Source organism: Malus domestica, chromosome 17 (assembly GCF_042453785.1).
Source record: "Malus domestica chromosome 17, GDT2T_hap1".
Classification (NCBI taxonomy): domain Eukaryota; kingdom Viridiplantae; phylum Streptophyta; class Magnoliopsida; order Rosales; family Rosaceae; genus Malus; species Malus domestica.
This window is the reverse complement of record NC_091677.1, coordinates 11,498,027-11,772,836: the sequence shown is the minus strand read 5'-3', so window position 1 is coordinate 11,772,836 and position 274,810 is coordinate 11,498,027. Positions and strand designations below refer to the sequence as shown.

The following is a 274,810-nucleotide window of genomic DNA, read 5'->3' as shown; positions in this document are numbered from 1 at the left end:
AGCACGAGAATCGAGAGTTGTGCATGCTTGCAAATGATTATTCGACGAGCATGAAGAGAAAACTTGATCATCTGCAGGCATCTGAAGGTCGGATTCAAAGCGACCATCAGAAGTTTATGGCTTTCTTCCAGAGGCACCTTTTGCCTTCGCTTTCTGGCATTCGACCAAGCATTGAGGCGCCACATGATCAATCTTTAATGCCTTCTTCTTCTAAGGTTCAGCTGAGTGCTAAGGCTTCACGTGAGTAACCTTTGTGAAGTCTCCGTCTTTTCTCTTTTGCTTTTTTTTTTTATACGCACTTGTAATTTCTTAGAGATATCAATGGACATGTTTTATTTTATTCAGTGCATTGTGCTAAGTACAAATAAAACATATAACTCACTAAGATGTGTTACTTCCCCCTCTTTATTTTTTATTTTTTATTTATTTATCTTTTTTTCAAAATGATGTCGTGCACCATCCCATAACCTTTCTTTTAGATGGTGCCTGATGCACAATCCTCCCCATTTTTTCTATCTTTCAATGATTTTGTTGCCACTGCCTTTTTTTTTTTACTTGCTAATAGTAGCATGCACTTGTGAATAGTGGCTTGAAGATGGCATGGCTGGATGCCTCAGTGGGCTTCCTCGCTGTACTGCACTCTCCGCATGCGGACCATTTTCATTTGCTTCTCTAGAGACCATCATTTGCACAGTCACTACACCAACAATTTTTATTTATTTTTATTTTTTTTATGATTTATATATGGTGCTTTGCAGGGGTGGAACTTGACGGAGCAGCGGAGTTGAAGCCCGATAAGGCAAGAGATAGAGGAGGTCTCTGGGAGTGAGTTGACAAACTTTGGTTTTGTCAATCACATTCGGAGGCAGCAGCTATGACGGAGGTGCAGATGCAGTGGAGGATCTTTAACAACCATGTAGGGTCCGGCCTTGATGATGAAGGCGGGGAAGGATGAGGGTGACCTTGATGTCGGATCCAGCTAGGACCTAGAGTGCAGTCGGGTTGGAGTCAAGCTTGAAGCCAGGAGCGGATCATCACCACTGGGCAAAGATAGGGGAGATGGAAGACTCAAGTCAGTCATCGATCTTGAGCACGAAGTAGCGCGACGAGTCGAGTATGGTTTCAATAGAGGTCTTGCGCTGGGACGTCGCGATGGAAAGAACTGGAGGTACTCGTCGTCGTCAGAGGTTGCTGGGTGAGAAAGAGACGATAGACAAAGCAGTCTCGCTCGGGGGAGAGGTTGAGGCTTAGTGACAGAAATGCGGCACTGGGCGAGGCCGTTGCGGCAGAAGATGAAGCACAGCTGCGGAGCATCGGTAGAAGAACGCTACGGTGAAGGATCCGAAAGAGGATCCATGAGAGCAGAGGGCATCGCTGGCGACGGCTGGTGGCCACAACGGGTGAAGTCTACGGCAAGATGCAGATGGGAATTCGTTAACAGCTATCTCCGACGAAAACAGTAAAGTCAACGATGGTGACTGTAAATTGACATCCCCAAACGGCGTCGTTTAACGCGTGGCTAAGGGCTCTGACAGTTTGGGTTCTTCTGGTCTTCTGTTGCTACCGTGATTTGTGTCCATTTCATCTCGCCATGCTTTCGACAAAAGTGCTTCTCAATCCCCGTCAAGTCGTCGAGCGCCTGGATCGGGTTGCAGTGTACGCAGGTGTTTGATGCGGAAGAGCAGCAGGCTGGCGATTTGGAGTTAGTGTGGTGGAAGAGCTGCTGCTGCTTCGCATGAAAGCTCGAAAAGCACTTTTAACCTTGCTTTTGTGTTTATGGTGGCGAATCTGTCTAAGAACAACATTTTTGTCCAAGGAAGCTGCAGTGGGTGATTTCAAGTAGACATGGCTTGTGATGGAGCTTTGCGACTCAGGAGAAACTTTATGGCCATCTTTGATCTTCCCAGAAGCAGCTTCTGAGAGAGAAATGGTTTTGTTATGGTTTCGAGCCATCGCAAAGAGGCACAAGACGGCCGCGACGAAGAGCAAGACCCTGATTTCAACGCCAAGGAGGAGTGCTATGACCAGGAGGAGAGAAAGCACGAATGGAGGTGTATCGAGGGTCTGTGCGGGAGGAAGAGAAACTGGACTTCGGTCTCTAGGCTTCTGGGCCTGTGAAACGAAGCCTGGGCTTTGACTCTCTTTCTTGTCGGTGGAGAAGATGGATGATCAATTCCATTTCTTTTTTTCTTTTTTTTCTTTTTTCTTTTTTTTTAACTTTAATATATATAGATATATATATATATATATATATATATTTTTTTTTGTACGAAGAATATTGTTTTTTATTTGTCATAAAATTGAATTTTGCTAATCAAAACTCCTATATATATATTTTTTAATTTTGATCTGACTGAACTCGAAAATTGGATTGTTCAAGCTACATACGTACCCCTTCAAAGAAGAGATCAAGTCATAATGTAGTTCAAATGAGTGATGAATATATATATATATATATATATATATATATATTATGGTTTTAGTAATGATTTTGATGATTATTTTGCCATACACAGTTTATGCTCTTGCGGGCCATGAGCGTTGGTTCGTGCGAACAAGGAGCATTAGGTGTCGCATTTTATACTCGTGCGGACCAGGAGCTTGATTGTTGTGATTTGTTAAGCGACTTAGGAGAGGCGTTCCTCATAATCCTCATAGCAAAGAGCTTTGACTGAGTAATTGAAAAAGTCTTCTGGAAAGAAATCACACATTGTGATGGGGATGAACGATCTTTGTGTCGAAATTTCATTATTTCCAACACTTTCACATTGTTTTGGAGGTTGACAAGAACTGATTTGCCCCATTTTCGACTGATGAACTTGTGAACGAGATGGTTGCTGCTTGTCCATTTCTTCGAAGCGATCTTGGACAGACATTCCTCGCGATCTTCATAGCAATGAGCCTTGGTCAAGTATTTGAATAAGTCTTCGAGGAAGAAGAGATCGCACATGAACGATCTTTGTGCCAAAATTTCCTTATCTTCAACACTTTCACATAGCTTTGGAGGTTGGCGAAAGCTGCTTTGCCCCCTTTCTGATTGGTGCACTTATGGATAAGACGTATGTTTCTCGTGCAGTTTCTTCGGAGCGACGTGAGTCCATCCTTCAACTTCACTTGACTTAGAGTATGCCCTCAACGGTCGAGGTGAAGACTTTGAGTCGAAAGAGCCAAAAGTGATGTCTTCCTTAGGGATTTCATATTCTTCGTCTTTTTGGATTTGTTGGCGTGAAGATTGGTCGGTGTGGATGATGGTGCGCTTTCTTACTTTCAATGGTCCATTTGTGTCAACCTCCAAAGTTGCTTAGCGCTTCATCCTTGAAGGAATTAAGCTTCGAATATCGCCTTTTTTCTACTAGCCTATCGAGCTTTTCTTCCTTTGACGTTGTCTCCCTATTTTTAAAAAACTTCATGTTGTCTTCAAGTCTTTCCAAAGCTGACTGACGAGGAGGAGAGCTAGCCCTGTTGCTTTGCTTCTTAGGTTTTGACAACCTTTCAAAAACAGAGCTTTGGGATGTTGGCATGTTAAGCCTCTTGAAGACGGAGGTTCGGTTTTGACCACCAATGTGATTAAGTGCTGACGTTCTGGGTCTTGAACGATTCATCCTATCGAAAACTGACGTCCGAGGGGCGGATTTAGGCTCCGTTTGATCTTGTTCAATGCTCACACTAATTTGTTGAGTGCTAGCATTTTTCGCTTTGCTTGAAATCTTCACGGGTGCATTTGGTGTGAAGCCAAGTCCAGCTTTGTTGTTGTCAACTCCGTAACCATGCTTCTTCAACTTCTTTTGAGTCTCGGTGAGGTCACGTTCTTTATCGTTGATGGTGTTTGAAACCTTCTTTCTAGGATTAGAAGAAGAAGCGAAGTCGTACCCAGTTTTTGACATGAGTTTGTAAGCGTTTGGATCAAAACCTTTTTCGGTCCTCTTGGTTGGGAGAAAGCTTGGTTCCACCCCCTTTGGTAGAGCTTTTATGAAGCCTTGTGGTAGTCTTGCAATCTTAGCGTCACCTATATGTGTTAAAGGTAAAACTGCATTCGTCTTTAGCAACTTTACATTATCCCTATGCCGCTGTGCATCGGCTTTGCTTGCTCCAGTTTCGAACGAAGATTGACCATCATTTCTTGTCGACATCGGGATGTATCAGAAGACGAGTGTGTTTGGTCCATTTGAGGGCGTTCTACTCCCTTTGGTTGTTACAGGTTTAGCAAGTTCATCATTGTTCTTGTTTGAAGACAGCATAGCTTTTCCTTCTTACTTCTTGGGCATGGCTTGCCACTCTTACTTTTTAGGTGTTGCTTTGCCCGTGGATTTGATCTCTTTTGGAAGAGCTTCGGGCACCATGTCTTCATCCATGTAGAACTTGGCGTTTGCGAAATATGATTCGGCTTCGATGAATGGTTTGGTTTTGCCATAGATCACCTCCACTCATTCTCAGTAAAATTTTAAGCATTGGTGGAGGGTGGATGGCACTACTCCATTCTCATGGATCCAAGGCCTTCCTAGGAGCAAGCTGTAGGAGGTTCTTACATCAATCACGTGGAATATTGTGCTTGATTTGAGTTCACCAATGGTCATTTCCACTCGGATCATGCCCATCGCCCTTTGTCCTCCTTGGTTAAAACCCTGGATTAGCAGACGTCTTAGGGACAGTTCATCCACCTTGATGCCAATTATGGTCATTGTTAACTTTGGCATGATGTTTATGGCCGATCCACCATCCACAAGCATGCGGTTGACTTTGTGCTCCTTTACGTACCCAGAGACGGAGAGATGACGGTTGTGAGGCTTTGATCCCAGCAGTAAGTCTTCGTCAGTGAAGTTGATTGCGTCATGGGTAGCACAACAAGTGGCATACTCATGTGGTCGAAGTTTCAAGCCTTCGCCCTTGTTTTCTTACGCTTCGTGGTCATTGGGACTTGCCAAGACCACTGCTAGTGCTCTTCCCATCTTATTTGGCAATCGTGGCGCTTCCTCGATGCTAAAGTGTATCGGCAGGCATTCTTTGGGTGTGAGGGTAATTTCTCCCTCAATGGCGATGGCTTTGCCTTTTGAAGGTTCTTCCATTTCTACTTCGACCATGTGACATGCAGCGATATTGCACTGTTGGAAGAAGTCCTTTGGGAAGTATTTATGCAAGGAGACAGGAATGCGTGGCTCTTGATCCATAGGTTCCCTAGCATACGTAGGTTTACCAGCTTTTACGTTTCTTTTGGGCTTCCTACTGTTGTGGCGACGGTGCTTTCTCACTTGTTCCCCCTTTAGCCTTCTAGCTTGTGGTCTTGGCTTCCTCGTCTTCTTATAGGTCACCAACGTCCATCATTCTTCATCATCGGTAAGTGCATCCTGGTCGTTTGCCCTTGGCGATGGTTGCACAGAAGGTATCATGCAACTTGAGCATTGATAAGAATGGTCAGGTGTCGCTTGGATAAGCACGAGATCGAAAGATCCAAATGCAATTGTAGTAGTATGTGTTGCGGCCGTGTCTTCGAGGTCGAGCTCGATTCGCCCTTGTTGTGCTAGCTTCATGATGAGCTCTTTGAGGACGAAACACTTACCAACAGGATGGCTCACAATTCGATGGTACTTGCAATATTTAAGATCATTTACGTGATTCATTTCTTCAGGCCGCTTGCATTCGGGTAGCTCGATTACCTTCTTTTCCAGCAAGTCGTCTAACATTGCATCCATGTTTGAGTCAGGAAAAAGGTACACCTTCTGCTCTAATTCCATCAAGGTGCTTTTGTATCTGTCTTGGGTGCAAGAAGGCTCACCTTTCTTTATCTCCTTTGCTTTGGTTTTGGAGGAGATCTTGATAGACGCGGATGAGGTCTTGATGGGCCTAGTGTTGACGGTGAACGCTTCATTGGGGGGCTTCTTCCCAGTTTTGTCTACATTTGGGGAGAACACCTTATCCTTCTTGAAGTCGATAATCGGCTCTTTCTTCCCGTGATTGGCAATACTTAGCTCCATGTCATGGGAACGAGTTGCCGGCTCCTCGAACGTTCTTGGTTTTATGCCTTGAAGGATGTAATGTAACCCACAGTGCATGCCTTGAACACACATCTCAATGGCGGAGGTTTCAGAAAGCCGATCTTTGCAATCCAGACTTAACGAACGCCATCTATTGATGTAGTCAACGACAGGTTCATCCTTCTACTGTTTCATATTGGTCAGCTCCAACATGCTTACAGTGTGGTGGGTGCTGTAGAAGCAGTTGATGAACTTCCTCTCTAGCTGATCCCAACTGTTGACATATTCGGGCTCGAGGTCGGTATACCAGTCAAAGGCGTTACCTTTCAGCGAGCGCACAAATTGATTGACGAGGTAGTCTCCCTCTATTCCAGCATTGTTGCAGGTTTCAATGAAATGGACGACATGTTGCTTCGAATTTCCCTTTCCATCGAACTGCGTGAACTTTGGTGGTTGATAACCCCTCGGCATCTTCAAAGCGTCAATTTTCTTGGAGTATGGCTTCGAGTACAGCACGGAGTCATGTGAGCTTCCTTCGTATTGTGCCTTGATGGTGCTGGCGATCATCTCCTGTAACTGCTGGATAGAAAGAGATCCCATGAGTGACACTGATTGGTCTAGCTTTAGCTTCTCTTCGACTTTCTCCGCAAGAGGCTCCTCATCCTCATCGTTTTCTTTCTTTACTGGATTATCCCCTTGCTCGACTTTCACGTCGGGCTTCGCATCCAATTGGTTGACGAGTGCGGCGATTTGCAGGTCCTTATCCTCCACAGTCCGTGTGAGCCTTGCGATCGCTTTATTCATATGAGCCAGCTGCTTATCGATTGAAGTCGCTCTAGTGGTCATGACTTGCATGGCTGAGCTGCCACTTGAGTTGGCATCAGAAAGCATAAAACCAGAGTACTTCCTTGGGCTTTCCTCCCTTGGCACCCTTAGCGAGGCCAGGGTGATCACAGGTTCGTGCCTCGAGTGCTCTTGTTCTTTCGGCGGAGTTGATGCAGGGGTAGAAGAGGCGACAGAAAGAGCTCTTGCCTTGCTTCGAGTTGTGACGCCCGAAGTGACACTGCCTGCGGTGATGACGCTCTTGTTCCTTGTTGCCTTCTTTGATGCCATTTGTGCTTTTTGCGGATTCAAAGATAGAGATGAGAGGTAGAGAATTGTCCCACTGGACATGCCAAATTTGTAAACATGGGAATTCCTGCGATGAATGAGACAAGAACACGTGTACAAAATAATATTTGTATTAATGATTTAAGGGTTACAATCTCTTCTACAAATTTAGCCTCTGATTCTATCTTTATAATGGGTGGATTTGATGTTGTTGATCCAAAGGGCCGTCGGGGCTTGATCTTTAGGATGAACGGATGATGAATGATGAACACTTTCTTCAAGGGCCGCCAGGGCTTGATCTTGAATTAGTGGAAGTTTCTTCAATGGCCGTTGGGGCTTGATCTTGAAGGAGGATTTTGATGAAGAACGAAGAGGGCTTTCTTGATTCTTCGGGATTTGCTTGAGAGCTTTAGAGTTTCAAGGCTTTAAGGCTTTGGTGTGATGTGAATTCTCTTCCAATTTGGGAGTAGAGAGAATGTATGTAAAATCCTCCCTTTTGCTTGATGGAGAAGCCTATTTATAGGCTTTGAGAATGAATCACCACCATCCATTTGTTTGGTGAAGTAAATGGATGTTGTAGGTGGGATGAGTGTGTGTTGTAGGTGAGGTGAGTGTATGATGTATGTGAAGTGAGTGTATGATGTAGGTGAAATGAATGGGGGTTGTAATTTTAATACAATTGTCAATTCTTATTTCACCGAAATTTCAATGTCTACACATATAATATTAAGTCACCTCTAAGGTAGCTCATCAAAACTTTACCATCGTCTAAAACGTAGATATAGTTTGGACGGGGCTGATGATCATCCATTTGTATGAGCATGAGTCTGGTCCAAGATTCCTTCACTCCATATTCCATCATCACCCATATTTCCATATTTTCATCATCACCCCTAAGATAACAAAAAAGGTGAGAACGTGCCCGATATCCGCCCTCATATTTCTTCTTCCGTTAACAATATTCGACAAAGGTACCAACTCCTGAAATTTCTCCTCCTCCTCTAAATTGAAAGAGACGACTCTTGATTCTGAACTTATTAGCCTATGGTGTAGCCCATGGTGTAGCCAATGTAGAGCCCCGTTCAATAGCAACCCCCGCTTCTGCAATTGAATATCATCATCTTGATTTAGACCTTCAACAGTTCTCCATGAACCCCTTTAAGGGTAAAGACCACGACTTTACAGATATGAATTGCATTGCTGTTCTCTCCCAGAGTCACTTTGTAATCGTCGGTCACAGAATCATAACCAAATCCGTAAAAACACGGACCAAATCCGTAAAGACATGGACGCAAAAGCTGTTCGGTAGGTTTTGGCAACACATTGGTAAGTCCAGTACAAGGGTTCCATATGAAAATGTCCACACAGTTTATTACTAGACATACGAGGCCATTGCAAGAACCGATGATGTTCACCCTTCGAATTTGACTTTGAGACGATCTTCGCAAATTGTGCGTTCTAGAGCTCCAGCTTGCATCAACTATGCTACTAATATCTTCATTCCTCACGAATAATGATGATAATGTTTCATAGTCTATGGACTGGAGATACCTCCTTTTGAAAAACATGAGCCTGAAGTTGTTGTCGTTGATGCTGTTGGAATTTTTGGATCGCTGGGCCGGCCCCACTCTAACGACACCGATACTGTCCCCACTTAACCACCTGCACAATCCTCAGGTGTGGGGTTTTACCACAAAAGGCCTCGGTATTAGTTAGAGTGGGGTAATACTATTTAAACCCCTTTGGTTTTCTTCACCCCACCGATGTGGGACAGTTTAACACTCCCCCTCACGTGTAACCTCATTTAGTGGTTCACACGTGAAGATCCACATCGGTGATTGAAACTCAGAGGTTGGCTCACGTTGGGCCCACTTGTTTTCAATTGGAACTCAGCGGTTGTCTCTATATTAAGAGCTCAGACTTGTTTCCTTCCGGGTGGTGACAAGCTCGTTGGCTTGCACGGGCCCGCAACCGTGGGCTCTGATACCATGTTGGAATTTTTGGATCGCTGGGCCCGTCCCACTCTAACGACACCGATACTGTCCCTACTTAACCACCTGCACAATCCTCAGGTGTGGGGTTTTACCACAAAAGGCCTCGGTATTAGTTAGAGTGGGGTAATACTATTTAAACCCCTTTGGTTTTCTTCACCCCACCGATGTGGGACAGTTTAACAGATGCGTCGGCAGAGCTGCTTTCTAACAAAATTTGAATCGGAGATTATAGTGCGCCATAGCTTGCACACACGCCGAAATCGTACTAAAGTGTTCCCTGGTAGCCATTATAGTATCTCAACAATGATGCCAGTGCTTTCAATATAAGGTGGTGTTAGCACACCGTCACCGGAGGAGACCAGTTGCTTCTGTCGATTCCGGAGGCCGCCGTCTGCCGTTGTAAGTTTCCGTGGCGCATCCCATCACTTTTATTTGGTATATATATATATATATATATATAGAGAGAGAGAGAGAGAGAGAGAGAGAGAGAGAGAGAAGGCCGTGGGGGATAAGGTTTCTAGTAAGGTTATGGATTACTCATCTCTTACCCTTCTCCATTCGTACTCTGATATATTTTATTTTGAAATTTTTTATTCAAACCATTTATTTTATCTCTACACTCAATTTAAGTTATAATATATTCTGTATTTTTTACCTTGTTTGCGATTACCGTTAAGATAATATGTTCAAAATAAAAAGTTATCAGAGATTCAGAGGTCAGGCACCACTCTCCTTATCGGCCGCCTGCCACCCTTCAATCATCTTCGTCAGAGAGGAGGGAAATAAATTAAAAAAAAAAAAAAACGATGTAAATGAGAGAGAGGAGGGAAATTAATACGTAGACAGGAAGGTCATTCTATGAACGCAAGGTATTTTAGGGTTCTTAATTCTAAGAAGACATAGGATTTAGATAATTTTTACGTGCATGGGAATGAAATTCATGGTTGTAATCTCAAGCTTTGCAGTCCTCTTTTATCCCCTCTGTAAGTATGAAATTCATCAGCTTGATAACAATAACAAGTTATCAATGGATAGACTTCTTACAAAATTTCAAAGTAATTCGACAAAAGTGACGAAGTATCCTTAGCCATTACTGAAGTATCTTGAGTTCCTTCTGTTTACTAGATTCTGCAAGCATCCTGAAGGATCATGCTGACCAGCCTTTTGCATCAAATGTTCTGTCTAGAAGTAGATCATATCCCTCAGCTGAGTTTTGGATGCTTGCACTACCTCCCAGTTACCGGCGAAAGCAAAGTCTCTACGTACATAGCTAATTGAAGAGACGGAGACTTTTTAGGCTTAATAGCAATCCTATATCTGTTTTCCTTTGCATCATATAATATTAAGTCACCGCTACTTGAGCCGATGAAAACTTTAGCATCCTCTGAACACATATAAAAGCCGTGGATTTATATAGGGTATATCGTTCAGCACTATCAGTTTGGTCCAAGATTCCTCGAATCCGTATTCTGCCATTACCCACATTATCATACTCCTGTTTCTGCAGCAGAAATGGGTAAGAACACACAAAAGATGAGAACCTCTATAATCCCCAACATCCTGTTGGTATTCGAAGTTTACTAATTCAATACCAAAATATGTGGGTGATAAGTTTTCTAACTATCACACATCACTCTTAATAAAATTGGACAAAGAAAGAAAGAAGTAAATGAAGAAGCAAGCTTCTGTGTTGGACAAACTGCACGGCAAACAAGCAAAACACCTTGATATATTTAATAAGAGTTTACAAACTCAATTGCTTACAAGCTGAAATGGAAATGAGATTCTGATGATCTTATTACACGGACACACACCTGTCTCTATTATAGAGATTTTACAAGACAACATAAAGCATGCAAAACAAAAAAGAAAAGGTGTACAAAAGTCTTCACACCGTTTAACACTTTCGGCTACTTTAGACACACACAAAAGACTATCAAATAAAAAACAAGTATAGCTGTTAAAAAAACAACATGCTAGCTGAAAAGTGTTCCACCAATTTCGGCCACTGTATTTGATTTGAACTTCCAACACATCCGCCCAAATCATCGATTGTTCTTCAATGACAATGGGTAAGCGCACTAGCTCCTGAAAGTTTTCCTGAGCCAAATCGAAAGATATGATTCTTAATTTTGAATCTATTTGGCTACCTTCACCGCGTTTCCTGTCTAGCCAATGTAGGGCCCCGTTCAACAACAAACCCCGTCCAATCAATTCAACATGATTGAGGCCTTCAACAGTCCTCCATGAACCCATCTTCAGTGTAAAAAGAAAAATTTCATATTGACGATTAGGAGTTAGATTTTTGCAAATGACCTTGTAATCATCAGTCGCAGAATCATAACCGAACCCATAAAATGATGGAAGAACTGAAGAAGTAGGTTTTGGTAACTTGTTGGCATTTCCAGTACAAGGGTTCCACAAGACAACGTCCAAGCAGTTTATCTGTTGACATCAAGCCATTGCTAGATCACATAATCTGCACGAATCTTCTTTGAGGCTCTACCAGTAGTAATTTGTGCTTTCTGCAGCGTGGAACAACTACACGACTAACATTTTCGTGCTTGTTCTTCGCTAATAATGTCAATAAAGATTCATAGTCTATGGACCTGAGATGCCTTGTACTTGTAAACGTTAGTAGCCTCAAGTTGTCGTTGTTGTTGATGATGCGTCTAACTGCATGGCTGAGCTGCTTTCTGACAAAATAAGGATCTGAGATTAAGGTACGCCATGACTTGCATACACGCCGAAATCGTAGTAAGGATTTCCCTGGAACCCATGACGGTATCTCGATGATGATATCATTTGTGAAGATACAGGCACCATGATCCGATGGGACCAGTTGCGTCTGTCGCTCCGGCAGGCCACCTTCTGCCATGTTAATTAGATGATCAAATCTTTCTCCTGTAACTGTAAAAGATCCATAAAAGTATTAGAAAAAAAATTGAAGGAAAAGTAGAAAACCCCTAAAGCTTATATACATACAATCAACATGCCGCAAGAGCTAGGGTTTCCTATACTACCATCCAAAAATCTCATATAATTTGACAATCGGGATGAGGAAAGAATAATCAGATAAATAATCATCTATCATCAATCATCAATGATAGTGTTCCAGCAGCAAAAAAATTGCAGAAACATCACCCCCCAAAAAATATAGGTATAATTTAACTAAACAATCTAGAAAGATGAAGAGAAAAATAATGGAATTAACAATATATATGTGTAAAACAATCAATCCGTATACCTGTGGTTATCAGCAGGGCAGGTGAAGGGAGGAAGTGAGGAGGATGAAGAGATATGGGAGAAAGGAGGATACTAGAGCTTTGTGGGGAAGATTTCACCGGAAAATGATTCTGCGTTTGCTGGGTTAAATGGGTAGGTAATTTGAGTTGTATCGGGTTATCCAATTTATTAGAAAAGTTAGATATTCTGAACAAACATAATCGGCTAGCAACAATTTGGTTCGAATTTGCATTTGACGAAAATCGAATCACACTTCTCACTTACAAGTGAAGCGTATTTTAATGCAAACCTAAAAATTATGTATTTTCACAATAAACTTTTTCACCAACTTTCAATTTTTCCTATGCCTATTTTACCCTTTGCGATTTTATATTTTGTCAACTTTATATATTAATTTAAGAACAATACTTGAGTGCTGACCAGTCAACACTGTTTGTACCATACTTGACCAATCTTGAAACTACTGAGTATCGGTTAACGTCATACCTTCAAGAACCCACTGAGGGGTTCATGCTAAGGCACTCATGCCGAAGCACAAGAGCTTCCCTCCAACCAGCAGGTCAATCACAGCGCGACACATGTCAACGTCAAAATAAAGCTCATAGAGTCTCACAGCAACCGCGGACAAAAGCTAAAGACTCTCCTTAACTAAAAAAGGAGACCATTCTCCTACAATTAATCCACAATGTCATTATTTTACTTAAACCAGTCATTAGAACCTACTAATGGTGATTATGCTTAGACTTATGTACTTGTGTGAACCCTTCACTATTAATGAGAACTTCTCTACTCCGTGGACGTAGGTAGACTTAGGGTGAACCACGTACATCTTGTGTTTGCTTCCCTATCTCTATCTGTTTACATATTATCCTCACTAGGTGACCAGAGCAACTGAGCGAAGGTCACACACTTGGCACTTTACGTTGTTCCAAAGTCTTTACTGATTTTGTGCATCAATAAGTACAATAATTTTACTGACCTCTTATGTCGATCAATTGAATATGGACATATGTCCTATCGAACCTCTCCAAACAATTGCTATTGTAATACCCAAACACGCATCCTTCACCTTATGTCCCTAACCAAACAACATCTTCTTCCTCTCATATTTTCCAGATTACAAATTAATTTTTCTTCGTCGACCCCACCTCCATCCCCTACTCCAACCTCTCTTCTGTGCTCCACAACCGTAACAAGTCCGCAACCACAGGTACTTTGTCGACTCCGCCATCGTTTGCTAAATCCAAGCCCTAGGCTTCAACAATTGCGGGGCAATAAGGTTCTAAAAGATGCTAAGAGTTAGTAGGGTGGTGAGCTGGAGCCTAGCACCTAGGCAGCTAGACGGGGTCTAGGCGAGTGCCTAGGTGAACTAGGCGGATTTAACTAAATCCACTATATTTCATATACTTAAAATATATATAATTTCATCATAAACTACAAAATAGAATGACACATTTATTATGAAGTATTGGAACATAATGAAAACATGGGGAACAAGCATATAATGTGTGCTCATTAAGTATTCAACAAGTCTCTTACAATTTATTGAAAAAAATAAAATGCAAAATGAAAGTTATCTATTTTCTGCCCAAGTGAGTCGCAACCTAGGCGAGTTTAGGCAGGCGCTTTAGCAGGTCTAGGCATCATTTCTTAATTTTTCAAACACCTAGACATTAATCGGGGCGGTGGCCAGCAGTCTAGTGCCTAGGCGGGGATTTTTAAAACAATACACATCAGGGTGGTCGTCTTCAGTAATCGTTGTACTTAAGGAAAGATGACATGTCAGTTGATGCGGAAGAGAGGGATTGGAGGTAGGTCGTTGGAGAAGAGAAGAATTGGTGATGGGGTTGGCTTATTAGGGTAGCTGGAAAAGGGAAGCATGTTTGGGCCCAAAAATTTCACACAAGGCCCAAGAGGATTGAAGGCCCAAATGTTCTATTCCGTAATACAATTTCATGCTAATCCCATTTATATTATATTTATGTATCTAAAAATTAGTAGTTAAGTAAGGTTTTAACCAGTTTTAGTTAGTTATCATGACTGGCCAAACAAGGAAATATACCACGTCATGTTGAACCTATTCGTTTAAACCCAACACCAACCGAGCTCACATGATCTACATGTGGTTTCACATGGCTTGCTCGAGAGGTTGAGTTGTGGAAAGTTGGGAAGGTCCACAAGACCCATGAAAACTGTTTGATAATGGAAACATTGGACTACTTTGGAGCACCAAAGTCCAAACCCAACTTAGAGTTATTCCATGCTGGCCTAACTCCACAATAATTTGTCCTCCCAAGAAACATTTCGCCTCATTCCTTCACCAAGTCATATGTTACCCTGAACATATTATTACTGCAAAGTTATCTCACAAACTTTGGTCTACAGGTTGTTAAATAGATTTCATTCCACCCTTTTACCCATTGGACATCAGCCGTTTCCAACAAAAATCTCTCTCTTGCCTACTGCAGGCTTCCTGCACCACCCATAAGCTTAGCCTCAAGTTTCCCATTCTCCTTCCTCCAATTTTTTTCCTTCATCTACTTTAAAAATACGAAATCCACAAACCAAGCTTCAAGCTCCCCTCCACATGAAATCCAACCATGCATTATGGTCAAACTCATCCAATATCAAATCTCTTAGAAGACCTTATGCCAAACTTAAGCCTTGCCAACAGCAAACGTCATCTTATTTGCTAAACTGGTGGGACTTTAGCTACCAAACCTTGAGCTCTCATGCCAAGTCACTATTCCAACAGCCGCTAGCAAAACTTCTACAAACACCTGAAGAACTTCAAAGCCGCCAGAAACACTTATCAGCGCCAGAAACATTCAACGTAACATCAAATCAATCACTTAGGAGTTGCTGGACGAACAACAAAGCATACCCTAGAACTCGTTTCTCATTTGGAATGGCTTGCGCCTAGCTCTCGCTAACTCAAAAATGGGGGGCGTAAAGGCTTTGTCTACCTATTTACAACACAAGCCCAACAAAGCCTTCGAATGAAAAAGAAGCCAACAAGCCATGCTAGCCATGACTTGGAAGATTTTGCAGACTTACTGGAGCAGGAAGACGAAGTGGCCTGTTTGGTTAAACGTTTAATAAGCGAAATGGCTGTTTGGTTACTTGGTTATAAAAACTTAAAAATCTAACACTTAGGCCTCGTTTGGCACACCGGATAATACTAATAATCCGGGCCCACCAACTTTATCAGGTATACACTCGCTTGCTTATACCATCCAAAACCATGGTACAATTTAGTCGGGTTCTCTTCTTCCGCTCCAGACACTCTCTTATTCCTCTCCAGACACACGATCCTCTCCAGACGCTCTCTCTGCTTTGCTCTCTCTAGACGAGGCCATTCGCATACCACAGGACTACCTAAGAACTTGCTTTGTCCTCCTCGCTTCGCTCCCTGCTCCATCATCTCTCACATCATTTCCCTTCCTCCTTGCCCTAAACCCAGAATCACAAAGTAACAAGACCTCAAATTTGAGTCTCAATTGGAGAATCCATAAGCTGCGTTGTCTAATTCACCTCCGACCCAGATTAGACAAGGTCATCGATCGCGCCTCCATCCTTTTGGACCTTGATTTTTGATGGCAAAGGCTTTGGGCTCCGTCCTTCTCAACCTTATTGACTTGCTTCATCTCCTTGACCTTTATTTCTCAATACCATTTTCTGGGTTCTTCTAATCCCCTCTGATTACAAACTTGAAGCCCTTAAGATCCATTCCAACTCTCAGCAAATTAGCAGCATCTGTGGATGCTCAGAATCCCTCCTATGTGGGAGCATCTCAACCATGCGGCCATGCCCATCTCAGTAGAAGCTTAGTAGAATCCCTCTTCCATTTTCTTATCCAGTTCAATACCAAACATAGTATAAATAATACGGTCTTTAGTCCGATACTGCACCAAACGCCCGACTAATTTAGTCAGTACTATCCGATGATTATTTATCCTATCTGACAGAAATAGTCATTACAATCCGAGCTACCAAACGAGGCCTTACTGTTTTTATTAGACCACATAGGTTGATGAGTAAAATGAGTACTCATCTAACACGTGTCTTATTTTTATTGGCCATTTTGGTGAGTAAAGTCAGTACCAAATGGAAAAGGATGGTCGCTTGATCCTTTTCATGGGGATCTTAGAGACCCCATGATCTCACTCGTTCATTGTACATCGTGCGGTTAAAATTATTTCAAAATTTAAAATTTAAAATTAAATATGAATAGTACTTAACGAAAATTGAATCTCTAGGATCCCCGAGGATTCTTTTCCGTACCAAATATTGTCCCTAATTTATTGTTACTTCTGGAAACAAATTAGTCTTTAGGTCATCATATATATTGAATGAGGATTCTCTTTAGATTCTATTTATGAAGATTTCCGAAATTCGTAAATCGTTTTCTTTTATTGTATATCATGCGGTCAATTTTTATTAGGTATTGTTTGTGTTCAATTTTAAATAAAAAAATTAAACAGACTCGATTCACAGATCTTCGGGATCCTCACAAAAAGAATCCAGAAATGATCCTCATTCATATTATTAGATTTAACCTTCTCAATTTCAATACCGCCTTTTGTCAAGCCCTCAATTTCTAATTTATTCCTCCTTTTTCTTCAAAACCTTCCCCATCTCCATTTTCTGTTTTCTTTCTTCTTCTTCTTCTTCTTCGTTCTGCTTCTCTTGTTCTTCTTGCTTATTCTTGTAATGTCATATCTTGGTTCGAACTAATGGGGCTTATCTTATACTAACACATATGTAAAGCATTCGTCCTATGCAGTAGTAGGTACTTAATCCTTCTTCATCTTCTCCACAGTTGTATTTTTGTTACAGGTAACTAGTGGTGTCAATCTTTTTAGGCTTAATTCTGAGAAATTCGTATCACAGAGTTACACATACCATGAATTTCTAACATCTTTGTATAAAAGCATACTCAACCAGCTAGGTTTGAGCATTGATGTCTCGCCTTCTATCTACACTCTCCTTGTATTGGCCACTAAAGGAGCCGCAACCTCACCGTCGTTTAGATTGAGAAGAGGGAGAGAGACATAAGAGCAGAGGGAGAAGAGACGTAATACAAGAACAAAAAGAATCAAACATGTATAAATTGCATTAGATTCAACAGCAGTAATTGTACAAAACAATCAGTCATGGTGATAATCATACACGGAGAAGTCATCATATAGAAGATGTCCGTCCTTATAGTGGAGGAGGTAGTAACAATCGTCGCAGAAGTAACACGGGTTCTCCTGAGCCCACTTGTCATCTACAGTTACCTTTGTTGCTCGAAATATTTTACAAGCGTAACATTTTTGTATAACTGGCTTCACTTGAAATAAGAGTATTGGATAAGCTGCCCTGTTTTGTATATCTTGGGGATGAATCAATCTCATGTCACGAATTACAAACGTATGTCTGCAGTCTCCCTGTCCCAAGTCATTCCCCAAAATCAAGTTATGCAGCCAAATCACAAGAACAGCACAACCATCGACATGTACAAAGACCAAACATGAAAAACTACAACGCCGTCCAACCAAAATCTACGATTTGTTATATATTTTTTATATATAATAAGACAGTTAAAAACAATCATGGTTTGAAGGCAAAATTCCCAATAAGCGTGTCCATTTTATCTTGTTGCTCAAATTAAACAGTTAAAAAGTAAAAATGCTTGTCTCTGCATCGTTGAACCTAAAATTGTCCAGACAGTTAAAGGTGCTGATGAATTTCGTATCTTACTACGAGGATGAGAAAATAGATCCTATAAGATAACTGACTCCAGTTTTAAATAATACTAAATATGCATATGGACTTCATAAAGATTCTCAACATGTAAAATATGTAGGCAAACCACAAAATAACATTTCCCTTCTAAAGCATGAACAGATGGTAACAGAGATCTGTACCTGGTGACAATACAGATATCCAGCACCAAGTCGGAACTTCAAGTCCGAGAATTTAGTCTTGTCCATGTCAACAGCTCTGAAACTAGGCAATTGTGACCCTGTTACATCTCCTACGACTGCCTTCTGCTTCTTTTTCAATTCTCCAGCTACAACGCTTTCCCATTTTTTCAGAGCAGCGCCCTTAGAATCTTTAAGCCAATCGAATATAGGTTCGCTATAATCTACTGAGGAGGGATCTCTCAAATCATTGCAAAATGTATCCTACATAGGATAGCAATATACTAGATTTTAGAGAAAATACTATCTTCATCATGAAAATAACGAGTTAATACATAGATTTCTTACTTCTACAAGGAAGTATCCTGAAGGATCATGCTGACCAGCCTTTTGCATCACATGGTCTGTCAGGCAGTCGATCTTATCCCTCAGTTCAGTCAAGGTTTGTTGTCCGAGGACCAACAACTCTTGGTTCTGCAAACAATCTTACTATGTCAGAAACAACAGGAACTTGAGGCAAGAACCATGAGAATAAGCAAAAAGAGTACTGCATAACAAAAGTGCAAAGGAAGGAAACCTAACTATTTTTTTCTTCGGCCTACAGTTTACCATTTCCCTAAACAATACTAAAAGAAACCAGATGGACGTATGTACATAAAAATCACAAGTCTATTGCATCATTTTTGGTCTTGCTCCACTCTCAGTGGACTACCAATTTATTGAAGGGGATTCGGCCACAAGGGACCAAAAACCCAAGTCTACAAACCTAGCGAACTCAAAGCAATTCTGAAATAAAAGGGGCAGATCCAGTTGTTCTTTAGGCTTAATTCCGAGAACTTCCTATCAGAGTTACGCGTACCATGAGTTTCTTACATTTTTGTATAAAGCATACTCAGCCAGCTAGGTTTTAAGCATGGATATCTCTGTCTTTGGAGTTTCTGGTCAATGTTTGTATCTTATGTAACGTATGCCTTGCAAAAATGAAGAATTGCATTTGCACACATCTCAATCATAGAGGCATGTCAGATATTTCAACCCTACAAATCAGAAGCCCAATAAAAATTCTAGCATTATAACTTGACTAGTAGGAACTATACAATTGAAAAACAACGAAACCAACATCTATTCAATATGACATCACCAAGAAAACACATTGAAGATGCTATACCTTCAACCTTTTTTGCACACTTTGGTAAACCTCAATTGAAAGAGCAACGTCTGGATATTGCGCAGGTACAAATTCCTGAATGCTGGATGACTTCACCTGATTTGCATAGGAGGGGAAAAATACAAAATCAACAATCTGAGAGGTCAGAGTCGGCAAATTAAATATGACTGCATGCAAACATGTATTTTAGAGTCAAAAGCAATCAATCAGCTTAAATGACGTTGGTTTCAGCAATGAGATCTGAACAACATGAAAGTTACAACTTATTCTAGGTGCCACCAGCATTTGCCTCTAACGGACAACATTGGGTTTGAGATCTGACTCGAGTCATTCCTCGACCAGTTTTGAGGAAACAGTGGGAACAATTTGTTCAAAACACAGTATAACAAAATAACATAATAGCCATAAAACAAGTCCTGGTAATTTCTCATCAATCAGATAGGAGTGAAGGACATTCATTAATATGAATCTCTGTTCATTTTCATCTGAGAGTTATATCAAACGGTCAATTTTACTAGTAGGTATGGCACTTGATCACCACATATCAAAAGTTCAATCGCATGACAAACCATTTACTAACAAAGATTCAGTAACAATTTTGTTTGAAAAACCTCCTACAGTAACATGGCAGTGAAGTAAGTTGATGTTCCATCATAAAACCAATTGGCAATATGCGGAGTAGCCCAACTTACTTATAAGCACATGCAAGGTCTCTTATTCATCAAAGTGGGATGCATTCTCAACACGACCCTTCACGTGTGTCGAATTTTCAAGTCCAACATATGGACAACATAACAGGATGATGTGGTAGTGAAGAAGTTGATGTTCCACCATAAACCAATTGGCAATATGGGGAGTAGCCTAACTTACTTATAAGGCCATGCAAGGTCCCTCATTCTGCCAATGTGGTATTCATTCTTAACGTCTCCCCCCCCCCCCATCTGGCGAATTTTACGTGCGACAACATGCTCTGATACCATGAAAAAAGTTGAGGTTCCACCATAAAACCAATTGCAAATATGGGGAGTAACCCAACTTATTTATAAGCCCATGCAAGGTCCCTCCTATCAATGTGAGATTCATTCCCAACAAGGTAGATAATAGCTTAAGAGTCAAGATGACTTATATAGAACTTGAAGCATTAGTTAGTGGATTTCCAATACAATCTAAAAGACATAATTAACAATAAACATTCACAATAGGCAACTCTTAAGCAAACCTTCACTGATGAACTTGCAGATCTGAGGGGTTTCATCCTATCAATTGTCCTTGAGGATGCAATGGAAAGTTCAGTCGTCTTCGAACTACGGCTGGATCACCGTAAAGAAAAACATTTAGTTCAAAATGGAGAGACAAATCATTCAGCAAGTTACAGAGTCATTAAACTAACTTGAAAGAATGCAGAGTCACAGCCGATTTGTCTTCCTCTTGCTTTTCTTTTATTCTTTTAACACGCTCCACCCTTGCAATATAAGTCTCCTGGAATGTGGCAGCAGTTAAGTTGGTACTACAATAACAAATACAAATATATATATATATATATATATACACATATATTTATATATAAGCAAGGACAATGAAGACTGTAATGCAATGACTCTTCTACATTGCAATATCCTTTCTGCCCAACGTCACCAGGGTACTTATAAATAATTTTTCATTTCACACTCTTTCTCTTATAAACTTCCCTTTGGCGGAATATTATCCTTAAAACTAGATAGTTCTTCTCGTTCAAATTTTACTATCTCTTACACCCAATTTTCAACAGCATTGGCCTAGGCTTTCAAAATTAAGGAAGATGTAAACTCTAGTATAACTAAATACTATACTAAGTACTAACAGCTTAAATAAATACATTAACAGCACCCAAGGAGAAGTGAAAATATCTTACATTAAGAGCATGCGCATTTGCCTTTGTTCGTTTTCCCTTGCTTGATGTCTTTGTACAAGCTTTATCATTTGATATCCCAGAATCACTTACTCTCCTGAAATTGGTGCATATAAAAATTCAATAATTAATAAAAAATAATACGGAAATTCCACGAACAGATAAATTATTAGAAAAAACTACAGGATATTTGTCCAAAGTAGATATGAAGAGTACAACAATAATGCCGGGCTTATATAAACAAGTACACTCGGTACCTAGTTCCAATCACCAAAATAGAGGTAATTTGCAGTGCATGAAAAAGTCCAGGCGGTCAAGACAAAAGAACAAATGCATAGATAAGAAAATCAAATACATAAGAATCAAGGAACTACATGATCTTGGTCCATACTACATGATCAAGGAACCACTCACGCAATTCCAAAGTAAATTTGCTCACTCATGTATAGATATGACTGACCTGGAAAGCTCTTCTGGAATAGGTGAAAGATTTGAGGGACCTTCATCGTCCTACAAACAAACCCATAATAAAACCGTAACTTGTTAAGACAAGCATCATAACTGTTAATGAAATCCATAAAATTATTCTCACCCTAAGTTTCTCATTTGACCCTCATTCTCTTAAAAAATTCCCTTAGGTGGTATATTAGCCTTCAAACTAGATACTTCTTCTCATTCGAATTTGACTACCTCTTGCACCCAATTTTCAACAGCATTGGCCTAGAATCTCAAAATTAAAGGAGATATAGACTTTAGTATAATTAGATACTATACCAACTAACAACAACTTGGATGAACACATTACCAGCATACAATAAGAAGCGAAAGATATCTTACCTCAAGAGCGTGATTATATTCATTTGTTCGCTTTCTCCTCCTTGGTTTCGTTTTACAATCTTTATCATTTGAAGTCTCAGAATCATTTGCACTCCTAAATTTGGTGTATAAAATTCAAATAAATGAATAAGAATGAAATTCACAGAGCGGATCAACTATTACAAGAAAATAGAGTATATTTGCCGAAAGTAGACAATAAGACTATAACAAGACATGTGAAAGAGGAAGATAAATACTGGTCTTAAATAAAAAAGTATTTCCATAATCTAGTTATAATCATCATGAGAGAAGTAAAAGTTGAAGTGCAAGAAAAATTCAAGACAGTCAAGAAAAAGGGACAAATACATAGATAAGTTAATCAAATACATATGAATCAAGGAACTACATGATCTTGCTACATATGCCAATGTGTATGAGGTACTGCGATGACCGCACAATGACACTAAAACCAGCCACACAATTCCAAGGTAAATGTCTTCATGTATAAATATGACTGACCTTTCATTGGAGGGCTCTTCAGAAATAGGCAAGAGACTGGGAGCACCTTCATCATCCTACAATCAAACACATAAAAAACCATAATATTAAGATAAACACGATGTATGAGTCATCAAAGCTCCTTCAAATCACAAACAAAGAACTATGCACAAGTTGGAGAGTATTAGTGCACCTTAAATGCTTCCGTGATAGCCATATCGACTAACTCTTCCTCGGTCAAGATTTTAAGCTCATCCACCCTACGCCACAAACAATGCCACTCAGAATCCAAACCCACCAACCTAGAATCCAAATTGAAAAAGAAAAACCCAAAACATGGAAAGCAAAAGAAAAAATGCTTACGAAATATCTTCGTCACAGACTTGGGATGAATTTGGAGACACTTCCACCTCTAAATCCTGCAAAATGAACAGAACACAACTCTAATTAAACAAACCCATCAACAAATAGCAATGTGATACAAATTATAAACAATTCAACCACCAATGGCACCTGAAGTTCTTGGAGAATAGAAGACAGGAACAGAGGGACGCTGGTGAGGGGACCCACAACATTGGGAACGTAGATGGGCCCACCTCTGGGAACCGAGAGCTCCTCCTCCTCCTCCTCTTCCTTATCACCACCATTATTGTTGGCGCCGCCGCTGCCATTCTCCGTCATCATCTATCCGCCGCTTGCGTAAAGCTTTAAACTTTAATCGCGAGCGGGGTGCAGAAACGATGAATTTTCGGAATTTCGAATAAATTGAATGGGAGGAAAATGGGAGAGCAGCGTATGAAGGAAAAAATGGTTTCAATTAGAGGAAAAATAGTGTGAAATAGACATAGCTGCGAGGAGAGGGAAGTCTAGGGTTTGTGTGAGAGTGAGAAGGTGTATAGTTGGAGACGAAAGGGTGTGTCTTTGTGCCTGGTTGCCCAAAGGAAGCACTTCGTCAGTTCATTGGCAAGTAATGTTGTGGACTTACTGCTGCAGATGATACCGACGCAAGATGTCGTAGACTCGTAGTCTCCCATTAGTATCTATAGCCTTGGCCCCCAGCAACTCAACAAGGGAAAAAAAGAGGAAAAAGCAGGCCAATTTCTTCTTCTTATTATTATTATTTTTTTTTAGTCCTTTTATAAAAAATAATTATTAAAAAACAAGTCGTAATTTATATTAAATAAAGAATAATGCCAGGTAAATTAAAATTTTAAACCGAAATTTGTAAACCAAATGATGTAACTGTTTTTAATTGGATTATTATTTAAGTGTTGATTAACATGCTTATTTTTTATTGGTTACACGTTATTTGGTTTGCAAATTTGTTTAAAAATTAAATGCAATCATCATCTAATGATCATATATAATTAATGTGAATATATGTATTTAATACAATCAGCATATTGTAAACGTTGTGTCGTTTTTGACTCCTATAGGCCCAAAGGAACACAAGTCCAAAAGAAGACAAGAGAAGGAATACCAAAGCCCAACATAATTGGGAAGGATGATCACAAGGGCTATAGACGATCGCTTGGCGGTCTGGGTTGCCTGCCAATAATGAAGCCGAGCCTTTTTCCCATAAAGTGATTTATGACCATCGGCAACAAGTTGGTGTACGAACAACTTTATAGCACGAAATCCCAGGGACACATGGACAACCTACTCGGATGTGGATTCCCACCAACCTAGGGATCGAGCAAGGTGCTTGGGATGCATTGTCCTAAGAAAACATGCAAGTGGACCAAAACAGATATCACTTTGATGCCACAAGTCAACTAAAAAATGAAGGGGTAGCTAGCAGGTCAAATTTACGTATTCGGTGCATTAAATGCAAATGCAATGGAAGACTTGAGCCTAAAGATTTGGGGATCATGGAAGGCCTATATAAGGAGGATGAGCACTCCTTAGAATGGGTCGGACAAATTGAGAAAGAAAAGTGAATGTATGGAGCCGAGCGCTATTTGTAACATTCTATTCAATATATATGAGAGACTCATTGGAAGTGGTCCAATTTTGAGAGATGAACAACTTAAATGTTGTTGCTCAGTTCTTATCATTCTAATCCCGTACACACCAAGTGCAGACTACACGACCATATTGGTCTTTGTTAGCCTCACCAGATTTGAGCGTTAACATATATGACCATCGAAATGAAGATTGTATAAAATACATATAAGTACTGTAGTCAAATCCTTAATTTTATATTCATTATTAAAACTTATTAAATATTAAAAAGGTATAAGTACTAATTTCATACACTCTAGTTGATAGGGAGTGTTCTCTTGGGCTATCTCCAATTTAAAGGGTCAAAGTTAAAAGTTAGGGTAATATTAGGGAGACTAAATTTGCAAATTAAATAATGTGTCACCAATAAGAATAAGCACGTTTATCAATATTTAAGTAATAAATAATTCATCAACTTCTATGTCCTTTAGTTTTCAAAACTTTGTCTCTAAATTTAGTCTTCCTAGCATTATCCTAAAAGTTATAACTTATAATGTCATATTTGACTGAAAATGCGGTGTTGCAAATTATGATATTTATAATATTTACAATGCATCAAGACATCCAATTGTAGCGAATAAATAAACGAATACAATTTTTTTTCGAAAAAAACTAATATAACTACCATTTAATCTAATGGTCAAATAATTTTAAATTTGAGTGATTTTAGTAAAGATGATATTTGAGAGAAGACATAAAAAAGTGAAGGGTTAAATCGTTGATATATGATGTGGAGTAAGCCTTCACAAGTCATTTTGCTCTTTTTTTTATGCAACTATAAAGCCCAACTGTTTCTTTGGTTGGTTTTGGTTTTCACCTTCACACCCATCATCTTTCTTACCCCCCCCCCCCCCCCAAAACCAAATTTTCACCTTCACACCCTTCATCTTTCTTACCCCCCCCCCCCCCCCCCCCCCAAACCAAATTTTCACCTTCACACCCTTCATCTTTCTTCCAACCCACCCCACCCCTCCCCCCCCCCCCACCCCCAAAAAAAAAAAACCTTGACCTTCACACCCTTCATCTTTCTTCCAACCCACCCCACCCCTCCCCCTCCCCCCCCGGCGGCACCCCCCCCCAAAAAAAAAACCTTGAAAACGAATTGGTGTCAATGATCTGTACCAAGCAAGATGTTTCCTTGTTCAACATATCAAGTGGTTGTCGGTAAGTAAAAAGGTTAACACAACAGCTTCCCTTATCAATCAAACTCAGGTTCACCACATTGCGGTATGATAAACAGAAAAATGAAGCTAGTTGGAGTTTGAAGTGGCCAAACGAATACGGAATATGCGATGTTGATTATGTGTAGAGTGTGGGATGTATGTAGAAAGTGTGAGCATAATATGAGAAAATATTTAGTGTGTATTAAGATAGTTAATTAAAAAAAAAAAGATGTGTGGTGTATTCAGTATATGAGTGTGTTCAATGTGGAACCTAAATAAAACAACTCTATATATATGTTTTTTTTTTCCGAAACTCTATATATATGTTGGGTTTCTACGCGTGGAGGTTTAACACACCCCATCTTCTAAATTATTGTGTTAGTTTTGAACTCTTCTCCCCTCTCCGTAATCATAGTAAAATTAAAACACAAAAACCCTATCTATATATGCTTAACAAGAGAGGAGTAGCACCGCGGATACCTAATTAACAATATAACATGGCAGACGGCCGCCGGAAGCAACAGAAGCAACTGGTCCCCATGAATAACGGGGCTCGTATTGACAGCAACGACATTATCATTGAGATACTGTCAAGGCTACCAAGGAACTCTTTACGACGATGTCGTTGTGTATGCAAGTCATGGCGTGCTTTAATCTCTGATCCTGATTTTATCAGAATCCATGCAGTCAGAGGACTCAACAACGACTTGAAGCTTCTAATGTTTGATATGTGGGGTAATCCCATGTCCATAGACTACGAATCATTTTCGTCGTTATTGGTACAGGCATGGAAATATTAGTGATGAAGTTGTTCCGCGCTGCAGACTGTTCCACGCTGCAGACATAACAAATTACGAAGACGATTTTGCATGTGGGTTATTGGTTCTTGCAAATCCCCACCTGTCTAGAGCGCCCTTGCAGTGTGAGTCTTTCGTTTCCTCTTTGTTTAATTATAAAAGAATGTAATTTTTCTTTTGAAACATCATATTAATTGTTGGGTGTGCAAGGTTGAAAGGTTGAAATTACTTAATTAGTGAAAGCAGATGCCTCCAGAAATATTTTCAAGAGTTTGTATTTGTGAAGTATGCTTAATTTAAGGAGTTTAAGAAACCTAATTAAAATATAAACCTCAGGAAATTATTATTACAAATGAAACTTGCATTTGTGCAAAATTTGACCAACAGTAAAGATTATATGCTGTTGTTATCACTAGCTTCTTGTTAGGATACAGCATCTTCCAATGCATATTATTCGCTTTCTATTTCTGTTTATTCTTTTCCCGGAGAGTTATAGACAAACCAAAAAAAGCTCCTAAAACACTGAAAATGTTCGAAAGTTTTAATTATATTAAATTGATCCTACAATAAATGCATTCATTGGGAGCTTTAATGAAAAGTTATTAAGATTAAAACAAAATTACTTAATAGAAAATTATTAATATTAAGGGAAACAAAAAGGCGGTAACATTCTTGTAAGGGTAATGTTAGGAAAACTAAATTTTTTAAATCAAATTTGCAAACCAAATGATGTGGTTGTTGGTGATTGGATTATTATTTAAATATTTATTAACGTGCTTATTTTTTATTGGTGATATATCATTTGGTTTGCAAATTTGATGTAAAAAAATTGGTATTTCTAACATTACACTTCTTGTAAACAAGTTAGTTTAGTGGTATTATAGTAAATAAAAAAAAAAGACAAAGGTATTTTCATAAATAAGTTGAAGTTTAGAAGGTGGTGACATTTTCTTAAATAAGTTGAACTTTGGTGCTGACTTTTGGTACACAATTGTGTCTTTATTTTAATAAATTTCCATTAAGTGTTTTTTTGTAAAAAAAAAAAGGCTTGTCAGACTCTTTTAATTAGTTTTGTAAAGATTCTAAATGCGTGAAGCGAAATGTGAAAAATACATAGATACTAAATGCAGGGGCTTGAGTATCCTTAAATTGATCATCATGTCTCAATTTTAGTTTAGCAATCTAAATGAGGGAACAAAAAATTCCTTCCCAAGTATATAGCTCTCCTAAAATGAGCATTGTTCTAAAAATCCCTGCCTAGCGCCGTCTAGGCGTTAGACGGCTGGCCACTGCCCCGATTAATGTCTAGGCATTTGCAAATTAAGAAAGGGCGCCTAGACCTATTAAGGCACCCGTCTAGACCCACCTAGACACCTGCCTAGGTTGCAACTCACTTAGATAGAAAATAGATAACTTTCCTTATGCATTTTATTGTTTCCAATAAATTGTAAGAGACTTATTGAACACTTCCCGATATTTTCATTATATTCCAATACTTCATAATATATATGTCGTTTGTACTATACTTGACCAATCCCGAAACTACTGAACACCGGTCAACGTTATACCGTCAAGGACCCAGAAGAGTTTCCCTCCAACCAGGAGGCCAATCACAGCGCGACACGTGTCGACATCAGAAGCCAATCACATCGCGACACGTGTCGACATCAGAAGCCAATCATAGCGTGACACGTATCAACATCAGAAGCCAATCACAACACGACACGTGTCAATGTCAGAATGAAACTAGAAACTCTCTTCTATAAATAGAGATTATTCTCTCACAATATTTCCTAATGTCATTTGTACTAAATCATTCACTAATACTCACTAAAGGAGAGCTTGAACCTATGTACTTGTGTAAACCCTTCACAATTAATGAGAATTCTACTCTGTGGACGTAGCCAATCTGGGTGAAGTACGTACATTTTATGTTTGCTTCCCTGTCCCTATCCATTTACATACTTATCCACACTAGTGACCGGAGCAATCTAGCGAAGGTCACAAACTTAACATTTTCTGTTGTACCAAAGTCCTTGCTGATTTTGTGCATCAACATATATCATTCTATTTTCTAGTTTATGATGAAATTATATATATTTTAAGTATAAACATACACTTATTTACACGAAATACAATAGATTTACTTAAATCCGTCTAGTCCACCTAGGCTCCCGCCTAGCCGTCTAGGCGCTAGGCTCCAACCCGCTGCCCGATTGGCGCCTAACATCTTTTAGAACCTTGAAAATGAGTAGTCCTGTAGAACAGCTGCAACAATTGTAGACAGTGGTCGAAATGCTGTCATGAAAACTGGACCTCTCGTTCTTACTAGCACAGTTTGCACATAAATTACAAGTCCCAAAATCACAACTCCCTACAAAACAATTTCACCTCATCAAATTTTCCATGGCCTGTGCAATAAAAACATTACACATTTAAAAATCCTTTCACTGTACACAGGAGCAAGAAGTGTAATGTTCTATGACAACCTCCAAGAGGATGCTTTGTGATCAAGAATCGCTGCCATGATCCCCGTGAGTAAATTCCCCGATATAAGCATGCGAATAATGTCAGAACGATCGGTGCTGGATCCATTTCAACTGTTACTGTCTGCATAAATCATATTGCATAAAATGAGTATTGATTGTAATAATTTCCATGCAACAAAAAGTTGTTCATAAAAGATGCAGGTTTTTCTGGCACCGGTGAGATGTAGAATGTTGACAATGCAAAATATGATACAAGAAGGACAAGCGAGCCCTTTAACTAGTTTCTGTCTGTGGATGATTTTGAGGTAGCTGCAGTTTGATGGAGCCTTCGGTGTGCATTAAAATCACAGCAATGCGCTTGTATAGGATCATTAGCGTTGCGCTAGCAAACCCGACAAGAGTCCCCCCAGTCTTTGCTTGCATACCAAGCTTCATCATATCGAATTTCCCGAGTACATCATAATGTAAATCCTTAAAACCCTAATGCAATAATCAAATATATGACTTCTATGTAATTAAATGGATTTCCTTCACCTGCAGAAAACTGCTATGATGAAGTAATACATGGAATAAGGTTGGTCACGGCACTTGCAAAAGCCGGTGAAGTGTATTCAAGTCCCATGTCATTCGATGTTCTTCCTAACAGTCCCTAACATAAACACGAAAATTTAGAGGATTAATCGAAATTAGATTACTTGTTCCGAGACTAGCAAGTCTCTCACCCAAGGAAGACCAAGAAGAAGACATTTCGCAAGACTGGAACGCTGATTTTGTTCTCCTTTTTATCTGCCAAGAGATAGGTTAACTAGAGGACGAATGGTTTTGGTCCAACGAGCCCTAATTTATTATTGGGAACTTTAACGAAAAGCTTCCGGTACTGTTCATTTTAACGAAAAATCACATTTTTATACTAAAAAGTCAATCATGATACTATTCACTTTACCCTTTATTTTGTCCTTATCGTTAAAACTTAAAGTTTTCAAGCCTTTTTCATTAGTTTTCCTTTTATTAAATAGTCACACTAATCAAATAATACTTGAGGTTGTACTCGTTTTAATTTAATATTTGTTCATCAATACATAAAATATTCGAACTTAAAATATCTTTCAATATTGAAAAATAAAATACAATTGATACATTCTTTATAAAATGTTTCAAGTTCGAATCGGCTCTCCTTAAATTAGTTAAAAAAACCAATCAAACAATAAAGAGAATTTATATTCAATCCATAATTGTTAAACCCTTTTCTAAAACCCTCCATTTTTAATTAGGAGAAAAACCTCGAAACAAGCAAAGCAGTAAACATGAGCGCCCATCTGTCTCTCCGCCACCGCTCTTTCGCATACCTCGCTCGCCACCTCTCCTCCTCACCCTTCTCCACCGCCGCCGCCACCTCCAAAATCCCCATCCTTTACGAACCCACTGCCGCCACCACCACCCAAGACGACGACGGCCCCACCACAACCCTCCAACTCCTCTCATGGGGCAGAGGCGCCTCCGGCCAGCTCGGCGGCGGCATCGAAGAAAACCGACTCTACCCAACCCCAGTCGCCTACCTCGTCGTTCCCACCTCATCCTTCACTCTTTCATCATCCCAGGGTCGAATTCAAACCCCTAATTGCTCGAATCAAGAGAGCAATGCCGACCGCAGCATTGTGGAGGTCGGCATTTCTTGTGGGTTGTTCCACTCTTCGCTGTTGGTGGATGGTAAGCTTTGGATTTGGGGTAAAGGCGACGGCGGTCGACTTGGTTTTGGACATGAGAAGTCTCTGTTTCTGCCACTTTGAACCCGAATTTGGATTCGGTTCGCTTTGTGGCGCTTGGCGGGTTGCATTCGGTGGCGCTCACCGCCACCGGCGAAGTCTATACATGGTCGGTACAATAGTAAAGATTAGACATTTCTAGCATTTTATCACAGGATGCGTTGCATTGCATTTTGTTGATTGCTATTCAATTCAGTTTTCTTTTGTTGTTTTCAATCTGCAAAAATATTGACTGCTTTGATCTTACTGAAGGAGGAAGTTTTGTATCGAATTCACGGTTTACCTGTATAGAACATATTGTGGCAATGAGCAGAGTCAGCCCATAACTTGTAAAGTTTACATCTTCGCAAGAGTAATCGTTTCTAGTCTCAAGACTCTCAACTATATGCAGTTATTTATTTTTTTTTCAGTGAAATTGCCCAATTACATTTGCTTGTTATGAGTTGAAAGATCGATTTACTATTTAGTTATTCATACATTTGATAGAATTATATTGTTTTCGTGTCTACTGCATATTTTTTATGTTCTTTGACCATATTGCTATAACAACTCATGCTTCTGGTCGGATAACTTCATGGTTGTCATTAAACATGAAGCTTGTAGTGGTTATGGTGGTTTTGGTGCACTTGGACATTCTGTTTATACTAGAGAGTTGTTCCCTAGATTGGTAGAAGGATCATGGAGCGGGAAAATATGTCATATTTCAACTAGTAGGACGCATACTGGTGCCATCACGGAATCAGGTTTGTTAACAGTCATTTTTATTGGAGTAAATCTGGTACTGCCTGGATGCCACAAATTAATTGACTCCAACTGATAATCATAGGAAGAATTTAAACTAGTATGTTGCGGATGGCATGCTTTTCAGTTTCTCACTCCTTTCTGGCTTTCTGCATTTGCCTTCCAGTATAAAGATTATGTTTATATGTTTGATTTGTTGTTGTAGATAATAAGCTATCACTAATTTGATATAGCTTGTAGGAGAACTTTATACTTGGGGTCGAGATGAAGCGGATGGTAGATTGGGACTTGGTCCTAATCGAGGCCCAAACGAGGGTGGTGGACTTAGCATACCGTCCAAAGTAAAAGCATTTCATATGCCAGTGGCTGCCGTGTCTTGCGGAGGGTTTTTCACAATGGCACTGACGGAAGATGGGGAACTTTGGAATTGGGGAGGTAAGATTGTCACCCTTATGTGGAAAGTGTTTTGCTTTCTTTTTTTATACATCTGAATTGATTTTATTTACTATAACCTAACCACATACTGTCCGTGACTCCATGCCAAGTAAGTGGTATAAAATTATTATTAGGAAATGGTGTTATTCTTTCAAGTGTTTTATAAGACATTGGATTCATTAGTCAACAAATTAGTGGAAATGAATTTCAACCTGCAGATTTGACAAAAATGGAGAAAATATAGCCATAAGGGGATGATAAGAAGTTGGATTTTGTTTATTTTAGCAATCCTAAGTTCATTGGAACTCCTGTCATGGGTAGCATTGCTGTTACTCTTCAATAAGGGGATTGGCTAATTGGTTCTTGATATTATTGCCATCTTTGAGACTTTGACTGACTTTTAGCCGCTCCACTGTATGAAGCTAATATGTTGTGTTTTCTGGGTGTTTCCTGAGCAAACTCTAACTATGAGCTTGGAAGGGGCGATAAGGTTGGTGGTTAGACGCCAAAACCAGTTCCTAGTCTTGTAAGCGTTCGTATCATTCAGATAGAAAGTGGTGGATATCATCATTCTCTTGCATTAACCGGTAACGTGATTGCAGCAGCAACTATTATTGCCTTTATTTCTGGAATGATTAAGTCTTATTATTGACCCTTCTTTCTTGACGTTTAATTTTCAGATGAAGGTAAAGTACTTTCTTGGGGACATGGTGGGCATGGTCAGTTGGGCAACTCTTCTTTACAAAGTCAGAAAACACCCACAGTTGTCGAGGCTTTAACTGATGAACGTGTTATCTATATTGCTTGCGGGGGTTCATCTTCAGCAGCTATAACAGGTAATGATTCGTGCTTTATTTGGTACTGTAATCAATTAGGTCTTAGAAATATTTTCTTTGGGTACTCAAATGCGTAAATTGCTTGCATCCTCTATTTTTACTTTCCACCGGAGCATTTATCATGAGTCTTAAATATGCTATTGTAGCGACACAGGTTTTTCTTTAAAGGTTAATTCCTACCATAGATTATTGTTTTTAGGAAACAATTCAAGACTTACAGGTGGTTTGAGAGAGCATTGCAAATTCATAGTTTCATAAATCAGAACATGGATGGGCAGATGTTTTGGTTTTTTGGTTCAAACTAGTAAGCGTGATACTTTCGTACATTCCTACTGAGTGCCCATCCTTTGTTTCGTAACAGATAAAGGAAAGTTGTATATGTGAGGATATACCAAAGATTCTCAGTTAGGAGTACCTGGGTTGCCAGAGATCCAACCATCCCCCGTTGAAGTCAAGTTTTTAATGGAGGATGATGGATTGGGAGCCCACAATGTGCTGTCTGTTGCAGTTGGTGCTTCCCATGCCATGTGCTTGGTTTCAAGGTCTGTTTGTAAAATTTCACGGTGATAGTTTCTATTGTTTTCCTTCTCTCTAACGTGGATAGATTTTTGTCAAGGGATGAATTGTCCAACTGAGCTCAAATGGGGGAGAAACCAAAAATCTGTGGTTCTGAAGTAAAACTGATTCGAGATTATAAAGATTATCGCATGCTAGAGAGATGACGATGTCTTGTGAAGAGATATTGAGAAATACAAGAAACACTATGCACGAAATAAAATGTGACCACTTGGGTGCAATAAATCGCTGCCCTTCCTTCTTCTGGTGCAAGTACTACGTCGACCGTGTGCTGCAACTCAACTTGCTTAAAAAAACGCATTGAACCCTGCTCCCAAATGCAATGGGATCAGAGATGTGTAACCGTGTTGCAAGGATACCGACATTGACAGAACTCAGTTATTGAAAACACATGAGATTTTCTCAGGTTCTTTAAATTATTGGCAGAGGTAGTAGATATCTTGTTGTGCATTCCTGTAACGTATGGTTCTTCTTTGTTGTACCAGTTACTAATTGCTAGACTGCCCCAGCCCCAGCCCCAGGGCTGGCACTCTGGCCCAAACTACCCTACAATTTTTCGTCGGCTATTAAGAGATGGTGCGGCAAATTATTTTCATGAATTCCTTTCCAATTTAACTGGAGGTACATTTTTTTCATGATTTCTTTACTAATAGCTTTCGAGTTACTCTTGCTTATTTTATTCATCTTCAATGTTCGCTTGAGGAGAGATTCTGCCTTATCACTGTGATATGTCTCCATGTAAGTAGGTCATGATCACGTGAAATACTCACAACGAGATATCTCCAGGTGACGTTTATATGGGTGGCATCAATGGTGTCTATTGGTACCCTCTAATGCTGGTATGACAAGTATCGTGGTATAGGGAGTCTAGCTTACATGAAACAAGTTCACTGTCACATAGTGTCCTAATCTAACAGTGCAATCATGTGAAAAGAAATGAACACATGATGTTATATTATTGAATTTGGACGTCACGATAAAGGCAAGGATGGAGGCAACTAAAACCCGATGGGGGCAGTTACCTCTACTAAACTTTTGTGTAGAGAAAAACATCAAGATGCTTACAAAACTTGAATTTATCATATTTAAGTACTTTAATTAATTAGTTGCCAAAGGCGAATTTAAACTACATTATTGCTAGCCTATTATGAGGTTAAGCCCACTTCCCTCTTCCTTAATGTAAATAATATCGTTTGTTAGAAAAAAAATTAATTAGTTGAAAATTTTAAATAATATATACAATGCTGTTTATGTGAAAAAATGTCTTCAATTGGCTTAATGAAATTAATTTGAGAAGAAAAGAAAAGCAGTGAAGTTATAGAAGAAATTATACTATCATGAATTTTTTTTTCTCAAGTCTGGAGATTAAGGTCGCTTCCGCTAAAGAAAGTTTCTAACTTCGTCCCTGGATAGAAGTGAACTTGTTCTGTGTAAGGCAACTGTAATTTTCACTGCTTTCGTAGTCTTTTGCCATGAAAGTTTGAAAACAACTACTTGGTGTGTTTTTGGAATATTATTTTCAAGAAACATTATTTGGGTATAAAATGGACCCAATGACTTCTGAACATCATCGTACATTCACTTGGCTTGCTATCGTCTGTTGATGTTGATGAGGCTTCACTTGCCGCGGTTGTTTTGTAACTTTCATGACAGATAGAGAAGCACGTCATTTTCCTATGCTAAACTTTGTAAAATGCTGGTTTTTGCCCAGCAGAGACCTTGAGGCCCAGCCATCACCACCACCACTGTGAAAACGGAGTACTCCGATTATGACCTATCTTTCTTGTGGCCCTTAGACCAATTGAGTAGATTCATTCACTTGTGGGAAAAGGCTAACAATACTCGTATTCATCTGTCTATACGTGTGGGCCCCACGGAAGTATTCACACTCGTCATTGGAAGAAAATGACTCGGTCCCACGCTAGACTATAACATTAGCATCATTATTAACTTGTAGTTACTGGTGAGGAAACACCGCTTATAGGTAGTTTAGCCTTACAAGCTGAATGATCAGAACTCTAACACGAGAATCAACTTCCAATGTACACAACTCACTTTGATTAGATTGTCTTATTGAAAATTTTCTGCTAGTACGCGTATAAGATTCTTGACTATATGACTCAAAAGAAGTTGAGCTATAGGGTAATTAAGTAGCCAAGGGCAACTTACCAAAGTTGCATGCTAACTTCATCTTCACTAAGGTCGTACCCAGTGCACAAGGCTCCCGCTTTAGGCAGGGTCTGGGAGAGGTGAATGTCGGCTAGCCTTACCCCCATTTATGGAGAGGCTGCTCCCAAGTCTCGAACCCGAGACCTACCGCTCATGGGCGAAGGCACTTGCCATCGCACCAAGTGCGACCTCTTAACTTCATCTTCACTGAGGAAAAAAAATCCTGAATTCGCCACTAACCCACCGAATAAGATCGTTGGTGCACGTTGTCGAGTAGTGAATATTATATTGGCTTTTGCATTGGACCTCTAGCCTGTAGATGTTTCTTGAGGTAAACTCCATTTCATTTTACGCATTGTTTGCTGTATAACTACTCATCTCCACAGGGCCACAGTCAAAGGAGACAAAGCATGAAATGAAAACATGGATACATGCATGCATGCATATGTGGACCACCAACCAAGCTTCTGCATGCTGATCGAGATCCGTTTGGTGCGTGACAAACTTCAATTATGCACTTAGTTTGGCTCCATCTTCTTCACGCTTTTCACGACAAACATTTACGGAAAATATTATTAGCCCCTCGATATTTTTATCTAAGGTATTTGTCGATTCTTCCCTAAAACTTATAAAGAGTTGCTAATTTCTTTTATGAACATTAATTTTAACCGATTACACCCCCTTGAACTTTTATAGTTATTCAATTTCCCTCCTCCGTTAGATGTAAGAATTTTTTACCCAATTTTTTTTTTTATCTATTTTGGTCATATAGCAAATGTTGACGGCAATAAAGTAATTTTATTCCTAATATTCCTTGTTTGAATTAGCCAAGGAAGGCTAATTAATTAGCAACGACAAATTATTGGCTTAGTGCACAATTCACCAAAGCACAATTATCTTTTTGCCCGCCTATAATTATCATGTGTTGTCCGCGGGACCAAGATGGATGGAAACTTGGATGAAAAGTTTGAAAATATAATGCAAAAGGGAAATTAGCTATTGATTAATGTTTAGAGAGGTAATCAGCTAAAATTTAAGTTTAGAGAGAGAAACTGACTGCTCTATACTAGTTCCGAAGGCAAATCAACAATTTATATTTTCTCCATGTTTGCATGATTTCAAATATAAAACGGAAAAGATAATGATTCCTTATGTGTTTAATTTGTCGCAATAATCTTGAAAAATACATGGCAGCTAGTAAAAAACATTTGCAAAGTAACGTTTCGTCGTGGATCGGTTGTCGGCTCTAGATATATCATATAACAAAAACAAATAGAGTAAAATATAAGAGGGGGCTATATTTCCTTTTATGTTTTGTCTTCGTCGATATTGAGTGAGAAAGTATTTGAAATATTTTTTAATTAACGTTGGGATAATAAATACTAGCATTTGTCTACATACTTTGTGTGTATGAATACATTTTTAGAAAATAAGAGGGAGAGAGAGTGAACGGTGGGGGAGTGAGAGGTTTTTGTTTTTGTTTTTTGTTTTTTATTTTTTTATTTTATATTTTATTTTTAATATTGAAGGTACATGTAGGTGAGGTTTCAATAAAAAACAGTAAAACTTGAACCTGTGAAATTACATTACTACCCATCATTTTTTTTGTGTGATAGAAGACTAATTTGTCTTTTTACCCTCTTTGATTGACAAAAATGATTTCATTAATTAGTAGAGATTAACGTACTAAAATGTGATAGTTGATGTGTTAATTGATTACCAATTATAGTAGATGCAAATAATTAGTGAACTTATGAATATCTTGTAAACTGTTCACAAATGTAACAACTGATGCGTTATATTATTCGATATTTGGGTTTATATGACGGGCTAATTATACAGTACCTGATATGTATACAAAATAAAAATATATCAATTAATTTTAAATTCAAATCTCATGAACGATAGTTAAAATGAACATAACATTTTCTTTTTACTATTAACACGTATATATGTCATGGGAAACTTCCTTACACGTTAACGCAAACAAATATGAACACAAAATCAAAACAAACGTGGAAAATACAAATCTAAACTTCCCCAATTGGCTAATTGTATAGTGGCTTAATCATCATTGTACCCAAGTTAGCCGTAGTTAAACACCGAACACTGCGATGCCGGCCGGGACAGCTCCGTTCCTGCGCTGGCCGGGCACGCCTCCATCCCCACGGGCGGCACCATGCAGTTGTAACTCAAGCACAACGACACTGTATTGGGCAACATCGACCCGGGCTCGACCGGGAACCGGGAAATGTAATTGTGCTGCAGGTACAGCGTTCTGGTGGTCCCCACGTAAACGCTCTTAACGTACTCCCTCGGCACCGTTCCGATCAGACGGTTGTTATTCAAATACAAGCTCTCCACGCCCGCCAAGATCGGCGACAGCTCACCCGTTATGGCATTGTGGCTCAAATCCACGATCGAACCCTCACCGTACAATGGGGGCTGGGACCCTGCTTGCGGGACCCACCCCGAGAGATTGTTCCGTTGCAACAGAAGGGACTGGAGGGTCGTGCGGAACAGAGTTTGAGGGAGAGGCCCACTTAAACGGTTGGACCCGAGATTGAGGTGGACTAAATCGGCGAGCGAGTCAAAGACGGAGCCGATGGGGCCCGACATGTCGTTTTCCGAGAGCGACACGTAACGGAGGGTCGTCGGGAGAGAGGGTGGTAACGGGCCGGTGAGGCCGTTGCGGTTGAAGTCCAAGTGAAGTAGCTGGGACGACACGTTGTAGGGGACCTCGCCGGAGAGGGAATTGGATGCGAGGATCAGGACCTTGAGGTTGGATAACTGGGTCAAACCGGGCGGGATAGGGCCAGCGAGGCTGTTGTAGCTGAGGTCGAGGGTGTGGAGATTGGTGAGGAGAGAGAGGGACTGAGGAATCGGGCCGGTGAGACGGTTGTTGGTTAGGGAGATGACACGGAGGCTGGCGAGCCAGCCGAGCTGAAACGGGATCGGACCGGTGACGATTCCGGGGAAGAGGATGAGCTGAGTTAACTCAGTGAGGTCGGCGATGGAGGGCGGGAGCGACCCGGCAAGACCGCGGGAGTCGGAGAGGCCAGTGCCGAGGGTGAGGGTAGTGATTCGGCCGGAAGCGCAGGTGAGGCCGGAGAAGGTGGAGCAGGGGTCGGGGGCGGAGAAGTCCCAGGTGGAGAAGAATGCGGCGGGGGAGCCACGGCGGGAAGGGACGTCGGTGAGAGAGTTTTTGATTGCGATGAGGGCGCGGAGATCGACGGGGGAGAGTTTCTGGGTTCGTTGGAGGGAGGGAGTGAGGAGTGAGAGGAGGAGGAGGAGGAGTGAGAGTGGGTGTGGGGAGTGAGAGTGTGGTTTGGCCATGAGTGACCAGAGTAAAACGACGAGGGTCAAAGTTTTTGCAGGTTCATGGAATATATGGTGGGAGTGTGAGGATGATATAATATAACCGTTAGGTGGAGTTAATGGCGTTATGGCCCAACCCTAAATTTATTTGCGTCACCTTCTTGCCCTATTATCGGAGCGCAAGTTCTTTTTGAAATTATGTAAATTACCTTAATTACTCACTACATTGATTGTTACTAAATATATTTTTCACATATAAATATAGGACCGACTAGTTGGAATAAGATACATCATACATGTAGAATTGTACATTATCTAGCTCCATGACATATTACACGCATAAGAACATTTTACAGGCATATATGGAGATAGTCACATTAGTTAGAGCCGGTAGTTTTAGATATTGAGATAGTTATATTGATTAGAGCGGATCTTCTCCCACTATGCAGAATTCGAGTTCAAATCTACCTGCGTCAGATTGTTATTTGTATGCCATACTCTTCGTAAAGAAGAGTCACTCAATCACAAATGATTTAAATATTAGGTGAGTGATAGTCCACGAATATTTCCCAAAATACTTATAAAGACATATAAATTATGTTGTCCTCTTGTATTATAATTGGTGAAGAAATACCCAATAATGGTGTTCCATTAGTTGGGGGTGGTACCTAATATTGCAAATCGAAATGCATGAATTATTTCCTCTATAGGATAACTTTTCAGTAGTTAGGGATTGGAGGAGGGTGGTTATTGGTTGAACTAAAGTATTAATACTTTAAACTGGCCTTTGTCAAACTTCTAATTATCAGTGGTGGCGTGGGTGTCAACCTTTTTGCATCACTTAAACGAATAAAGGTGTATGCAATTAAGACTTCTCCATCTGCCTATGATGTTTTGATATAGATTCTAAGTTTTAAAGCAGATGCATAAGCACACATGCTAGCTTAATTCATCTAGTTTGGAAGAATTAGTTGTTCTTCAGGATCATCTTTCAAACCCAACCATTCATTTCATCTCATGCATATTGAATTGTGATTGAGCATCAAGAAGAAGGCTGTCATTTGCTCGTGTTTTTGTGCGTTTAGTGATTTTTCCTGTGTTTTGGTCTCCTTGCTTTTTTTTTGGATTAAACTTAATGCACATGGCTTGTTTACAGAGAATCCTGGTCTTGTTGCTTGTGGTGGAGTTTTCAGGGATTATCATGGTCAGTTTCTTAGTGGTTTCTGCCAATGGAATGGTCATCGCAAATCTTCTTTTGCAGAATACCAACAATTATTATTGGTATAGAGTTAACATAGCATTATCTTTGATTGGAAAGTGATGTTGTTTCTGCTCTCCAATGGTCTATTTGTTTGAGCCGTATTTAAAATATGACTTTCTACGACTCTCACATATATTGCGAAGGAAATATTGTTGTGGACAATTTTGCTAACTTGGACATGTCTCTCCAACTTTGGTATGGCATGATTCCCTTTTGCCAACGTCGTGTTGCTTTGTTTCGTACTATGTTGCCTTGCCTGGCTTTCACTTCTCAAATTAATGTGCACTCCAACATACAAGTTTGTCTCACTTTCTTGTTTTTTTTCCCTAACCTTGTAATGTTGTTCGACTTCTTTTGCAAGTTTAGACCTTTTAGGTTTAGCTTCAGAGGAGTTAAGGGGTAAAAATTTTGTCCCCCCTTCTTTCTCATGTACTTTTATCATTTTTTTTCCCTGTATTATGAGGTATAAATTTTATGCCCCTGACTAAGGGCTGGTTTGGCATTGCTGTGCTTTGAAAAAAAGTTGTTTCTGCTGTGCTGTGAGAATAAGTAGCTGTGAAATAAAACAGCAGAGTGTTTGGTAAATTTTTTTGTAAAAATGCTTTTGAAAAAAAAAAACAATATTATAGTGTTTGGTAAACTTTTATGTAAAATAGATGTGAAAAAAAACTGGTTTTTGCAGCTTCTTGTTTTTGGCTTTTTTTCACCCAAAACTGTGAAAAAAAACTGAAGCTGAATGTTTACCAAACACAAAAACAGCTCCCAGCTTTTTTTTATATCAGTTTTTTTTTTCAGAATCACCTCAGTACCAAACCAGGCCTAAGTGTAACTTCTATTTTCATTATCATTAAAAATAATTTCGTACCGTCCAATGTTCTTTGAAAAAAAATAAAAAAAGGAGCCATCAAGAAGAAGATTGTCACTACAAATTCAAGAGCAAGAATCGCACTGGAAGATTAATGAGGAAGCTGCATAAGTACAGGTTGTTATGGACTTAGTAGCTGGTAAAACTTGCATCTCCTTGTGATATCGATATTGCTTCTTGCATTCATAGTCGATTTTTCATTGGCCATAGAGTACCCCCAGTTTTTACCAATTGGTTTCTGGGTCAAGAAAAACATCTTTATGTTTGCTGATGGTATGTTAATGGTGATAATATCATGATACTTGAAGTGCACTCACATAGTTGTTGCTAGAACCACCAAATCCTAGAACGACGGATTGGCTTGAGTTCCTAGGTTGTCATATGCAGGGAACGCATTGAACTTGTTTGCAATTTGTGTTATAGCATTTTTGTGATCAAGGTGTTTATCATATAGGGTGGAAAAATTAGTATCCGATCCCTAGTTTCTAATGTTCATTGACTAAGATCTTATCAGTTTTTATATTTTGATCAAAGTCTGTAGCATTAATATATTAATGAATTACATGTAAGTTACATAATTTTCATAATAAAAATTAGTAATTGATTTAGAGTTTTAATACTCACACCCTTATTAAGCTCCTAATTAATTTTCAATTCAAACATTTCAAATATATAAAAAATAAAATAAGAATAAGTTTGTACCCATTAATTTTTATAAAAAATTGATATGTACCCATTCTTAAATATACCAATTTGTTATATAAAAATTGTACCCTTTTTAATCTAATATGTACCCATTTTTTATATAAATTTCATTCAATCTTTTCTATAATCCATTTTTAAACTTATAAGGGTATATTCTATTTCGTTGATTTGAGAATGTATCTATGTCAAGTTTAATTGAAGAAATTAATAATGTTATTAAGCCTAATATCTTCTTCTTTTTTTGAAAAATGTACCCATGTTTTGGTACAATAATTTTTTGGTTAGTTTTTTTATGAACGTACCTGTGTATATACATGTATATACACAATATATTGGAGAGTATAATTTATCTTTAATATTTTTAATCCCATATATTATGGGTTTTAATTTAAATTTTGTTAATATAAATAACTACAAATTTTATTTTTAATTTAAAAATATAATACCTACATAGAAACACATTATTACATTAATGTCAGGAATTTCGATAAAAAACTAAAAACTACAAAAGTTTAAATAAAAGAACATTGGTAGTTAGGGACCGTATTCAAAGTATCCCTTTTAAGTATACCTCTTCACCCCTCATTTAGGTAATTAGACTACTAAATAACGAAACTTCACGTTCCTACTGAAATTACAAAAACTTTTTAACTTGGATAAAAACGTGTTTATAATATGTGGATACGTAACACTAGCATTATGTAGCAATTTGACCGTCACACCTCTGTAATCACGTAAATGAAAATTCAGCAATGTACACATTTTCCATTTCGTTCTATTAGAGCATCCAAATGGATCTCATGAAAAATAATGAAAGAAAAGAGCTGACCTCTTTTTCCCACTTCCCAATCAATTAGTAATATCCTTTAAAACAGACCTAGGACATACAAAATTACAAATATCCTAAACTGTTACACATCCAGGGACGGAGCTCAAATTTCTTTTAGTGTGGGCAACTTAAAAATCAATTAAGAAAACCTTATTATAATATGGTTTATAACCAATATGAAAATAGGAATGATTTCAAATGATAATATATCACAATTCCAATGTTACAAAAATTTTAGTGTGGTAGTGGAAAGTGGCAAAGTGATAAGAAAAATATTACTACATAATTACGCAAGAGTGAGTTTTTCAGTTTGAATGACAGAACAAGAGCACTTTTGCTCATATAGTATTTGATATGGAGTATACACAGTATGAAAGTATGTTGGATACTAAGTACATATATTTTCTTAAAAAAAAAAACGCGTGTGTATTATATAATTGTAGTATGCAACTTACAAACAAATCACTTGAGTGGGGGCATATTGCCCCAATTAGCCTTCATTGGCTCCGTCCTTGTACACATCGGCCACCAGCAAATATACATTAAGATATCTAGAGATATTAGTTAATTACTGATTAAACCTAGTTAAATCAAGTACTTACGCTGATCCACACCTGAAAGACTTGTTTACTGCATGTTGACAAAAACTTGAACAAAAAACAAACAGTAGAAAACAAGAGACTAGCTAAAACTGATCACTGCTGTCCGATCGGGTTATAAATTAATAGGATGTCTTTAGATTCAAAACTTAGCTGGGCACATGGGAAGAGAGTGGGCAAAACATCAATATCCACCCCAACAACAGTGGTCAAACGATGCTTGCATTTTCTAATACTAGAACACATGTTACGTGACAAAATATATATAAGTAATAATAATGGAAACTGCCTGACGGTTCCTTTTTTACTTACAAATTACAAATTATAGTATAATACATATATAAAAATAATATACTAAAATTACAAAGTAGAAAATTTATGCACATACGTATTTAAGTATGATTTTTTACATGCTAGAAGTCATGCTTTTTGCTTGCTAATCACAATATGATATGTATATAAAAATAATTTATACACGCACATAAAACTGTGATGTCTTTTAATAACGATTAACTCTTTACCCATAATTTTGGTACAAATAAACACTAGATAGAGATATAGATCCACAGACAGAGGTGAGATGGAGACTTCGTGACGCCACTGCTGGAAAGATGCTCCCTCCACTAGTTACTAATTTAATCATTGCACAGTTAAAGGTGAAAATAAGTACTGGTTTGATACTAATGTGCTTTTATAAAAATTGGGTATAAAAAATGAGCTTAAAAATGTGTTTGATAAACACTTTAAAACAACTTATTTTAATAGTTTTGGGTGAAAAAAAAGGTGAAAACGTGAATCAACAAAAATGAGCTTATTCTCACAGCACAGCATAATCAATTTTTTTTTTCAAAGTACAATAATACCAAATCAGCCCAATAATAGTAAATATAGATACTGAGAAAGTGAAAAGAAAAAAAAAACTAATGTAAACGAAAGAAGTGGTTACAAGTAAGACTCAAAGAACTGTATTGTCTTTTTGCAGTTAAGTTTGAATCCCCGACTCTGTAGGTTAAAGTAAATGGACGACCCATGCGATTGCCAATGGTCCAAATGCTTTAGGAATTGGCGATGTGGGTGGATGAGCAGTGAGTGTGTGAGTTGATCCAGTGGGTGGATTTCAAAGGCTGCAAAACTGTTGACTGTAGAGAGCATGCGGAATGCCCCAAAATATATGAAACATGATGAAGGCTTTGGAAGCTGCTTTGGTCAGCCTTACTAAACTTATACAGTACTGGAATTCAGTGCTCAAGGAATCTAGCTACCAATGCTAGTTAGATTATTGTTAAATTGGTTTTTGACAAGTACTTTTAGGTCAAAAGGGCTTCAGACAAACATGCATGCTATGAGCCTATTGCATTGCATCTGTTCTTTTTGGCTTATGGGGTGTGAATGTGTGTGTATCATTTCAGTGCTTGTCACTTGAAATGGGAAGTGATTTTCACTCTTTTTAATTTCTCTCACAGTTCTTTTTATTTCTGGTCATTTATTCAAATGAAATAGATGATCATGGTAAACATAAGTGTATAAGAGCCTAAAAAGGTGTGAAAATCACTTTCCTTTGAAATAGAAAAAACCATCATCCAATATTACTAATTCACTCATATTATAACATATATATTCATTTATTAATATTATATCTTATGCCTAGTATGTCGTCCGCTCATGTTATCACCCATGATCATGATTGATTTAGTAACAGCACATGGAGAAGTGGTAGTCATGGTAAAAAATTCCTTGATATCAAGCATGGAGCTGGAGCCACCTAAAAGTTAAAAAATGTGAAAATTTCCCAAACTTGTGATGGAAAAAGGGTTTTGAGACTTGAAGAGAAAGATTTATATGAAACAAGTTCATAGCCGTCACTGTGTCCCAGATTATTAATACGAGGTCATGGGTAGGACAGAGTCTTATACATTACCTTGTATTAGTGATCATGATGAATTTAAACTCATTTTATGTAAATCATTTTTCACGAAATGGTGCATCTAAGTGAAGGATATACTATGTATGCTTTATCTTCCCGGTCACTATATATGATTTGGGCCTATATTTTATCAAGCTGTAGTCTTGAAGTGAGGAAAATCGTGGGCTGGCCCTAACTGTATACATTTCAGCAGCCTTCAAAGGCTTTGATGCAGGTGGGAATGAGAACTACAGAATTTTTTTTTTTGGTCAATGAGAACTACAGATAGCTAGATGTCGTATGGGAATTTAGATCTTGGATGTATGTGAGAGATTCTATGTCCAAATTTCATTAATGTAGAGTTCGAACCAATTTACTCCCTCACGTATGGGACCATGATTTTTTTGGCCCATGATACGAGGGAAAAAGACCGGAATGCTCAGCGTCTATAAAGCGTAGTCGTACAAATTAGGCTTAGGCTTATTAAAGATATTATATGTCTTCCAAGTAAGGAAAACCTAATTAACGTCAAATTGGGATATATAACTGTGAACACGGAAAATTCCTGAAACGAAAGAGACAAGAACAACGTGCACAAACAAATATTTGTATTTTTGATAATTTTGGGTTACAATCTCTCTCTAATTTGATCCTCTGATTCGATCTCCGTAAGGTGTTGATTGGTGGATGTTTTGTTGATCCAAGGGTCGTTGATGCTTGATCTTGGATGAATTGTTGGAAGTTTCTTCAAAGGGCCGTGGGCTTGATCTTTGAAGGTGGATTTGAGCGGATCTTCAAGGAGCCGTTGGGACTTGATCTTGAAGAACAGTGATGAACGGATCTTCAAGGGCTTTTGGGCTTGATCTTGAAGAACAGTGATGAACGGATATTCAAGGGCTTTTGGGCTTAATCTTGAAGAACGGTTGGATGTGTGTGGATTTGTCGACGTTGTTGATCCAAAGGACCGTTGGGGCTTGATCTTGGATGAACGGATGATGAACGATGGTGCTTTCTTCAAGGGCCGTCGGGGCTTGATCTTGAATTGGTGGATGATTGTTGATCCAAAGGACCGTTGGGGCTTGATCTTGGATGAACGATGAACGAAGAACGAAGAGAGCTTTCTTGATTCTTCGGGAACCTGGATGCTTGAGAGCTTCGGAGTTTCAGAGCTTCAGAGCTTCAAGGTGTAATATGAATTGGTCCTCCCAAATGAATGAAATGGGCTTGTATTTATAGAATTTTCCAAGACCTAATTTTGAATATAATATCCCAGATGAAATAAGTCGTTTCTGCCAGGTGTTGACACGTGTCTTATTTGATGACTTTTCCAACTCATTTCAATTTTCGTTGAGTCACATGCTACGTGTAAAATTTATGCAATACATGAGCGTTGACACTTTGATTTATCGGTCAACATTTATTTACCGAAATTTCGATGTCTACAAATGCCCCCACTTCAAAGCACGTCGTATACATGTGATTGTCACGTGTAGGAGATGCGTTTTGAAGTCCCTTACTGTAGATGTCGATCCAAGGGCCGTCGAGGCTTGATCTTGAATTGGGCTGGAGATTTCTTCAAGGGCCGTTGAGGCTTGATCTTGAATTGGGCTTGAGATTTCTTCAAGGGCTGTCGAGGCTTGATCTTGAAGGTTGAAATTGGGCCACAAGGAGCTTCATGTGGTAGATGATATTTGGCTTTGGTAGTGGATGAATCGGCTTGTTACGCTTGTTGACTTTCCACAACTTTGATCTTGAACTGGGTTGGAGGATTTTTTGGATTCCTCCAATTGTTGATTTTCCACAGTTTGTTCTTGAACTGGATTTGATTCAAATATGGTGAACGCTTGATCTTGAATCGGACTTGTGATTTCCTCAAGGGCCGTCGAGGCTTGATCTTGAATTTGGCCGGAAACTTCTTCAAGGGCCGTTGAGGCTTGATTCTTGAAGGTTGATTCGAACACATGGCGAGCAGGCACGAGGTAAAGGTGACAACCTGTTTCTTTGTTCAATCTTTCTAATTCACACCTGAGCAGTTTGGTCAACAGTATGATCTTCAAGATTGAGGGGTTCTTCTTCCAGTTGGTGACTTGATCTTTAAGGATTTGATCCAAGGGTGGTGAAACGGCACATGCAGCCCACAACGCCTAGCAAGTCGACCCAAGAATTTGAGGGTCAAAACGAGTCCTCTACCCGGAGTGATTACAAACCTGATGATATGAGATACTTTTGATTTTGAAGAAGTAGCGGATGACTCAGCACGTGCTTTGTTGCACTTGTCTCCCCATGCTTCAAGGTATCATTTTCATTTCCTTTAACTGTTCCTCAGGCAGATGCGGCATCTTCTCGAGTTCTTCATTTCAGACTCCTTCTGTTGAGTTGACTGTGCATGCTGCATTCTTCTCTGCTTGTTTCTTCAGGCAGATGTAGCAGTTTCTCGAGTTCCTCAGTTCGGACTCCTTCTGCTGAGTTGACTTTGCAGACCGCATTCTTCTCTGCTTGTTTCTTCTGCACGTTGTCTTCACATGCTGCAAGGTATCATTTTCACTTGCCTTATCCGTTCTTCAGGCAGATGTGGCAACTTCTTTGGAAGTACAGCAGCAGTGGGAGACGAGTACTCGAGAACAGTGCTAAGTAGGCAATCAGGGAAGGGTTCCAAGCAGTCGGTTCCTTACCCGAGTTTGAGTGGAGGTTCCGGCATATTGTTTTCTTTATCCTTGTCTTTGTAGGTAAGAACAAGGACAAAGGAAAGGACAGGGAGAACGCATGATATGAGATACTCTTGCTTTCTACCCTGGTGATATGAGATACTTTTGCTTTGGAGTCATTGGCTTGCAGAGGTACCCCAAGGAATAAGGAACACTGAGTGACCCGAGAGGCTTCGTTGGGAAGGCATTCTCAGAGATGAAGAAAGGTTCTATATGTCTGCCTTGCTATGAAGGGTGAAGGTGGACAGTTATAGGAATTTCTTTAGTACTTGTAGAGGTACTATTCTTTTACTCGTGTCGGTAACCAATGCGTGATTGATCAGTATGGCTTCACGTGCTTTCTTCTTTATCAGAAATCTTCGACAAATTGTCCGTAATTTTCGTCAAGCTGAGTGTGCATGTGATAGGTGTTGACGAGGCTGAAAAAGACTGGCGCCTCTTCGATATCTGGGATCGGCGTTTCGACAAATTGCCCGTGATTTTCGCAAAGCTGAGTTTGCACGTGACGGGTGCTGACGAGGCTGAAAAAGACTGGCGCCTCTTCGATACCTGGGATTGGCGCTTTAACAAATTGCCCGTGATTTCCGCAAAGCTGAGCTTGCTTGTGACGGGTGCTAACGCGTCTGGAAAAGCAAGATGCTTCTCCGATTTCTGAGCTTGCCTCTTCGATTTTTGAATCGGCATTTTCGAACTCTGAGCTCACCTCTTCGATCTCTGAAATCCCGTCGAGTGCTGATTTTTATAGAGGCACGCAGTTCTTTTCAAAGCACACTTGAATTTTCGCTTGTAGAAACTCCCTTCTTGAACTTCTAAGATCTTGATTTGTCCGATCTCTTCTTTCTTTCAACAATTTTGAAAATGTCTGGCCCCTCCGATCGTCGTTTTGACTTGAACCTTGGTGAAGAGGTAGTCCCGCCTTCTCTAGACAACATATGGCGCCCATCCTTCATATCCCCTACTGGTCCTCTTACCGTTGGGGATTCGGTGGTGAAGAATGATATGACCGCTGCGGTGGTGGCTCGAAACCTTGTCACTCCCAGAGATAACAGACTACTTTCCAAACGGTCTGATGAGTTGGCTGTTAAGGATTCTCTGGCTCTCAGTGTGCAGTGTGCAGGTTCTGTGTCTAATATGGCCCAACGTCTATTTGCTCGAACCCGTCAAGTTGAATCATTAGCGGCTGAGGTGATGAGTCTCAAACAAGAGATTAGAGGGCTCAAGCAGGAGAATATACAGTTGCATAAGCTCGCCCATAGCTATGCGACAAACATGAAGAGGAAGATTGACCAGATGCAGGAATCTGATGGTCAGATTTTACTTGATCATCAGAGGTTTGTGGGTTTGTTCCAGCAGCATTTGCCTTCGTCTTCTGGGGCTGTTCCGCGTAATGAAGCCTCTAATGATCAACCTTCGGTGCCTCCTCCTCCTGGTGTTCCGCCGAGTGGTGTGGCTTCAAACAGTCAACCTCCGGCGCCTCTTATTTCTGGAGCTCTGCCGAGTGGTGAGGCGGCACCTGATCGTCCTTGAAGATCCCTTCTTGTAAATTTGATTTGATTTGATTTTTTTTTTTAATTTATGTATAATGCAAATTTATGTAAAATTTCCAGAAAAATAAATAAAATGGACCTTCTATTTCTCTATATGCATTTGTTTTTTTTTTTGTTTTTTTTTTATTATTTTATTATTTATTTATTTATTTATTTATTATTATTATTATTTATTTATTTTTTCTTTTTCTTTTGGTGCTGGATGCGCCAAGTTCCATCATCATTTTTTTACAATTTTTTTTTCTTTCTGCACATAGTGCCCATGCACCACCAGAAACTTTTGATCTGCCATGGGGCTGTTCCCCATCTTTGATCCACCATCCCATTTTTATATATTATTATATTATTATTTTTTCTTTTCTTTGCACATGGTGCCTGATGCACCTTTTCTTTTTTTTTTTTTTTTTTTTTTTTTTTTTTCACGTGGTGGCAACACCACTTTGCTCCACCATCCCCTTTTTTTATTATATATTTTTTTGTATAAATTTAGGTGATGGGTAGAGGAATTTGCAGGGAGCGGAGCAAGGAGGACGGAGAAGATGGTGCTTCGAGCTTCACGACCGGCTAGTCGTTTGACGGCGGTTGTTGAAGTCGTTGGCAGCTGCGAGGCAAAAGACGGAGGAGGTCTTTGGGTGTGTATTGATAAACTTTGGTTTTGTCAATCTCATTCAAAGGCGGCGGCCATGGCGGAGGTGCAGAGGAAGACGCTTCACCACTACTGTCACTTAGCACAACCACTGAGCACAGCCATTGCACTGCCTGCCGAGCACAGCCGAGCACAGCCATTACACACCCATTGCACTGCCACTGATCACAGCCACAGAGCACAACAGCTGTACACCCGTTGTACTGCCACCGAGCACAGCCACTGCAGACCCGTTGCATAGCCTGCCTGCCGTCGCGGAGGAAGAATGAGCTTGTTTGCAGTGTTCCGCCGTGACTCGAGAGATGAAGACGAGGGGGTAGTATGGAGGAAGTTGGATGGGCAGCAAAGTAAGGTAACTACTTTTGGTTGATGAAGGATCCAATTTTTTTTTTTTTTTTTTTTCACCAAGTCCGCAGCATTCTCACAGTCCGAATTGAACAAGTGAAACACATGTCCTTCACCATGCTCCACCGCGTCGACACTCCCGCCCCACTCACTCTTTTTTCAGGTCCTCATAGTACAGCTAGCCCGCCCCTCTCAGATGGTCTCCCGCCGCGAAAAATATCAACATCTTCCCGCAAGCTAGCCTTTTGAAATCCTCTGGGAGCGGCCTCAGCCTACGATCCTCCAACCCACCGTTCTCCGGACATATGTACAGAAACATTTGGTCGTCCTCCTCCAAGCCCCCAAAGAACGGATGCACCAACACAACTCCACCAATCTTCAAATCCGGTTGCCCGATGGACCCGACCCGGACAGCCAAATAGTGCGACAAATTTGCTCCACCGCTGTCCCCGCCTATAAATAACCGGTCAAAGTCAGCGTACTTGTTTAACCACGACTCGGTTCCATCCCCACTAGCATGGGACGCGAGCCATTTGAGCGCCGCCCATGAGTCTTCATAGCAAGCCGGTACGGGGTGATCCGGGAACAACCCATATTCGACGGACAGTACGATTGCGTGGGCTTCAGCTGCCAATCGGTCGACGAAGTTGTGAAAAATAGGAGAGAACGCAGACTCGAAGATAAACCCACCGCCGTGGAGGTAGAGGAGAACGGGGAGCTTTTGGGCCGGGTCTTGGATCTTAGGAAGGAAGATACGGGCAGAAACGGCAGGTTCGGGTTGAATTGTGACGTCCTTGGATTGGACACCAGTGATTGCGTCAGTCGAAGGGGGTCTTCATTAGAGAAGTCGAGGAGGTCGTCAACGGTGAAATCACCGCCGACACCTTTCCTAACAGCAGATATTTGACGACGGTGACGTAGACTCCAGAAACCGATGGCAGGCGGCAGGTGGATGACAAGCTTTCAGAACGTCCCGGGATCGCGAATCGGAGAACCACGGCCAAATTCTTAGCAGCAGCATCCGACCATGATGTCTTCGACTTGGGGTCTCTACTTCGAGTCTCCCTCTGTAATTTTCCAATCCCTGATTCAACCTCGTCTTCTTCGAAATCGAAAAGCATAAGAAAAGAAACCTGCAATATTCAGTGAAGGCCACAACATCCATTGAGAAACAGATGTCTTCCTTGTTGAAACCAGATTCAGAAAAGGTTGGTGAAGCTGGTCCAAAGGACAGATCTTGGGAGTGAGAGAATTGGCGGCATTCTGGGTTTGATCTGGGTCCGTACCCAGGCTTTGCCCTCGGCGTCCGAGGAAGAAGGAGAAAGGGCTGCTAGATAGAGACTTGGGCTTCTTCATGGGCTTATTGGGCATGGGATCCGGCAGCTGTGAAATGGAGGAAGGTGCACGATCAGGGCGACCAGGGCGGAGTGACGAGAGCGGAGGCCGGATCCACATCGGCGATGAGCAGGGAAAGCGACAGAGCCGCCGAAGCTCAAAGAATGAGCAGAGATTCGACACCCGAGGGGAAGGGGTTCTTGGTGGCGAGAAAATTGCACTTTCCGGAGAGGAATTGGAGGAATTTGAAGGGGATGAGACTGAACCACTTTTCAATTTCGCCTTTGAACCCCTTTTCCCACCTGGGTTGTATTTCGATTTCGCCACTGAAAATTCTGAGGGATCAGATTTGAGATTTGGCCCCAATTTCTCATCTGGGTTCTGTTTGGAAGGTAAGAAAATGGCAGCATCAGAAACAGGGTCTGTCTTACCTTCAACGCAATTGAGCTGAGCTGAACCGGTGGTTAACAGTGGCGGGCGGGCTTGCAGTGGTGCACGTGGATGTTGACGCCGCGGCCGTCGATGGTCTTGAAGCTGTTGACAATGAGCTCGTATTTGAGCTTAATGGTCATGTCGGCCGAGAAGATGATCCAGAGGGGTTCGTTTTAGATGACGGCGTGGCGGAGCGTGCCCGGAGTTGGGTTCGCTGGGTTGGAATCGGAGGAGTCGATGACTATGTAGATCAGGCTGAAGACATGGGGAAAAGAAGGAGCCAAGTGGGCCACTTGGGCAGCCAGCAGAACTAGCCGGTCTCTGGGCTTCTAGGTCTGTAAAATGGAGTGCTGGGTCCAAGTGGATTTTGGGCTACGGAGGAGAAGCTGCCTTTGGGCTTCGATGAGGGCGGGGATTTGTATATATATATATTTTCCTTTTTTTTTTTTCTTTTGAAGAAATTGTATCTTTTTTTTTTTTTTTTTTTTTTTTTTGTAATAAAATTGACTCTATTTAATAAAACATTTTTTTATTTTTTATTTTGATGTGACTGAACTTGAAATTGAATATTCAAGCTGTCTACGTACCCTTCCAAAGAAAGAGATCAAGTCAAAACGTAGTTCAAATACATACATATTTTTTGGAATTTTCTTTTTGTGCCGTTTGCAGTTTTAACTCATGCAGGCAAGGAGTGTTGGTGTCGTTTGCAGTTTAGGCTCGTGCAGGTGAGGAGCCTCGTGTCCTACAGTTTAGGCTCGTGCGGACAATGAGCTTTGGTTCGTGCAGTTTAGGCTCGTGCGAACAAGGAGCATTGGTGAATTTGTCAAGCAATTTTGGAGAGGCGTTCCTCACAATCTTCATAGCAAGGAGCCTTGACCGAGTGATTGAAGAAGTCTTCGGGCAAGAAATCGCGCATTGTGATGGGGACGGACGATCTTCGTGTCGAAGTTTCATCATCTTCAACACGTTCACGTTGCTTTGAAGGTTGACAAGAGCTGCTTTGCCCTCTTTCCGATTGGCAGACTTGTGGAGGAGATGTATGCTTCTTGTGCAATTTCTTAGGAGTGACTTGAGTCCATCCTTCAACTTTACTTGTCTTGGAGGATGCCCCCAGCGGTTGAGGTGAAAACTTTGTGTCGAAAGAGCCATAAGTGATGGTGGTATAGTTTGACTTCACCACATCGTCAAGATCTAGCTCGATGATTCCTTTTTGAGCCAGCTTCATGATGAGATCTTTCAACACGAAGATTTTTTTTTGTCGGATGACTGATGAAGCGGTGGAATTTACAGTACCTTGGACTGTCGGTACGATTCATCTCTTCCGGCCGTCTGCACTCAGGCAAACTGATCACCTTTTTGTCCAACAGGTCTTCTAACATGGCAACCACATCAGAGTCGGGGAATGGATAAGTTTTCTCCTCAAGCTCCTTCAAAGTGCGTCTACGCATCTCTTGATCACGAAAGCCTTCGGCTTGAATCGCCTTGCCTCGTGTAGGGATTTTGACGGGAGCTGTGTTGACTGTCATTGCTTCTTTGGTGGATTTCCACGTAGCCTTCTCCACCTTTGGCCTAAGAACTTTGTCGTTCTTGTAGTCGGCGATCGGTTCCTTCTTCCCATGATGGGCGATGCTTAACTCCATGTCATGGGCACGGGTGGCCAATTCCTCGAAGGTCCGTGGTTTAATGCCTTGAAGGATGTATTGCAAACCCCATTGCATGCCTTGGATGCACATCTCGATTGAAGAGGTTTCCGAGAGCCTGTCTTTACAGTCGAGGCTTAGAGTGCGCCACCTGTTGATGTAGTCAATGACTGGCTCGTCCTTCCACTGCTTTGTGCTCGTTAGCTCTAGCATGCTCACAGTGCGGCGGGTGCTGTAGAAGCGGTTGAGGAATTCCCGCTCTAATTGCTCCCAACTGTTGATGGACTCAGGCTCTAGGTCTGTGTACCACTCAAAGGCATTTCCTTTCAGCGAGCGCACAAACTGCTTGGCGAGGTAGTCTCCCTCCGTCCCCGCGTTGTTGCAAGTTTCGACGAAATGTGCAACGTGCTGTTTTGGGTTTCCTTTTCCATCAAACTGCATGAACTTTGGTGGTTGATAACCCCTTGGCATCCTTAGGGCATCAATCTTCTTGAAATAGGGCTTCGAGTAGAACAAGGAGGTATGTGAGCTCCCTTCGTACTGTGCCTTGATGGTATTGGTGATCATCTCCTGCAGCTGCTGGATAGAAAGAGATCCCATGAGTGCCGCTGCTTGGTTTGGTTTCGGCTTCCCATCGATTTTCTTCACCGGGGGTTCTTCGTCTCCGCCAGCTCCTCCCTTTAGTGGATCATCCTCTGGGTCGGGTTTATCGCCGTCCTGCGCCTCCAGTCGGTTGACTAGTGCTGCAATTTGCAAGTCTTTTTCTTCCACAGTTCGGGTTAGCCTTGCGATTGCTTCATTCATTTGAGCCAGCTGCTCATCGATTGAAGTTGCTCCAATGGTCATGACTTGCATGGCTGAACTGTCGCTTGAATCGGCATCGGAGAGCATGCATTCAGAGTATTTCCTTGGGCTTCCCCCCCTTGGTGCCCTTAGTGAGGCTAAGGTGATCGAAGGCTCGTGCCTTGGGTGCTTTTGTTCCCTTGGCAGAGTTGATGCAGAGGTGAAAGAGGCGGCAGAAGTAGCTCTTGCCATGCTTCGAGTCGTGATGCCCAAAGTGACACCAGTTGCGACGAGGACGCTTTTGTTCTTTGCGCCGGTTGTGGGAACAGTTTGAGCCTTCCTTGATGCCATTAATTTTCGAAGTGCGCTTGAATTTCGGAGAAAGAGATGAGAGGCAGAGATGGTCCCACTGGGCGTGCCAATTTGTGAACACGGAAAATTCCTGAAACGAAAGAGACAAGAACAACGTGCACAAACAAATATTTGTATTTTTGATAATTTTGGGTTACAATCTCTCTCTAATTTGATCCTCTGATTCGATCTCCGTAAGGTGTTGATTGGTGGATGTTTTGTTGATCCAAGGGTCGTTGATGCTTGATCTTGGATGAATTGTTGGAAGTTTCTTCAAAGGGCCGTGGGCTTGATCTTTGAAGGTGGATTTGAGCGGATCTTCAAGGAGCCGTTGGGACTTGATCTTGAAGAACAGTGATGAACGGATCTTCAAGGTTTTTTGGGCTTGATCTTGAAGAACAGTGATGAACGGATATTCAAGGGCTTTTGGGCTTAATCTTGAAGAACGGTTGGATGTGTGTGGATTTGTCGACGTTGTTGATCCAAAGGACCGTTGGGGCTTGATCTTGGATGAACGGATGATGAACGATGGTGCTTTCTTCAAGGGCCGTCGGGGCTTGATCTTGAATTGGTGGATGATTGTTGATCCAAAGGGCCGTTGGGGCTTGATCTTGGATGAACGATGAACGAAGAACGAAGAGAGCTTTCTTGATTCTTCGGGAACCTGGATGCTTGAGAGCTTCGGAGTTTCAGAGCTTCAGAGCTTCAAGGTGTAATATGAATTGGTCCTCCCAAATGAATGAAATGGGCTTGTATTTATAGAATTTTCCAAGACCTAATTTTGAATATAATATCCCAGATGAAATAAGTCGTTTCTGCCAGGTGTTGACACGTGTCTTATTTGATGACTTTTCCAACTCATTTCAATTTTCGTTGAGTCACATGCTACGTGTAAAATTTATGCAATACATGAGCGTTGACACTTTGATTTATCGGTCAACATTTATTTACCGAAATTTCGATGTCTACAATAACGTATTAGGCAACATAATCAAGATTCTAGGAAGATTATGTATTTTATCCTAGATTTCCTCCTAGATAGTCTTCCAATTTTATGAAGATTACTGTCCCCACAAGGACTACTTCTATACACACAATATCTCTATGCAACTTAACAAAGGTCTTTACGCCGTTGTCCACGCGTAGACACGTCCATGGAGAACTCATCTCTCGACGCTTCGCCATAGGCTATTCGTTAAGGACAGTTCACTCTGTGCTTCATAAAAACTATACTCATAGTTTGATTCTCCTTTCCAGAGATATGTAGACAGTCCTATTCAGATTTAACCACACCCCCAATCAACCCTATTCTCTCCTCATCGGAGATTACGGGCTAGTCCGACTGGATTTCACCTCGATCTGCAGATGTGTGTGAATTTAGTTCCAACATCACATCTTAGTATAAATATATTGTTGTATTTCAAAAAAAAAAAAAAATCTTGGATGTAGGTGGAAATGAGAATTATAGAAAGCTAAAAATGCAAGGGGTGGGTCCTTATTCAAGGAAATCGTCAGAGTTTTTCGAAACCGAGATTATTTGTGGCTATCCCTAATAAGGATTTGGTTTTTCTGCCCTCCCCATTCTATGCCCTTCTCATGCCCTCCTATATTCTGTGGTCAAGATTAAGCCACGTCAACATTTTATATTGATTTTTTTATAGAAATAATAAGACAAAAAGTAATGGGAATATAAAATATTGATGTGGTTTAACCGTGACCATAAAAATAAAAGGGCATACGGAGGGTATGAGATAGGGAAAACAGACAATCCAAGTCCCCCTAATAACCAACAGGAGACAGCCAAGGTAATGATTTAACTATCAAACCATTAACTATCACACACATATGCCGATAACAACAGTAAAGGAATCCATAAGGACCATAACATCTGCTTGTTTTGGATTCCGATAATCTTCATACCGATGATCAAACAAACTGACGTTATCTATGCCACAAATCCTTCCCTATCATAGGTTAGCAATAGCACAAACACACTAAACGTTCTTCTCAAATTCCGACATATTTGACTAGGAAACATTCTGCCATAACTTTCTCATATTAGAATCCTCTTAAATGAATGCCACACTTTGTGCTAGGATCCTTGCGGATCCAGGAAATATTATTAGGAGGTCAGTAAGAATAGTGTGCAATTTTTTTTAACAGAAATAACATTCATATCGCCATTTCTTTGAGTCTTAGTAGGCCTGAAGTTATTTGTAAAGGCATACTGTACACCTGTTAATGTCTCATCTGCATGGGTAAACTAACATATTTCAATGCTTCTCCTATATGAACACTTAACAAAGAAACACACTAATAAATTAATTGATATCATTGCATTGCATCTCATTAATATGTTTGTCCAAGAATGGTAATGCTTTGTTCATTATCTGAAATTACCATTTCATTTACTTTGCATTTTTTGATAGTCTTTTACCTGGTTTTTTTTTTCTTCCTACAATTGTAATCATAACCAACAAACAAGTAAGAGGTAAATAATATTAGGACTAGACTGTAAAGGGGCATCACTTTTTTAATGCATTTTCTCAAGTAGTTGGAGGGCATATATAAAGGGCAACTTCATCATTCAAAGGGACAACACATAAGTCATCCATAGAGATTCACGGGAGTTTGGAAGATCAGTTGGCCCTCTGCCCCTAAGTTGGTTGGCCCCCTTACATGGTTTCTTTTCAACCCCAATCTACTCAGCAACAGAAGTTTGCACATCTAGTACTGAAATCAGTCTGCTAAGCGGTTGTAACTACACCATCTAGGCCTACTGTTACTGCAACAATATGTAAGCCATTCCAGAAATCGAATCAACCAAACCCTAGACTACGTTTATCATTAATGACAATGCATGAAGAACATAAACCCTAGTATCATTTATACAGAAGGCTTTAGACTAACCTGCACTTGAAGACATGGTGTTGTAATAAGATGTTAGCCTTCTTTTCTCTTGCAACTACTGTAAGGTTTCCAAACTTTCAATGGGACAAGCCACCACATAATAGAGAACCGTGGGTTATCGAGAAAAGGGACCAAGCATCAATTTTATACATTGCAACTGCTTCCACCCATTAAGGAAGTAGTTGTCATCAGTTATTGCTCAAATTATAACTGCTCTATTTCAAACTTAATTGTAGTAATTAAGGGCCTGTTTGGTATTGGATTTGAGTTTAAAGTTTTTAACTCAAAAACAATTTTTTAAGTTTTAAGGTAAAAAAACCTGTTTGGTAAGCCCATTTTGTAAAACTGGACTAAAAAAAAATTGAGAACAGGCCATTATAATTTTAAAACAACAAAAGTCAGGTTTTAGGTTTTTTTTTTCACCAATTCATATCCCAGTCTGAGTGACCTGCGCCACGCAGACCAGAAGCAGGCCTTGCGCCTCACTAACAACGGACGACCAAGAGGTTCTGGCCAATTGGAGGTTTGAATGACTTGCAATTCCTAATCCAATTCAAAGAGACCCTTTTCGCCTTGCGTATTTATGGCTCCAATTTCAGATTTAATTTTCTGTAACTCTCTCTCTACTTTCGCTCTCTTGTTTGCTGTATTATCTATTTGTCTTGAATTGCATGAATGTTTGATTGTTTGTATAATTGGTCAATTATGTGTTTTTATTGGTGGTTTCGGAAATCTGTTGTAGCTGGGTTTATTGGGTTTCTTTAGAATTAGGCAACTATTGGGAGAATTGGGGGAAAATGTTACAAAATTTGTAAAAATTGGGAATTATTATTTTATATTGCTATTAAAGGTTTTACAGTTTGATTTGTGTGAAATTGGGTTTCTGTTTCTAATCTGAACGTGGTGTTTAGCGTATAGGGGTGTTTCATTGAGATGACAAGAAGCTTAATATACCTATTTTTTGTTGTTGTTAGATCGAAGAAGGAAGTTCAATTTATCAAGGATCAAGTTTTGGAGTAGCAGACGCCATGCCACCTTCAGTTCGAGGTATGGAAATCTCGAACTTGAAATCTGGCTGCATTTGTGTTGTGTTTTTCTTTGAATGCTCCGGATTGTATGTAGGAAATCAAAACTGAATTGCTGTTGCAATATTTGATGAATGGGGTTATGTTTTTACTGTTAAACCGGTAGCATTGCATTTAAATGGTATTTGGTTTATGTGTTTACGTATTAGTTTGCACTTGAAATGAGTTTTCTTTCAACTGTTCCGTAATTTTTGTGATCATATGCAATGTATTCGATTGTGTAATTTGTGTTTCAATGTATTGGTAGATAGGCTGTATATGCGCATATTCATCTCGAGAATTAAGATTTTTTTCTGCAATGATAAAGTGAAAAGTCAAACAACTTATGCTTTTCACGACAGTTGTTTCTGAATTCCATGAGGATGGCTAAGCAGAGGTTCCAAGTCTCAATTTGTTAGGCGAAATGATTAGTAATTTAGTACACTTTAAATGTGGAATTACATTACATTACCAATTTGGTATGCTTTTTTTCAATTGCCTAAGGGCTTTTTATCTTTTTTCTTCATTTATTTGGGCTTTATCTGTTTGACAACTACAGATTAAACCTTGTTTAAGACACGCTATCCTATTTGTGCATATTTTTTTTAGCACAAAGGTGCTAGTACTAATTTTTTGTATATGTGGGAATGAATAACTACTACAGAAGATGTAGATGATATTGTTTAATCTTTTATTGTTAAATAGCTTAATTGATGTTAATAAAGGTAGAATGTGTTTTGCTGGGTCGATTAAGGTGGTTGAAAACTTATGTATTGTGGATGAGAAATTTGGATTGCTTTCAATATAATGGGGCACAAACTGGGGTGCTTGTTTAAGGGCTGGTTTGGTATTGCTGTGCTTTGAAAAAAAGCTGCTGTGAGAATAAACGGCTGTGAAATAAATCAGCTGAGTGTTTGGTAAATTTTTTTGTAAAAGTGCTTTTGGAAAAAAAAGCAGTCTGATAGTGGGTCTTTTCATTAAAGGAGCACTGTAGTTCCGTGTGCTTTGAAAAAAAACCAGTTTTCCAAAGCTACAAATAGCAGCTTCAGCTTTTTCCTTTGATTTCAGCTTATTCTCACAGCAGCTTCCAAAATAAGCCATTTTTTTTAGTTTACCAAACACCTAAAACCCTCACAGCTTTTTTTTCATGGGTGCTTTTTTTTAAGCACCTCACTCCCAAACCACCCCTAAGTGTGACTGGATGGTTTTATAAGACCTCATTCTTTTCTTTAATGTAAAAGGGACGGGTGATATGCACTAGTCAATGCGTTAGAGCAATTCTGTACATTTCTTAATCATAGTATGCTCTGTTACTGTATCCAACTTTTATTTCTAATGTTGGGTACTTCCCTTGTACCGCCTTCATCTGTGAGAATGATAACCGGTGTTTTCTCTGTCGTAATAGACATGGCAAAGTCTCTTGCTTCTTCAAATTTGTTCTCGTTAATAAGGGGTCTTGCATGTCTCTTGATGAGTGCGCTTGTGTTGTGTTTATCATGAAAGGATTTGATGCTAAACCGATAGCATTGCGTGGATTGATTTGGTGTTGTGACTTTAGTTGTAAACATTTTCATGCCAACTCTTTTCTGGTTGGTTTTCAAGTGTTATCAAGTACAGTATTTGTTCATAGACTTAATTTGGTTATGTGAGGTTGAATCTATTTCAACTTTGCCTAAGTCTCTTGAGGTGGAGCTACCTCTTATTGTTTTCTTTGATCTGGAATTTTAGTCATAATTGCCCCCTAAATTTAGTATGTTATGTTGTTTGGAAACAATCCTAATTGCTCCCTAAATTTCTGATAGAGCGTCCATAGCCTCGATAATTGATCCCCGTCACCTGAAGTTGATGTAGAAAGATTGGCTATTGGTCTATTATCTTTAGTAATTTGAAAATAATGATGTTGATGTGGTAGATAAAGAAAGTTCGGGGGCGAATCAAGAAGGGGAAAACATGCATTTGAATGACGACAATGTTATGAATGATGTTAGAAACCACATAGCCGGATCAATGTGGTTTGATTACGTCAATAACAATTAGTCTCAAAGTTTATTGGTTTTTTAGAATGTTTTAATGTAATATTTATTGTCTAAGACTTGAAGTTTAATTTGATTGTCGAGCTTATATGTATTGTATTAGCACATGGATATCAAAAGAGTATGTTTAAAGTTTAATTTCATAATTTTTTGTATATCTTAAAACAAATACATAATTGGAGGGAAAAACGAAAAAAAACCTGTTTTCAAGAGTTAAACGAAACAAGTTTTCAAATTTTTAGATTCAAAAATAGTTTTTAAGTTCAATGCCAAACAGTTTTTGGAAACCTAAAAAAAACTATTTCCAAGAGATGTTCTTAAAAGTTAGTTTTAAGAACAATTCAAGCTTTTGAGTAGGATACCAAACAGGCTATAAGTTTCCCTCCAAGATGGTTTTAGTCCGGTTACAAAACCTTAATTGAGTCCAACTTAAATACAACTCATTGTACTTATATTATTGCATCCTCTTGATGTTTGATAATACTCACCCAAAAATTTCTTACATTCTCCCACATGAGTGACATCGAACATTTAATCTTCATTGCAATAGCATAAGTAAATGTGATCACTGAGTTATAATATCAAAATGACTCTTGACAGCTTATCAAGTTGATACATCAGTTGAACTTTAGAGATCTTGACATCAATAATTGCATCAGTCCTCTAGAATCACTAACCGATCATATCAAAATATAAGTATTGTCCTCGAGGGATCATTATTTTGGGATCATTATAGTACACTGCCAGTACTTCCACATTTCTTTGTTCCTAAGACATTTTAACATATAAGTATCTTAACATGTTAATTTTGCAAAGATTAACATACATAATTTACATATTTCGATGTTGTACCCTTCATAATGAATGATTATTGGATCAATTCAATACATTCATAATACATCAAGATAACAATAAGACATTGATCATGATTGCCTCACTCCCACATTCAAACTTAATCAAATGAATCCTGTAAACCCATTCTTGTAACATGTTTATTAAAACTCGTAAGAGGATCGACTATCATATCATGAGTGCTAATGCGCTTATTATCTATGATACCTTCCTTCACTTTATTCTGCACATTTAAATACTTAATGTCCATCAACCTCGATGCTTCAACCTCTTATTGTTCTTAGCAAAGAACACTGCATATGTGTTATCACAGAAAATCTTCACTAGTCATTCAATGCTTCTTACTACTTTTACTTGTCTTGTTGCTTCAAAACATCTAATATACTCATACTCCATAGTTGACACTGCATTTGATTGTTAATTCTTACTTATCCATGAAACTGCACTCCAGCTAGCATAAAAATATAACCACTAGTTGACATTCTATCATCAATACATCATCTAAGATCAGCATCAGTGTAACATGTCAGCCCTAGATTACCAATATAGTGGTAACACAGTACATGAGATTCTGTCTTCTTTAAATAGCATAGTACATGAGATTGTGTCTTCTTTGAATACCTAAGTACTTTCTTTCCAACATTTCAATGAAATAACCCTGAATTTGATTGAAATCTTCCTAAAACACTCAGTGAAAATTCTAAGTTAGGCTTAGTGCATACCTGAGTATACGTTACATAGTCAACCAAGGAAGCATAAGGTTGTCTCTCATTTGTTGCACTTCAAATTCAATTATGGGACATTGGTTTGGTAAAGAGTTTATCTCATTTTCTAATTGAAACATCTCCAATACTACAATTCTCTATATTAAACCTTTTAACACTCTACTGATATTATTATTTTGTGCTAGACCTAGAACTCTTTGTTGTCTATTTCTTTGAATCTCAGTCCCCAATACATAATGAGCCACTCCGGAGTCTTTCATGTCAAAAGTACTTAATAACATGACTTTTGATTTCTGTAAGCAATTGAACATTTGTGCTAGCAAGTAATATATCATCCACATAAAGTACCATGAAAATGAAATGAGACTTTACCATTTTTGTAAATGCAATTGTCCATCTTATTCTCAATGAATCCAAAACCAATCACAACTTGATTAGACTTCTTATACGATTGTCTTGAAGCCTGTTTCAGTCTATAAATTGACTTAACCCAATTTTCCTTCCCACTTTCAACGAATCCAAGTGGTTGTTTCATGAAAATATGTTCATCTAATCCTCCATTCAAGAATGTTGTTTTAACTTCCATTTGATGAAGTTTCAAGTTAAACTGTGCACTTAGTTGTAGGTTTAATCAAGGATCATTACCATCAAACCTTAATCTGTGCATGGACATTAAATGACCATGCATTAACCTTAATAACTGACATAAAAGGTTCGCATTTGTAGAATCCACTGCTTGAGCAGCAGAGCTCAGTTATACCACTGCTTGAGCAGCAGAGGCACTAACCTATATTTGATGCCATGAAGATCAATGTAGCAATACAATCTGTAGCTTTATTATTGACGGTTCCATTTTTGTAAGTAAGTGGATCATCTACATCACTAATATCATAATCAATCTCTTGTAGGTACACCATATAATCATCGGATATGCAAGCTACAATTGACCCCCATGGCAGCAAGTGAATACCATATGGGAAATTTTATTTAAACCCATTTAACCTCTTTTTACACCCCATTTAAATTTAAATGTCAATTGTCTATTTTATCCTATTGCATAATTACTATTAAGTATAAAATGAAATTAATAATAAAACTCAAATTTATCAATAAACCTAAATATTATAATTAAACCCTACGATCATTCTTTGCTTATCCTACGTTGGCTAAAACTCTAATAACTCTCATAGAGAAAAATAAGTTTTTTTTATTGATAGATAATGATTTTGAAGTTTTGAATCTTCCAACCAAGATATGACTCAATTTATGAATTTTTTGTTTGGTTGATGCCCAATTTCTTTTGTCAACTGCTCGAGGGGACATCAGTGTGGTAATATCGAGCTTGTAAACTGCAGTGATCCTGATTTGCCAACAAGATAATCACAATACTTCACAGTTTGATCTCGTGCATCTTTCCAGTTTTGATTTTATCTTTTCGATGTTCTGTTCATAACAGCAATATTGTATTGCAGTTATCCTCTAAAAGATGCAACCAAAATAGTCAATGAAATTGGATCATCTATCAGAAGAGTTATGGGGGGCATAAGTGGGATCCTGGAAATACAAAGGGTGCTCAAAATTTTGGTGTCACTAAAAATGTTCCTCCCTCTAATCTAAAAATGAATAAAGATTGTGTCAGAAAATGTCATTTTTGTTAGTCAACTAAACATCTTAGGAGACCTTGTGCTGGCTTTAAGGCTTGGTTGATTAAGAAAGGTATTCAAATTGTTGATGTTTTTGTTACCGTTGAATCAAATTTAGTTTTTGTAACTCAAAATTCTTGGTGGTTTGACACTGGTTGCACTGTTCATATTACTAATTCATTGTAGGAATTCAAAAGCCAGAGGGAACCAAGTAGAGAGGTCTACATAGTGGTTGTTGGAAATAGGACAAAAGTAGATGTCGAGTCTATTGGAAGTGTCAAATTAGAGTTGTCTTCTGGCTTTATTTTAACTTTGAATAATGTCTTATATGTACCTTCTATGAGAATGAATTCATTTTCAGTTTCTAAGTTTGTAATGAATGGTTTTTCTTTTATTGGAGATAATGAAAGCATTAAACTTTTTCATAAGAACCAATTTGATAATTTACCTGGTTATGCTTTTCCAAATGGGGATTTATGGCTGCTTCAATGTACTTATGTTTAAGAATGTTTCAATGTCAAAAATTCTGTTACTAAGAGAGTGCTCTCTAATGATAAGTCATATATGCTTTGGCATAGAAGATTGGGGCATATCTCCAATGATAGAATGAAACGTTTGATGAAAGTTGTATGCTGCCAGAATTGGATTTTACTAATTTAGAGTCATGCATTGATTGTTTTAAAGGCAAAACCACAAGTACTAAGAAATTATGTTCAACTAGAAGCAGTAACTTGTTAGAAATAATACACACAGATGTTTGTGGCCCATTTCCAAACTAAAACTATATGTGGTAATCTTTATTTTGTTCTATTTATTGATGACTTTTCACGGTTCACTTATCTTTATTTAATTTCTGAAAAGTCTCAAGTTTTAAATTGTTTTAAAGTCTTTAAACTGGAAGATGAAAAACAATTAGAAAAGACTATTAAAGTTGTTAGGTCAGATAGAGGAGGGGAATTTTTTGGCAGGTACACAGAAAGTGGGCAACAAAAGGGACCTTTTGCCTTGTTTCTCTAACAAGGGATAGTGGCACAATATACAACTTCGGGAACTCCACATCAAAATGGAGTAGCAGAGAGGAGAAATAAAATGTTGAAAGATATGGTAAAAAGCATGCTATCTCATTCTCAATTGCAGGAATTCTTATGGGGAGAAGCTATTAAGATTGCAATTATATTCTTAATTGAGTGCCTAGCAAATCTGTTCCTTCTACTCCATTTGAAATTTGGACAAGCAGGAAACCGTACTTAGCTCATTTTCAGACTTGGGGTTGTAGAGTAGAAGCACGACTTTATAATTCTAATGAAAGGAAGCTTGATCCAAGAACTACCAATTGTTATTTTGTGGGTTATTCAGAGAAGTCAAAGGGGTTTAAGTTCTATTGTCCTCATTCTCATACTCAAATTTTTGAGACAAATAATGCAAAGTTCATTGAGGATTTCAATACACTCCACTGTCAATCCAAGAATTCATATGTTTTTGAGGAAATTGATGAAACATAAGAGCCATCTTCTAGCAATACCGTATATCTACCTATTCCTATGGAAAGTGTAGCTTTTGAGAATCAGATTGCAGCCACTCAACAGCCTGAAATCAATGTATTTCCACCTCAGATTACTGATATGCAACCATTACAGTCACAAGAAGAAAATATAGTAATTGCACCAGTTATGAGAAAGTCTCAAAGACCAAGAAAGTCAGCAATTTCTGGTGACTATTTGGTTTACTTACAGGAAGTCGAATATGATTTGGGAGATGATGATGATTCTACTTCTTTTCAACAAGCTATGCAAAGTGATAAAGCTGCCTTTTTCCTTACAGCTATGGAAGATGAGTTAACATCTATGCAGAAAAACAAAGTGTGGTCCTTAGAAACTCCTAATTCTACAATTAAGCCTATAGGATGTAAATGGGTTATTAAGACCAAACGTGACTCATAAGGAAGAATTGTGAGGCACAAGGCCAAGCTTGTAGCCAGGGGGTTTACTCAGAAAGAGGGTTTGGATTATAATGAGACTTTTTCACCAGATTCCACAAAAGATTCTTTAAGAATAATTATAGCTCTTACCACTCATTTTGATCTTTACTTGCATCAAATGGATGTGAAAACTGCATTTCTCAACAGCAGCTTGGATGAAGATAATTATATGGTTCAACCACCCAGATTTGTTGAAAGGGGGAAAGAAAATCTGGTATGTAAACTGAACAAATCTATTTATGGTCTCAAACAGGCTTCTAAACAGTGGTATCTCAAATTTGATAACGTGGTCTCTTCTTTTGGTTTTGTTGAAAATAAAATTGATAATTGTATCTACACGAAGATGGTGAAATCCAATTTCAATTTTCTTGTTCTTTATGTGGATGACAAATTGCTTGCTAGCTCAGATTTTCAGTTATTGCAATTAAGGAATCGATGTGTGAAGACTTTGGTACCAATAAAGCTCCCACATTTTGGCCCTTTTAATGTCATAGACATTCCAAAATTTCTTAATAGTTTTGCAAAACATAGTCAATAATAGTAGATTCACATGAAAATTACTTCATAAGAAATTACCAAGATAATGTAATTTGCTTACAACAAATAAAAAAAAACAATACATTTCTCTATATCAATGAGCTTATCTCTGACCTTGTCGTGAACCACCAAATACTTGATGTCAATAAGCATTGAAGCTTCAGAACACTTGTTGTTCTTAGCAAAGAAAACAATTGAGCTATTGTCACAATGTAGCTTCAATGATCGTTCTATGTTTCTGACAATCTTCATATCCAAAATCTTATTCCTAAGCCAATTAGAATGTCTAACAGCTTCAAAGCATCCAATATAATCAGACTCCATGGTTGATACTACTTGAGTATTTTATTTCTGACTCTTCCATGAAACAACACAATTTGCCAAGAGAAAATTGTATCCACTTGTTGACATACGATCGTCAATATCTCCACCTAAATCAGCATCACTATAACACACCAAATCAAGGGAATCTACATGATTATATATCAGCATACAAGACTTGGTTTTCTATAGATATCTCAAAACCTTTTTGGCTGAATTCTAATGAGAGACATGTGGATTTTGTTGAAATCTTCCCAACACACTTACTACAAAGGCCAAATCTAGTTGAGTACATACCTGAGCATACATGACACTTCCAATCAATAAGGCATAAGGCTTATCCTTCATGGTTTCAATTTCATAATATGTTTTGGGACACTGATCAACCGAAAATTTGTCTCCCTTGCCAATAGGAACATCACCACCAGAACATGCTTCCATATTGAATCTCTTCATAACTTTGTTTATGTAGTTTTGTTGAGACAATCCCAATGCTCTTTTGGCTTTATCTCTGACTATTTCAATGCCCAAAACATAATTAGCCTCTCCCAAATCTTTCATATCAAAATTGTTGGCTAACATGCTTTTTGTCTCTTGCAATAACTGAAAATCTGAGCTAGCAAGCAATATGTCATCCACATAAAGAACAAGAAAAATGAAATTGGATTTCACCATCTTCATGCAGATACAATTATAACAAAACCAGAAGAAGAGACCATGTTATCAAATTTGAGATACCGCTATCTAGAAGCTTGTTTGAGACCGTAAATAGATTTGTTCAGTTTACATACCAGATTTTTAGTGTGGGAGAAAGGTACTGTTTCTTTTTTTGTTTTAGCCTTTCATATTGTTGACTAGCTAGTAGACTTATCTGTGATATAGATGAATTTTATTTCTTGTAAGCAAATTACATTATGTTGGTAATTTCTTATGAAGTAATTTTCATGTGAATCTAGTATTATTGACTATGTTTTGCAAAACTATTAAGAAATTTTGGAATGTCTATGACATTAAAAGGACCAAAATGTGGGAGCTTTATGGGTACCAAAGTTTTCACACATCGATTCCCTAATTGCAATGATGACACTTGATATGATTGCTAAGTGATTGTAGAGTGCTGGTACAAAATGATTGTGTCAAGTTTTCTATACTCTTGCAATTGTATTGATGTGGAGAGTTATTGAAAATTCTTGTATACATGAGTATGATTCGGTGATCACTATTGCCTTATTGGATATAATGCTATTTTGGAAATGATGAAGCTACACTCATGTGGGAGAATGTAAGATTTTGCCATGTGTGTGAGTTTGCCACATCATTTTATCTATATTATATTAAATAATAAATAGAATTATACATGTATTAGGAGATAAATAATATAATTATTTATATCAAAATTGATTGGGAATAGAACTCTAAGGGAGTGGTTTAAGCCCTGGTTTGGTACTGAGGTGATTCTGAAAAAAAAATGGCTATAAAAAAAAGCTCGGAGCTTTTTTATGTTTGGTAAATATTCAGCTTCAGTTTTTTTTTCCACAATTTTGGGTGAAAAAAAGCCAAAAACACAAAGCTGCAAAACCCAGCTTTGAATAACCAGCTTTTTTTTTACATCTGTTTTACATAAAAGTTAATCAAACACTATAATACTGCTTTTTTTTTTCAAAAGCACTTTTACAAAAAAGTTTACCAAACACTCTGCTGCTTTATTTCACAGCTATTTATTCTCACAGCACAGCAGAAACAATTTTTTTTCAAAGCACAGCAATATCAAACCAGCCCTAAGCCACTCACATTATGGGATGACATTTTTTCTTAATAGGAGGAAACTGTCAACAATTGGATATATATGGATTTGGTCTCTCCTCTCACAATCAAGTTCATTAAGAAGTTTTCCCTATTGAAACTGAACACCAATTGCATAGAGGAGAAGGCTAATTCAAGAACCATTTACTATGAATTCATCAAGTAAGTTTTACAGATTGTTTCTATGGAGTCAATCTTGTATTTGATTGTGATGTTAATTGTAGTTCCTTGTATGTAATTGGTTTAGATCCTTGATTGAAAACTTTTACACTTGATGCTACTTCTTCTTATAAGATCAAAGATTATGTTATTAACATGTTGCCCAAGTTTTCTGGTGATGAGAATCAAGATGTTAGTGAGCATGTAGATAATTTTCTGGATATTTGTGGGACATAGAATATTAAAGGCGTCTCCGATGAGTTCATTCGCCTAAAGCTTTTCCCTTTTTCTCTCACGGGTGATGCTAGAACCTAGTTCAAGACTTTGCTAGCGAGATCAATTAACTCTTTGACTCAACTTTCTAGTACATTCCAAAGTTTTACACTTAGTCTAGAACACAGAGGTTGAGGGATCACATATTTCACTTTAGGCAGAACAAGGGAGAACCACTTTTTCAAACATGGTAGAGATTCAGAGCTTTGATAATTAGTTGTCCACACCATCAGTTTTTACCATGGCAACTAATTTTATACTTCTACCAACACTTGAGTGATGAATGTCGAAATGGATTGGATGCTGCAGCTGATGGAAATATATTGGGTAAAGAACCAGAGCAAGCTACTACTATCATTGAGAATGTTGTTGCAAATTCATCTCAATGGGATGGTAGAGAGTTTTTATAGATAATAGCTAAAATTTAACACCAAATTTCATAAATGTCAGTTTTTCTAAAATCTTTCAAAAATAACATAAAGCCCACTTAAATAGACTTAAATATCCTCAAAATTAAAACCAAATAAACATAAGGATGTAATTGGTAATGTAATGGAAATTTTTCTGAATTGTGGCCTCTTCTAACTACATAGTTTTCAATAAGGAAAAATAGTCAATGGCAGACAGATTGGGATCTGAGGTTAGCATGCCTTCTTTTATACGCATTTGATAAGGAAGTTAATTTTTGACAGCTGTGCGGTGATTTTCTACCCATTGCAGATGAGTGCCCCAGCCTGCTTCTAGCTAGTGAGGTAGATTAATTTACAGAACATAATACTCATTGTTTCAAACTTTCTCGTAAAAATTTTGGTTAATTTATTCATGCTTTTCTTTGCTTCTGCTCCATATATGTGTTACAGGAGGAGCTTTCAGAACTACAAGATCCCAATCTTGCTTCAACTATGAGGGAACATCAACGCCGAGCCCTGGAATTTAGGGAAAAAATTTGGGTATTAATCAGCCTGTACATCTTGTTGTCATTATGCAGAAAAAAAAAAATTGATTAAGATATGTTTTACCTCATTTGGGCACTGAGTATGGCACAAACACGATGCGTTGGCTTGCAAACGAGAATTGGTGCGGTTGTTCAAGATGCAAGTATGCTAATGGAGCAAATGGAGAAACAAAATTTCATTTCAGTCATCAGGAATGCCAGGAAGATACAATGACTGCAATTTTGAATCCCCAACTTTCTTGAATTTCTTCTATATATGGATATGGATTTTGAGCGTATTTAGGTCTATTCACTTGCATGATTTTTCTATTATATTTAAAAAAAATTATAAAAAATGATATTTATGAAATTGAATGTTAAATTTTGAATATTAATGATAATTACTCCTACCTTGTTTGCTCCGGAGTAAGGGCTTCGGGAAAATTTGGGTAAACGGTGGGGATTGATATGGGCCTATTGTCAGGGATAATAGTATGGGCTTGTATTAGGTGGGGCAGTTCAAAAGTTTTTGCGCATGCAGCCCAATAATATTCAAGGATGTTTTTGAAAGTCCGATTTGAGTGGTTAAGTTGACAACTCAATATCGTTACTTAGTACTATGGTCTAGTGATATTCTTCTTTACTGGTAAGTGAAAGGTTTTAGGTTAGATTCTCGTCAAAGGTAAACTTGAACCATATTATTGCTATTGTGAGACTTAGCCTAATCCCCCTCCCCTTTAGTGTAGATATCGTTTGTTCGCAAGTGGCCCCTTACCACAATGATGGAAAGTAGTTGAGCCCTTGCATGAAGACGTGTGTTCGAACCTCATCAGTGGCCAATCTAACATCTAATCTAGCAACATCTATCGTTTGACAAAAAAAATAAAAAAAAAATCGTTTGTTAAAAAAAAAATAATAATAAAAAAAAAGTTTACAACCCAATATCGTCTCTGGACACTCTTTTCCTTCAAAAACCCTTATCTAAAGTTTACAATGCTGTGGATGCCCATCTTTATTTGTGAATATTTCAAAACTAACCCTACAAACAATTTTGTTTGTTTTAAACAAAAAATAAAAGATTAATTCCATCAAAATGATCAGATAAAAAATTAGGGTTTACGGTTCATATAAAAAATTAGGGTTTAGAGTTAATATCAAAATTATATCTCTTAGCATTTTTTCCCTCTAATTGGAAAGAAAGAATGAGAGATAGACTAGAAAGAAAAATGAATGAGATAAAAAAACAAGAACGTATAGCTAGGGAGTAGGGAGTCATCAAATGCCGTGCTAATTAAGTGGTGCCCTACAACAATGTGTTTACCAGAAGAAAGCAGAAAAAAAAACAGAGGCACAAAACTACCAAGGAAACCACATTACCTCATGATGCACAACTGATCCGATCCATAATTTGCTGGTCTTATTTTCTCCCCCCTTAAAATTTATCCTGCCATTCAACTAAGGTTACTAGAGGAGGATTATAAAAAGATGGAGAGGTTTTTGTGTAGCTAGGGCATTTGAATTGGAGGTGGTGTGAGAGGAGAATGAGACTAAAAGTAGGCCAGGTTAACATGATAAAATCAATGTGGGAGGCTGAAATGTCTCTGTGTGTCTTCCCGACCTCCAAAAAAGATAGATAATCGTAACTTGGCACCAGTTGTCCTCATTTTTTGAAAAAGAAAAAAAATGATAAAATCAGGGTTTGGGTAGGAGAAGAGTTTTTGTGTCTTGAATTGTTCGGTCGGATCTTAGAATTTCTCGTAGGAGTGACATAAGTGCTTTGCTGTCAAGAGGTTGGTATTGCATGGCAGCATGCGAGACATACGTTGCTGACAGGAAAGGTTGATTGAATTGGAACTTGAAATGTTTTAGTGACATTATTGAAAATGTTAGGTGATGGCATGTCATTTCTTATTCTTTTTCCCTCTCTATTGTCGATATGATGGTTGATATCGATCATATGATCGTTAACCTGTTCTTTTCCGATAAATTGATCAAATAATTGAAACATAAAAAAACATAGCGAAATTTGAATAAAAATGTTGTGGAAAGAAAACATTAAACGAACAATAATTGAGTGCGATGGGGCAATTATATTCCCAATCCCCTTTGAATTTGGTGCATGTGATTCAGCTGTACTTGGATGCGGGAGAAGGCTCGTATTTTTGGAAGCCTTGGTATAGATATAGACAAACTTCCAAAATCCATAAGAAAGTTGTACGTGTTGCATGTATGATGTATCTTGCATGTGGTACTTGAGGTTCATATTTTATTCATACTGATATCTGTCGTCGGGTAAAATTTTCGCCCCAAGAGAGAACTTGGCATGCAAAACGACAACCTTTACGCAACGAACCTCCCAGCTTTCGTCGCACAAAGGTATACATTATAATTAGGGTTTAGGGTTTATATTTATAAGGCAAAATATAATATTTCGTCAGGCAAAGGTAAAAGACATTATCGGCATATTTAATTCCTTCAATGATTTTTGCTGTCTATAAAATTAATTTCAGCAATCCAATCGTTAAACTTGTTTGTTTAACTAAATATCATTTTGCTGACAAGTTTTAAGCCAACAAAGCAAAATTTTGTCGGCACAAGAGTTCTTTCTCGATGAAAATTGTAATTTATCAGCTTATAGTCGTTGAACCTATGCCGACTATAAATCTATCGGCACAAAATATTTGTACCGACGAATAAACTGACAGTCGCAAAAGCATGCAAGTTTGTCGTATCTGACAATTAAAAGAAGGGCGCGGACTAAATCATTCTCTCTCCTTCTTGTTTTTTGGTCTTTTGATTCCCCCGCTTCTTTTCTTCGATAAATTACCCCTTAGTTCTATAACTGCTGTATTTTTTTGGTAAAATAAAAAGAGAAAACATTGTATTTTCATCCAACCCTAATATTGTGGATAGCCCACCCCTCCCTTTCTCTTTGACTGCGTAACGCTATGCTCTTAGTCGATCTTGCTCCATCTACTCGCGTCGCTCCATATGCTCATCATCGTCATCGATTTGTCTGCTTGCATCATCGTCAATTCATCTGCTCGCATCACCGTCGCTCTGTCTGCTCTCCGTGACCGTCGAAGTTGTTAGTGTTTGTGATGTTGATATGTATTTCAGTAGAGGTTATCTTCAATGGTGGAGAGAGTTTTCAGAAAGAAGAAGCTCAAAGATGACAATGTCTGTTCGAATTTCATCCACACTTTTACAAAATACATTCTAACCATTATATGAGGACAGGAAGGGAGATCCTTCACTCACCAACATACAATACAATCTTAACCATTCATTGTTATCATCCTATGAGATGATGCCACTTGTCTTATTCTATTACTTAGGCTAGATACATGATTAAAATGCCATGTGGACTATGATCCAATGGCTCATATTCAAACTGAAACAAAAACATAAAACATGATCCTTGTTGCCAAGATTCAGCTGAAGGGTTACACACCAACACTCCCTTCTAACCCTTTGGCTGATTTAACTCCAAGTAGCTCCCTTAGATACACAAATCGATCTTTGGGCAAGGCCTTAGTAAGAATATCTGCAATCTGCTCCTCTGTCCTGCAGTACACCAACTCAATTTCTTTGGCTTGAATTGCTTCTCGGATGAAGTGGAACTTCCTGTTAATGTGTCTTGTCTTTTGATGAAAGACTGGATTCTTTGTCATAGCAATGGCTGATGTATTATCACACAAGATCTGAGTTCCCTCCACTTGTTCTTCTCCAAAGTCTTCTAGAACAAATCTCAGCCACTTTGCTTGTGATGTAGCTTCTGCAGCACTAACATATTCTGCTTCTGTAGTAGACAATGCCACAGTGTTTTGTTTGATTGAAGTCCATAAGAACATACCAGATCCTAGTGTGAATGCATAACTTGAAGTACTTCTCATATCATCCTCACTTCCAGCCCAGTCACTATTACAATAGCCAATTAGGGTAGTTGTTTTTCCCCTTTCAAAGACAATACCAACATCGATTGTTCCCTTGATGTATCTCAATACCCTCTTAGATGTTCCCATATGTTTCTTAGTGGGATTATGCATGAACCTTGCCAATAGACTTGCTACAAACATCACATCAGGTCTAGTTGCAGTTAAATAGAGCAGACTTCCAACAAGCTGCCTATATTCTCCTTCATCCGCAGCTTCACTTCCATCAACTTTGCTCAACCTCTTATTCATTGCAAGTGGAGTAGCAACTGATTTGCATTCTTTCAGACCAAACTTTTCAATTAGTTTCTGTTCATATTTCTTTTGGTGTATAAAAATATTGTTCTCAATTTGTAACACACCCATTCCAAGAAAATGATGTAATAAGCCCAAATCAGTCATCTCATAGTGTTTCATCATGTCATTTCTAAATTCTTCAAGCATTTGTGGACTACTACCAGTATATACTATGTCATCTACGTATAGAGAGACAATAATGATACCTGAGTCCTTCCTTGTCTTAACATACAAAGTTGCCTCACTTGAACTCTTCTCAAACCCTGCACTATTGAAATATGCATTAATCTCATCATACCAGACTCTTGGTGCATGTTTCAAGCCATATAGAGCCTTGTTCAACTTGTACACCTTTGTTTCTTCACTTTCCTTCACAAAGCCTTAAGGTTGCTCAACATACACTTTTTCTTTCAATACCCCATTGAGAAATGCAGACTTTACATCTAATTGATACAAGTTCCATTTCTTCTGTGTAGCAAGAGCAATCAAGGTTCTAATCGTGTCCAACCTTGCCACAGGGGCAAAAGTTTCATTATAGTCGATTCTGGGCTTTTGTGAATAGCCTTTAGCTATCAGCCGAGCTTTATTCTTCTGCACAATACCATCCAGATTAAGTTTGGTCTTATAGACCCATTTAACACCAATGACAGGCTTGCCATATGGTTTCTCAACAAGCTGCCATGTGTTGTTCTTCTCAATCATGTCCAATTCAGTTTTTATTGCACTCCTCCATGAATCATCCTTAGCTGCATCCTCATAATTTTCTGGTTCAATAACACACATGTTGCATTGAGCCATGATTTCATTGATACTTCTCCATTTCTTAGGTGTATCATCATAAGTTTGAGATCTATCAGACACATTCTCATTTTGAGAAACATTATATTCTGCAGACTGAGAGTTTTCACCAATCTCACAGATTTCATTAGCATCCTTATGTTTAGTGATGACTGGAAATGTCACTCCAGTATTTATATTGCAGTTCCAATCCCAAGAGTTATTCTCATCAAATGTGACATCCCTTGATAGAACAATCTTTCTTGAAATGAGATCAAACAATCTGTAGCCCTTCTCACTTGAACCATAGCTTACAAAGATACACTTGTGACTATTTTCTTCCAGTTTATATCTGAGATTGGAAGGTATATGCACATAACACAATGAGCCAAATATCTTCAAATTAGCTATTCTAGGTTTTCTGCCACTATAAGCTTCAAATGGGGTTGACTTCTTCAGGGCTTTGGTAAGACACCTATTGATAAGATAGACTGCAGTATTCACTGCCTCTGCCCAAAATGCATATGGAAGGTTTTTTTCATATAGCATTGACTTTGCCATTTCCACCACAGTCCTATTATTTCTTTCAAACACTCCATTTTGTTGAGGAGTGTAGGCCATAGTCAATTGTCTCTGAATTCCTTGCCCATTATAGTATCTGTCAAACTCTGCAGAAAGGAATTCTCCCCCTCAATCACTTCTGAGACATTTAACCTTATATCCATATTGTAACTCAGTCATTGCCTTGAACTTTTTGAAACATTCAAATGCATCAGACTTGTTTCTCAGAAAGTACACCCATGACATCCTTGTGCAGTTATCTGTAAACAACAAAAAGTATTTGTTTCCAGAATGAGACTCTACTTGTATTGGACCATAGATATCTGTATGAATCAACTCCAGTGGGTCTTTAGCTCTCCAAGTCGATTGATAAGGGAATGAGTCCCTGTGTTGTTTACCCAACATGCAACCTTCACACACACTTTGAGACTTTTCTAATTTAGGCAATCCATGCACCAACCCCTGTTCTTCAAGTACCTTGAGACTTCTCTCATTCAAATGACCCATTCTCTTATGCCATATCTGAGAACAATGTGTGACACCTGCTTTTAGTGCATATTGTATTGCAGGCAACATTGTCAAGGGAAAGCACCTATTGTTGGTCATATGCACCCTCACTACTAAATTATCCAGTGACCAACCATAAAAAATATTAACTACATCACCTCCAAACAACAGATAGTAACCGTTTTCCATCATTTGTCCCACACTTAGAAGATTTTCCTCAAGTCCATGAACAAGAATTACTTCTTGTATATGTTTTCTTCCTAATTTAGTTTCAATCACCAAGGTTCCCTTTCCTGCCACTTGACAAATTTCTCCAGTTCCCATCTTTACTTTGGAAGTCAAATGTCTCTGAACATTGACCAATAGTCTCTTATCTCCTGTCATGTGGTTACTACAACCACTATCAATATACCATGAGTTATTAACTTTCACATCTGTCACTGCATTGCAGGCATAAAACAATGATCCTGTATCTCCCAACTGCTTTACATAATTAACTTTTTGCACTCCTTTATTCTCATGACAATCTTTCATAGAATGGGCTGGCTTACCACAGCCTGTGCACTTTGGTTTACCTTCATACCAACACTTCCCATAGTGTAACCTGTCACACCATTTACAATCACTCTGAAAGTTGTTTTGCTTATAAGCATAATTAGGCCTATGATCCCAATTCCTTTGAGTATTATGATGTCTCTGAGAATAATTGGGTTTGTGATCCTAACTTCTTTGAGTGTTATTCGGCTTCTGAACAAAGTTTGGTTTATGATCCCAACTTTTTCCCCTTGACTTCCAATTCTCTTGAGACCTCTGATTCCCAAAAAATCCACCACTTTTAGCACCCTTAGATGCTACATTTAAACTTGCAAATGCTCTCTCAGTTGAAGACTCAGTATGTAAATCAAGCCTCTGCTTGAATCCTTTTAGAGAAGCTACAACTTTTTGAACCTCAATAGTTTCAAGATCTCTAGAATGCTCAATCACAGAACAGATTGCATCATATGTTTTTGGAAGACTAATCAGTAATTTTTGCACAATTTTCTCCCTAGATAGTTCTTCTCCATAACTTTTCATTTGATTAATGATATGAAACAATCGAGAGAGATATACAGATAATGATTCAAAATCTTTGCGTAACCCTTGCAATTTTACACTTCTTACTTTTTTATCTCCTCGGAATTCACCCTTTAGAACATCCCAAGCTTCTTTGGATGTCTCTTCATTCATGATTCTGGGAAAAATCTGGTCTGAAATTGCATCTTGTATCATTCCAAGCGCACGAGCATCATTCATTAGAATCTCACTGAATTACACTTCATCGGTCGTCTCCTTCTTCGTCCCGTCGACCACAGCTTTCTCAGAATTCGAATCTGGAGGTTCAAACCCATTTTCTACCAACTTCCACAAACCATACGATTTCAGTTTAGTTGTCATATGAATCATCCATAGTTTATTGTTCTTTCCATTGAAGACCGGAGCTCTAAGCTCGACATTGCCGAACCCAGCCATATTAGACTTGGATACAACAAATCACAATTTCCAAATTCGATTGAAGCTCAAAGATATAGCTCCATCGCACTCACAGATTTCACGCCTAGCTTAGACGATGAAACCAGGCTTTGAGGCCATGTTAGTGTTTGTGTGATGTTGATATGTATTTCAATGGAGGTTATCTTCAATGGTGGAAAGAGTTTTCAGAGGGAAGAAGCTCAAAGATGACAATGTCTTTTCGAATTTCATCCACACTTTTACAAAATACATTCTAACTGTTATATGAGGAAAGGAAGGGAGATCTTCACTCACCAACATACAATACAATCTTAACCATTCATTGTTATCATCATATGAGATGATGACACTTGTCTTATTCTATTACTTAGGCTAGATACATGATTAAAATGCCATGTGGACTATGATCCAATGGCTCACATTCAAACTAAAACAAAAACATAAAACATGATCTTTGCTGCCAAGATTCAACTGAAGGGTTACACACCAACAGAAGTGCCCGACCATTCTATTTCCGAAATCTCCAATGCAGAGTGATTCTCTGCATTTTGATCTCTAAAACCTTGGGTATGTTCTCAATCTCTATCTACCCTATCTTTCCCCTTAGTTTTTTTGTTTAGTCTCCACTTTATGGTGCTTTTCTTAGTTTTGTTTGACCACTGTAATTTTGAGGCATTTTAGTTAATGAATTTGGTTGAGAATCTCATTTAGGTTTGTAGTTTCTCCTGGGTTTCCTGGGTTTGAGGATGATTAATCCACTTTCTAAATTTTATATACTTTTAACTTTGATTTCTGGGAAACTGCAATCAAAATGCAGTTATGGTTATATAGTTAGAATCAATTATGAGTGTTTGCATCACATCAATCAATACCTCTGTGTAACCAATTAAATTTAGGGTCAGCTTTAACTAAAAGCTTGTATTATTATGATGTACGAGTAACAATTATGAGAAGATCAGCTTAAACGCTTCCTCCTAATTATAACAGTAGTGCAATTTTTTTAGGCATTACTGCAAGAAGAGTTCATCTTCTCCTAATTTACTTTCGTTTTGAAATGTTACTTTATGGTGCCTATATAACTTATTTTTGGATTGTTAGAATAACATTTGAACTTGGTAAATGTTGCAATTCTGCATATGTAGCTGCTTTTGCTTCATTAATTGGTAGTTGGTAATTATTACACTTGTGGTTAACTTCTGTAATTTCCACTTTCCAGTAATATGAATGTTAATTAGCAAGAAAAGTTTTATCCATACTCGGTGTTTTTGAATGGAAACATAATATTCCTAGGATCATATATCTGTTAATAGGCTATAACTTGGTGATACTAGCTGGGGTGTTTTGACTGATATGATTTTGAAGTTTTATGCTATTCAATACTATGTTAAATAGTTAAGGTGAACTTTCAGAATCCTGGTTAAAGGTTTTGTACTGCATTGAAGACATCATGCTGGTTTTCAAGTTGTCTTGTATGGTTACTCGGCAATTGACAGGTGAATTCTTCACTCGATGCCACTTGTAGGACTTTAATTAGTGAAATTTACATGTTGTACTACTAGTGTACTGATTCTAGTGGTAATCATGATTTAAATTATTGGTTGTGAATCTTGTGATTCAAGTGAAGTACTCTTGGTTGATGAATTCTTCCTTCTTATTGGTATGGCTCCAACAAATTTCTTTGCATCAATTTCTAGATATACAGGAGATGAGAACTTCTGCATGTCGTTTTTCTGGCCAAGATCTGAGACCCTTTTGGCATGTGCTGCTTTCTTGTTCGTATGCTATAGTTTCAAGTGTTGTTGGATCATTCAAAGTGTTGTTTGCAAAATATATGTAAGTTAGTTTAGCAAGATAGTTTTCTTTGTGTAACGCAAGTGGTGCAATCATGCAATTCCCTTATGTTTCTAATTCCTTTGTTTTTCTTGGCAGATCTAACCTGCTATGTTTGGCCATGTCTAGCAATTATGAGTAGCTGGTTTACATACCCCATGCTCCTTTTATTTCTATGTACAGCTGGATTTTGGGTATCGGTTATTACAAAATTAGGTTTAGATTGCTTGGTTTACAAATTGCTGCAATTGCATGCTATGGTGCTAGTTTTATTTAGTTATTATATATTAATACTTTCTACTTCTAATTGTGCAGATGGCTCGATTGAATGAAGGGTTATCCTTTTTCGATGCAATTCTTATTTTTCCTATGTTTAGATTGCTTGGACATTCTTTTCCATTTGTACAGGATTTGTATAGTTTTAAGAATTCCAGGATTTGTATATATTCACATTCAGCCTCTAGATGTACATTCGGAATTTATTAATCAATAAAGTATTATTTCTTAACAATTTTTTGTATTGTATTTTGATATCCATATATAGTAGCTGAGCATTAAAGCATTTATTTATTTTTTTTATATAAATTAAATGTCTTTCTTGACAAAACAAATTTTGTCGGCAGAGAGAAGACTGTGCTGATGAAATATTCACGACAACGAACACATTTTGTTGGCTGAATCATACTATTTGTCGGCTTAGAAGCCCTGTACCAACGAAAATATTTATTGGGAACAATGAAAATGCTGTCCTGTACCAACGAAAATATTTATTGGGAACAATGAAAATGCTGACAAAAAAAAGTTTGTCGAGAAAAGTTGAACCTTAGCCGACGAAGTATCAAAATCTGTCGGGAAAACTCTTGTGTGACAAAATGGGCGAAAATTTTTTTCATCAGGAAAGGATCTTTGCTGACAAATTTTGTCGGCAAAGTCAAAATTTCTAGTAGTTATACTCCAATATTGCACACAACAAAAATCACCAATATTAGGTAATGGGACGAAATTCTTCGACGGTTACAAACGAAAGATCACAATTAACAGTTATTTTATCTTAGATTTGATTTTATAAAACTATTCTTCGACTCTAGAAGAATACAGTGAATGAATCCAATCATCAATTTAAAATATTTACACTAGTGTCTCGATTCAATAATGTAATGTCATATATTTCTTTATTACAAACGATGACCATGATGTCAACGACACGGTGATGGTGTTCCATGTAAGTCCTCTAGAGGAGAATAACTAACAGTGAATTCATCAAGGTCTTCTTTAAACTCAGGTTATTATATATACTTCCAAGGTTCAAGAAAATAACATGACTAAATTACCATAGTATATCGATTTGATACACACTTCATTTAAACAAAACAAAACAAAAATGAATAACAGATTTATCCTTAAGTTGTTTTCACTTCCAAGCTTTGACATGCTTTATTATTAGCTAGCTGGGGCCACACAAAACGACAGTGTTTTAGCCAATTGTTTTAAATTGTTTTTTAATTCCCACCCAAAGTGTTTGTCCATTATTTTAAATCTCAGCCCCAACCCACATCATTCCCCACTGTCCCACCCCTCCCCCGTTTCCCGCTCTTCTGCTCCCCCAATGCCCAATAAAATATTCACCCAAATTCCTCTTCTGCTTCCCTTAATACCCAGCTTTAACATATTCATCCAAATTTCAATCCCCAACTCCTCAGATTTCAAAACCCTAAGATTCTAAATCCCACACCCAATCCCATATTATAATTTTATTACTCCAATATTATACCTCCCCAAATCTCTAAGCCATTAATTGGTTCACAATTCAAGTAAGTTTTTTGGTATTCTGATCTAATCTCAATTAAATTATATTAGATATTGATGAAGATTTTTAGTCTATTATTGATATGATTGTTGATATGTTTTATGTTTATACTCATTTGAACATTAGAATTTAGATGGAATTTTTGTTTATTGGTTAATTGGTATATGTTTTGTATTTTTTTGTTAAATGTGTAGTTTAGAAATAAGAAATATGAATTTTTTGTTTATTGGTTAATTGGTATATGTTTTGTGTCTTTTGTTAAATATGTAGTTTAGAAATAAGAAATATGGAAAAAAAAAAATTCAAGCCAAAGCCAAAAGGACCATTTATTTGTTCGGGTAGTTCAATCTCAAGACAAAAGGACCATCTTTTCAATTTTATTTTTGTCAATAAATTTTTTTACCTTTATTAATAGGACCCCCGAGTTTAAAATGATGACATGATTAACAACTATTAACTATGATTTAGGAATATGATATGATGATCATCTATGCAGGACACTGGAATCCAGAGAGAGGAGTCTTCCCACAATCAATGAGCACCTGAAGAGCAATGGGGATGATGAGATTAACATTGAGAAGCTTAGCCTTGATGGTGGTGCAAAGGCAAATAGCAGCGTCCAAGTCCACCAGTCCCTGAAGCACCGGACAACATGCATCTTTGGCATTGCTTCCAATTCCAATGTGGATAAGACCGCCCAACACATCTACACAAGCTCCCAATTTTAGGGTGTCAATGGGACACGTGTCCTTTGGTGGAGATGGTGGTGGTGGTGGTCGGGGTGGTACTACCTTTGGTGGTGGTGGTGGAGGGCATGGTGTTTCAGTGGGTGGAGGAGGCTTCACTGGGACAACTGGGGTTGGTGGTGGTGGTGGGGGTGGTACTACCTTTGGTGGTGGAGTTGGAGGGCATGGTGTTTCAGTGGGTGGAGGAGGCTTCACTGGGACAACTGGGGTTGGAGATGGTGGTGGTGGTGGGGATGGTACTACCTTTGGTGGTGGAGCTGGAGGGCATGGTGTTTCAGTGGGTGGAGAAGGCTTCACTGGGACAATTGGTGTTGGTGTTGGTGGTGAGCTTGGCAATAAAGGTGGTGTAGGTGGTGGTTTTACAGTTGGGGGCCTAGGGGCAGATGGTGGAGGCAGTACAACTGGGGGTTTGGAATGGGGAGGTGGTTTCGGATAAGGAGGTGGCTTTATAATAGGTGGTTTAACATGAGGTGGTTTCGTGGGTACATGAGGATGAGGCTTTGTATGAGGTGGCTTTGAAGGCGGTTTGGGAACATGGGGAGGAGGCTTTGCATGAGGTGGTTTCACATGTGGAGGTGGTTTGACATGCGGTGGTGGCTTCTTTGATGGTTTAGGGTGGGAGGGTGGCGTTACGTGGGGATGGTGTTTGGGTGGCAAGTGGGGAACTGGAGGGTATGTTGGTGGTGGACAATAGGAGTTAGCAAGAGAAGTGAGCAAACTACCCAAGTTGAGAATGAGGACTAAGAGCAAAGGCAGAGCATAATTGATCTCCATGTCAATACTACAACTCCACAACTCTCAAGAGAGTTTGGAACTGGATATTGAATCCCAATACCAAGCAAATGGCTTTATAAAGGCTTTGTGGGTAGTGAGACAGACCTAAGTGTTAATTTGTGTGCTTGACGGTGAGAGAGGGAGAGAGACTATTGCCCTTTTCTTTGGGGCAAGGATCCTCTCTAAATATTTTCACACTCTTATTTAAGGGTGTTCAAAATAAACAAAATTCATAATTATTAATGTTTAAGTCTGAAAGATGTGGAAGCATAATAAACTTTCCTAATTGCATCCTCAACGTTTAGACGATGGTTACATGGTCGTTTAGATTTTTAAAACCCTCCAAATCTCATGAACAATGTTTTTTATTTAAGTGCAAAATTAATAATAATTATTGTAGAAGTGTGAAAAATGTAATCACTCATAATGAAAAGTTTTACAACTTTCATGAAGGGGTTAACTTCGAAATTTAATATATATATATATATATATATTAATTTAGTATTATGTTTTACATTTTTTGGGTCAAATTATATTTTTCATTTTCATTTTTATTGATTTAAAATATATTTTTCTTAACGGGTAACTGGTCGGGTCATATTATCTAATAATATTAAAAGATTGATTTCAGGTCGGATCATATTATCCGTTTACTTTAATTGGTATTACACGACACAACCCATTAAGCTATCGGGTATAACACGAAAACAACATGAATGCCAGATCTAATAAATATGAAGGAAATAATGAGCATGCATGTATTGTCATCGTCTTCCAATTGCAAACAAGCCTGTGTACTGGCGTTTAATGGTGAAAGTCCAACCTCACGGTCACGCCATTTGAAGTATGTCTAAAAATTGTATTGCAGCTGGCCTACTTTTGGTGCAAGGTATCTTTGTTGACAAAAACATTGATCTAGCTAGACATTCTATCTCGACTCTTGAGAGGAAAAAAAAAAAGGAGTAATAATGCTAGCTGGTTACGAAACAAGTTTCATTGGGTTTTTAACTATTAGTTTTTATATTTTGTTTGAGATATGGGCAAAATATATTGAGGAGATTAGGGATGAAGAAAGGTCGAGGGGAAGACAGGACAAAACAAAGAAGAATTAATGAAAACAAAATCTCGAAAGTGAAAACAATTCAAAATATATAATTTTAAATTTTAATTTTTAGATTTAGTTTACTACACCTTTCTTTATACATTTTCTCTACATCTCTCCCAACATCACTTCTCCATCTTCTATGCCCGCATTTTCTCATGTTTTGTCTTTAAGAGACTCTAGAATGTTATATGAGACTAGCCTCATCATGATTTATTACTTATTTGTGGAACAAAAGCACCCTCCTTTTTAATCCTGCTAAATAAAAGAAATATTAGTGTAAGCAGTTTTTGGACAATCTGGAAATCTCAAAGGGAATATGCAACTGCTAGGTATATTCCGTGTACATAAAATGGACACCGGAAGACAGGAAGATCAATACAACTTCACTTTCACGTGCCACTACTTCTCTACAGCCAAAATTCCATTTGCAATCACAAATATGGAACTCCTCCTAAATAAAATGTGCTGTATACGTAGTGTAGATCTCTGCTGAAAAATAAATAAATTTTAAGTTAACAGAATTTGATGCTAGAGAGACCAAAATTTGAAATTATCATTTGTTACTTACATGATGTGGCTATTGATAGTTAGACTTTTTCTTTAAATTATTTAAAAAATGAGTCCAACCTTCAACCGCCACATCATACGCCTACAAAAAATAGTCTAACAAATTGGATCTTCCTATCATTTTTTCTTTCTTAATCTCGTAATAGCTAACAGAGTCATATACATGTTTCAAGATCATCCGTTGAAGAAGAAATTGCATTCATCATAACCTGCCATGTCACAATCATGCAAAGGATGTGTTAGCATCTTGTGTCACTCATCCAAAGCAACACCAATTTAAAGTAAAAGAGATAAAATTAAGCAAATTTAGTGTGGGGTCACCCTATGAGAAAATATAAAGTAATTATACTAAAGATATTGCTCACCACAATTAAAGTAAGAAAGATAAATATTATTAATTAACTACTTGTTAAACTTTGTAAGCATACATTTCATAGATGTAAGAGTCGTAGGAATTTAGCTAGCGACAGGATCTTTTGTAAAGGTCAAAAGATGCACATGATGAGCAATGACACCAATGAATAAAATGTAAGTTATTTGTTGGAGAATTGCCAGTAACATTGTCGCGTTATTGTTAAGTGTTGATGCGCGTAAATCTCGACCCATCAATAACTTGACAATCAATCAACTATTGAGGAGTACAAATCTTGATCCATCAATAATTTGACAACTACCTAACTATTAATGAGAATAAATTGCGATTCATCAATAGTTTGACAGCCACCCATATACGTGCAGGGTTATGCTAGCTAGCTAGCAAAACTTTGAAGAATTAATTATTCCCCATTAGGGGTAATCAAATTGAAATCGATTGTGGGTCCAAATCAAAATGCAAAGTTCTGCATGGCTTTTCCTTGATTACCTTTTCCAACAACCCTGCTCCCTTACAGAAGAGAGAGACGTTGATTTTCATCCAATATTATCTCTTTGTTTCTGGATGTTACTATTTAAATCCTAATATATTAACCAAGAAAGGATAATGTTCTACCAAACATTTAGTTTATCGTTTGAGGAAAAAGAGAGGAAAAAAAAACACTTACTTTTTGTCATGGTTCCTCATCCTGTATCAATGTCTGTAGCATGCGTTTTTTGCATCCAATTTTTCAGTCATCGAGTAAAGAAAGAGCTTACAGCTTACTAAATTATTATATGTTTCTTAAGAATCCAAAATATGTGGATGTGCTTGTAGGTTTACAAATTAAATGTGCACTCAAGGACGTGTACTTCTAATTATCTTCATCAAAGTTCTATAATTTGATTACCATTACAGTTAAGGACAATATAATCGATTACACGAAAGCTATCGTTTTGTCAAGTGATACTCTCCTGCTGTTACCCGCCATTAACAACGATTAGGTTCTTAACCCAAAAAACAAAAATTCGGATTTGTATTAACTTTTAAAAACAAAGAAAACTGGATTTAGTAAGGAATTTAGACTACGTAGGCACACTTATTTAATTTTTTAGTCGCAATTTAGATTAATGTAAATAAAATAACGTTTGAAATTTTAAAGAACTGACTACTTGTCCTTGAATGAAACAACCTGTCCTTGAAGGAAAGTTCTGCGAAAATATCAAATGCAATATGCCAAAATAATATCTTGATATGGGGAAAATTTGGACTTACTTGGATCAACCGTGACAAGCATGGCAGTCCCTGCGTTACAAGTGCCTCCAGCGACCTTCGTGTTCTGCAAGTAACTATTGAAGGCATACGAAGCATGCGACAACAGTGTGTTGGTAGCAGGACCCCATTGGGCCGGATTGACTTGCAGTCTGCCCCGGAGCCACACGCATAGTCCAGGGCTTCTTGGATTATCGGGTCCAGCACTGTCGGCTTCACCACGCCTCACACGGCAAACTGTGGCGGCTTTTTCTGCGGAGGGGATGGCGGTCCGGACGGTGGAGGGAAAGCTATTGGCGGCGGAAGAACTGGTGGGCTCAGGACTGATTTGGGTGGGGTTGGGATTGTGGTTGGTGGGTGTGGGCTTTTTTGGTGGGTTTGGGATGGAAGAGGAAATGGGCCCAGATGGACGAGGATTTGCAAGAGGTGGGTTTGGAGGAATTGCTGGAACTGGGGATACGGAGCTTGGCGCTGGAAGAGGGAGATGTCCCGGTGCTGGTGAATCCAACGGTGGTGATGAGAAGGGAGAGCTGGCATCGAACGGTTGGAATTCAATATTTGGGGAAGCCAACGTAAAATGCAAGTCCAAGTGATTTATTGCTTTCAGCTTGCTCTTCTCTAATTCATGGATTGATTTGCTTTTGTGTAGTTTTGTGTCTTGGGGTTTAAAGAATTGCGCAAAACTTCTTGCATCTGCACTAAAACAAACCACAGAATTAGTTGTAAAAGTTGTTCAAGTTACTTAAGTTGTAGGAAGGGAAGTACGCATGCAATTAATACGTCACACTAAAACTATCTCAAGTCAATCACATGCTGCAACGTATCCCTATTCGGTGCCTGCATTCCCAATGGCCTCCATTGCATACTCAACTTGGTAGAGACGGCCCTCAGGGGAGAAGATTGTTGTACGGCTATCATATCTCCTAGACATCTTTGATGACAACCGTCGAGTAACTGTCGAGTAAATATCCAAACTTACAGTAAGAACACCCGAAAATCGAATACAAAAGGGAAAAAAAGCTCTTCTTCAATCTAACGTACGAAGTTATTACATATGTGAAAAACTGAAAACATCAGAACCCAGATACAAAATACATTAAAATTTCATCAAACAGATAAAACTACAATATGCAAATGAAATTTCATCAGAAACTAATTAATAAGACAAATGTTGAAAAATGCGGATCTTGCCCAGTTTCTCTGGCGCTCTGTTAGTGCAGATGGTCAAAGAAAATTTATGCTTTTAGCCGCTGTTCAGCTCAGCGCCCTATTTTTCACCAATTCGTCGTCGTCTTCTTCCTCAAGAAATAACCAAGGTGGTAGTACAAATGTTTTCGCGCATGTAACCCAATAATATTCAAGGATGCTTTCGTGAGTTTGATATGAGTAGTTCTGTTTAAACCCAAACATTGCCTCTGGACACCTATTTCCTTGACAACCCTTGCCAAAGTTTACAATTATGTGGACGCCCGACGCCCACCTTATTTGTGAATTTTTCACATCTCGCCCTACAAACAATTTTGTTCGTTTTAAACAAAAAAATAAAAGATTATTTTCCACCAAAATGATCATATAAAAAGTTGGGGTTTATGATTCATATATAAAATTACGGTTTAGGGTTAATGTCAAAATTATATCTCTTAGCATTGATTCCTCTAATTGGAAAAAAAAAAGGAAAAAAGAAAAGAAGAGAGACTAGGAAGAAAAATGAATGAGATAAAAAAATAACGTATATACTAGCTAGGGAGTTATCAAATGGTGTGCTGATTAAGTGGTGCACTATAATAATGTGTATACCAAAAGAAAGCAGAAAAACTGAGGCATCAAACTACTAACGAAACCACGGTTTACCCACGTTAATTTGAATACCGCATGATGCACAAGTGATCCGATACATATTTTGGCGGTTTTATTTCCTCCCCCCCCAACAAAAGAAAATTTCAAATCTATCCTGTCATTCAACTGAGGTTACTAGAGCAGGATTATAAAAAGACTGGAGAGAGGTTTTTGTGTAGCTAGGACATTCGACTTGGAGGTGGTGTGAGAGGAGAGTGAGACTAAAAGTAGGCCAGGTTAACATGTTAAAATCGGGGTGGGATAGGGGAAGGGTTTTTTGTGTCTTGGCTTGTTCGGTCGGATCTTAGAATTTCTCGTAGAAGTGACATAAGTGCTTTGCTGTTGAGAGGTTGATAGGTGCATTATTTATCATATTTTCATAATAATTATCCCTATGTTTTGTTAAGGAATTGATTATAAAAGAGTCTTATTACTTTCTTTTTCTCAGTTTCAACTATTCTGCACACTTAGGACGTTTTTGGTGATAACTAGACTTCCGGAGGAGTTTTGATGCAAGGCCAATTGGAGAATGAAGCTAAGAGGCTGAAGATCGTTGTATCCGAATTTCATAATTTTCCATAGAGCCATTCATTTCAGTTTCACAAATCAATCCTGCAGAAGTTGTTTTCCCATCAGAATTGCGCGGCTGTGAGAGAATGAAGATTTGGAGGCTTTCCTGATTTTTCCTAGTGACATGTGATATATGCTTGGAAAGATAAGAGATAAAGCTACGTTTCCCATATTTGTACAGAATTTTCCAGAAGATAAATCGACCCCAAAACTGGAGTGCAAGACAGATGACGTGTTTCCCAAGCCAAGAAGGATTCTTTCCTAGTTTGTGTCATTAATTGTTTACGAGTTTGTTTTATTTTAGGAGAGTTTCTCCCAGACCTTTTAGGGTTATTCTAGTATAAATAAGTGTCCTAAGCTCTCTTAGATATCATCCACCCCCGCATACCCATATCACCCACACCATACTACCATTCACCATCTCCGCAATTTGTGAGGAAGAGCTTAGGGACGTGCCTTGCTATGGGTTCCGGGTTCTATCTTTCTTTTATTTTTATTTCTATGTGTAACTAAGTTATTTTTTAAGGTTTATGATGAAGTCATGACATGAATATTTGCGAAGTACTTTGTTAATTATTATCTGATTATATGTCATGTTATATTTTTAATCTTTGTGGGTATTTTATTCTAGGTTTGAGTTTCTAATCATTGATCACCTTTATGAATTTTGTATCTAGATATTTAGATAAATCTATGAGGATGCCCAATCAATTAGGTTTATTGGAACTAAGATTAAGAAAAGTAGACAAAATAGTGAGGATGACCAATATCAAATTAGTCCTACTTGGTTGACATGATTCTTCAACGCTTAATGGGGTTTTATGTGTTTAATTGTATGCCTAACCAATAGGATATAATTATCATGTAGAAATACAAGAGTTGATGATTGACCACGGATTAATTCATACCTTAGAAAGAACGACATTTAACATTGGCATGGTAATTGGATAGTAGTTGGCTCTAGGAAAAGTAAATAGGATTGTTATTGGTGGATTCATAAAATTAGGTTTTCTTATGTTGTGTGTGTTTTAATTAATTGTCTTTTATTTTTCTTGTTAATTTTAGTCTTAATCAATTACTCAATTATTCAACCCAATCTATCATTTGTTTGTTTAATTAAGTCTAGCATGATTAATCGTTTAAATTGGTGTTAAAGCAATCCTTGTGGGATCGACCTCGTATTTACATATATTACTACAATTGATTTGTGCGCTTGCTAGTTTAATTTGGTTTAAATTAATCTATTATTTATGTTAGTTTAAATATAAGAAAATTAATTAAAATGGTTTGAAAACTTTGAGTTTTAACGATAATGATAAAATAAAGGGTAAAATGAATAGTACCATAATTAACTTTTTAGTATAAAAATGTGATTTTTCGTTAAAATGAACAATATCAAGAACTTTTCATTAAAATTCCCTTAAATATACACTAGAGGTCGGGATTGCATGTCAGCAAGCGAGACATACGTTGCTGACAGGAAAGGTTGATTGAATTGGAACTTGAAATGTTTTAGTGACATTATTGAAAATGTTAGGTGATGACATGTCATTTCTTATTCTTTTTCCCTCTGTATTGTCGATATGGTGGTCGATATCGATTGTACGATCGCTAACCTGTTTTTTGTTTTTTGTTTTTTATATTCCCAATCCCCTTTGGATTTGGTGGATGTGATTCAGCAGGACTTGGATGCAGGAGAAGGCTCGTATTTTTTGGAAGCCTTGGTATAAATACAGACAAACTTCCAAAATCCATAAGAAAGTTGTACGTGTTGCATGTATCTTACATGTGGTACCTGATGTTGATATTTTTTTGAAAGTCTTGACGTTGATATTTTTTTCCTTCTGATATCTTACATGCGGTACCTGACGTATGCAGTTAAAATAATTCAATGCACTACAGTCTACACATTCACGTGAACCTGCGAACACGCTATTATCAACAGATACAGACATAATAGCCACACACAAGGGAGAGAAACCTATATATATATATATATATATATTACACAACCAGAAATTACCATTTCTTCGACAAAGTTTTGCTAGACGAAAGGTATTTCATCCGCCAAATAGTCTTTACCCGACAAAATAAACGTTTGTCGAGCAAAACGGTCAAACGTTTTGGTTTCTGCAGATGCTTTTGCCTGGCGAACAGAGTTTGACGAGCAAAGCTTATGTCGTGGGTTAAGTTTCACACCAAGATAAAAGTTTGGCACATAAAATGGCAACCTTTACATGACAAACCAGTTGAATATCAGAGTGCACAACGAATAAGACTACAAATTAATAAGAATATTATTAAACAAACTAGAATGCCGGAACGGCTATTATTAAACAAACTAGAATGCCGGAACGGCTACAAAACCCTAAGAGACTACATTGTGAATAACTTGTTATCTAATGAATAACAAAGCACTCTATTTATAATAAACTAACCCTAAACCCTAATGCTAACGGGCTAAGCCCAGAAAACAAAACATTAAAGTAAACCTAAATACTAATATTTTCCAACACCCCCCGTCAAACTCATGGCGGTATACGACATGGGTTTGCAAACAAGCAGATGCGGACTGGCTTCGTTAGGCGGACATACAGACAGGCAGGCTCCGCCGCAACGCGGACAGACAGACAGGCAGGCTCCGCAACGCGGACAGACAGACAGGCAGGCTCCGCAACGCGGACAGACAGACAGGCAGGTATACAAACTTGACTTGACTTGACTTGCGAACTGGTGAACTTGCGAACTTGACTTGACTAGCAAACTTGACTTGATTCTTGGTGGCAAACTGATTGTGGTTCCGACTGACTAGAGTTGAGAGTATGGAAAGAACCCGTCACTAAACGGACGAGATTTTCATATCTCAATTATAGCAACAAACGAACAACGCCACCAACTTGTGTGGGCCTTCAAACAAACTTAACCATAACTTTTTTTTTTCTCTGCCCGTGTGGGCCTAAACCAACAGCAATTTTTTTTTCTTTCTCCTGGGACCTTTCGAATGCTTTCCTCTCCAACAAACAATATAACTTTTTCTTGTATTGGACAACGGTTTTTCTTTTTCTTTCGTTTCCTTTTTTTTTCATTTTTTCTTCTTCTATTTTTCGGCTTCTGTTTCCTTATTCTCTTCTTCTATCTGGGCAGTGTTCTCCAGAGAAAACAAATCCAAGTGCAGTATGGGATCTCAATTCTGGGATTCTTGACGCGATGGGATAGCAGAGGCGATGAAGTGCGGATCAAAGCGGCGGCGAGGATGCGGGTACGGTGCGAAGGCAGCGCAGTCAGTGGTGGGTAGACGATTTCATGGGTCTGGTGCGGAGGTGCAAGTGGTGCGGGTCCGATCAAAGGGTGCGGATGCAGTGCAGGAAACGGTGTGGTGATGCGGCTGGTGTTGGATACGAACAACAGATGTGCTGGGTTTCTAGTTGCAGACCTGGTACGAAGGCTGATGGCTGGGTGACGATGCAGCGGAAGTGGGGCAGATTCTGGTGGGTCGTCCGAGCAAACATAATCAAATTTTTTTCTTTTCAAAACAAACACTGAAAACTATTATCAAACAAACAACATGGATACCTATCAAGAAGAACAGATTAAATCCCGAAAGATCAAACCTGCTCTGATACCAAGTTGCACAACGAATAAGACTACAAATTAATAAGAATATTATTAAACAAACTAGAATGCCGGAACGGCTACAAAACCCTAAGAGACTACATTGTGAATAGTTTGTTATCTAATGAATAACAAAGCACTCTATTTATAATAAACTAACCCTAAACCCTAATGCTAACGGGCTAAGCCCAGAAAACAAAACATTAAAGTAAACCTAAATACTAATATTTTCCAACAGAACCTCCCAGCTTTCGTCGTGCAAAGGCTATATGTTGTAATTAGGGTTTATATTTTATAAGGCAAAACATAATATTTCGTCAGGCAAAGGTAACAGACATGATTGGCGTATTTAGTTCCTTAGATGATTTTTGATGTCTCAAAATTAATTTTAGCAATCAAACTATCGAACTTGTTTTTATATACTCTAAGATTGCACACACCAAAAATCACCAATATTAGGTAACAGGACGAAATTCTTCGACGTTTAGAAATGAAAATTCATAATTTAATAGTTATTTTAGTTCTAATTTTAATGATTTTATAAAACTATTACTCGACTCTATAAGAATAGAGTGAAGGATCCTATCATCAATTTAAAATATTTACACTAGTATCTCGGTTCAATAATATAATATCGTATGTGAGTTTCTTTAATTACAAATGAAGTTGTATTATTAGTCCATGATGTCATGGGCACGGTGGTGGTGTTCCATGTAAGTCCTCTACAGGAGATTAACAAACGGTGAGTTAATCAAGGTCTTCTTTAAACTCAGATTATTATATATACTTCCAAGGTTCAAGAAAATAACATGACTAAATTACAACAATATATCTATCTGATACACTCTTCAAGTAAACAAAACAAAACAAAAACGAATAACAAATTTATCCAAGTAGTTTTTACTTTCAAGCTTTGACATGCTTTATTATCAGCTAGCTGGCGCCACACATCACTAATGATGACATGATTAACAACTACTAAGTGTGATTTAGGAATAAGATATGATGATCATCTATGCAGGACACTGGAATCCAGAGGGAGGAGTCTTCCCACAAGCAATGAGCACCTGAAGAGCAATGGGGATGATGAGGTTGACATTGAGAAGCTTAGCCTTGATGGTGGTGCAAAGGCAAATAGCAGCGTCCAAGTCCACCAGTCCCTGAAGCACCGGACAACATGCATCTTTGGCACTGCTTCCAATTCCAATGTGGATAAGACCACCCAACACATCTACACAAGCTCCCAATTTTAGGGTGTCGATAGGACACGTGTCCTTTGGTGGAGATGGTGGTGGTGGTTTTACAGTTGGGGGTTTAGGGGTAGATGGTGGAGGCAGTACAACTGGGGGTTTGGGATGGGGAGGTGGTTTGGCAACAGGAGGTTTCGGATAGGGAGGTGGCTTTACAATGGGTGGTTTAACATGAGGTGGTTTGACATGCGGTGGTGGCTTCTTTGGTGGCAAGTGGGGAACTGGAGGGTACTTTGGTGGTTGGCAATTGCAGTTAGCAAGAGAAGTGAGCAAACTACCCAAGTTGAGAAAGAGGACTAAGAGCAAAGCTAGAGCATAATTGATCTCCATGTCAATACTACAACTCCACAACTCTCCAGAGAGTTGGGTACAAAACTGGATATTGAAACCCAATACCAAGCAAATGGCTTTATAGAGGCTTTATGGGTAGTGAGACAGACCTAAGTGTTAGTGTGTGTGCTTGATAGAGAGAGATGTTGGTAATTTTGAGTAGAAATTTCATTGTTCTACATTGGTCGCTACTAAAAAGTTCTCTTACTTTATAAGGTTTGTCTCTTATAAAAAGCAATTAAAGTAATAAACATGAAGAATAAAAATTGATCCCAATCTAGAGTTTAGCTTTGGGATGTACTAATTGATAATTAATATGTAAAAGATGGGCCACAGGGACAAAAATAGGCCCCAGACTTTTTCATCTTAAAAAGGATATGGATTTTGTTTTGGGATGGGGGTGTTCATTTCCTTCCTTGCATAGGACTAGTCAACTAGTGTTTTCTCTTTCTCAGTTTAAGTTTAGCCATTCCTATCCTATGAATGAGAAGCAATCGCATTGGTGTCGGCCATACACATTATTATATATTTTTGAAATTATTATTATTATTATTATTTTTTTTTTTTTTGAAATTTGGATGTAGGAACTTTTTTTTAGGGTAAATTACATTTTACCACCTTATTTGGGTTACATATCAAACTTATATCTCATCTTTTGATCATTACAATGTTTACATCAATTAACTTACGAATTCGTTAAATGTTGGACCACGGTTAACAAATTTGTTAAGTTAATCATTAAGTGGTTGTGCGGATAAACGGCCAACTTGACAGATTTTTTAATAGAAGTTTGACATGACAACGAATTCGTAATTTAATGTATGACATTGCAATATTTAAAATATGATGTATGAGTTTGTTATGCGACATAAAATTGAGGTAGTAAAATATAATTTATTCTTTCTTTTAATTTACATAGGTGCTAACCCTAGCTGCATGAAATTGCATTTCAAAAAGTACTGGTGGTGTAAGCCGCGTTAGACGACGTTGGTCCATGCATGGCACGTATATATATAACCATCATGTACATATATAATAGGTTGAATTTATTTTTTCGAGTTGAGGATAAGAGTAATGTTTCACCTACCGCCACAAAAAGATCATCGAATGATCTTTGAAAAGTCATTAGGGTTTGTATTATTTTGTAATGTGAAAAGTCATGTTCGCCAAAGAATTGACTAAGGATAGTATGTGTTTTTTTTTTTAACAAACGATATTATTTACATTAAAGATAATATTATTAGCATCTAGTTTTGCTTTCTACACATCGTTATCAATTTTGGTGTTTGACCTTTATCAATTCATTCGTTCCAACGATCAAAAACTAACATAGTGTGTGAGAAGGAAAAATAGGTGTCTAGATAGCACTACCTTTGTATAAATATGGAGGAAATAATGAGCACATGCATGTATTGCCATCCTCTTCCTATTGCAAACAAGTCTGTGTATTGGCGTTTAATGGTGAAGTCCAACCTCTCGGTCACTAGACGCCATTTGAAGTATGTCTAAAAATGGTAAAGCAGCTGGCCTACTTTTGGTGCAAGGTATCTTTGTCGACAAAAACATTGATCTAGCTAGATATTCTATCTCGACTCTTGAGAGGAAAAAAAAAGTAGTAATGCTAGCTGGTTACGAAATAAGTTTCATTGGGTATGTACTATTAGTTTATATATTTTGTTTGACATATGGGCAAAATATATTGGGGAGATTAGGGATGAAGAAAGGTCGAGGGAGTGAAGGAACAAAACAAAGAAGAATGAATGAAAACAAAATCTCGAGAAAGTGAAAACAATTCAAAGTATATAATTTTAAATTTTAGTTTTTAGATTTCGTTTTGTACACCTTTCTTTACACATATTCTCTACATCTTTCCCAACATCACTTCTCCACTCTTCAATGCCCACATTTTCTCATGTTCTATCTTTAACATATAGAATAAAAACTAAAAAAAGAATGATTATCAAATAAACTCTATAATGTTATATGAGATCATCCTCATTATGAGTTATTACTTATTGGTGAAATAAAAGCACCCTTCTTTTTAATCCTGCTAAATCAAAGAAATATGTGTGTACGCAATTTTTGGACAATCTGGAAATCTCAAAGGGAATATGCAACAGCTAGCCGACAGGTATATTCCATGTACATAAAATAGACACTGGAAGACAAGAAGATAAATACAACTTCACATTAAGAGAAATAGTGAAGGTATGTCTTTACACAAAATAGACACTGCAAACCTGGTGCAACTTCTTTTGATGTTGGATGCAAATTAGAGAAAAATAAACCTGGTGCAACTTCTTTTGATGTTGGATGCAAATTAGAGAAAAATAAAGGCAATGCCATATCTCAACTTGAATATTCTCAAGTAATTGGAAGTATAATGTACTTGATGAATTCGATTAGGCCTGACTTAGATTATCCAGTAAGTAGGCTTAGCAGATATACAAGTAATCCGACACAAGAGCATTGGGATGCCTTTGGAAGACAGATTTGTACGTACCATTAAATTTAAGTTAAATTAGTTAGAAATGCATTGTAAAAGATTAGATGAATGAATTTGAAATGATAGATACAGTGAATTGAGAGGGATTTGCAAAATGATTACTTGAAGTTGAATGAATCAATACTAAATCCATTTGTTCGTGTTTGTGTGCTTAAATTCATTTAAAAAATTTCAATCTAATATTTTTGTAAACTTGCAAATTTCTATTCATATATGTGGTTAAGGATAAAGGTAAGAAATCAAGAAAACTCGGAAGGATTTTGATATAGGCAAAGTTTGAACATGAAGTTTGCTAGTCGACCCGTGATTTGGGTTCATGATGCCAAAACCACCACATGTGATGCTTTCACAAACAAAATTTTCTTGTATAAAAAAAAAAAAAAAAAAAAAACCATGGGGACAAAAATAGGCCCTATACTTTTTCAACTTAAAAAGGATATGGTGTTTTTTTTTTGTTGGGGGGTGGGGGGGGGCGGAGGTGTGGATGGGGGTGTGGATGGGGGTGTTCATTTCCTTCTTTGGATAGGACTAGTCAACCAGTGTTACCTCTTTCTTAGTTTAAGTTTAGCCATTCCTATCCTATGAATAGACGGAAGCAATTGCATTCGCATTTGGGTGTCGGCCATACACCTTACTATATATTTTTGAAATTAAATTTTGTTTTTTTTGAAATTTGGATGTAGGAACATTTTTTTTAGGGTAAATTATATTTTACCACCTCATTTTGGGTCACATAACAAACTTATATCTCATCTTCTGATCATTCCAATGTTTACATCAATTAACTTACAAATTCGTTAAATGTTGGACCGCTATTAAAAAAATCTGTTAAGTTAACCGTTGAGTGGTTGTGTGGATAAACGGCTAACTTAACAGATTTTTTAACGAAAGTTTGATATGACAACAAATTCGTAATTTAATGTATGACATTGCAATGTTTAAAATATGATGAATGAGTTTGTTATGCGACATAAAATTAAAGTAGTAAAGTGTAATTTATTCTTTCTTTTAATTTATATAGGTGCTAACCCTAGCTGCATGAAATTGCATTTCAAAAAGTACATGTGGTGTAAGCCCGGGTGAGACGACGTTGGTCCATGCATGGTGCGTATATATATAACCATCATGTACATATATAATAGGTTGAATTTATTTTTTCAAGTTAAGGATAAGAGTAATGCTTCACCTGCTGCCACAAAAAGATCATCGAACGACCTCTGAAAAGTCATTAGGGTTTGTATTATTTTGTAATGTGAAAAGTCATGTTCGCCAAAGAATTGACTAAGGATAGTGTTTTTTATTTTAACCAACGATATTATTTACATTAAGGATATTATTATTAACATCTAGCTTTGGTTTCCACACACCCTTGTCAATTTTGGCATTTGATTTTTATCAATTCATTTGTTCCGACAATCGAAAATTAAGATAGTGTATGAGAAGTAAAAATAGGTGTCTGGATAGCACTACCTTTATATAAATACCGAGGAAATAATGAGCACTTGCATGTATTGTCATCGTCTTCCTGTTGCAAACAAGTCTGTGTATTGGTGTTTAATGGTGAAAGTCCAACCTCTCGGTCACTAGACGCTATTTGAAGTATGTCTAAAAATGGTAAAGCAGCTGGCCTACTTTTGGTGCAAGGTATCTTTGTCGACAAAAACATTGATCTAGCTAGATATTCTATCGCGACTCTTGAGAGGAAAAGAAAAGGTAGTAATGCTAGCTGGTTACGAAACAAGTTTCATTGGGTATGTACTATTAGTTTTTATATTTTGTTTGAGATATGGGCAAAATATATTGAGGAGATTAGGGATGAAGAAAGGTCGAGGGAGCAACAGCACAAAACAAAGAAGGAATGAAAATAAAATCTCGAAAGTGAAAACAATTCAAAGTACATAATTTTTAATTTTAGTTTTTAGATTTCATTTCGTACACCTTTCTTTACACATCTTCTCTACATCTCTCCCAACATCACTTCTCCACTCTTCTCTGCCCGCATTTTCTCATGTTCTATCTTTAACATATAGAATAAAAACTAAAATATGAATAATTATCAAACAGACTCTACAATGTTATATGAGATCATCCTCATTATGAGTTATTTCTTATTGGTGAAATAAAAGCACCCTTCTTTTTAATCCTTCTAAATCAAAGAAATATGTGTGTATGCAGTTTTTGGACAATCTGGAAATCTCAAAGGGAATATGCAACAGCTAGCCGACAGGTATATTCCATGTACATAAAATGGACACTGGAAGACAAGAAGATCAATACAACTTCACTTTCAAGTGCCGCTACTTCTACACCCAAAAGTTCCGTTTGCACTCACAAATATGGAACTCCTAAATAAAATGTGATGTATACATAGTGTGTAGATCTCTTCTAAAAAATAAATAAAATTTTAAACTATCATTTGTAACTTACATGATGTGGTGATTGATGGTTAGACTATTTATTTAAATTATTAAAAAAAATGAGTCCAACCATCAACCACCACATCATGCGTCTACAAAAAATAGTCTAACAAATTTGATCTTCCTAACATTTTTTCTTTCTTAATGTCGTAATAGCTAATATATATATATATATGTATGTATGTATGTATGTTTCAAGATCATCCGTTGAAGAAGAAATTGCATTCATCATAACCTGCCATGTCACAATCATGCAAGGGATGTGTTAGCATCTTGTATCATTCATCCAAAGCAACACCAATTTAAAGCAAAAGAGATAAAATTAAGCAAATTTAGTGTGGGGTCACCCTATAAGAAAATATAAAGTAATACTAAAGATATTGCTCACCACAATTAAAGTAAGAAAGATAAATATTACTAATTAACTACTTGTTAAACACTTTTTTTTTTTTTTTTTTTTTTTTGGGAGTTGAGCAATATTGTCATTAAGTTAGAAATTAGATTTGTCATTGACGGAGTTCGAACACACGCCATCATGCAAGGACGTCACTCATCTCTACCACTGTGGTAGAAGGCCACCTGCAACTACTTGTTAAACTTTATAAGCATATATTTCATAGATGTAAGAGTCATAGGAATTTAGCTAGAGACAGGTTCTTTTGTAAAGGTCAAAAGATGCACATGATGAGCAATGACACCAATGAATACGATGTAAGATATTTTTTTGGAGAATTCCTAGTAACATTTGTTGCGTGATTGTCAAGTGTCGATGAGTGTAAATCTCAACCCATCAATAATTTGATAATCACTCAGCCATTGAGGAGCAGAAATCTCGATTCATCAATAATTTGACAACTGCCTAACTATTAATGATAATAAATTGCGATTTATCACAGTCACCCATTTACATGCAGGTGATGCTAGCTAGCTAGCAAAACTTTGAAGAATTAATCATTCCCCATTAGGGGTACACTCAATCAAATTGAAATCGATTGAGGGTCCAAATCAAAATGCAAAGTTCTGCATGGCTTTTCCTTTATTACATTTTCCAACAACCCTGCTCCCTTACAGAAGAGAGAGACGTTGATTTTCATCCAATATTATCTCTTTGTTTCTGGATGTTACTATTTAAATCCTAATATATTAACCAAGACAGGATAATGTTCTACCAAACATTAGTTTATCGTTTGAGGAAAAAGAGAGGAAAAAAACACTTAGTTTTTGTCATGGTTCCTCATCCTGTATCGATGTCTGTAGCATGCGTTTTCCGCGTCCAATTTTCCAGTCATCGAGTAAAGAAAGAGCTTACAGTTTACTGAATTATTATATGTTTCTTGGGAATCTAAGATATGTAGATCTGCTTGTAGGTTTACAAATTAAATTTGCACTCAAGGACGTGTACTTCTAATTATCTTCTTCAAAGTTCTATAATTTGATTACCATTATAGTTAAGGACAATATAATCCAGTAAACGAAAGTTATCGTTTTGTCAAGTGATACTCTCATGCTGTCACCCGCCATTAACAACGATTAGGGTTCTTAACCCCAAAAAAAAACAAAAAAAAAGATTCGGATCTGTATTAACTTTTTGAAAACAAAGTACACTAGATTTAGTAAGGAATTTGGATACATAGGCAAACTTATTTAATTTTTCCATCGCAATTTAGATTAGTCTAAAGTAAAATAACGTTTGAAATTTTAAAGAACTGACTACTTGTCCTTGAATGAAACAACTTGTCCTTGAAGGAAAGTTCTGCGGAAATATCAAATGCAATATGCCAAAATAATATCTTGATATGAGGAAAATTTGGACTTACTTGGATCAACTGTGACAAGCATGGCAGTCCCTCCAGAGTCACAAGTGCCTCCAGCGATCTTCGTGTTCTGCCAGTAACTATTGAAGGCATACGAAGCATGCGACAACAATGTGTTGGGCTGGTAGTAGGACCCATTGGGCCAGATTGACTTGCAGTCTGCCCCGGACCCACACGCATAGTCCAGGGCTTCTTGGATTATCGGGTCCGGCACTGTCGGCTTCACCAGGCACTACACGGCAAACTGCGGTGGCTTTTTCTGTGGAAGGGATGGCGGTCCGGACGGTGGAGGGAAAGCTATTGGCGGCGGAAGAACTGGTGGGCTCAGGACTGATTTGGGTGGGGTTGGGATTGTGGTTGGTGGGTGTGGGCTAGGCCCATTTTGTGGTGGGTTTGGGATGGGTGAGGAAGTGGGCCCAGATGGAGGAGGATTTGCAAGAGGTGGGTGTGGAGGAATTGGTAGGGATACGGAGTTTGGGGCTGGAAGAGGGAGATGTCCCGGTGCTGGTGAATCCAACGGTGGTGATGAGGAGGGAGAGCTGGCATCGAACGGTTGGAATTCAATATTTGGGGAAGCCAACGTAAAATGCAAGTCCAAGTGATTATTGCTTTCAGTCTGTTCTTCTCTAATTCGTGGATTGATTTGCTTTTGTGTAGTTTTGTGTCTTGGGGTTTAAAGAATTGCGCAAAACTTCTTGCATCTGCACTAAAACAAACCACAGAATTAGTTGTAAAAGTTGTTCAAGTTACTTAAGTTGTAAGAACGGAAGTACGCATGCAATTAACACGTCGTACTAATACTATCTCAAGTCAATCACATGCTAAAACCACAATATGCGAATGAAATTTCATCGAACAGATACAAACTCTACATTAAAATCTCATCAAACAGATAAAACCACAATATGCGAATGAAATTTCATCAGAAGCTAATTAATAAGACAAACGTTGAAAAATGAGGATCTTGCCCAGTTTTTCTGGCGCTCTGTTCGTGCAGATGGACAAAGAAAATTTATGCTTTTAGCCGCTGTTCAGCTCAGCGCCCTATTTTTCTCCAATTCGTCGTCGTCTTCTTCCTCAAGAAATGACCAGGGTTTTACTCTGCTCAGGAGTAAGGGGGGAAATTTAGATAAGGGTAGTTCAAATGTTTTCGCGCATGTAGCCCAATAATATTCAAGGATGTTTTCGTGAGTTTGATATGAGTAGTTCTGTTTACACCCAAACATTGCCTCTGGACACCTATTTCCTTGACAACCCAGCCTTGCCAAAGTTTACAAATATGTGGACGCCCATCTTTATTTGTGAATCACTGAATTTTTCAAAACTCGCCCTACAAACAATTTTGTTCGTTTTAAACAAAAAAAAAAAAGATTATTTCCACCAAAATGATCAGATAAAAACTTGGGGTTTATGGTTCATATATAAAATTACGGTTTAGGGTTCATATCAAAATTATATATCTTAGCATTGTTTCCTCTAATTGGAAAAAAAGAAATGAAAAGAAGAGAGACTAGGAAGAAAAATGAATGAGATAAAAAAAATTACGTATATACTAGCTAGGGAGTTATCAAATGGTGTGCTAATTAAGTGGTGCGCTATAATAATGTGATTACCAAAAGAAAGCAGAAAACCTGAGGCATCAAACTACTAACGAAACCACATTTTACACCACATTAATTTGAGTACTACATGATGCACAAATGATCCGACACATAATTTAGCGGTTTTTTTTCCTCCCCCCATTCAAATTTATCCTGCCATTCAACTGAGGTTACCAGAGCAGGATTATAAAAAGACTGGAGACAGATTTTTGTGTAGCTAGGACATTCGACTTGGAGGTGGTGTGAGAGGAGAGTGAGACTAAAAGCAGGCCAGGTTAACATGTTAAAATCGGGGTGGGATAGGGGAAGGGTTTTTTGTGTCTTGGCTTGTTCGGTCGGATCTTAGAATTTCTCGTAGGAGTGACATAAGTGATTTGTGTTGAGAGGTCGGTGCGAGACATACGTTGCTGACAGGAAAGGTTGATTGAATTGGAACTTGAAATGTTTTAGTGACATTATTAAAAATGTTAGGTGTGTTGTGGTCTATTTTATCTGACAGAGGGACTAGGGCCGGCGGCAGAGAGAGAGAGGAGAGAGATGTGTGTTTGTAGAATTGTAGGGGAATGTGTGTGTTGTTATCCCTCCTACATTGTGCCTTTATTTATAGTAGTAAAGGGAGAGAAGATATTCCTTCTCCTCCAAGTAATACAAGTTGTAATAGGAAAGGATAACTAGAATCAAATCTTATCTAGGATTTACACAATCATACTTAAACTAGGAATGTTTACAACACTCCCCCTTGAGTGGGTAAATACTCAAGGTAGATTCAGCATCATGCAGAAGTTGAGGAAGTCGACTCGTCGACATTGATTCCAAGGAACAACGCTTATTCTCAATAAGGTAGGAACTTGCATAAGTAGTAAGTCTCACTAAAAAACCCTAAGGCTATGGCAAAAACCCAAGTAGGGACAAAATCCATAGTCTAAGGAAAAATGCGTGAGAAATGCAAAGTCAAAAGAAACGTCTACAGGACGTCATCAGGGATATGATCAGCCCTAGGTGGGTGCCTCGTTAAAACCTAGTTAGGTAGCAAAAACCCAGTGGGAAAAATGCTCCTAATCGTAGGGAAAAAGAGTACATTAAGATCAAGCAAGTATCCAGAAGATACTCCCCCTGAGTTTGACATAATTCCAAAGAGAAATAGCAAAGTTACAACTCAGAAAGTTTACGCATACCAATTCCATGAACAAGCCTCTGAAACGTCGCCTTCGGTAGTGATTTGGTGAAGAGGTCGGCCAGATTGTCTTGTGATCGGATTTGCGTGACTTCAATCTTCTGATGCTCTTGTTGTTGATGTGTAAAGAAGAACTTCGGCGCAATATGCTTGGTGTTGTCTCATTTGATGTAACCCTTCTTGAGCTGTTCGATGCAAGCTGCGTTGTCTTCAAAAATCGTCGTCGGGGCATTAACGGCGGAATGAAGATCACAGGAGCTTCGAATATGGCCCACTACTGCTCTCAACCAAAAGCATTCCCGAGTTGCTTCATGTAAGGCGAGAATTTCAGCATGGTTAGACGAAGTGGCAACTAAGGTCTGTTTAGTTGACCTCCAAGATATTGCGGTGCCTCCAACGGTAAAGACATAACCCGTTTGAGAACGCACCTTGTGCGGATCAGATAAGTATCCAGCGTCGGCATAACCAACAAGGCGAGAATCAACCCGATGAGCATAGGGTGCGGCATCACTCGAGGATTCGTAGGGATAGAATAAGCCCAAATCCGTAGTACCCTTAAGGTAACGGAAGATGTCTTTCACGCCAGTCCAATGTCTGCGTGTTGGTGCATTGCTGTATCTTGCCAAAAGATTAACAGCGAAGGAGATGTCGGGTCTAGTGCATTGAGCTAAGTACAATAAAGCGCCTATCGCACTTAGATAAGGAACTTCAGGCTCCAAAATCTCTTCATCATCCTCCTTCGGACGGAAGGGATCTCGCTTTGCATCTAGCGTACGAACGACCATAGGAGTACTTGAAGACTTCGCTTTATCCTCATTAAAACGGCGCAACACCTTCTGGGTGTAGTTCGATTGATGTACTAGGATTCCATCCGAACAATGCTCTATCTCGAGGGCGAGACAGTATCGAGTCTTACCTAGATCTTTCATCTCAAATTCCGACTTCAGGTGCGAAGCAGTTCTCGCGAGCTCTTCAGGAGTTCCGATGAGATTCATGTCATCGACATATACTGCAACAATCGCAAATCCGGAATGTGACTTCTTAATGAACACACAAGGGCATAGTTCATTATTCACATATCCCTGACTAGTCAAATACTCACTTAAACGGTTATACCACATTCTTCCGGATTGTTTCAAAACGTATAGTGAACGCCTCAGCCGAATTGAGAGCGTGTTCCGGGGTTTGGAAATATTTGAACCAGTCAATGTAAGTCATTCGGGAACTTTCATATAAATTTCCGTATCAAGATCCCCATAGAGATACGCGGTTACTACGTCCATCAGCTGCATATCCAGTTTTTCGGAAACTACCAAACTGATAAGGTATCGAAAAGTAATCACATCCATAACGGGTGAGTAAGTTTCGTCATAGTCAATCCCGGGGCGTTGTGAGAAACCTTGTGCTACAAGACGAGCTTTGTAACGCACAATTTCGTTCTTCTCATTACGCTTCCGAACGAAAACCCACTTGTAGCCAACGGGCTTCACATGTGGAGGAGTAGGAACTACAGGTCCAAACACCTTACGTTTCGCAAGTGAATCAAGTTCGACTTGGATTGCTTGTTTCCAGTTTGACCAATTAGCTCTACGTCGACATTCATCAACGGAACGCGGTTCAATGTCATCGCTCAACATGATCTCAGTAGCTACTGCAAATGCTAATGCATCGTCGACAATCATCTCATTTCTACGCCACACATCATCTAAGCTAGCATAATAGACCGAAATCTCACGATTCTCGGGAGGAGGATTCGTCTCTTCAAGGACGCTTCCATAATCTAGAATTTCCTCATGAGTTGGGTAAAATGAGTAAGCGATAGTCAGATTCACGGTAGGCTCTTCAGGACCTTGTGCCGTGGTTTTCCTCTTCCGGGGGTGTGAATCCTTTGAACCAAGGGGTCTGCCACGCTTTTGTGTAGGGGCAGATGATTGGCTAGCCGCTAATGTACGTGGATCACCAGAATTGGCGTCCCGGGCTTCCAGGAGGGTAGTCCGTCGTACATTTGGTACATTCATCTTTGCAGGCGTATTCGCAGCTGGAATATGTGATCTTGTCACACGCGCTAGATCGGTGAAAGCATCTGGCATGCTCTGAGCTATGCTCTGGAGATCTAATATGCGCTGCACTTCAGCTTCAGACTGAGCGGTGCGGGGATCTAAATGAGACAAAGTGGGAGTCGTCCACGATAATTCGCGTCGTTCATTAGGAACGTTGACGTTCTTATCTCCCCCTAACGACGGGAAGACGGTCTCATAAAAGTGATAATCCGCGAAACGAGCGGTAAACAGATCGCCTGTCAAAGGTTCTAAGTAACGAATAATCGAAGGAGAATCATATCCGACATAGATTCCCATCCTTCGCTGAGGCCCTATTTTTGTACGTAAGGGCGGCGAGATCGGCACATAGACCGCACAACCAAAAACGCGCAGATGCGATATGTCGGGTTCGCATCCGGTGACCAACTGAAGGGCACTAAATGGTTGTGTCGCAACAGGCCTCAGGCGGACCAACTTTGCTGCGTGCAATATTGCATGGCCCCAAGCAGCGATCGGGAGCTTGGTACGTATGACCAACGATCGAGCAATCATTTGTAAACGCTTAATGAAAGCCTCTGCCAGGCCGTTCTGGGTGTGAACATGGGGTACAGGATGTTCAACTTCAACCCCAACCGACATGCAATAGTCATCAAAAGTTTTAGATGTGAATTCTCCAGCATTATCCAATCGAATAGATTTGATCGGATAATCAGGGTGGTGAGCCCTGAGCTTGATAACCTGAGCCAACAGTTTGGAGAATGCAGCGTTCCTTGTGGACAACAAGCACACGTGTGACCAACGTGTAGAAGCGTCAACCAAAACCATAAAATATCTAAATGGTCCGCAGGGAGGTTGAATCGGTCCACAAATGTCCCCCTGAATCCGTTGTAGAAAAATGGGAGGATTCGAACGAATCTTGTCATAAGAAGGCTTAGTAATAAGCTTTCCCATAGAACATGTTTGACATGCAATTTCATGGATCGAACCTAAGCTTCGGGTTAGTGGATGCCCGTGTGAAGTTTTGAGGATACGGCGCATCGCTATTCGTCCAGGATGTCCCAAACGATCATGCCAAAGTGTAATTTCGTGCGCGGTCCCTGTGGTAGGGTCGGCCACATAGTGGCATTCTATGGGGCGTATGGTCGTAGTATACAGACCACTCGGGTTACGCTCCATCTTCTCTAGAATACGCTTCTGGCCATATTCGTAGGAAGTTACGCACAGAAATTCAACTCCGTTTTCTACGTGGGTTTCAGCGTGGTAATTGTTATCTCTAATGTCCTTGAAACTTAGTAACGTTCTTCCGGAACGTGGAGAATAGAGTGCCTCAGCAATGGTCAAGATTGTACCATTGGACAACATTATACGTGCCTTACCGTATCCTTCGATCAGGTTGGATGGGCCTGAGAGGGTTGTCAGAGGTGCATTCTTAGGTACGAAGTTAGTGAAATAGATGCGTTCACGCAAAACAGTATGCGTGGTTGCACTATCTGCCAGACAACTAACTTTCCCACTAGTCATACCTAGAATGAAAAATTAATTTGAATCGGTCACATGCATAAAAGTTTATAAAAACAAGTATCAATTCAAAATAATTTCATTTATTCAAGGAAAAAACTTAATATCCAAAATAAATCGCCAACTAATAATCCAAAACATAAAGGAAAATTGTTCAAAATCAACCAAAAAACAAGGTGGGGTTCGGCCACAAGGTGGAATTCGGCCCCAATTGTCTTATTTTAACTGAAAAATAAGTCTATGTCTAAGATTCTAATCTTCCATAGGAGTGGTATCCTCCTGAAAATCAGAAACCTCCATCTTTGTAGTCTCCGGTTCGTCCACTTCCAGGAAGTTTGATTCAAACTTCGTACGACGAGAATGATATGCATCCACAACTTTCTTGGGAGCACGGCAAATACGGGACCAATGGTCCTTGGAACCACAACGATAGCACATATCGTCATTCATTGTGGCAGGTGCTTTGCCCTTATTCTTGAAGTTCGGGGCCTTGGGAGCGAGGTTTGGGCGCTTCTGGGCTTTGTTTCCTCCCTTGGATGGGCCTTGGCTCTGTTGACCTTGGTGGGATGGCTTCTGGCCGCCCTTACCACGCCTCTTTTGGCGTTTTGGGTGCTGATTAGTGCTATAATGTGCTTCAGGCACAGCAGTAGCCCCAGTAGGTCGAGCTTGATGATTCTTCATCAACAGCTGGTTCTGCTTTTCAGCAAGAAGTAAAACAGAGATCAAATCCGAGAACTTAGTGAACTTCTGAGCTCTATATTGTTGCTGCAGGACAATATTAGAAGCAGAGAAGGTAGAGTAGGTCTTCTCCAGGAGATCCTCTTCAGTCAAAGTTTCATTGCAAAACTTGAGAAGTGATCGGATTCGACAAACTTCAGAATTATATTCATTCACAGACTTAAAGTCTTGGAAGCGCAAGTGCTGCCAGTCGTGTCTTGCTTCAGGCAAGAATATGTCCTTTTGGTGATCGAAACGATCAGCCAAAGCGACCCATAATGCACGTGGATCCTCCTCAGCAAGGTACTCAGTTTGTAGAGCGTCATGGATATGTCTTCGGATGAAGATCATAGCAGTGGCTTTTTCAGCCTCGCCAACAGGTTTATCTGTTGCTTCTTCAATAGCAGGACGCAAGTTCTTTGCAGTGAGGTGGAGCTTCACATCTTGAACCCACTTGAGGTAGTTCCTTCCAGAAACCTCCAAAGCGGTGAAGTCGAGTTTGTTCAAATTCGACATGTTCCTATCACAAAATGGATGAACAAGATGTGGTTAGTGTAATGGAGAAAAATCAATCCATTCACATAGGAGTAGAACATACAGGTTCTAATAGACATGTATTGGTTTAATTTTGCATGAAAAACTTCGGGTTTTCATGGGTGATATATTTAAGTGAAAACTTCGGGTTTTCAAATAAGGCATGTGTATAAGAAACTTCGGGTTTCAAAGTAATTATGAAAGTCAGGTTCATATATTCCTGCAGGCAAACACAAATATATATGCAAACAAATATGCAAAGAATATATGCAGAAATATTGTATAATGATAAGTGAATTAATTTATTTTTGGTCTTCGGGGCCAAATTAAAATGTGGGTGAAAATATAAAAACCCATATTATTTAGAAAAAATTAAATAATAAAATCTCGGGGCCTAAAAATATAGGCCAAGAACCCTCGGGTGGGATTACAGGCCCACGGGGTGAGAAGAGGGGAATGGGCTGCTGTGTGCAGCCCTAAAAAAAAAAGTTTCGTTTTTTTTTTTTTTTTTTTTTTTTGTATTCAATTATATTATATGCATGTATAATTTTAATGAATCACATATTTACGTTGATGCATATGCAAATAATAGTTTCAATGCATGTACATATGTAGGATTCAATTCATGACAAATATCAAATTCACATAATTGTAGCAATTTTGATTATGAAGCATACACAATTTATGTAGAATCTAAAATACGTTAAACGTAAAGTTGGGTCATGCATCATGGTGAATGTTCATGCTATCAGGGCTTGCAAAATATCGAGTTAAAAACCGTTGTTTGGAAAGAACCTGATTGCGTGATGATATGGATGAACTGGTTTGATGCAGAAAAAATTTCCAACGTCAGATTCCTAAGCGCAGCGGTAGGAGCGTGCTGATAACGTGTTGTGGTCTATTTTATCTGACAGAGGGACTAGGGCCGGCGGCAGAGAGAGAGAGGAGAGAGATGTGTGTTTGTAGAATTGTAGGGGAATGTGTGTGTTGTTATCCCTCCTACATTGTGCCTTTATTTATAGTAGTAAAGGGAGAGAATATATTCCTTCTCCTCCAAGTAATACAAGTTGTAATAGGAAAGGATAACTAGAATCAAATCTTATCTAGGATTTACACAATCATACTTAAACTAGGAATGTTTACAACAAGGTGATGACATGTCTTATTCTTTTTCCCTCTGTATTGTCGATATGGTGGTCGATATCGATCGTACGATCGCTAACCTGTGTTTTTTTTTTTTCCTCCAATAAATTGATCAAATAATTGAAACATAAAAAAACATGGTGAAATTTGAATTAAAATGTTGTGCAAAGAAAACATTACACGAACAATAATTGAGTGTGATGGAGCAATTATATTCCCAATCCCCTTTGGATTTGGTGGATGTGATTCAGCAGCATAGATTTAAAAATCGATAATATCGCCGATATTATCGTTTTTTTCATATAACGATATTTCGTGAGTATTTTTATAATTATCGTTAATATATCGCGATAATATCGATATTATCGATATTATATATCGCGAGATGAACCTAAAAATATTTGAAAATTTCTAAAAAGTCTCAAACATGCACATAAAGGGATTCGAACCCCTCCCATCTAACTCCTTCAGCGACTTGACCACTATACCACTTACGTTTTTGTGAAAACATGCTAAACTATTTATATATATGGTTTTGTTTTGAATTCTTTTTGCAAGAAACAAATTTGCACATATTCCAAATTTTTTGTGGTATTATATTTTAAATTGTGTCAATTAATTACTTAGTCAATGGCATGTGGTTTTTAATTTTTCTATTTTTTATTTGGTCACTTACATGTATGGTTGGAAAAAATTCCTGAAAATCCCAAACCAAACCGAAAAAGTCCCAAACCAAAACCATCCCGAAAAATACCGAAATTTTCGATATGGGATTGGTTTCCAAATCCCATTTGTTTGGTAATCCTGAAATCCCGAAAAATACCGAAGTATTCGGTTTCCTATTGACTTTTGGGTTTCGGTTCTTGAAAGTCATTGCCATGGTTGCTAATTACTCTTCACAATACACTTACTCTACACATAGTGATGATGTAGATAGTGAAAATTTTGAACCTCATAGGAACTCTATGTGGTACTTAGTCACTCATGTATCTTACCATGCAATGTATAAAGTGTAAAATATTGTACTAATTCATTATATATAAATGATTATGGTGTGTTTAAACTTCTTTCATTAATTATTATATATTTTCTACACTCACAATGTTTGCCAGCTCGCTATATAATCAACTTAAATCAGTTAAATCCATCATGCAATGCATTTCCTTCCAATTTTTTGTGATAAACTAATAGATAATTGACTAAATAAACATCCTGCAAAGTTTTAATAAAAATTTTCAAGTTTTTCTTACAATTTCCATGGTTTCCATGTAATTTTTATCGATATCGATATTATCCCGATATTTCCATCGATATTTCCATGTTTTCGGACTACCGATATTTCCGATATTACCGATATTTTCTTCCTTGTTCAGCAGGACTTGGATGCAGGAGAGGAGAAGGCTCGTATTTTTGGAAGCCTTGGTATAAATATAGACAAACTTCCAAAATCCATAAGAAAGTTGTACGTGTTGCATGTATCTTACATGTGGTACCTGACGTTGATATTTTTTTTTAAGCCTTGACGTTGATATTTTATTCCTACTGATATCTTACAAACGAATGCAATTAAAATAATTCAATGCACTACAGTCTACACATTCACGTGAACCTGCAAACACGCTATATCAACAGATACAGACATACACACACAAGGGAGAGAAACCTCTATATATATATATATATATATATATATATATATATATATATATATATATATATATATATATATATATATATATATGATACACTACCAAAAATTATCATTTGTCCGACAAAGTTTTATCATACATAACCAGAAATTATCATTTTTCTGACAAAGTTTTGCTAGACGAACGGTATTTTGTCGGCCAAATAGTCTTTACCTGACAAAATAAACGTTTGTCGAGCAAAACGGTCAAACGTTTTTGTTTTTGCAGATGCTTTTGCCCGGCGAACAGAGTTCGACGAGCAAAGCTTACGTCGTGGGTTAAAGTTTTCGCACCAAGATAAAAGTTTGGCACATAAAATGGCAACCTTTACACGACGAACCTTCCAGCTTTCGTCACTCAAAGGTATATGTTGTAATTAGGGTTTATATAGTTGAATATCAGTGCGCAACAAACAAGACTAACAATTAATAAGAATATTATTAAACAAACTGAGAATGCCGAAGCGGCTACAAAACCCTAAGAGACTACATTGTGGCTAACTTATTGTCAAACTAAATTACAAGCTCTATTTATAGAGAACTAAACCTACGAAACCCTAACTCGGATGAGCTAAGCCCAAATCCTAAACTAACAAGCAAAACCCAAATACTATAATAAACCTAAATACTAATATTTTCCAACACCTCCCGTCAAACTCATGGTGGTACACGACATGAGTTTGCCAACAAGCAGATGTGGATGCAAGCCTCCAAATTCCGATGCCGATGCCGATGCCGATGCCGATGCTAATACCAATACCAATGCCGATGCTGATGCCGATGCCAATACCGATGCCGATGCCGATGCCGATGCCAATGCCAATGCCAATGCCAATGCCAATGCAGATGTCAATGCCGATACCAGTACCAATGCCAATGCCAATACCAATACCAATGCCAAATTCCAATACCATGCCCAATGCCAAATTCCAATACCATACCCAATGCAAGAATACGAGGGCAACAAAACCTCAAAACAACCAATTTTTTTTCCTTCCTTTTCCCCCCCGCTTTTTTTTTCTTCCTTCTTCCTTCCTTATTTTTCTTCTGTGTGAACCAACCAGCAACATTAGCCTTTCTTTTTTCTTGTTTCTTTTTTTTCGCAGGTGTACGGTTGTGGACGGATCCAGATGCAAGGTGGGGCTGGGGAATGCAAAAATCTTAGTGCGATGGAGCATTTTCAAATTTGGGTGTGAGACAAATTCACCAAATTCTTTTTTTTCAAAAACAGAATTTTTTTTTCCTTTCTTGAAGACTACCAAGGACAAACTGAAAAACCAAACCAGAAAACGTAAAAAATTTACGGATGGAAACTGGAAAGAAATAAAACTGATACGAACAAACAGAAGCAGATTAGATCCCGAAGAATCAAACCTACTTTGATACCAAGTTGAATATCAGTGCGCAACAAACAAGACTAACAAATAATAAGAATATTATTAAACAAACTGAGAATGCCGAAGCGGCTACAAAACCCTAAGAGACTACATTGTGGCTAACTTATTGTCAAACTAAATTACAAGCTCTATTTATAGAGAACTAAACCTACGAAACCCTAACTCGGATGGGCTAAGCTCAAATCCTAAACTAACAAGCAAAACCCAAATACTAAAATAAACCTAAATACTAATATTTTCCAACATATATTTCATAAGGCAGAGGTAACAGACATGATTGGCGTATTTAGTTCCTTAGATGATTTTCGATGTCTGCAAAATTAATTTCAACAATCAAGCTGTCAAACTTATTTGTATATACTCTAAGATTGCACACACCAAAAATCACCAGTATTACTATATTAGGTAACAGGACGAAATTCTTCGACGGTTAGAAACGAAAAAATCATAATTTAATGGTTATTTGAGCTCTAATTTTGATGATTTTATAAAACTACTACTCGACTCTATAAGAATATAGTGAAGAATCCTATCATCAATTTAAAATATTTACACTAGTGTCTCAGTTCAATAATATAATGTCATATGTGAGTTTCTTTAATTACAAATGAAGTTGTATTATTAGACCATGATGTCACGGGCACGGTGGTGGTGTTCCATGTAAGTCCTCTACAGGAGATTGACGAACGGTGAAAAATGAAGGTCTTCTTTAAACTCAGGTTATTATATATACTTCCAAGGTTCAAGAAAATAACATGACTAAATTACCAGTCTATCGATCTGATACACTCTTCAAGTAAACAAAACAAAACAAAAACGAATAACAGATTTATCCTCATGTAGTTTTTACTTCCAAGCTTTGACATGCTTTATTATCAGCTAGCCGGCGCCACATATCACTAATGATGACATGATTAACAACTACTAAGTGTGATTTAGGAATAAGATATGATGATCATCTATGCAGGACACTGGAATCCAGAGGGAGGAGTCTTCCCACAAGCAATGAGCACCTGAAGAGCAATGGGGATGATGAGGTTGACATTGAGAAGCTTAGCCTTGATGGTGGTGCAAAGGCAAATAGCAGCGTCCAAGTCCACCAGTCCCTGAAGCACCGGACAACATGTATCTTTGGCACTGCTTCCAATTCCAATGTGGATAAGACCACCCAACACATCTACACAAGCTCCCAATTTTAGGGTGTCGATGGGACACGTGTCCTTTGGTGGAGATGGTGGTGGTGGTACTAACTTTGGTGGTGGAGGAGGGCATGGTGTTTCGGTGGGTGGAGGAGGCTTCACTGGGACAACTGGGGTTGGTGTTGGTGTTGGTGGTGGGCTTGGCACTACAACAGGTGGTGGTTTCACAACAGGAGGTTTGGGATGGGGAGGTGGTTTGGGAACAGGAGGTTTCGGATAGGGAGGTGGCTTTACAATGGGTGGTTTAACATGAGGTGGTTTCGTGGGTACATGAGGAGGAGGCTTTGCATGAGGTGGTTTGACATGCGGTGGTGGGCAATAGGAGTTAGCAAGAGAAGTGAGCAAACTACCCAAGTTGAGAATGAGGACTAAGAGCAAAGCCAGAGCATAATTGATCTCCATGTCAATACTACAACTCCACAACTCTCCAGAGAGTTGAGTACAAAACTGGATGTTGAAACCCAATACCAAGCAAATGGCTTTATAGAGGCTTTATGGGTACTGAGACAGACCTAAGTGTTAGTGTGTGTGCTTGATAGAGAGAGATGTTGAAAATTTTGAGTAGAAATTTCATTGTCCCACATTGGTCATTATTAAAAAGTTCCCTTACTTTATAAGGTTTTATCCCTTATAGAAAGCAATTGAAGTAATAAACCATAGAGAATAAACTCAAATCTTGGAGTTGAACTTTGTGGTGTACTAATTGATAATTAATATATAATTGGAAAGTGTTATTGGCACTCCAAAAATTTCATTCTACACTTCTCATACGTGTATTTTTCTTTCCTAATATAGAAAGTTTGGAGTGTAACATAAGATTTTTGAAGTGTTAATAACAATTCTCATATAATTAATTTTTCCTAATATAGAAAGTTTGGAGTGTAACATAAGATTTTTGAAATGTTAATAACAATTCTCATATAATTAATTATCAAAAGATGGGCATGGGGACAAAAATAGGTTTTCAACTTAAAAAGGACAAGGTGTTTTTTTGGGGATGGGGTGTTCGTTTCCTTCCTTGGATAGTACTAGTCAACTAGTGTTACCTCTTTCTCAGTTTAAGTTTAGCCATTCCTATCCTATGAATGAGAAGCAATCGCATTCGCATTTGGGTGTCGGCCATACACATTATTATATATTTTTGAAATTAAATTTTGTTTTTTTTGAAATTTGAATGTAGGAACTTTCTTTTAGAGTAAATTATATTTTATCACTTTATTTGGGTCACATAACAAACTTATATCTCATCTTCTAATCCTTACAATGTTTACATCAATTAACTTACGAATTCGTTAAATGTTTGACCACTGTTAAAAAATCTGTTAAGTTAACCGTTAAGTGATTATGTGGATAAACGGCTAACTTGACATATTTTTTTTATGGAAGTTTGATATGAATTCGTAATTTAATGTATGACGTTGCAATGTTTAAAATATGATGTATGAGTTTGTTATGCGACATAAAATTGAGGTAGTAAAATGTAATTCATTCTTTCTTTTAATTTACATAGGTGCTAACCCTAGCTGCGTGAAATTGCATTTCAGAAAGTACAGGTGGTGTAAGCCGGGTGAGCCGACGTTGGTCCATGCATGGCATGTATATATATAACCATCATGTACATATATAATAGGTTGAATTTATTTTTTCAAGTTAAGGATAAGAGTAATGCTTCACCCGTTGTCACAAAAAGATCATTGAATGACATCTGAAAAGTCATTAGGGTTTGTATTATTTTGTAATGTGAAAAGTCATGTTCGCCAAAGAATTGCCTAAGGATAGTGTTTTTTTGTTTTTTGTTTTTAATAAACGATAATATTTACATTAAGGATAGTATTCTTAGCATCTAGTTTTGCTTTCTACACACCCTTATCAATTTTGGTGTTTGATCTTTATCAATTCATTCGTTCCGACTATCAAAAATTAAGATTGTGTGTGAACAGTAAAAATAGGTGTTTGGATAGCACTACCTTTGTATAAATATGGAGGAAATAATGAACACATGCATGTATTGTCATCATCTTCCTATTGCAAACAAGTCTGTGTATTGGCGTTTAATGGTGAAAGTCCAACCTCTCGGTCACTAGACGCCATTTGAAGTATGTCTAAAAATGGTAAAGCAGCTGGCCTACTTTTGGTGCAAGGTATCTTTGTCGACAAAAACATTGATCTAGCTAGATATTCTATCTCGACTCTTGAGAGGAAAAAAAAAAAGTAGTAATGCTAGCTTGTTACGAAACAAGTTTCATTGGGTATTTACTATTAGTTTTTATATTTTGTTTGAGATATGGGCAAAATATATTGAGGAGATTAGGGATGAAGAAAGATCGAGGGAGCGACGGGACAAAACAAAGAAGAAGGAATGAAAACAAAATCTCGAAAGTGAAAACAATTCAAAGTATATAATTTTAAATTTTAGTTTTTAGATTTCGTTTTGTACACCTTTCTTTACACATCTTCTCTACATCTTTCCCAACATCACTTCTCCACTCTTCTATGCCCACATTTTCTCATGTTCTATCTTTAACATATAGAATAAAAAATAAAAAAAGAATGATTATCAAACAGACTCTAGAATGTTATATGAGGTCATCCTCATTATGAGTTATTACTTATTGGTGAAATAAAAGCACCCTTCTTTTTAATCCTGCTAAATCATAGAAATATGTGTGTATGCAGTTTTTGGACAATCTAGAAATCTCAAAGGGAATATGCAACGGCTAGCCAACAAGTATATTCCATGTACATAAAATGGACACTGGAAGACAATATGATCAATACAACTTCACATTAAGAGAAATAGTGAAGGGTATGTCCTTACACAGTCCTATTATGCGGAAAAAATATTACGAAGGTTTGGTTAATTTGACTGCAAACCTGCTGCAACTACTTTTGATGCTGGATTCAAGTTGGAGAAAAATAAAAGTAATGTCATATCTCAACTTGAATATTCTCAAGTAATTGGAGGTCTAATGTATTCGATGAATTCGACCAGGCCTGACTTAGCTTATGCAGTAAGTATGCTTAATAGATATATAAGTAATCCGGCACAAGAGCATTGTGATGCTTTTGGAAGACAAATTTGTATGTACCATTAAATTTAAGTTAAATTAGTTAGAAATGCATTGTAAAAGATTAGATGAATGGATTTGAAATGATAGATACAGTGAATTGAGAGGGATTTGCAGAATGCTTACTTGAAGTTGAATGAATCAATACTAAATCCATTTGTTCATGTTTGTGTGCCTAAATTCATTTCAATCTAATATATTTGGAAACTTGCAAATTTCTATTCCAATCATATATGTGGTTAAGGATAAAGGTAAGAAATCAAGAAAACTCGGAAGGATTTTGATATAGGCAAAGTTTGAACATGAAGTTTGCTAGTCGATCGACCCGTGATTTGGGTTCATGATGCCAAAACCACCACATGTGATTCTTTCACAAACAAAATAGGCCCTAGACTTTTTCAACTTAAAAAGGATATGATTTTTTTTTGGGGATGGGGGTGTTCATTTCCTTCCTTGGATAGGACTAGTCAACTAGTGTTTACCTCTTTCTTAGTTTAACTTTAGCCATTCCTATCCTATGAATAGACAGAAGCAATCGCATTCGCATTTGGGTGTCGGCCATACACCTTACTGTATATTTTTGAAATTAAATTCAGTTTTTTGAAATTTGGATGCAGGAACTTTCTTTTAGGGTAAATTACATTTTACCATCTTATTTTGGGTCACATAACAAACTTATATCTCATCTTCTGATCATTCCAATGTTTACATCAATTAACTTACGAATTCGTTAAATGTCGGACCGCTGTTAAAAAATCTGTTACGTTAATCGTTGAGTGGTTGTATGGATAAACGGCTAACTTAATAGATTTTTTTAACGGAAGTTTGATATGACAACGAATTTGTAATTTAATGTATGGCATTGCAATGTTTAAAATATGATGTATGAGTTTGTTATGCAACCTAAAATTGAAGTAGTAAAATGTAATTTATTCTTTCTTTTAATTTACATAGGTGCTAACCCTAGCCACATGAAATTGCATTTCAGAAAGTACATGTGGTGTAAGCCCGGGTAAGACGACGTTGGTCCATGCATGGCGCGTATATATATATAACCATCATGTACATATATAATAGGTTAAATTTATTTTTTCGAGTTAAGGATAAGAGTAATGCTTCACTTACCGTCACAAAAAGATCATCGAACGACCTTTGAAAAGTCATTAGGGTTTGTATTATTTTGTAATGTGAAAAGTTATGTTCGCCAAAGAATTGACTAAGGATAGTGTTTTTTTTGTTTTTTTTCACCAACAATATTATTTACATTAAGGATAGTATTATTAGCACCTAGTTTTGCTTTTCATACATCCTTATCAATTTTGACTTTTGATCTTTATCAATTCATTCGTGCTAAATCAAAGAAATAACTCATAATATCAATGATGAGATCATACTCATGATGAGTTATTTCTTATTGGTGAAATAAAAGCACCATTCTTTTTAATCCTGCTAAATCAAAGAACTATGTGTGTATGCAGTTTTTGGACAATCTGGAAATCTCAAAGGGAATCTGCAACAGCTAGCCAACATGTATATTCCATGTACATAAAGTGGACACTGGAAGACAAAATGATCAATACAACTTCACTTTCAAGTGCCACTACTTCTAGCCAAAGTTCCATTTTCACTCACAAATATGGAACTCCTCCTAAATAAAATGTGATGTATACATAGTGTGTAGCTCTCTTCTGAAAAATAAATAAATTTTTAAGTTAACAGAATTTGATGCTAGAGAAACCAAAAATTTTAAATTATCATTTGTAATTGACATGATGTGGTGATTAATGGTTAGACTCTTTCTTTAAATTATTTTAAAACATGAGTCTAACCATTAATTGCCACACTATGCATCAACAAAAAATAGTCTAACAAAATTGATCTTCCTAGCATTTTTTCTTTCTTAATCTCGTAATAGCTAATAGAGTCATATATATATATATATATATATATATATGTGTGTGTGTGTTTCAAGATCATCCGTTGAAGAAGAAATTGCATTCATCATAACCTGCCATGTCACAATCATGCAGAGGATGTGTTAGCATCTTGTGTCACTCATCAAAGCAACACCAATTTAAAGTAAAAGAGATAAAATAAAGCAAATTTAGTGTAGGGTCACCCTATAAGAAAATATAAAGTAATTATACTAAAAATATTGCTCACCACAATTAAAGTAAGAAAGATAAATATTATTAATTAACTACTTGTTAAACATTTTTTTTTTGGAAGTTGAGCGATATTGTTGTTAAGTTAGAAATTAGATTTGCCATTGACTGACGTCATTCATCTCCACCACTGTGGTAGAAGGCCACCTGCAACTACTCGTTAAACTCTATAAGCATATATTTCATAGATGTAAGAGTCATAGGAATTTAGCTAGAGACATGATCTTTTGTAAAGGTCAAAAGATGCACATGATGAGCAATGACACCAACGAATACGATGTAAGATATGTTTTTGGAGAATTCCTAGTAACATTTGTTGCGTGACTGTCAAGTGTCGATAAGGAGCATAAATCTTGACCCATCAATAATTTGACAATCACTCAGCCATTGAGGAGTATAAACCTCGATTTATCAATAATTTGACAATCGCCCAACCATTGAGGAGCATATATAAACCTTGATTCATCAATAATTTGACAATCACCCAGCCATTAAGAAGTATAAATCTCGATTCATCAATCATTTAACAACTGCCTAACTATTAATTAGAATAAACTGCGATTCATCACAGTCACCCATAAACGTGCAGGTTATGCTAGCTAGCTAGCAAAACTTTGAAGAATTAATCATTCCCCATTAGGGGTACACTCAATCAAATTGAAATCGATTGTGGGTCCAAATCAAAATGCAAAGTTCTGCATGGCTTTTCCTTGATTACCTTTTCCAACAACCCTGCTCCCTTAGAGCAACTCCACCCATGGAGCCCTCCCCCTGGCAATCCACTATTCAATTCACCCTATTGAACAGTAACTGCCTTAAATGAATAGTAACTACCATTAATAAACAGTAATTGTCATTTACATCTCCACCCTTGAAACCCTCCTCCCTGGCTATAAGCAATTAAAATAATTTTTGTTTGTTTAAATAATAAAAAACCCCTCTCTCTCTCTCTCTGACACAAAAAAAAATAAAAAATTGCAAAGTCCTCGGGCCACAGGCCCGTCGACTCCCCACCCCCCCTTCGCTCGGGCTCCCACCGTCGCTCGGCCTCCACACGGCTGGACCTCTCTCCACCGGGCCTCCGGCCCCTTCTTCTCCACTGTCCCCCGAGCAACCCACATGGGTGGAGTTGCTCTTACAGGAAAGAGATGTTGATTTTCATTCAATATTATCTCTTTGTTTCTGGATGTTACTATTTAAATCCTAATATATTAACCAAGACAGGATCATATTCTACCAAACATTTAGTTTATCGTTTGAGGAAAAAGAGAGGAAAAAAAAAACACTTAATTTTTGTCATGGTTCCTCATCCTGTATCGACGTCTGTAACATGCGTTTTTTGCATCCAATTTTCCAGTCATCGAGTAAAGAAAAAGCTTACACAGCTTATTGAATTATTATATGTTTCTTGGGATTTGCATTAACTTTTTGAAAACAAAGAACACCGGATTTAGTAAGGAATTTGGACTACGTAGGCAAACTTATTTAATTTTTCCGTCGCAATTGAGATTAGTCTAAAGTAAAATAGCGTTTGAAATTTTAAAGAACTTAACCACTTGTCCTTGAATGAAACAACGTGTCCTTGAAGGAAAGTTCTGCGAAAATATCAAATGCAATATGCCAAAAATATATCTTGATATGGGAAAAATTTGGACTTACTTGGATCAACTGTGACAAGCATGGCAGTCCCTCCAAAGTCACAAGTGCCTCCAGCGATCTTCGTGTTCTGCCAGTAACTATTGAAGGCATACGAAGCATGCGACAACAATGTGTCGGGCTGGTAGCAGGACCCATTGGGCCGGATTGACTTGCAGTCTGCCCCGGACCCACACGCATAGTCCAGGGCTTCTTGGATTATCGGGTCCGGCACTGTCGGCTTCACCACGCACCACACGGCAAACTGCGGTGGCTTTTTCTGCGGAGGGGATGGCGGTCCGGACGGTGGAGGGAAACCTATTGGCGGCGGAAGGACTGGTGGGCTCAGGACTGATTTGGGTGGGGTTGGGATTGTGGTTGGTGGGTGTGGGCTAGGCCCATTTTGTGGTGGGCTTGGGATGGGTGAGGAAGTGGGCCCAGATGGAGGAGGATTTGCAAGAGGTGGGTTTGGAGGAATTGGTGGGGATACGGAGTTTGGAGCTGGAAGAGGGAGATGTCCCGGTGCTGGTGAATCCAACGGTGGTGATGAGAAGGGAGAGCTGGCATCGAACGGTTGGAATTCAATATTTGGGGAAGCCAACGCAAAATGTAAGTCCAAGTGATTTATTGCTTTCAGCTTGTTCTTCTCTAATTCATGGATTGATTTGCTTTTGTGTAGTTTTGTGTCTTGGGGTTTAAAGAATTGCGCAAAACTTCTTGCACCTGCACTAAAACAAACCACAGAATTAGTTGTAAAAGTTGTTCAAGTAACTTAAGTTGTAGGAAGGGAAGTACGCATACAATTCACACGTCGCACTAACAGTATCTCAAGTCAATCACATGCTGCAACATGGAAATTAAAACACATTGCTTGCATGATAGGCTTAGGATACTATCACATTGACATATTGTCATAATGACAGTATCTCAAGTCAACCACGCAGTACAAATTGAGAAGTTAAAACACATTGCTTGTGTGATAGTCTTGAAATATTAACATAATAACACTCCATATGCATATAAGTTTCTCTCGCTCACGAGTAGGGTGACATTAATGATTCTAGACACAAAGAAAAGAGCTTGCTTACCACATAGAATGGAGAAAGTAGTGATTGAAATGGAGATGTAGAAAATTGGTATGATGCTCAATCGCATGCGATACATCTTGAAATAAAAAACACTCAAAAAGACCAAACTGAAATTTCTGCTTAATTTAATCATCTCCCAAGAACACACTTGGAATATATATATAGGCAGGACATAAAGTGAAACTAATTAAAGGAGATTCCTCTTCACTAGTTTGTATTACTAAAGAGTGTGTCAATTTTTGGAGAGGTGTACAAGTAAATTTTCTCACTTTTTGTAGCTTCCTTTGAATATATGCTTGCTTGGCAATGGAGAAATATGAACATTGGAGATTTTTCTGAACTTTATTTTGCTTGCTTTTCACTCAAAAGAGCAGCACACTTCATTCCCTCTCACTCTCTATATTAGGTCCTGCATTTCTCCGCAAGTTATGGGTCCTTCGATATTTTGTTTTGCATCGTCATGGAACGCCTTAAAAACCCTTAACTTGAAGAAGATGAATCTTGCTCTAAGCATTCTCAGCTATATGGGATATTAGTTAAACTTCATACCTGCCGAACTCTTGGTTCATGCTCATCATTGAACCTGATACCAAGGAGTTTTTGTTTGCCAATGTAACCACGAAGGCACGGAGGCTGAAAGGCCACAGACACACACCATACTGAAGTTGGGAACAAAAGAACTGCATACAACTTTTACTCGTCGTCAAGGATAAGATGCCCATCTTATTTTCTGGCATGTCATACTCTCGTATATTTCATTGCAGACACATAGTAGGTACTGACTTTCTGTTCTAGCTAAGAACACTAGAAGGCCCTATGAATATCAAGAACACATAAAATTAAGTTCCACATAAACCCCCGTAACTTGATTTGCTAAAGAAGAAGTTCTTTCCTTTACTAATCACACTTAGTTGGGTATAACTCCGTAGCTCTTGAAGTTATTCTTGTTGATATCTTTTGAATTAAGCATTCGATGTCAACCTGTTATAATTTGGCAGTCCTGTTACCATTTGGCAATGATATTTTGCTATTTGTAACCTAACTCTTCCTCCTTACGGCAATTTGGGAAGAAGTTGCCTACCTGGTTTGTTCGATTATGTTTTAGAGTTCAAATTTAAACACAGCCACTAAACTTGGACAATAAGTTATATGACCGTTGCCAACAACCCCTTGAACTGTTCTCAAGTTTTATAAGAAAATCCAGTCATGTTCATTATTCGGAATGTCAATTATTTTTTCGCTCAAAATGTTACAAAATTATGACACCGTTGGCAACGGACTCTTGCCATCTCTAGCATGTCTAGACTTGGTAGATTTCTCGCATTTGGAAAGCAATGGACTGTACTCAACGGCCCCTTTCCAAAGTACGATTTTTACCTTTCTTATAACGTATAACCTGAAATGGCATGATAACCTGTTTTGGACGAGTAGATTAGGTAAACTCATAGTATAAATTTGGGTCTCTGTGTTCGAGTTAGGAACCATTGTGTGTTAGTTGCTAAGCTTTAGCCTCATTCGGTACAAAAACAAATATGGCTGCAAGCCCTTTCCTAGATATGCTATTTGCTAATCAGATAGTGCTTGCCCAGCACATTTCATGGACTTCGCCCCCCAATAATGCATGGAAGATCAGCTTCGCTGGTCACCATGAGCCGGAATCAGGGACCGGTTCTTTTGCTTGCATTGTGAGAGATCACAATGCTGTGTTCAAAGCTGCCATTGCTGGACCTTCTGGCAAGGTCAGCGACGGTGTAGTGGCGCATTTAACTGCTTTCTCTCGGGCAGTTGACTTTGCGATAACTGAAGGAATTGATTACCTACAGATAGAAGGTAATCATCCATTTGTGTTTGAGATGATCACAGGCGAGACCAAGATACCCGACTCCTTGACCCGGGGGCATGTCTTTCGTTGCATTCATGACTTGCAAAAGTTGAAGAGTGTGACATTCCGCTCGGTCACCATGGGTGACAATTTTGCTGCTAACTTGCTAGCCAGGATTGCTACTGAGCATCAGCGAGTTGAGTTTTGGCCTGACATCCCTCCAAAGGAAGTAGCTGAAAGCCTAGTACTGGATGTCATCGGCCGTTGGATGCCTCCTTATCTTCTGAGGGAGGCATGATCTTTTGCACCCAAACGTCCCCAAAGCAAGCTTCCTAGGAAAAAACAGAGGAGAAACTACTATACATCATTTGTGTGAACATGTTTAGGGAGAAAGATTAAGGTAAAACACATTGAGGTTTAACTCTTGTGGTTGTACTACTCATCATGTAATAACCAAGTTAAACTTTTCTTAGTTTTTTACAGTTCGAATTTTTTACAGTAGTCAAATTTTTTTATTATGTCCCTTTCAAGTGTTGGGTTTTCATCTATATCTGTTTCGGTAGTGATTATGACAGTTATTTTTAATTAATGTGAAATGCAGAGGTTAAAAGATGAGTGTTAAAATCATTCGCCTATTCATTTTTTGATATTTGACACTTGACACGACACCATGGGTAGACTCTTTTTATATAACTTAATGTTGGAATAGTAATTTTGACCCTCATTTTCTCCTTCTACACGACTCCCTTTGATTTATTCAATTCAAGGGTTAGGGCAAAAACAAGTAAGTTTGGAAATCACATCCCTTATTTTGAAGGTTCATACTTGTAATCTTGAAAAAAAAATTATAATTAGGAACACAAACCACGTAATGTATTATTTAACGTGTTATAATAAGGGTTACAATTTGAGTGGAAAAGTCACGCTACAAATTACTCGCAATCGTAATTTCTTAAGAGCAACTAGAAATGTAAAATCTCAAATGAGAAAAAAAAATTGTTTTGGGCTTTTCATATCAGAAAACCCAATAAAAACTGGGCTTAAATATAAAAGATCAGATGTTTGGGCCTAGATTCGACATATCAGAATGCTTTTTTTTGGTCAGACACGACATTGTATTTTGGCCGTTCGACATTTTTAATATAGTCAATGTAACGGTAACTTTCCTGTCTTGTCTTCTCCTTCTTCCCCTTATATCTGCTCACATCAAGCACCAAAACTAAACTTCACCAACACAAAAGTTCTCATCTTTTGCGACCAAAAAGCACCAACTTAGCTTTACCCCTACAACAATGGCAGTAGAAGATGAAGCATTTTCTCTCACTTCACTCAAACAACAAGAAGAAGAAGAGAGAGAGAGTTTTTTAGCTTTGAGCAGCACTTGCAAAGTGGTGGAGTATCTGCAGCCAGTGATGTCCAAAGAGCTCCTCTGCAAGTTCCCGGACAACTCCGCTTTTGATTTCGACTACACGCAGAGCTCGATATGGTCCCCGTTGGTCCCCCGGGCTTACGCTCCCATGGATTTGGATATGGACTTGGATTTGGATTTCTGGAGACCGCGAAAGCTCAATTTCGAGATGGGGTTGGAGGTGAAGAATCAGAACAGCAGCCTCGTTGACACTGGAGCCGGTTCGGGCATTAAGAAAAAGATGATCTCCACAACCGCAACTTGTTTCAATCTGAATCAGAGTGCTCTGAAGAACAAGGTGATGAAGAGGAAGAAAAGCAAGATGGTTTTGGCCTCTGATTTCTTTCCAACTCCTGTGAAGGTTAACTGTAACCCCATTGCATCAAAGGTACTGCTTTTTTTTTTATCTGTGTTCTTAGATTTTTCGTTTTTCATATTTTATTGAGAATCTGAGATTTTTCTGGGAAAACAAATTAAGATTCAGGGAAATTTTGAGAGATGGGCCACATTTTACAAGCTCTTTCTGTTAAATTTTGGAAATTTTGGGGAAAGATTGAGAATTTAATTAGTTGATTTTGTAATTTCTTCTGTAATTTTGGTTTCTCTGTTTTTTTTTTATTTCTAAATTCTTACGTAGAGCCGAGTGCACTTGCGTTTTAGAATTCATACAGCCAACTCTACTCAGTGGAATACGGCTTAGTTGTTGAAGTAGTAAATTTAGCATATGAAGTTTGTGTTATTGGTCAGGTGTGGAATAAGGTGCTTAAAGCTGCCTCAAAGCATTTCAAGAAAAAGAAGAGAGATCCCATGGATCATGTGAGGCTCTCAAATTATTTGAGATCAGATGGAAATATTTGAAGGCTTAATTTGTTCCTCACTTGCAATTCTTGATTGTTTCATTCAATTTGTTAATTTCATTTAATTGTCTCTGTCATTAAGAGCAAGCATTGCTTCGTAGGAGAAATATGTTCTCTTTGTCTTTCAATTTTTGGGTAGTGATTTTCACACGTTCTTTCAAAATTAATTATGTCACCACAAAAGAAATTTACTTGTGTTTTTTACATTCTAAGTTCTCTTTCGGCACTTCTCTTGTTTACACTTCTTGATCTCTTTTTGTTTATTCAATTCAAATACTAAAAAAAAAAAAAAATTGAAAGACTGCATAGAAAAAAGAGTAGTGTGGAAATCACTTAAATTTGCTTAAAAATCCATGCATTAATAAAATTTGCACTACAATTTTCATTCAGGAGGCAAAACCAATTGTTTTCACCGAAGAGAAATGCTAAGATCAGTCGCACATACGTAAATCCATTAATTTTTGTAAGTTCTCCAAAATAGGAGCAACTATGCTTGGCCCTAAGCACGTGTACGACTGATGCTACCATTCTTATTTATTAGCAAGGCTTGACAACATAACGGTCCTCAATCAAATGTTGAAATTGTTGGAAAATATATATTATAATATTTATTTATAATATTTATTTTCTGTATAAATGAAAAATAAGAGGCAAGTGTTATAGTTGAATTTAAATTCATAAGTTGCATCTATTCATTGGAACTTTAGACAACATTCACTATATTTCGAAAAGGGTGGCTTGAGTTCTATATAAACTCAAACATCCCACATGTCTAATGAATCGAAGAAAAGAGTTTTCTCCAATGTCTTTTATTCTTTGTTAGTCAAACTCTGAGTCGTGTCCTGAGAGTACAAAATATATAAAGTTCGTCAGAGTCCAAAGATTGAAGTGCTTTGACTTCGGATTATAGATTGTTGAATCCTAGGAGACGGATACCTACCAAACTATAAGCACAAGAGTAGGGATGAAATTCTGTCTTTAGGACATTACATTTATACAAACCTCAACCTCCAAGTTTGTCAATCTTTCTTATGCAAACCTCAATCTCCAAGTTTGTCAATCTTTCTTACTTTCTCTCTAGTTGTTTATATTAATCTTGCATACTTGATGTTTTTTCTTTATGATTAGTATCATTGAAATTCTTTTATTATTTTCATATTTTCTAATATTGCTCCAATATAAACGAAGTAGAAGAAGAATCACCATCTCCAACTGCCTTCCAACACACTTCACTCCTCAACAACCTCTTCCTCACCTCACCATCACCGTCCATCAGATACCCCACAACCTTCTCAATCTCATCCGCCACCACAAAATGATCACCACCGTCCTTTCTGTAGTCCAATCTCAGCTCCACGGCCAACCCCAAATCACTCATCATATGGAGAGATTTTTCATTGTGACCGGAACAACAGGTGGTACACCACGTGTTCTTATACAAGTGGTGAGATTCTTGTATTAAAAAATAACATTTTTCACAATTTATATAACAACAAGTGGTATACCGCTTATGTTATAGAAACAGAGAAAAATTTCTCCATCATCTGAACGGCTATAGCTGCTGCTCTGCATACATAGGCCAGGTCACTATAGGCACACCATGCCACAAGCTCTCCAATTGGGAACTTTGAGTCCAAGGTAGTGGATTCAAATGGTGTTTCATGCCACAATCTCGTCTAATCATTCCATACTTTTGTTGAAAAAATGTCAAAACATGAAGAAGATTAAATTAGGGGTAATTTGTTTGAAGTCAAAACATTTTTTTTCAAAATTATGATTAAGTCGACTGATATTTTGTGCTTCAATGAGATGTTAATAAAGAGAGAATTTTGACAATTGATATTAAATTTAGTTGAAGAGGAAACTTATGCTTGAGTGACTTTAGTTGAAGAAAATAAATTGTGTTGGAATAATTTTGATACTCATGTTTTAGTAAACACAGGTAAGTAAAGATTGAGAATAATTTCAAAAATCATTTATGCTATGTAAATTCTTCATTGATGAATTCTTGAATGCACATTTATTCATCTAGTGCATGTCGGACCACTTTTTTTTCTTTGTGAAGAGGGGAAAAAGGTTAGAAAATGAAAGTTAAATTTTCAGTTAAAGCGCACAAGCAGTTGAAGGAAGCATGAGGGACCAACCAAACAAAACAATATCCCAATCCACAAATTAGGAGGGAAAATAACAGAACAACTCACCCAACATTATAGCCATGGCCTCCTCTGCTTTTGCTCTACCTCTCTCCACACCCACCACCCCAAACCACCTCTCTTCCCCAATCATTTCCCTCCCAAAGTTCACAACCCACACCATCTGCTCCCGCCTCAGCAAGCTCTGTCAGGAAGGCCAACCCCACCATGCCCGCCAACTGTTCGACACTTTGCCTCGCCCCTCCACCGTGCTTTGGAACACCATCATCATTGGATTCATCTGCAACAACATGCCCAATGAAGCCCTCTTGTTCTACTCCTAGATGAAATCCTCTTCTCCCGGCACCAAGGCGTCTTACTATTGAAATAAACCGAATTCCAGTGCTAGTTGCTTGTATGTCACAAGTATGGTTGTAAACATCACTCTAGCAAAGTGTGGGTTAAAGTGATTTTCTCAACCATACTCTAGTCTTCCATACCTTGTCACTCACTTAGGTCGTTTGTCAATCTTTCTTCCTTGTTTCTAGGAACCACTTTACTTGTTATTAATATTTGTCTTGTCCACTTGTTAGGACAGATTTGTTAGTGAGGTATGGTTGTTTTCTTCCTTTTGTAACTTTCTTTTCAGCTCTCTATAAGGGTTGCCTTTCACTCTTGTAAAGATCATGAAAATTACAATACAAGATTTAAAACCAAAACGAAACATGGTATCAGAGCAAGAACCATAGGGTCCTGACTCTGTCCACTTTTTTTTTCTTCTTCGTTTGCTCATCATCGAAAGAGATGGCAGAAGAAAATGTCTCTAGTGCTGATAGCTCCTCATCTTCACCCCCAAACTTAACTCAAGGGAGTGAGAACATCCCAAATCAACGACTGTGTTCGGTGCTACTAAATGAGTTCAACTAGTCAAGAGCTGTGTCGCTTGCCCTATGAGGAAAATCAAAACTAGGGTTTATCAATGGAAGCTCGGAGTCTCCAGAATCCACTTCATCAACTTATGATGCATGACACGCTACTGACCAGTTGGTTATGTCCAGGATACTTAACTTCATGGAGCCAAAGTTGTCTGAGCTTTTCAGCTACTCAAAATCTTTCCTTCTTCTATAGGAGTCTGTTATAGACATGTATGGTAGCCAAAATAACTTAGTTCGCATTTTTCAACTAAAGAAGAATGTTGCTAGTCTGAAGCAAGGTGACCACTCATTTTCAACATCTTGGGAGCTTGAAATCCATGTGGAATGAACTCAATTTGTACTGTCTACACACGACTGATTTCGCTGTGTTTTTTAAGAGGGATGCAGAGGATAAGGTGTTTCAACTCTTGGCAAGCTTGGGAGCTAAGTATGAAGACCTGCGTAGTCATTTGTTAATGACTCCAGAGTTGCCCTCATTTACCAGTGTGTGTCATGCAGTCTAGAGAGAAGAAACTCGACGAAAAGTGATAAATGTTGAGCCCAAATCTCACTATAAGGCTAGGGTTTTCACAACCAATCACAAGACAACTGGTGATAGAGTGTTTGGGAAGAAAACTGACTGGAAATTTTCTTACTGCAACATGAAGGGACATTTAAGAGAAAAATGTTGGATCCTACATTTGGAGTTAAAACCTAAGTTTGATAGGGAAGGCCGGATGATCAAAGATGTAAAGGGAGTCACTCCAAAAGCCTTTCACTTAGCTTGTTCCTCAGCTGATGAGATAGCAAATTTCTCAACAAACCCCATTTCCTTGATCAATGAGTTTGTAGTTTTTCTTCAAAAGAAGCAAGGAAGCACTGAACATAAGGAAGTGATAACTGAAAACCTTACTGCAATGTTAGGGAAATTTGCTGGTTTCTTGGCTGACTCGGAGAACACATCGAAAGGTAACTTTCCAGGTATAATCAGTGTCATTTCCACTGCTTTTAATGCTAATGTTACACATGATTTTTGGATTATTAACTCAGGTGCCACTGATCATAAAACTAATAAATCCTCTAGTATACATGAATTTAAAAAAACTAGTGATCCAATTCATGTGTCTGTTGCAAATAGGAAAAGGGAACCTATTAAAGGGAAAGGGAAAGTTAGATTGCTGAGTAAGCATACTGATTCCACTGCCTTCTATGTACCTTCCTTTCCTTTTCAACTCTTGTCCATAGGAAGAATCACTAAAACTTTAGATTGCCTTACCATTTTCCCCCTCACAATGTTGTGTTTCAGGACCGAGTTACTCAGAAGAAGATTGGTGAAAGGTTCTTCTTAAATGGACTCTACTACATCTCAAAGGAGTCCAAATTTGTCAAAAAACTCATTGTCAACTTAAGTCAAGCTCAGGAACATCAACTCTGGCACCAACGTCTTACCTATCCCTCTAACTTATGATGACCAAGCTGTTTCCTGTTTTTTATAAAAACACCTTGAGTGTGAAACTTGTTAAATGTCAAAAGCTACTAGGCTTCCTTTTGTTTCCTCTAATTCTAGAACCAGTAGACTTTTTGAGGTTGTTCACTCAAATATCTAGGGTCATTCTCGTCTAGAATCCTTTGATGGGTATAGATATTATGTTACATTTGTTGATGACTATTCTAAAGTGACCTGGTTATATCTTTTAAAGTTTAAAAGTGAGTTGTTTGATGCTTTTAAAAATTTTCACAACCTAATCACAAATCATTTCTCATGTAAGTTATATATGTTAATATCAGATAATAGCACTGAGTACACTTCCAATAACATGAGTAGTTACTTGAGCACTCATGGCATTTTGCATCAAACTAACTATGTTGGTACTCCATAACAAAATGATGTGGCAGAGAGAAAAAATCAAGACTTATTGGGAAAGACTCGATCACTTATGATCCAAATGAAGGTTCCCAAGAAATTTTGGTCTCAAGCCCTACTCACTGCCACTTACATAATTAACAGACTGCCAACTCATGTTTTGAATAATAAATTTCCATTCGAAGTCATGAAGGGCAGGTCTATAAACTTGTCTTACCTCAGAACCTTTGGTTGCACCAGTTATGTGCACATTCAAGCTTCCCATCGTGATAAACTCGACCATCGGGCTATCAAATGTGTGTTTATGGGATACTCCAGTTCTCAAAAGGGTTACAAGGTGTACAATCCTAATACTGGGAAGCTGGCAGTCTCTAGAGATGTTCAATTTGATGAATATTCACCTTATTTCCACAAAGGTTTAGAGACTAATCCCAATATGGAAGATCTTATAAACCTATTTCCACTGCCTTCTCTAGCAGAAGTTAATGAAGTCACTCATGCCCATACCAATACTAAGAATTCTCACCCCACTGAGAGTGTAAGTGAAGGCATACCTAACTCTTCAGGACCATCAGAACTTGAACCAACTCAGCAAGTTATAAGTGCACCAAAGAGAAATCCTGCACAAGATAGACATTCACCAGTAAGGTTGCAAGAGTACACTACTTACACTGCAAGGCATCATATCTCTGCATCCATTTCTTACCACAGATTCTCACCATCTCATGCTTCTTTTCTTAACAAATTATCCAACAATTTTGAACCAAGGAATTTTCATGAAGCCTCATGCATGCTTGAGTGACAAGATGCTATAACTTAAGAGCTCCAAGCTCTGAATGATAACCAGACATGGAGTGTGGAGGATCTACCAAAGGGCAAGAAATCAGTGGGAAGTAGGTGGATATATAAGACCAAGTTCAACTCCAATGGAAGCATTGTGAGACATAAGGCGTGGTTAGTAGCTCAAGGTTTTACACAAAACCTATGGCATTGACTACAAGGAGATCTTTGCTCCAGTTGCCAAAATGAACATTGTGAGGGTATTGTTATCTGTGGCAGTCAATAATGCATGGCCTTTATTCCAAATGGATGTGAAGAATGCATTCCTTCATGGGGAGCTTGAAGAAGAAGTGTACATGAAGTTGCCTCCGGGTCATCCAAAAGAAAAGGAATCCAACAAGGTCTGCAAACTTCACAAAGCCATATATGGTCTCAAACAGTCCCCTAGAGCTTGGTATTCGAAGCTCAGTTCAGTTCTTGAAGCTGCAGGGTTCCAAAGGAGTCATGTTGACTTTTCCTTGTTTGTTCGAAGTGGTGATACTGGGAAATTAGTGGTACTTATATATGTTGATGATCTTATTATTATAGGTGATAATGTGGGTGAAATCATAGCTTTTAAGCAATCACTTCATCAAAAATTTGCCATCAAAGACTTAGGGACCCTGAAATACTTTCTTGGAATTAAGGTGGCCACTTCTTCCAAGGGGTTATTCTTGAATTAAAGAAAGTATGCTCTAGATCTTTTGGATGAAGCTAACATGATGGAGTGCAATCTAGCTCGGACACCCCTAGCTAGCAAACTTCAGTTGCATGAAAAAGGGAACCTCTCTCGGATCTTAGTGTTTATCAGCTAGTGGTTGGGAAACTCATTTATCTAACCATTACTAGGCCTGATATTTCTTATTCAGTAAACCTAGCCATTCAGTTTATGCACTCTCCTACACTAGTTCACTGGGAAATTGTCAAAAGAATACTTCGTTATCTCAAGAGCTCAATAGGCAGATGAATACTTATGAAGAACAATGGTTCAAATCACATTATGGCTTACACCAATGCTAACTGGGCTGGAAATGTAATTGATCGAAAGTCTACCACAGGTTTTTGCACATTTGTTAGAGGTAATCTTATCACTTGGAAAAGTAAGAAGCAAACCGTAATTGCACGATCCAAAGCAGAAGTTGAGTATAGGGCCAAGGAAACGACATCATGTGAACTTATATGGCTAAAAAGTATTTTTTCTGATCTCGATTTCACAAGCAACACACCAATGTCTTTGTTTTGTGACAACCAAGCTGCCATGCACATTGCCTCTAATTCAGTGTTCCATGAGAAGACTAAACATATTGAAGTTCATTGCCATTACATTCGTGCTCAAGTTCAATCCAAGGCGATCGACACAGTGTTCACACAAAGCCACGATCAACTGGCTGATTTGTTCATAAAAGCCTTAGATTCTACTCAATTCCAGCGTTTGTTGTGCAAGCTTAGATCAATTAACCCCCTTGATCCATCTTGAGGGGGAGTATTGAAACAAACCGAATTCCAGTGCTAGTTGTTTGTATGTCACAAGTTTGGTTGTAAACATCACTCTAGCTAAGTATGGCTTAAAGTGATTTTCTCAACCATAATCTAGTCTTCCATACCTTGTCACTCACTTAGGTCTTTTGTCAATCTTTCTTCCTTGTTTCTAGGAACCACTTTACTTGTTATTAATATTTATCTTGTCCACTTGTTAGGACTGATTTGTTAGTGAGGTATGGTTGTTGCCTTCCTCTTGTAATCTTCTTTTCGGCTCTCTATAAGGGTTGCCTTTCACTTTTGTAAAGATCATGAAAAATACAATACAAGATTTAAAACCAAAACTCATAGTCAAATAAGCATAATTTACATATATACAACCTAGCAGAATAAGCATAAGTCACACAACTTTAGACTTTTAAACACACATTTAGACTTTTACATACACCTTTAAACTTTTTTTTTACACACTTTTAAACTTTTCACATAATTTTAGACTTTTGTTCACACATTTAGACGTAAACTAAGGGGCACTTGCTTTTGTAGGTTTTCGTTACTATTTTTATAATTTATGGGCCATGATCTGTGATGTGGTGCACTCAATTTTTTTTATAGGGAAAATTGCTCATCAAAGTGAGCAACTTTGTTACGTGTCCGAGATTGCATGCATTTTCAAGGCAATGCAACCAAGGATGCCTGCATAATTAAAGTAATCCCAGAGAAGATAATACCAAGGATGCCTGCATCATTAAAGTAATCCCAAAGATGAAAATTAAAGTAGCTTTATTATGTGCTATTAATTCAAAATAATTGTGGGTGTCAAAAGTTAATGATGTAGTGGGAGCTGGTGACTTTGTTTTTATGCAGACAAAACTTAACAAAAGAAAAAACAAAAACTTAATTAAGACTTGAGGGCTAAAAGTTAACGATATAGTGGGAGCTGATGTATAAACATTGTTCAACTTTCAGTTTTATCACTTCCTGAACCAAATAGTGTAGATGCACTGTGAAAGCATGCTGGTTTATTTGTTAATTATTAAGAGGTTCAGGATAACCTACCAACGTGAAACACGTTTGGATGATTTGTTAATTATTTGAGGGGCTCAGGGTAACCTATCAACTTGAAAAATGAAGCAAAGGTGTAGCTAGCTATCATTTTGTATTTTTCTGGATTAGTGGGATGTCTAGGATTTGGACAAAGGTTGCACTTTATGTTTTGTATAAATCTCTTTCGGACTACTTAGCCTTTTTAACCACTGGTCTTTTTCCTTGCTTTGTTTATGGCCTTTTCCTGGGGCTAGACTGCTTTTTAGCCTCCTTTGATGTACATCCCATTGTAATTCAACTCAAATTGTAAAGAGAGAGGATTGATAAAAAGAAAAAAGAAAGAAACCAAACCTTTAACCATGACATATAACAAATAGATTAACTCATGCACAAAAAGTCAATAAATTCAGTAAAAACTGAAGGCAAAAGGTAAATTCAAACAATTGAGAAACATACATGAAGCACACATTGAGAAAAAGTTAAAAAATTGAGTAAAAACGAAAGAAAAAAAAATGCAAACAATTGATATATATAACAGCTAGAAGCATGCAGAGAGAAGCGGTAAAAATCCCAAACTTATTTGATTATCTTGAAAACCCACCAGATCCTTCTCACAATCCAAAATCCAAATAACCACTTAAAATCCATAAAATTATAATAAAATCAATACCAGAATGCACCAAACAACAGTAAAAAAATGCAGTAAAGGCAAGGATGAATTCAATAGCCCAAATAAGCAAAAAGATTCATACCTCAATTGAATTTTGAACTTGATTCCCGCTTAAAAATCTTAATCTACAAAACCAAATTAGTATTATTAATAATAAAGTAACACGTTAATGTAGCAAACAACATTGAAAAATAAAATCTAGTAAAGGTAAAGATCAATTCAACAATCTAAATAAGCGGAAGCATTCATACCTGAACTGAATTTGCAGGTTGATTTTGTTGCTTAAAAATTCTGATCTACAAAACCAAATCAATTTTATTAACACCGATAATTTAAGATTTGATATGAAAAACAAATCTATAATACAGGCCTTAAAATACATTAAAAGCTCAATTAATACAAAGAAAGAAACAATACCACACCAAACAATTTCATTGACGCCATGCCTCATGACTTGACAAAATAAAATTTGAGGTTTTTTAATTTTAATCCTTTAAAAATATTAAAATTTAAAATAAATTGGTGTTAGATTACATATTGATCATAATCCCCTTATGTGTCCTTAATTCAAAATAATTAATGTGCATTTTATTTAATGTCTCCCATTAAATATTTAAATTTATTAATATACAAATTTTAATTCATTTTTTTGACCAATTTTTTTTATTTATTAATTTTATTTAACATTCTTCAAACTTGAAAGAATCAATTAATGTACTTAAATGTTAGTACCGAAATGTATGTACCAAAATATATGCATTGAAATGTATTATATTAAATTAATGTACCTAAATGTATGCACTGAAATGTATACTGAAATGTTAGTATCAAAATATATTATATTGAATTAATGTACCTAAATAATGTATTATATTGAACTAATGTATTTAAATATTAGTACCGAAATGTATGTACCGAAATATATGCACCAAAATGTATTATATTAAATTAAGGTACCTAAATATGTGTATCAAAATCTACGCACAGAAATATTAGTACTGAAATATATTATATTGAATTAATGTATCTAAATGTTTGTATCGAAATGTATGTATGAAAATATGTGTACCTAAATGTATGTATGGAAATGTATTATAATGAATTTAGGGATCTTTTGATATAGGCACTTCAGTTTTGAATTTTCTAGATCAAACATCCATACTTTTTAGTGATTTGATTAAACTTTTTTTTGTCATAATTTTGGTGCTAAATGCACATTATATTTTAACAAATTTCCTATAATCTAGCCTTTTGATTACACTCTCCTCTGTTAGAGATAATTGTTAAAAAAATGGTAAGATTCAATTTATTTTCACAATAATGCTACAATTTAGCAATAATTATCTACGATTTAAGATATTTTCTTTCCAAAATAGTTTAAAATATTTTTAAACCCTCCAAAATCAAACGTACCGAAATAAGTTTTTCTTTTAGTACGTTAAGAGAAAATAGGATTGAGAATAATATAAACGTACCAATACACAATGTGTACAAAATAAAAATAATGTACCAATATTAACAATATGTATTGAATCAAACGTAACAAAATTGCAAATAAACCTACCAATTAATGATTTTTGTAAATTCAAACGTACCTGCAGATAATATATACGTAATGTATTGTATCTACTAGTAATTCGTCAACAACTATACTTAAAAAAACAGCAAAAAAAAAAAAATATATATATATATATATATATATATATATATAATTTCACAAAAAATTGAAAAAAAATTACACGGAGCTTTTATGTTGATCACCAACTATTTGAAAAGGAAAAAATCATTTGGAAAAAGAAATAATATTAAATGTTTGCATAACAAAAAAAAAACTATGATTGTAAAAACATATTTGGAAGAAGAAAAAATATAATTTAATTACTAATATCTCCACTAAATAAGGAAAACTACATCATGCAGATAAAAGGATAAATTAAAAAATTATTTTAATTTAAAAAAATAGAGGTGACTATTGGTCAAAGCACTTTAATCAAATTTTAAAAAGGCACAGATGTTTAATCTAAATGATATAGAAAAACAGTAGGACATTCTAATTTTCCCATGAATTTAATGTACCTAAATGAAAAAGACAAAGTACATCAAAATATATTGTACAATAAAAATTAATTTATCTAAATGTTTACAACAAAATATGTTACTGTTTGGGCCCAAAAATATTGGTTTGGACCGAGTTTAGAATTGCTCTTGGCCCAGTATTGGTCGGGCCGAATTTAGAATTGTTCTCGGCCCAGAGGCCGTGTTTAGGTGTCATTAGGGTTTATCCAGCTCATGGGCCACGCGGTTGAAGTTGGCCTTATCCCGTTGAGAACCTGTGGGATGTGGGTGAGTCCTATTATGAGAAGGAGTTTTGATAAGATAAGGATGTTGGAGTTTGAGATTTAATGCGGCCTGATAACAGTTCAAAGTCCTAGTAGGAGTAGGACTGGCCGAGATAAGGTTGGATCGGGGGAATGAGTTCTAATCCGAGAATGATTAAGATTCAATGCAGGTTGGCTACTATAAATAGGGAGATAGGACATCGAACAAACCCTCTCCAATTCAACACACAAATTGCCCTGCGCAAACCCTCGCTCTACGCGAAACCTCTCAGCAACCTTGAGATTTTTATTTTCTTTTTCCACCAACACATCTTCAGTTTGGATAAACATCACTGTGAAGGCAACCGGCGAACATCTTCAGTTTGGATAAACAGCATTGTTGCCGTAGAATCAGTCAACCGCGGAGCACCTTCAGTTTGGATAAACAGCACTGCGTCGAGGCCGATTGGTTTTCTATCCAAGTCTCGGTTAAGAAGGATTTTCGAGTCCTTCTTGGCAGATGTCATCTCATTATCCTTCTCGGCGAAGTGAGGTGTTATGAGTTACTGGGCTCGACACGTTGAACGCTGAGTTGTTTATGATTGGTTATTCTCAAGTAGGTTTTAGAGTTCGGCATTCTGACGGTCGAATCACCTTTACAATCAAGACGTACATTTGTTTTAAGTACCTGTGTCCCTATACTTTAGTGTCGATTCGGCGTGCTTATACTCTTACGAATATAATCATTGTGATCGAATCTGGCACCGACGATTTATGAACTTCGCATAACTAGTAGCCTTGTCTTTAGGCTCTAGAACTTGAATGCCGAGACGTGTTCCTTCCTCGGCCGCAGTCGCAAGATTCAGAAGTCAGCAGCGCACCCAACACAACATCAACAAATTTTACTCTTCGGCCGACGAGTTGGCACGCCTCGCATACAACCAAAGGACATAGTTAGCTTACTAATTACTCGACCTATGCGCCACGTAGGCTTAGTAGTTTTAGGGTCAACATTTTGGCACGCCCAGTGAGACCCAGTGCTAAAACTACAAAGTTCATGACCATCGAGACACGGTCAGTAAAAAAGAAAACAACCATGGGAAAATTAGCGACCGATCTGCTGGTTCAGAGTCCTGGACAAGAGGTGTCACATGTGTAAAATCCTATTGTCACTTTGACCCCTAATGCTGCTAGTGTAAAACACCGAGAAAAGGAAGTGTTCCTCGGTACTCAGCCTCAAAACACAGAAGTACCTAACCAAACCGCATGCGTTTTCATTGAATGAATATTGGAGGACTGCGACGAAGACGGTGGGGAAGGCTCTGACCCTCCAACTAGGTCATTTCTCCGAAGATGACTTGATGAGCAATCTCGACAGGTTGAACAGACAGTTGTTCAAAAAATGAACAATTTGCTCGAGGTGATACGAAACAATGGTGAGATCCATACCAGACTGCTCGAACTATTGGTTTACAAAGCCTTCGACAAAAGACCGGTTGATCAGGCTCGGCAGCTTCCACTTAAAAGTACTCCGCCACAAGCTGAAACAGTGTCTACTCGGCCCAAAACGAATGATTTAGAAAAGATGGGAGGATCAAGTAGTAGGTCAGATGAAGCCGACCAGAAAGTGGAAACAACATCCATCGATATGACTGAGGTCCAATGGATGATCAATTCAGCTATGAAAAAAGGGTCGAAGTTCCCAAAATTCATCCACCCATATCCAGCTTATATGGAAAAGTTTGAATATCCTAAAGGTTTCAAGATTCCAGATTTCAGCCTTTTTGCTGGAGAATCGTCCTTATCCTCGTTAGAACATGTGGCTCGTTTCACTGCGCAATGCGGATATGTCAATTGTGATTTTCATAAACTACGGTTGTTTAACTTTTCGTTGACAGGTTCAGCATTCGCATGGTACATCAACCTCCTACCTAATTCTATCTAAAGCTGGGAGGCGTTGGTCAATAAATTTCACGAACAGTTTTATGGGCCGGGGATGGAAATGTCAGTTTATTCATTGGCTAGGATGGCTCAAGCATCTGATGAGTCACCAATGGATTATCTTACAAGATTTTAATCGGCCAGGAATTGGTGCTGAGTACATTTCCCCGAAGTCGAATTTGTTAGGCTTGCTCTAAATGGGCTCGACGTAGAGTACAAAAAGAAATTCTTAGGGGAAAACTTTCGGGATATGTATGAATTAGCCCAGCATGTCGAGCAATATGATTATTTGCTCCAAGAAGAAAAGATCTCGAAATCTCCATCCCGATGAACGATTTACAAAAATCCCACGGTCAGCTACGTATTAACCGAAGGTGAAGATTCTCAATACGTCAGCGTGGACGCGGTCGAGATAGTAATAGATAAACCATACATTTGCAAGGCACCGACTCAAATTAATTCCAAGGATTCCAAAACACGCTCGGCCACTGAAGAGACGATGAAAACATCGAAAGTTTACATTTTCGATATCACAAAGGCTGAGGTAATTTTCGACCAATTGTTATTAGCAAAGATCATCAAACTTTGACTAGGACATAACATTCCCAAGGCCGAATAGCTTAAAGGAAAGACGTATTGCAAGTATCATAACTCGATCAAGCATACCACAAACAACTGCGTCGTATTCTGTGATGATATCCAAAGCTAGATTGACAAAGGCAAGCTAAAGTTTCCTGAAAAATGAATGACGGTCAACACTGATCCATTCCCTTCGGCAACAGTTGGCATGGTAGACACCCGTTTTCCCAAGAGTATAGGGAAATGGAAGGTCAAGTTTGTCCCAGTACAACACATCCCAAAGAAACATTCCCAGCCATGACTCAAGATCGACCTATTTTCCAATGAACCACCTACCAAGTTCTTGGGACCGGTTGTAGTTGAATCCATGTCAGATTCCAGTGTAGAAGAAAGTGACGGGCCGATTTTGTGCAGCAATTGTAGGGCACGCGTTGTATTAACTGAACCCAAGGAGAAACTGTCTCAGACTCAGGCACCGACATCGCGGCAACAATCTACGGCCACGGTGGCGCCTCCAAAGAAACCTAGTGAAGGCCAGCGCCAGAAAGTGTTCGATAGGCTCGGCCCTCATAAACAAACGGACAGCCCTACCTCAGTCAGACGGTACATTGATTTTGACCCATCGTTTTATAACGAGGATTATTATTCACGTAATTCCATTAGCTCAAGCTCATCAGCAAATCAAAAAACCTTCAAACCGCCCGAACCACGTGACCAACGTTGGTACAGTTACAATTCTCCCACCGGCATGTATATTGCGCTGTCTAAAAAACGTCAACGTCAGCGTATAGATTGTATGGCTCGACGGCAGGCGGCCCAGACTGTTTCGGCTACTAAATAGCAGCCGAAAGAGACGGTAGGAAGCGGAGACGACCGGCCAACCTCGACAATCATGGCTGAATTACAGGGGCATAAGGAAATCAATCGTGACTACGAAACTACCATCGAATAGTCTGAGAAACGCATCAAACTCCTCATTCGGCCCGGTAAGATGAAAGCTCGCTTTAAGCAGTTTAAGAAAAAAGTCGAAAGCCAACTTTCCTCGTTACCTCCGAAAGAGCCGCTAATAAGAGTTTGGCGGAATCTACACCCTCCATTCCTTGGTGAATCCCTGGAATACATGAAAGAGTTTCACAAGAAGTATTCCGCCAATGATTTGTATGGACTACCCAATGCGTGTCAAGAAGCTCTTTACCTAGCACTAACCTGCCGTGATGCTGAACAGATCATCCAAAAAACCACCGACCCAGCAATGAAAACTATATTCTAGTACATACGAGAGGCTAGGGTTCTTGGCTTCGAGGTCGATCCATACACGGATATTGATATAGCCGAACTCTCTTTTTCTCTCGAAGACCTTTAACGCCTACGATATCACTTCGAAGTCTTTTTGGCCGTATCTCTATTCGATCTAACGACCGATGAGAAAGATCGGGTGACACGTTTGGATACCTACCTAGACACAAGGGACGCCCGGATCTCCTATGAAGAACGTGCTCGAAAAACACTGCAGGAGCAAAGTCAGGCACTGGAAACAAACGGGCTCAACAACTACAGTCCCAAGGAAACAAGGTTGGGATCCTGGACGCAAGAGCAAGTACCTGTTGAGACACCTGACCATCAGGCCGAGGATGCTCTAATGCACGATGTTATACTCCTCAATAACTCGGAAGATGACGACCAGGATCCAATGGGCCCTTCAGTCCTTGAGAATGTGGAAATCAGCATGGTCCATGTTCTACCTGCTGAATTCCAGCCAACTACACACTAACGAAATTCCTTGGATGGTGATATGGTCGCCGAGGATGCAACACAAGTTTATTTCGTCACCACCACTGAAGATGAGCCAACAAACAATGACGACAAACTTAAGACAACCCTGGCCATCTTGTTTCCCCGCTCCTCCTCGGCTAATCTTTAGCATTTAAAGCCGTTATATGTCACGGCCTACATTGAAGGTTACCCAATCTTCAAAATTTTCGTTGATTGCGGAGCAACAGTCAATATCATGCTTGTATCCATCATGAAAGCATTACGACAATCCAATGACAAACTCATTCCTTCAGGAATAACCATGAGCAGCTTCGTCGGTGACAAGTCTCAAACCAAAGGAATACTTCATTTGGAGGTGAACATTGCAGGTCGCAATCACATGACCGTATTTATTATCGTCGACTCCAAGACCGAGTATAATGTTTTGCTCGGCAGGGATTGGATTCATCAAACGAATTGTATCCCTTCTTCTTTATACCAAGTTCTCATTTTTTGGGACGGGAAATCGGTCATGGTTCACCCAGCCGATAATCAGCCATTTGAAACCAATATGATTCAGGCCCGTTATTATGATGATCACGTCGGCTACATTACCCTACAGGGTTTTAATGAAGATGGACGGTCGACTCGAATCTCAGTCCAGAAAGCCATCGAGGTAGGTGCCGAGACTATCCATCAGGATTCGGCAAGACTCGGCTTGGCCAACTTGATCCCTACCACTGATGATTACGTCGAAGGCGAGAGGAGTCAGGCCGCGATTTCATCCACGATGGAACGTCTTCTGGCCCATTGGTATGCTATTTCCAAGCATGCACATTCATGCATCAACTTAATCGAATTTTTGGCCGAGGAAGATAACGACCCAGTACTGTCGTTAAACAAAGTTCAAGCCGTACCGGCCAAACTCGAAGACAGTCGACCCCAAGTTAAGGACCCAGTAGAGGAAATAAATGTCAAAACGGTTGATGACCCTCGACCGTTATTTATTAGTGCACTGTTACCCCATGCTATAAAAGTTGAACTCTGTTAATTACTCAACGAGTTTAAAGATTGTTTTCCTTAGAGTTATCATGAGATGTCGGGCATTGATCGGACCCATGTTGAACATGAATTATGCATCAAAGCTGGTTGTAAGCCTTTCCACCAGCCCCCTCGTCGGTTCTCGACTAAAGTACAACTCGGCATAAAAGATGAATTAGTTTGACTTTTAAAAGTCAGGTTTATACGGACCACTCGATACATCGAGTGGCTGGCCAATATCGTCCCAGTGCTAAAGAAAAATGGTGTCTTATGCATCTGTATCGATTTTCATAATCTGAACCTGGCAATGCTTAAAGATAAGTACCCGATGCCGATCTCCGACTTGCTAATTGATGTTGCAGCACATCACAAGATCCTATCCGTAATGGATGGGCATGCCTGTTATAACCACATTGTCATCGCCGAAGCTGATGTTCATAAGACTACATTTCGGTGTCCCAGGGCACTCGGCACATACGAATAGGTCGTCATGCCCTTCGGTCTCAAGAATGCCAGTGTTACATACCAACGAGCTATGAACACTATTTTTTATGATTTAATTGGTACCATCGTCAAAGTCTACATCGACGATGTAGTCATCAAATCAGCACAATGGCAGACACATTTGGATGACCTCTGTCAGGCATTCCTGCGCATGCGCCGGCACAATCTGAAGATGAATCCCGCCAAATGTGTTCTCGGCGTATCAGCTGAAATTTTTTTAGGCTTCCTCGTACATCACCGTGGTATTGAGGTAGACGACAACAAGGCATGCGTAATCATTAATGCTCCACCACCGACGATTAAGAAACAATTACAGTCGTTGCTCAGTTCTTTCTTCGACGATTTATTGCTAACTCAGCTTGGAAAATGAAAGCTTTTTCCACGCTTTTGAAACTCAATGACTCCGACACCTTCGAATGGCGTGTCGAGCACCAAGAGGCCTTCACGCAGATCAAAGTCTCTCTAACGACGCCACCCATCCTCGTTCCATCACGATAGGGTCGACCTCTTAAGCTATATATCTCGGTGGTCGAAGAATCCATCGGATGCCTTCTGGCACAAGATAATGACGCCGGGCGAGAACATGCCATTTTTTACCTTAGCCGAAACCTCAACCCGCCCGAAATTAATTACTTCGCGGTCGAGAAGCTTTGTCTTGCCCTATTTTTTGCCGCGTCAAAACTCAGACATTACATGCTCCCGTCAGTCACTCAGGTCATCGCCCAGACTGATGTCATTCATTACATGCTCACTCGGCCGATCGTAAAGGGCCAAATCGGCAAATGGACAATGGCCCTTTCTTAATTCAGCTTGCAATATTTACCCCAGAAAGCTGTCAAAGGTCAAGCCCTAGCTGATTTTTTGGCCTAACACCCTTCCCCATATGAGTTTAAAGGCAATGACATTGACATCGACTTGATACAAACACGTGATAATTACTGGACAATGTACTTTGGTGGTTCCAGTATTTCAGTCTTGGCTAGCTTTGGGATCGTTATTCAATCCCCCACTCATAATCGTTGGTATTTTTCTCTCCAGCTCGATTTCGATTGTACGAATAATTAGGTCGAATACGAAGCCCTTGTTATCGACCTCGGCGTGCTGCACGATTTACGGGCAACTCGTGTTCTTGTTCTTGGCAACTTCGAACTTGTCATTAATCAACTCAATGGGACTTTTCGTTGCATGAGTTGTACTATGGCGTTTTACCACATAGTTGCCAGCTATTTGGTCGAATCCTTTGAAGGAGTAATTTTCAAACATATTTCACGAGTTCATAACACTGACTCCGACGAATTGGCTCAAATAGCCTCCGAGAGCCCAACTTATGGGGGGTAAATTAGGCCGAGAAATACCTGTGTCACGACAAGCACATTCGGCCTTGATTAATCAGCAAGTTCTCCAACATGATTGCATGATCCTTACACGGGTTATGTCTTTACCTTCGTTGTTAGAACGGAAGGATAGTATTGAGGTTGGTGTCGTTGAGTCATTACCAGACGATTGGAGAAGGATGATTATACGATATATTGATAACCCCAATGCAAAACACCACCGACGGACAAAGGTTCATGCCACAAACTATGTATTATACCAGAATGAACTGTATCAAAAAGGTAAGGATGGGTTACTGTTGCTGTGCCTCGGCTCGCAATAAGCTGCTCAAACAATGGCAGAAGTACACGAAGTAATTTGCACAGCCCATCAATCTGGACGAAAAATACTTTGGCTACTTCGACGACACGGCTATTTCTAGCCAAGTATTCTGAAGGATTGTATTGAGTATGCAAAAGGTTGTGTACAGTGTCAAATTCATGGGCCTATACAGAGAGTACCGGCTGAATCATTACATTCGATCACCAAACCATGGCCGTTCCGAGGATGGGCCATGGATGTTATCGGTAAAATCACACCATCTTCTGGTGTGGCCAAACACGCGTGGATACTTGTTGCAACGGACTACTTCACCAAATAGGTTGAAGCTAAGTCATATGCCGAGCTAACATCTAAAGAGGTTTGTAGCTTCGTTGAAGAAAACATTGTAACTAGATTCGGTGTGCCAGAAACAATCATAATAGATAATAGTACAATCTTTACATCCGACAGATTTAAGGACTATACGGTAAATCTAAAGATTCGACTCGAGTAATCTAAGTCATACTACCCGCAGGAGAATGGATAGGTCGAGGCAAGTAACAAGGTTCTTATTGGTATTCTTGAAAATATGATAAAAGAAAGGCCAGGCATGTGGCACTTAAGGATAAACGAAGCATTATGGGCTTATCGAACCTCTTTGCGGACAGCCACTAGAACGACTCCGTACGCGTTAACTTATGGACACGACGCAATGTTGCCAGTCAAGCTAAGTATAAACTCATTATGAATAATTGAACAAAGTAGTTTATTCAGCGCTGAGTACAGTCAAGCCATGAGACAAGAACTAGATGATTTAGAAGAAGCTCAGTTTAATGCTTATAACTTATTAGTGGCTCAAAAGAAGATCGCTGAGCGTGCATATAATCAACGAGTTAAGCAAAAAATGTTCGATGAATGAAAACTGGTTTGGCAAACCGTACTACCCGTAGAAATTAAAAACCCCAGGTTTGGCAAGTGGTCGCCGAATTGGGAAGGGCCATTTGTTATTCATAAAGTCCTCGTTAAGGGGGCATACTATTTTAGAGATCGAACCAGTATTGTTCACAAATTGCCAATCAATGGAAGGTTTTTAAAGAAATACTATTCAGTCACATGGGGGATGTGAGAATAAAAGTTCATTTCATTTCATTAAGTCCATTTCATTGGTCGATCAAGTTTACAATCAAATAATTCTAGGGTGATGAAGGAAGAAGAGATTCAAGAATAGCCTTCAGCTCAAACCACCTCACCTCGCCCATCGTGACCTCAGCTTGCCGATTCCTCTTGTCCATCTTCAACTGCTCAACTCACTTCATGCTCGCCACGTATTCGGTTAAGCAAGATTTACCACCTGACTTAAAATCTTTCTCAAGCTCAGAAGCAATTACCGACCTTCGATTTTGAAGTTTGGCAATTTGACGGTTAAGGTCGTCCAGGGTTTCTTTTTTCGCCTTTAAAACTTTGACCTTCAGACGAAGAGCGTTTCAACCGGCTGTTGCAGCTTTCAAGTCATCGTCAGCCCGAAGAGCTTTCTCAAAATACTGAAATATTCTCGAGTTCGTTCCAAGGCGGACGATGCTTGAATGATGGCTTCAGCGCTCAATTGACCATCAACTCCGAGATCGTTCAAACATACACCCACCAAATCAAGGCCCTTGCGCTCGAAGACTTTCAAAGCTGAAAGAGACAAAATCTCCTACAACCGAACAAGAACAATCCATTTGGTGGGTTCAGTCGTAGCTGCCGAATGACCAGCCGCTCCCGAAGTGCTGGATAGGAGAGCATCAAACTCGACTTCCCATGAAGGCTGCACAAGAAAATAGTTTAGGCGCAAGGAAAATCCTAAAAGAATGTAGAATGGAGGATTTGTTTTAGACCTGCAGAGAGGAGACTTCGGCCATGTCTCCAAGTTCATTATTGGAACCTAGAGAGCTTAATGGCTGAGCCTAATGTTTCAGACTGCTTCTTAATTCACGTGGCCGATGAAGGTTATCTACGTTCGATGGCCACTGAGGTGGCCAGGAAATATAGATAACACCCTTCGGCACATAGAATTTTCGGTGAAATGAATAACTAGGCACCTGACATTTAATATTTTTCTCGGTTCAGACTTGTTATAACAAAATTGACAAGAGAAAGTAGTTGAGCCTTAAAAAAGTCGAGGTCACTTATTGAAAGGGGATGCCGAGGTCCTGGTCCTGCGGGTGAATCAGAGTTTCCGACATCACTTCAGTTCAATAATGGGCATTTTCCCACGATTGGCTGCAGGAGGATCAACCGGGTCGGCCGTCTCAACCATAGGAGAATGATCAACAGGAGTTTCGGTCGACCAAGAGCGAATCACCAGTAGAGTCTCGTTACTCTCGTCATCCTGAAACAAAAGAGTTGTTATACTTGTGAATTTAATGAGTAAATGGAGTGGCCAACATAGTCATACCTCTTCTAAAATGATCGTCGATTATTTTAGATTCTTGGGGAGACTTTTCTCTATCAAAGGGGTTGTCTTCCCCAGTACAGGTTCTACGGTCGACCTTGGAGCTGCAGGCGTGTCGACCAGCAGTACGACAACTGGCTCAACCACGACCTCGAAGACTTCAGGTGCTGGTTAAGCTTGGGTTGCCGGCTGGTTGAAGATGGCCGATTCTCCGCTGAGGCCTGAACAACAAGTGCAGGATGAGGGGCGCTAGGAGCAGTTGTCCTAGTGGTGTGGCTAGAGATAACATGAATCTCCCGTGCTCCTTTCTTCGCTAATTTCTTGACGCGTTTTGGGGGACGGGGAGCTTCACCAGCCTTTTCAGCGTCCTCATGACGTCGTTTGCTTGTTGTATTTTATGCGGCGATTTTGGATTTCTTGAAAGAATGGGCTGATTTTTTCTTGACCACTGCCGGGCCAACCACATCCGCCTGTTTCAATACCCGACCGCCTAAGAAAGTGAAATCTCGTTAGTAAAACCGTTCAAGTGTTTGAAGAATAAAAGTAGAAACAAGGGTATACCTTGGAACGCTTCTTTAGATTGAGGGGCGGAGTTTTCTTGGGTCGGTCACTAAAAATTTTGTTGCCTACGACCTCGACCGAAGTGCCAAAAAAGTTGTGAACATATTTGTCCCACCAGTCGCTGAAGGTGTTGGTGCCGAGAAATTCAGGAATAGTCGGTCGAAGGCAGAATTTCTTACACCGTTCCTAAAATTCTTTCTCGGTGTCTCTACACTCCCTTTCTGAGGAACCAGAGACGCGCCCTTGGCTTAGAAGGTAGCGGGAAGAAAGTAGAGGCACCAGACAACCTTGGAGGTAGCCAAGTTATTGGGCAACAAAATAAGGGTGGTAGACTTCCCAACTTGTTCGGCGAGCATCGCAACCGAGGGGAAGGTCGCAAGTTAACAAGAACGACCCTAGTTTTGATGAAAACCAGTGTCTTCGCTTTCACTCCAAGTCGAGGTAGGAAGTCTGATGGAGTGGGGATATTCTTGACGATGACATATCAAAAATTCGTCATCAGAAATGACATTCAAGCCGAATAGGTGTTTAAAGACTTCTTCAGCTCAGTGATGAGGCACTGGTCGAGGAGCCAACTGAAGGCCGAGTGCTACAGTAGACTAGAGGCCGGAGATTTCTGGCCGAAGTGTGGAGAAATAAACTTGCAGCCAGAGTTGGAACACCCATAGAGGTCCATTCTGGTGTGAGTCGATCTTGTCGATGGTTGTTTCGGGCAAGCAACGTAGAAGGTTGGCAATGATGGCGGGACTAAGCGCCACATAGTGACCACTAGCCAGGGCTTCCACCACCGGCATATTCTCGACCAAGCATTTATTCGACTTGGTACAACAGATGAACTTGTTGTACCAATAAAATAGGAAGGCCTCGTGTTCTCCCTTCCGTAGATTTGCTTCCGCCCGACCAGCAAAATTGAGGATAAGGGTGTTGTAGTTCAGAAAATTTTTGTGTAATTTCTAAACGTCCTATTTTGAAGGCTCTTGACCTTCTTGGCTCAACGCCTCGACGGCCCGTTCGTCGAACAGCGCCTTGAGGTCAAGGTTTGATGGGCATCCAATAAGGGTGGTGTCAATTGGAATGTCGGAATGAGGAGTCACGATGATAGCCGAGATATCGAGGATAGTGGGAGTTATAGGGCCGAACGGAAGGACCATGGTGTTGGTGGCCGAACACCAGAGGCTTAGAGCTACCATGATGAGTTCTTTATCCATGGTAATCTCCATGGTCGAGAACTTAATAGCGTCGTGGATACCAAGAGCCTCCCACTATTTTCTGAATAATTTTTCCATTCGTACGACCCAGGGTACCCAGTTCACATTGGTCGAAGGCCAGGATCATTAGGGTTTTGTCTGGCACCACTTTGACCAATCGAATCATTGCAGCAAACTTGCCAAGCAGTGTTTTTTGAATAGGTTGATGATGGATGATGGCACCGTGTCTTTGAAAAGTGAGCCTAGAATTTGGTGAGTAGAGTTTAGTTCACCCTCGAAACGCAAAGTCTTGATGGTGTTCCGATCTTTGAAGTCCTTGCACTTATTGCACTCGGGGGGGGAGCTCTGAGATGAAGGAGGCCATTGATAAGGCTAAAAATTTCAGAGATGAAAGCTTAGGGTTTTCTGGTTTTTGAAGGTTTTGAAAGCAAGGTGGCGAGAAAATTTCAAGGGTTTGGAAAGTGTGAGGTACGAATGGAAGGGATCCGGGTATTTATAGACATTTGGGATAGAAGGCTGAACGTTTGATTTTCAAAATCAAGGGTAAAATCAAGCGGGAGAGTTACTAATCATTATACATGCTCAAAGAATCGATGAGAGAAGATCGAGGTTTTTGCGGTTTGAGGACGCACGATGGCGTGTTGCGGCAGGTTTAGTGCAAGAGAGACGTTTCGGCGGTCGCATGTTTTTGAGGATCATGATTGAAGGCTGCTAGGGTAACCAGGGGGTTGACATATGGCAGGACAGTTGAGAAATCGAGATCGTGGGGTTACATCTCATAAATGCGCATAGTGGTATTTCGCAAGAGATTGTCCTTAGGTCGGTTTCACTTCTTCAAGGTCGAGGCTCGAACCAAGGAGTATAGGTTGACAACCTCATAAGCGAGGGGGCAATGTTTGGGCCCAAAAATATTGGTTTGGGCCGAGTTTAGAATTGCTCTCTGCCCAGTATTGGTCGGGCCGAATTTAGAATTGTTCTCGGCCAAAAGGCCGTGTTTAGATGTCATTAGGGGTTATCCAGCTCATGGAAGGCGCGGTCAAAGCTAGCCTTATCCCGTTGAGAACCTGTGGGATGTGGGTGAGTCCTATTACAAGAAGGAGTTTCGACAGGATAAGGATGTTGGAGTTTGAGATTTAATGCGGCCTAATAACGAGTTAAGTTCAAAGTCCTAGTAGGAGTAGGACTGGCCGAGATAATGTTGGATCGGGGGAAGGAGTTCTAATTCGAGAATGATTGGGATCCAATACAGGTTGGCTACTATAAATAGGGAGGGAGGACATCGAACAAACCCCCTCCAATTCAACACACAAACTGCCCTGCTTAAACCCTCGCTCTATGCGAAACCTCTCAACAACCTTGAGATTTTTATTTTCTTTTTCCTCCAACACATCTTCAGTTTGGATAAACAGCACTGTGAAGGCAACCGGCGAACATCTTCAATTTGGATAAATAGCACTGTTGTCGTAGAATCAGTCAACCGCGGAGCACCTTCAGTTTGGATAAACAGCACTACGTCGAGGCCGATTGGTTGTCTATCCAAGTCTCGGTCAAGAAGGATTTTCGAGTCCTTCTTGGCAGAGGTAATCTCATTAGCCTTCTCAACGAAGTGAGGTGTTACGAGTTACTGGGCTCGGCACGTTGAACGCCAAGTTGTTTATAATTGGTTATTCTTAAGTAGGTTTTAGAGTCCACCTTCACAATCAAGACATACATTTGTTTTGAGTACCTGTGTCCCTATACTCTGGTGTCGATTCGGCGTGCTTATACTCTTACGAATATAATCACTATGACCGAATCCGGCGCCGACGATTTGTGAACTTCGCAGAACTAGTAGCCTTATCTTTAGGCTCTAGAACCCGAAGGCCGAGACATGTTCCTTCCTCGGCCACAGTCGCAGGATTCAGAAGTCAGCAGCGCACCCAACGCAACATCAACAAATTTTACTCCTCGGTAGACGAGTTGGCACGCCCCGCATACAATCGAATGATGTAGTTAGCTTACTAATTAATCGGCCTGCGCGCCACTTAGGCTTAGTAGTTTTTAGGGTCAACAGTTACAATAAATGAAATGAAAATAAAAATTATAATGAAATAAAATTAATACAGTAAAAATTAGAAAGAAAAAAGAGAAATAATTAAAAAATCAAAATATAATTAATAAATGAGGTTATTAATGTATCAATAGACTAAAATTAGATTTTAATATTACTTATGATTTTAATCTAAAAATCATCTTTGCCAAGGATTAAAATGAAGTTTTCTAATAATTTTTTTTTAAAACAGATTGAAAGCAAGATTAAACTTTAAAGGCTGCACACAAAACCCTCATAAATAACTATTTCCCCTACGAAAAGACAACCAAATAATCAAGTTATACCTAAGATCTAAACACAGAACAAAACCCTCTAACTAAATAAAAAAATGTTATCTTTTTTCACCTATGAAACACACCTCTCCAACCAATGCCGCCGCTGCCATCTTTCTCTCTCTAACGATTATAAAGTACACCTCTACTAAATAAGATTAGTTCCGCAGTGATCTGAAAATAGGTTGCGACGAAAGGGGTGGAAATCAGCCAAAATTCAGGCCAGAACCCGGAAATCCCAAACGGAAAAAAGCACAAATAGTGTGAATAGATGTAGAACGGCCGTAGAAGCAGATACTTTACAGCAACAATTAACTTGCCCAGCGAGGGCAAAGTCGTCCTTTTACTGTGCAAAGGAGGACAAAAACAGAAAACCAAGTGCAATTAAAGGGCAATTGCGCCCTTTCACTGTTATTGAACAGTGCTTTTTGTGTTGGGTTTTATTATATGTATAATATGGATGATTTTCAGCTGAACTTTGCATTTCAATAAAATACTTCTTCCACTCTAAATCGAATGAAGAAGCCAGCAGAGCTAGTGTTCATCCCAGCCCCAGGCATTGGCCACATCATATCAACGGTTGAGATTGCAAAGCAACTCGTCGCTCGAGATGATCAACTCTTCATCACAATCCTCATCATGAAGCTCCCCTTCGACAAACTCTTCACCAACACAGACTCTTCAATCTCACACCGCATCAACTTCATCAACCTCCCCGAAACCGTAGTTGACATACCACTCGTCTTCCTCTCTTTCGTCAACCCATTCGTTGAGAGTCACAAAATCCACGTCAAAGAAGCTGTCACGAAACTACTCACTGATCAGTCAGCTCAGTCCGAGTCCAAAAACCCTAGGGTTCTTGCCGGGTTCGTCATTGACATGTTCTGCACCTCCATGATTGACGTGGCAAACGAGTTTGGAGTTCCTTCTTTCCTCTTCTACACATCTAGCGCCGCCATGCTAGGGCTCTGGTTGCATCTCGCGTCGCTTCGCAACGAACACGATAAGGATATCTATGAATTGATTAACTCGAGTACTGAGTTTGTTATCCCGAGTTTTGTCAACCCTGTGCCCACTAAAGTGTTCCCTAGTGAGCTTTCGGACAAGGAAGGCGTCGCGATCTTCCTCGACTTTGGAACTAGGTTTAGAGAAACCAAGGGTATTTTGGTGAACACGTTCTCGGAGCTGGAAGCCCCTGCGATTCACTCCCTGTCGGACGGTAAGACCCCTCCGGTGTACCCTGTGGGGCCCCTGTTGAATCTGAAGAGTGATGATACTCGTGTGGCTCCGGATAAGGCCAGAGAAAAGTCTGATATCCTGGATTGGCTTGACGATCAGCCCCCGTTGTCGGTGTTGTTCCTGTGCTTCGGGAGTATGGGTAGCTTCTGTGAGGCCCAAGTGAAAGAGATAGCCTGCGCGCTGGAGCACAGCGGGCTTCGGTTCTTGTGGTCCCTACGCCAGCCCCCGCCCAAGGGGACCTTGACCTTGCCAAGCGACTATGCGGATCCCAAGGCAGTCTTGCCCGAAGGGTTCCTTGATCGGACAGCCACGACCGGGAAGGTCCTAGGATGGGCTCCGCAAGTGGCGATATTATCTCACCCGGCGGTCGGAGGTTTCGTGTCTCATTGCGGGTGGAATTCCGCTCTGGAGAGTATATGGCACGGCGTGCCGATTGCGACGTGGCCAATGTACGCAGAGCAACAATCGAATGCATTTGAGCTGTTGGAGTTGGGATTGGCAGTGGAGATTAAGATGGATTTTAAGACGGAGAGTGAAGTAGTGGTAAGTGCAGAAGAAATAGAGAGAGGGATTAAGGAAGTGATGGAACTTGATAGTGATACAAGGAAGAGAGTGAAAGTGACGAGTGAAAAGGGTAAAAAAGCCTTGGAGTTTGGTGGTTCTTCTTACACTTCATTGGGGTGTTTTATTGATCAAATTTAACTTTTTATTCAACAAAGTTCAAGATCATTGTATGACTGGTTGCAGTAACTATTTTTCATATTTTTCTTTCGTTGTAGCAAGTTTGGGAGAAATGTTTAGTTGTGACGGAAACACACAAGTGGTACACCATATGTTTTAATATGAGTGATGGGAAAAATCTCTCCAAGTTTTCAAGTTTGATATAGAGGAATTTCATGTATGCCGCAACACTTGTCTTTGAACACTTATCAAAATGTTGAGAATGTTATGTATGGTACATCGAAAATAAAAATGTTCCATTGGCAATTCGATTGTAGGATTGAAAACATAATATAAGGTATTCAACCGCATAGTTTCACCTAAAAAATATAGGTGTTGCATAATTAGTACTTTCAATTTCAAAGGTATTTGACCTTTACACCTATTACTGCCGCCTAATGTGTTTTGGGTTATGCTATTTTGGAGGAATTGACTGTGAAGATCAAAATACTGTTTATAGGCCTTCTCTCAATTCTTCCTAATATGCAATCTTGGAACCTAACGAATGATGAAGAATACTTGAAAAAGATTCTTTTCCAGCTTGTGCTGTCATTCAATGTGGTAAACCTCGACAAGTCTGCATGCAAAATATCCACCATTCGATGCTCGTATTGCAGCATTCAATGTGGTAAACTTAGACAAATATGCATGCAAAATATCCACCATTCGATGCTCATATTGCAGCATCCACAACTCCTTTGCACAAGAAGTATATATCCGTGGAAGACTGTCCTTCATGTAAGTTTCTTAGGTTCAATCCTTTGTCATTGCGGATCCGACATTAATCCTCTATGTGGTGCATTTTCTCTAGCTTCTTAAAATTACATACTTAATGACTGGATTAAAAGCGTGAATTCTCCTACAACTAGACTGCCTCGTTTCTAGCAAGTCAGTGGGCACGTCTTCTTATTGAGTTTGTCTTCATCTTACATTTATGTCGTGTATCATGATGTTTGTTTCTGCAGCTAGAATATACTTTCTTTCTCATTTGGAACTTGGTGCAGGTCAGCAGTTGTTTATCGTAGATTCTTCTCCGATGCTGCTCAAGTCTTTCCACATGGTCTTTGGTAGTGAACTCTGGACAGTGGCGGTTAAGCCAGATCAAGTTAATATGATGCCATCTCGAAAAAACCTGTTACATATTATTCAGGTAGGATAAAAAGCATGATTTCTGCCTATTCTCGTTTTGCACATGGCCATGACTTAGTCTTGGGTTGTTTCTTTTCTTCCATTTGCCTTAATCTTGGGTGCCTCGTATTATATTGGTCGCTCTACTTAGAACTCTTGAAAATGTTTATGTTTTGTGATCTGTTTCACCATGAAGGCTACTATAACTGCCTTAGTTATGAGACCCTTGTTGGCTTTTGTCTCAATATTAATGTGGCTTTCTTGAACAAGTTGTCACTTGGCTTTAAATCGTTCACATCACCTTATGTTTGTAGGGCTGGTATTGCCCATTAAAATTGACTTCCCAAGGTACAATGGTTTTCTTTTATTTGACTTATCTAGCACACTTGAACGTATGCATTTAGTTTTGCGCCGAGAACAATTAAGTAGTTGAGTAAGAGTCTATGTATTGGTACCACACCCGAAGTTCCTTGTCTTGTTCTGTGTATTGAAGCTTTGTATTGGCTTGTCTCCCATCTGATTTCTCTTATCTTCTTGATTGTGTAAGCTTGGGTGTATGCGGTATTCAGTTTGTGAGAGTTAAATCACTTTTGTAATCTCCTTTGTTAATACTGGAATTTTGTTGCCGTCTCCAAACTAAACGTAGGCTTATTCTCAACGAGTATAAATCGTTGTGTTATTTGGATTTCAGTATTTATCATACTTTGCCTTGCTTATGTATTGATCTCATATCTGTCATTTCTCACAACCACCCAAATACGGAATATGCCATCTGGATTCGATATGGAAGCTGTGAAGCAATATGTTACCTTGCACTGATCTTATACTTTCGTTTACGTATATTGTTAAAATAAAGCATGTATATTTGTTCTTGCGTTACCGAGTCACAGCCAGTCATGAACGAGGAAAATATTAAACTTTTCGTTCTTTTGGTTAAATTGGTTATAATCCTGTGACAGAAATTCTGTAATTTGGTCATGGTTACAGGGCAAATGAGGAAACCCAATATGGCCGCGAAATCTCGGTCAAAAAACTTAAACGGACGTGCACTGCCCGTTGAAGGGGAGTTCTAGTGCTGCAGCTGCAGGCGGACATTTTCCTCTGTGCAGAAGTGGGAGGAAGTCCTTTCACTGGGTATTCTTTGTTGCCAAGACTTGCTTAATTTCAACTTCGTTGCGTCGTATGGAGATTTTTTCTTCTCTAACTTTCTACCTAAAGTGACTTTGGCGCTTTTTCCTTTCTCTCTTTATGGAAAAAATCGAGTTCCTTACTTATGTTAAATACATGTAAACTTCGTTTTGTTCGTGGCAATGCAGGATTCATCATCTCGAACGTCACCGGCACCGTCTTTGTCAGCCGGTAGTGCTGCAGGAACAGTGGTCGGAGGTCCCCACATTTTCACTTTAGCTTGGTGTCAGCAAGTCGTTGATGTATTTCAGTGATCAAAACCATCTATATTGTAGTACATTACACAGATCATGTCTGCAAAAAATTAGACAAATTCAAAGCCACTAAAACATTCATTTGAGTGAAGAAACTAGACGAATGCAGTTCTATAAAGAAACACTAAATTTAATCCAACGGTCAAATGGTTTCGGATTTTGATAATTTTTTGTAGATATGACCTGAAAAGTAAGACGTAAAAGATAGATGGTTGGGTATTTGAAATACGTTATCGAGTGGACCTCATAAAAACATGTGTCTCCAAAGACTAAGCCCCATATATATGTATATGCATATACACGTATATGTATAGCTTTGATTCCATCCTCATTAACCAAGCACCTATAATTCTGTATTTTTCTCTATCTTACTACTTTTTTTTCTCCAAAATGAAGCAAAGCAGCAGGGCTGGTGTTCGTTCCTGCCCTAGGTATTGGCCATATTGCGTCCTCGTTAGAGATCGCAAAGCTCTTTGTTGCTCGATATGAACTTGGATCCTCGTCGAATTCTCTTTGTGAGGATCTCGGGAATCTGTTAATCGTATCCGTTCATTATACATCGCGCGGTCAGAAATTATTTTAATATTTTTATATAAAATTAAACAAAAACAATACTTGACAAAAACTGACCGCATGATGTGCAATGAATGCACACGATTCACGCCGGAGGATCCTGTTGGGCTCGATACGACCGTCTTTTCATTACCATGATTAGTTGTGGGTCAATAATCTCACTTTACTGTCTTGGTAACAAAGCGGGTTTCCCATGATCCGACTCAACCTTACGACCGTCTTAATTGTGAACAAATCCCGACCCCAGCATTTCAATTGTGAACAAGATTCTGATTCAATGATGAATCTTTCGTTGCTTTTAGAAAGAAAAAGAAAGGGTTATCGAGGTCGAATTGATTGCACATGTGGCCCACTAAAGAATTTTTTATATATAATCTGCAAATTTGTTCATCGTTATGTTTGGAATATTTGAATTTTTATTTAAGTGAAAAATGAAAACGAAATGACTATCAAACAACTTCATAACAAAGGTAGAAAAATATATTTAATAGGAATATCAACAATTCAATTTATGAATAAATGTTAACAAATATTTCGATATTGATACCATTATCGTTGTAACATCCCACATCGTCCAGAGGAGTGGATCATGTAAGCCTTATATGTATATTCTCATCTCTACTTAGTAGGAGATCTTTTGGGAGCTCACTCGCTTTGGGTTCCATGGGAACTTCGAAGTTAAGCAAGTTCGCGCGAGAGCAATCCCATGATAGGTGACCCATTGGGAAGTTCTTGTGTGAGTTCCCAGAAACAAAACCGTGAGGGCGTGGTCGGGGCTCAAAACGGATAATATCGTGTTATGACGGACTCGAGCCCGGGATGTGGTGGGGGCCCGGGCCGGGATGTGACAATCGCTAATTGTTGATTGAAATGATATAAACTTGTAATTTTTGATTTAAAATGTAGGACATTTTTATTACCTAATAATGTATGTATAAAACATCCTAAAACACAATAGGTTCTAGTTGACACGCCCCGACCCTGATATTCCCCGAATACCAGGACCGACACGTGCTGGCCGACACCCGGGGGTGACGAAAGCCATTAATTGATACAAAAGCTAAGAATAAGAAATAAATACAGGTTATGAATTTAAAAACAATGAATTAACAATTTAGGAACGTGTTCAGAGCATATAACTAAACCTAGTCACTAATAAGAATTAAGATAAGATTGAATGAACAAATGAGTGGGTCCTACCCCGAGAGGACTCGAAGATGCCGCTGCGGAAGTACCTTGTTGCCGGGGTTATGTGCCTTCATCCTAAGTCCTGAATGGGGGCGCAAAACAAGGGTGAGTGGACCAAGTTTATATACATACGTAGTACAAAAATAGTTATGAACATACTAACCCCCACAGTTAAGATAATGAAAACTACTAAATAATAAGTGATAGGTTTCTCAAAACCACTAGCATGCCATAAAAACAATTCATATATCTCTCTGCAAATCAATCTCATAAAATCATATCAGAAATCATATCAGAAATCGTATCAGGAAGCATAACATAAGTTGTGCTGCTAGTGAGTGCACTGAATAACAATACTCCCGGCCCAATGCCTGCACCTCAGTCTCTGTGCCCGTAGCCAGAGATATCTCCCTCCCGGCCCAATGCCTGTCTCCATGTCCCTCAGCCTTTCGCTAGGGATTATTTCTCCCGGCCTCAATGCCAACACCAGATCCTCGCCCCAGGCGGCATAGTGTTCACTAGGTACGCACAAAACATAATTCATCTCTAAAATACAACTTCGTAGCATAATTTCATCGATCCTCAAATCAAATAATTCTGTAAGGCATGCTATTAAATTATGCAATTCTATCAATAAAACATGCAATTTTCGAAGGTGGTCCACTCACAGATACTCCGTCAAAAGCTGCGCCACTAGCGAAGACAGAAACGTCGCGATAAGTGTCCCTAAGTACAAGAACGTACAGTTAATCAAACTACCCAACAATATAATTCTAGGAAATGGAAATGGGCCTTGGATTTGGATAGGTTAGGATCAAGAGGTGGTTTGGGCTTGAGCCCAACCCATACTTATACACACACGGCACACACACCAAACATTTACACATAAATATATATATATAAACACACACTCCCACGCATGCACACACACATATATATATATATATATAAATACACACACAGAGGCAACATGCATATATATATATATATATATATATATAGATACATACATATAAAACACACGCATGCACAGCATGCATATATATATATAAGCACACACACGCACAGCAAGCATACTTACACACACACACGGTTCACGCACACACACTTGCACAACGTACACACTGCACAAACACACACTCACGAACTCGTCGGAGTTCGTCGTCGGAACCGGACATGCATGCACAAGGGATGGTAAGAGTTAGGGCTTGAATAAGGGGTTCTAAAACTTCACAAATATACCTAAGAACTCACCTGGACGCACTGCAGCAGGTTTTGGGAAGAGATGGACCTCGAACTCGTCGGAGTTCGTCGTCGGAGCTAGATTGTTAGCACAGAGAAAAACTGAGATCAAAACCCTTGAGTTTTGTCATAAAACCAACATGCATAACCCAGAAATTTGAAGAAGGAACACAATCTTTACCTGGGTTCGAGTTTTAGAGCTTTGAAGCTCTCGGCTTCAATGGCAGAAAAACCCACGGTGCTAAGATGGCGCATGCAAGGGTATCGTTGAGTTCGTTAAGTCTCAAGGATCCCAAATATATGGTTTTTTGGGTTTGATTTGTGAGGGAAGTGAGGTGAAAGCTAGAGAGAAGCTCTCGGAGCTTAGAGAGTGTGAGAGAGAGAGAGAGAAGAAACCGAAAGAAAGAGAGCATTGAGATTCTGAGATGAGTTTCGGGCAGAGATGAAAGGAAAGAGGGATCTGAGAGCTGCCACATGGCAGTTTAAGATCAATAGCCTTTCTAGATCAAGGGTTAGGATTAAAAGAGAATAAGGGACTAAATTGATAGATAACAAATATGTTCTAGGGGAAAAATAGAAATAGGATGAAAAATGGGGGTGGGGTTTAACACTAGTTGTACTCATTGGCGAAGGCACCAAGAACCTCGGTGGTCCTAAGCACTGTCAACTACTTAAATAGGAGAAAGGATCCTTGCCGGATCTTTTTGTGAGGATTCCAGAGATCTTCAAATCACATTTGTTCATCGTACATCGTGCGGTCAGAAATCATTATAAATTTTTTTATTTAAAATTGAATATAAACAGTACCTGACGAAAACTGGTCGCACGATGCATGATGAACGGATGTGATTGGAGGATACCTGGGATCCACAAAGAGGATCTGGCAAGGATCCTCTCTCTTTAAGGCCATCTCCAACCAAAGAATGGCTAGAAGGCTCGTTTTAGCTCTATAGCCCTCCAAGAAATTAATATTTTAATGAATAGTATCATGCCATATTTCTTACCATCTCAAAGCAAGGGGTGAGAGGGCCATAGGCCAAATATAGTCTTGTGACAAAAAATCATCTCCAACTGAGGGGGCCATAGGGCCAAACATAATTTATTATTTTAATTGAATTAATATAGTTACTTAAATTAAACTACTTCAATAATTTTTCAAGATGGAATGTCAATAATTTTTTGAGTTGGAATCTCAATAATTTTACGTCTCGAATTTCGAATACCACGTGTCGATCTATGAGTAACTTAGGGCTGGGTTCGGTTCTAAGCGGTTCGGTTTTTTCCCAAAACCGAAACCGAACCGAAATTTCGATTCAGTTCGGTTCAATTTTTTTCGGTTTTTCCGGTTCGATTTCTGTTTTTTCATGACTTTTTTTTTTTAATCTGGAACAAATCTGAAAAGATTGATTGAGCACTGAAGAGAAAAACACAAAGAGGCTTTCTTGAACAAATATGCCATGGATCTTGAACAAATAAAGCTTTTTTTTTTTAATCTGGAACAAATCTGCCATGGATCTGGCATTATTAGGTGTTAGTGCGCCTTTCTTGTTGTGGATCTGAGAGCTCTCGAAGAGAAAAACACACATGCATGTGTTAATTCTTTGATTTTTTCCATGAAAATAAACCCAATAGAACTAAATAGCAGCCAACCAGGAGAGATTTTTACCTTGGCGGTTTGTTTTTAGTCCCAAACCTCTCGTCAGCCATGGCAACACCTATGCATCTGTTGCCAAATTGGAAGATTATACAAAATCCCAACAAAATAAAGAAAAACCCATTTTAATTCAGTAAATCACAATATAAAATTATAAATCATATTCGTTTTGATTTGAAAATTACCTGTGAGAGATCGGAAAACCCGGATTAGAATCTTCCAATTTGGAGGGGGTTCCGATTCGAAAGGGGCGAGGGAAAATCATGGTGTGGAAGAAGGGAAAATCATGGTTTGGAAGAAGAGGAGGAGGACATGAGAAGACTGGAGAGAGAGTGATTTGGAGGAAGAGAGGAAGAAGAGAGAGAGAGAGAGAGAGAGAGAGAGAGAGACTGAGGAAGCAGCGAAAATGGGAAATGGGAGAGAGATAGTGTTTGAGATATGAAATGGGAAATGGGAAATGGGAGTGAGACGGCTAGGGTTTGTAAAGTTAAGAAATTTTATAAAGCATTAAATACAAGAAACCTATAAATAACTTACTGGTGCAATTATTACAATTCAAAGCCTACAGTCAAGTGGGCTTGCAGCGACTAACCCCAACCTGCAGGGAAGGGGTTTAAACCTTGACGCCTGCATGTTTTTTAGTATTTATATTTTTTTTTCGGTTCGGTTCGGTCCAGTTTGGTTTCCGGACCTTAAAAATTAAAACCAAACCAGCCAAATTCGGTTCAGTTCGATTTGGCAGCTTCGGTTCGGTTTTTTTCGGCTTCGGTTCAATTTGGTTTTCGGTTTTTTCTGTTTTCGGTTTTTTGAACCCACCCCTAGAGTAACTTTGCAGGTTTATTATCAATAAGGAATCTCAATAATTTTACGTCTCGTATTTCGAATACCACGTGTCGATCTATGAGTAACTTTGCAGATTTCTTGTCGATAAGGAATCTCAATAATTTTACGTCTCGGATTTCGAGTGTCATGTGTTGATCTGTGAGTAACTCTCTAGATTTCTTGTCGATATGTAATCTCAATAATTTTTTGGATAGGATGATACATTTGCGTGCCACAAACAAGTACCTACAACAGGATCTTGTTGCACATCTTTGGGCCAAAAGAAGCATGGAGCAAGCGTTTAAGTTTTATGTTGTTAAGTATTTTTTTTATGTTGTTTAAGTTTCATGTTATTAAATATTTTTTAATGTTGTTTAATGTTACTTAATGTTATTTAATGTTGTTTAATATTGTTTAATGTTGTATAATGTTACTTAATGTTATTTAATGTTGTTTAATGGCTTAGGTAATTATAGGAAAAAAATTAATTTTAAAAAAATGTAAAAAAAAATTTATTCAAATTTAACGGCTAGCTGATGTCAGCAAGTAGCCATTGGGCTTCAAAACGCTGGACCAACTGGGGTTGCCTAGCTGGCTAGTTTGGGCAAGCCAGTTGGCCCAATTCTCCTTTTGTGGCTCGATGGGGCCCACGAGCCATTTGACCTAACCTTCTTAGGGCTATTTTCGGTCATATGGTCCTCTGGCCGGATCGGTTGAAAATGGCCTAAATAGACGTGTATTAGCACTCTGAAATTATCACATGCATCATTTACGTTTTAAAATTGCATTCTTCAGATCCACATGCATCGTGTTTGTTGTAAACTTGTAATCCATGGATCCTATGCGAGAATATACGCTTCCTCATCAGAGATATATTACACACACACGCAAATATATTTATATATATATATATATATATATATATGTATGTATGTATGTATGTATGTATGTATGTATAGTTGTTTAGTTGTGTGGTAATCAAGGAACCACGAGGATATTCAGTTCACTGATATGAACTGCTGTCCCTTCCATCAGCTGGTATACCTAACAAATGGTCACAGCTAATTCTCATAACATTCTTCTTCTCTTCTTAATTTCTATTGATTTTCAACTGGAAACTGCATGTTCTAGTTAGGGTATTAATAACTAGCAAATGACAGCAAAGGCATGACATCATCACCTCTATCTGAAAAATTCCAGGAATTAAAACACCAGCGCCATACCACCGGCCATGCATGCACATGATATATAGGACATGGAATAATACTTGGCTATTGAAACGTTGAGGAGATATCTTCCTCAAATGCGTTGTTACAGATTCACACAATTTTGTACTTACAATTAGAATTTTTCATATTATACATCACTGTGTAAAGATCACCTCTACAAATAATAAAAAAGAGTGAGATTGTTGTGTTATAAAATTCAGTCAAAATTAGTAAAAGTATTACGAACTTTTTTATCCATTTGCTGCGATTGATTGATAGAACAAACTTTGTTTTAATTTTATTTTTTTTTTAGTAAAGATGATCTTTACATAATGATTTACATCATTAACTATTTCGATCATTATAACACGAAGTTCTGTAAATCGTCCACGAAACATTTTAAGGAGGAATTCCTCCTCATCTTTGAGTGATCAAGAATTATTCTATGATTTATATACCCCCAATGTACTGGTATTAGAGAACTCGCTAATACAAGTATAGGTCCCACTGTTATTTAAAATACCGTGCACTAAAATGCAGTCTACGTAGTATTATATATATAGATGATTTTCAGCTGAACTTAGCATTTCAATAAAATACTTCTTCCACACTAAATCGAAATGAAGAAGCCAGCAGAGCTAGTGTTCGTCCCAGCCCCAGGCATTGGCCACATCATATCAACGGTTGAGATCGCAAAGCAACTCGTCGCTCAAGATGATCAACTCTTCATCACAATCCTCATCATGAAGCTCCCCTTCGACAAACTCTTCACCAACACAGACTCTTCAATCTCACACCGCATCAACTTCATCAACCTCCCCGAAACCCTAGTCGACATACCACTCGTCTTCCCCTTTTTCGTCAACCCATTCGTTGAGAGTCACAAAATCCACGTCAAAGAAGCTGTCACGAAACTACTCACTGATCAATCAGCTCAGTCCGAGTCCAAAAACCCTAGGGCTCTTGCCGGGTTCGTCATTGACATGTTCTGCACCTCTATGATTGACGTGGCAAACGAGTTTGGAGTTCCTTCTTTCCTCTTCTACACATCCAGCGCCGCCATGCTAGGGCTCTGGTTGCATCTCGCGTCGCTTCGCAACGAACACGACAAGGATATCTATGAATTGATTAACTCGAGTACTGAGTTGGTCATCCCGAGTTTTGTCAACCCTGTGCCCACTAAAGTGTTCCCTAGTGAGCTTTCGGACAAGGAAGGCGCCGCGATCTTCCTCGACTTTGGAACTGGGTTTAGAGAAACCAAGGGTATTTTGGTGAACACGTTCTCGGAGCTGGAAGCCCATGCGATTCACTCCCTGTCGGACGGTAAGACCCCTCCGGTGTACCCTGTGGGGCCCCTGTTGAATCTGAAGAGTGATGATACTCGTGTGGCTCCGGATAAGGCCAGAGAAAAGTCTGATATCCTGGATTGGCTTGACGATCAGCCCCCGTTGTCGGTGTTGTTCCTGTGCTTCGGGAGCATGGGTAGCTTCTGTGAGGCCCAAGTGAAAGAGATAGCCTGCGCGCTGGAGCACAGCGGGCTTCGGTTCTTGTGGTCCCTACGCAAGCCCCCGCCCAAGGGGACCTTGACCTTGCCAAGCGACTATGCGGATCCCAAGGCAGTCTTGCCCGAAGGGTTCCTTGATCGGACAGCCACGACCGGGAAGGTCCTAGGATGGGCTCCGCAAGTGGCGATATTATCTCACCCGGCGGTCGGAGGTTTCGTGTCGCATTGCGGGTGGAATTCCGCTCTGGAGAGTATATGGCACGGCGTGCCGATTGCGACGTGGCCAATGTACGCAGAGCAACAATCGAATGCATTTGAGCTGTTGGAGTTGGGATTGGCAGTGGAGATTAAGATGGATTATAAGACGGAGAGTGAAGTAGTGGTGAGCGCAGAAGAAATAGAGAGAGGGATTAAGGAAGTGATGGAACTTGATAGTGATACAAGGAAGAGAGTGAAAGAGACGAGTGAAAAAGGTAAAAAAGCCTTGGAGTTTGGTGGTTCCTCTTACACTTCATTGGGTCGTTTTATTGATCAAATTTAACTTTTTATTCAGCACAGTTCAATATCATTTTATGAATGGTTGCAGTAACTATTTTTCATATGTTTCTTTCGTTGTATCAAGTTTGGCATTGTTTATGGTAACAACGGGGAAAGATGAATAAAGTTTTCAAGTTTGGTTTAATATGTAAAGAGGAATTTCATCTACGTTGCAACATTTGTCTTTGAATACTTATAAAAATGTCGAGAATGTTATGTATGGTACATCGAAAATAAAAATGTCCCATTGGCAATTCGATTGTAGAATTGAACACATAATATAAGGTATTTAATTTCACCTGGAAAAATATAGGTGTTGCATAATTAGTACTTTCAATTTCAAAGGTCTTTGACCCTTACACCTGCCGCCCAATCTGTTTTGGGTTATGCTATTCACAGTCGAATTATTGCCGCCAATGTGTATTGGGTCATGAATATATGTGCTTCACTTCACCTTGTCGATGTTGATTGAAAGAGAAATAATCAAGCATAAGATTGTAAAGGGCTAAAAGGTTGTGAAGGCACTACAGGACATAGAGTTGGGGACAAGGCAAGTGATTAATCATTTCTCTCTTATCAAAACTTGATAAGTAAATGTGATATAGTACAATCTTTCTATAATCATGTTGGACTAAAATAATTGTATAACTATGGGAGCTAGAGGTTATAACTAGGGGTGTGATATCCACACACCCCTTTTTACTTCTCTCACACCCTTTTAATTTTTTGTCGTCGGATCGAATGAATTAAAGAAGATCAAATGACAAAAGTTAACAAGGGGTGTGAGAGAAGTAAAAAGGGGTGTGTGGATAAATGTATAGTTAAAAAATAAAAAATAAAAAGAATAAGAAAAGGAAAACCTGATATAAGTCGTTTTTTTTAACCAATAGTAGAAATTGTCCAGTTTATTAAAATAAGTCTAATTCCTTAAATCTAATTATTTTATTATTAAGAATTATCTCTTCAATGATAAGATTTATTATAAAAATTAAACTTCTTCCTAATTATCTCTTTGATTATTTCTGTTTTTTTTAATGTCTTGTTCTTCCTCGCTTTAAACCCCATTTATAGATTTTATTTTTAATTTTTATAATCAACGTATATCACAGATTAATTATATTTACCTACCTATATGACATATTCTTTTTCATAATCAACATGTCACAGATTATTGTGTCTTGCTTGTAGGTATATTATGTTTTTTCTACCTTTTAGTTAGGTTTCATATCACACTTATATGTATAATATATATATTCATATATTTGTTACTTGAGTTAGGATATAATGTTTTCAATATAGATTTATGTTAGTATATTAGTTTTTTTGTTATAGGATATTAATTAGATTCTTTGGAGTTGGAAAATGCATGATATTAGAAGATTTTAATTGATTTTTTTTATTTTTTAAAAATATAAAATGAGTAAAAGAAATAAAAACATGTAATTAGATAACTGGACTCACTCCTAAAATCTATATTGGATCTAAAAGCCCCTTAAGAAAATAAAAATTCACGGTTATCCTTAATGAAAGTTGTATGAATACAAAAGGCATTTTAGCCAAAATTGTTCTTGAGATTGGCATAACTCATCACGTGGGTCTCTGAGATTTGAAATCCATAAAAGTGGTTCCTAAGGTTGTCTACCATCAATAATTTTGGTCCTTCCATGAAAAATCTTTCTTAATAAGGACCAAAATGACAAAAATACCCTCAATTTACTAAATAATAGGCCAAAATGATTTGACAAAAATTGAGAGTATTTTTGTTATTTTTTTCCTTATTTAACAAAGATTTTCCACGGAATGAACAAAATGATTGATGGTGAATAAACTCAACGACCACTTCTTTCGATTTCAATTCTTATGAACCAAAGTGAAGAGTTATATCAATCTCAAAGACCATTTTAGCTCAAAAGCCTTAAACACATTCGTGTGATTTCCTATTATTTATTAATGAAATTTCATTGTCGTCTCCGAACTGGATAGGCTTAAGACGAACCAATAAAAATCTTTATGTTACATTTCAATTTCTTGGTTTGTCATGTTTTGTCTTGCTAGATTATCAATCCCATTTGTACCATTTTATGGGATTGGCAGGCACAAGCTGTTTCACGACTAATTCATCTTCTGTCTTTAAGGTGGACAAATGCAGAAGAGAAGCCAAACCTAACTTGGACATGGGTAGACGTTGATATCCATTTTTTCAATCAACATTCACCAAAACTAGTTATCCAATCCAATCCTAAACACCAAACGAGTTCTTTGGACTAAAAATGTTACACGCATAGGGATAACCATAGTAAGCTAGTGTTTAATTATTAAGTGGTTTTAGTCTCATATCGATTACTAGATACATCATAGCGCATGACCATTAACCAAACAACAAAACTGAACAAGCAAAAAGAACACAAAGTACAAGTTCAAGTTGGCCAAAATGGAAGCAGAAACGCAAAGGTAAATAGCACTATCATGTATAACTATGTCTCATGTAATGGAGTTCTAAGCACACTGGCGATGAACAAAAAAAAAAAAAAAAAAAAAAAAAAACAGGCGAAATTACACTAAACATATGTTTCGGACCCCCTTCTCAACCACGGAATTCATATATCATCAAACGCAACCTTATACCATTGTACAGAACTCCATAACAACCTACTACTCTACTTTCACATTCTGTTCTTTCTCATCCTTTTCTTTCTCCTTCTTTTCGTTCGCACTGTTCCCTTCTTTTCCATATACCTCTTGATAATATTCTTCATCGTCATAGTATTCTTCATCATCGTAGTACTCTTCGTCATCATCCTCATCATAATATTCTTGTCCATCATCGCTGTCCACCTTACCATTTTCCAGCAGATATTTTTCTCCCGACTGCTGCCCTCGTAAGCTCTCTTGAATTCGATCTCTGATGGCTGTGCCCTGAAACATTCCCACACCGCAGGGGAAGGACACCAAAATGATGAAGACAATTTATACTTGTAGAAATATCAGTCTATATGTAAGTGGTAATGCATATATTGTCTTTACCATTTTATGGCAACCTTCTTCAAACATCTCAAGAAATCCAGCAACCCAGCGATCAGCATTTTCAACCCATTCATTACGATGCATGGCAACAGTTTGAATCTAGAATACCGAGTCAGAAATCCACCAGTAAGAAACATAAACAGTCATTGGATTGTGTGAAAGCAATTTACAATCTAGTAATTAGCAAACGGATGGTGATGGCTTAATGCAAGAACCAAAGTAATTTCTCTCATATCAGGAGGGAGGAATCTGTTACTTCAAGACAAAAACCTTTTGTTCTCGTAAATGTATGCATGTATGAGGGTGCATGCATAAAGATTGAAGATCATAAGACTTATTAATTATACTTCATCAAATCAAGCACCCAAACAAATGTTTGCAGTAGCTATCAAGTTTGCTCTAACAATTCTACTACCTAATTAATAAACTTTAGTCCAGTCAATTTGACAATATTGCTTCATTCGTTAAGTAAAACGTTTTGACATTGTTTTTTAATTTGGTGAGATGGCTTTCTTTCCCAAAAATGGGTGATGGCTTGTGGGTACCTTGTGCCATTACATCATGCTATGCATATAGAAGCAGGGTTTAACATGTCTAAAAACTCAAGACGTGCCGTGTAAGCAGGAGCAACACAAATAATATCGAACTAGAAGCTGAGAACATTATCAGTAAATCAGTTCCCTCTTAATGCCAAATTTCTGAACTTTTGCAATCAGTAAATTATGATAAGGCGGCCAATTAAGTCCATGCAAATTCTCCCATTACATCCTGCAATTACAGCAGAACAATATATAGTAAAAAGAGAATGACATACCTTCTCTCCTACCTTCTCTTGATGTTCCTTCACTTTCTCTTGAAACTTCTTCAATCTCATGTTCACCCTTAATCGCTTTTCCTATTTATACCAAACAAAATCAGAAAGATGAGTTTTTTTTCACCATGGAAAGCTTACCGTCTCAACAGCTAGGTCAATTTGGGACGAGAACCCACAAAGCCATATTACATAGTAGGAAAACTGAATATATAAAAAACAAAAAGAATCTTGCCTTCACAAAACTAACACCAAGCTCTTTTCTTGTATATCCACGATCCAAGTTACGCAACACATACTGGTTATAATCTTTTACAATTCTCATTATAATGTCCGAAGTTGAAATCCCATCAGTTCTCTTTGTTTCCTTAAACCTCCCCACGGCTTTGACCTATAAGAAAAGAACCGCTTAACAAATTATATGTTAAAGATAAAAGGAAAATAGATACAAAAGAAAAGCACTTGTCTCGAGCTTACAAATTCGTACACGTCTTGCCCAGCTCCACTTGCATCAGCATAACTGTACAAAAAAAATGCAAAGTACAAAAGAATACATAACCATTGTCACTATTAAATTTACAATAGAAAAAATGTAACAAATATGCACTTACTTTTTAAATTTATTAATATCTAAGATATACCATGTATTTCAAAAGAACGGAATACTGAGAGAAATATACTGGAGAAAACGAAAAAAAAAAAAAGCATACAAACAAAACTGAAGAATTTCATAAATGTTCCAAAAGTACTTAAGGTACCGTTTGGTACGCAGACGGGATGGAACAGGACAGGACGGGACGGGACGGAACAGGACGGATCAGATGATGTAAATATTGAAAAAGATAAGGAGAAATTTTGTCATAAAATGTTATAAATTTGTGTTCCACGGATGTGGAACGGGTCGTTCCAGGGGAAAGAGGTGGAACGAAAAATCAGCCAAATTTCGTCCTATGGGACAACCCATTCCACAGTTTTTAGGCGCACCAAACGTGGGACGGAACGGCTCGTCCCCTTCCGTCCCGTCCCGTCCCACGTACCAAACGGTACCCAAAAGTCACCAAACAGCATAACAGTAAAGCTCAAAGGTGAGAACTTGGATAAAGTATCCTTACGGTAGAGAGTCATGGGCTACAAAGCCAATCTCATGCTTGTCAAGAAATTCTTGATTGATCACCCAAGGAGCATCAGGAATGACTTCATCTACCCACCTGCAAACAAAACACATATTTCCTGCCCTTGATCACATGACTCTCATAAATTCTATCGTGAAAATGTGTCATTAATACACATTACACACACGCAATACCAAGATTGTAAGGAAGAATTACGAGGTGGAGAGGGAGAAGAAGTAAGAGAGGGCGCTCATACTTGCAATGGCGAAGAGATTCATAACGTTCAGACTCTGTCATAACAGTTTTCCCTTTAAACTTGTGAGTGGTTTCATCATTACAACAACCGACGAGCAGATAGGTGTTAGGGAACCTGAAATGGCAATTCGAATTCATAAGAAAAAAGTGCAAAAGCAGACCACATATCCATTTCACAAGTTAACAGCAACAACGATATCAAATTACAGAAAAAGTAACATGAAAACAATCAAATAAAAAGCTAAGCCCCACAATTTTTAACCTAGGAAACATCTTTGTAACTATTCACATACTTCAAGATTGCAATTCCATAAGCTTTTATCTCATATGAATCCAATAAACTTAAGCAAAACGATGTATACGACAAAGAAAATGATTAACCAATCAACATATCCAATCAATAGACAAACGGAAATCATCGAAGAAGAAAGTAAATTTCACACCATAAGCAAAAAATCACAGCAAAATAAAAGATACCCAGGTAATAAATAACACAAAAGCTACGAATTTCATGAAAAAACGAAATATTGGTCGGAAATAGGAGCAACCCAGATTTCAAAAACGAAGAAAAACACAGAACCAAAGCAGCAAATGGCAATTGTAAACAGAGAGAGATAGAGAGAGGTAGAGGGGTAGAGAGAGACTGACGATTTCTTGGCCTGCTCGAGCGAGCGAGCGTGGCCGAAGTGGAAGAGATCGTAGATCCCATCGGCGTAGACACGAACAAGGCGGTCCGGCTGATCGGCGGGGTTCGAATTCGAATTGGCACTACCGTTGCTAGTGCCGTTAGTATCTTTGGGCTCGACCTCTGCCATCCGAATCCAACAAGAAACTGGAGTTTGGCCTTCTAGTTTACCAATATGCCACCTCCGCCACCCACCACCACAACCTCTGCTGCTTCTCTCTCACCGCTTTCGTTCTCTCTCTATATTTGTTGTGTCCCCTGCTAAACCGTACAACCTCAGAATACGCGGTAATTCCGCGTGCCCTTCCTATTTGGTTTTATTTCCATTTTTTTCTTCTTCTGTTTTCCCGTGGCGGCACGGCAAAGGTCACAAAGGTAGTAAGTTAGTATGTGCCTTGATCCGTGATGTAAAAAGGGTAAAATTTACCATGTATATGCATTCCATATGAAGTTAGGAAGAGGATCCATGATCTTATGTGATCGTATAAAACTTTACTATTATTTGGTATGTAGCTCTTTTAGGAGATGATTTGGTATAAAGTTGAATTGTGTAGCATCTTTCAAAAATGGATACATGTTTATTACGTGATTGAAGCATATTACGCATGGTTAGGGTTGGAAAATGCTAACAACGCTATAACAGTTATTTAGAAGCGGAGCTGAGAATTGAAGTAAGAAAAACACTTGTTAAAATTCAAGATCTTTGTGTCACAAATTAGATTAATCTTTCATAAAACTCTCATTTTGTCTTTTTTTACCCTTTACTTACTAACCGGTAGGCCTGGCAATTCCTGACACGACCCGATAACCCGACACGACACAACACGAAATTAACAGGTGTTCGGGTCGACACGATAACGAAACGGGTCGTTATCGGGTAACCCGATAAGCACCTGTTAAGATAACGGGTTTGTTCGGATATACACGTGGGTAACACGATACATGATAAGCAGAATATTAATTTAATAATTTATAACCCTAAAAAATACTATAATAATTATATATATATATATATATATATATTAATTTAACAATTTTATACCCCTAAAAACTATAATAATTATATATATATATATTAAATTAACTATAATAATTATAATAATTATATATACTATAATAATTATACCCAAAATATTAACTATAATAATTATATATATATATATACATATTAAATTTTATACCCCTAAAAACTATAATAATTATACATACAAAATAAATAGATTTAAATCTACTTAATAAATAAATATATATATATATACACACACACACCATTGAACTTCATGGGATACGAATTATACGAAACTAATTTCAACGATCCAACCGTCAAACATGTTTGTATATACTTCGAGATCGCATACGCCAAAAATTGCAAAAAACAAACATTCAGAGAGCAAGTAACGGGACAAAACTTTTCGACGGTTATAAACGAAAAATCACGATTTAACGGTCATTTTAACTCCGATTTTGATGATTTTTTACAACTACACTCCTTGACCCTATATGAATACAATGATTGAATTCGATCTTCAATTTAAAATATTTACACTAGTGGATACCACAAAATCTTATGTTATACTTAATAAAAGTATGAATAAACTCTTAAGTATTAGTGAATCTATTGTTTTGATGGGATACTCATTCTACGAAACTAGTTTCAATGATCCAATCATCAAACATGTTTTTATATATTTCGAGATCGCATACGCCAAAAATTGCAAAAAACAAACATTCAGAGAGCAAGTAACGGGACAAAACTTTTCGACGGTTATAAACGAAAAATCACGATTTAACGGTTAATTTAACTCCGATTTTGATGATTTTTTACAACTACACTCCTTGACCTTATATGAATACAATGATTAAATTCGATCTTCAATTTAAAATATTTACACTAGTGGATACTACAAAATCTTATGTTATACTTAATAAAAGTATGAATAAACTATTAAGTATTAGTGAATCTATTGTTTTAATGGGATACTCATTCTATGAAACTAGTTTCAATGATCCAACCGTCAAACATGTTTGTATATATTTCGAGATCGCATACGCCAAAAATTGCAAAAAAAAAAACATTCAGAGAGCAAGTAACGGGACAAAACTTTTCGACGGTTATAAACGAAAAATCACGATTTAACGGTTAATTTAACTCCGATTTTGATGATTTTTTAAAACTACACTCCTTGACCTTATATGAATACAATGATTGAATTCGATCTTCAATTTAAAATATTTACACTAGTGGATACCACAAAATCTTATGTTATACTTAATAAAAGTATGAATAAACTATTAAGTATTAGTGAATCTATTGTTTTGATGGGATACTCATTCTACGAAACTAGTTTCAAAGATCCAACCGTCAAACATGTTTGTATATACTTCGAGATCGCATACGTCAAAAATTACAAAAAACAAAACATTTAGAGATCAATTAACGGGACAAAACTTTTCGACGGTTATAAAAAGAAAAATCACGATTTAACGGTCATTTTAACTCTGATTTTGATGATTTTTTGCAGCTACACTCCTTGACCTTATATGAATACAATGATTGAATTCAATCTTCAATTTAAAATATTTACACTAGTGGACACCACAAAATCTTATATTATACTTAATAAAAGTATGAATAAACTATTAAGTATTAGTGAATCTATTGTTTTGATGGGATACTCATTCTACGAAACTAGTTTCAAAGATCCAACCGTCAAACATGTTTGTATATACTTCGAGATCGCATATGTCAAAAATTAAAAAAAAAAAAACATTCAGAGATCAAGTAACGGGACAAAAAGTTTCGACGGTTATAAACGAAAAATCACGATTTAACGGTCATTTTAACTCCGATTTTGATGTTTTTTTACAACCACACTCCTTGACCCTATATGAATACAATGATTGAATTCGATCTTCAATTTAAAATATTTACACTAGTGGATACCACAAAATCTTATATTATACTTAATAAAAGTATGAATAAACTATTAAGTATTAGTGAATCTATTGTTTTGATGGGATACTCATTCTACGAAACTAGTTTCAAAGATCCAACCGTCAAACATGTTTGTATATACTTCGAGATCGCATACGTCAAAAATTACAAAAAACAAAACATTTAGAGATCAATTAACGGGACAAAACTTTTCGACGGTTATAAAAAGAAAAATCACGATTTAACGGTCATTTTAACTCTGATTTTGATGATTTTTTGCAGCTACACTCCTTGACCTTATATGAATACAATGATTGAATTCGATCTTCAATTTAAAATATTTACACTAGTGGAAACCACAAAATCTTATGTTATACTTAATAAAAGTATGAATAAACTCTTAAGTATTAGTGAATCTATTGTTTTGATGGGATACTCATTCTACGAAACTAGTTTCAATGATCCAACCGTCAAACATATTTGTATATATTTCGAGATCGCATACGTCAAAAATTGCAAAAAACAAACATTCAGAGAGCAAGTAACGGGACAAAACTTTTCGACGTTTATAAACGAAAAATCACGATTTAACGGTTAATTTAACTCCGATTTTGATGTTTTTTTACAACCACACTCCTTGACCCTATATGAATACAATGATTGAATTCGATCTTCAATTTAAAATATTTACACTAGTGGATACCACAAAATCTTATATTATACTTAATAAAAGTATAAATAAACTATTAAGTATTAGTGAATCTATTGTTTTGATGTGATACTCATTCTACGAAACTAGTTTCAATGATCCAACCGTCAAACATGTTTATATATACTTCGAGATTGCATACGCCAAAAATTGCAAAAAGCAAACATTCAGAGATCAAGTAACGGGACAAAACTTTTCGACGGTTATAAACGAAAAATCACGATTTAACGGTCATTTTAACTCCGATTTTGATGATTTTTTACAACTACACTCCTTGACCCTATATGAATACAATGATTGAATTCGATCTTCAATTTAAAATATTTACACTAGTGGAAACCACAAAATCTTATGTTATACTTAATAAAAGTATGAATAAACTCTTAAGTATTAGTGAATCTATTGTTTTGATGGGATACTCATTCTACGAAACTAGTTTCAATGATCCAACCGTCAAACATATTTGTATATATTTCGAGATCGCATACGCCAAAAATTGCAAAAAACAAACATTCAGAGAGCACGTAACGGGACAAAACTTTTCGACGTTTATAAACGAAAAATCACGATTTAACGGTTAATTTAACTCCAATTTTGATGATTTTTTACAACTACACTCCTTGACCTTATATGAATACAATGATTGAATTCGATCTTCAATTTCAAATATTTACACTAGTGGATACCACAAAATCTTATGTTTATACTTAATAAAAGTATGGTATAGTACTATTGTTTTATTTTTTTTCATAATTATTTTGGTAAACTTCTCATAATTTGAATGATTTTTAATGTTTGGTTTTTCTATGCTTAGTTTATGCAGAAGATAGTTATGACGTGGAAAACCTTACTGAAAACATCATGAACATAACTCTTGAAGGCAATAGATCAAGCCAAAGTTCCAATGCAATTTCATGATGATCGATGTAAATCGAGGATTTTGTAAATTGAGGTTTAAACTTTTGAGAAAGATTTCACAACCTTGAAAACAAAAACTGTTTCATTTTGCATATCCTTGCACATTTAAAATTTGTAATAGATTAGTAGTGTATGTATTATTTTTTTATTAGGCTCTTATTTTCGAGTGTAGATGTAGTACTTAAACGACAAATGTGTTTTAATGTTTTGAAGTAATATTTATGTGGCAATGTGTGGTATGTGCAAATTTAAGAAAAATTTTTTTTTTCTTAAAGGGTCATAACGGGTCGGGTCACTTTACCCGTTGGGTAAAGTGACACGACCTGTTAAGGACCCGTTAAGATAACGGGTGTGACACGACACGACACGTTAAGATAACAGGTGTTACACGAAAACGACACGAACACGACTGACACGACCCGTTTGCCAGGCCTACTAACCGGGGATGTAAAACTTAGGCTGAAAAAAAAAATCGAAAATTCTGAAATCAACTCAAATTATCTTGAATTTTCGATTGGTTCAATTTTGAATTTGGTATAGGAAGTGAATTTTTGTTTCAACCTGAACTGGACTGATTAATTACCTAAAAAATAAGACTGGAAAGACTCAACCACATGAGATCTCACTTAAGATATCAAAGTTCTTAACCACTAAGCCAAATTTTAACATGTGATATTAAAATGCAACTAATGTAATTCTATGTTATCTAATAACTATTAATTATTCAATTTAACATCCCCTCAGAACCCTATCCGCCATCATTTTAACTATCCCTTTCGACTTCGCTTCAGTTGCACCACGATGACCATTCATTTCGTCTTTCTCTCTCTGTCTTTCCACCATGACAACTATCATTGTCACCAATATTTTTCCTCTCATCCCACTTCTCACCACGTTCACCACAAATCAAACGCCATCGCTACGATTCTAGGTTTCGCCACCTTCTTCTCAGTTCTGCAATTCGTCATTCTCTCAGTTGCTCTACCACACAACCATCACCGTCACAAACATTTCTCCTCTTATCCCCCTTCTCGCCACCACGACCATGAATTAGCCATCAGCGTCATTCAACTTCAGCCATCGCTACCACCGCACTTTATTGAACCAACCCGAAATCGAAATAAGTTTTGGTATTCCCAATTTTATGGATTCTGAACTTTTTGGTTCGGGATTGGGCCAAAAAAATATATCTGACTATTTTGAAATCGATTTCCATAAATGATAGCGTTATGCACACACCTATTTTTATTTCTCAAATACCCTTTCAATTTTTGGTTGTCGAATCAAATGAACTAAAGAAAGCAATTGTTGTTTGAATAGCACTATCCTTTTAGAAATCCATTTTCGGTTCGGGTTCCAAATCAAAACCATACCCTATGTAAAACTCACAAGGAATTTAGAGTGAAAGAGAATAGAAAGGAAGAGAGAGGCCATGATACAAGAAGAACATGATACCTTTATAATAAGTTTGTAGCTGATATAATTAATAACATTAACCTCACATCATAACAATGGCACGTTAAAAGTTCTCTCTCTCTCTCTCTCTCTCTCTCTCTCTCTCTCTCTCTCTTTCTCTCTCTCTCAAAACTCTCTATGTGTTGCTGCAAAAATCCAACCTAGATTGAAGTTTCAGTTACCGCCCCTTGCTTTTGCTCGGGGTAGGCAACATCCCTCTGCTTCATCTATTTTTTCCTCCTCCTTCCCTCTTCTCTCTTTTGCCATTTCCCTATTTTCCTCCTCTCTTATCTCTTTTGTCACTTCCCCTCACAGCATCCCACCCCCTCTTCCTTCCCCCATTTCCAGTCTTCTTCCTTCTTTTTTTTCGGTTATCCTCTGAGTTTTATTTTAGTTTTCCTCGAGTTTGGTCTCAATTACCCCTTAGCCTCACTTTCTATCCAAAAGGTACTTTGTATATATTTGCAGGGGTTTATGATGGGGGACTTGAATCCAGTGTCCATTTTCTCAGTTCAGAGTTTGGCTTTCTCTGAGGATGTGACGGTGGTGGTAATTTGGTTTATGCTGCTTAAGATTAGGATTGTTTTGTTGTTTGGTTTTGCAGCCTTCAGGTTTAAGCTTGTGTGAGCCTCCCGTTATATCTTAGGTTGCTACTCTCCTTTTGCTTGGGCATTTTACTTATCCATTGTTATTTCATTGGCTCTTTCTGGGCCTTGTACTAATTTTTTACGAAAGTAATCTTGTTTGAACACACCTCACATGATAGGTCTATATTCGATTTCCCCTCCTCCTACAGTCTACCTGACGCCCTGAATGGTTCCATACTTGAGATAATTAATTAGATAGTGACATTGAAGTGGGGTTTTTTTTTTTTTTGGAACGAAATATGTCATTGATGAAAAGCAATAGATAAATAAGATAAGGGCCCCTAATAAAATTCGGTAACCCAGCAACAAGTAAAGACCCCCAAGGAGGCAGTCAACCTAAAGGTGGATAAAGTGGACCACAAGCGCAACTCGGGTCACCACCCGAAGGCAAGAAACCAAAAAGGGCGTTAGTGGGGGCAAGGAAGGCCATCAATGGACAAGATATGGACCATAGCAGATGAGGGCTTGGTAAACTAGAATTCTAGACACATCTCTCTTTTACACTGCGAGGCAACCCAAACGGTTGCCGAATTTTCTTGTCGAGAAATCCATCACCACTTAAAGGAGGAAAAACGGTGACGAAGATTCCAAATTTGGTGAAGAAGGGGAAAAATAAACCAATTGGCTTTCCTTCTATCCCCATTAATGTTAGCTACTAGAGAGGCTCAGATTCAAAAATAACATTAGTGATATTATTATGGATGGTCATCTGAATAGCCATGATCGTAGCTTTAGCCTCCGCTTGAAAAGCAGAAGAAGATGTTTCAATCCCATAATTCCTAGCCATCACAGAACCATAAGTATCCTTAATAACAACTCCAAAACCCGTTGAACCTGATTACTTGGTCTAGGAGGCTTCACAGTTGATTTTCAGCATTGAAATAGAAGGAAAGATCCAAGTTGAAAGAACGGTCGTGCCCTGAGAGACCCAAGAAGGCGCTACAGGGTTGGCGGTCCAAAATTCCTCTATCAACGAATAGGCCTTGGGGATAGTAATAGCCGAAGATGGGATGATTCCATTAAAGCTAACCTGACATGAAACGCCTCGGCCCCGATATCTCCAAATACTAGGATAGGCACGTGCTAGCCGACACCCGAGGGTGACGAAGCCATTTTAAACATGCATACAAATAAAATATGTAACTAGAACAAAATATGCCAATTGGAAATGCGTTCAAAGTATACAACTAATCAAGAATAATGTGAAAGAATTACTATAAAAAGGTACGAACAAAGGAATGGGTTCTACACTGAGAATACTCGAAGATACCTATGCGGAAGTGCCCTGACGTCGGGATCGTATGCCTCGATTCTAAATCCTGAAGGGGGCGCAAAACAAAGGGTGAGTGGACCAAAGTTTATAATACTAATACTAATAATAAGAAAACCATTTTCTTTCTGAACATACTAACCCCCTGTTTTAAAAACATATATAATACTACATAATAGGTTTTTTGAAAACCCTAACGTGCCATGAAAACATTCGTAGATAATAAAACCATATCTAAAAGTGGTATCAAAATCGCCCAAAGGCAAATCTGAGAAAGGTCGTAAACCCAAAATAATAAAGTACTCAACTAGGGGTATCATAGTTGCCCGAAGGCATAGCCATCACCCGAAGGTGAAGTTGTACGACATTGAGTTACGCTAGTCAAGAAATATTGTAGGCCCCACCACCCGAAGGTGAAGCTGTACGACGTAGGGTTACGCCAAAGAAGAAACATATACATAACACACCGACATTGGTTTCGCTAGTGAAGCTGAAAGTATGTCATAAATATCTTCAACTGTGTCCTATGGCCATAGACGTCTACATACTCGTGTTGTGTGTATGTGTTGTATGATAACCCACTAGATAAGCACATAAAAAGTATCTCTAAAACTCATACCAAGCTTAGCATTTAAAATCTCGTCAACCGAAATCATAAACAAACCATAAATATTTCGTAAAAACAATTTAAATAATCATAAGTTCTCCGTAACCATAATTATAGAAATTCGTAAAACATATTATAAAACATAATCAATTCATGAAATATGAAATGCATGCAAGCTTAATATTTTATATAAAAACATGCAATTTAAGAAAGGGTCTACTCACAAATGTTCCGGTACCGAGGAACCGCTCGAACTAGGGAGGACAGGGTCACTTCCAACCAACGCACCTAAACACAAGTAAAGACCATTTAATAAAACCTCTACTAAAACGATTGAATTTGGAAAAACGGACAATGGAATTGGTTTCGGCATATCGGAAAACTTAAGGAGGGGCATCGGGTTCCCCCATATGCCACCACCGAGAGGCCACGCGCCGAGATAGGTTGTTGGGGAAGTCATTGGCGCCACAGCAACGAAGCACAGTGCCTCCGGTGGAGGCGTGTGTGCTCCACACGTCGAGCACTGCAGCACCACATGCCCGCGAGTACGCTGTACTCACCTTATCCACGAAACTTGCAAATTTACAAGTGGAAGGCCTAACTTCTAGAGCTCATTTCAAGCTCGATTCTTAACCAATTTCAGTGATTTAAGAACCAAAATGAAGTTTAAAATGTAGGGAATCGATACATACCCATTGGAGGCCGTGACATGGCAGGAGTTGGTCGGAAAAGGTGTCTGAAAGTGGTCAAACTGCCACGGTTTCAAATTCCATAAGTCTAGGAAATTTTACCAACTACTCTAATCTAACCTAAAACATGATCTAGAAGATTTTAGGAGCTTACCTACGTCGGGAAGGCGATGACTCGCTATGGTTTGTCGGAGAATATGATGAACATTAATTGTTGAGAGAGAGGTGAGAAAGGGAGGATGGAGGGTCCACAAATGGTGATGGTGCTCACTAGAGTGGTGAGGCTAGTGGTGATGGAGATGGTACTATCGTTGTTGGTTGTGCAAGCTCGGATAGAGAGTTGCAAAGATGAGGGAAAAAGACAAGGAGAGTGAAAGAGTTTACCGAGGAGAGAAATGGGAGAAAAGACAGGGAAGAAAGAGAGAAAGCCAGGAGACACCAAAACAAGGGTGGGCCCCACTGGCACACCAAACAAAGCAAGAAAAGATAAAACGGAACAAATATCTCGCGGGATGTGAAATTACCATAATGTCCTTATTGTTCCGAATCCTGTAAAACCTTCATTTTAGCTCCAAATCCAAATTCACTTGCTCCCACGCGTTCTTAACGACGAGTACTACAAGAAAAGCTAATAGAATAGGTCATACGTTGCACGGTACAAAGGTCAACAAAAGTCAATGATTTCAACTCAAAGAGCATTTTCGTAAATTCACGTTTTAAAATTATAAAAACCGTAAAATCTGGGATGGATCGTTACATGTCGTCTAGCCTTCCAAATTTCCCAACAAAAGAAGGCAACGAAAGAATGAAATCGATCTTGGGAGACATTGTCTTCAGGGAGAAGAGAGGATAATTTCAAGAACCAGCAATCAAAAGAGGAAATAGCTTGGGCATTGACCTTAAAACCAAGGGGGGACCCGAACCAGACCACCTTGGTCCAAGGGTTTATATATGCATGGCTTTTATCTTTTAGCTTGTCAGTGTCAGTTGCATTATTGAGACCTAAAGATGATGATGTGTCTTATTGTCATGTACATTGACGAGAACAAACAATTTAATCACGATATTACATTGGAAGAGATAAGAAAAAAGGCCCAAGATAGAGTCTAATTAATCAATGACTGATTGCAACCAATCTCCCCCGTCAATGAAAGACACATTAAGGAAAAGAGAAGCTTGTGTGTCATTCAGCTTCTGTACGTAAGGCGCACGCAAGCTCATATTTGCTCCCGCACCTGAGTTATTGTATTCTCCATAGAATATAGTCCTGCATGCATTTAAACAAATGATTAATACTTCGATTAGATTAATTTTGTGATTAATCCAATAATCAAACTTTAAATGAATATTGATTAATTGAGGGGGGTCCTTTGAAAACCACTAGGTCTTTAACTTTTAATTTTTTTTTTTAAATATAAAAACTTGAAAACAGTTACCAACAAGTAGTTTTTGTCTAAACGGCTATCAAAAGAGCCGTAACTCTTGCATTAATCTTTACATACTGGTCTCTTGTTGGATCATTGAAGTCATTCCACCCTTCAGGAGCTATAATATCAGTCATTGTTGTGCTGGCAAAAACCACTCGAGAGAAAGGCCTCCATGCTCGACCCAGCCATACTCTTCCAGTCCCTCCAATAAAGCAGTTGACAAATGCATAGCCAGTGTTTTCATCCTTGGAAGCTCTGCCGTGCGCTGTAACCGCGCCGTTTATACTCTTTGTTCCTAGGGGTACTGGGTTTGACATCGAAATCAACTGACAATTCTGTGTCAAGCAGTCCAAGAAGCACACTGGTTTTTTTGTTTTTTTATATATCAATTGATCATAAACATTCTACTTATATTCTGTATGAAAAATGATTACTTGGTATTGGGTACTAATCTAGACTACATGGCTCCTTGCCTGCATGCATGAAGGAGCTATTCCTCTGTAAATGAAAAATCACAGTTTGGTCGTGCAAAAAACTTTTTGTTTTGTAATTTTAGTGAATTATTTTAGTATATGTATGTCAAACTGTGATTTGTAGGTAAACAGTAACCCCATAACGTATTTTCTCAAGCAATCACAGGAAAAGAAATTTGCATATCAGAAATGAGACGGGTTACCTCATATAATGATCTTCCATTGCCAAAGATGAAATCAATGGAGCCCTGGATGTAGCAATCCTTGAAGTAATGGCGGCCCCTATCATCGTGAAGGGTGTCTTGAGCTCCAAAGAACCCACAACCCAAAATTGCAGCTTGGTCTCCTGATATTCTAATCGCTAAACTTGAGCTCCAACATCTCCAGGCTTCGGAATTGGGGCAACATTCTTGTTTCATAATTTCCATTTGGGGGATGAAGAGTTTGGAATATCAATGAGATTTTGAGATGCCAATAAAATTGCAACAGTGGCAACAAAATATGTTAGTATAGTGGTTTTGGGACTCATTTTTTCTGATGGAATATGGAGAGGATTTGAATTTAATGGATGGATATATAACTAGACATGTATGCACTTGAAGTGAAAGTATTGATGGAATGTCTTGCAAATCACCCTGTCCCAGTTATCTTAGGGGAATACATTTCCAACCTTAAGCTACCAAACTTTTATTCTCCAACAAAAACAATTAGTCTATATACAATTCAGAATGTGGGGAGGCATATATAATTATTTCAATCATTCAAAATGGACATTACAAATAGATATTATAAAGAGTTCAGTTTTAAAAAGGTACTAGATTTAAAATATTACAATAAAATATCACTGATCACAAAGCAATTGGTAGACTTCAAGCACAAGTTGAAAGCTGAGCTCATTAGGAATTGTAAGCGTACACAGATCAATAAAATCATTAAACCTCGTGTTACACGGAGATCATGTGATAAAAAAAATTTCAAATTATATTGGGACATGTAGTACAATGCTCATAGGTCTTGTTTATACCATATTTAGGGCCTCGTATATTTGGGCCTTAGGCCTTGTATTTAGGCCTCACACTAAAGCCCATACTTTGTAAAAGAGGAGGAGCCCCTTATTCTATAAAAGGGGACTCCTACCCTCATTCTAGGGGAGGCAAAAGAGCCAAGCCTAAGAAGGCTAAGAGAAGCTATCATTACATTCAGGAGAGACCTCACACCACCGAGGCTCTCCTCTCCCTTCTCTTCTTTCTCCGGGGACTTCCCCCAAACACTTGTATCCATACACTTACAGAGAAACAGAATCAACTACAGTGTGGACGTAGCCCAAACATTGGGGTGAACCACGATAAAATCCTTGTGTTCTTTGTGTTCTTCGTGTTCTTGAGCGTTACTTGCAGATTCACGGTCGGATTTACGTTGTTCCAAGACCTCCGGTTTTGTGCATCAACATTTGGCGCCGTCTGTGGGAAACGATACTAAAAGTTGTGTCGGTTCTCTTTCATTTTTTCACCTCCACCGTGAATCTGCAAAAACCCAAACAAACCAATGTTTCCCAGAAAACCCATGGAGCTACTTCCTCTCTCAGTCAGTCGCACACAAACCAAAACAAAAAGAAATCCTCAAATTTCGAACTCCCTTTCTCTCTCTACAGATCACTTTCTCTTTTTTAATTACTCTCTCTATCTCTCAATTCAACCCAGAAATATCCCTCAAAAGCCGATTCACTGTTGACTCACTAGCTATGCAGGACGTCGACTGAAACAGCAATATTTTTGCCCCACCACAGATAAATGGAACATTTGCAGATTGATTTCATGGCACAGACACTCAATGCTTTCCCAGAACTTTTCCTCCGCCGCTGCTATCGGGTCTTCCACGACGTCGTCTTCGGGGACGTACGGCGAGTCGAAAAAGGTGTGGGTGTGGACGGAGAGCAAGCAGGTCATGACGGCCGCCATCAGGAGAGGCTGGAACACCTTCGTCTTCCCCTTTCAAAGCCGTGAACTTGCCGATGAGTGGTCCTATCTGAAAACTGGAGGTGGAGAAAACAAACAGCTCTTGTCAAACTGGCACTTTTCAGAGAGCTTCGTTTCTGAGTTGAAGAGATAAACAGAGCAGCACAGAGACCTTCCCGCGAGCGCACGGAGACACTCGTACAAACGCCCGCAGGGAATTCATACACCGCACAACGCGATGGTTTCGACTCACGACCACTCGAAGCCGCTCTTACTCGACTCGGACCGAGACCTTCCCGAGGCGGCCTACGATGAGGCCGATAAGGTCCACGTGGTGGGGATCAATGAGGCCGGAGACGATAATTGCCAAACGCCGACGTTTTCATGGAAGAATCTGTGACTGTTAACCGGACCCGGGTTCTTGATGAGTATCGTGTTTCTGGACCTGGGGAATTTGGAGGGTGATCTTCAGGCGGGGGCGATAGCTAGGAACTCGTTGCTGTGGCTGCTGATGTGGGCGACGGCGATGAGGCTGTTGGTGCAGCTGCTGTCGGTTCGGCTCGGGGTGGCGATTGAGCGACACCTAGCGGAGCTGTGTAAGGAGGAGTACCCGACGTGGGCGTGGGTGGTGCTGTGGGTGATGGCGGAGCTTAAGAAATGGCCTACCCAAGGCCGGACTTCCTCCTCCAAACCTTCAGCAGATGCTGATGGAGATACCAAGAAAAGCAAAAGATGAGATCACCGTCCGCTGCCAATGATGAAAATAGAGATACAGATAAGTTGTCTTACAACAATACCATCATTATTCCACTTTGGCGTTGTCTGCCATCTGAAAGAGGAGAAAGAAAAGTAGTGGGAAACAAAGTGAAAGAAAAAAGCAAAAGGAAAAGATGCTTTTACAAACGGTATCTTCTTGCTTTTACAAACAGGAGCTGTCTACTTTCCAAAGCGGAAAGGAACAGCGTCACCAAGTGGAAGCCAGATCTCTGGCAACGCAAAGACAGAAACAGAGAGAATGCTGTAGAAAAACACAAGCAAACACAAGGACCCGTACTGCAAAAACAAGGAATAAACACCCCACCAGAGTCATGTGGTTTACTTTCCTTATTTTTGAATGATGTAATCTATTTTCCGTATCTTTCGGAAACATCTGTATAAACCCCATCAGAGGGTAATATGTATAAACCCCATCAGAGGGTCAAAAAAAAAAAAAAAAAAAAAAAAAAAAACAAACAAACAAACAAACAAAAAAAAAAAAAAAAAAAAAGGAAAAGCCCAAAACAAATGGGCTGACATGTTATGGAGGGCAAAGGCCCATAGGCCTAAAATAGCACCAACCAGGTGATCAAAAGTACGCCCAGTACTTCAAGTCATACATGAGCATTACTCATGTCAATCATACATAAACATTCATGAGCATCACTCATGTCAACATTCATGAGCATCACTCATGTCAACATCCATGAGCATCACTCATGTCAATCAACATAAACATCCATAAGCATCACTCATGTCAACATCCATGAGCATCACTCATGTCAATCAACATAAACATGCATGAGCATCACTCATGTCAAATCAGCTTCAAAGACTTCATTTACAGAGCTCTAGCTTCAAAAGCTTCATTCACAAGAGCTCTAGCTTCAAAAGCTTCATTTACAGAGCTCTAGCTTCAAAAGCTTCATTTACAGAGCTCTAGCTTCAAAAGCTTCATTCACAAGAGCTCTAGCTTCAAAGACTTCATTTACAGAGCTCTAGATTTAAAAGCTTCATTTACAAAAGCTCCAGTTTCGAAAGCTTCATTTACAGAGCTCTAGCTTCAAAGCTTCACTTGCAAAGCTTCACTTACAAAGCTTCAGTGCAAGGTATACAAATACCGCCTTAGAACAACCACCACTTCGGCCCATACATGGATCCAATTTGAAGTCTCCAGCCAACAGACTCTATTGACCGAAGACTTGGGGGACTACATTATGTACCATATATTGGGCCTCAACTGGGCCTCATGAAAAATACTTGGGGGACTCTAGCCCATTATTTATTTATTAAGGAGCAAACCCTTATTCTATAAAAGGGACTCCCTCACCACCATTAGAGAGCATCGCCGCCTACTGAGCAACCGTCTCACTGCGAGCATCAACTCTAACCCATCACTTATGTATTGAGGAGTGAGCCCTTATTCTATAAAAGGGACTCCCTCACCTTCAAACGCCACAAGCCGAGCCAAACAAGGCAACATAAGCTACAAGCAAAGCGGCCTCACAACATGTGCTACTTCTAGTTGAACATCATTTCAGATTGGGCACCGCCTCATATCGAGCATCAGTTCTAGACGACATTTAGTTACTTCGGCCCACACATGGACTGAATTTCAAGTCTCCAGCCAAAAGACTCTCTTGACTGAAGACTTGGGGGACTACTGTTTATACCATATTTAGGGCCTCGTATATTTGGGCCTTAGGCCTTGTATTTAGGCCTCACACTAAAGCCCATACTTTGTAAAAGAGGAGGAGCCCCTTATTCTATAAAAGGGGACTCCTACCCTCATTCTAGGGGAGGCAAAAGAGCCAAGCCTAAGAAGGCTAAGAGAAGCTATCATTACATTCAGGAGAGACCTCACACCACCGAGGCTCTCCTCTCCCTTCTCTTCTTTCTCCGGGGACTTCCCCCAAACACTTGTATCCATACACTTACAGAGAAACAGAATCAACTACAGTGTGGACGTAGCCCAAACATTGGGGTGAACCACGATAAAATCCTTGTGTTCTTTGTGTTCTTCGTGTTCTTGAGCGTTACTTGCAGATTCACGGTCGGATTTACGTTGTTCCAAGACCTCCGGTTTTGTGCATCAACAGGTCTAATCACATCTCCACATCAAATGCCAGATCCCATAACACTAAGCAAAGTAAATCTAACAAATCAAACAGCTCCACTCTTCACACATAGATCCAAAATAGATGTATAGCACACAAAAACAAAAATTAAAAAGAAGTAGTTGTCCTATAGATAGAAATCCTAATTTCCAAATTCCCCTAAAGAGAGAAATCAAACAAATTCCAAGACAATTCCTAGAAATTATTAAACATAAACAAAATAAAAAGGATAAAATCATGTTGCCACTACCGTCGGACATCCCAAAGAGAGTCGTAACACCATACCAGCTAAACTCATAGTGTTGTATTGGCTAAACTCAATCCCATTCCGACATCTGCGATGACTTCTAGCTTCGACCGCATATCAAATGTGTACTAGATGCAAAACCTTGTGTTTACTGTATAGTGTGTACATTGGCTAAAACACGACCACTATCACTCATGACACAATCATACATCAAAACAAGTAAACGAAATACATTTCTCTTAATAATAAAATAAATAGATTGCACCATATCTTTGTCTCTCATGTATGTCCATCTTCACAATATCATTCTCTTCTCCATATTATTATTATTATTTTTAATCTTCATCCCCATATTTAAAGTTTTTTTTTTCAATTCAACTTAATTAAAAACAAGTTTGTGTGTATAAACTGCATTTATTAAAGAAGTCATGCGAGTGGTAAATCACCTTGATGATTAGGATTTTCTGCTTCATCTCACTACCTTCCAAGTGAACTTTCTAATTTTTTTTTAGTGTAAATTATTGCTTTTAATATAAAAATGAAAAAAAATCATTAATACTTAATTTTGTTGTAATTAGGAAAATTAATAAATTAGGAATGTATTATTATGTGGCCTGTGGGTTGGTTTCTATTTTTTTAAATCAAGTACGATATTCATTTCATAAGGGAACAACGTACAAACAATGAGAAAGGGTGCTAACAATGGGTCTCAATAAAAACTTTTCCGGGTAAAACCCAAATGAAGGGAAAAGGAGTGTCCCGCACCAACTAAATTAAAAGTGAAAATTATCCTCCAATATAAGATCAAAAATTACATTGGGAGGTTCTTCAAACCACGAAACTGGCTGTGGCAGAGTAAGACCGCGGCGAGCCAGTCTGTGTGTCATTTCATTGGCACCACGTCGCACAAAATTAGCCTTCCATTGTTGGACATGTTGTAGTAGCCTCCGTGTGTTAGTTAATATATGGCCAAGGGGACCATAATTAACCTCGTAATTTTGTATAGCAGCTATTACCATCAAGGCGTCTCCCTCCAACATTACTTTCTGATTACGCCATCTCTAAAGAAATATAGCAGCTTCCCGAGCTGCTGCAACTTCAGCCATTAGAGCCGATGTAATCCCCTCCAGTTGCATCGCCATGGCAGCAATAAACTCCCCAGCCGCGTCTCGGATAATCAGTCCAGCTCCTCCTATGCTGTTCGGCTTATCCCATGCCCCCATCAAAATTGCACTTTATCCACCCTTCCCCTGGCCTCCTCCATTTATGAACCTCTACAACCTGAGATTTCGGCTAGACCACATTCCATTTCTTAAACTCCAACAACCAAGTATATGCTTGAATTTGGAGTTCATGTCGTGGTAAAATTGAGCCCCTCCATAATAACTCATTGCGAGCTTTCCTAATATTCCACATCAACATAAGGACTAAATCAGAGCTCTCCCTAGACATCATAAGCCATTCGTGCCACCCAATCTTGCAACCCCACATCTCCTTGTTGCATATGATGTAAACCCAACAGACTAGCAAACCATGTTGCTCTAGCATGGGGGCACTGCAGCATAATATGCTTGATCGTTTCAGGGACAGTCCCACAAATAATACAACAGCCATCCAGTACAACCTTCTTCAACTTCAAGTTTACTGTAGTCGGCAGAGCATTTAAGCAACCCCTCCATATGCAAATTTTTATCTTCCCCGATACCTTAGCACACCAAAGTGCCTTCCATAGGAATTTGATCTCTGCCGGCATCTTAAAACCCACGGGAACATCCATGCAGATGTCATTACAAGTCCGAGCTACAAAATATGCACTCTTAGTCATGAATACTCCTTTAGGCTCTTTGATCCAAATCAACTCATCAGGCAAATTAAAGAAACTCAAAGGAATACTTAAAATAAGATTGACCTCTTCAGGGAAGAACATTCGAGAAACCACCTGCATATTCCATCTCATGTGATCCGCCTCCAACATCAAAGATCGAACAGTAAGATTAAGGTGAACTCCAAGGGAAACCGGACTCAACACCTTGGCATAGTTCTCTCTTAGCAACCAAGAATCCCCCCAGATTTTTATCTTCAAACCGTCAGCTACACATCGTCTAGCTCTTCGGTGGATCAGAACCCTAGCTGCTACAATGTTCTTCCAATAATAGGAGGAATTGGACTTTACTAGGGCATGTAGAAAATCCAATTCTTGGAAATATCGAGCCTTAAAAACTTGGGTTAGCAAAGACTGCGGTTGTTTTATAATGCGCCAACCTTGCTTAGTAAGCAAAGCAAGATTAAAGGCGTACAAATCTTTGAAACCTAAACCTCCCTCACTTTTTGGCTTGCACATTCGCTGCCAACTCACCCAATGAATGCTTCTTTTGCCGACTTCTTTTCCCCACCAAAATCGAGCAACCATTTGATTCAATTCCTCACATAACATTTTTGGAAGCAAAAAAGTATGCATGGTGTATAACGGAATAGCATGGGCCACTGTTTGAATTAAGATATCTTTCCTCGCACTACTGAGGACACTCCCACGCCAACCATTAAGTTTTTTCCATAACCTATCTTTGATATATGCAAACGTTTGTTTCTTTGACTTACCCGTGTACACTGGCAGGCCATCTCATGGTATTGCACACGAGTCATACCCAAACAATCCGCAAGCAGCTAACCATCCACCTCATTTACATTGGTACTAAATGCCACCCCACTTTTCGATAAATTAACTGTTTGCCCCCAGGCTACTTCATAAATTCGTAATAAGGTCTTCAACTCGCAGTATTCATGTAAATTACTCCTAGCAAAGATAAAACAATCATCCGCAAAGAGTAGATGATTTATATTAGGTGCATCATTACAAACCTTTATCCTTTTTATTCTGCCTTGGGCCTCCCATGCATCCAATAATGCCTATAAACCTTCGGCACAAATCATAAATAAAAAGGAGACAACAGATCACCTTACCTGATGCCCCTCTTAGGCTGCATTAATCCCATCGGTTAATTCCTCATTGAGCTTGAATGAGTAAGTTACAAAAGTGACACATCTCATAATCCAAGTAATCCATTCTTCCACAAAACCCAATCTTCGCATTATTTGTTCTAAGAAAGACCATTCAATACGGTCGTATGCTTTACTGATATCAAGCTTCAATGCCATCACACCATTCCAACCACTATTTTTCCTCTTCATAAAATGAACAACTTCCAATGCCACCAAACAATTATCAGAAATTAATCTACCACAAATAAACGCACTTTGTGAAGGCGAAATAATATCTGGTAAGATACTCTTCTATCTATTCGTAAGCACCTTTGAGCATATCTTGTATATCACATTACACAAACTGATTGGCCACAATTCGATCATAGATGTTGGATCAAGTTTCTTGGGTATCAGAGTAACATGTGTGTAGTTAACTTTCCGCAACAATGCCCCTAACTCAAGGTGTCAACCCCCATCACAAACATCTTTACCGACAACTGCCCAATGATTTTGATAAAACCTAGGCGTCATTCCATCAGGTCTCGGTGCCTTGGTAAGATGCATTTGGAACAACGCATCCTTAATTTCTTCGTCAAAAAATGGTAACATAAGACTTTGATTCATCTCATCTGTGACCTTCGGTACAATCTTACTTAGTATCCCCAAGGCATCTACTACCTCGGTGGAGCCAAACAATTTCATGAAGTAAGATAAAATAACTAATTCCATACCTGCCTTGCTATCCTGCCATTGTCCCGACTCATCAAACAAACCATGAAGCCCATTTCGTCTCTGCCGTCGAGTTGCTTTTAAAAGTGATAGCACCAATTATCTTATAACAAAAAGTCAGAAAACATACATTATTCGGCTCAAGAGCTGGACAGAAAAAAAAAAAAAAAAAAAAAAAAAAAGGGAAAACGACACTCATCGATATTTCTATTCTAATTTTTACGTACTTTCTATTGGATATATATCAATTGTTTTTCTTCCAAACTGTAACTTCCTCTTTCATGGTTTGGTTGTAAGCAAGGCAAACACATACCTTATAAACTGCAAACCTTCCATTTTAAGTAACATATAATTACAAATGGTTTTTATGCTTAGTATAAACACATATACAAAAGCGCTCAAACGCTAACCAGTTAGCAACTTAATACAATGCTAACCACACATTTAAATCAACTCTACATATTGTCTCATGATCAACCGTCACTTCGTAGATCTCTTCATTCAACGATCATCCACATTGTTAGGGATTTACAATAGTTAAAGACTAGCAACTGGCAGATGTTTTTACCAAGAGATTGTCTGTAGACCGTCTTGTGCGTCTTATTTCCAAACTTTTCTCCTCGTCGATGTCATGTTTGCAGGGGATGTTAAGGGGTTACAAATAGTTAAAGACATTAATTCTAGAATAATGATCAATTGTCAATTATGTCGTAACTCCATATTTATATTTATGTTTATGACCCTTAAGATGTAACCGTAGATTATTAGCTACCCACTTATATATATATATATATAGGATCAAGGGACAAATATTTTTACAAATACTTTTACACTCTTTTTAAGCCGTTTGATTACATGGCATCCAAGGGTTCTTATTTATTCATTAAATGACATGGATGTTTATGTGGATTTTAATTAATATTAAAAATAAAATAAAACATAAAATCTGGATAATTAAAAAAGGAAGATAATTTAACTGAAATTGGTTCTTCCATTCCCATTTCGATCAAGACTTGGATTCAAACTTTGAACCCTAATAAAAATATCATGAAACTTCTTTAAATTCATATGCTTGTGCAATTAAACACATGCCTGATTTCACCCATGTATTGAAAGGTTCTCACAAACAGACCTGATATTATCAGAGAAGATTATATGAACGAACTGTGCATTCTTCAAGATGATGTTCCTCCCTTCCCCAATCAAGTAAAATCTCAATTTGCCAAAAAGTTATTGGTTCTAGTTGCTTGCATTTGTGATGAGACACTTCTACTTTGTGGGGTTTGCTTAACTTATTATAGCATATGGCATGCATTGCTTCAGGTTGCCCTTGACATAATAGAAGAAGAAATGGGGCGATCCCTCGAAGCTGTTTTCAGTAAAGTTTCATGATTTTTTTTTTATTATGGTTCAAATTCTGAATCCAAGTTTTGATCGAAATGAGAATGGGAGAACCAATTTCAGTTAAATTATCTTCCTTTTTTAATTATATTTTTAATTTTTCAGATTTTATTTTTTTCAGTTTTTTTTTATCTTTAATATTGGTTAAAATCCTCATAAGCATCATTGTCATTTAATGAATAAATAAGAACCATTGGATGTCATGTCATCAAAGGCATAAAAAGAATGTAAAAGTATTTGTCCTTTGATTCTATCTCATATATATTTTCTACACATAATTAAAGAGTACCAAAACCAAAATAGTGTGTGTGTATACATACATACATACATACATACATACATACATATATATATATATATATATATGAGTCTTAAAAAAAGATAGAAAATACACTTATTGAAGATGTGATCTCAATATAATATAACCAAGTTTTAATGTTTGTGACAATGTAGGGTGGAGTGGATATCGATGTTATACAAATCCACGTGTTTGAGATGGCTCAGGAACAAGTATAACATGTTTGAAGATTAGGTTGTGCTACTGCTAATGATGCTCCCCGGACGAATGAAACTAAAACAAACCAATATCAAAGATTAATGTAATCTTTGGTGAATCAAAAGGCACCCATTTAAATTCAAATTAGCAAAGATTAGGGGTATATATTTGACTTCGTTAAAGTGTACAATTTCTTGCCTTTTACGCCACTTGGGTCCCATGATGACCTAGCATTCATCCCCTCTTCCCTCTCCATTTCTCACTCAAAAACAGCAATCGCTCTCAACTCAAGATCCGCCGGACGCGCCGCTCCACTGCCCGCTTTTCGAAAGAAGAAAAGATTTTGAAGACCGCAGTACTGCTCTTTTCTTTCGTTTAAGCACATGCATACTTCTCTGAACAATAGTGGGCTACTTAAATATGAGTAAAAATTCCTGCTCAAAATTTTTCGTGTTCGAATTACAAAGTTTTGTGTTTATAATCAGAACTGTTTATATTATAAATCACTCAACAAATATCATATCTCTGTAAAAAAACAAATTCAAACTAAGGTCATTTAGTCAATCTATTGTAGCAAATAAGTAAACGGTTCATAATGCTTCACGTATTTCATTCTTTTGGTTTTATACAATTTGATAACTAAAAGACCTTATTTTTAATTGATTTTTTGCATAGACGATTTTATTGAGTCATCCATAATATGAATGGTTCCAATTATAAACATAAAGTTTTATGAATCGTTAACAAACTGTTTTGAGTAGGATTTCCTACTCATTCTTTGAGTAAACCAAATACTATTCTACTTTTGTTACGAGATATAATTATAATCTAAACTACGTACGTTAAAGTGGTGAGGAGAGTTTGATCCTAAATGCAACGAAATTAATATTAAAGCCTAGCTACTGAGATAATCAATCGACCACGTGTTTCTTAAATACATTCTTCATTTCGTATTCACCATATTAATTTTTATTTCTCGAGCACCCATTTAGTTATATTTTAACTTTCATAAACACATTCTTTGTTTCTCGATCAACATACGCAAATTCTTTTTCCTAGTACTAATTAATATGGACCTTTAATTTTTGGAAACGTGAAAACAAGAAAGTTAAGAATATTTATTTTGGTCATACTTTGGGGCTATATATGTGGATATATTAAATATGCATGGAAGGCATGGGATTTTTGGGGCAGCTGCCCCATCGCCGCCTTTGTTTTTAAGCCAATGTGTAAACAAATTAAAAATGCTAGCGGTTTAGATGAGTTAATTACTGGTGAGCTAGCAAGCGTGTTAGGCGAGCATTCAGTGTTAGGTTAAGTTGCAAAACCTGATGATCTACCTTAATTGAATTTATTTGGCAACGTACTATATAAAAATTACAAATTAAATTAATAGCCAAACAAACATGTTAAATTTTAGAGGTATTTTGTTAATTTTCTTTCGAAACTTGTAAAGAACTGCCACTTTTTTGCATGATTTTTAATTTTAGCCAATTACCCTTTTAAATTTTTATAATTGATTGATTCCCCCATGAACTTTAATTTTAGCCAATGATTCTCTGAACTTTTATGATTGGCCAACTTCCCTTGAACTTTAGTTTCTCCCTAAACTCTAAAATTTAAACAAAAATTGTACGGAATGGACTAGCAAAACAGAAGAAGAAGGAAAAACAATATGGTATCTAGATTAGGGATAAAATTATCTTCTTGTAATTATAAAATTAAAGTTCAAGGACGAAATTTACCAATTATAAAAGTTTAGGAAGTAAATGGCTAAATTAAAGTTCAAGAGAGAAATTGGCCAATTATAAAAGTTGAGGGGTGTAATAATTGGCTAAAATTAAATATCATAAGAGAAATTAGCAGCTTCTTACAAGTTCGGGGAGAGATCGGTCAATACCTCTAAATTGAGTAGCTAAACGAATCCTCTCTCTTAATTATATTTAACTCCTGATATGCTATTTACAGGACCATTTTTATGAAGAATACAAGATTTTTTTTTTTAAGGAGAGGAAAAAAAGAATTTTGTTCACTCCCATACAATCCCACGACTTTGTAATAACAAGATTAAACAACTGCAAGCCACAACCCAAAAAGAAAGAAGAGAAAAATCATACTTAATGAAAAACAGGAATATACCAACAATTTAAGTAAAATAATATAACCATTTTTACTTTCAGAGCATGATGACTGATATATACATAGTATACATATATATGTAGTGTTAACATCATGTAGTATTCTTTTTCATGTGCATATACATAGTATACATAGCATCCTCGGTCAAATTACAAAATGAAAAAGGATATTAAGAATTGAACAATTAACCACATTGCATAAGAAAGGAAGAGATTTAGTTTCAAGTCCGTTGAAAAAGAGAAAATATATAATATTCTTTTTCATGTGCATATACATTGGTCAAGAATTTTGTCCTAAGATAAGTCAGTCTACCTAACTTTTCTGCTTTATGTCCCTCACAATTTTCTCAAAACATGTAACTCCTGTTCTCATTGGCAGAACTATTAGAGCTGGGCGGCCTAGCCGAAGAAGGCAATTGGGATGCAATACCCTCCCTCAGAAACTCATGTTGATCATGATCGGACGACAGTCCCATCACCATGCTTGTGGGTCCCACTCTTGATGACAATCTCTCAAGAAACCCATGATCACCGTTAACGTTGTCATTGTTCCTCAGCGAAAACAAGTATTGCTGGTTATGGCGTTGTTGGAATTGTTGCTGTTGTTGTTGTTGTTGTTGTTGTTGTTGTTGTTGTAAGAGTTGTTGCTGCTGAGGCTGTAGAGGATGGCACCCGGCCGCCCCGGGAGGCACCACGAAGCTCTGTGGCCTAGTGGGGCCGAGACCAAAGGTAAAATTCGAAGCACCAGTGGGAAACGACACCGTACTAGGACCCCCAGTGAATTGCTGCACCATGGCACGAAAATTGGTGGTGTCAGTGTTGAGCAGCGTGGTGGGAGTTCTTCTTGAGGCTCTAGACCTTTTCCGGGCCGGCTTCGAAACGCGGCCTTGATCCGGACTCAAACTGTTGTTGGTGCTGGAGCTCGGGTGGCCTGAACCGGCATGACCTGGTAAAGATGAAGTTGTAGTGGTGGTGGTGACGACGGTGGCATCAGAGACTTGGTCATGGCAAAACAGTGAAGAAGGGGTAGAAGAATTCAGGTTTTGGTTGTAGAATTGGAGCCAGTGATCATTAGGGTTGCTGGACATGGTTCCAGTACTACTCATTGTCGAGAGAGAGAGAGAGAGAGAAAGAGAGAGAGAGAGAGCACAAATTTGAGTCTGGGGTTAGAGGGAAGAAATATGATGGAAGGTACGCTATATTTATGAAGGTGGGAATGGGGGGTCTAGGAGGATTTTATGGGATGATCTTGACCGTTGATTTTGGGAGAGATAGGTGATGTCACGTGATATGGCACGTGGGGGTGGTGGCTGTGGGCAGGAAAAATCAAAATATTGGCAAATGAAAAATAGCTTTAGCTTTTTCAGGGTTTCTGGAAGGTATTGTACAAAAGCATATATGGTTTCCTGGAAGCAACATATTGGCAGACGCCAGCTTGATAATGATTGCGTCATCACGGTGGTGTCCACGTCAGAAAGAGAATGGCGGTGATGGTGGTGGTGGAGGAGAAATTTTTTATTATGACCGGAATACGAGTGATAAACTACGTGTTTTTATATAAATGATGAGAAATTTTATTTTTCAAGTTATAACTTTTTAACACACATATCATACAATTTAAATAGTAACACGTAATGTATCTCTTCATATACGAGTTACACTAAAAAATCTCTGGAGGCTGTTGGTGACTTCACTCGTGACACACGGAAGACGTCTTTGGGGCCGCAATGAAACAACCAAGCACCTTCCAACTTCCAAGTCCTCGTCTTTATTTGATTCTTTGCCCCAACTCGCCCGTTTTCATATAAAATTATAAATAGTTACTTTTACAAATTTAATAATTATATCCTTTAAAGCGTTCATACACGAAGTTTTTCAATGCTTTTTTTTATAATAAACGATATTATTTATATTAAACAGATAAGAGAGTAAGCTAAATTTCTAATTAGGGACTAGCAATAATATTGTGATTCAAATTTATTTTTGATAAAAATTAAACATACTTACAAATGAAGTTAAATACTATTAAATTAAATTACTAAATGATAGATTTTCTAATGCTTTATAGTTTCTAGTTGACAATTCCTAATAAGCACTTTTTTGATTTATTGTGCTAAAAAATCAGATATATTTTCCTGGATAAAAAAGCACTAGAAACCATTTTTGTCCTATTATTTGACTCCTTTTTTTTTTTTTTTTTTTGCCTAAAAGTCAAGCTGTTGAGCAGAAACCAACGAAACTATTTGGTCATTGTATAATTTACTATTTATTGAGATTAAAAGATTATTACTACTTTTCTTTTTTCTTACCTACACCCCAAATCCTTTTTATTAATGTTGTTGAGATAAATCCACATCATAAACCTAATTAATGAAAGTGGTGGAGTAAAAATTCAGATCATGTTTATTTAGAAGAAATAAAATTTTAAAGAATGGGTATTATTGTTTTCATTTTTGTTACTAACAATCAAAGATTTGAAAGGAATTAGTGTGATTCCCATTTATTTTTAATTATTAATAATCATGAGTGAAAAACATGATGCATTTGGGTATCTCATACCTTTTTATACCTTAAAAGCTAAGGTATGAGATTACCAAATTACCATAACAAGTGACCTAGTAGAAAAATGCGAACAACAACTCTCTAAATAAAGAAAGAAAAGGGATGTACAACGTTTGATACTTTGTAAGCTGTGAATTTGCTTGATCGTGGTTATGTGTAAGCTGCAATTCCCAACTAACCTTATTTGAACCTGAAAGAGTGGATTACTGTAGTCCGCCACTAGTTGTTTTCCCCTTAAAAAAAGGTAAAAAGGTTTGAGATTACCATGGTGGGTTGTTATTATTCCTTACCCAAACAATTCATATCCCATTATTCTTGCTCATGGTTAATAAACATTCCTTCAATAACAAAGCATAAATAATGTTTGATTCGTTACCCTTGTTGTCAAGAATTTTTTTTATTACGAGCTATATTGCCACACAAATATTTTCAACAAAAAAAAAAATAATTGTAATAAGCTCTTTAATGGAAAAGGTAATTCAGTTTATCTACCAAAGATAGAAAATAATTCAGAAGTAGCAGTAACTCCAACCATTACGAAAAACAGTATTAATTTCCTCTTTCTCTTGTCATTTGATAATTCTTTTTACTTTTTTTGTGCTGGTTGGAGCCATCTGATTCAGCCATGGCTAGCCCTAGATTTTCCATTTTAAAAGGCGATATAAAATTCTGAATTTTCCGGTAGATTAAGACCAAACTATAAAGTGCTATATCTGCATTGCCTTTGTGTCTCATGTCCTGAAACAAGCATTTTTAAACTCAGAATATGAACCAGAAAGATATAAACAAATAAGTCAATTAAAATCATTGTTGATTGGTTTTCCAATTCCCTCTTATGTGGATGGCTGTAGACTTTTCTACTTTGAATGTTCTTTAGTTTATGTCAGGTTTTCTTCTTCTCAGTATTCCAACGACCATGCTATTCAAATCCAGCAATCATGTGTTGGATGAAATTGAGAGACTTTTCTCTATTTTTAGTATAATGGTGGAAATCGTCGAGGCCCTTGTTCTAGAATTCTTTAGAGAATCAACAAAATTGAGGAAGATTTGAAAATTTTCTATCATTTTTACCGACAAACGGTGAATCAGTTGGTATCAAAGCATCAGTTCGATCCTCGAGAATTTCATGAATCATGTTTTGGCTCCTATTAATGTAACATAAGAATTGTATCAAATGAGAGGTTTAAGAAGACTGACCACTTCCACGCACGATTACTATGACACGTCGAAAGTATATATAAAGTGGTAAATAATCTCTTTTATTTCTTCATATTCCTTTTAAACAAAAGTCCAAATCTTTCTTTATCAATCTGCCTCAGTGCCTCACAAGCAGATAAAAATGTAGTCTCGACCCTCAACCACCAGAATGAGAGATAGAGAGGAAAGTCAAAGAAGAACACGTTAGGCGGGAGATATATGATTAATTAAGATTTAAGAATATAAATCCATTATATATAGTGATACGAAATTTCAAACAGATGACGTCCTATTTCCCCACGTTCCTTTGACTATTACTCACTTCTTCAAATGTCTATATATACATATGTGTGTGTATATATTTATATGGCTATTTGATGTTCCTAATTGCTCAATCTGCGGCAACATTATTCAGTGGCTTCTCCTATGTGTATGTGAACATAGGTTATGAGAGTCCTGCTCTCCTAAGGACTTATTGGAGGTTATGATCCTTGAGATAATTCAGTAATTTACTAAGTAATCTTTACCATGTTTTCACACTTGCTCGTGTGCGTGTGCGTGTGCATGTGCGTGTGTCTATATATATATATATATGCCCTTCATCTAAAGGTATCCATATTTTTGGGTAAAAATGAGAATTAGTTGTAGTGTCCATCCCACATCGAATTTCAACGATTCGAACCATCTATTTTGTAACTCTCAATTCATAGATCATCCTAACAAAGATTCAATTTAATTTGAAACTATTTGCCTACTTGATTATCACGATGAACTTTCATTGTTTCTTATACAACAAAATGTTTGTCAATTTCTTTGAATTCAATTAGATGTCTCAAATATTTCCAATTTGGCTAATATTTTGCAAGGATAATCTGTAAGATCCAACTTGAAAAATAGACGGTTCGGATCGTCGAAGTTCAATGTGGTGTGGACCCCACAACTAATCCCCATTTAGTAAAAACAAACAATTTTTGTTGGGAATTGTGTACACAATTTTTTTTTTTTGCTTATTTATATTATTTATTATACCGGATTTCAGGAATTACTTAGTACCGCATTCTTGGTCATAGTATATTGTGAAGGCGACAATTTTACTTAACTCTTCTTTATTTATTTGTTTTTTTTCAATCAAAATTGAAACAGTATGATATAGAATGAATCAATAGTTTTATATTTGACTATAATCAAAATTAACAAAGATAAATAAGCGGAGAATAGAAACCAAAGTATAAATGAGAGGAACAAAGGATTTTAGGGAAGGTTGTTCGTCTCCTAATCCTTGACACAAGAAATGGAATTTTACCCAACCCTTTCTTGTGTCGAATTAATAAAGATTCACGATCCCGTTCGTAAAAAATTGATATTTGTAGTTTTCATTTTTTTTTTGTCTAGGGGGAATTATGCTTACTTGTTTTTTAGTACAAGTAGCTATCGGGTTTGCTACGACTTTTTATTATCGTCCGACCGTTACGAAAGCCTTTGCTTCTGTTCAACATATAATGACTGAAGCTAATTTTGGTTGGTTAATCCGATCAGTTGATCAATGGTCAACAAGTATATTTAATTTATTTGGTCATTCACCAACCCGAGTCTGATATACCCTATATTTAATTTAGGGTCATTTTAGTTCTTGTCCATAATCAACCTAGTTGTTAGAATGAAACCTTATTTGTTTGAATAGTTTGATCAAGGTTCTTAGCATCATTTAAGGGATTTAACTCATGCATTTATGCATTCAATATCCCACAAATTATGAAATTTAAACAAATCCAAATAATATTGTTACAAATATAATAATTACTTAAAAATCAATAATGGAGTAATGTGTTCTTCTCATAGTTCTAGCTAAAAAAAAAAAATTGTACCCACAAATTATGAAATTTAAACAAATCCAAATAATATTGTTACGAATATAACAATTACTTAAAAATCAATAATAAAGTAATTATTAATATAGTGCAAGTAATTACTATTGATATATTTTAAAGCATAAAATAACAACATATAATTAGCATGGGTTCGTTCATAAATATCGGTACAAATTAAATTAAAAATATGGGTACATATTAAAATTCAAGACTATGCGAAATTAGCATGGGTATGTTCATAAATATTGATAAAAATTAAATTAAAAATATGGGTACATATGAAGGTGATTAATAATTTTTCATTTTTAAATTGACATATAATGACTTGTAAATAATTTAATATTCAAATAATGACATTAAGAAAGTCAAGGACCTTGATAAAAAATGAATAAGGTTTCAATTAATGAGAAGGGGAAATGAGGGATGAAAACATAATTTATCCTTTAATTTATTTGATATTTAAGTAAGGTAAAAACAAATTCCATTATAAAGCCGTATGTAATGCAAAATGATGCATGTATGGTTGTTCAACCCCCTTTACCGGTTAGGATTGGAAATCCTGTATTTTACATATCCATACGATTGAGTCCTTGGGTTTCCGAAATAGTGTATTAAATAAAGAAGTGTTTCGAATCATTGCTATTTGACTTGAACCTATTCTAAAAAAGTCGAGGCGTTTCGAATTGTTTGTTGACAAGGACAAAGTTAAGGAAAACCTCTGAAATTATTTCAAGATTGGACCTTGGACATATAATAGTTTCGGAATAGAATCTCTTTAGAAAGATCTTTTGTCTCATGGTAGCCTGCTTCGATTCCCTTATGAAACTTTCGTTATTTTTTTGTAAATATATAATTAATTCATAATTGTTGCGCGTATGAGTCTTATTGTAGGACTCACATGTATCAATAGTAAAAAATTAATCAAACACCGACGTAGCCATGCACAATTTTTCAGAAATACCTCCTTGTGGAATAAATTGATGCTTGCAATTAAAAGCCTCCTAGGCCAAGGCTCCAAAACCCTTGGGCTTCTGAGTTATGTTTAGGCCTATACATTATATAAGTTGTTACTCAAAAGATTTAAGAATATGTGCAGAGTGCTCAATGTCCTAATTGTCATTATGAGATATAATTTTCTTTTATTTTGATCTCATTCGATCTCTAAGAGTCGAAGAAATTAGGCAGTTTTATCAAAACTTATCTCCACCTAAGCATGGAGAAAGTGGACAAGAAGCAGAAAACCATTTATTTGTTGACTCATGAATTTTGTACATTTTGTTTAGTCAGGCTCTGGATAAAAGTCCTTCCCTGATTTTAGTGGGCAGGCAAGAGAGGGTGACAAAAACCAACCACCCAAAGCACCCACAACTTCCATTTTTTACTAAATCCGTACACCTCCACTTCTCAAATCATGTCATGCTTCCTACATTTCAGTGTTGTGTATGTACAAAAATATCCCAAGTACTAATATCCCCAGCTAAATCCCACTTCTCCAACTGAAGAACTGCTACCTAACTATTTGCCTAACGGCCATGGCTGGTTCTTCTCTGTTGCATCCTTCTCCTCCAACTCTCATTAATCTCAACTTCCGGAGAGGTGAATTGGGTTACTTTCACTCTTCAACTACCACCCATCTTCTCAATTCCAAGCCCAGGCACTGTCCTCTCAGGTATCTCTCTTTCTTTTACTGTTTTACTGAGTTTTTTTTTCCTTTGATTTTTTGCACTTTTGGTCAGTTGGGTGACTAAAACTTGGTGGAGAATGGAGAAAGCAGCAATTAAAAGATACCCATGTAATCATTTTATCAGATAAACATTTTTTAGCTTCTGGGTTTCTTAGATAAGATGATGTTTCTTTTAAAGTTGAATGCTTTAGTTTCTTGAGAGAGGATATGATGTGGATTTGAACTTTCAATTCACTCTAAAATTAGATAATATGATGTGAATTTGGTAAACGTAGGTGCCAATCGACCAGTACCGAGGAACCAAAAACGAAGAGAAATTTACTGGACAATGCAAGCAACCTCCTTACCAATTTTTTAAGTGGTGGGAAAATTGGGTCCATGCCCACAGCTGAAGGTGCAGTCACCGATTTGTTTGATCGGCCTCTCTTCTTTTCACTGTATGATTGGTTTATAGAGGTATGCATCTGCTTTATTTGAATTGTTTACCCTGTCATCAATTGTTCATTTGCTTGTTTAGATTTAAAATTAGGAAAACTAACGAAAAGTTCAAAAAGAACTTTAGTTTTTAATGAAAAATGACAAATAAAGGTGTAGTGAATAGTATCAGGAAAGGTAAAAATGTGATTTTTCGTTAAAAGTGAACAGTATCGAGAGTGTTTCATTAAAACTCCCTTTAAAATTTGATGGTATATACAGATAGAAATCACAGTTTCGCAGCTGCGGGGACTGGGGACTCTGTTACATTGGCTTTCTGAGTTCCATTTTTCATTGAATGTTTTTCCGTTTTACAAATTTTGTTTGTCTTGGCAGCATGGCTCTGTGTACAAGCTTGCATTTGGACCAAAAGCTTTTGTTGTTGTATCAGATCCAATTGTTGCGAGGCATATTCTTCGAGAAAATGCATTTAGTTATGATAAGGTACTACCTAATAATGTGCTCTGGATTCTGGACTCCCCTTGTATTGCAAGAATTTGAATTGTTGGTTCTCTCTTCATTTTCCATGTTTGTAATGCCATCATTGTTAGTGTATCATGTTCCTTTACAAGTAAACTCATCATTCCCGCGTAATTTGCTAACATGGTTAACCTTTTTGCCATTCGGTATATAATCTTGAGTTATTTTCGAATTCCCTTTTTGTCATCTCAGTCGTTTATATAAGATGTGCAAATGTATATATTTCATTTATAAGCTGTTTTGAGTCAAATAATTTTTACTTATTCTAATCTGTTCTTTCCAATTGCTTGCACACTTGCACATAGGGAGTTCTGGCTGATATTCTAGAACCAATTATGGGCAAGGGACTTATACCCGCTGACCTTGACACTTGGAAGCAGAGGAGAAGAGGTGAGCAGTAACAGTTAATATTAAGAGTTTTCACCTCAGGTTGGGGAAAAGAATATGGGGTCCATATTGTAAGTTTGTAACTGATAGTGATCCATAGTATAGGGATTTACCAGCCATAATCTGTTTTTGCAGTTATTGCTCCGGCGTTCCATTCTTTATACTTGGAAGCTATGGTCAAGACATTCAGAAATTGTTCAGAAAGAACAATAGTAAAATTTGAGAAGCTACTTGAAAGAGAGAGCTTGCGTGGTGGCAAGGCAATAGAGTTGGATCTTGAAGCAGAGTTTTCGAGTTTGGCTCTTGATATTATCGGGCTTGGTGTCTTCAACTACGACTTTGGTTCTGTTACCAAAGAATCTCCTGTAATTAAGGTTTGGCAAAATGAGCTTACATTCTAAAGATTCCGTAATGTTGTATCGGGCATTTGATGCATCTCATCTTGATCTCCTTTTTCAGAAGAACATTGGGTTTTCATATCAGTTGTACATGCATTTTTTGTATTCTGTTTAACATACATTGGGTTTTCTTATAATTTCTGGAGTGAACATAATCTTACAATTCACTAATCATTGCGAACCGTTACTTTTTTTTAGTATACGATATGACCTTGTTCCCCTTCAACTATTATTGATATTGATTTAGAATTCATGTTAATGTACTTGCTGCTGAGAATTCATGTTCAGATTTTTGTGCAAATATATTACAGGCAGTGTATGGCACTCTTTTTGAAGCTGAACATCGGTCCACCTTTTATATCCCATATTGGAAATTTCCACTGGCAAAGTGGATAGTGCCCAGGCAACGGAAGTTCTACGGTGATCTGAAGGTTATAAATGACTGTCTTGATGTACTCATCAGAAATGCGAAAGAGACCAGAGAGGTTAGATGAAACTTGAGCTGAATGAAATTATTGATGTTTGTAGCATTATTGGAAACAGATGTTAAACAAAAAATTCGAGTATTAAGAACCGTATTTTGATTATATTCTGTGACAGGAAACAGATGTTGAAAAACTGCAACAAAGGGATTACTTAAATCTGAAGGTGGGGAAAACTCCAACTCAAAAAATAATTCAATCCACATTTGCTTGTGAACTCTAAAGATAAATGATTGCAATTAGGAGCTTTGCGGAAGCGTTAAAATTCTGGCATTGTAACTATAAAGTTTGCAGGATGCAAGCCTATTGCGTTTCTTAGTTGATATGCGTGGAACAGATGTTGATGATCGTCAGGTAAATACTTGAAAAACTTCAATGCTTTTAGGTACAGCAAATCTGACCAAAATAATTTACTTTGCGTATAATTCAACAACGTTTAGAGTATTTGCGTATAATTCTAATAAACGGTACCTGTGGATTTCAACAGTTGAGGGATGATTTGATGACAATGCTTATTGCTGGCCATGAAACGACGGCTGCTGTGCTTACGTGGGCTGTTTTCTTCCTTGCACAAGTATTCGTTTCTAATTTGAATGTTGCAGCCATGTTAGGTTTCAGAATAAAGTTATGCAGAACCGGTGATGATGATACAGGCGCAATTAATTTGCTTTCTTGCAGAACCCGTCCAAGATGAAGAAAGCGCAAGAAGAGATTGATTCAGTGCTTGGACAGGACGGACCAACTTACGAATCAATAAAAAAATTGGAGTCCGTTCCTCCTAAGACATTACGATGATTACTTGAACTTGGCTCTTTTTCACCCGAATGATTGATTCAGTATATGGTTTTTCTTCTTTTAGGTACACCAGACTTATCGCGGTAGAGTCTCTTCGTTTGTTTCCCCAACCCCCCTTGCTTATTAGACGTTCTCTCAAACCAGATAAGCTACCAGGTATTAGGACAGAAGAAAAGACCCTGAACGGCAACAACATTTTGTTCTTTTTATCAAAGTCATATCTAGGTTAAGACGGACTTATGTCCATCGTGCAGGAGGATACAACGGTGCAAAAGATGGTTATGCGGTTCCCGCTGGGACTGATCTCTTCATTTCTGTGAGTATAAGAAGTTAAGTTTCCTTGTTTCTTGATGAAGTTCTGTAAAAAGGTTTGTTAAGGTAACACTAAGCCCGGACCTCAGCTGTAACACTAAGCTATTTGCTTTGAACTTCCAAAACCATTGTCCATTCAGGTATATAATCTCCATCGATCTCCATACTTTTGGGACAATCCTAATGAGTTTGAACCGGAGAGGTTTTTAGTCGAAAAGAAGAGTCACGTTGAAGGATGGGCTGGTTTTGACCCTTCTCGAAGCCCTGGAGCGTTGTACCCGAATGAGGTTATTATTACTAGTCACTGCCACTTTTGCACCTACATCATGTTCTCACATTGATGATATCTATCATGTAATGATTTTATGATTGCAACTATCAGATTATAGCAGATTTCGCCTTCTTACCTTTCGGTGGAGGGCCAAGAAAATGCGTCGGAGACCAGTTTGCTCTAATGGAGTCAACTGTGGCACTGGCTATGCTGTTGCAGAAGTTCACCGTCGAGCTAAAAGGATCCCCAGATTCAGTGGAACAAGTTACAGGGGCAACACTCCACACAAAGAACGGATTGTGGTGCAAGTTACAGAAGAGGTCCGATATAAACTGACATACCGAACAACAATACACGAAAGGAACACTGATGATGATTGGGCAGCGCTACAAGCTCGGCATATTTTTGACGGAAAAGCATTCGTCTTCTATTGCCATATACAATAATTTTGTTAGCAACGAAAGCGGAAGATTGTTGCATAATGTATCATAACTTCAAACAAAATTTGCAGGAGAAATGACATGACATATTTTACTTATATGAATGTATACTCGTCCTAAGGTCAGCCGTCCGTGTGCTGAGCAATCCTCGATCGCCATTGATGCATCGTGGGTTCCACATACTTCAACGGTCAGACTTCACATGAGCGCGTGAGCGACTAACCATAGGACTGATAGCCACTCACCCTTTGTCTAGACCACTGCAACGCGGTGAAATGAAAGGGTTAACCATGAAGAGATGGCGTAGCCTCGTATAAAAGATTCATCATACCTATCGAGTCTTAAAATAGAACTCGTTGAGAAGAGAAACGCAGTTGAAGAGTGCATGACATAAAATTCAACTTATGTTGTTTCTTCCGACATCGTTTTGTACAACTGTTCAGTAAAAGAACAAAACGAAAACATCTATGTGAAAGTAAATATGATTTGCAGAATCTCAACTCTTAATCAGAGTGAGCGATGTTCATTGATATTTATAGGAGTACTATACAAACACACGTAGAGCTAGGATTACAATCTAAACAGAACGTGGACTAAATAGAAGTTAAGTCAGGATGAAACTTGTTCTGGAGTAGGCATGTCGTCTGAGGATTCCATGTTGGAATTGGATTGTGATTGTGCATTAGCAAACGGAGATGGAATGGGATTTGGTTTATCACTACGTACCGAAAAAACGTGGATATATGAGTTCATCATTTTCAATCCTCGTTTACAGGCATGAGGCTGAATTTACAACTGGACGATAGTCTCTTCATCTCAATGGATGGGCATTGTCTCTCAGCTATTTTGGTGGGTGCTTATCACGTCGATGCTTGCGCGAGGAGCCTACAGACTGTTCCTGCAGCCAAAGAGCATTAAGTTCGTGCAAAGAAAATCCAATGTCAAATAGGAAACAGAAGTCCAAATAGGCTATTCAAATGCCCACCATATCTTCGGGATTGCCCCGAATCTCATAACAGCCATGCACAATCGGTGCTCTGGGACTAGGTTGTAGCTGCAACTAAAAAAAGCCAAAAACAACACACTGCAATTTTAGTATTTGGATTTGATGAATCGTACTGCTTGATAGAATGCCATGTACGAAAAATCCAGTACCATTCCTTGCAGGCTCTGTTGGGTCCCTAAGTGACGAGTATGTGTTGGTAACGAATGAACCTGTCCCTGAATGAAATCGAAAGAAAATGTTTGCATTCTGATTCCTGAATCAATATGAAAAATCAAGGTCAGAATAAATAAAGGTTTGGGTCGTACCTGGGTGACCCGTTGGTTGTCGTAACAACCCTCATGGATAGGAGAAATTGAGTTCAACTGTCCCTGATATAAGTATAAAACAACCCTGGATATAACTTAACCACTGGATGAAAATACTGTAAGGTTACATACCAACAAACTCTTATTGCATTATTCTGGGATAACATAGCTGTTTCATATTACCCGTTCAGATTCTTGCTGAGGGACGTAACAATTATCAAGCTTATGTGCTCTGGACTTCATCAGTTCCTACATTTAAAAACCATAGTGAGGTGAATCATAATATATTAAAGTTGAAAACAAAGAATCGATGAGCGAGAGAATTTCGGAACAAAAAAGATCGTGAGACAAACCATCTGCTGGCAGCTGTCTTGCAACCTGATAGCAGTGCCATCCAGTTCAGTTTGCACCTACAGTACATGTAAAATCGACTTTAGGCACACATCAATTAGGATGACCCAAAACAAGTTGTAGCAAGATCTACATGCCAAAGATCAAGCCTTAACTAACCTTTCTTTTTTTGTATGTTTTCTTTTTCTTCGACAACTTGGCTACACTGCAGCTGGGATCCACTACTTCAACGTCAATAAAACCATGATTAGCTGACACGGGTTCCAAAACACTTCTTACAGAATTATTCACATCGACACAATGTTTCATAACTGTTTCTAATGCCTGAAGTGCAATGTGGTAAGCGTCCGGAGATAAAGACCCCTCTTCACCCAACTTAACAGCTAATTTACATAGATCATTGAAATGCTGCACCCTGCAGTTAAGCCTCTTCGATCCATCGCTAACAGTATGCCTAACTTTTGCATCTTTAGTCCAACGCTTCAAAATATAATGGGATGGGATTGTGTAAACACCAGACACCTGGAGGACCAGAATTGCATGCCTACAGAGAAAACCTCTGCATTCAAATGAATGACATAAACAACATACTTTTTGGTCTGCTTCATTCCAAGACACGATGAAATTCTGGCGTTCTTCCAAATCTGTGACCCGGAAGATTACAGATGCTTCATTTTCACCTTCTTTCTTCAAATGACAAGAAGCTAGTCCAAAAACCTCGTCCTCAAATTTTTTAAATACAGCATCTGTATAGATAGTTGACATTTGTTTCTCAAACGGCGAGAAGGATCTTAATCCAGGTTGTTTATCCTGTGTTTCGAGAGAAGCGCCAGCTTCCATGTCATAACTATCTTTACAAAATGCTTTGTACTGCTCAATAAAATCCTTAAATGTAGCTTCTTGAGAAATGTACCTATCAAAGAATGAAGTTATACTTCCAGATCGCTCCCTTGTTGACATTCCAGCTAAAAACGAATCCTGCATATAAGTTGGGGCCCACTTTTTACGATCTTCATACAATGAATGAACCCACTCATTTTCTCTTAGTTCAAATCTATCAACCAGTTTCGACCATTCCTTTTCAAATTGCTCAACTGTCCAAGACCGGTAAATGCATTTGCTGAATTTTTCGATAAATGTTTCTTTCTCATTTATGGAACCCAAATTTCCAGGAATCCTGGTCAATACATGCCATAAGCAAAAACAATGGCGTGCATCAGTAAACGCATCTTCTACAGCTTCTTTCAGGAATTTGTCTTGATCGGTGATAACCACTACTGGAGCTTGGCCACCCACTGCTTTAAGCCACGTCCGCATTAACCAAACGAAAGCCGATGTAGTCTCTTCTCCAATCAATGCACATCCAAGCAAAATGTACTGAAAGTGATGATTAACTCCAACAATAGGAACAAAAGGAATTTTATAATTGTTTCTAACATAGTAAGTGTCAAAGAAGACTGCGTCGCAGAAACTGCTATAATCACGCTTACATTTTGAATCAACCCAAAACACACTTCTCAATCGTTTCTCATGGTCAAAATCTATTGCATAGAAGAAGTTGGGATCCTCATCCTGCATAGACATAAAATGTTCAAACATTACTCTTACATCTTCCTCATCTAAAGCCAACTGCAGACCCGTCTTCTGAGGAACAACGATAGCAGGTTTCTTGTTCCTTCCGCTGATAGCATAAATGAAATCATCTGGGCAAATCTCATGGTTGTGCTCCTTTACAAAACTATGTACTACCCATTTTTCACTCTCTTTCCTCTTTATATGCAAGCTAGCTTTGCAGTCCGTCTTTGTGATGCATGTTCTTGGATTGACAGTTGTTCCCAACTCACGCTTGCTTCCAAATCTAGAGCATGCAATTTTTATGTCAATAAACTTTCCAGATTTTTTTGAGCGCCGACTGGCTTTAATTGTGATGCCAAATCCCACAGACCGGGCATACTCCCTGTAGTAAGAGTAAGCTTCTTCCTTAGACTCAAACTCCAAACCATTTTCGGGCTCCTCAACTACCCCCTTCCCCTTATCAAGGGAATCTACCCCGACATTGTTCAGATCATTTTGATCATTCAAACTAAAAACACTTTGTTCTGCATTCAACCCATCAACTTCCATAACATGATCACTTGTTATCGGAGAAGTAACATGCTCCTCCTCAACATTTACCTCATCTGTGATATCTACAATGTCAACATCTTTATCTGACCCAAAACTTTGGTCTGCATTGAATCCATCCTCTTCCTTAACACAGTCACTCGTCAGAGAACTAACATGCTCCTCATCAACATTTATCTCATCATTGACGTCTACAATGTCAACATCTCTATCTGACCCAACACGTCGTTCTGCATTCAACCCATAAACTTCCTTAACATGATCATTCGTTGTCGGAGAACTAACATTCGCCTCAACATTTATCTCATATGGGACATCTACACCATTAACATGTTTACCTGACCTAACACTTTCTTCTGCACTCAACCCATCAGCTCCCCTAACATGTTCACTCGTTGTCAGAGCACTAACACTCTCCTCCACAACATTTATCTCATCCGCAACATCTAAAATGTCAACATCTTTATCCAACCCTACACTTTGTTCTGCATTCAACCCATCAACTTCCTTAACATGATAGCTTGTTGTTGGAGAACCAACATGCTCCTCCTCAACATTTACCTCATAGGAAATATCTACAATGTCAACATCTTTATCCGACCCAATACCTTGTTCTGCATTCAATCCATCAACTTCCTTAACACGACCGCTCATTATCGGGTAACTAACACGCTCCTCCTCAACATTTATCTCATCAGTGACATCTACAATGTTAACATCCTTATCTGCCCTAATGTCTAACTTGTCCTGCTCACATGAGGGCAGTTCAAGATCTATCTCCATAGAATCAGACAAAGCTTACACAACACAAAAGCTCATTTCACTGAATTACCTGATACCAAAAAATCAATAATAAAAGCTTCAAAATTAAGAATAAATACGAAAAATTGTAAAAAAAAATTATACAAATTTCAAAAATTTCAAAGTGAAATGTTCTCTTTGCTAACTAATCTTGTAGGATGCAAGAAGAAAAATAAGCTGAAAAAAGAAAAGTGAAAAAAGAGGAAGGAAATTGGTGATTACCCATTTGTTTTGGGAACTCAGCAGCAGCAACTAAAACATCTCCACTATTATTATGAGAAATTGCAAGACTAGAGCTTTTTCTTTCTGTTTTACTCAATTTTCCCAGGAACCAAACAGGTCGTGAGTCCAAGCAGAATGACGAGAAATCAAGCTCACGTAAACGAAGAGGGAAGTGCTTGCACCTGCGCAAGTCAGTATTCACTCTACCACCACGCTCGGACTCGGAGAGAGGGGTTCAACTTTCAAGTCTGGTAGTAGGCCGGGTTCAAGTGCACGGGTAATCGGGTATAATTTAGCCTCCAAAACTTTTGATGGATAATGTTATTGAACAATTCATTTTTATCTCTCATACATTTTTGTTAAATTTTTACTATTGATCTTTTCAATTAATTCGATTCAATGGTCAAATATTAAGAAGGGTGTGTGAAAAGTAAAAATTGGTGGGCGAATAACACTATAAATTACACAAAACTATCTCAATTATAGGTCGAATGACACTATCATACCTCAATTTTAAAAATGACAATATCATACCTCATCTCACGAATTTGTTCTAATGTCGGACCTCCGTCAGTTTTTCTATTAATTTATCTTTTAAATGTTAACGTGGCTAGAGGCGGGGCCCACTCACTAATCCAACTGGATTAAAAAATAATTAAATATTAAAAAATTAAAATTATTTTTCATATAAAATTGTGAGATCCACCTTTACAAACCCTTCCCCACCCATCCATCCAACCTTCCTCCACTACACTTTCTCTCCTCTCTCTTTCTTTCTCCTCTCTCTCTGGGCAACCTGTAATCTGCAATTTCTTCCCCCATCCCCCACTCTCTCTCTAAAATCCCTACAAGCCTAATCCATGTGGATATTTCTCCTCCTACCATAATTTCTTCCCTCATCCCCTCTTTAAAATCCCTCTCTATAACCTGCAACCTTCAATCTTCTCGTACAACCTGCAACCTTCAATCTTCTCGGAATCCTACTCCTCCATCGACAACGACCACTACGATCGCCTTCCCGACTCCCTCCTCCTTCATTTTCAACAAGATCGGCGAAGTCTCGACCAATTTGGTGTCACCCACCACTCGCCGGATCGAGCTTCCTAACGGCGAGCTTGGCATCGACTACAAAATTTTGCTTAGGTCGAGGGCCGATTTCAGCTCTACCTTAGACAAATGTGTCATCCTCGGCGCCTCCTCAGTTATCCACCAAGGACCCACCAAAGCATCGCTCTGTCCGGTAACCGGGTCCAATGGGTTGTGCGCCACCAACAACTCCGCCGAGGCGGACGATGCTGCATATGAACAAGGATCAGCTTGGTTCTGAAGGATGCAGACGGATAGGGTATTGCACATGAACAGGGACCAGCTCAAGGAGTTGCGGGTGAAGCCATCGTCGGCCTCCTTAGCATCGAAGAGGGTGATTAGCAGGTGAGGGCGGCGGTGGGGAAGTGGGTTCTAGTTTTGGTGGTGAATGAAGGTTGGGGGAGATAGATTGCAGGTTGCCCAGAAAGAGAGGATGGTGGAGGAAGGTTTGGGGGACGGGTGGGGAAGGGTTTGTAGAGGTGGATTCCACAATTTTATATAAAAAAATATTTTAATTTTTAATTTTTTAATATTTAATTATTTTTAATCCAGTTGGATTAGTGAGTGGGCCCCACCTCTAGTCACGTCAGTATTTAACAGAGAAATTAACAGAAAAACTGACAGAGGTCTGACATTAGAACAAATTTGTAAGATGAGCTATGACATAGTCATTTTTAAAAGATGTGGTATGATAGTGTCGTTCGACCCATAGTTGAGGTAATTTTGTGTAATTTACCCTATAAATTATATAATCAAAACCGTTCAATTTTTTTATTTTCATTTGAAGATCATGTCTATAAAAAATCATTTAAATCCGAAATCGTTTAGTCATCCAAATATATGGAATAAATAGATGATTTATCATAAGTATGTTACTTGGTACTCACGTAGTTTAAATTCTACCAAATTATTGTAATGCTTCAGTTAAACATAAACTCATCAGACCAACTCCAATAGTTCATTTAAAGATAAACCTCTCCCCAAACCTTGTAAAACAATTGGACCTAAAATAAGTTTTGAGTGAAATAGTTTTTGGAGCAAATACCGGCCAGCCAAGATTTTGGCCTAGGTTGAAACGCACGTGGACGCGACCACAAAATTGGAGAGCTCATAGGACAGACGTGCACAACGTGCAGAAACACTAACAGCGGGTGGGGCTCACGCTGACATCGTTGTCGGCCACCCAAAACGAGCCCAATGACTCTTTTTCTATCGAACGGTAAAAAAGTTATCCTAATTTATTTATGTGAACATTTTAACCTAAAAATATTTAGATTCTGATAAATAATGAAAGGATAAAAGACTGTTTACTACCATCATGTTTTGTGGTTTTCAACATTTAGTACATCAAGTTTTTTTCGTCTCAGATTCATACCTAAAGTGTAAATTTTGGGACAGTCTCATACATTCGTTAGTCAAACTGTTAAATCTGCCGTTAATTGTGACGTGGTGCCATGATTGGGCGCTACATGTCATCCACGTTTTTTTTTCTTTTTTCTTTTTTCTTCTTCTTCCTTCTTCTTCCTTCTTCTGCAACTTTTTTTTTCTTCCTCCTTCTCCTTCTTCCTTCCCCTTCTTCTCCTTCTTCCTTCTTCTTCCTTCTACTTCTCCTTCTTCTTCTTCCTTCGAATCTGGGGATTTTTTTTTTCTTTTTTCTTCTTTCTTCTTCTTCCTCCTTCTTCCTCTTTCTTCTTCTTCTTCTTCCTCCGACTGCAACTTCTTTTTTTTTTTTTTCTTCCTCCTTCTCCTTCTTCCTTCCTCCTTCTTCCTTCCCCTTCTTCTCCTTCTTCCCTCTTCTTCCTTCTTCTTCTTCCTCCGAATCTGGGGAAGATGAAGGTTTTTTTTTTCTTTCTCCTTCTTCTCCTTCTTCTCCTTCTTCCTTCCTCCTTCTTCTTCCTTCTTCTTCTTCTTCCTTCTTCTTCCTCCGAATCTGGGGAAGATGAAGGTTTTTTTTTTTTCTTCTTTCTTCTTTCTTCTTCTTCCTCCTTCTTCTTCCTTCTTCTTCTTCTTCTTCTTCCTCCGACTGCAACTTCTTCTTCTTTTTTTCTTCCTTCTTCTTCTTCCTCCTTCTTCCTTCTTCTTCTACTCCTTCTTCCTCCTTCTTCCTCCTTCTTCTTCTCCTTCTTCCTTCCTCCTTCTTCCTTCCCCTTCTTCTCCTTCTTCCTTCTTCCTTCTTCTTCATCTTCCTCAAAAAAAAAAAAAACCTTCATCTTCCCCAGATTTGAGGAAGAAGAAGAAGAAGAAGAAGAAGAAGAAGGAAGAAGAAAAAGGAAGAGGAAGAAGAAGAAGGAAGAAGGAGGAAGAAAAAAAATAAAAAAAAGGTTGCAATCGGAGGAAGAAGAAGAAGAAGAAGAAGAAAGAAAAAGGAGGAAAAAGGAGGAAGAAGAAGAAAGAAGGAAAAAAAAAACTTCCCCAGATTCGGAGGAAGAAGAAGAAGAAGAAGGAGAAGGAGAAGGAAGAAGAAGGAAGAAGGAGAAGAAGGGGAAGGAAGAAGGGGAAGGAGGAAGGAAGAAGGAGAAGGAGGAAGAAAAAAAAAATTGCAGAAGAAAGAAGAAAAGAAAAAAAAAACGTGGATGACACGTGGTGCCCAGTCATGGCGCCACGTCACAATTAACGGAAAATTTAACAGTTTGACTAATGGATGTATGAGACTGTCCCAAAATTTACACTTTAGGTATGAATCTGAGACGAAAAAAACTTGATGTACTAAATGTTGAAAACCACAAAACATGAAAGTAGTAAACAGTCTTTTACCCATAATAAAAATACTAAGCTGACCCATAAAATATGCATTTCATGTAACTCATGGAACAATATGCAAAACCTTATCAACGCATATCAAACACAAGAAACAAGAGTTGTATAGGAAAGTCATGAAACACACAAAAGCATATGAAGCACATGGTATAAATATATAACACATGAAACAATATGAAACGTACATTAAACACATGAAACACAAACCTACACACACCTCCTCTAGATAAGCATAGGTTGAAACTCAAACCTACACACACCACTTGCTGTAGTGAACGAATAAATAAACAACGAAGAAATGTCCTACCGCTTGGGCTGGCCAATTTATGGGTCGTCATAACAAGTCAACCATCATTCTCGAGGTTGTGGCATCTTACGACATTTGGATTTGGCATACATTATTCAGCGTTAGTGGATCAAACAACGAGTCTTCTCCTCTGTTGATGACAGCGTCAACGGATAGGCACCTGAATGGAAGTGCAAGATAAACAGTAATAGAGACAAGCTAGGTTAATACTTAACCGATGGTATTTAGTTCTGCATTTATGAAAAGTTATTCTCATCCCGATAATCCAATTTCTTCTTTCCACTATCTGGATGAGAATAACTTTTCAAAAATAGAGACCAACTAAGGTAAATACCATCGGTTAAGTAGTAACTTAGCTCATGTTTATTACTATTTATCTTGTACCTCCATTCAATCCATTGACGACGTCATCGAATGAGAAGAAGACCAAAAACATTGATATCGTTGTTTGATCCAATAATGCCGGAGAATGCATGCCAATACAAGTGTTGTAAGACGTCACAGCCTCGAGAACAATGGATGACTTGTTATGATAACCCTTAAATTGGCTTGCCCAAGAGGTAGGACAATTCTTCGGTGTTTATTTATTCGTTTGCTGCAGCAAGTGCCACCTTAAGTTTTACACAATAACATTTATAACATCCAATTAATGGGAATACAAAATTCGAATACCCACTTGTTATCTTTTAATTGGAGCATTTTCCATGAGCTCCTGGCTAAAACTTAGAGAGGATTTGAGTATTTTCATTTTCAATCACGCTCTCTAGGAGCTTCTAAATCTAGGAAGTGAGAAAGAAATTCCTAACAGCTCGTATCATTGGTAACTATTTTTTAAATAAAACGTTATATTTCTATTGGTACGTAACGCTAAAATGCATATGCTTTCAAGAAACACTACTCACATGTGATGATTTCAAAAATGGGTTCCAGTTCAAGTTCTTTAGTCCAGAGTTCAATCGGGTGACAGTGAAAAATCGTTATGACTGTGTTTGGTTTGATTTAATTATACGGATTAACAAGAGTAGAGAATTGTTCCGCATTGCATTCATTCATACCATTTTATACGTGTATTTAATTATTCATTGATAATTGAGTTTTGTTAATTATCCATGTGTTGCAACAATATAATTTTTTTAAGAAGCTTTTATAATAGCTTTCTGGCTTTTGTAGCTAAAACTTAACTAAAAAGTGTATGGTTCATAAGCTCTTAAACAAGTCAAAATGGTGTTATTCCCCTATTTGGGTCAATATAGTTTAATATTGACTTTCCAAGTGTTTCTCCAAGATATAAAGTTTTACAAACTCATGAGAGCCCTAAGTCTAAATCTCATGAACGACACTAATAAACCTCTCATTTCTCAACCGTCATTGATTTTTGGAGTAAAAAGAAATGCTTATGGAATGGGCTCACAAGCCGAAAGAGAATCTGCTTTAGGCCTTTTTGGAAAGAAGCAAGCTTCAAAGTAAAACACCAACACGAGAGATTTTTCAGGATGACCGTCACACGATATGGTACACCATGTGTCCCTATATAAATGGTGGGTTATGTGTGTTAAAAGGTTAATTACTTAAAAATTAAAAATTTCCACCACTTGCATGAAAACACGTGCTGTACCATCCATATTCCTGTCACAACTAAAAATTTCTCCACCAACACACCCAATTCATCCAAAACAAAAAATAGAAAGTGAAAATATGAAAATTTCACTTGGCAATTTTGCTTGCATCCTCACTATGTTAGCTTGTGCGCAGCAGAAGCAGCAATCAGTCAATAGAATTTTGACTAGAGATAAGTTAACTCTGATCTCAACTGACCCTATTGAGGCTAAGCAATCAGAGGTACAATAATACAACATCCTTTACAGAGGATATGAACCCTTCTCAAATTTCCATCCTACTTCCGAAAAGACTGCATACGAAATAGTTAACAACAGCCTACTCTCTCGTCTTATTTTACAGGTACCAAATGAGGAAGTTGTCCATCGTGATCCCTCTGTCCGCAAGGTATGATACATTTCACTTTTCTTTACATAGAGATTATCTTCAAAGGGTCTCCTTTACCTTCGGAATAATTATTTAATCAGTTCCACTGTGTTTCAAGTTAAACTTTAGCTGACATCCAAGGAAAATTACCTTTTCACATGCAAGATACCAACACTGGGCAATGTGTTCCTTAAGCATGTCTGGATGCATCCTCATGCAATGGAGTGGTTCTTACATTGGGGTCATCCTGGCACGAGGAGAAAACAAATGTAAGCTAAGCTAAGCAAAATGCATAATTTAGGAAAGTATTAGTACCATGTCTAGCAAACTAACCCGAATTCCATAAGCAAAACCAGTTGGAGTTCTGAAAAAATCCATCTGTCCCTGCAAGCACAACGCCGCAAATTATAAAATGCAACCATTTGAACATGGTCATAGGCTGGATATTTTTGTTATCATGATAGGGTACTGTACCAGCCCATGCATGCTTTGCTGAGCACTGTAATAACCGTCATGACTTGGGGCTATAGAGTTCAGTTGTCCCTGCAAGTATTAAAACCAGGTCCAAGTTATATTCATGTAGTTTGCGATATTGCTAGTGTTTTTCTACTCATTTTAATAGTTATGACTTACAAGCCCCTGAATGGTCTGTTGATTCCCATAGTAGTTATCCCGTGTAGGCGCCATTAGATTCAATTGTACCTGACAAAAAGGAAGCAAAGGATGAAAATATGAAAAACAATAAAATAAATAAAAAGAATCATAGACAATTTGTTATTAGTACAAGATATGGTCTCATACCATTCCTTGCACATTCGGTTGGGCACCATAATAGCCATCAAGGGTTACTGTTCTTGAGGTCAATTTCTCCTACAAAATATTGCCATGGTCAAATAAGTGTAAGAAAATTTTACTTGAGGTTCACTAATTTACTACACAATTTTCCCACATGCGATGCCAGATTTACCTGGGCACACCAATCTTGTGTGACCAGATTCATAATATTGTTTCAAAATGAATATGCATATCCCAGATTAGGATACCAATCAGCAAGTGATATAAAACAAATATTTGTTTTTCAAAAAAGCTAAAAATAATAATAGAAGAAGACAAACCATTTGTTGCAAGCCGTCTTGTGCACCAACAGTCATAACCTCCGGCTCACAGTTCACCTGCAATTTGATTAGAATGTTACCTTTAAATAAAAGTTATAAAACTATAATGAGCATTACGATTTAGTCACTATCAAGAACAAACCTTTCTTTTCTTCGTCGGATTCTTTTTCTTGTTTGTCTTGCTGCTCATACTTCTATTTTGGTTATCATCTTCAATGCAAAGCAGGCCATGAGTGACTGATGTGCTAGCTTCTAACAGACTCTTACTAGAATTATTTACACTCACACAATTTCCAAAAGCTTCTTCTAGTGCACGGCATGCAACACTGTAACTCTCCTGAGATAGAGTTCCTTCCTCAATCACTTTCATTGCCCGTTGACATAAATCATTAAACTTTTGCACCCTGGATAGTACAATGTCGGATTCTTCTCCCACAAAATGCTGGCTCTTTGCATCTTTTGTCCAACGTTTTAATACATATTGTGATGGGATTGCAGATAGGCCACATATTTGGAGAACAATCAATGCATGTCTACAAAGATAACCTTTATATTCAAATAAGCAGCATACACAAGAAACCTCCGTCTTCATTTCATTCCATGTTACGATGAAATCTTGATTCTTTTCAAAATCTACCACGTTGAAAATAATGCTTGTCTCATCTTGTCTTTCCCGTTTAGGGTGACAAGCAACTGCACCTAAAACCTCACCTTGAATTTTCTTGAATACTGCATGTGTGTACAGCCCTGAGACGCTCTTCTCCAAGGGCGAAGGAGATCTCAATGTTGGAGGTTTGTTCCATGTATCATAATCTGCTTTGGCTTCCTCATCATACCTATCTTGTAGAATTGCTTCGTACTGTTTCAGGAATTCTTGAACAGTGGTCTTCTTATGCACATACTTGTCAAAAAAGGAGTTCACACTCTCAGATCGCTGAACTGCAGACATCCCAGCCAAACAAATTTCCCTCATGTACGTTGGTACCCACTGTTTTCGATCTTCATACAACAACTGAGTCCATTCATCCTCTTTCAGTTCAAATTTCTCAACAATTTTCCACCATCTTTTTTCAAACTCTTCATTTGTAGATGACCTGTGGATGCACTTTTCAAATTTCACCATAAAATTTTCATGCTGTTTAATCACATGGCCAAGATTTTCAGAAACCTTCCCCAAAATATGCCACAAAGAAAAACAATGATAAGCACTTGGAAAGACCTCTGCGATAACTGATTTTATCGACTTGTCATGGTCAGTGATTATTACTTTTGGAGCTTGTCCACCCATAGCTTTCAACCACGTCTGCATTAGCCAAGAAAAAGTTGCTGTACTTTCATCTGATACCAAAGCACATCCTAGCAGCACGAACTGATAGTGTTGATTCACTCCAACAAATAAAGCAAGAGGCATTTTATATTTGTTCCTAATGTAGGTAGTATCAAAAGACACTATATCACTGAAATTGATGTAGTCATGCCTACTTTTAGCATCAACCCAAAACAAACTCTTCAGCCGTTGGTCTTCTCCCAGATCTATAGAATAGAAGAAGTTGGAATTCATATTCTGCATCTGTGTGAAAAACTCGAGCAAAATCTTCAAATCTCCTGCCTCTAATGCCAAATTCCTACCCTTATCAAAAGGATTTTTGGAATCACTTTTTAGACCAACCACATTTTTGTATTCAGCAAATTGTCTAGCCATTGCAGCGTACATTTTTCTTGTCTGTTCACTGACTGCTTGGGCTGGTAAAAGCTCGTGGTTATGCTCCTTCACAAAATTATGTATAACCCATTTACCATCTGGTCGTCTCTTCACATGCATCGAAGCTTTGCAGTCTGTCTTTGAACATGAACGCCGACCAGTCGGATTTTCTGGGTCTTGCTTGTTCTGTCTGGCACGTGGTCTATTATACGACTTGTCATACTCGCGCTTGGTTCCATATCTAGAACAAGCAAATTTCGCATCAATAAATTCTCTCGATGTCTTTGAACGGCGGCTGTTTTGGATTGCGGTGTTGAACCCCATAGACCGAGCATACTCCTGATAAAAAGAGTATGCTTCCCCATGTGATTCAAACTCCATACCAAAAAGCGGCTCAAGATTTGTATCCTCTTTAAACACTACAATATCTGGTGTAGGAGAATTCAAATCCCCGCCATCTTCAGCAAGTACTTCATCTCCAACATCCTCAATGTTTCCATTCTCTATATCTCCGTTGTGCACTTTTTCTTCATGTTCCAACATGTTATCAATTTCATGAGGCTCTTCATCTTCTTTGTCATGCTCACCAGAAGGTAGCCGTAGATCAATGTCCATGGTGAGGTTATTTAATTTTAACTGGTTGCTATCGGAAAACATCTGAAACAAAGAAAAGACAACAGTTGGCGGTAAATCAAATAATGATTAAACTTACATACTCTGAAGAATAATAACGAACAAAAATTCACTTTCCTAATTAAAGTAAGAAAAGAGTTACAAACCATTTTGGAAGTTCAAAGCACTATTAAGTTATTAACAAACAGCTCCAACTAGATTGTATTGCCTTGTCAATGTGAATACAACGATGACATCCTCCTCTTCCAACATAAGGGAGCAGTATCACCTCCCATGATATCTTATATGCTATTATAAAGCTTTGGCTGGAAGAAAAATAATAAACTAACACGCATTAATCATACATGATTGGAAATTTCAAAGAAAGAGCCAATTGAACCACTATCACACGTTAAAATCATGATGCTTCAAAAGGTTTAGGTGATTATCACAGATAGAGCAATTGTGCCTGGGAAAATGTTTTTAACTATTAGTTCCAACAAATAATATTCAGAATTGTGTATGATTCACGTAGTCAGTTACAGGTGTGAGAATTTTCTGTTCAACACAGGTATTTACGTAGTTCGAGAGTCCAGCTGCCATAACCTTATTGATACCATATCCTATTCACAGAGGTATTCTAGAGCGCCAAAGTGAAGTATTTAACCTAACATACCAGAACAGGGTGGTAAGGCACCTTCTTTGAGGCATAAGGTGTTGTTCTGAACTCAACAGAATGCCACAAAACAAAACTTGAAAATGATAAGAAGTGGGACTATCATTTATCTATCACATAAAAATTCATCTAGGACCACAAATATGTATATCAACATAAAAAAACTGGCAAACATGTATATCAACTTCACAATCTAATACCAATTCCGATGCTAATTATCTATTTCAAACTAACTCAAACGAAAACAAAAAATCCACCATCTAAACGTCAAGAAACATTCTACAATGGTCTAAATAAGAGCAATATAGTGTTCATTTTTACCACATATGTGATAGTGTGCTGACACAAATAAAAGAGTTTCAGCTACACATGGCAGCAGATAAGAGAGGGCTTTCTATATTTTGAAGTGCAAGATACACACACAATCCAAACGAAACCCGATCAAACTCACATGCCCGTTCCACATCCCGGTTCATCGTACAATTTCTAAACTTGCAATTAAATTCCCAAAAGTATAGACCATCAAGTCATGAGCTTTAAAACCGAAATAACTCGGAATTGGGAAATCAAACTTTACATGCTAATAAGTACTGATTTGGTACTAAGGTGATTTTATAAAAAGTGGGTATAAAAAAAAACTGAGCTCAAAAAGGTATTTGGTAAACACTTAAAAAAAACTTATTTTCGCAGTCTTTGGTGAAAAAAAAAAGTTAAAAACGTGAAGCAACAAAAATAAGTATATTCTCACATCACACCGGAAACATTTTTTATTTAAAGCTCAGCAATACCAAACAAGCCCTAATACTACTCAAGCTTTAAAATGCGCAACAGTGCATGTCCACTTAGGATTGCAACCAAACTAAACCAAGCCTCTTCAACAAATAAAGAATTCCCAACTACTCAAACGTATAATTTTTTTAGCTGAATTCAAAACGCTGGAAAATTACTCAGATAAATGCGCCAACTTCTGCACACAATTTTGTACTAAAAATTAACTACTTGATACCAACTCCTCAGTTTTCAATCCCATTTCATTAATTTAATGTCAAATGCAAGAAAAATCCCAAGTTCAAATCCCAAATTGCACACCGACAAATTCAACCGAAAACAAACTCAAAAGAAGAATTTATAACATTGAATTGATTCAGTAACAAGTATAGAGATGGAGGTAGATTGTAGAGAGAGAGAGAGAGAGAAAGAGAGAGGGGAGAGAGAGAGATTACAATACCTCTTCCCGTATTACATACGGAGGAACCAGGAGGAGGAAGCTTCGATCCGCAACTGCGAAGGAAGATGATCGCACACGCGAGGGGGAGGAGCGAGTGGCCAATTACGAAGCTCCTTTAATTTTGCCCCCAATTTGTTTCTGTTTTAGGGTTTCAAAATCGATCCCAGTTCAATCTGACTCTCACTTTGTCCCACTCGCTGCCTCTCTTCCCCCTTTTATTTATGTCCCGGACCGTCGTAGCCACGCGTGTCGCGCGTGCCGGCCCCTCGTGCTGTTGATGTAATTGTGCGACTACCGAGCGAGCTAATCTCCGGATGTGGGTCCCGCTTTTACTCATACGTTAAGAGCTGAGTGTGCGCGTTTCACGCGTGGCTGCCCGCCCGACAAAGCCACTCGTCAGCTGCTCTCAGCTGTCTTGCTCTCTCTTTCTCTATTTTCTTCTACGTTCTTTGACTATTTATCACAAATTTATTTCATTTTGTTGATTTAAAGTATTTTTTTCATTGTTACGTAACTACATTCTAGTGTTTTTTCTCTTCACGTCTTCCTCTAGCATCCCCTTCTCCTAGCCTCTCCTCGCTCCTTAACACTTTAACCCTCCCCCCATCCACTCCTCTCGTGACTTTCATTTTCCCTCACTGTTCTTCCGCAACCCCTCCCCCCTTATCACTTTCTCTCTGGTATTTGGTGTTGCCCATCACCTTCTTCCCCCAATCTTCTGTGGGCAACCAAATTTTTTTCGACATTGTTGAAGTCCTCCGACTGATTCTCGAGATTTATTGTCGTACAAAGATTCCTCCCCGTATCTAGGGATAGATCTACGAGCTTAGGTTGGTGTTTGTTTGGTTGACTGGTGGGTCGGACCCTCCCTCAATGGCGCACTCTTTCGATTTTGTGGCTCTCTTCGTCTATGTTGTGGTGGCACCGCCCTGCGGTTAAGTTGTCGATGGCGATGGGTTTATGCAATGGAGTCATGCCCTTCGGAGGTTTTTTCGTTTTTTTAGATTTGTGATGTTTCTGTATCCTGGGTGGAGTTAGATGTGGGGTGTTCCTGGCAACGGCTTCCTAGGTGCCCACATTTGGCGTGCAGATCTACCGTTGGAATTTCTCTCAGTGATTTGGGCTATTCGAGGGCTTTGCCCTTGGAAATATCGTTTCAACCCTATTTGGGTTTGTGGTGGTGGTGGGATTTGGTGGTGCAGCATCGCCAGTGGTTTTGGCCTGGCAAGCCCTCTTGACACACCTGACCACGATATCCTCTGAATATTAGGATAGGCATGTACTGGCCGACACTCGAGGGTGACGAAGTCATATTAACATGCATGTAGAAATATGAAGAAAGAACGAACGTAAAATAAAACACGTGAACTTAACTATTATGAATATGCAAATGTGGGAACATGTTCAAAGTATACAACTAATCAAAATTATTGTATAAGGAATATTACAAAAAGGTATGAACAAATGAATAGGTCATACACCGAGAGGACTTGAAGATACCAATGCGGGAGTGCCTTGACGCCGAGATTGTACACCTCAATTCTAAATCCTAAAGGGGGTACAAAACAAAACATGAGTGGACCAAGTTTATATATAAGTAGTACTAAAACAATTATTCTTCAACGTACTAACCCCCAGTTTATGAAAACTCGTATAGTATAAGTAATAGGTTTTCTGAAAAACCCTAGCATGCCATAAAACCTTCATATAACATATATCATATATAAAGTGCTTAGTAGTGGTATCACAATAGCTCGAAGGCCCTACATCGCCCGCCCGAAGGCATGTATAAATCTTTCACCCGAAGGCCCTGCATCACCATCCCGAAGGCATATATAAATCTTATGCCCGAAGTCCCTGCATCACCCGCCCGAAGACATATATATATCTTCCGCCCAAAGACATATATATAACATTCGCATGTAGGCACATAGTATGAATATCCACTAAGTAAGCACAGAAAATCATGAACATAATCTTTCCAAAATATATCTCATCGGAGCTCAATAGCTCAAACATCATATCATAAATCCATGTTCATAAATATCTCAATAAACATATTCAATAAAGCATGTTATTTCATAAAGCGTAAATCCGATTTACTCATAAATGTTTCATAAAACGTTGTCATAAAATCATGCTTTTCATGTATGCATTTCTAGTAATAAAATCATGCATTTTGGAAGGGGTCCACTCACAGATACTTCATCGCCGAATAGCCGTTCAAACTAGAGAGGACGGGGTCGCCACTAACAAACGCACCTAAGCACATAAAATGACCAAATAAGTAAAACCCTACTAAAAAAATTGAATTTGGAAAAACAAAGCATGGATTTGGAAGCAGGGCATCGAAATACCCTTAAAGAGGTTTGGGGCAAATTTCGTAAAAGTCAACGTAAGAATATTCCCCAACGGATTATTCCAGGAAATATTCCCTCCGGTCCGAGTCTGGGTCGGGTCTGATCTGGGTTGGGTCGGGTCGGGTTTGATTCGAGTCGGGTTGGGTTTTGGGTTTTGGGTTAATGGGTTGGGCTTGGTTGCTAGGTTGGACCCGATTTTGGATCGGAAGGGTTGCGGGTCGGATTGATCCGGTTTTAGGCTATGGGTCGGCCGAAATCTGGGCAAGGGTTTTTAGAGCTCTGTTCGAACTCATTTCTTCACCATTTTCGATGTTTTAGCTATGAAAATGAAACTTAGAATGAAGAGAAGAGGTTCATACTAATTTGGAGCAGTGTCGTGGCCGGAATTGGCCAGAAAATGACCTGGAAGGCTCAGGTTCTCGCTAGAAAACTAGGTTTCTTACTATCTTTGTTCTTGCGCAAATCCGACGTTTAAGTTGCATAATCTAGGTTATAGTTAAACCATCATGACGAATATGAAAGGATCTAAAGCATCTTGAGGCTTACCTTAAGTCGGGAAATCGAGGAACTCGCCAGAGAAGGCAGCTCTGTCGCGATGGTGATGTTGCAGAGTTGAGGGGGGCGAGAGAGAGTGATGTGGGGGAACAGAGAAGGATGAGGACCTTGACTTGGTTTCAGTTCCGTGGAATCACCCAATTGTCTAGGTTTAGAAGGAGGTGGAAGGTCATGCGAGAAGGAGACCGATAGAAATAAAAGAGTTAGAAATAGTTTAAGATAAGAGAAAAGAGTGATGGGGAGAGGGAAGAGAGAGAGAACCGGGAGACCAAATAAAATGGATAGGCTCCACTAGCACACCAAACAAGCCATAAATGACAAATATGCAAATATCTCCCACAGGTGAAAGTACCAATTTACCCTTGTTATTCTAAAATTTGTAAAATTTTGGGACTGGTCGTTACACCTCTGCCATCCATGTTGTTTATTGTTAATCTTACTACAATTACGACGCACACCGGTCTGCGAAAATTCTGGTATGGGTGTTATCATGTCTTATGCAAGTTTATGGGTTGTGGTGGTGTTTCAACGATGATGGCAGTTTTGACTGAGTATCATCTCCCTCCCCAACCTTATGGGTGTCATCTCGACTACATCTTGCGTTTCACACCTCCTGCCAACTCTACACATGCCTCTGCAACCCATGCCTTCTACCAATTCTGCACTTGTTTCTCCACTATAGACATGTTGGTTCTCTTGTTTTGTACTCTAGGTCCTTTTGTTCTTTTGTCTGTTTTGCTTTGTGAAGATGATTGTGCCACTATGATATTTTTGTAGCCTTGCTGATTGCGATGGCTTTTGTGAGGGTTTAGGTGTTTGGTATGCCACATCTCGTCTATGTGGCATATCTACCTAGGGACTCCACGTTCTAGTGGTGTGGTTTGTGGGGTGGCCGTATAGGAGTTTTAAATTATTTGTATTTTATGCTAATTACCTCCAGATCAAGAAATTGATCGCTAGAGCATTTATACCCATTTGGCACCCTTGTAATTAGTCTATAATTGGTTGTTTGTGGTAATGAAACTATATCACTTCTATCAAAAATAAAAAAGTGAGAGGTCTTAGGTTCTATTCTTGCCAAAGTTGAATTTGAACCACATTATTGCTAGCACATTGTGAGGTTTAGTCTTTGCCCCTTAGTGTACATAAAATATCGTTTGTTAAAAAAAATGAATTTACTAGAAACATGGATACGATATATCCATGTCATGTTAATTAATGAATTTTTTTTTCTTATTTTGAGTACATTGATATTTTTACACTAAGGGGAGGGAAGTTTAGCAAAGCCACATAATGGGCAACCTAATTTGGTATCGAATTCGCCAAGGAGACTCTCTCAAAGTTGAATTGTCAATAGGCTCTATGTCACGTTACAGTTTAATGTTAATTCTCGTGCCAACATTATAAATATTATGCTAAAAATATGAGGTGTCAGAGAGTCTATAAGGAGTCCCACTTTTGATGGAGTTTCCTCAACATTTTCTTACCATATAAGAGTGGTATAATATGTGATTTCTCTAGCATTACTCATTAATAAATAATACTTTAAAAATGTGCGATAGTACATCATGTGGCTCGTATTTCTAGTATCCTTCTATTATTTGATGCATGTTGATGTATTTAGTATAATAGCCGGATTGAGTTACACAATGGGTGAACAATAACTTATTATCAAAGTCATCATTTATGATTTATGATTAGGTGTATGAAGTGTAGTAGAGAAAAATGATCGTAACTTTATCATAATACTTAACTCATCATCTCCCACTTCCTCGCCAATTGAGGTAACCTTAAAACTTATCACGATTTTCGTTTTTGCAATAGATTTTTTTTGTTTTGTTTCCCTTAGGTAAAAGTAAAAAGAAGAGTACACATTTTTGTGTTTTTGTAAGTACACATGCATATGAGTTGGCCTTCTCCATCTTCATGAATTTTTTTAGGGTTCCCAAAACTAAATTTTACCTGAAAATCCATTGGGAATTAAGTTCTTGTTTTTCAACATCACATGTCCATGAATGCTGCATTTCACTTTCCAGCCACACTTTTTTGTTGAAGATTTATGGGGTTGCCAATGAATGTCGAAGTCCATTCTCTCGATCTAGAAATCTTCAAATTCTAGTGTGAGTGAATTAAATTTTGAAAGTCTAGAGCTTTGAACATTCCTAAATCCTAACCACTTATCTTTTCCACCAATAATTCAAAGCCTAGAAATTTGACAAAATTGTCCCAGTAATTTCAGATATAGAAATGCCCGAGCAAAAGGGCTCACCCTTCATAAATTAGAATCTCCACCATCCAATTTTATGGAGATTTCTTCAAACTATACTGCTATATATATTCACATTAGGAAAAGCTTCACAGTTCCTTCTTTGATTTCCAAGGACCACTAAGTATTTATTTAATTGGCCAATTTTTTTGTGTGGTTCCTATGGTGACATGGTATTTTCAATGTGACCCTTATGGTGAAAAAAACTTTTAATTAAACTCTCGTGGTGAGCCTTGTTAGCAATTGAGGTCCAAATCCAAACTTCCCTTAGTGTTCCGTTAAATAAACTCACGTGACTATCACATGGAGGGTCAAATTCATCATTTTAATTCAAATTACATCCTATTCCATGGACATATAGTATGAGTTAGTGTTTAACAGAAATAAGATTTCACATAAAATAAGCTTGAATGCAAAGAGTGAAACAAAACCTGTAAAACCACATCAATGACTAGGAGAAGAGGTGAAAGTGAAGTCGAACCTAATTTCTCAGGTATGATTTAATTTCGTTCGGAAATCATAATACTTTTAATAAACCATTGTTTTTTTCAATGCCAACGCTTCTTTGATCATGAGTTAAGGTCTTAGTCTGTCTTAAATTTTCATTCTTGTATCAATTTGTACCAGTCCGAATGCATATATGCCTTTCAATTTTGTCTTCAATTGGTATTGTGGTTTGATGCACGCCGTAATCAGCTAGTACACAACCTTTCAATTTTTTTCTTAATCTTCTTTGAATTTTAGTTATTTAAGTTTCTTACGCTCTTAAAATTCATATGTGGAGGGCAGACGTGAAAATTGAATTTTCTGCAATACCCTTCACCCATTGTCTTTGATTCTTTAATTATGCAATGCCTGTCACCTGTCTAAATGCATAAATACTGCAATGCCTTTCCCCCGTTGTCTTTAATTCAGCAAGTTATTCTTGTAAATTATCTCTCATTTTCACTTGTTTCAATTTGCTTTGTGCACTAGAATCAGATGCCAACTTTTTAACTCACAAAAAAAAAAAAAAACAAGTGTATGTCATAACCCACCCAGAAAGAACAAGTGTATACCTAAGTCATACTAGATGTCCATGGAATAGGATGTAATTTGAATTGAAATGATGTATTTGACCGATCCATGTGATAGTCGCATGAGTTTATTTAACGAAGAACTAACGGAAGTTTGGATTTGGACCTTAATTGCTAACAAGGCTCACCACGAGGGTTTAATTAACAATTTTTTCACCACAAGGGTCACATTGAAAGTGGCGTGTCACCACACGGACCACACAAAAAATTTGGCCTATTTAATTTATTTATTTAATTAAGGTAAACCAGCATAAATTTGAATCCGACGAGATGAAGTTTTTGCTGAATTATCAAAAGCTATAGTTGCAAGTTTACCAACCTGATCAGTCCATTATCCATACACACACACACACTAAACGCTCCCTTTAAATGATAAGCAAGCAAACGCAGCACAAGCAAGCTTTATATCAGCTAAATTTTTTGTTCCTGTTATCGTGAGCAACACCTTAAACTCATACTTGGCATATGCTTTGATGATCCATGATTCGCGGAAGCAACGACGATCGTAAATTTCTATCAGGTTTTATATCACAACGAAAAATACATGCATGCTACGTAAGCTACTCATCAGAAGATAGGTACCGTAGAAGATGTTAAAAGCTCCATAGAGTTGAGTTCACCGTGCGGTTGGCTGCTTTTTGCATTGATAATACTAAATTTTTGGATGAAGAAGAAAACATGTTTAGAGAAAGTGGAAATTTTCTTGAAACTTGTAATAAGAGTTTGTCTTCGGTGGAGACCGAGGAGGGAGACAAGTTGGTTTATAATTCTGGAATTTGGGAACGGGATGCATGTATTGGGTTTACACTAAGAAATAAAATTCGAATTTCAATAAAGGTTAGAATTTATAAATTGACATACAAGAATTTCTTTGTTTGGATTCATAAACATAAAAATTTAGAATTTTAGCGTGGGAACAAAAAACTTGGAATTTGAGACCTCAAATTCCCAAGTTTAAATTTCATGTAAAAATGTGTCATTTCCCAATTTCTATGGTTAAGAGTTTAAAAATGACAATTTTGTATTCTTCTTTTAGATTAACCAAACAAAAATATTCACAAATTATAAAACATAAAATTCCGTCATTTTACAATTTCTAAGTAATTTAAAATTCTTTATCCAAACATAATGTTAGAATTTTGCTTAATAAATCCTGATAAAATAAGACGACTGGCATCGTAATCTAAAGCGCTCGCAATATTTTGTATCAAACACTCAAATGTAATTTGCAGGGAAAGTAATCATTTGGAAATCGCATAAATTTGGGTTATAGGACAAAGCAAAAGCTAAACAAAGAAAAATATTAATTAGCCTAACGCGCTTAAATGAACAAAATGTCCGAGGCCTACAAATCCAGGAATATAATTGAGCGGAGTACGGTATTCTCCTTTTTTTTCTTTTTTTTTCTTCTTCTTTTGTTTCATTTCTTATTATTTGAATGATTACGATTAAACTTATTCTTATTTGAATGATTACGATTAAGCCAGATCAATATTTTATATTGATTCTTCTTATTTGAATGATTACGATTAAGTTAGGTCAATATTTTATATTGATTTTTTACTTTTTAGAGATAGAAAGACAAAATAGAAAGTGTGAGAGAAGGAGAATAGAATGTGAGAGAATCTTACAACAAAAGTTTGAGAAGAACCCAATTTTAAGATATTTTTATAAGAAATGTCAAGGAGACTCTCTCGAAATAAGACTCTTTATGATTGTTACCTCCTAATTTAATGTTAATTTTCGTGCCAATATTTACAAAAAAAAAATATAAGGTGTCAATGAATCCCACTTCTAACCTACCCTTGTTAGCATTATCTTTTGTTTTATTTATTCAATCTGAGGCTTATAAAAAATTAAAAAAAATGTGTACAAAAAAAATGACGTTTGATTATTATTTTTAATTTTACGCCTTCTGATTTTACATTTGTGAAAGTTATTCACATGCAAGGTGTCATTATAAGCCAAGCCTAATCAAAGAAGTTCCTTATAATATTGAGAAATATTTTATTAATGCTTTATTGAAGTGATGGAAAGATAATTAAAAAAATAAAATCACTAGTAAAAGATGCCAACAAGATACTAACAAAACATGAAATAAGAGTAAAGTTGAGGAGAGAGACAAAAAGATGAGAGAGAATAATGTTTTGGGTGGGGTCCACAATACATAACGCACAAAAACATCATATTTTTTTAGAAGTTTTTAATTGTGACGGGAACAACACTGGTTCACCACGTGTTTTTATGTAAGTGATGGAAAATTTTATTTTTTAATTTATTAACTTTTTGACACACAAATCTCACCATTTATATAATAACATATAATGTACTACCTCGTGTGCTGATTACACTGAAAAATCTCTCATATTTTTTATACCAAAAGCATACCTACCAATACAAATATTACACCTTTCACAATCTGGTTGAGTATTTCAATCTGTCAACGCCCCACTTTTTTCTGTAATTTTGTTTTTGGCTTTTTTCTCTGCTAATTCCTCAGCAGCAAATTCCAATTTCTACTCCCTTTCTCACTCTTCGTTTGACCCAGATTTCAACAGAAACTCCTCCTCCTTCTCCTTCCATTTCCACAACTGGCTTTTCTTTTTCCATTTCTGTTTATATAATTTCTACTTTTTTTTCTTTTGTGTTTTGGTAAACATTTGCATTATCTGTGGCCTATGGCTGTTTGAGAGGAGACCAAGTTTTCTTTTTTTCCTTTTGGGGTTCCCCAAAATTGTATTTTAATTTTGGATTTTGGGTTATAGAGAGGAAACTCTCTCTCTCTCTCTCTCTCTCTCTCTCTCACTCTCATTTTTCTTGTGTTTCTAGTCCTCCTCCACTCTCTGGTTTGGGAGTGGTAGCTAGGGTTTTGGTGGGTTTTCTCTGAATTAGGCAGTTATGGTGAGAAAACATGGATGGCAACTGCCTGCTCACACCTTCCAGGTATTTACATTTCTGCTTAAACCACTTGCTGATGTGGGGTTTGCCCAGAAAGGCGGAACTTCATCTGATCCCGGTTCTCCATACGAGTTAGGTCGGTTGGCCGGGGCTGTGTGTCCGCCCTCCCTGTGAATCAGAGTAGTTCAGAATATCGCCTTGTCGTGAAAATAGAAATCTGATCTCTGTTCTGAATGTGGGTTTTGATTTGTCAATTTGTGTAAAAGTTCAAATCTTTTTTGGTTGACAATATTGCTTTAACTGTTAGTTAGGTCCCAGAGGTACGGTTTTACTTTGTGGTTAGGACTATTGGGATGAAATTTTACTGTTAGGTTCCCAACTTAGTGAAAACATAAGGAAAAGCTCAAATGCTTAAGTTTATGTTTGATTTTCTCATTTTCTGGACACTGGATTACATTTTTGTTGTTTGATTTCTCTTGCTTTCTCATCGATTTGTTTATCGAATTATAAACTAAAGTGTGTTGTTTACGTGGCAGGTTGTCGCTATTACTGTGTTCTGCTTGTTAGTGGTTGCCTTCTATGCTTTCTTTGCTCCCTTCGTCGGAGGCCGCATCTGGGAATATGTTTTGATTGGCTGTTACTCTCCAGTGGTATATGAAATGATTTTTATTTAGCCACATTAAGCATTTTCGTTTTATTAATAGTTTCATTAGCTTGTACGCTTGCATTGTCTTTATAGATAAGTATATCTGAAATATAATCCATGATCTGATCCACTTTATGATGTACTAATCAAAAGCTGGCCTTCAGTCCCGGCTCTGAGTATTATGGGATTGAATCCTATCGGCTTCTGAGAAGTTTCATCATTCTTATTCTAGATGTTGAAATTTGAGACGAGAGCTCATTCTTTATAAGGTTTTCGAATATGTGGCGCAAATTTGATTACTTTCAAAGATAATTAATCTGGTGGGCCAAACTAGATAGAGTTTGTAGAAGAGTTTCGAGTTACTTCCAAATTGATTCTCTATGCCGGTCAGGCAGTCACATTATGTAATGTGCTAGCTTTTAGCCCAATTCTCGAACCATTCATTCAGAATCACAACTCATTTAATTTCTTCTATATAGAAATGGCCTTTTATGCTTGATGTTATTCCCATAATCTTTCTATGGCATTGCAGGCACTGCTCGTCTTCATTCTTTATGTTCGATGTACTGCAATAAACCCTGCAGATCCTGGAATTATGTCCAAGTTTGGAAACGGAGGAAGAAATGGTATCAATCCAAATCATAGGTTATCAGCAAAAGACTTGCCTAGAAAGTTTGATGAAGCCACCACAGGCCATTCTTCTCCGTCATCGGTTTCCAGAAGTTCTTTGGCAGGTGCTAACTCTAGTAGGAAAGGGTCAGTAGGAGAACTTGGGGGTGTAAATATTCCGGAAGAACCGACAACTGGGAGTTGCATTGGAGGAATTTGCTGTGCATTGTTTGTACACGAAGATTGCCGCAAACCACAGGAAGGGGCAGCTGAGAATCAGGGTGGTGAAGATGCTTTGTTCTGCACATTGTGCAATGCTGAGGTATTGCATTATTACAAACGTTGTATCATAATTCCTCAATTTAAAGATACATCAGTTCTAGTATTTTTAGTTTCTCATGTGTTTCTTTATAAAGATACATACTCCTAAAATTTTTTCTTTTTTTTCACCCATGAATACTTTTCATGTTGCAGGTCCGCAAGTTCAGCAAACACTGTAGAAGTTGTGATAAATGCGTGGATGGATTTGATCACCACTGTCGGGTATTTTTCTTGTTGCTTCAAGTACTCCATAAGGGCAGATCTTCTGCAACTTGTTTTTGGTTGACATTTTTTAAATTCCTCTCTTAAGTAACCTCAATATATTACATGGCTGCAGTGGCTTAACAATTGTGTTGGACACAAAAATTACGTGAGTTTTATATGTTTGATGGCCACCAGTCTTCTTTGGGTAGGTATTGCAGTCTGATAATTATTATGTGCATTTTTAAATTTTTGGTACTAAGATGCTCTCTGTCTCCCCCCGTTTCGGTTCAGCTTGTTATTGAAGCTGGAGTTGGTATTACTGTCATGGTGCGCTGCTTTGTTAATAAGACAAGCATGGAGGCAGAAATTATTGATAGACTTGGAAATGGTTTCACTCGTCCCCCATTTGCAACAGTTGTGGTACATACAGTATTTTTAAATGCTTTAACTAAAGTTAGCATCCTAATCTCTCTCGGATATCAATTGCAGAAGAAAGCCTCTGTTAACATTGGTTCTCATTTGTGTAGGCTTTATGTACTGCAGTTTCTATGCTGGCATGTGTTCCACTTTGTGAACTCTTCTTCTTCCACATGATACTTATTAGGAAGGTCAGTGCTTTAGTCATTGAATTCATTTTTCGTGATGCTAAAGTTAGCTATAGCGGGTCTTAAGGGATATATGTTTTTACTTTAGAACTATGTAGCTAAATATTAGGCTGTAATGCTTGGGGTGCCAGGCCACTTATAGGCAGAAAATGAGAGAAGACAATTATCTGATAAGAGATGCAATTTTTGTTGCAATTCAAGTGAAATAATCTTATTTTGAAATTTTGAAATTTGAATTAGGGTATTACAACCTATGAATATGTCGTGGCGATGAGAGCAATGAGTGAGGCACCTGGAGGAGCATCTATCGATGAGGGTTTCCAAAATTACATGCACTCCCCAACAGGATCGGCTACAACTGGCTTGAGCGGAGGAAGTTCTTTAGGTCTGCAATACAAGGGTGCATGGTGTACCCCTCCCAGAGTATTTGTGGATTATCAGGTACATTAGCATTCACTTTATGTCTTGATTTTACATTTTTTGGAAGAAATCGATTTGAACCACTGTTCAATTGAACTCATTTTAGGTTTCAAACTCTTTGGCCTGCATTATAATGTGTACTACCTTTATTCTGGAGCTTTGTCGATTGGTTAAATTTCTCTCGTTCTCATTTTGAAGTGAAATTATTTTGGCGACACTTTTTATTCTCACCTTACCAAGAAAATTTGGGCTGTAACTTAAATCCGTGATGCCTTTTGTAACTTGCCTTAGGTCATTACAGTTTGAGGTTTGATCGTGCTGTGTTCTCGTCAACATTTTTTTTATAGGGTTCTTCACATGGATTTTTGTAATTCCGAAACTTTGGTCTTCTCTCCTTTGTAACCTTCTTTCTATTTCTCTATATTAATGTAGTCGTGATCTAACAAGGGCCCTTGTGTGAACTTAAGCAAGTGCAATATAAAACAAGTTCATATTCATGTCCATATTTCAAGTATAAGGATTTATTATCTGGATCCAAATGATGGCTTAAATAGTACAATTAACGATTTTCATTTATCTTGTAAGGAACAATTCTTTTTCAAAAATGTCTTGTAAGAATGGCTTCGCAGCATTAACCCACAACTATGTTTCCAGTCTTCAGCTTGATATTTTTATTTTTTAATTTTCAAGTTTACTATGCAAGAAGAAAAACTTTATATATGTTTTACACTTGACACAAGCTTTGCTACATTAGGAGGAAGTTGTACCGCATTTGGAGCCCGGAATGGTGCCATCAACTATTGATCCGGACGCAGCTGGAGCTACAGAAAGAGAGCAAAAAGGTCCTAAAAGGCCTGTCCGCATTAGTGCTTGGAAGCTTGCAAAGTTGGATTCCAGTGAGGCTATGAGAGCAGCAGCCAAGGCCAGGGCATCATCCTCCGTTCTACGACCACTGGATAAACCTGACGTTGAACTTAGCTCAAGCGGCAATATGAGTGTGCGGAGTAGTGTAAGCACTGATACGGGGGCAAATAAAGAGATGAAGAATGATCTGAGGTTGTCAAGAAATTCCTATGCTCCAAGTCAAGGTAGCCGAGATGAGTATGAAACAGGGACTCAAAGCATAAGTAGCTTCAGTAGTCCGAGCCATGCTCATGAAGTGGTCACACTTAGCCCTCTGCCACAGGCTCCGGGTGTGGGACGTTTTAGCTCTGCCACTTCAGTGCCCAGCTTAGTTCCTGACCGTCCATTAACTGCCAAGGCAACATTGCCTAATGTCAGCATGGGATTTGATGAAAGGATCATGCAGAGGGGAAGTACAGCCGATCCATTACAACTTTCCGCTCCAATTATGCAGAGGGGAAGTACTACTGATTCGATGCTGCTTTCAGCTCCACCTGCTTCTCTTTTCAGGGATGTCCGAAGAACATCTGTTGTTTGGGACCAAGAAGCAGGGCGATATGTCTCGGTTCCTGTATCGGCTTCTGACGCTCGAAACAGGACATCCATACAAACAGGATTTCCAAATCCTAATGCAGAAGCAAGCTATAGTAGAAGACCAGTTATTCCGCCACAGGAGGCTTCATCTTCTGCAGCGAAGCCTCCAGCACAACAAGCGGAGAAACTGCTGTACACAGGGGATTCTATATTCTTTGGTGGCCCGCTTTTGAGTGCACCAGTTAGGGATAACTTAAGAAATGAAAGGGATTCGGGTTCTAGAGAGGGCCAAGAGAGGGCAGGGCTGAACTTGCCTAGGGAATCCAGGTTCAAACGTGATTCTACCTCAAACCAGCTTCCTGTGTTTGTCCCAGGGGGCTTTGAGAACAACTCTTCTTTTGGGCCCGGTTCCAAATAGTGTTAAGCGACTGAAACAAGTGCATGTAAATCTCTTCCTCCTTGCCCGGATGGTGTAGTGGAGCAGCATGAAAGTCGAGCCAACTTTGATCCTTGCGACCTGGCTGCTTGAGATTGTCGCTAACAGAGTTATCGCATGGGGTTCAAGCAGTTTCTTCGATGAAATTCTGATTCAACACACCAGTTTTAGCTGAGGTTTGTAAATGGGGCGATCGTAGAAGTGTCTTGTGCTTTCTAGACATTGTAGCCAAAGAATTTCTGTTGCAGAGCTCCATTTATGCTCTGAATTTTTATTTATTATCGAAGTATCTTTTCCCACTATTTGAATAGATGTATGTTTTCTAGATCAACCCCCCTATTTTACCTCCCTATCTTCTTTACTTACCTGTACTCTGCATTTCTTTCCGATTTGCTCAACATAATTTCTGATATTCTCCATTGCTGGGGTTGCGACTTCAATTTACCGATAGTATAGAGTTTCGCTCTGATTCAACAAGTGACGTTGGATCTTCTATGATGAAATTATGTGAGCGGCCGCTGCATCAGCCTCTCACTGATAAGAGCGTTTGCAGGGGACTCACATGCAGAGAAAGGCTGATGCAGTGCAGCGACCGCAGTCAAGAAGATTATCTCTATGTTCTCAGATACTTTTGAGGGAATGTTATCCGCAAAACATGAAGGGATCGGTCAGCGGTTTATGCACAAATTCTACTGCGGGAGCCCTTGTATGCAAGAGCTTTTATCCGCAAATCCTGTTCACTTTCAAACAGGTATTCGCGGTTTATAAGGCATCAGTCCAGCAGATCAAACTGGTTCAACGCCGGATTATAAATACAAGCGATCTTAGACAAATGATGTGGAAACGAAGATAAGTTAAGCAGCTTGTTTATCATTCATTAGCACTGAGAAGCATATCCTGATGTGCAAAAGCTTCAAATATATGTACACTATGGATACAGTTCGAACTAGTATATGACCTACAGCACAAAGCCGACTGACTTCCAGTTAAGTAAGAGGCTGCTGTCAGCCACAAACACTGCAAAAAACACTGATCTTCCTTGTATATTGCCTCCCCATCCCATCCAACGTTGCACCAAGCTTTCTGGCATACGTTTGCAGAACTCTAACCTGCATAAAAATTCATCATGTGATAAAATGATTAAAAACTAACCAGATATTCACGAATTAAATATTAATTAAGAGCTTCCTCAAAATCTTGTTACAGAACTCGAACATGAAAATAAAGTCATGACTTTACATTGACATCAACCACAATCTAAACCACGATCTATAAAACTAAGCTTTTATCATTACTCAGTGCAGTTTCTTGCTTACTAACACTAATTTTCTGCCAATGTATTGGCCGAAATCCCATTACGACAAATAATGACACCTTTTTTTATGGAGACAATTATATAAGAAACTTCAATGCCAAAAAGGAATCATCAGCATCAATGGTCAAGGGCCAGGGCTACCACCACTGCTAGACCTATAATTTCCACTTGGATGATTAAAATACTTGACGCCTGCCAAAGCAATATGAGAACATAAGAATTGAAAATTCATCAATGAATCTTTTCTGTCTGAAACTAAGAACCATTTTCAATCTCCAAGCACATGAAGAAAAAGCCACAACCACCCCCGTGCTTTAAGCGGACCATGCGACAAAAGATATCACTTAAATCTTCCTTTCATTTATCAAGTTAGTACAGTCTACAGACATGTTCAACAATAGAAACTATCCAGATAAAACGAGCCCACCCAAAGAGGAGCTTTGAAATACCATAACTCTCCATGTAAAGAAATTTTCCATTCCACAACATCTTGTCCCAACCCCTGAACCTTCACCAACTAATCTGATCTTAAAACAGTTCCTTATCCAGCATAAAATAGTTAGGTGAGGCATTAAAGGCATCGGTGTTTATCCCCATTAGGGATTGTGTTCATGTAGAAGGAATGGTAATGTTTGAGTTGTGCCATGTTTCAATCTAATATTTTTACTTTATAACGAGTCAAAATACAAAAAGGTCATAGATAGCGTCACAGAGAGACAGTTGCAAGGGAACTACAGAAAGTGTAATCATTTATGAACATATAATTCCCAATACAGCCACCATGATCAATTGATAATCAAGTAAAAATTGACAATAAACAAGAATACTGCAACCTGATATTTACGTTTAAGGTATTGACTCTTTTAATCAGATTATACGAAGTGAGACTGCATCAAAACACGACAACTAGTTGCATCAAATAACTTACTAAGACAACATGCGTATTTGAAGCACAATCAGATGACTCACCAAGCATCATTCATTTTCATTTGGAGCAGACTCTGGTATTTCTGGAATCCTCCGTTTTGCAAGCCGTTCAATAAGAACTTTCACTTCCGACTCTGCATCTTGCAACCTGTTACTCAGTAATTCAACACTCTTGGGGTGTGCTTCAAATTTACTAATCCACCCAGCTTCAAAGTCCTTAATCTGTTTTTCAAGCAGCAGACGGGTCATCCTTTCCTCTTCTTCTTTCTTTAGGCGTTGCTTTTCCAGTTCCATGGTGCTCAAAACAAGACCACCTGACCCAGGAACATCCCTGTAGAGTGGCTCATCAGCTTGCGGACAACGTGCTCTATATTCAGCAAATGCTTTTTGTGTTTCCTTTAAAGCCTTCCTATAGCCATCCAAGAGATTTCCCATTACATAGAGTTCATGCTCAAGCCGATACATCTCCATTTTGCTTTTCTGCTGCTCTTCAGCCTTGGCCTTCTGCAAGTGACCAATCACCTCCTCCCTTTGGTGCAACTCGTCCAGTAACATCTGCTGGCCAACCATCGATTGCTCGCAAACTTGTTCTTTCTCCGCATACACCATCTTAGCCTTTTCTATCCAGTGCTGCACTTGCTCCAAACATGTATCAAATTCACCACCGGAGACCTTACCATCCCAAGGGCCACCCATCCTCAACCGCTTATTACCATTGAGAGGATGATGAGAAGAGTTAGCATTTTCATGGACAAACTCTCTCTTAAGACCACCATTTCCAAAGAATGAGGAACTACCAGGAAGCATTCGACTATCGTCCCTTGAAGAAAGAAACTCCCCAGCAAATTGATCACGCATTGACATATCTGAACTAAGAGGGTTATGTGCTGCTTCCATTGCATGAAAGCCCTCTAAAGGCATATCCTTAAGTGAAAGGTGAAAACCTCCCTCCTCCTGCTCCTCCTCGTCCTCGTCCTCTTCTTCTTCCTCTTCCTCTTCCTCTTCGTTTCCTTCATCTATTCTTTCAACAAACTCCATATCTTTTTTCCCCTCCTCCCCACAACTCAAATTAACTACACCAAGATTACACCGCTGCAAAAAAGGTTCATTTGCACTGCTCTTCCCATCCAAAAGCCAATGGCCAGGCTCTTCCACCTTACATTCTTCAAAACCCATTACATCCTCAACCCCAACTTGCTCCTTCTCAACACCAGCTTTCTCAAGGTTTTCTTGCCCAACATCAGTTCTATCCACATTGTCCTGCCTAACATCAGCTACATCCACAATGTCTAGCTCTTGCCTAACATCAGTTTTCTCCACATTGTCTTGCTCTTGCTTAAGATCATCCGTATCCACATTATCTTGGCCAAGACATAATTCAATGTTATGTTCTTCCAATCCGCTGGGTCCCTGTAAATCATCCTCCCCGACCATTTTCACATCCGTGCCACCATCCTCTTCCTCTTCTTCCTCTTTTGCATCGACATCAACTGCATCGACATCAACAGCATCGACATCAACTGCATCAACATCAACCAGGGGAGTCTCTTGTTCTTTCACCATAAAGAAATCCTCACGCTGCGATTTTATCAAACACTGCAAATGCGATGCATAGTAGCAATCCCCCAATTTGGGCGCCTGAACCAACTCCTTCTCCACCATGAACCAAATCAAACCGGCCCAATCCACCTTTACAAACTGCCCCTCTTTGATTGCCTTAGTCCAATTCAATACCTCGCTTGGCATCATCCACGTATCCTCGTGCAAAAGCACCCAATTTGATACCAACTCTTCTATAAAGGCTATGGACTCCTCCGAAGCAGCCTCCGCCGGAGGCTCCTCAGCACCATCCGGTAGTGCCACAGCACCACCCTTCTTCACCTGTTTTGAAGGAAGCTTCAAGGCCCGTGCCAAGTCGGCCCGGTTGACCATAACCTTGGACCCGTTGACGTAGCTGCCCCGCAGGTTAGGGTTGAAATTGGAAATCAACTGGGCGAGAAGATCAACCCGAAGATTCCGATCGAACTCGATGTGGACGAAGTCCCACAAGTTGAGCCACTTCAGGAGCTTCTCGTGCTTCTCAAAGTCGAGATGTTTTGAGGGCACGAATGGAATTGGATTTAGGGTTTCTCTCTGGGTCTGAAGCTTCTGCTGGGCCTTCTGCTGGGCCTTTCTGTTCCCCGAACTGGCGGCTTTTCGCTTTGAACCGGACTTATTTCGATTCGTTCCACGGCGGAAGAAGGTAATGGTGGTGGTAGTGGTAGTAGTGGTGCCGCGAGGAGATCGGGCGGGAATGTCATCCGATTTGGGTTTAGGGTTTGGCTCCGATTGAAGAGATGGGTTTAGTTGAATTTCTTGGTCTTGATGGGGTTCTAGGGTTAGGGTTTTGGATTGGGACTGTGGTGGTTCGGAATTAGGGTTATCTTGTTGAGGGGCTTCTTCTTCTTCTTCTTCAATTTGGGTCATGGTCACATCGGGAATTACGGCGGGAGGAGTGGCCATGGTGATGATGTGGTTCTGGGTTTTGAATTTCAGTGGCGGAAGCAGGTGGAGAAGACGACGACTAGTGAGAAATGGTAAAGTGAGACTTGAACCAAGGCAGACGAGGTGACTCTTTTACCCTTCCGAAACGACTAAAATTTTCACTCTTTTTTATTCTCTTTTTTGCTACTTAATTTGGTCGTTGATTTTATTTATTTTATTTTATTTTATGATTATAAATGATAATAAAAATATGCAACGTTAAAAAATGATGTTTGTTGTCACTTGTGATTATGGTATAGTAATTTTTCTGTAAATATTCATCGGTTATGGGTAACCACAGTTACCTGATTATTTAAATTTTACGGTTATGGTTATGGATACCCATTTAGATAATTAAATGGTTATGGATATAACCATTTACCCGTGAAATTTAAATAGCAGGTATGAATATTAACAGCGGTTATAAACAGGTACCCGTTTATCCGATTATTTTAATATATATAATTTAAAATAAAAAATAAAATAAAAAGATCCAATGCTGGTCATATTGATTATAATATGCAGTGTTGGTGCTTATCACATCCAGTGCTGGTGCTTATTGATCATAATATCCTCAACCTAAGATAATGACTACCTTGAGTTTTTAGAAGCTTTATTTTGTAATATGTTATATTTGAAGACTAGCTTGGGTATAGAAGAACAATATGTCGAAAATACATGAAATGAATTTTCTTTCCAATATGCTTGCTCAAATAATGAGAGGTATTTTGTTAGTAACAAATCAATTATTAGCAAATATATTATATTACCTTGATTGATAACAGTTAAAAATATCTTTCGTAAATTATTATTTCAATTATTCTAGTTGTATATGTTTACGGTTCAAAAAAAACATGTAAATAGGAGAAAAAATGGTAAATGGATTAAAAAATAGATAAACGGGTATACAGTTACGGTTAAATGGGTACGCGTTTATGAGTATGGTTAAGCGTTTATGAACGGTTATGGCTATGGGTATAACCGCTTATAAACGGTTATGAGTATGAGTATAACCGTTTAAACAATTACCCGACGAATAAATGGTTATGCAGGTATAAATATAAACGGTTATGAGTAAATAATCATTGTTAACCACCAGCCATAACCATTGCCCATATCTACTTGTAAGTGATAGGTCTTCGGCTCGATTCTCACTAAAGATGAATTTGAATCAAATTATTATGACTAGTCGATTTTGAGGCTTAGTCCACTCTCTCATTCTCCTTACAATCGCCCAACGAACTTGGAGGATGCCAAAACAACACTCCACATCCTTACTACACCGTTTTTTACATCTTGTGAAATGTTTTTCCTTTTCACTTTGTGGAAGTGACACTATTTTGATAAATCATGTTAACATTGGATAAATGTAGTCTGCTAGATAGTACACTCTTGAGCAAGGTTCTAAAAATCGATAGGCGCTAGTTGAGCAGTGGGCAGGGCCTAGGCGGATTTATGTAAATTTATTATATATCTTGTAAATAAGTGCATATTTACACATAAAAAACACTATAATTGTATGGATAATAAAATAATGATAAAATGCAAAAATAGAAGTAGAAGAATATACAAATTATATACATCCAAAAAGTTCAATATTTAAAAAACAGTAAGCATATAATCATAATGAGGAGGATTTGGATGATGGACTAAATTCTTGTTCATGAATCATGATCTTTGCGGATTGGACATAGACTAAATTATTTAATCTTGTTGTATCTAGTTTATTTATTTTCTTTGTATGTGTCCCCTAAGAAGTGCTCCAATTCGTTTCACTATTGGATGAACTTGTAGTAAATCCATAATTTGTAAATTAGGTACACAATTTCCATAATTATACCACCATGAAACCAAAAAAGAAAAAAGCACACAATTAATAAAAAAATAAAAAAAATAAAAAAAATATATAAACTGCTTAGGAGCTACCTAGGACCGCCTAGCCCACCTAGCTCCAGACCGATTTTTCAAAATGATTTACCCAAAATCAAGGCAGGTCTTCACTGCCTAGGCCGATTTTAGAACACTGCTCTTGAGTACACAGTTCCATTGATTCTGTATGTGACTTGAGGAGCACTTACTCGTAGCACATCAATGAACAATGGGATTGAATAAGGACATTCAGGTTCTTTTGAGCTCCTGAAACACCAAAAAAAGCATGTCAAATCCATTTATCAAATGATGTCACCGCTTCCAATTTGATACTTTTGGCTCAATTTTTGTTTCGTAATCTCCTTGCCACCAAGTCCTGTGTAGATGCTTCCAATCATGCCAGGAAAACCTCGCATCTCACCTTTTTTCACAAACCTTTGTAGGTCCATTTTCGTGGGTTACCAGAGATACTCATTGGTGTAGATAGCTTCGATTGCGGAGCAAACCTTCATCAGGGACTCTAGAATAGTTGATTTTGCCATCTTCGCTATCTTATTCACTTGGTCTCTAGATGCCCCATATGCAAGCATCTGAAAGGCAACAATAGTTTTTTTTGCTCAGGTTGGAGACCCATAACATGAAAGTCCTCCTTGTTTTGCACAAAATATGAATCGTGGTTGCAAATAGCAATCATGATTTTATTAAACAAATGTGGTTGCATTCTAAAATAGCGTCTACAATATGCATTGAGGTATACACCATTTGGGACAAAGTAATATTTGAGACAAAGTAATCTTCCAAGATATTCTTACCATCGTTGTTCCCTCTTTCTATTGAGGTTCGTGGAACGACTGAGCCTGGAGATTACCTTCACAGCTTGCATGACACGACAAGTCTGTGTGGCTTTCTCGTTTCTTGCTTCATCATCTCTCCTTTTACTTTCTTGATTCTTTTGCTCCTCTATTTCGAACAACTCATTTTCTCGCTCTCGAGATCGAACAATTCTTTCTCTTACTCTTTAATTTCTAACAACTTCCTTGAAAAAGACATTGTAAGAACTCAAGATTTGTAAACTATGAAGAAGGATTCAGAGAGATTTTGACTTTGGCGTATTGGAAGAGGATGTTGGGTATTTATAAGAAAAATTATAAATTTATTTTATATTGTTTTGAATTTTTTTTATAATTTCTAACAATTTTTATCAATCTTAATTAATATGGACTATTGGAAATCCAACGATTGAGAACAAACCACGTCGCCCCCACATCTGAGGGGTGTGAGTGTGCTAACATGTGGACCCCACACCTGCTTTTAATTGGCTCACTTGCCATAAAGGCACACATGAAAGCCACATGCCTAAAGCAAAAATAAATAAATAAAAAAATAAAATTTAATAACGTAGGTGAAGTCATATCGCCTCCAACAGGCCCTCAGGCCATTCTCACCTTCCTGCTCAGTCAGTGGGAGTTGGGCCTACCAATAGGTGGGCAATTGGCATGGGCTGGAGCAATTTTTTTTATTTTTTTATTTTTGGTGTAGAGGGATTCAATCACCTAATTGCAAGGGGAATTTCATGGGGTGGAGTTGCTCTTAAGGGAATATGGATAGGCAAATTAAGTGAGAAGTTTTGTGGTTTGAATCAGGATATAATAAGTTTTTATTGCAAGCAATTCTACACTTTATTTATATTAAGAAAGGAAGAGGTTAGAAACCGGAATGCAGTAGGTCTAAGATAATCTACCACCACAAAGATGGTCAATGTTATTTTAGAAAATCTACATATCACGTGCTTAATTTGGACAAAAATTCTCCCAAAAGTAATATTCCATGTTTTGTCAATTCTAATATCAATTTTAATAATTCTACTTTATATACCAAAACTGCAATCGATCGTTGTGTTAGCAACGAGTGTTCCAATTTACTCATAAACAAAATTTCGACACTTTACCCAACCAGCGTCACTTCTACCCTATTTGGTTACATTAAATTCAACAATTACAATTCAATCCAAAGGCAAAGGCAGGTTCTTTCATTCTATTGCTGTCTTCTTTTGCATAACCAAAACATAATGATTTACAGAAAAACAACATGAAATGATAAATAATTTTCATGCCATTGCCTTTGAGAAGCTTAAGGATGATTTACAAGAGTTTTTTTCACTTTTCTAAAAGGATTTACAAGAGTTTATAATACAACACTATCCGATTATTTAATAAGTACCACCCCTCAATATTGGATGAGATTTTGAGTTTGAATATCTTTCATCAACAAATAAATAAAACATTCCCAAAGGCCAACGGGTTAAGGATCAAAATTATGGATTGTTTAGTTATAGTTTAGATTATCCACATAATTCAATGTTGTTTTATGCTTTCATGTATGAATTTTTGTAGTTTACATTATCCCCAACAACCGCATTATCGGGCTTGGAAGTTGCTGCAAATATAGAAAAAAGGATCAGAAGGCTTTTCGAAATGACTTGTTGCCAGGTCACACGAACCAAATGGAAAAACATACGTCTCCTTTGGTTGTCTAGGTGCTTGGTTATAAACAGAAGCTACATGAGCGAAGATTTTCGTAGAACGAGAATGTCGCATTGTAAACGTTAAACGAGAATATAACATTACCATGTATGAAAGTTTAACGCATAATATATTACGATGTCTGAAAGTTTAACTCACAACGCTTAACGCATTGCATGAAAATTTAACGTTTAACAAATCACATGAAAAATTTATCGCCAAACAGTACGCATTAACCAATGAGACTGACATCTCTTGGGTTGATTTGTCCCGACAGGGTGGTGAGTTTGCATTTCGCAAGTGATGTCATGTCCCTATCATATATGTTGGACGAGCAGAGGCCAATCGGGGCCATTTGGGGCAAACACCACAACCTCGTTTAAAATCATGGAAGAATCGAGGAATGCTAGAGATAATAAATTTGAAGAATAAATTTATAAATTAAATTATATGTGATTAATAAGAATAAACACGTTTATCAACGTTTAAGTAATAAATTAATTATCAACTTCCATGTGTCTTAGTGTTTAAAACTTTCTCTAGCATTACCTGGTTAACATTGACCTCAAAAAGAAATATATGGAACATGATGAAATGCAAAATGCCAATGCTTCACGTTCTCTACTTAGCACGAGGTATTTTGGAAGCTTACTGGCTTGGGATTCCATTGGAACTCCGAAGTTAAGCGAGTTCGCGCGAGAGCAATCCCATAATAGGTGACCCACTGGGAAGTTTACGTGTGAGTTCCCATAACCAAAACCATGAGAGCGTGGTCGGGGCCCAAAGTGGACAATATCGTGCTACGGTGGAGTCGAGCCCGAGATGTGGTGGGGGCCCGGGCTAGGATGTGACAAATTTAATCCAAATAACCAAATGAAAAATGAAAAATATTATTTTGAATTAAAATTGTTCGTCGCAGGAATTTCCGTCGGGGATGACTTCCTGGCAAACGAGCACACAGCTCCCCTGGGAGGTCGGCGCCGGTTGAGGGCTGCTGTCGGGCTTCTGCTTTCTTATCGGGCTTAGTCGGGCAAGTCTCGTCGGGCAGGTCTTGATCGGGCAAGACTCTTCGGGCAAGACTCGTCGGGCAGTGCTGAAAGAGAAGGACATAGTTAATTTGAAAGGTGCCTTTGTGGGGCCTTAGGTATAGGCCTTGAGGCTCACAATCAAGATTAACTTTTGAGGTGCTCAGGCGTGCCACTGCCATCTTCAGTATGGCAGATGTCGAATAGATGTCAAGTTTTAGTTATGAATATGCATATGCCCGAGAAACCGTGTTAGATATAACAGGTGCCTTTGTGGGGCCTTAGGTGTAGGCCTTGAGGTTTCCTGTCAAACTAAACCAGTACTTTGAACATATCATATTTGGTCTTAATGGTTGTGAAAGTCTTGTCACTATTATATTTCTGATTATCCGAGTCCGAGAAGTAGAACGAACCCAAATGGATGCCTTTGTGGGGCCTTAGGTGTAGGCCTTGAGGCTTCCCATTAGAGTTTGTTCCTGTACTCGGACAGTTTAGACCACAGAGTAGAATGAATCCAAATAGGTGCCTTTGTGGGGCCTTAGGTGTAGGCCTTGAGGCTTCCTATCAGAATCCATCCATACTTAAGCGTTCTATGATAATCATGACATAATAGAAACAAAACTAAGAGGTAGGTCGATTACTTGCGCTCCAAGTAACTTCGGACTTCTCGTTTATCAAGGATTGTCGTGGATGGGTTAAGTCCACATAAAGTTCTTTTTTATGCCTTGAGGCCAATGACTTTTAAACTGATCAGATTTACATGCCCTGCGGGCTTAGGACTTGGATCTGATTTGAACACTGAAGATATATTCAAATCGGATCTAAGTATTGAGGAAGCCTTTTCATCATGATTTTGCTAGAAACAACTTGTATATAACTGGAAATATACAACATATTACTAGGCTTTTAAAGAAATAAAAGACGAAGACAGGGCCAAGAAGGTCGGGCAAGATTAAACCTTATCAGTTAAGGCTGATCTTCTTGCAGGTCCCTATCTTTGCAGCTTTGTCAAAGGTCTGAAAGCTTAGAGAGAGAGAGAGTACAAAAGTGAATCGATACTACAACAAGTTTGAACAAGGTAGCAGAGCTATTATAGAGGTTAGAAGAAAAGAGTATCCCGCGGGGGATAAAGGCTGGTCCCGAATGGGATGAAGGCTTGGCTGACTACAGCTTCGTTTGGAAGGCAAATCTGGCTTTGAGCAGAGTTTTGGCTTGCATTTGTTTGTTTGTTTGAGTGTCCTTGATCCTGTCTTCTCTTCCTCCTTTTATAGACGACTCGGTTTGGCTTCCTGTAGCAACAGCTTTGCCCGAATGCGGTCTGAGGGTGATGACTCATCAGTTTTATTACATGTAATGCCACCATAAAGTACTTTTTGGGCTGTGCAGTCTGATCAGTCTACACCACTTGATCCTTGGGTAGGTAAGCAAGTGGCCCTTTTCCTGCTCCCTAAGTTTCATCCGGACCTTCTGTTGGGCCGACTCCACCTTTGGGCCTAAAGTGCAGTTTTAACCCAAACAGTGCCTCCTTCAATGGATATTAAACCTGGAATTCCAGGCGCCAATATTAATTGAAAGAGATTCCTTATTAAACCCACGAACACCTCGCGATTGAACTTCTTAATTTTCCGTGTTCGTAGAAAGGAATCCTTCTGCGATTAAAACTTCCCTACTTTTCCCCACCATTTTTCTCTGTTGCCCGAGAAGGTTGCATCCTTATCATCTTCCTTGTTTTTCTTTCTCGACCTTTATCAAATGGCTTCAGGATCCAGCCAAACCCCACCATCCTACGAGTCCGGCGACGGAATCGCCACCCTACGCCGTCTACTCAACGGGCTGCATCGCCCGCGGGCAGGTTTACATTCTGAACTATTCTTCGAGACGCATGGGGTACAATCATTGGGTCTCGCCTGGATTTCTCGGGTCCCCTCAGTAGTGGAAAACAACATGCCTAGGGGAAACTGGTTTACCCCAAATCCCTATTTGGCCGGGTCGGGCATCTCCTCCTCTAAATGGTCATTACATCGTCGAGGCTTTCCTTTGATGAATGATCCTACCTGGGCCCAGTGGGTTGACGAATTAGAGCCATTCTTCAAGCAAAAATGGATGAGCAACGGTATTTATGAACTACTTATGCTTTCGAAGACTTCCATTTTGCCTAAGCCCGAATTGCTCACTTCTGCTCTCATCTTTTGGAATACGGGCACAAATACCTTTGATTTTCGTATGGGTCCCATGTCTCCCACCATTCTCGATATGGCCCAGGTCTTCGGGTTGAGGCCGTTGGGCAGGACAGTAGATGTTACTCAAGATTGGGTTCCGTCTTCTACCACCGGGAGCTCAAGTTCTTCTACCACCTTCCTTCCTCTGAGCTATAACTCCGCCACTTTCAAGAGTTATGGGACCTCTTTTAAAGGATTCATTCCTTTTGCAAAGGAAAATTTTGGGGCAGGCTCCCCTCGGGCTGACAAAGATCAAGAGCATATGTACTTTCTCCTTTACTGGCTCAACAAGCATGTCTTCCCCAACAAATCCAAGGGGGTGAGGGTAGAATGGATCCCCCTGGTAGAGGTTCTTCATAATTTTGATGATGTAGCCACATGTCCATTCCTTCTCTCCCATCTCTATCACCTTCTTTTTGAAATGACTCGGGATGAGCCCTTTGAGACCAACTTGAACGGACCAATCTGGATGATACAAATCTAGCTGCAATGGTATTTTCCAGAATTTCGGGCTGCCAATCTAGAGTTTCCAGAGGGTGTGGCTCCTGCCCGAATTCTAGTCGAGGCTCCTCCTACAGACCATTCCACATTCGCCTGCTTTTACTTTTTCAGAGTCTGCAGGACTCGATCAGACTTGGAATGGGGTGCGTCAGTCTTGAGGAGATACCCTTGGTTCTCTGACCAAGCCTTCCAAGATGCCCCTGGTGAGGATGCTATCCCCTTTTGTAGAGAAAAATTTATCAGCTGTATTCAACCAAGAGACTTGGCCTGGGGGGTTCGGGGCAATATATATGATCGAGGCTTGGAGGTGTACCATCTTAACTTCTGCAGCCGGCAGTTAGGATTTAGGCAAGCTATACCTGTCCCATTCTTCGACTCTGTCCATTGTGGCACCTCATTTCGGTTACAAACCCCAACTGAAGTGACATTCCGAGCCGCCCGACGCAGCCTGGATGTAATGAGTCAAGCAGCCCGACATTCCGTTGTTCTTAATTTTGAATGTACCTCGCTGTTTTCATCTTGGTGGGAGGATAAATGGACTAGAAAGTATGGAGGAGATTTAAAGGTGAATCACGATCGCATCTTCAACCAGCTTTCTCTTAAATTATATCCTGGCTCGGGCGAGCTTGCAAATTGGAAGGAGATGATTCAAGAGAAAAACCAGTTACTTCTAATAGGTACCTCTCTTTCCATCTGATTCTATTTTCCCTCTGATGTCCATTTTCCCTTACTTTTGCTTGATTCTGCAGCTCCAGTGGATATAGAATCTGAAGCCATTGAATCAGAGAATGATTCTGCTGATGCTACAATTCTTCATGGTGCTGCCGCAGAGGCTGAGAGACGAGAAGCTGGGGAGGGGACGGATATCTCAGAATCCATTGGGGATTCAGGAGCTGAAGGAACGCCCAAGATAATCACTAAAGCCCCCAAGCGAAAGAAAGCAGCCATGACTAAAGATTCAAACCCTGATCTTGCACCTCATCCAACAATCACACGACCAGTTCTTACTCGAAAGAGTAAGCGGGCAAGGATTACTATTCCTCTTGAATCATCAATCCCATCTGCTCCAGTTCCTGAGGCCGGCAGAAAGAAGCAACAATCATCAAGTGAGTTTCTTTTTTCTATATCAAACTGCTACCTTTTTCTTTTATCTAATCGTCCCTTTTATCGATTAACAGGACCTCAAGCATCTAAAAGGCCAATCCTTGCTTTTAAGGAGGAACCACTAAAGGCTGCTATGCTTAAAAAGGCCGAAGAATTGCGAAACACCGCCCTCCGAGAACTCGAGGTATGGCTGATATTGTTGCATACTTTCTTATTTTCATACAACTCTAAACTTGATTATTCTGACTCAGGCTGCAAGAGAGGAAACGCTCTCTTCACCCGAGGCTTCTCCACAACCTGCCCGAGAGAAAAATCTTTCCTCCTCCCAGACCAATCCTGCTGAAGTACTTTTTCTCCCTCTACTTCTTGAATATCTCTCCAATTTATGGATCTAATGGCTAAAGTCTTTTCTCCCCTTTAAAAATTTTCTTTTCTAGGCTGGTGCGTCTGCCTCTTTGCCTAGTCATGGACCTCCTTTGAGATCTATGACTTCCTCTACTGCTCTGGAAGCGACCCTTTCTTCTCAATTTGATCCATCCACAAGAGTTATGCTACATTTCGTGGATGAGGATGATCCTTTGGTGAGTTATTATTTCCTCATTGAAATTCTGCACATTGCTACCTAATTAACTCCTATTCATGTTTCCTGCAGCTGTCTTTAGTGTATGAGCCACCTCCCTCACTAGTGGTCTCGGATAAGGAACCCATAGTTCCTGAGATCCCTGTAGCTTCAGATGCAGCCATTTCGCAGGCGTTTGTTTGCCCGACAGTTGATGAACCTCCTTCTCCTCCCCAAGATCAGACTCAGGTACTGGAATATTTTCTTCTTGCTTCTTCCTTCAGTGACCTTTTGCTGACAATCACTACTTTCTTTGGATATATCCAGGATGCAGACACAGGTTCAGGCGCAACTCTTTCCTCTCCTGCTGGCGGTGAAGAATCTTCACCCCAACAAAGAGTTAGTGCATTATCTGGTGAAACTCCGGGGCTAAGTCAGGTAGGTTTCTTCCCTCCAGAGCCTTTTTTGCTTCAACTTGTGTTCAGTTTATCTTGACCTGATCCTTTGGCCTTTTGCAGCAAGCTCCAAAAGAAACATCCCCTCATCCATTAGCCCGTAAATCAAAGCGCTCTCACCCTCAATCATCTTCTGAAGGTATTGACACTTCCCTTTCTGGAGTTAAGCAGACTACACAGATAGAGATTGCCCCCTCAATAGGCATTATCTCAACGGAGGGAACTGTCGCGCCGGACCCTCCTCCATTTCCATCCTCTGACTCTACGAAGTTGCCCAAACTCTTTGAAGCGCTCGGGCGACTTGAGACGCGGTTGAAATCTTCAACGCAGCCTTCAGCAACCTCCATGCCCCTAGAGCAACAGCGAATCTTTCAGGAATGGGCGCATAAAGAATTCACCGCGTCATTTAGTCTTAAGGCTCTTTGTGATCTTGAGAAGGTCATAACTGAATTTTTCAAAGCCGGTCGCTTGTCCAGGCTTCAGCATGATTCTTTCATTTCCTTCTTTGAAAACTTGAGGGCTCTCAGGGAACAATACCAGAGAGCGGATAGACAGGCTAACCGGGCAAAATGCTTCATGGAGAAAGAATCAAACTCCTCTACCCAAGTTAACCGGCTGATGGAAGAAAGCATGCAAACCAAAGAAAGGGTTAAAGTGGTTTCTTCTGAAATCCAGAAGCTTGAAGAGCAACTGATTGTCCTTAAGGCAGACAGAGCAACTCTTCTAGATACCCTTGAACACCAAATCGAAGGGGTAGAAGAAGCGACTTCGGAGTTAGAACAAGCCAAGTCCGAACTTGTAAATAACCATATTGTCTTGGCCGAACCTAGTAGGATTTTTACCATCATGCGAACATATCATTCCAGAGTAATCACTCTATGTAAAGATGTAAAGTTTTTAGAGTAGAATGATTTGTAACTCCATTTTGTATTGGAATGGATATGTAATTTGCTTCCTGCTTTGCTCTGTTTGAACTAGCTTCGGGCAACCCTTTGCCCCCTCGTCCACTTGCTTTTCTTTTCCATTTTCATTGTTGGCAATCTTATAATCTGCCTCTGGTCCTCTGGTCTCCTCATGGCACTCTTACTCAGCTGATGACCCAGGCTCCTTAAAAACAATGTTCTAAAAATCGGTCTAGGCGGCCGCCTAGGCGCTGGGCGGTGGCTAGCCGCCGGGATTTAACCAAAATCGGAAGAAAAATCAGGAAAAGAATTAGGCCGTCGTTGGTCGGCCTAGGCAGGTATCTGGGCGGCCTAGGAGGGCGCTAGGCGGCCCGCGGGCGGCTGGGCGGTACCTGAAACTCTCCAGCTCTGTCGCAACTCACTGTCTCTGCACGGCAACATCGCCGGCGTCCAAACACATGGATGACTAATTGAATATATCAAAGAGCCTTTTAGCAGATCGGAGAACCTGATCCAAAAATAAGAAATTGGAAAAAGAGATTTGACATTTATAAGGAGGAGGTCGTGTCGGTGTTGCTTCGTCTTCTTGCTTCGACTTCGTGAAGAGGCCGAAGTCTGAAGGCTTTCCCTTTCTTCCTGTTAAATGTTCATTGGTTTTCTAACTTTTCTTTACTTTAGTTTAAATCTATTTTCTAAATATTAATATAATATTCATACTTGGTTATTGTGGCGGTGGAATCGAGAGTGTGGTGTTAAATATGTTTATCCATTTTCAAGGGTTAACGTTTAAGTATTAGTTATTATCTTATGTTAATATGTATTTTACTTCTTGTATCTTGCTTTTTTTTTTTTTAGTTATTGTCCATTTAAGTTATGTTATTTAGTATTTTAATTAATAAAGAGATGATGTATTAGTCAACTAAATATGGATATGCATGTACAATGAAATCGATGAAATACGTTGATGAGGCCACAATATAACAAGTTGAATGCACATCTTGAAGGTTGGGAGGATTACCTAAATCCACCTAGTGATATACAAGATATACAAAATATGGCACATCTTTAGAAAGTTGTTATATCATTTAACACGTGTATAGTGATGCCATATTGAACTTGTTATATCATTTAACACGTTGTTTTGACATTTGGATACATGATATACAAGTTCAATGCAGTGTTAGTATGCACTTATTTACAAGATATACAAGAAGTTTACCTAAATCCGCCCAGGCCGCCTAGGCGCCCGCCTAGACCCCGCCTAGCCGCCTAGGCGCTAGGCGCCAGCCCGCCGCCTGACTAGCGCCTAGCGTTTTTTAGAACCTTGCTTAAAAATGAGGTTGATCATACTGATAGGAGCCTCCGGGAAAGGATTAGTATCCACCATCATACTGGCCTGGGGTGAATCAAGTAGCAGCTTACCCTTCACTATAAGATCTTGTACCCAATCTCTAAACTGGACACAATTAACTATAGAATGGTTGAAGGTATAATGCAGCTTACAATACTTCTTCCCCCTGATTTCTTCGGGCTTGGGCATCTTTTTTGCACTGTCGGGCAAAATTACTCTTGCCCGTACCAGTTCTTCGTAGATCTCCGATGCCATGGTTAAATCGAATGAATAACTCTGATATTGGGGGTTTCATGGGGACGAAACCACCATCATTCATCACGATCTTCTGATCCTTGACAGGTTGGACTAACCCTTTGATTGTTAATGGTTTGAAGGGCGTGGTCATCTCAGCAGCACATACATCTATATTTTCTTCCTCATGACCATCCTCGCGTTCGGGCCTGGTTTCTCCCACCTCCACATGGTGAATAGTAGCCTTGCCTTTGTAAAAATGAGGGACTTTAGAAGTATGCTTCACTTGCTGTTCCTCTTGCAACAGCCTTTCATACTTCGTGGCAGCAATCACGAGTTCTTGCAGCTCATTAAACTGTGTATCATAAAACCTTTTTCTCAAAGGTAATTTTAAAGCCCTTTGAGCAATGGATATGAGCTGTGCTTGGTTGACAGGGAACTGACATCTCATCCTCGTCCTCCTGAATCTCATCATGAAGTCTTCAGTGGACTCATGATCATATTGCTTTACTTCTACCAAATCATTGATGGTCAATTCTGGCTCTATTCTATAGAACTGTTCATGGAAAGCCATCTCCATTTGCCCCTAGTTGGCAATAGAGTTGGGGGGCAATAGAGAATACCACTGAGATGCTAACCCTGTTAAAGAATTTCCAAACAACCTTAATTTGTAGTTTGGATTGTCCTCATACGCCACACAGTGATTAGAGAATTTGAAAATATGGTCTCTGGAAGACACACTGCTGTCTTCACTTGTGAAGGTTGGGAATGCGGGCATCTTGAAATTGAGAGGGAATGGATTCATCTCGTCGATATATTCAGGATATGGCTTCTGGTAAGTAATCCTGAATACTGGGCGAGCCCGCGGCTGGGCGTTTTGAGTCACCGTTCTTCTTAACTCAGCCAACTCCTCCCTTAATTGCTGAGTGGCTAAATTATCATTATGACCGAGGATAGCTGATTCAATATTCGGGCTCCGGTCATTGCCAACATTTACTTCCCTCCTTGGTTCGGGCTTCCTCCAGTTAGATCCCCCACCTTTACTGACCATTGGGGGTGGCCTATAGGGTGGAGGTTTATCTGAAATAGTAGTAGTAGTACCCTTCTCACTAGTTCCTCCCATCATAGCTGCCAGACCGTGCCTCATTTTTTCTGGTTCGCTCTGCCTCCTATTATTAAAGGATAATAATGGGAAGCTGGGAAACTCATTCTCCGGGACTGGTTTTATCACTGGTTGACTTCCTTCAGGAATCACCTTCTTCTTTCCCCTATCCCTTCCTTCTTCTAGTAGTGGGAATAAGGGAATGATTGGCTCATTTCTTGTGATGCCTTGACTCATTCCACTTCCCTGAGCACCATTTGGAGTAGAGAACTCCAAATCCAATCTTCTTTGTAGATTCCCTTCGTTTCCAAGGAGATCCTTTCCATGCTCTTTAACACTTGGATCATTGTAGCCTGTAGCTCTTCATTGGTTCCCTTTCCATGTGATCTTTCAGATGTAGTCGGCTATCTGAAACCACCTGTCCGGATGGGGAAGAAGGATTTTCTGATTGTTCTGCCATTTGGAGAAGACCTTCCTTTGGATTCTCTTTACCAAGTTTATGGTTCTTCTTTCGGACATGCAAGATCTGGAAGACTATTATCCCACCGGGCGTGCCAAAACTATGTTCGTCGCAGGAATTTCCGTCGGGGATGACTTCCTGGCAAACGAGCACACAGCTCCCCTGGGAGGTCGGCGCCGGTTGAGGGCTGTTGTCGGGCTTCTGCTTTCTTATCGGGCTTAGTCGGGCAAGTCTCGTCGGGCAGGTCTTGATCGGGCAAGACTCTTCGGGCAAGACTCGTCGGGCAGTGCTGAAAGAGAAGGACAGAGTTAATTTGAAAGGTGCCTTTGTGGGGCCTTAGGTATAGGCCTTGAGGCTCACAATCAAGATTAACTTTTGAGGTGCTCAGGCGTGCCACTGCCATCTTCAGTATGGCAGATGTCGAATAGATGTCAAGTTTTAGTTATGAATATGCATATGCCCGAGAAACCGTGTTAGATATAACAGGTGCCTTTGTGGGGCCTTAGGTGTAGGCCTTGATGCTTCCTGTCAAACTAAACCAGTACTTTGAACATATCATATTTGGTCTTAATGGTTGTGAAAGTCTTGTCACTATTATATTTCTGATTATCCGAGTCCGAGAAGTAGAACGAACCCAAATGGATGCCTTTGTGGGGCCTTAGGTGTAGGCCTTGAGGCTTCCCATTAGAGTTTGTTCCTGTACTCGGACAGTTTAGACCGCAGAGTAGAATGAATCCAAATAGGTGCCTTTGTGGGGCCTTAGGTGTAGGCCTTGAGGCTTCCTATCAGAATCCATCCATACTTAAGCGTTCTATGATAATCATGACATAATAGAAACAAAACTAAGAGGTAGGTCGATTACTTGCGCTCCAAGTAACTTCGGACTTCTCGTTTATCAAGGATTGTCGTGGATGGGTTAAGTCCACATAAAGTTATTTTTTATGCCTTGAGGCCAATGACTTTTAAACTGATCAGATTTACATGCCCTGCGGGCTTAGGACTTGGATCTGATTTGAACACTGAAGATATATTCAAATCGGATCTAAGTATTGAGGAAGCCTTTTCATCATGATTTTGCTAGAAACAACTTGTATATAACTGGAAATATACAACATATTACTAGGCTTTTAAAGAAAGAAAAGACGAAGACAGAGCCAAGAAGGTCGGGCAAGATTAAACCTTATCAGTTAAGGCCGATCTTCTTGCGGGTCCCTATCTTTGCAGCTTTGTCAAAGGTCTGAAAGCTTAGAGAGAGAGAGAGAGTACAAAAGTGAATCGATACTACAACAAGTTTGAACAAGGTAGCAGAGCTATTATAGAGGTTAGAAGAAAAGAGTATCCCGCGGGGGATAAAGGCTGGTCCCGAATGGGATGAAGGCTTGGCTGACTACAGCTTCGTTTGGAAGGCAAATCTGGCTTTGAGCAGAGTTTTGGCTTGCATTTGTTTGTTTGTTTGAGTGTCCTTGATCCTGTCTTCTCTTCCTCCTTTTATAGACGACTCGGTTTGGCTTCCTGTAGCAACAGCTTTGCCCGAATGCGATCTGAGGGTGATGACTCATCAGTTTTATTACATGTAATGCCACCATAAAGTACTTTTTGGGCTGTGCAGTCTGATCAGTCTACACCACTTGATCCTTGGGTAGGTAAGCAAGTGGCCCTTTTCCTGCTCCCTAAGTTTCATCCGGACCTTCTGTTGGGCCGACTCCACCTTTGGGCCTAAAGTTCAGTTTTAAGCCAAACAAAAATGATTTCTAACCGCACAATTTACAATGAACGGACACGATCCATGAATCTTCGGGATCCTCACAAAGAGGATCCGGAGAGTATCCTGTTGGTATTATTTTGTTATGGAAAGGTGACACATGTATGACAAAATGCAATATCTGATGAAAAATTGGATTCATAGTCTAATGCAATACGTTTCTTCCGTCCTTGTCATGTGTTTTCATAAGCTTTATACAACTTAAATTATTTTAAGGAAAACTAATGAAAAGAGCTTGAAAACTTTGAGTTTTTACGATAAGGACAAAATAAACGGTAAAATAAATAGTATCAGGTTTGACTTTTAAATATAAAAATGTGGTTTTTCATTAAAGTGAACAGTACCGTGAGCTTTTCGTTAAAACTCCCATTATTTTATTATTACGGTTTAAAATTTAATAAAAATAAAAGAAAAAGAAGAGTTTTCTTTTCTTTTTTGAATGCAGTTGGTATCTTATGCATTCGTTAGGCGTAAGCATATATATTTTTTTCCGAGCAAGCAAATAGTATATAAGCAGAGTCGTTGACCTGAACAAATACATCCATGGCAGTTTGAACTCAGATAAAAAATTCCTAACTTTTAGGTTCAACAAAAAAGAGATCATAACAATTCAGTATATACACAAAGAAATTGTGGGAACCTCTCCAATAATAATACTTCAAATCTTTACGGCTCCTTTCCCAACTTTTACGTTCGCTTGAGCCAAAGTTTTTGTACAAAAAAAGGTCGTGTAATCCTAGACGTAGTCAAGATGGCTAGACTAGCAATGTCACTTCTTGAGTTTTCAAGTTCAAATCTTTTTGTATATACCATAAATTATTATACTATATTAAAATATCACTCGAATAGGAAAAATTGTTACGGGCAAATCCTACAGTTGCGGAGTCACAGAAAACAGATGAGTCCACTTTAACACCAGAGAGAGTCAACGATGATAACATGATTAAGCAAAATGGTGATGCGGATAATAAAGGCAGATGGAACGGGCAATGTGGTAATTTAATGTGATTGGCAACGTCTTCCACTTCACTTCTGTCACCAAAGGCAGGCTATTTCACTCAGTCTCTATCCACTCCAACAGTTCTCCTGCTCCTTCGCTTGTTTTGTTGCGCAAAGTAAACGAATTCAAAAGATGGGGATCAATCGTTTTTTTGGATCCAATCTCAGAACCCAGGTATCAAATTTTAATTCTCAAATACCCATTTGGTTTTTATCGGATTACTTCTTCCCGTATGTGTTTTCTGATTGATTATTTAGTATGAATATTCTTTGCATTTTGTTTTTGGATCATTTCATACAGTTCATCGTTGTAGATTTTTTCATAAAGTTTTGATCTTTCTGGTTTGATCGGTTTGTCTGTTGATGATGTTTCCTGCTTAAAGTTTACGTTTCTTCGCTGAAATGTTGGAAAAGCTATAAATTCAATTACCCCTTTTTACTGCGTCTGTGGATGATTGATCAACTTTTCTATAAATTGTTTTTTTAATCATCCCTCTTTCGTTATCAAAATTATTTTAAAAAAGGAAGGTTTCTCTGTGTGTGTGTGTGTGTGTGTGAGAGAGAGAGAGAGAGAGAGAGAGAGATCCCTCCTATGACTTTCCACTTCACTAATTGCATGTGAACTTTTTGACCTTCTGTTTGGTTGCTGAGAAAAAGCTGGGAAAAACGACTTTAAATGAGTTTCTTAAACTCGTTTTCGTTTTATTAATTGCCCTTTTGTACAGTGGAAGTTGGGATCAAAGTAACCTTTCTTTTCAGGTGGCTTTCTTACAGTTAAATTTATCAGTGGCCATGCCTTTTATGTGCTTATTATGTTTATAAGGATATATTTCCTCTATTTTTTGCTTTTGGCTGTTCGGTTCTAAAATCCATTTTGTTGCTAAGTAATTGTTTTTAAGAAGGGATATCAACTGTCCAGTTTTGAGAATTCGGAAACCAGCAAAACAGTGCAAAGCCTAGTATGACTAATTGTACCGACTGATATGACCTCTGTCTAATAAAGTGTTCTCCGTTAACGCTGATAGATGTCCTTCCTCCAAAATGTTCATAAAGATTGAGAATTTATTTTTCTCATAAGTTAATGGCTCCATTCGTTTATACATATGATTACACACACACACAACTTGTTAGAGAAATTTTAGTAATTATTATTTCCGTCTTTCTTGTTCACAGCTTGTTTCATGTACAAAATATGCCGCTGCTTCTAGAAGTCCACTGGATCATGTCTTGCTGGTTCCCTTTCTGGCCAGGTCTTATAGTACAGGGTCACCTTTGCGAAGGGAAGAATCAACAGCTGAGGAAAAAGGCCTCGGGTAGGTGGTGTTCTGCAGTTAACAATCTACACATTAATCCCCCTTTCGGGGTACTTTTATATTGTATATGATCATGTATATTTTCATGCATTTGTGGTTTTGCATCTCCACTGTACTAGTAGTCCGCACAAGATAATCCAATCTAACACGTGCTTTATTGTTGACAAATATTGACTTACTCAGGTTCAAGGGGCATGATATGCTTGCACCCTTCACAGCTGGGTGGCAGAGTACTGATTTGCATCCTTTGATTATAGAAAAGTCTGAGGTAAACTTCTTAGTTGTGTGCTAGAAATTGGCTTAACATTGTCTCTGTGAACGTTGAAGTACCCCAGTTTAAAATCATTGTGTCTTATTTTCAAGTTTATTCTGTTTTGAAGTCATTGAACGTTTTTCATTCTTGGTTTCAGGGTTGCTATGTTTATGACAGCAATGGGAAGAAGTACCTCGATGCTCTTGCTGGTCTATGGTGCACAGCATTAGGTGTGAAAGATTTGTTTCCCTATTTTTTTCTTCAGCTTGAAGCTTGCTTCTTCCTCTTACTTCATAAGACTGTTACATTACTGAGTCACTTGAAGCAGCCAGAACTGCTTCACAAAAGTTCTGAATAACTCCTCAATTGCGTTTCTCATCATTATGCTTGCTTCTTCCTCATCTTTATTATTATTCACTAATGAAATAAAAAAGGTAAGAAAGTTTCAAAAACAGATAACTCTACAATCAAAATGTGAATGTCTGAGAACATCGTTTTCCTCTCGTAGCCTTGTATTTCAGCTTCTTGCACGCCCTGATCTTGCATAGGACTATCTGCACTAGTCACTTTGACCTCCTTTATTACTCGGTATAGAATCCAAGGCTACTCGTATTATCTGTTTTTTAGCTTTTCCTGACCTCACTATTGTAAGTTTGTTGTGTGTATTTGTCAAAAGTAGATATGTTGAATAAATTTTTACGTCATCTCTGTCTGTTTATAAGCTACTATGTGAAAGTACTTGAATTCAAATATTTTATTGTTAAACTTGCAGGCGGAAATGAACCTAGACTAGTTGCAGCTGCAACTAAACAGTTGAATACCTTGCCATTTTACCACTCATTTTGGAATCGTACTACTAAACCATCTTTGGTATTCAATTTTTTTTTCCTACTTCCTAGTTTCTTTTATATTAATCTTCAATTCTAGATTCAATTATTTTCTATTACAGATAGTTGAATGGATACCTTCTTAAGATGCCTGCATGTGATATTCAGCAACATATTTTCTTTTACAGGACTTGGCAAAAGAACTTCTAGAAACTTTTACAGCTTCAAAAATGGCCAAAGCCTTCTTTACTAATAGTGGATCTGAAGCCAATGATACTCAGGTTTGATTCGATTGTGGAATAAATATATTTGATTACAGGTTCCATTTTATCTAAGATGGAAAAATGAATTTTGATTGATGTTACAAACTACCTTTACATGGTAACAATGAGGTTAAACTTCACCAAGTAGTTGAGAGAATAACATTAATCAATTGATACAATGCTTGAGGACAAAGCAACCAAACTGAATTATTTATACTTGTTCAATTTGATTCCATGTAATTATCAAAGGAAAATTCAAAATCTGAAAAGCGTATGAACTCCGCAAATTTGGAAGGTATCTTAGTTGCCTGAATACCTAATTCATGTGAATGTAATCAATAACCAGTTTGGATATTATAGATGATGTCTTTATAACTATTTGAAATATTTGCTTTGTAGGTGAAGCTGGTTTGGTATTATAATAATGCACTTGGACGCCCAGATAAAAAGAAATTCATAGCTCGACATAAATCGTATTTTCAACTTTCTCAACTCCTTTTGTTTTCTCTTTATTTGCTCCAGTTATTGTACCCAGTCCCTTGACGTTGTCTTTTCATCCTAACAGGTACCATGGTTCAACTTTGATAGCCGCAAGTCTTTCTGGGTAGGATAAATATTCTAGAGAATTTTGCAGGAAATATATCCTTCAGTCCATTGACTCTAATTTTTTTTTCGCAGCCTCCCTGCATTGCATCAAAAGTTTGATCTTCCAGTTCCATTTGTTTTGCACACTGACTGCCCGCATTATTGGCGCCATCACCTTCCAGGTCCATTTTTAGACTGATCTAATCTTTGAGATTTAACTGTGACTGATTTTATTAAAGTTTTAGCTTGATTATGCCAGGTGAGACAGAAGAAGAGTATTCTACGAGACTAGCCAACAATTTGGAAAATCTTATCCTCAAAGAGGGACCAGAGACAGTAAGTTATTCAAGTGTAATGTTTAAAATCATTCTAGAAATGCCGAGGGTACTTTGTGTTTTTGAGACGATGTGTTTGCTATTTTCAGATTGCTGCGTTCATTGCTGAACCTGTCATGGGAGCAGGTGGTGTGATACCTCCGCCTGCAACTTATTTTGAAAAGGTGAGCATTTGCAGAGTGTCTTACAAAATGAACAGCAGGACTGGAAATGCTTCATTGGATGTATTTTTCATTAGTCTATCCAGGTTACTTAAGTCCCTTACTGTTAGATAAGCTGAAATATATCTTTTAAGTGATTAAACAAATACTTTGTCCCATACCTGTTTTGTACTTGTCCTGCTTTGTGTTGATTTAATTCAGTATGGGAATTACTGCTACTGGATAATTGCAAGCTTTTAAGCTGTTGTTTCACTCAGAATAGACACGACTCTCTCGCTCTCAATCTTTGTAATGGACAAGCATTTCCTATTTGATGTAGGTTCAAGCTGTTGTGAAGAAATATGACATTCTATTTATTGCCGACGAGGTATATGGAATTCTTTCTTTATTCTAAACTGATTTTTTAAGTCAGATTTATATGTTGGTTGTTAAGCTTAGGCTTTATATTTTTACTTCTAAAGGTAATCTGTGCATTTGGAAGGCTTGGCTATATGTATGGGTGTGACAAATACAACATTAAACCAGACCTTGTATCTGTGGCGAAGGTAAAATGAAACCATGTACAAATAAAGAGCCACTCTCTCACATCCCACAGAAATATTTGTTTCCTCATCGCTTTGTTGTTGGATGTATGTCCCAGGCTCTTTCTTCTGCATATATGCCAATCGGTGCTGTTCTTGTGAGCCCAGAAGTTTCAGATGTCATACACTCTCAAAGCAGCGAGCTTGGTATGTTCATAACTATAAACTAATCAAATTCTGTTCCAAGGCATTATTGTTGAACAAGACAATTTCTTTTGCACCAGGTTCTTTTTCTCACGGGTTTACATATTCTGGACACCCCGTAGCCTGTGCAGTTGCAATCGAAGCACTCAAGATCTACAAGTATGTTCTTATTTGCTTAGTTCAAACTATTTAAAAGCAAAGTTATCTGGGTTCCAACATTTAAGGATTTAAACAAACCATGTTTAGAATCTGGAGGAAACAGCATCGATCTCATGCTGACTAAAACACCAATCTTGGTAATTGGAAATTAACATTTCACTTGTTTGTAGGGAAAGGAATATTGTTGAACAAGTACGGAGCATTGCCCCAAGATTTCAAGAAGGTGTAAAAGCCTTCTCTGACAGTCCAATCATAGGGGAGGTACACGTTGTTACCTAATTTTTTGCACTACAGAAATCAGAAAGAGAAATTACAATCAGTACAATATTAACATGGTTCTTCTTATGTCGGTTATGCAGATACGGGGAACTGGATTGATCATTGGTACAGAATTCGCAGACAATAAGTCACCCAATGATCCATTTCCTGCTGAATGGGGTAAGTCTCATCCATACACCACAAAGAAAAATGACGTAGATAGATTACATCTCGCAAGGATAGTTTTTGTGGGACAAATTCCTTCTTTTACATATTAATATAATGACTTTACACCTTGATGATATGCATCACAGGGGTATGTGCATACTTTGGAGCTCAATGCCAGAAGCACGGAATGCTAGTACGCGTCGCCGGGGATAACACAATGATGTCTCCACCATTTATTATGACTCCTAGTGAGGTTGAAGAGGTAAGCTATTCCCCTATTTGTTCCAATCTCCCCAAAAATTGAGTAACACTTGAATCGCGTAAAAGGTTTTTGGAGTGAGTTTTTGACGAACATGCTAACTGGAACCTGTGTTTTCTCTTCCAGTTGATAAGCATTTATGGGAAAGCATTGAAGGCCACTGAAGAGTATGTGAAGGAACTCAAGTCTAAGCAGACGTAGTTGCAACTTGTAAATGTATTAGTAGATGACAATGGTGAAAAAAATGTGTAGACTTCATGTAAAGCAAAACCTTTCCCGTTCTGTTCTCTGTGATGAATGATATTTTGAATAAAGCGTTTTCTTTCGCATTACGTTGGTTCTTTGAATTGAAGATTCGAGCTATTCACCTACTTCACCCACACTTTTCGGTTTAGTGGTACTTCTCTTTTCAATTTTGAAAGAGGTTTAAGTTTTGAATCTTCTCGTCCCGTTGATAAAAAAGATCATCGACCAACTTCCGAAAGAATGTGTTTTAAAATAAGATTTCAGGTTCTCGTCATAAACAAAATAAGCAAAATCTCCGTCCCTTTCTCTTTCGGCCTCCTTTGACATCTGCACTCATATATTTTTTTTTCATCTAACCGTTGGATTGAATAAAGAAAATGGAGGGGCATGAACAAGGGGAGAAGAGTAGGTAGAGAAAATGAGGGTGAGGAAATCATTTATCTTTTATAAAATGCTGTAGCTTTAGAGGAATAAATCAAGTTCAAATATCAAAGATACTCCAGGCTTTACTAGACACTAATGTGGAGTATATCTGTTTGCATTCTATAATTATATCATTATATGCAAGAATATCTTATTAAAATCACAAAATGATGGAGAAAATTGGTAGCTTTAGAGTGATTTTTTTAGTTCAATATATTTCACTCATTTTCACTCATCTATGAAAGAAATGACAAGTGAAAAAAGAGGTATCCAATCATTAAATAAAACAATAGAAAAAGTAGACGGATCTCACATTTAATCTATTAAAATCATGTTACTATAACAATAAGGTAATTCGAATCAAACTCACGATGCTTAATTCTTATATAGACATCACATTCACCTAAACCAGTATGAAAGAGCTATATACATTTAAACTACGAAGAAAATGAAGCGTTTGAACGCAATGAATTAAAGAGAAATACCTTATTCACCACTTGTGCTTAAATTTCCCTTCATCGTTCCACTTTCCTTAAAATGACAAAATATTAACCGACCCAATCGTAATATTAAATTTAAAGTTTTACACTACTACACAAATAGCTTGCCAACACAGACATACGCGCCATCTTTCTTTCTTTCTTTTTGTCTTTTTTATTGGAAAAGAGTCTTTCTTCTTAGAAGTCTGCCAAATTTGAGTATTTGGTTGACGTGATTCGAGCTTAGTAGTCGTCCAAAACAACCAGTCAAAGGCTTAAAGGTGGTGTATGGGCCTTGGCCGGCTATGATTTAAACATTCGACTCCAACAAAATTCTCTAGGGGAGATGTCACACTACTTATATATGTGTGCTAATATTATATTCACGTTTTTAACTTCGAGAATTTAACTAGATCAATAGCTAATTAGTCAGTTGGGTTTGAGAATAGTATAAAAAAAAAACTATGTAAATAAATATGTCTTATCGCTGTGAGTCGTATTCACCTTTAAAATCAGCGGAATGCTTTATTAAAATGGTAATTGGAGTCTTGTATACAAGCTTCATTGTTACCTTGGTAGAATCCTAGCTAGCACATAACACAATGCATTCGACATCACTTTCATACGATTCTTCCAAAATTAACCACCTTATGTCTTTGAAAGTTGAAGCGAAAGGGTTCCATTTTAAGAACAAGATGATGCATTTTTTAAAATTTTAAAATCTTTTGTACACATCTTTGTTTGTTCCTAATGGACCATGTTCCACGAGGATCTTAACCAAACATTTCCTTGTGCAAATAATTGTCGTACCAAAAAGCTAAACAATACTTCCAAATATTCCACCGGCTATATCGTCAACTTCGTTAACAAATAAGAATAACTAGAAAGGTGGCTACATGGATATATTCTTTAGTGATCAACTTAATGATCTGGAGATAATTAATTCGTACAAACAAACATAAAGAGTAATCCTCTATTGGCTACCACGATCACCACCTTCACTAGCACAAGCACCAAAGGTTTATTTTGGAGACTAAGCAAAGGTTTAGATCCGTTAAAAATACGTCGGACGCAAATCACCTAAAAAAAAATATACATTGATGATAGACCAAACACCTCAAATTGTATAGGACCAGTTGAAGAAAAGAAGGTAGAAAGGAAAGGTGGACAGAACCAAAGAAGCCTATAAATAAAGCCAAATTGGAAATTTGGTTTAAATTAGTTTATAAAACATGGATGGCGAAGCTGAGGGGGGCGAAGCTGAGGGGGGCGAAGGTCTTAATCGACTAAAGAAAAGAAGGAAAGAGTTGTCATGTCGTGTGGGCACGCCTAGATGGGCGGTTTGGTCGGTCGCCTATGGTCGCCAATCTTATGAGACCAAAAAGCCACCATTTCTTTTCTTTTTTCTTGTGTGGCAATGACCGATCAAACCTTTTTGTATAAGTCTTTATTTTTCACTTTTGACAAGTAGCAGGACTTCTTGGCCATGGCCAATAAAAAGGTGACAATTTCTTTAGAAATTTCACTTTTACTAAGCAATTACAGCATTCGTCGAGATTGTTTGTAGTTTAGTTATGAATATGTGATTGTTGCTAGTTTGAATCGGTTCAATCCCATCTTACAAACAAAAAATATAGAGTGCCAGTCCTAATAAAATCTAGGAGTTTAACTAATGTAAGGTTATTATCCAAAATATCACATGAGAAATGTTAATGAGATTTTCTTCAAAATGGAACTCTATGTAGACTCTCTAACACCTCATGTTTTTTGCATAATGTTTTACAATGTAGGTGTGGATGCAAATTTCTTCCTCCTTGATCTTGGACAAAATTACATCTACAAAACAACTAACACCTTTGGTTAAGGCCAAAAGCCTCACGCACCCAAGATGAATGGGAGGGGGCTTTGGCCGAAGAACCTCCGATGCCAAAGTTAGAATTTAGAGAGAAAAGTGTTTAGAGAGCTTTTTGGGAGTTTTGCAAAAGTGTTGGAACTCCCTTTTTAGAGAAAATGGAGTTCTATTTATAGAGCATGACCGGCCCTCTTTGAAAGAAAGAGTGGCTGGCCCTAAGGTATTTTTTGGGGTGTAATGGGTGATTTAATTGGTGATTAATGGATTAATCCATTAATTAGCCAATTAACCTCCACTTAAATGGAATGTTATGTAGGTTATAAAGTAATTACCTAAGATGAGGATGGATGAGAATATCTTTGAATTGGTTACCTATTTTGGACACTTTTGACTTGATTGATGGATGATTGTCCACTGCTTGCTCGTAGGAATCCCGGTATGCCTCAAGGGTATTTTTGTCCTCTTTTACCCAAAAATCCACGTGTTGCCTTGTGATTATTTTTGGCTCCACAAATGCCCCCACACTTGTTGGGCTGCTCGTAGGAAAGGGCAGCATGTGTAGAGATCTTCTTACTTTAAGAAACATATGACTACTTCCTTTTTTGATGTAGATTCCCTTTTTAATAGGAAATTAGATCCTTCTAAGAAGGGAAATAAATTTCTCTCAAAGCCTATTTAAGTCCACCTTAAGTGGGTTATTAAATCAACTTTGGAGAATGATTTATTCTACCCTACAAGAGAGAGAGAGAGAGCTTAGAGGATATTTGTTCCCCCTTATCTAGCAATCTTTTACATCTTACATGTGCAAAATACCGTCTTTCGTTGATTTCTTCGTCTTCTATGTGCTGCACCGATGTAAAAATTTTAATTTTTCTTGTTTTCTTATTGGATAGTGCTATTGTGGGCCAGTCGTTGGGGTGGTGCCACACGTCAGCTGGAAGGGGCCAGGAGTCGGCTTAACATAGGCTGAGGAGGTGTTGTGGCATGGACCACTGTTTTAGGCTGCTCAACTTAGCTAGAGCCATGGACAGCTTGTGCGGCTGGGGCCGTGGATTGAAGCGCTGATATGTAGTGCTAGACGGGCTGCATGACTCATGTCTTTTTGGGCTCTTGGTCCTGACGTTGTCTAGGCTGGTGATTGAGGGAAATGAGAAGGTCACAGGGCCTCATGAGCTGCTGGAATGCTGAGCATGCAAGCCTCATACTTGCTGGAATGCTAGGTTGAGCTCCCCTGCTAAGTACCGTGAATGGCGTTAGCTGCTTAGTTTTCTTCGTCGGGAGTAAGGTGGACTGCTCCCGAAAGATGAGGTAAAGAGGATCAAGGCGGATGCATTGGCTCATCTAATCGTTGTCGTGAAGCCTACTATGAATGAAGGTGGAAAGAAGATATCTTCATCTCCTGCTCAATAGATGCCAGTTGATAAAGACTGAAGACTTCCTCTGCTACTCATGAGAGCCTGCCTGTTGCCGAGATGCTTGTGATTGACATAACTTCTTCTAATGGGAAGAAAAAATAAGGCTGCTCGATCTAAGCTTGTGGCGCCTGCCATGTCGAGAATGGCTAGTACGATTGCTGATAGGATTGCTCAGCGTAAAGGTTCTATCATGCCCCCAGTGCCGAAGTCTGTACCAAGATGTCTGTTGGGAGCTAAGTTTGGTTTACCTTTGGAGAGGCTTGCTATTATGAATAGCAATAAGGTGGATTCTGCTGCTAAAGTGACGCCAAGGCCCACTCCCTTTGCTGCTGAGACTGATCCTGCTAGGAAGGAAGAGACTGCTCGCGTGGGCAACTGTGAGAAATCCACTAAGCCTGCTTCTGGGGAGGCTACTGAGATCTGTGTGCTTTTGAAACTAGATCTGCTTGAAGACATGGACGCTTGTGCCAAGTTTGTTGATGGCGGTAGAAAGGTTGTTTGCCCAAGTTCCTTTGCGAAGCATACGACCCAATATAGAAAGATTGCTCTGCTTGCTATGATGCATATATATAGTAAGGAGGTGGCGAAGACTATGGCAGTTGAAGCTTATTCCTTAGCCAAAGAGATTAAGAGGTTGGATTCTGAGCTTGTTGCTTTGAAGGGGTCTAATATTTTTACCCCCACTTCTCTGTAGCTTGAGACCGCTCGTCACAAGATCGTTGACTTGAAGACTAGGCTTAACACGATCCAAGTTAAGTATGAAAGTGCAGAGAAGGAGATTAGATGTTATATACCTCATATTCAAGATCTTGAGTTTACAGTTTCTGAGCTTCATTTCGTTGCTTATGCAAAGGTGTAGACATCGAAATTTTGGTGAAAACAAATGTTCACCAACGTATTAAAGTTTTGACGTGTCAGGGTATACATGGCATATGCCACGTGTTGTACAAATTGTACACATGACGTGTGACTCAACAAAATAAGAAGAAATACCCTTGAAGGATTAAACAAGTTTTTCTTCTCATTTTGGGCAATGACAAGGCAAGCACACTTCAATCCATTAAGGATCAAAACAAGTTTTTCTTCTCATTTTAGGCAATGACAAGGCAAGCACACTTCAATCCATTACGAATCAAAGCAAGTTTTTCTCATTTGGGCAATGACAAAGCATGCACATTTCAAGTTTAAAATGGTATTAAGTGGGAAATTAGGCCATAAGTTATTAAAATGGTATTAAGTGGGAAATTAGGCCATAAGTTACACCACTTCAATTTCAATATTGCATTAAATGGGAAAATTAGGCAATGGTGCTTGGAAAAGAAAAAAATATTTTGTGGTGGTGATTCATTCTCAAAGCCTATAAATAGGCTTCTCCATCAAGGTATCAATCATCCTATCCTAAAATTCACAAATACATTTCTCTACTCCCAAATTGGAAGAGAATTCCCCAAAACCTTGAAGCTTTGAAACTCTAAAGCTCTCAAGCAAATCCCCAAGGATCAAGAAAGCCATTTTCGTTCTTTGTCAAATCTTCTTTCAAGATCAAGCCCCAACGGCCCTTGAAGAACTTTCACCAATTCAAGATCAAGCATCAACGGCCCTTGAAGAAAGTGTTCATCGTTCATCATCCGTTTATCCTAAGATCAAGCCCTAACGACCATTTTGGATCAACAACATCAACAAATCCACACAACCGTTCTTCAAGATCAAGCCCAAAAGCCCTTGAAGATTTGTTCATCCGTCAACCTTAAAGATCAAGCCCAAAATCCCTTGAAGAAATCCGCACAACCGTTCTTCAAGATCAAGCCCAAAAGCCTTTGAAGAAACTTTCAACCGTTCATCCAAGATCAAGCATCGACGGCATTTGGATCAACCTCACATCCACAAATCAACACCTTATGGAGATTGAATTAGAGGATCAAGTTATAAAGAGATTGTAACCCTAAAAATCCATTAACCCCAAAAATTTTCTTTGTACACGTTGTTCTTGTTTCAAGAAATTTTCTTGTTCACAAAAGGATGAAGAGTTGATTGCTGTTTATAATCAAGTGATCCACTTCAAGAGAATCGTCAATAGGCTTGAACCCCAAGCGTTGGAACTTCACGATGTACTGAAGATCAACGAAAGTTTGAAGAAGGAAGTGGATGAGCTACAGCGTATCCGTCTACTTGAGAAGAATGAGCAGCTTATAACTCTTGTTTTGCTTGAACTCCTCCGGCCTTTGCTAATTATTTATAAACATGTTTCATTCACTTTTCTTCATCTTCGCTTCTTTTGTTCATACCCTAACCTTTAGACTTGATAGACCAGTGGCAGACATGTTACTTTTTTATAAGCAGACAAGCTAGCGTAGCCTATGCAGCCGTAGGTGTTGGTGTAGAACTTTGCAAAGTTGTTAGCCATAGGGTTAGCAGCCTGATGACTTACTTACAGAAGCAAACAAGTCTGCGTAATCACTAGGCTGTTAACCTTGGCTTTCTCTAATTCCGTAAGTTGCGTAGCAAGTATCACAACATTTTAGGACTTGGTGTAGGTTGTTCGGCGCTTGGCAGAGGTGAAGCTTATCGACTACGTAACATGTCACCAGTGGATAAAACTTCGTATATGCGCGCTAACTTGTTTAACCTTTCATAAGAATGTGCGGTTGTATAAGTCTAGTGCGGCTTTACTGCTCGAGGCAAGCCGTAGGCAGTCTTCTAGAAACCGTAGGCTACCGTAGTGCACTTGGTAGGAGCTTTAGGGTTCCAGGGCAGCCATCTGTAGGGCATACTGCGTACTGTGCCCCATCCGTCTCTAGGGCCCGATTCCCCACAAATTAGGCCAAGAGACCCATATCCTTTAGTTAGCTATGCCTTGAAAAAGACCATTGTGGCTACTTCTAGGAATCTCGGTGTAAGCCATTGTGCATCTGGTTATACTAGGACAGCCAGGCTCATCCACGTTTGGATATTCGGAGTGTAAAGTTTATCCTTCCGTCTTGAAGAGCTGACCCATGTGGGCGTTGGGGAATTGGTTTACCCTATCACACTGGAAAGCAATTAGTTTACCCTCTCGCACTGGAGAGCATAATTGGTTCCTCGGGTGCCCCATTCTTGCGATGAGTCCCTAAGAAGGGCGCAGTCTTCTTTTGAAGTGCATGAGTGATCAGTTGTTGTAAGCATGCAATTGAGCCAAGTTTTGATTACTTCTGAATTCCTTATTGAAAAACGAGTGAATCGAACGAGAACTTAGCTGTAAGGTAGGAACTGCATAATAACTTGATAGTCTTCGGCTTGTGAGGTGGTGCCCGTCGAGCTTCTTGAGTCTTCGGGCTTTAATGTAGCGGGAGGTCACACATGGTACTTCTTCAGATTGTAGGCGCTCCACTTCTTTTTGATATTTTTATCGTTTCATGGTGGCGAGGGTGTAATTACTCTTGCCGCCTACTCTGCTGATCTTATACGGACATTCCCAGATGGGATCCATCTTTTTGGAACCTTCTCTGCGGGCAGTGATAAAGGCTTTTCTTAGGACTAGATTTTCGGGCTGGAACTGTCGGGTCTTTGCCCTTTTGTTGTAGCTGGAGAGGAACTGCTGCTGGTAGGGTGCGATGCGGGTGATAGTCTGCTCGCATTTCTCCTCTGCTGGATCTAAGCTTGTGGCCATCTTTTTTCTGCTCAATGCTTGGTGGTAAAGTGTTGATACTTGGCTTGATAACATTGGGATGAACGATTGCTTCTGAGCCAAATGCCAAAGAGAAATGAGTCTCACCGGTTGCTCGTCTTTTGGTGGTGCGATATGCCCATAGACATCTAAGGAGTTCGTGTGGCCATTTTCTTTTCTTGTTGGTGGGGGATTTCTTGTGGCAGTCGAGGATCATCTTGGTGGATGTTTTGGCCCACCAATTGCCTTGAGGATATCTTGGCGTAGACATGTGCTGCTTGATGCCATATTTTTGGACTAACTTCGTCAAATCTTTGCCCACGAATTACGGGCCGTTGTCGGTGATGATGGATTAAAGGATGCCAAATCGGAAAATGATGTTCCTCCATATGAAGCGCTCTATATCCGTCTGAATCGTGGTTGTCATGGGCTCTGCTTTTACCTATTTGGTGAAGTAGTCGGTTGCCACGATCAGCATGCCTTTGCCCCAAGTAGTATGGCTAGTGATTAGCTGGGAATCAGAATGAATTGAAAGCTTTTTCACCGCTAAGTCTTTTGTCATTCAAAGGCCTGCTAGTGGGGCTTCATACTCTGTTTCGTTGTTGGATGCTTTGAAACCTAGAATGATCGCCTACTCGGCCATCGAACCACTTGGGGTGACAAAGACCACGTCTGCTCCTAAACTTTTGTAGTTGGATACGTCGTCGACATGCAAATTCCAAAAGTCTCCATGGGGTGAAGCAGGCGGGGCTAGAGTGTGCTCGGTTACTTCCGAGGCATCGTTGGGCCGCTCTGTTGCGTCATCTAGGCTCGAAGTAGGGAGTTGTGGAGATGGGGCCATGTCACATGCAGCAAGAGATGCTCAACTGCCGGTATTGGGCCACTCTAGAGTTGAATCATTGAGCAAGGGTCGGCTAGGGCCGTGTGGTGCGCAACAGGAGGTGGTACTCAACTACCGGTACATGTTGCTCTTATGTAGAATCTTTAAGGGTGACGAGGACAAAACTTGCTTCTGAGTGTGTTATTCCAGTGTTCGTCTACCCTTGGCGTGTCTTTTGGGCCGAGTTGTTGCGTTCATCAGAAAACTTTGCATCCACCAGGGTTTACGCCTTTATCGTCGCGTGTCTGGATTGGGTGGAATAGTACGTCATAAGGATGACTACATGCGTTTGAAAGTAAAACTTGAGCTTCCGGGTTGCAACAACTATCGCCAAAGTTAAGCTTTTGAATTTCTGATAACATCAATGAGAGCTTTTAAACTGTGGAATACAACTGATAACATCGATGAGAGCTTTTAAACTGTGGAATACAAGTAGTCGGGCCCTCAACTCTTCTCATATGATGGTAAAGCTTATTGCTGTTTCAGATGTGACTGCTCATCCAGTCAGACTTTGAATCTCCTTCGGAGTAGTGGGGAATTTCATATTCAAGATCGCTCAGATTTGCCTTGAATGGGCATCGGCGAACTTCGTCCCAAAGTGCATGCTTTTTTGCCAGAGTGAAAGAGTCTGCCAGAGTTAAATCTTCTTTCATTATCAGTTTTCCAAACAGTAGGTGGTCTGTTAGAAGTCATTTTTGGAATACTGCTTTAGCTATCGAGTCGTTGCATCCGACTATCCTTGCCTTATCTGCTTTGAACCTCCTCACATAGTCAGGAAGCGACTCCTTTGGGTTCTTCTTGACATCGAACAAATGGTCGGACTTCTTTTTGATCGAGTGACAGGATGAATATTCTTTGATGAAAACCAAAGAAAGTTCGTCAAAATTCCGGATGGATTGTGGCCACAGGGTGTAGAACTAATCTTGCGCCTCGCCTTGTAGAGTGGTGGTGAATATCTTGCACATGAGATCATCGTTGTTTCGATAGAGGATCATTGCACTTCGGTAGTGCTTTAAGTGTCTCTCTAGGTCTTTATCCCCTTTGAAAGATATGAAATATGGCATGCTGAACTCGTGTGGAGGTTCTGCCTGCTCGATCTTGTCCGTGAAGGGTGACCTACTTATGTTGGTCATGTTTCGTCGTAGTGCATCGGCGAGGACCTTGTTGCGTTGGAAATTGAGCAATCGTTTGGTCAAGAGTCTTTCTATTTCTTCTTGAATTTTCCTTTGTTGAGGCAGTGGAGCTCTCGGCTGCCCCCAACCGTGACTTGCTGGTCTAGGTTGCTCTTCCATGTGTTTGGTTTGTCTATAATGCAGATGAGGTGCACGTAGCACGTTCCTAGCATGTGAGTGAGTTCTTCGCAGGCTGCCAGTTGAACTTAAGCCATATTGAGTGACTATTTCTCTCAGTTCGTCGTGTTACCTACTCCGATGTGAGGTGGATGATGCTCTTTGCGGGCTTAGTCGCGAATGAACACTTCGCTTGGAAGGTTGCTCATGTTGACTATTGGAGTGTGACCCCAACCGTGAATGTATGCTCGTCTGTGGGCCTAGTCGAGAGTGCACGCTCCTCTGCACTTTAAGACGAGAGTATACGCTATCTCGGGGGCCTAATCGAGAGTGTACATTGCCTGAACGCTTGGTTCGTAGCTGGTTGAGTGGCTGCTTTCCGGGACGCTGCTGGAGAGGTTCTTTGTCTGCCCTTGTCCTACTTCATGACACCCTTGTATGGGGCATGTTGCATCTCGGTGCGCTATAAGAGCTGGTTCCTCAAGGTCGTCTGTTGTGTGAGAAAGCTCGTCAACTCTATGACTTGTTGAGACAAGTGTTGTTCTCCATTTGGGTGGGAATAACTTGAAATAAATGCGTCTTCTTGAACAGTGGAAGTGTGGTAGACTTTGGGCGCGAGATTTAAGTTGGGAAATGTCAAATCTGAAGAAAAATGTGGTGAAAATGCTCCTGGTTCGATTGTCGGTCCGAAAATTTGAAACCGAGATGGTTGAACTAATCTTGGATTGATTTGGGCTGCTTGGAAGGCCACGGGAACAGGCTGGGCCACGAGATTGGGCTGCACGGTTGGAACAGGCTGGGCCATAAGAATGGGCTACTCGGCGGGAGCAGGCTGGGCCACAAGAGTGGGTTGCTTGGCGGGAGCAGGCTTCTCAGAGTATGATGCACATGGGTGCGAAGCTTGGGCTCAGCTTGGCAACACGTTGAGTTAGCGTTAGGCTTGGGTTGTGGCCTTAGTATCGTGAGCTTTGGATGGCATGGCTCAGGCCGTGGTGAAGGTACCATGGACCTCGCAACGGAGCCACCGCGGTGGTTCCTGTGGTGGAAACTCGTGGTGGTGGTGCCGCTCCACTTATTGTCGCATTTAGCATCGTGGATCGCCATGGTCCCATTCCTTGGATATTGGAATTTTCACTCGTGGCATTTTCTAAATTTCTAGCCATTGTATTCTTCTTTTATGTTTTATCAAATAATCTTTGCAAATACAAAATTCTAATAATAAGAACATATGAAAAAAATACAAGTAAACTAGAAAATAGAGAAAAACCTTTTTTATGCGAGAGTCTTCTACGAGTGTGGATTTCTTCTCTCAATGAAAGCACCAATTTGTGGATGTAAATTTCTCCCTCCTTGATCTTGGACAAAATTGCACCTACAAAACAATTAACACCTTTGGTTAAGGCCAAAAGCCTCACGCGCCCACGATGAATGGGGGGGCTTTGGCCGAAGAACCTCTAATGCCAAAGTTAGAATTTAGAGAGAAAATGTTTAGAGAGCTTTTTGGGAGCTTTGCAAGAGTGTTGGAACTCCCTTTTTACAGAAAATGGAGTCCTATTTATAGACCATGACCGACCCTCTTTGGAAGAAAGAGTGGCCGGCCCTAGGTTACTTTTTTGGGTGTAATGGGTGATTTAATTGGTGATTAATGGATTAATCCACTAATTAGCCAATTAACCTCCACTTAAATGGAATGTTATGTAGGTTATAAAATAATTACCTAAGATAAGGATGGATGAGAATATCTTTGAATTGGTTACCTATTTTGGACACTTTTGACTTGATTGACGGATGATTGTCCGCTGCTTGCGCGTAGGAATTTTGGTATGCCTTAAGGGTATTTTTGTCATCTTTTATCCAAAAATCCACATGTCACCTTGTGATTATTTTTGGCTCCACAATAGGCACGGAAAATCATAATAAACTATGAGATGACAAATAGTTCATAGAGAATCCTACTTTGAAAGAGTTTCTTTAACATTTCTCTTATCACATAACTTCTCAGAATTTACGAGACCTCGATCTCAAAAATGAATCTCTTGTCACATAACCTTTCTTTTCCAAAAACTCTAGATCTCAAAGCCTCACAGTTGTCAGTCCCTTGATTTAGGTTGGGCCTGGGCAGCCTTCTAAACTCTAAACC

General features: G+C 38.5%; 20 protein-coding genes, 4 long non-coding RNA genes, 1 other non-coding gene and 4 pseudogenes across 34 annotated transcripts; 10 read left to right on the top strand and 19 right to left on the bottom strand.

The window, feature by feature from the left end:
* Positions 1–10,779: 10,779 nt before the first annotated feature.
* LOC114822795 (uncharacterized) lies at positions 10,780–12,460 on the bottom strand. Its single transcript, XR_003770992.2, has 2 exons — positions 12,321–12,460; positions 10,780–11,983 (listed from the first exon to the last, which is right to left on the bottom strand). It is a non-coding gene; the product is annotated as an uncharacterized lncRNA (long non-coding RNA).
* A 4,950-nt stretch (positions 12,461–17,410) lies between these two features.
* On the bottom strand, positions 17,411–23,757 carry LOC103426048 (snRNA-activating protein complex subunit). The gene is made up of 13 exons (XM_029097472.2): positions 23,112–23,757; positions 22,962–23,017; positions 22,792–22,858; positions 22,620–22,675; positions 22,122–22,215; positions 21,745–21,794; positions 21,288–21,381; positions 20,787–20,875; positions 20,616–20,706; positions 19,397–19,492; positions 18,577–18,702; positions 18,232–18,492; positions 17,411–17,751 (listed from the first exon to the last, which is right to left on the bottom strand). Exons 1-13 carry the CDS (start codon positions 23,280–23,282, stop codon positions 17,470–17,472), a joined length of 1,533 nt encoding a protein of 510 aa, XP_028953305.2. The 5' UTR covers positions 23,283–23,757; the 3' UTR covers positions 17,411–17,469.
* Positions 23,758–30,272: 6,515 nt separating this feature from the next.
* On the top strand, positions 30,273–34,037 carry LOC103405126 (RCC1 domain-containing protein RUG3, mitochondrial-like; annotated as a pseudogene).
* A 3,442-nt stretch (positions 34,038–37,479) lies between these two features.
* LOC103405127 (DNA damage-repair/toleration protein DRT100-like) lies at positions 37,480–38,965 on the bottom strand. The gene has a single exon (XM_008344091.4). It carries the CDS (start codon positions 38,905–38,907, stop codon positions 37,657–37,659), a length of 1,251 nt encoding a protein of 416 aa, XP_008342313.3. The 5' UTR covers positions 38,908–38,965; the 3' UTR covers positions 37,480–37,656.
* An 11,114-nt stretch (positions 38,966–50,079) lies between these two features.
* On the bottom strand, positions 50,080–51,650 carry LOC139193363 (probable carboxylesterase 7; annotated as a pseudogene).
* Positions 51,651–69,261: 17,611 nt separating this feature from the next.
* Positions 69,262–69,368, bottom strand: LOC114822823 (small nucleolar RNA R71). The gene has a single exon (XR_003771015.2). It is a non-coding gene; the product is annotated as a small nucleolar RNA R71 (small nucleolar RNA).
* Positions 69,369–69,519: 151 nt separating this feature from the next.
* On the bottom strand, positions 69,520–71,690 carry LOC139193891 (uncharacterized). Its single transcript, XR_011578423.1, has 3 exons — positions 71,445–71,690; positions 70,153–70,236; positions 69,520–70,059 (listed from the first exon to the last, which is right to left on the bottom strand). It is a non-coding gene; the product is annotated as an uncharacterized lncRNA (long non-coding RNA).
* A 9,901-nt stretch (positions 71,691–81,591) lies between these two features.
* Positions 81,592–83,081, bottom strand: LOC103405125 (36.4 kDa proline-rich protein-like). The gene has a single exon (XM_029097864.2). It carries the CDS (start codon positions 82,808–82,810, stop codon positions 81,779–81,781), a length of 1,032 nt encoding a protein of 343 aa, XP_028953697.2. The 5' UTR covers positions 82,811–83,081; the 3' UTR covers positions 81,592–81,778.
* Positions 83,082–92,883: 9,802 nt separating this feature from the next.
* On the bottom strand, positions 92,884–93,774 carry LOC103432157 (36.4 kDa proline-rich protein-like). The gene has a single exon (XM_008370325.4). The coding sequence runs from the start codon at positions 93,702–93,704 to the stop codon at positions 93,138–93,140; it is 567 nt and encodes a 188-aa protein (XP_008368547.3). The 5' UTR covers positions 93,705–93,774; the 3' UTR covers positions 92,884–93,137.
* A 7,515-nt stretch (positions 93,775–101,289) lies between these two features.
* LOC139193362 (uncharacterized) lies at positions 101,290–108,948 on the bottom strand. Its single transcript, XM_070816355.1, has 3 exons — positions 108,820–108,948; positions 107,166–108,010; positions 101,290–101,309 (listed from the first exon to the last, which is right to left on the bottom strand). The coding sequence occupies exons 2-3, from the start codon at positions 108,004–108,006 to the stop codon at positions 101,290–101,292; spliced, it is 861 nt and encodes a 286-aa protein (XP_070672456.1). The 5' UTR covers positions 108,007–108,010; positions 108,820–108,948.
* A 4,008-nt stretch (positions 108,949–112,956) lies between these two features.
* LOC103405124 (36.4 kDa proline-rich protein) lies at positions 112,957–114,029 on the bottom strand. Its single transcript, XM_008344088.4, has one exon. The coding sequence runs from the start codon at positions 113,850–113,852 to the stop codon at positions 113,211–113,213; it is 642 nt and encodes a 213-aa protein (XP_008342310.2). The 5' UTR covers positions 113,853–114,029; the 3' UTR covers positions 112,957–113,210.
* Positions 114,030–118,024: 3,995 nt separating this feature from the next.
* Positions 118,025–121,556, bottom strand: LOC103432175 (uncharacterized). The gene is made up of 3 exons (XM_029097865.2): positions 121,407–121,556; positions 120,343–121,041; positions 118,025–118,526 (listed from the first exon to the last, which is right to left on the bottom strand). Exons 1-3 carry the CDS (start codon positions 121,537–121,539, stop codon positions 118,492–118,494), a joined length of 867 nt encoding a protein of 288 aa, XP_028953698.2. The 5' UTR covers positions 121,540–121,556; the 3' UTR covers positions 118,025–118,491.
* Positions 121,557–122,938: 1,382 nt separating this feature from the next.
* LOC139193361 (uncharacterized) lies at positions 122,939–123,526 on the top strand. Its single transcript, XM_070816354.1, has one exon. It carries the CDS (start codon positions 122,939–122,941, stop codon positions 123,524–123,526), a length of 588 nt encoding a protein of 195 aa, XP_070672455.1.
* Positions 123,527–124,405: 879 nt separating this feature from the next.
* Positions 124,406–125,699, top strand: LOC103405123 (uncharacterized). Its single transcript, XM_008344087.4, has 2 exons — positions 124,406–125,024; positions 125,384–125,699. Exons 1-2 carry the CDS (start codon positions 124,521–124,523, stop codon positions 125,492–125,494), a joined length of 615 nt encoding a protein of 204 aa, XP_008342309.3. The 5' UTR covers positions 124,406–124,520; the 3' UTR covers positions 125,495–125,699.
* Positions 125,700–141,330: 15,631 nt separating this feature from the next.
* LOC139193360 (uncharacterized) lies at positions 141,331–142,533 on the top strand. Its single transcript, XM_070816353.1, has 2 exons — positions 141,331–141,821; positions 142,248–142,533. Exons 1-2 carry the CDS (start codon positions 141,331–141,333, stop codon positions 142,531–142,533), a joined length of 777 nt encoding a protein of 258 aa, XP_070672454.1.
* Positions 142,534–151,225: 8,692 nt separating this feature from the next.
* Positions 151,226–152,895, top strand: LOC103405122 (UDP-glycosyltransferase 71A16-like). The gene has a single exon (XM_008344086.4). The coding sequence runs from the start codon at positions 151,272–151,274 to the stop codon at positions 152,694–152,696; it is 1,425 nt and encodes a 474-aa protein (XP_008342308.3). The 5' UTR covers positions 151,226–151,271; the 3' UTR covers positions 152,697–152,895.
* Positions 152,896–156,828: 3,933 nt separating this feature from the next.
* On the bottom strand, positions 156,829–159,090 carry LOC103418040 (uncharacterized). Of its 2 annotated transcripts, XR_011578008.1 has the most exons (5): positions 158,469–159,090; positions 158,300–158,365; positions 157,714–157,771; positions 157,058–157,127; positions 156,829–156,917 (listed from the first exon to the last, which is right to left on the bottom strand). It is a non-coding gene; the product is annotated as an uncharacterized lncRNA (long non-coding RNA). The 2 variants fall into 2 exon arrangements; XR_011578007.1 differs by having other exon boundaries at positions 156,906–157,127; positions 158,469–159,088.
* A 635-nt stretch (positions 159,091–159,725) lies between these two features.
* On the bottom strand, positions 159,726–160,440 carry LOC139193902 (uncharacterized). Of its 2 annotated transcripts, none has more exons than XR_011578438.1 (3): positions 160,127–160,440; positions 159,954–160,010; positions 159,726–159,843 (listed from the first exon to the last, which is right to left on the bottom strand). It is a non-coding gene; the product is annotated as an uncharacterized lncRNA (long non-coding RNA). The 2 variants fall into 2 exon arrangements; XR_011578439.1 differs by having other exon boundaries at positions 159,726–159,852; positions 160,127–160,391.
* Positions 160,441–162,559: 2,119 nt separating this feature from the next.
* On the top strand, positions 162,560–164,157 carry LOC103426018 (UDP-glycosyltransferase 71A15-like). The gene has a single exon (XM_008364110.4). The coding sequence runs from the start codon at positions 162,592–162,594 to the stop codon at positions 164,014–164,016; it is 1,425 nt and encodes a 474-aa protein (XP_008362332.3). The 5' UTR covers positions 162,560–162,591; the 3' UTR covers positions 164,017–164,157.
* A 2,289-nt stretch (positions 164,158–166,446) lies between these two features.
* On the bottom strand, positions 166,447–170,284 carry LOC114822432 (choline-phosphate cytidylyltransferase 2-like). 2 transcript variants are annotated; one of them, XM_029096771.2, is made up of 8 exons: positions 169,863–170,284; positions 169,216–169,329; positions 168,960–169,055; positions 168,325–168,367; positions 168,083–168,238; positions 167,851–167,931; positions 167,037–167,135; positions 166,447–166,928 (listed from the first exon to the last, which is right to left on the bottom strand). In XM_029096771.2, the coding sequence occupies exons 1-8, from the start codon at positions 170,027–170,029 to the stop codon at positions 166,665–166,667; spliced, it is 1,020 nt and encodes a 339-aa protein (XP_028952604.2). In that variant the 5' UTR covers positions 170,030–170,284; the 3' UTR covers positions 166,447–166,664. The 2 variants fall into 2 exon arrangements, with proteins under 2 accessions (XP_028952604.2, XP_070673845.1); XM_070817744.1 differs by having other exon boundaries at positions 167,863–167,931; positions 169,863–170,261.
* Positions 170,285–180,121: 9,837 nt separating this feature from the next.
* LOC103417245 (probable pectinesterase 8) lies at positions 180,122–182,987 on the bottom strand (annotated as a pseudogene).
* Positions 182,988–194,076: 11,089 nt separating this feature from the next.
* LOC103405270 (VQ motif-containing protein 22) lies at positions 194,077–195,029 on the bottom strand. The gene has a single exon (XM_008344245.4). The coding sequence runs from the start codon at positions 194,954–194,956 to the stop codon at positions 194,198–194,200; it is 759 nt and encodes a 252-aa protein (XP_008342467.3). The 5' UTR covers positions 194,957–195,029; the 3' UTR covers positions 194,077–194,197.
* A 5,724-nt stretch (positions 195,030–200,753) lies between these two features.
* Positions 200,754–205,298, top strand: LOC103405120 (cytochrome P450 97B2, chloroplastic). Of its 2 annotated transcripts, none has more exons than XM_008344085.4 (14): positions 200,754–201,146; positions 201,437–201,617; positions 201,972–202,079; positions 202,421–202,505; positions 202,638–202,876; positions 203,212–203,385; positions 203,501–203,548; positions 203,677–203,736; positions 203,870–203,956; positions 204,061–204,149; positions 204,242–204,333; positions 204,432–204,493; positions 204,630–204,776; positions 204,872–205,298. In XM_008344085.4, the coding sequence occupies exons 1-14, from the start codon at positions 201,010–201,012 to the stop codon at positions 205,094–205,096; spliced, it is 1,734 nt and encodes a 577-aa protein (XP_008342307.3). In that variant the 5' UTR covers positions 200,754–201,009; the 3' UTR covers positions 205,097–205,298. The 2 variants fall into 2 exon arrangements, with proteins under 2 accessions (XP_008342307.3, XP_070673664.1); XM_070817563.1 differs by having other exon boundaries at positions 201,073–201,269.
* Positions 205,299–205,685: 387 nt separating this feature from the next.
* On the bottom strand, positions 205,686–210,303 carry LOC103405119 (protein FAR1-RELATED SEQUENCE 2). Of its 2 annotated transcripts, none has more exons than XM_008344082.4 (8): positions 210,010–210,303; positions 207,022–209,818; positions 206,865–206,921; positions 206,695–206,760; positions 206,512–206,574; positions 206,356–206,421; positions 206,186–206,260; positions 205,686–206,098 (listed from the first exon to the last, which is right to left on the bottom strand). In XM_008344082.4, the coding sequence occupies exons 2-8, from the start codon at positions 209,767–209,769 to the stop codon at positions 206,042–206,044; spliced, it is 3,132 nt and encodes a 1,043-aa protein (XP_008342304.3). In that variant the 5' UTR covers positions 209,770–209,818; positions 210,010–210,303; the 3' UTR covers positions 205,686–206,041. The 2 variants fall into 2 exon arrangements, with proteins under 2 accessions (XP_008342304.3, XP_008342305.3); XM_008344083.4 differs by having other exon boundaries at positions 205,686–206,092.
* Positions 210,304–210,811: 508 nt separating this feature from the next.
* Positions 210,812–211,521, top strand: LOC139193359 (F-box protein At4g18380-like; annotated as a pseudogene).
* A 4,319-nt stretch (positions 211,522–215,840) lies between these two features.
* On the bottom strand, positions 215,841–221,958 carry LOC103432154 (protein FAR-RED ELONGATED HYPOCOTYL 3-like). Of its 3 annotated transcripts, none has more exons than XM_008370320.4 (10): positions 221,476–221,907; positions 219,739–219,897; positions 217,400–219,616; positions 217,258–217,314; positions 216,944–217,012; positions 216,776–216,844; positions 216,617–216,685; positions 216,476–216,526; positions 216,293–216,389; positions 215,841–216,220 (listed from the first exon to the last, which is right to left on the bottom strand). In XM_008370320.4, exons 2-9 carry the CDS (start codon positions 219,739–219,741, stop codon positions 216,333–216,335), a joined length of 2,592 nt encoding a protein of 863 aa, XP_008368542.3. In that variant the 5' UTR covers positions 219,742–219,897; positions 221,476–221,907; the 3' UTR covers positions 215,841–216,220; positions 216,293–216,332. The 3 variants fall into 3 exon arrangements, with proteins under 3 accessions (XP_008368542.3, XP_070672785.1, XP_017186910.3); XM_070816684.1 differs by having other exon boundaries at positions 216,476–216,520; XM_017331421.3 differs by lacking the exon at positions 219,739–219,897 and having other exon boundaries at positions 221,476–221,958.
* Positions 221,959–230,159: 8,201 nt separating this feature from the next.
* LOC103432155 (probable protein S-acyltransferase 19) lies at positions 230,160–235,639 on the top strand. The gene is made up of 9 exons (XM_008370321.4): positions 230,160–230,675; positions 231,167–231,280; positions 231,809–232,207; positions 232,360–232,428; positions 232,544–232,615; positions 232,702–232,830; positions 232,938–233,018; positions 233,256–233,456; positions 234,190–235,639. The coding sequence occupies exons 1-9, from the start codon at positions 230,631–230,633 to the stop codon at positions 235,288–235,290; spliced, it is 2,211 nt and encodes a 736-aa protein (XP_008368543.3). The 5' UTR covers positions 230,160–230,630; the 3' UTR covers positions 235,291–235,639.
* A 519-nt stretch (positions 235,640–236,158) lies between these two features.
* On the bottom strand, positions 236,159–240,194 carry LOC103432156 (uncharacterized). 2 transcript variants are annotated; one of them, XR_001789649.3, is made up of 3 exons: positions 237,593–240,194; positions 236,683–236,815; positions 236,159–236,417 (listed from the first exon to the last, which is right to left on the bottom strand). XR_001789649.3 is itself a non-coding variant. In XM_008370323.4 (2 exons), the coding sequence occupies exon 1, from the start codon at positions 240,050–240,052 to the stop codon at positions 237,599–237,601; it is 2,454 nt and encodes an 817-aa protein (XP_008368545.3). In that variant the 5' UTR covers positions 240,053–240,194; the 3' UTR covers positions 236,159–236,417; positions 237,593–237,598. The 2 variants fall into 2 exon arrangements, 1 of the variants encoding a protein (XP_008368545.3); XM_008370323.4 differs by lacking the exon at positions 236,683–236,815.
* Positions 240,195–257,198: 17,004 nt separating this feature from the next.
* LOC103429193 (gamma-aminobutyrate transaminase 1, mitochondrial-like) lies at positions 257,199–262,775 on the top strand. Of its 2 annotated transcripts, none has more exons than XM_070816268.1 (19): positions 257,199–257,394; positions 258,280–258,450; positions 258,634–258,718; positions 258,861–258,933; positions 259,476–259,573; positions 259,719–259,811; positions 260,193–260,266; positions 260,359–260,397; positions 260,472–260,560; positions 260,638–260,714; positions 260,803–260,877; positions 261,194–261,241; positions 261,336–261,419; positions 261,515–261,602; positions 261,680–261,758; positions 261,929–262,019; positions 262,118–262,196; positions 262,331–262,446; positions 262,570–262,775. In XM_070816268.1, exons 3-19 carry the CDS (start codon positions 258,650–258,652, stop codon positions 262,642–262,644), a joined length of 1,347 nt encoding a protein of 448 aa, XP_070672369.1. In that variant the 5' UTR covers positions 257,199–257,394; positions 258,280–258,450; positions 258,634–258,649; the 3' UTR covers positions 262,645–262,775.
* Positions 262,776–274,810: the final 12,035 nt, after the last annotated feature.

Excerpts from the sequence above, each read along its gene's own strand:
- LOC103426048 (XM_029097472.2), bottom strand. The coding sequence starts at position 23,282 with ATGATGACGGAGAATGGCAGCGGCGGCGCCAACAATAATGGTGGTGAT. Across the intron at positions 20,707-20,786 it reads GTGACTCTGCATTCTTTCAA|CCGTAGTTCGAAGACGACTG; the intron begins GTTAGTTTAATG and ends ACGGTGATCCAG. Across the intron at positions 18,493-18,576 it reads CAGGATACTTCCTTGTAGAA|GATACATTTTGCAATGATTT; the intron begins GTAAGAAATCTA and ends TATCCTATGTAG.
- LOC103405127 (XM_008344091.4), bottom strand. The coding sequence starts at position 38,907 with ATGGCCAAACCACACTCTCACTCCCCACACCCACTCTCACTCCTCCTC.
- LOC103405125 (XM_029097864.2), bottom strand. The coding sequence starts at position 82,810 with ATGGAGATCAATTATGCTCTGCCTTTGCTCTTAGTCCTCATTCTCAAC.
- LOC103432157 (XM_008370325.4), bottom strand. The coding sequence starts at position 93,704 with ATGGAGATCAATTATGCTCTAGCTTTGCTCTTAGTCCTCTTTCTCAAC.
- LOC139193362 (XM_070816355.1), bottom strand. The coding sequence starts at position 108,006 with ATGTCGAATTTGAACAAACTCGACTTCACCGCTTTGGAGGTTTCTGGA. Across the intron at positions 101,310-107,165 it reads CCATTGGTCCCGTATTTGCC|AGTTTGTATCTGTTCGATGA; the intron begins GTGCTCCCAAGA and ends ATTTTAATGTAG.
- LOC103405124 (XM_008344088.4), bottom strand. The coding sequence starts at position 113,852 with ATGGAGATCAATTATGCTCTGGCTTTGCTCTTAGTCCTCATTCTCAAC.
- LOC103432175 (XM_029097865.2), bottom strand. The coding sequence starts at position 121,539 with ATGATTAAATTAAGCAGAAATTTCAGTTTGGTCTTTTTGAGTGTTTTT. Across the intron at positions 121,042-121,406 it reads TACTTTCTCCATTCTATGTG|GTGCAAGAAGTTTTGCGCAA; the intron begins GTAAGCAAGCTC and ends GTTTTAGTGCAG. Across the intron at positions 118,527-120,342 it reads GCTTGTCACAGTTGATCCAA|GTTATGATGAATGCAATTTC; the intron begins GTAAGTCCAAAT and ends GTGACATGGCAG.
- LOC139193361 (XM_070816354.1), top strand. The coding sequence starts at position 122,939 with ATGGCTGCAAGCCCTTTCCTAGATATGCTATTTGCTAATCAGATAGTG.
- LOC103405123 (XM_008344087.4), top strand. The coding sequence starts at position 124,521 with ATGGCAGTAGAAGATGAAGCATTTTCTCTCACTTCACTCAAACAACAA. Across the intron at positions 125,025-125,383 it reads GTAACCCCATTGCATCAAAG|GTGTGGAATAAGGTGCTTAA; the intron begins GTACTGCTTTTT and ends GTTATTGGTCAG.
- LOC139193360 (XM_070816353.1), top strand. The coding sequence starts at position 141,331 with ATGAGCAGCTTCGTCGGTGACAAGTCTCAAACCAAAGGAATACTTCAT. Across the intron at positions 141,822-142,247 it reads GAACGTCTTCTGGCCCATTG|GTTTATACGGACCACTCGAT; the intron begins GTATGCTATTTC and ends TTTAAAAGTCAG.
- LOC103405122 (XM_008344086.4), top strand. The coding sequence starts at position 151,272 with ATGAAGAAGCCAGCAGAGCTAGTGTTCATCCCAGCCCCAGGCATTGGC.
- LOC103426018 (XM_008364110.4), top strand. The coding sequence starts at position 162,592 with ATGAAGAAGCCAGCAGAGCTAGTGTTCGTCCCAGCCCCAGGCATTGGC.
- LOC114822432 (XM_029096771.2), bottom strand. The coding sequence starts at position 170,029 with ATGGCAGAGGTCGAGCCCAAAGATACTAACGGCACTAGCAACGGTAGT. Across the intron at positions 169,056-169,215 it reads GAATCTCTTCGCCATTGCAA|GTGGGTAGATGAAGTCATTC; the intron begins GTATGAGCGCCC and ends TTTTGTTTGCAG. Across the intron at positions 167,136-167,850 it reads AAGAGAAGGTAGGAGAGAAG|ATTCAAACTGTTGCCATGCA; the intron begins GTATGTCATTCT and ends TCGGTATTCTAG.
- LOC103405270 (XM_008344245.4), bottom strand. The coding sequence starts at position 194,956 with ATGAGTAGTACTGGAACCATGTCCAGCAACCCTAATGATCACTGGCTC.
- LOC103405120 (XM_008344085.4), top strand. The coding sequence starts at position 201,010 with ATGGCTGGTTCTTCTCTGTTGCATCCTTCTCCTCCAACTCTCATTAAT. Across the intron at positions 202,877-203,211 it reads AAGAATCTCCTGTAATTAAG|GCAGTGTATGGCACTCTTTT; the intron begins GTTTGGCAAAAT and ends AATATATTACAG. Across the intron at positions 204,777-204,871 it reads GAGCGTTGTACCCGAATGAG|ATTATAGCAGATTTCGCCTT; the intron begins GTTATTATTACT and ends TGCAACTATCAG.
- LOC103405119 (XM_008344082.4), bottom strand. The coding sequence starts at position 209,769 with ATGGAGATAGATCTTGAACTGCCCTCATGTGAGCAGGACAAGTTAGAC. Across the intron at positions 206,761-206,864 it reads AAGACAGCTGCCAGCAGATG|GAACTGATGAAGTCCAGAGC; the intron begins GTTTGTCTCACG and ends TTTTAAATGTAG. Across the intron at positions 206,261-206,355 it reads AACAGAGCCTGCAAGGAATG|TTGCAGCTACAACCTAGTCC; the intron begins GTACTGGATTTT and ends GGCTTTTTTTAG.
- LOC103432154 (XM_008370320.4), bottom strand. Across the intron at positions 216,845-216,943 it reads AACCGAATGTGCAAGGAATG|GTACAATTGAATCTAATGGC; the intron begins GTATGAGACCAT and ends CCTTTTTGTCAG. Across the intron at positions 216,390-216,475 it reads GTTTTGCTTATGGAATTCGG|GATGACCCCAATGTAAGAAC; the intron begins GTTAGTTTGCTA and ends TCCTCGTGCCAG.
- LOC103432155 (XM_008370321.4), top strand. The coding sequence starts at position 230,631 with ATGGTGAGAAAACATGGATGGCAACTGCCTGCTCACACCTTCCAG. Across the intron at positions 230,676-231,166 it reads TGCCTGCTCACACCTTCCAG|GTTGTCGCTATTACTGTGTT; the intron begins GTATTTACATTT and ends TTTACGTGGCAG. Across the intron at positions 233,019-233,255 it reads ACATGATACTTATTAGGAAG|GGTATTACAACCTATGAATA; the intron begins GTCAGTGCTTTA and ends AATTTGAATTAG.
- LOC103432156 (XM_008370323.4), bottom strand. The coding sequence starts at position 240,052 with ATGGCCACTCCTCCCGCCGTAATTCCCGATGTGACCATGACCCAAATT.
- LOC103429193 (XM_070816268.1), top strand. The coding sequence starts at position 258,650 with ATGCTTGCACCCTTCACAGCTGGGTGGCAGAGTACTGATTTGCATCCT. Across the intron at positions 260,398-260,471 it reads ATAGCCGCAAGTCTTTCTGG|CCTCCCTGCATTGCATCAAA; the intron begins GTAGGATAAATA and ends TTTTTTTCGCAG. Across the intron at positions 260,715-260,802 it reads TCAAAGAGGGACCAGAGACA|ATTGCTGCGTTCATTGCTGA; the intron begins GTAAGTTATTCA and ends TGCTATTTTCAG.